The sequence below is a fragment of the Pituophis catenifer genome, unplaced genomic scaffold (genome assembly GCF_029215685.1).
Source record: "Pituophis catenifer annectens isolate HBS135680 unplaced genomic scaffold, rPitCat1.0.hap2 SCAF_3, whole genome shotgun sequence".
In the NCBI taxonomy this organism is placed as follows: Eukaryota; Metazoa; Chordata; class Lepidosauria; order Squamata; family Colubridae; genus Pituophis; species Pituophis catenifer.
In genome coordinates this window covers 160,334,354-160,572,844 of record NW_027256883.1, presented here as the reverse complement: position 1 = coordinate 160,572,844, position 238,491 = coordinate 160,334,354, and the positions used below count along the sequence as shown (strand labels likewise).

The 238,491-nt window shown below is 37.1% G+C and overlaps 2 protein-coding genes across 3 annotated transcripts in view; both read left to right on the top strand.

Annotated features, from left to right (window-relative positions):
• The window catches only part of KDM4A (lysine demethylase 4A), a 21,977-nt gene extending 266 nt beyond the window's left edge, over window positions 1-21,711 (top strand). The window contains exons 2-22 of one of the 2 annotated variants that reach the window (XM_070941422.1): window positions 1,589-1,770; window positions 3,102-3,277; window positions 3,966-4,080; window positions 4,391-4,584; window positions 4,818-4,867; window positions 5,747-5,850; window positions 6,359-6,496; window positions 7,486-7,733; window positions 8,646-8,836; window positions 9,670-10,058; window positions 10,733-10,853; window positions 11,793-11,971; window positions 12,942-13,140; window positions 14,201-14,277; window positions 15,790-15,845; window positions 16,430-16,538; window positions 16,999-17,187; window positions 17,672-17,842; window positions 18,405-18,524; window positions 18,938-19,030; window positions 19,485-21,711. In XM_070941422.1, the coding sequence (XP_070797523.1) occupies window positions 1,633-1,770; window positions 3,102-3,277; window positions 3,966-4,080; window positions 4,391-4,584; window positions 4,818-4,867; window positions 5,747-5,850; window positions 6,359-6,496; window positions 7,486-7,733; window positions 8,646-8,836; window positions 9,670-10,058; window positions 10,733-10,853; window positions 11,793-11,971; window positions 12,942-13,140; window positions 14,201-14,277; window positions 15,790-15,845; window positions 16,430-16,538; window positions 16,999-17,187; window positions 17,672-17,842; window positions 18,405-18,524; window positions 18,938-19,030; window positions 19,485-19,625 (3,198 nt within the window). In that variant the 5' untranslated portion in view covers window positions 1,589-1,632 and the 3' untranslated portion in view covers window positions 19,626-21,711. Of the gene's footprint in view, window positions 1-1,583; window positions 1,771-3,101; window positions 3,278-3,965; window positions 4,081-4,390; window positions 4,585-4,817; window positions 4,868-5,746; window positions 5,851-6,358; window positions 6,497-7,485; window positions 7,734-8,645; window positions 8,837-9,669; window positions 10,059-10,732; window positions 10,854-11,792; window positions 11,972-12,941; window positions 13,141-14,200; window positions 14,278-15,789; window positions 15,846-16,429; window positions 16,539-16,998; window positions 17,188-17,671; window positions 17,843-18,404; window positions 18,525-18,937; window positions 19,031-19,484 lie in introns of both variants that reach the window. The other variant, XM_070941421.1, reaches the window with a different exon arrangement.
• A 23,697-nt stretch (window positions 21,712-45,408) lies between these two features.
• On the top strand, window positions 45,409-236,500 carry ST3GAL3 (ST3 beta-galactoside alpha-2,3-sialyltransferase 3). The gene is made up of 12 exons (XM_070939627.1): window positions 45,409-45,479; window positions 53,109-53,252; window positions 91,112-91,159; window positions 114,010-114,052; window positions 128,169-128,261; window positions 169,954-170,048; window positions 182,834-182,897; window positions 186,934-187,029; window positions 189,069-189,255; window positions 206,206-206,352; window positions 220,699-220,845; window positions 236,256-236,500. Exons 2-12 carry the CDS (start codon window positions 53,132-53,134, stop codon window positions 236,343-236,345), a joined length of 1,131 nt encoding a protein of 376 aa, XP_070795728.1. The 5' UTR covers window positions 45,409-45,479; window positions 53,109-53,131; the 3' UTR covers window positions 236,346-236,500.
• Window positions 236,501-238,491: the final 1,991 nt, after the last annotated feature.

Genomic DNA, 238,491 nt, shown 5'->3' with positions numbered 1-238,491 from the left:
TGAAAATGCGGTAAAGGGAGACCGCGGGGTAGAGTTAAGTCCTGGAGTGTTATGGACAGGGAGGAAGGAAAGCCTCATCCGGGCGGGGCTTCTCAGTCGACCTAGATCGCGCTGTGGAGAACCGAAAACCGAGGGGTTGGGTGGACTTCCTTGAAACCGGGGAAGGGATGGAGGTGAGGGCTGGATGCTCTCCGTATTTCAGCGCCCTTCCATCCAGCGAAACATTTGAGGGCTCGAAAGTTGCTATGTCAACGCCGGGCCTTCTGGGCTTTTTTCCGAGAGGAGGTGCCTCTTCCCAGCCACAAGAGAGCGAAGGATGCCAGGATCAGCTGTTGCCCGCCGGAGCTCGCTCGGGGCGATCCGTGTATAAAAGAGGGCTTAGGATCACAATAGGCGGAAGAACTTCGAGGAACAGTTTCGAAATTTTGAGATGAAAGAGGCTCTCCTCTCCTCTCCATTTAGCACAAAGACCGTGCTTAGATAACACATTTTTTCTGGTTCAGCACCAGCGCGTGGCAAAGAAAAACGACAAACGGAAGAAAGGAATTGAATGAGGGCCGGTACAGAAGAGTAGAGGGCAGGGAAATAAAATGAAGAATTTGTGGGGGTGGGGGAACACCTCTAAATGCTGGGGCTCTTAGAGCACCAGGTAAACCAGTACAACTGCTTTTAACATCATGCAGATGACTTGAGGTATTTAGAACCAGATAAATTGAAAGTAAACAAAAAAAAAAGGGAAGAAAAAGATTACAAAGAATTTTGGGGAAACCCTGATAATCTTTTTCCCCCCTTAGTTCCAGTTTTTTTTTAAAAAAAAAAAGCTTTGAAAAGAGTTTCAATTTTTAAAAAGTAACTATAAATTTCATTCTCCTCTTAGCTCCTCTATTTCAGTAAACAAACCCACATAAATTAGTTTTATCTCACCTTTCTTTTCTCCATTTCTCTTGAGGGCCTAGTAAGCAAAAGGCAAGGATATAGACATTTTGGAGAAACATTCTTTTCAGAAACAAATACCTGTGGCCTCAGTTGGCTGTGGGAGAAGAAGATTCAGGACCTGGATAGGTCTAATAAGTGAGTCATTTAACAGGATAGTTATCTGGGATACTTGCTGTCTTAAACAGATTTCAGAGTAGGAACTTGCTTTTCTGTATGGAAAACAAACCTGTTCTCTTTAATATGAAGCTAGCCTCCAAGAAGAGGAAAAGTTATATTACTAAGACAGAACTTTTTATCAAGAGAAGTTCACATTGGTCAGTTTTGATTTATCCATGGCTATTGAGACTTATTCTGTAACTAGTGTCAAATTATTTCTGTTATTTAAGGTTGAGGCTTTTTTTTTATTATCAAACAATAGAATTGGTACATGTACTTTACCGGGTTTCTTCTGTAAATCTGAGTATGAAATTGATTTTTAGGAGTATAAAGGTGTAAAATAGTCACAATAAAAATTGAGAAGGCTTGGGTCTGATACAGTTTTAATTAAGAAAGTAGACATATTTTGATGCTATTCGTCATTCTTTATTGTGTGCTCAATAACTGTATAATACTTATTAATTTCTAATCCTTATAATTATTTGTATTAGTGAAGTAGTTCTCCTGGTTCACATATGAGAAGATTGTGGGGAAAAAAACATGGGGTCCGAATTGGAGAACCTAAATCCAAGTGCCAGAATAATGACATTCCATCCAACTGTGGAAGAATTTAAAAATTTCAGCCGTTATATTGCCTATATAGAGTCTCAAGGAGCCCATAGAGCTGGATTGGCAAAGGTAAGAAGTGGTGGGAACAGTGATGATAATGTTGCAATTTATTCATTCATATTTCCCATGTTTCCCCGAAAATAAGACCCTGTCTTATATTTTTTTGAACCCCAAAATAAGTGCTTGGCCTTATTTTCGAGGAGGTCTTATTATTTTGGGGCAAGTGGAGCAAGATGGGGCTTCTCTTGCCATCTTACCTGATTTCCAGCTCTGTCTCCCTAACCCTAATCAGAGGAAATGGGGACCGGCTGCGCATGCAGTTAAATATTTTCAGGGAGGTCTTATTCTAATGCATGCGTTAAAAAGCCTGATTGGGCTTATTATCCGGGGATGTCTTATTTTCAGGGAAACAAGGTAGTATAATTAAATTTGATTCAGAAAATGTAACATATTTGGTTGGTAATCAGCATACAAATGAGCAAGTTGTATTGTGAGATTTTATTAGATCCCATTGATGAGGAAATAGTACCTATTTTTGCTGGGGGGAATCAAACATTTAATGAAAATTCTGAAGTTCTAGATTTTTCTTTTGTTGCACATTAGTTTAACTAATTGTTTGACATAGGATTTGAAATGAAGCCTAAATGTTTCTGGGAGACCTGTGTAACTTTATTAAAAGTTTTGTTTTTATGGTATGCACTATCATGAGGATTAATTTCTAAACAAACCGATCTATTACTTTGGATATGCAGAATTCTAAAAAGAAAACTGCAGTAATATTAATTGTTCATTAGGTTTGTGCCAATCTGTTGAAAGTTGTGCTTCACAACACAAGGTAGTGTATGCAAGGTATCTCTGTTAAATCAATAAAGCAGCTGCATCTTTTTCAGTAAGCATGTATATGCTTACTCTATATACAGTAAGCAAGCCTGCCTTAGGTGCTTTATTATTTCAAAGATATGACATTAACACATTGTGGGACATTGCTTTCAAAGGATTTGCGCATACTTATTGTTTGCAGTAAAAAGATCATGTACCATTTAAGTAGGCATTTTCCTTTATATTTAATTAATTTTGGATATTCAGTAAATCAGGAGCCATTTTGGCATATATACTTCTAAACTAAACACTGAGCCAAATACATGATAACAATTTGAAACAGATTTCTTAATTATGAATATTAATTTATTGTGTGCTTAATTTTATAAAATGCCAACTTCTAGTCGAGTATTAACAGTGTTGTTTGTGGATTATTACTATATGATGCTGAGGCATAATTTTGCTACTGTGTGTAGCTGAAGAGTCAGTCTATTTGAAGTATTAAAATTTTATGTAGCCTTTGAATGTTTTATTCTTGTGCTGAGTTTTCCAATTACTCATATAAAAATTATAATTTCTAGATTGTTCCTCCTAAGGAATGGAAGCCACGTAAATGGTATGATGATATTGATGATCTGGTCATCCCTGCTCCCATTCAGCAAGTGGTTACTGGCCAGTCAGGCCTCTTCACTCAGTATAACATCCAGAAGAAAGCTATGTCAGTCCGAGAATTCAGGAGGATAGCAAATAGCGACAAGTAAGAAAAGATTATCTAAACATGAAAGATTCTAAATATCTGTATTTATATAAATGTATTTGTATAGGGAATATAAGTTTGTAATGGTTCGAATCTAAAAGCATCTTAATTTAACGAAGTCCATGTCAGTTGGCATAAGTGTATTCCAAATTGGAATATACTTTCTTGAGAATACTTGCTTCTGTATCTTACTCTTAGAGCTCCAAAGAAATTTCTTATGAATGGACTGCACTATTTCAATAGCAAATATTTGAATGGGTCATCTCTGAGAAGCTCCATATGTATGTGATAGTTTCTAGATCAAAACCTAGGTTTTTTTAATGGATTTCTGTAGGATACTGCTGGACTGACACCTGTTTTTGCTGTCCACCATTACTAAAACCAAGAGAATGAAATTACATTAAAATAATGGTAAAAGTTACAGCATCTTTATATGTGAACAGTTTCAGCCTTTGAGCATGATTTAGTTGAAATCTTAGTTAATTCTATTACAAATTTTAAATGATGGAGAAGTTGGCTCTTTCATCTAGGATGTTAGTACGTGACTATCTTCTTAAAGTCTGATTTCCAGGATGCTTGTCTACAGTAATGTGTTATTTAAAATTGGTGCTAATTCATGACATTTGTCAGTGAATAAAAAAAGTGAATGGACAATTTATATTAAGACAGTGAACCTGTGTTCCCTTAGGTACTGTACTCCTCGGTATACAGATTTTGAAGATCTTGAACGCAAGTACTGGAAGAATCTCACTTTCAATGCTCCCATCTATGGGGCAGATGTTAATGGCACACTCTATGACAAGGTAAAAGAGGAATAATGAGATATAATTAACAGCTTCCCTATCTGTTAGTGTTAACTTTTTTTTTTTTGCATTGATTCAAGATTCATCTAAATTTTCAGCATCAGTGTTATTGAATTTCCTAGGTTGATCTCTGAAAATTGAAATATGTTTAATGTGTATATAGATGGAATATATGAGGCAAAATTAATCTACAATATTCATAAAATAAAATTATTTGAGTACCCTCAGTGATTTTTTTATACAGATATTGGAATATATGTTACTAGCTTATTGCTTTTTAAAAAAATATATATGTTTAATCTATTTTTAGCATATAGATGAGTGGAATATTGGTCATCTGAATACAATTCTGGATATAGTAGAAAATGAAAGTGGTATTACCATTGAGGGAGTGAATACACCTTATCTCTACTTTGGGATGTGGAAAACTTCCTTTGCCTGGCACACGGAGGACATGGACCTGTACAGTATAAATTATCTGCATTTTGGGGAACCCAAGTCCTGGTGAGATATCCTCTGTGTGTGTGTGTGTGTGTATGTGTGTATCTGTATCAAGATGTGCATCCATTTTTAATTGAGGATCATATTTAATAAGCTGATTTTCTCAGTATAGGAATGATGTGAAGATGGGAAATGATTAAACTTGCTTATTATATATCAGCATTGTTATATAACAAGCCTAAAGCAGCTTATTTTTTTTGTGATTATATTTGTAATTTGTTTATGTGCAATCACAGGTACTCTATTCCTCCAGAGCATGGGAAGCGATTGGAACGTCTTGCTAAAGGTAAACATCCCTCTCTCTCTAAATCAGTCTGTATAGTTTCTAAAAAACAGTGACAGCTTTTTTTTTAACTTAATTGTAACCCTAATCTGACTTTACTACAGGTAGTTCTGGATTTATAACCATTCATTTAGTGACTGAAGTTACAACAGTACTGAAAAAAAGAGACTTAAGACCAGTTCTTGCTCTTAACGATTGTTACAGCATACCTGTGGTCGTATAATCAAAAATTGGACAGTTGGCACCAGAATATATTTACAAAGTTGCAGCATCCCAGGATCACATGATTGCCCTTTGCAATTTTTCCAGGGATCTTCGGACAAGCAAAGTCAATGGGAAAAGCCAGATTCTCTTAATAATTGTGTGATTCACTTAACAACTGTGCCAAAAAAAGTGATAAAATTGGGCATGACTCACTTAACAGCTGCCTTGCATAGCAACTGAAATTCTGGTCCCAATTGTGGTTGTAAGTCAAGGACTATGTGTAAAATAACAGCAATAATTTTGAAAAATTATGAAAATCTTGTTCCATTATTTCATTTTATTTATAAAAGTCCAACAAATATAATATTTACTGAATTTCAGGACGTAAGAACTTTCTTAAAGCTCTCTATATGTGAAAAAAAATAAGACTTTCTTTTTTAATTATGTCTCTGATGCTTCATTATGTGTTAAAAGGGAATAAGAAAAGTGTACTTCTCTTTTCTCCATTTGGAACTTTTGTCTGAAAGTTACCGCTAAGCTTTTTGGTTACTTTATCTATCTTTCATGCATTGTCAACCTTGGAAAAAGCCATATCAAAGTGTTCAATTCTGCATCCAATGAATGTTGTACAAGCAGTCCTTTTCAACAATACTTGCTGAATATCTGTTTCTTAAATAGGATTCTTTCCTGGAAGTGCTCAGAGTTGTGAAGCTTTTCTCCGTCACAAAATGACCTTGATCTCACCATCAATATTAAAGAAATATGGCATCCCATTTGACAAAGTAAGGAAAAATTGATGGCATTTTACACAAATCTAGGAAGGCAGATATTCTTATAAGATTATAGGAACTGAAAATAGAAAGGCCAGATTGGAAAACATCCTATATTTTGTTTTCACCTCTCTAACTTTTCAATAGTTACACATAGTAGGGAGGTATCAGTTTAGAACACTCCCTCCTATTTTTACAGATATTCAAAACATCTTTAGAGAAAGAATCTTGAGTGTGGGGAGCACTCTGATACAGCTCATGAGAACTGAGAATGTGGGAAGAGAGAAATAGAATTTTAAAAAACAGGAATCGTGTCATTTCTTCTTCACACTGAGAATATTCCCTGTGTATACATTTTTCACGTAATTCTGGGATATATTTTCATTAAGTAATTCTTAGGAAAAGCTAGAAATATGGGCTCTTTCCAGCTTGGTAGTACTGAAAATTATAAAATAATTATCAAAGGAATTTTAGAGTTTATATAAACTATAGAAATCCATACTGATTGCTTCTCTTTCAGGTGACTCAGGAAGCAGGTGAATTCATGATAACTTTTCCTTATGGATATCATGCTGGTTTTAATCATGGCTTCAACTGCGCTGAATCTACTAATTTTGCCACACTTCGTTGGATTGAGTATGGAAAGCAGTCTATTTTAGTAAGAATTGTTGCTTATTCCTAAACGTTTATCAAACAGAATTATAAATTAACATTTATCAATTCAATATTTTATGGTTGATAGAATGCATCCTATATCGTACAACTTTTTGCTGCTAAAAATGTGCAATGAAGTAGATCTCACCATTTTAACTTTGGACATCCATAAAAATGTATTAATTCATACAAATAAAGCCTCTAAGACAGTTTAAGGAAAAATGGAAAAATGTAGAACTCTGATTAGTTATGTAGGACTACTGTTTTTGATATAGATGTCACGGTGGACATCCATATATATTTAGTTAAGGATAAGGTATGCCTGTTCGTACAATTCTCAAGATCTTTTTTTTTTCCATTAGATATTTAAACAATAAGGCTTGTGAAATGGAAATAGGATAATACTTGTTTATTTCCCAATGTTTTTTCTGTTAATTCATCAGGTTCATGTCTACTTCTGACATATAGCTGTAGCCCTGGGGTGGATTCCACTTACCTTCACTACATGTGAAGCATGTAGTGCATCGGGAGCACGGGCAGCGCTTCTGCACATGTGCAGAGCGTCCATGATGATGTCCGGGCGGGTGGGCGGAGCCTCCCGCCACCGTTACTACTGGTTTGCAAGATCCATACCAAACCGGTAGCAAGCCACGCACTGCTGTAGCCTCAGTTTTCTAGAGCCCACTCTGTGCACTGTTGTTTTATTTATTTATTAATAATATTTCAGAGTACTCAGTTCAACAACAAATGCTTTGTCAGAAAGAAAGCTCACAACAGATATGTATCTGGTGATATCAAACATTAAATAGCTGTTGTTTTGTTCTCTGCCTTTTTCCAAGTAATTACTTTTAGCCTCCAATGTTTGAGGTCATCATTCATTCTTACTAGGAAACGGTATAGTGCTCTCATAAGGAGGCATAGTTGCAGAGTGAAGTTATTACTGAATTGAAATGAAAACATAAGTGGCCTTAGCTGTTTTGTTATTCCATGCAGTGCTCCTGCCGAAAGGACATGGTCAAAATCTCCATGGATGTCTTTGTGAGGAAATATCAGCCTGATCGTTACAAGCTATGGAAAGTTGGGAAAGATGTAACAGTAATTGATCATACTCTTCCTACACCAGAAGCATCTGAGTTCTTTAAGGGTGAACTCTTTCAAAAAGTTAAGAATGAGAAGCAGTGGTCCGAAGAAACTGAAACAGATGAAGAATGCAAAGCAGATGAAGATATGGAGAAAAAAAGGTATGTTTTCTTTTTTTATATAAATCATGACTTAGCCAGTGTCACTCACTTATTAATAACTCACTTATTAATCAGTTGCATCTGTGGAGCTTCTTCTATTGTCCATGTTAAGTGGCTGCCAATTATATTGGGACTTGTTTCTTCTTCCTTTCTCCTTGTTTTGTTTCATAATCAAATTCAGTAAGTTTTAGAAAATGGATATGTGATTTTTAGTTGTCAGTAGGCTATGGAACAGAAATTAAATTAATGGTTGGAACCAGTCTGTTCACCAAAGAATTGGATAAAGTATTTCAAAGAATTTTTCTGACTTGACTTAAGTTAAATAACTGTCTTCTACCCTGCTGTAAATTTATATTAATGATAGATACTTTGTGTTCGAAATATTTATTATCTAATAGCAAGTATGTTTCATTTGAATCCTTGGGTTAAATGGGATTTCTTACAATGAGAAGAAACCATTTTCACATATTAATATGAATAGAAAGCTTGTGCATTCTGTCATTTTTTGACAAACTGATAAGAAATATTTTTTCCAATAATTTTTTTTATTTTTTTCTCCTAGTGGTAAATATATCTCTTTTTAGAGCTGTGCTTTCTCAGGTACTTCAGAAAAGTCATAAAACCAGTTGATTTTTTCAGAGAGAGGAATCTGATATTAAAGTTGTGTTGGGTTCTGTTTAAAACATGAGTGTCCAACCTTTTGGTGTCTGGGCTGCATTGAATTATGAGGAATTATCTTCAGCCGCATATAAAATATATAATAGGGTTAATGTCCTGTATATAAATCACATAATAATGTTAGAAGTTTACAATCTTGTTGCATTACTAGCTATCTAGGGTTGCATGCTGCCCATAGACTGTGGATTGGATATTCCTGATTTAAAAAGATGACATGGTTATTTCTTTTTGCAGTGTCCCAAAGCATCGCATTGGAAGCAAGCGGCACCGAGTCTGCTTAGAAGTTCCTCATGAAGTGAGTCAAAGTGAGTCCTTTCCCAAGGAGGAGGTGGTCCCAATGCAGTTTGAGATGGAGGAAGCAGCCCCTCCAGTTGGACCTGCTAGAGAGCCTGTACCACAAGGAGATGAAGGCCTTGCACCTCCAGGTAACTTCTTGGATGCTAGTGTTCATGGTGGCCTATCTTACTGGAACTTTATTTTGGCCTAGCCATAATGAAATTTGTTTAGTTTTGGTCTAGTTTGTTGTCTGAATGTTCCCAATCTATGTGAGGTTTAGTGTGATGCATGAACCCAACTTCTGCTTTCAACAGACATAAAAACATTGGGAGCAAAACATCAGGTTGAAAACTGATATAATGCCTCATTAGGAATATGAAAGTTATGCTGAAGAAATTGGGGCATCTGCAAACGTCTCAGATGAATTTCTTAAAGTAATGTTCTTTTGACTTTAGCAATATAAAATAAGAAACTAACAGAATTGTGTCAGTAAAACAGAAGAAATTCATAAATTGAGAAGTAACTTCCAGGTTTGGAGACATTTATCCAAAAATTGCTCAAGGACTGTTATGGAAGCCACAAGATTTTCAGTTATGAAATAAAATATGAAATCATTAGAATATTTTAATTTGTATTTTTTTTAGCTTGAAAAGATTTGGAGATGTGTCTCAGAAAGTGAATACAACACCAAAGGGCAGGATTGGAGCAAATAAGTTAACAAAAATTCTAGAAATTGAATAAATGCCTGATTAGTGAGAAATTAAAGATATAACATTGTGTTATGTGTTAATGAAGTTCTAGAGGAAATTCCAATTATAGGAGTATTTTTTAAAAATACATTAAACTTCTAGCTAGACTGGGCCATTTAATATTTCACAATTTGAAGTCCTAGTTTCAAATTAATTTTTAGGCTTTAATAAAATTGAGCATTTTATTTGGCAGCAGTTACTAAAGAGTATTTCAATTATTGTTTTTGATGCAGAGTATGCAGATTCCTCTGAAGTAAAATTTGAAGAACTGAAAAATGTTAAACTAGATGAGGAAGAGGAGGAGGAGGAGGAAGAAGAAGAAGAGGAAGAGGAACCAGAAGCAGCTGTTCTAGATCTTTCCATTTCACATTCTATGTCTTCAGTTTTGACCCAATCTACCATGAAACCAAGCCCAGTCTCCAGCCTTCAGTCTAGCTCATCTTTTTGTTCTGGCTCTTCAGATTCTGAACCCCCTGATCTTTCCAGGCAGTTGGTTGAGCAAACTGAGGTGCTCACAGTTCATAGTTATGCTAAGGAAGAAGTGAATGTCATGGAGATTGAACAGCCTTCCAGGAAGAAAACCAGTTCCACAGCTCGTGTGGATGAACAGGAGCTTGCAAAAGTAAGATTACATCAAATGGTATACTTACAATCTATCTTGTATAGCATGTGTGGGATACATTTGAATGATAAAGCAATATATAGGATGGGTTCTCAATAGACACTTATCATGGAATATTGTAATATCTAATCTTCTATCTGATTTTCACTTTCTGACAACCTTATCAGCTGATGTGCAATTTGCAAAGAATATTTCTAGAACTGTATTTGCTGCATTAGATGCCAAGTAAATCTATTGTCAATGTAGTTCTGCATACTGAAATACACTATTTTATCCATAATACACATCTTGCATACCCTGGAGCTTAAGCAGTGTAGAAAGTACAAGTAATTTTTCAGTTTTTGAATTCATCCAGTAGTACTATACAGTGCTACTATAAAGTTGTGGTTACTGTTTTTATTTATATATTTATTTGTATCCCGTTTTTATTATTTTTACAAATAAAAAAATCATTCAAGGCAGCAAACATACCTAGCATACCATCCTCCTCCTATTTATCACACAACAACAACCCTGTGAGGTGAATTGGGCTGAGAAAGATTGACTAGCCCAACGTCATCTAGCTGGTTTTCATGGCTAAGGTGAGACTTGAACTCATAGTCTCCTGCTTTTCTAGCATGTTGCCTTAACCACTAGACCAAGCTGTCTCGCTGACCCTGTCTTGATTTCTGCAGATGGCAAAGGATTACATCAGATCTGTAAAGGATCATAAGCAATCAAAAGGCCGTCGCCAGCCCTTGACCAAACTCCCACGTCATCACCCACTCTTGGTTAAAGACGGCCTTAGTGATGATGGTAAGTTCTAAATTTCTTCCTTTTTTTTTTTTTGTAATAGAGGTATTTGTCCAATAGCGATACTGAATGACAGCTAGTCCTTGACTTACCACTGAAAATTTCTATTGCTAAGCAACACAATTGTAAGTTTTGCCCCATTTTATGACCTCTCTTGCCATAGCTATTAAGTAAATCAGTGCAGTTGTTAAGTTAGTAACACAGTTGTTAAGTGAATCTGACTTTAGTTGACAGAAGGTTGCAAAGGATGATCACATGACCCTGTGACACTACAACCATCATAAATACATGCTAAGCAATTGAATTTTGATTATGTGACTATGGGGAATGTTACAATGGTTGTAAGTGTAAAAACTAGTCACAAGTCCCTTTTTTCAGTGCTGTTGTAGCTTTGAATGATCACTAAATGAATGATTGTAAGTCAAGGATTGCCTGTAGCAATAAGCATCTTTGTATGTCTAAACTCATCCTTTACATCTTTAAAGCAATCTCTTGTACAACATATACCTGAATACATTAATCAGAGTCTGATTCACAATTTTTGAAGGTTGTATACTTGGCAGTGTGAACTTGATACACTTTGATGCTGAATTTTCAGTTACCAAGTTAGGATCCAATGCAGCACTTTGATCTCTAAGGCAAAAGAAAGAGTGTACATATTTCAAACATAATTTTATAATTGTGAGGTGCTGTATTTCCAAATTAATGGTCTCACAAATTGTATGGGCTTAGCAGCCATGTGGAGCTGAATGTTTGTACAGTGTAAAAGGCAGCATTTGTAAAGGTTGCTAATAGAGGCATAGAGAGCATTGGCAGGCATGGCTGAAAAGTGAGGAACATAATTACCTTTCCAGTAGTTTAAATCTGTTATTCTTTTGACAGCCTGCAAAAAAGGGAAATGGTTTATCTAAATTTTGATTGATGGTGTGATTCTTACTGCAGAAATGTCAGAGCAGTTGACACCTGAAGAAGAAACTGAAGAGATGGAAGCATGGGCCAAACCTCTTAGCCAACTGTGGCAGAATCGTCCTCCAAACTTTGAAGCGGAAAAGGAGTATAATATTGCCATGGCTCAGCAGGCTCCCTATTGTGCAGTGTGCATGCTCTTCCAAACCTACCAGGTGAGCAGATTATTCTTTCTCCTGGCCTGTATAGTACAGAAGCACTGATAAAATGTGGTTTGTGAAAGTGTTGGAAGCACCGTGTTAATAATGTGATTTCAGTTTTAAGACTGATTATTGTTAGAATAATCCTGCTTCCAATGTTTCCATAGTAAGTAGAACTGATTTCCTACAGCATCTTTCATATTACCCTGACAAATGCATGCTTTCTTAAAAAATAAACCATACATATTCTAGTGCCTGATTACGGAAGCTAAGCAAGATTAAGCATGGTTTATACATAGATGGGAAACTGCCTGGTAATAATGGATGCTGTATGCCATAGTAGTTGCCACATTCATCTCAGGTGGGAAAGGTCTCTTGAGAGTCTGTATGGCATGGTGGTTAAGGTGTGAATATTTTTTCAAAAAGGTTTACTGTTCATTTTTCCCTCACTAAATAATGCAACACAGAAACTGTTTAGTGTGATATTTTAACCCTTTTTTAAAAACATTTAAGGAAATTAGAATTTATTTTTTGGTTCTTTAGTAGAACAAGGAAGTCTTAAAACAAACCCAAAATATTTTTGATGAATTGTTATATTAGGAGTAACATATTTAAAAAATAAAAAATAAAATCTTAGAGCTGGAGTCATATTTGCAGAAAGGTGCCTGAGATGAAGATAGTATGTAACTTATCTTCAAAGATTTAGAGTATTTTATATCAATTTTGTCAAACATATTTTTTCTTTTATTCTGACATGAAAAAAGGATGTATTGATTTGTTTGTTTGGCGGAAATATTTATCTCTTTGGAAAGAAAAATATAAAATTTAATTCAGAATCATTGTACCTAAAGCATAACATAGTGAAATGATATTTATTTCAATTCTTTCAGTATGCAAACAAAAATGGAATGCTTTTCTGATCATATATTTATTTTTATTTTATCAGTGTTGTTCTTTTCTAAAATGTGTAATTTCTCACTGGCAGGCAGATTGCGGAAGTCAGAGCTTACAAGCAGTTCCAAATGCTGCTAATGGAAAGATGAGAACTAAGCCCCTTATCCCTGAGATGTGTTTTACTACCACTGGTTGTAGCACAGATGTCAGCCTCTCTACCCCATATCTGGAGGAAGATGGCACCAGTATTTTGATCACATGCAAGCACTGTCAGGTCCAGGTCCATGCCAGTGAGTATTGTATAACTTAGGTCTGATTGTTCATTGATACCCAAAATAAAATATTACTATTTACCCCTCCATCTTCCCAAGTTTATAAAGAAGCAATGTAAGTATGAGCATCTTATTCCTGCTTATGTCTACCTGTAAGGAAGAGCACAGAAAAAAGTCAAGGAATTGCACTTTAATGCCCATCAGATTCATATGAACAAAATTATCTGAAAATACCATGGGTAAAGACTACAATTAAAGTGCAATAAACAAAATATATCCTTTCAGATACAGTGGTGCCTTGGTACTCAACGTTAATTGATTCCGGGAGGCATAATGAGTACCAAAAATGATGAGTACCAAATTTGTCCCATAAGGAATAATGCAGTGAGTTACAAGGCAACACTGACAAGTTGTAGTTTATGCGCTGAGTACCAAACAAATGATGAGTATTGGGACAAAATTTTTGTTGAGTACCAAATTCGATGAATTTCAAAGCATTGAGTATCAAGGTAGCACTGTACTTTTCATGCTATGTGAAGATTAAGATACTGTCTCAGAAAAACTATCCCACAATATAAGAATTCAGAGGGGAAAATCTTAGTGGAATGCCATTTACTAAGCAGGTTGGATGAATTCCTATCCTAATGCTTTGGATATCACTAATACTTTAAAACAATCAAAAAAACCTTAAAGACATAAGGCACTGTGATAGTTAACGACTGGAGTTCATTTTTTCTGTTCTAAAATTCATTGAATTGACAGGGCCCAGAGATAGATTTGACCCATCATGACCATTTTTATGGCTTGAGTAAATAATAAAGAAACACAGGTTTGAAATTTATATTTTTAAATGAGAGATCAGATTATGGATAGATTAGTATTGTTTTTTTGTTAATGTGTTTCAAGTGGGTCTTCCAAGATTGGTCAAACTTATTTTGACTTATTGGTCAAACTTATTTTGACTTATTGGTCAAACTTATTTTAATATTTGTTAAAATAAGAAGGGATATGAAAATTGAAACATTGCTGATTTTTATTGCTTAGCCTACAAATCTTCTATTTTTTTTTTTTAATGTAGGTTGTTATGGAGTAGCCCCTGAGAAGGCAACTGAAGACTGGAAGTGCTCTCGATGCAAAGCCAATGCTTTAGAAGAGGTCTGCCAAAATTCTTTTGTGTTCATGCATGAGCCTTAGTTCGGTGGCACTGGAAAGTTTGCAGTTGTGAGATAGTTATTGAAATAGATTTATTTGTATAAAAAAGATTTATTAAAATGTAAAGAAGATCTAGTTTCTGATAGGACTTTACTTCATGGAATATTTTAAATGAATAGTTTGGTTGATTCAGTATCGTCCATTATTAAATGTATTCATCAGTATTCCAGAATCTAGTCCTGGGGTACTAAACCTCCTCTTCAAGTTGGCTTAATTAGCAATCCCTAATGGAGGTAGCTTCCCTGAATCTCTTCTAAATCAAACATTTACGCAGATATTGAGATTACTTTTTAAATTTTTAAAATGTTTATCATTGTTTTAGAAACTTAGTTTAGGAAATTGAATACTGCTAGGAGATGTTTTCCAGGTTTATTTGGCTCATATGTTGCAGACATATTTATGTGCAACTCTACTGTCATGCATGTCTAGTGAAGTATCACCTTGCCAGATAGGATAGAATAGGCTTTTCAACAATCATCTAAGCTTCACTTCCGCATAGGTGTGGATAGTTTTCTGCTATGTGTGTCCCTAACAGGACTTAATAAAATGCATTCTACCTAGCACTAGCCTTTCGTTTCCTATAGAGCAGTGTTGGCAAACGTTTTCGGCACTGAGTGCCAAAACAGGGGCCCCTGCACACGCATGCATGCCAGAAACTGGAAGAGCAGCCGCCCGGCGTGCATGTGCACACTGGAAAGATTATCTTCTGGTTTCTGGCTCACGCATGCGCACCGGCCACCTGGTCTTCCGGTTTCTGGCATGCAGCAACTGGTCTTCTAGTTTCTGGCCAGTGCGCATGTGCATGCCGGAAACCAGAAGATCATCTTCCCACTGGATGGCTGCTCTTCCAGTTTCCAGCGCTCCTGCATGCATGAAAAGCAGCTGGCTGGCACACCAGAAACCAGAAGAGCAACGGGTGACAGCTCGCATGTCTGGAGAGATGGCTCTGCGTGCTACTTCCAGGCTGCATGCCGTAGGTTCTCCCATCACGGCTATAGAGCCAGCTTAGTTTCTTCTATGACATTTTCTATAAGACAAAAACAATTAATGCACAAAATAATTATTTAACTTGTATGGTTCTCATTGCAGAATATTTATGTATTTCAGAAAAATTGTATAAAATGTAGTGCTATAATAGTACAGTGTTAATTGGTGTGATTTCAACAACATGAAAGCCAGTTTGGTCTAGTGATTAAGGCACCAAGCTAGAAAGCAGGAGACCATGAGTTCTAGTCCCACCTTAGTCATGAAAGCCATCTGGATCACATTGGGCCAATCACTTTCTCTCAGCCCAACTCACCTCACAGGGTACTTCTTGTGGGGAAAATAAGAGAAGGAAGGTGTGTTGAATATGTCCGCTGCCTTGAGTAAAAATACTGCCTTGAGTAAAAATAATAAAAGCAGGATATAAAATAAATACAAATAAATAAAATGTGATTTTCTTTTGGCCTTCAGGATTGCTGCTTATGCTCACTTCGTGGAGGTGCACTTCAAAAAGCCAATGATAACAAGTGAGTTTTTGTGATAATTAAGTATGGAAGACCCCTGGACTCATCAACTCTATGAAGCAACAAATTAGTGAAGTTTCCCTGGTCTGATACAATGCTAGTTGAAGCTATGGTTGTGCAAAGTACTGTATTAATCATTCATTCATGTTTTGCAAAGTTTATTGTTGCAAGCAAAAATCCCCTCCTCAGATACTTAAAGCAACCACATTCTATGAAGTTTTCATAAACTGCTGCAAAGACTGTTGATGCACACATATGTATCATGCAGAGACAGCCAAATTGCCAATAGTCTATTATCTCTTCATGCATACAATAGAGAGAATCTTTGAAGCAGATGTGAACCTTCCAGAGTATGTGGCTGTTTTTGTACTGAATGTTTTGGCAAAGCACTTTTTTCAAATACATTATGCAGCTGTATTGAGAGTGGAGGAGATCATATTATTCATAAGGTTACTATTCTTTACACTATGGCCTATATGTTTGTTTTTGAGCTGTTTTACCATTATCAGTTTTGATTATCCATAACCTGCAGCCAATTTTTAACAAACATCTACTAAATACTTAAGTAAACTTCTGATTTTTCTCAGATGGGTTCATGTTATGTGTGCTGTGGCAGTTCTGGAGGCCAAATTTATAAACATTGCTCAGCGTAGTCCAGTTGATGTCAGCAAAATTCCACTGCAACGCTTCCGACTGGTAAGAAAATAAACGGTAGTTTGAATTGATTAATACATGCTTATTTTATACTTTTATGAAATTCTTAAATCAGAACCCTGATTACGTAGGAAACAATCTTCTCAAATTACATAATTTGTGATAGTGCAAGTGGTGGAAATTTGGATGATTGTACCTAGCGTTTACCAACTCATTCCCGTTCAAAAGTATTGGACAAAACTACTTTTATTTTAAGACTGGGTGGGCAAAGGTCACAGTGACCAAAAATTATGGAAGTTGGACCCCAGCATATCTGGAAGGTGACAGATTCCGAAAAGCCATTGTATGCAGTATAATAATCAGTGTAACTTAGCAATTACTTGTAGAATTGAGTAATTATATATTAGTGATAATAGGGAAAATGCCTGTCCATTGAAGCAGATTGTAAGTGCCATTGAAATACACATGGAATGCAGGTTTGTCTGAAAATTTCTCTTTACAGAAATGTGTCTTCTGCAAGAAAAGGCGGAAGAGAATAGCTGGTTGTTGCGTGCAATGTTCTCATGGCCGCTGTCCTACATCTTTCCACGTCAGCTGCGCTCAAGCAGCTGGAGTCATGATGCAGCCAGACGACTGGCCGTTTGTGGTCTTCATTACCTGCTTTCGACATAAAATTCCATCTCAAGCAGAGGTAAGCAATAGAGGCTTAATATTTGGTTCAGCCTAACTTAACATTTGTACTTGACACATTACTTTTGAACTTCTTAATCAGTTTGGAAAGGCAGTAATAAAAGTGTTCAGGAGGCCCACGCATATACACCATATTATGGAAATGCTTGCTTTGTCCTTTATTTTAAAATGTTTATCTGCTCAAAGCAACTGCTAGTTTTGTTGCTATTGTTAATATTACTGAACCTTCTATTTATACCTTCATTAAAAGTTGATGGTAAAGAGTTTGCCTCAGCAATAAAAATATAAAGACATAATAAAAATCTTAAATTAAAAAGCTTTTCAAAAGAGATGTAAAAATAATCTTTCTGTGCTTTCCAGATAATGCATAGGAAGCACTTGTATTTTGTGCAACTTTCCACAACATTCAAAGTATTTCATGTAGTTAAACCATCGAGTTTTATCTTTTGAATATAACATTGATTATAGCTCCTTTATTCCTTCAGCGAGCTAAGGCCGGTCTACAAGATCTTGCTGTGGGACAGCCAGTGATAAGCAAGCACAAGAATGGACGTTTCTATCAATGTGAAGTGATCAATCTGACGAAGGAAACATTTTATGAAGTCAACTTTGATGATGGCTCCTTCAGTGATAATCTATATCCAGAAGATATTGTGGTATGCTTTGCAGTAAAAAAATTATTGCACTAGAAAATGTACAGTCCTAAGAAACATAAAGTCTCAGATTGCTGAAGTGGGTCAAATCTCTAAATAAAAATATTTTTGAGCTGCATAATGCAAAGCTAAATATAGCATAGATTATTTGACTCCTAAATTAGAAATCTCTTCCCTTTCTCCTTCCCTCTCTTCAGTACCTTTTAGAAGCTTTCGTTAGAGAAAAAAATAATTCCAGATGAAGATTCTATTCTATTAATCAGATTTTTACTTGTTTTATGTTCATACAGATATCTGTATAACAAACGAGTAGTTGTAGAACAAGGTTAGTTTTGTACATCTTGTAATCTGTTCATGACAGGAATATTCTGATTATAAGATTAAGCTCATTGCAACTACCTCCTGATGTTAACAGAATTGTACTTAGACACTTTCCTGCTCTCCTCATTGCCATCTACCAGCTCAATTGTTAAGCTTCTCCAGGGTTCGTTATTTTAGGCAATGTTTCTTCTGTTTGCTATTCAGTAGATGATTATATTTCTCAAACTTTCTCCAATGTGGACAGAGTCGAGATTGCCTCCAGCTTGGTCCTCCACCTCCAGGAGAAGTTGTTCAAGTCAGATGGACAGATGGACAGGTCTATGGAGCTACGTTTGTGGCTTCTCATATCATCCAGATGTACCAGGTGAGTGAGAGAAATGGGATCGATCTTCTCATTTTCTCTCTTTTTAACTCTCTGTGTATTGTTAATTTGGGAGTTCTGAAATCTCTGAAGGTTGTATTCTGGCCTGCCATGAGCAAGATAACATGTAATTGACTGTTCCAAAAGATATATTGATTAATATATTAACATTTGTGTAAAGAGGTGTTAATTCTCATGCATTGTAATTGTGGCTATATACTGTAAACTAATTTCTAGATTATCTCTTCTGTTATTAGCAGCTGGTCTGCCAACTCCTTCATGATGAGTACATGAAATTGTATGCCAGTTGGCTGGGATCCTGCTCCATAAAAACATTCTGTACTGAATTGCATGATACAGAAATAGCAATTGATGCTTATGTTCATCTGACAGCCACCTGATTGTTCTGATTCTAGGTGGAGTTTGAAGATGGATCCCAACTGATGGCAAAAAGGGATGATGTGTACACACTAGATGAAGAACTTCCTAAAAGAGTCAAGTCAAGACTGGTAAGTTAAACAGCAATAGATTTTGATACGTGAAATTCTTCTCACACAAGAGAGCATCAGTTCCCACATAGGGAACATTTCTTCTGTCACTAGGACACTTCCAGATGCTTCAAGGATATAATAAAATTATTAAACTAAAGGTTCCAAAAGCCATTTCAAAGAAAAGAAAAAATAGATTTTCAAAATACTGTTTGTTGAGCCCATTATTGAACTCTGCAAATTTGTAGATTAATGGTAAACAACCACTTGGAGTCTCAAGAGCTGAGGTGGATCTACAGTAAGTAGTTTACTCTAAACTGGATAGTTAGATTCCCAAAATCTACACTCTGTTGTTTTCCAGTAAAATAATATGATTTTTATTATGCAAGAGGAAAATTGTGAAGAATCATTACCACTTATAGTCCAGTTTTCTTCATTGTCCTTTTAACATTTCTTGCCTTTACTTGATTTGCAGTCTGTTGCCTCTGACATGCGCTTCACAGAGATCTTCACAGAGAAAGAAGTCAAGCAAGAGAGAAAAAGACAGAGGGTGATCAACTCACGTTATCGTGAGGATTACATCGAGCCTGCACTATACCGGGCCATTATGGAGTAATAGCTTACAGCAGGATTGCAATGACCACCCCAAAATGGATCCTAGCAGTCCAGCACAGCAGAAGCCAAACAGACAGTCTTCATATTCCACTTTTTTTTAAAAAAAGAAATGAGATAAGCTTATCTGACTCTGTAGCACCTTGAAGGTATGGATTTGGCTTTACTGGCAAACTCCAAGGCTATCATTCAGGAGCACATCTTTGAGTTTGTGAAGCATTTGCTTCATACCAGCTTTGATGTCTTCACTGTTAGCTGTGAGTTTCTTCATTCAATAAACTGTTCTTTGCCAGAAGGATAACTTTCCATTACCATCCAAGGAGTAGCCCAGACAGTCACAGTGCTAAAAATGACTTTCTCCCTTTTTCCTGGATTAAATGTCTATTTCTGGGGAAAATTCTGAGCTCATCCTGCCTGCACAAAACTGGTGATGTTACTGGTGCTTGACAATGAATTCCTTTTTATATTTATAACCCTGATTTTTTGTCATGAGCACACATCTTTTTTTTTTTAAGCATCACCTCTCTGAGAACAGAACTAAGTGAGCTGAAGAATGGAGAATGAAATTGATTAACTCTCTTTATTCCCAAGTTCTTGAACCTTTGAAGCTTTTGTCCCTATTTTATATTCAGAGACTTATTTACTCATGTTTAATTGTTATAGTTTGTGCCTATGTAATAGGAAAAGGTTTTGAGCCATTCAACGCTGTGCATTCCTCAGGCAAGAGAATCCTGGGAAATATCCTCAATTAAGGCAATAAGGACTACAAGGATTCCCATTCCTGTTTGGCTTGGAATGGCCACAAATTGGGCCCAGGTTTGCAACAAGATTGCTTGGGAAAATTAGCATTCTTTCATCTCGCTGGCAGTGACCACAAATTGTAGGGTATTTGAATCCAGTTTGAATATTCATTAAATTATGTCAGAGGTCAGCATTATTGGTATTTCCGTTTGGAAGCTTTGCACTGTTTTTGCCCAAACCTACACAGGTAAGACTAATGGAAGGGCTCACGTATATTTAGATTTATCTTTTGTGGGACAGAGAAAAGGAAGCTGAAGGTACATTTTCAAGAGGTGTCTCATTATTTTGCCATGCAGTCATTGGGGCAATTTTCATCCAGATATATTGCAAGAAAAGAAAAGCTACTTGTCTAGTTATAAACATGCCCTTGTAGTCTGTGTCTATAGTACCTGGAACATGCCCATATCATCTAATCTTGAAAGATAAATGTGCTCATGTTTACTACGGTAGAGGCTCCAGGGAAGATTATAGTAATACTCTAATACTGTACTGTAGTAATACAGTGTAGTATTCCTTCCCTTTATTTATCTGTTTATCTTGCTGCATAAAGTTCACACAACATATAGGTAGTCCTATATTTACATCTGTTCATTTAAAAGTGATTCAGAGTTATGACAGCCTCAGAAAAAGTGACTTGCAAACTCTCCTCAAAGTTACAACTTGTTGCATACCCCACTCAGTCAGGTGATCAGAATTCAGGTGCTTGACAGTCGACTCACATGTGGGATGTAGTTGCAGCATCTTGCAGTCACATGACGGTTGTGATTTGTGATTTTCCAACAAGCAAAGTCAACTGGAAACCAGGTTCACTTAACTGTGATTCATTTAATGACCACGTTTCACTTAATGACCACGTTAACATGGTTGTAAAATAGGTCCAGTCACATGATTCATTTTATGACTGCTCCAACTTACAACAGAAATTCCAATCCTAATTGTGATTGTAAATTGAGGACTACCTATAGTAGCAAAATTCTTCAAAGTTCAGGTGAACAAAATCTCAAAGCCTTTTCTGACTCTCTCCTTCCTTTATTAATTAGGATCCTGAATGCATTTTGGAGGAAACCTAAAATAAGTGGAGAGATGTACATTTCAGTATACAGTATTGATCTCCTTTCTGTATTACTTTAGAATTTAAATCTGTATTACAGAGATTGGCTCCCTTCATAAGCACAATATATATATATATAAATATGTACAAAGGAGCAACTTTTGAAATATTTGCAATTGGACACTGCCCCTCAATTTGGAAGTAAGATTGGTAATTATATAGTACATGAGAATATCTTACTGCTGCCTTTTAAAAAGTGTCATGTGTCAAAAGGGTCTTGAATAGATGTTGCGCTAGTATTTATTTAAATGGTTTGTACTATCTAGCAAGATTGGCAGCCTTTTCTTTTTGACCCTTGTTACTAAGCAAAAGTCATTCTGGGCAATACATTCTCTATGTCAGTATTCTTTTGATTCCCCAGGAATGTTTTTAGTACGAAACAGAGATTCCTCCTCTCTTTTCTTACCTCTTAACCTGGAGATTACTGTTGTCCCAGATATAATTAGGCTTTTCTGTATCAATATTAAAACTGAATCATGATGCCAAAGGTTCATTCAACAGGCATAGGTACTTTTCCTTAAGTCTTTTTCTGCTTTTAGATTGAAAATAAACTCTTGATGGTATGTATCAATGGATTTTAAAAATATTTTTGAACTGTAGCTTGAACTGTTCAAAATCTTTCTGAATTCTTAAAAATGAATTCACATCATAATCAAATATGTCTTGAGTATATCTGCAAATTGGTTTAATTCATTTCAAAATCCAGAAGATGGTTTTATAGGATTTGTAAACGATTTTAATATGTCTGCTTATCATTGAGCAGGCAGTAAGAATTCTAAGAGCCCTTTTAATCATTATATTCTATTTTATTCTTACAAATTTGTCTGTTGCTCTCATCCAGTCAAACTGCAATTGTTTTATCTTAAATCATTGTAATAAAATTGTTGATTAATTTTATAAATTTGACACGTAATTGGGATAAACTTCTTCCTATTGATGGTTTAGCAAGCTTTTGAAAATATAAGCACCATTTTTTTAGTTTGCCCCTGTCATTTAATATATGCACACACCTCTGTATAAGGTTGCAGCAGGCTTTATATGTACAGAAAAGAACGAGATGAAATATGTGATCTAAATATGATCTATTATGATTCCTTCAAGAAGGACTCAATAATTTCTGACCTATTGGAAGTTGTGCTGGTTTTAGGATGCCAGTGTGAGATGTATACAAGACAGGCAGCTTTATGTATTGTTTTTCTGATCTAGTAATATAATTTTGGACTAGACTCAACTGATTAAATCTGAAACACTTTAACATGAAAGCCTGTGCGTCTTTAGTTATACTGCTGGGTTTCATTCAACATCTCTCCTAGGTTCTTTCTTCTTTTAACAAGTTACATCTATTCAGTCTCAGTAACCGGTACATGATCAGCTACCTACCCCGAGTCAGGAATTATTCTAGATTTTCTTCAGTTATTAATATTTCTAGCTTTTATTTAGTTAGAATAAGTGTTCATATTTGGGTGTGTATTTGGAAGTTCATTATATTTAGGTTCACAGCTCCTGATCAGGGGAATAAAAATGGAAAGTGGAACTCCTAAGAAGAGAGTATATGGAATGAAGATAAGCAAAATAAGAGAAACAAACCTTTCCTTTTCTTCTTGTGGAATGTAATGTGGCAACATAAATTAGTAGAAAAATACAAAATGCAAGAATTTATATTTTTATATATCTATAATTGGTCTATATTTTTTTAAATATCTAATTTGTATATTATTATTACTATTTTATTATTACACTTTTATATTCCCCTTATTTAAAATTATATCTAAGTTTATATGTAAAAAGAGATATAATTCTTGTTTTATAATTCAAACATACATAATTCTTCTGCCTCCTATTTTCCCCCAACAAAACCCCTGTGATGCGAACTGGACTGAGAGTGAGTAGCCGAAAGACATCCAGCCAGGTTTAGAACTCATAGTCTTCTGGTCTCTAGGCCAGCACCTTAACCATTACAACAAACTGACTTTGAGATGTAGCATGATGTATCTATACTGAGAAGTTATCACAGATTACTTTTGTTTAAACAAATGCAAAATACATAGCAATTGTTCATGAACAAAATTATAGTCATTTGGATCCTAGTCTTCATTGTAATATATTTATGATTTTATGTATTTAAATCCAAAAAAATTCTGACAACACAACATACAACATACCTAGTAAGGTGAGCTGCTTTTTACTGTATCTCAGATTTCCTTGGCATAGCATCCAAAAACAAATGGTTGTTGTGATCACTTCATCTCATAATGTGAACAATTTCAGCTTCGATTAAGGTTGAAACCTTAAGAATTAATTGCATCAAAATTAATGAAATTTCCTTCAGAGTTTCCATGTGTAAAATAGTATAGAAAGCTTTTACAATTCCTTGGCTTTAATGAACTCATCAAGTTATTTCTTGAAAATGCTGAAACACCATTCTTGGATTTTTTTATTTTTTTTCTGAGAGCACTTAAAAACGAAAATAAGGATTTTTGGTTTCTTATTTGCCAAACTAGATGCCTGAGCATCCCCATATACTACAAATCAACTTTCCCTCTTCAAGATTATTGATCAGTCCTACAAAACGGTGTATGTATTTTGTTTTTTAAAATCAGGAAATGAAACGTTTACGGAAAAGGAAGATGAGACTTTTCATCTAATAACTACAACAATATCCTTTGCTGAGGTCCAGACTCGTATTAAAACTGCATATTAGTCATCAGAATAACATTTCTTCTCAATACTGTTATTTATGCAGTGGCATGTTTCTGCATGTTTGTCAACTTTTATTTAAAAGAAATCAAACAGACTGAATCATTTATTTTGCTACAAGGATTGTGTGGACAGTGACTAGACTAGACCTTACTAAAAATACTAAAAAGTTTCTAAAAGGCTAGAAACTTTTAATATCTTGCCTAGGAACTAGCTAAGATCAGCCATCCTGTGAGATTAGCACAGTAATGCTCTTGTACTTGGCTTGTACTAGAGAAAAGGGAGGAAAGCCAGCAGGAACTGCTATAAAGATGAAGTGGATTTTTGGGCTGGACAGGAAATCATGTTCACTGCAGCTGAGCTGATCTTCTATTTGTTTGTTTTGTTAACTTTTACTAACTGGGTCTTGTTTCCAGACACTTGGACACACAGCAGGAAGTTGAAAGTGACTTAAGTTTCTTAAAGCCCCAATTGAACTATTTTACCAGACATCATCAAGAGTCAGGAGCATGCAAAACAATACAGTGCATACCATTCATCCATACAAGCCCTATTAGATTTGCAGAGTACTGTATGTTATTTATTTATAAAGCGAGCCAAACTATATTTTTCAGTTTTGATATGGTACATGGTTTAACCTGTTTTAATCAAGACTGACAGCGGAGAAAGAAAATTTGCAGGAAGTAAGAGTGCACTGTAGGAGAACTGAGCTTGGAATGTTAGCTATTTATCATTTTCATAATAGAAAGCCAGCAAATTGGGTGGCCTCCAACTACATTGGAACTGCAATTCCCAACATTTCTGGAATGTAGCAGACTGAAGATAATTTCTCCTATGTTAGAAATTTTAACTGCTGCTGAGTTTCGGCAATATTTTGTATGGGTTTTTTTTTTCATTTTCATCAGGGAGAAAACTCTTGTTATATGAAGCTCATGCATCTTTTTTTTTTTCAGTTAAGTCCTATATGTTTCTGTTCTCATTTATATAACTTAACATGATTTTCTCCTTGCTTGGATATAAGCATAAAGAATGTTTCCACTTATATTTAGATTCTTCCTTTTCAAAATGTTCACACCTCTCTCCTTTATTTCAGAGGTAATATTGTGAATACAGGACTAACAGATTACCTAAGGAGCTTCAAGGATAGGGATTTAGACACAAGTCTTCCTAAAAAGCATTTTTTATTGCTTTTTCAGTACTGACAAAAAAGAAACAGAGAAAGAAACAATATATAACATTGTCAAAGAAAAGAAAAAAAAACACATAGAAAGTGTTCTTCAAAAAACATATGGAAAAACTTTCAGAAAATAAATTGTTTAGAAAAATTTTATGGGCTTCTTAAATTCTGAAGATACTTGCGTAGAAAATGCAGCTACTAAATAATGAGGGAGGATTTGGTTTTCTGAACTGAGCTATATTTTGTCAAATACTGACAAAATTGTCAGTATTGTCAAATACTGGAAAGCAACGGTTGATATTACTTTTTTATTTGGTTGAATGGATAGTATTAGGATCTAAATGTACTAAAACCCTAGTACCTCTGGAAACATTTACATCAATTAGAAAACTATGGAATGGAATGTCAACATTTTTTCCCATGCTAAATTGACTATGAGGAAAGCCACCTTTAAATATAGGGGAAGCGGGGAAAGATGATGAAGTGGAAATAATTGGATGGAAGTGAGGATATTGACTTTGGACCAGCTGATAAATCATGAAGATTAATTTTTAACATATTTCGTGTTGAGACAAATATCTTCTACCAGATATAACTCAATGGCAATATTTATAGTTACAACATTTAACAACTTTCTCCAGTTTTGGAGAAAGTACTGGATTATATGAACAGAACACAATATTTTGGAAGGGATTTTGGAGGTTTTCTAGTCCAACCCCTGCTCAAGCAGATGACTTTATACCATTTGAGACAACCTCTTCATAAAAACCTCCAGTTTGTGGGGAGCATCCACAATTTTTGGAGGCAAGCAATTCCACTGGTTTATTGTTCTCAGTGTCGGGAAATTTCTCTTTATTTCTGGGTTGGATCTCTCCTTTATAGGTTTCTATCTTTTGCTTCTTGTCCTGCCCTCAGGTGCTTTGGAGAACAAGGTAACCCTTCTTTTCTTTATAGCAACCCCTTAGATATTGGCTCTACTGTATCATGTCATTCCTGGTCCTTCTCTTCATTAGATTAGACATGTCCAGTCACTGGAACCATTCTTCATGTTTTACCCTCCTGTCCCCTAATAATTTTTGTTGCTCTTTCCTGTAATCTTTCTAGAGTCTCAATGTATTTTTTGTATTGTAGCGACCAAAACTGGGTGCAATATTCCAAGTGTGAACTTACCAAGGCATTATAAAGCGGCACTAACACTTCATGTGATCTCTGCTAAGGCAGCCAAGGATTGTGTTGGCTTTTTTGGCAGCTGCAGCATGCTGCTAGCTCATACTTAAGTAGTTATCCACTAAAATTCCTAGATCCCTCTCACAGTTACGGCTATTGAGTCAGGTGTCACCTCTTCTATACCTATGCATTTGTTTTTTCTTGCCTGAGTGTGGCATGTAGTTTCTTTTTAATTTGTCAGTCTCGAAGGCATTGGCAGGGTATGTGGAGAGATGAAGGACAGCATTCGGTAGCTCAACCACTGACTTAGTTGGCTGATTAGACTGATAGCTAATATTGCCATGATCAAGGGAGGGGATAACCAACTATTGGGAAACAATAGTTTCTCCTGCTTATTTAAAGGAGACATTTTTATGATTTCTATTTAAAAAGCCTTCTTTTATTTATTTTATTTTTTATTTATTTTTATTTGTCAAGAATGTATTAGGTAATATATATATAGATATATATGTATCTATTTTATGTATCCAATCCATGTATTTATATATAAGCATGGATTGGATACATAACATAGATACAAATAGAGGAAACATTAGGATAGGGACGGTAGGCACGCTGGTGTGCTTATGCACACCCCTTACAATACTTTTAACCAAGTATTTCTTCTAAATATAGGCTAGTCTCAAATATTCCATTATTGGGTATGATGACAGAGACAGTGACGGATGAAACTTCTGGATCTATTTCAATAAGGGTTTTATTTTAATTATCCATCTATGATTTTAATTGCATTAAACCATGTTTTGTGTTACCTGAGAGACAGCAACAGTGTTGGCAGCATACAGAAGCAAGTCATATTTACACTCACAGCATATCTTCTTAAGAGTAGAGACACTAAAATAGATAAGATAGATAATTCTGGATTGCCCAGAGCCTGCAATACCAAGGGCAGGACATTGTTGATCATTACAGTGTAGTCAGCCAGCCATCTGAGAGAGCCCCTAGTATGATCTGGCTCTGTTAAAATGCCTGCTTATAGTGGAGCAGAAGCAGGCAAAATAGAGGGTACGGTAATTATTCTCTAAGTGTGTTCTCTTACAACACACTTTCTCAACCTAATTGGCCATACAGATTTGAGACAATGAAAGTTGTAGTCCAGTTGTTCAGGAGTATACCTTGTTGGTAAATCTGGTTTAAGCCTGTTTAGTTATTCTTGGAGAAACACTTGGCAGCTTGAATATTTTCCTTTACCATTGTGGTGTTTGATTGATTAATCTTCTTGCCTTCATCTATTAAATTGAATGGACTTTCATTATCCCTTTTATTGTCATTTGGGGATTTGCTGAGCAGAATGTGGAGTCTTCTCTAGAAAGTACTCCTGAGTCATGTTTGTAATAAAATATCATAATCAGCATTCACTGAATAAAAACAAAACAAAAATCCCTCTCCCAAATTTATAAAAGCATATAGAATATGAAAGAACATTACCTAAGCCACTGTTAAGCTTCAAAAGCAACCTGGATAAAGGCCAGGTACATTTTTGAGGTGTGGAAGGCAAGGTGTTCCAAAGCATTAGAGATAGCATAAGACCTGCCTTATTATTAATATCTCCCTTATTTCTTGAGGACCAGGATCTTGAGCAGATCCTCTTCACATCACCTGCTAGGATGGCAAAATTATTTTGGAGGACACATATCCTGATAAAGATCAGAGCTGCACCATAAATGGCTTTGCAGCTAATAAACAGCAACTAAAATGGGCAAATATTTTTCCTCCTTACCACTGTGAACTTGCTAAGATTAGTTGAAATGCTTACTTCCTGGGTGTCTCTGCCACAGATTCTGTCAGTTTGTTAACTGATCAGGCAAAGCCTTGGCTTATTACTTGCGGAAGAGCCTGTACTCATTTTCTTTTAAGGCCTTAGCTTTGGATGTTTTTCTTAGAAATACACTTGATGTATTTCTATAGATGAATTCCATTAGCAGCAAGATAGGTAAGAAAATGTAACTAATCTCTTTGCTCATTGATTCATCTTTCCTTCATCTGTTCAGTTAAATTTACTTTAATTATCCCCTTTATTGTCATTTAGAGATTTGCTGGGCAGAATGTGTAGTCTTCTTTAGAAAGTACTCCTAAAAATACCAATGTAAAGATACAAAGAACCACCAGATGAAACAAAGTCATATGTAAGTGTCAATACTAGCTATAAGAGTGCAATTAAATTTTAAAGTAATGTCCTGGCAGATGTTGGGATGATACTTAGTAAGAATGTAACCTACTCTCTGAATCATAATGTGTGCATTATAGTACTAGAAAGTAGTAAAGTAAGTCCATAATATTCTGTTGCCCGAATAAAAAGCAAAAATGCCCCACCCACCATTCAATATATCATAGCACTGCCTGGAGCTTAATGTGAAACTGGGAAACTACATTTCTATTGATTGCACAACTTATGATCTACCAAACTGAATGCATCAGTCCACTTGCTATGTATACAATCTGTCAAATATCTGACAGTTCTTATTTATGGATATATGTAATATATAAAGTGGTTTACTGAACCTTACTAGTTGCTATACATTGTGATCCCTTGTATTTGGTCAAAGGGGTTACCAACAGTACAAGTATAACCTATAGACTAAAACTAGAAAAATATACCAGATTAACTACAGAATTGTTTGAATGATATAAAGATAAGCAAATAGCTCAAGAAAGACTTTGAAGCACGATGCGAACCAGTAGTAAAGGTAAGTAGAACTCATCCCTGGTGCACTTCCAGGATCCTGATACAATGAATTATTTAATCAAAGGAACCTGAAATGCAGTAACCCTACTGGATTGAATTGTCCAGGCAGATCATATTAGAGACTGGTAAAGAGGCCCCATGCCATTTGGACTTCATAGCTAATGACTAGCACCTTGGATTGCCCCCAAAAGCATACTGAGAACCAGTGCAGCTAGCAGAGCAGAGGTGTTCCATGGGCAATTATTGGGCATACCCAGTTATGCCATCACTGCCTATGTTACTCAGGGGTGGGTTCTAAATTTTTTTACTACCAGTTCTGTGGGCGTGGCTTATTTTGTGGGCATGGCTTGATGGTCATGTGACAATTATTTAGGATTTAGCAGAGGTACTGGTCTACCAGGCTTTTAACTGCTTGCAGAGCTGTACTGGTCTACCCATTTGTTTTTGCGGGCACTGGTCTACACCACCCTGAGTCTTTCCGGAGAAGGGCGGTATAGAAATTGTCGCAATATTTTCAGGATCAGACTCAATAAAGATAATAGAAGTTAGAGATTTAAATATATTTCTCTTTAATCATAATAGGCATTCTATATTCGCTGAATATTCAAGATAGAAGCAAGGAAAATGGGGAGGATGGCTCCTTATATATACAAGGGGTGGAGCCAGGAATGGGAGTGGTAAATTATGAATACATTAAAGTCCAAAGAATAAGTTAACCCCTGATGTTCCATATATATATTATTTACACATTAGAGAATAAGGCATTTACATCTGACAAATCCCCCTCTAAATGCCGGTTCGTTATACAACACCAGTTACATTCAGATTCAGGACAATATAATACATATAATTTAGAAGTTAAATATTTGTGTTGTTTAGAAGGTAAGGGTTTTGTTAATATGTCAGCTAATTGTTCAGAAGTATCACAATGTATTGCTTTGATGAATCCGTCTTGAGATAGTTGTCTCACGTGCTTAAATTTTATATCAATATGCCTGGACCTTTGTCCAATTGCATCGGATCTAGATATTTCAATGGCCGCTTTATTGTCTTCATGCATAATAAATGGTAAAGTAGGTTTCTTCCAAATATCTGTGATCAAATCATTGAACCATACAAGGTTATTTGCAGCTTTAGACAAGCAAACATATTCCGCTTCTGTGGTAGAAGTGGCTACCAGTTCTTGTTTACCAGTATACCAGTAAACTGGACAATCGTTCAATAGAAAAACATAACCAGAGGTACTCTTTCTGCATGATGTATCACCAGCCCAATCTGCATCAGCATAACAAGTAATTTTTGGTTCTTTGTCATTATTGGGTTCCAATATTAAACAAAAATCTAATGTACTTTTCAGATATCTTAAAATTCTTTTGACAGCTTCCCAATGATACAAGGTTGGTCTGCTAACATATCTTGACAATAAATTGAGAGGTAATGCAATATCTGGCCTAGTCCAATTAGATATATAAAGGAGTGAACCTATAACTGATCTGTAAAATGTGTTGTCTTTAAACTCAGGGGAAGATTCATCAATGTTTCTGAGAAAATCAGTTTGCATAGGTGTGTCACATGTTTTGGCATTATTTAAGTTACATTTGTTTAGGAGTTCAATGATTTTATCTTTCTGAGTAAGTTTGAATCCCCTTTTTGTTTTGTTAATTTGTACACCAAGGTATTTGTTCACTCTACCTAGTGATTTCAATGAGAAGTGTTCGTTTAACTTATTTACAAAGATTTCCCTGCTCTCTTTATGCTTTCCAATATATAAAATATCATCCACATAAATTAATACAAATTCAATATGATCATTACTCTTTTTTACAAAGAAACAGTTATCAGCAGTGGTGGCGTTGAAATCCATGGTTTTAAGTACTTTTACCAAACAATCGTACCATCTTTTGCCAGATTGCTTCAATCCGTACAGACTCTTATTTAATAACCAAATTTCGTTCTTATTAGTGTATTGACTGTGTGGTGCTCTTACATATATTTCCTTATCTAATTTTGCATGTAAGTATGCAGTCTGTATGTCATATTGAAACACGTCCAGATTGAGTGCAGATGCTACTACAAGAGCTGTTTTGACACTCTCTGTTCTCACTGTTGGTGAATATGTGTCAGTATAGTCTTCTGGATATTTTTGTGCATAACCTTGTGCAACTAGTCTGGCCTTGTATAAGGTATTACCTCCTTCTAAATTCTTAATTTTATAAATCCACCTGGTACCTATAATTGTTTTATCCTTAGGTGCGATCGCAGGTGTGAATACATTTAATCCTTGTAAACTTTCCATCTCTTTTTCCATAGCTAGTTCCCATTTTTCTCTTTCTTCACGGGGAAGTTTCAATACTTCCTCATATGTATTAGGTGTTATTTGTTCTCTATCCATATGCATTATGTAATCTTTGTATTTATTTGGTATTTGGTTTCTATTGTTTCTAATATTTCTTTCAGGTTTGCTATGGTTGTCATGCAAATATCTAGCTTCCTTTTTTGTTAATGTGTCTGTCTTTATTTTATGCTGACTATTTGTCCAAGTTTTGGTTTTGTTCTTACTTTTGTTAATACTTTGATTTTCTGTTGTTCCTTCCTCGCAAGATATATTATCTTTGCTTTTATTAGGAAATATTTCATTAAGGTGCAATTTAGACCAATTGGCCTGCTCATGGAACACAGCTGTTCTGGATACTATAAATTTGTTATTATTATCAATGAATCTGTACCCTTTGGTTCCAGTTTCGTATCCCATGAATCTTAATCTCCTGGATACGTTTTCTCCCTTTCTCCTCAATTGTTTAGGTATGTGTACGTCTGCAGTAACTCCAAATATGTGCATGTGTGCTAATTTGGGTTTTCTATTGTACATCACCTCATATGGTGTCTTATTCACAATACTGGACCATGTCCTATTTTGAGTGTAATTTGAATAATGTAAGGCTTCTGACCAAAATTGTTTGCCTAAACCAGCATCCTCTAATGTGCATCTAATCATGGTTTGTAGTGTGGAATTCTTTCTCTCTGCAATCCCATTTTGAAATGCAGAAAATGGATTGGACGTGAAATGTAGCATCCCTCTATCCTTTAACCATTGGGAGAAATCTTTAGACATGAATTCACATCCCCTATCTGTCATAATTTGTTTTATTCTGATATTATGTTGTGTTTCTATGCGTTTGTAGAATTCCTTAAATTTCTGAAAGGTTTCATCCTTGTGCTTTAATGTGTAAACAAAACCATAGCGACTGTAATCATCCACTATTGTTAGGAAGTAACGTTTTCTATAGGTAATTGATGGAGTTAATGGACCAACTAAGTCCATATGTACCAAATCAAAAATATTGTTGGTTGATCTGTTAGATTTTTTTGGTCTGGGACTGGTTTTTAGTTTGGTGGATTTACATACTGAGCATTCCAAATAATTTTCACAATTTTTTATTTTGACACCTTCTGCGTGTTCAGTCATTTTTTGTACTACAGGAAAGCTTGCATGTCCTAACTTCCTATGTAAGATGTGAGCACACTCATCATGAATTGGTTTACCTATTTTTGGTTTCTTTTCATTGTGTGTATTTTTGTTATCATGAGTTATTTTACATTCATCATTGTCACTGTTACTGACATTTTCATCATCTGCTTCAATACAATCTTCCATATTTGAATCAATGTTATGTAACCATCTTTCTTTGGTTATCAGATAGGGTAGACCCCCTTTTATCATCACAGTGCCTACATTTGTTTTGTTCTTTTCTATAGTTGCTTTCCCCTTTGAGAAAACTATATTGATGTCAGATTCTCTGCTTAGTTTTATAGCACTCAGTATGTTGTGAGGTATTTCTGGGATTAATAATACCCCCTCTATTTTCCCTAAACCAGGCAAGGTCACATTTCCTCTGCCTAATACTTGAACCTTTTCTTGATTAGCTACCTTTATCACAAACTTATCTTCTGTAAATGAAGATAATATACTTTTGTTGTTAGTGGTGTGATTTGTTGCACCAGAATCAATAAGCCAATTATTGTTCTCATCTTGTTGTGTTCTGGTGCTGTCTTGTTTATTTAGCCCATTTAGTGACCCAGATTTTCTCTCTTTTGAATTTTCTCTACCCCCTCTACTTTCTCTGTAATTTGGTGGACTTCTATATTTGTGTCTATCTGTGGAAGATTGTCTGTAATTGTATTTGCTCCTATATTCTGGCCTATGTCTCTCCCTTGGGACTTTGGGACAGTCTCTTCTACTGTGTTCCCTGGATCCACAATTGTGGCATCTAAAGGCCTCATTATATTTATCTTGAAAGACTACTTTCCTAAAAGATTTGTGTTCTGTTTGGTTACTGGAACGATTTTTTCTTGAATTGTCTTCTGCTATCAATTTGTTAGATAGACTTTCTATTGATAAATATCCCAAATTAATGGTATCTAAGTGTGACATAAAGCTATCCCATGATGGATCAAGTGAATTGATAATAACACTTTTCATTGTTTGATCTGAAATCACTTCCCCCCTCAATTGCAGCTCAGCTCTTATTTTGTTTAGATTTATCAAATGCTCACTTATAGAAACCCCTGGTTTCACTCTAGAAGAAAAGAAATCCTTAGACATTCTTGTGGTTGTGGCTACGCTATCGCTGTGAAATAGATTAAACATGCATTGAATTATTTCTGATACAGTTAGGTTTGGTTTGATGCTATGATACATTGCAGGAGACACGCTAGAAATTATTATGAAAAATGCTCTATGATGTAAACAATCTATTTTTAAAGTCCAAGGTCTTCTTGGAGGATTAGTTATAAAGAATAGTAAATTTTCTTTCATAAAAATAACCTGAAGCTGTTGGTACCACTCTTGTAAATTAATGCCATCAACTCTAAGTTTTGGGAAGTCACTGGGTAAATTCCCCACATTATTTTGTCCATTACTTACAACCTGAGGCAGTCCGTGGTCTCTCAAGTGCAGGAAATTACAGAACGGCATTGGGATGTTTGTAACGAGTCTGCGCGGTTCTCTGGCCAGTTCAAGTCTTTCGGGGCCGTCTACGTAGTTTTGCACATGCGCGTTGCTCATTTCTTCTTTGGCGCCGTTGTGGAAGGTTCTCTCCATTTCAGCTCTCTCGATCCGCTCCTCTTCAGATGAGTCGGTCTCTGGCTCGGTTTTTGGGGCTTTGGTGATGGCGACGGTTCTTCTCTTTCTCTTGTGTGCGCTGGCACTCGATTCTGTCTGCGGTGTAGGACGGAATCGGCATGGCTCTCTGGGCTCGGGTGTCGTCGTTTTCGAAGTCAGGATGGGAGCGTGCAGGTCTTGAGTTGTCGGTTTGATTTCTTGCTTCTTTGTTGATGTCTTGGAAATTTTCAATCTTGGCCCAAAAGCAGCAAAAAGCGTTTTCATTGCTGACTTTACTTGAGACTTTGTTAAATCGTCTTCACTTTCTGATTTTGGTTCATCTGAAGAGTTTGAGACTTCTTTTTCACTTTCTTCGTCTGATAGCGTTTTTCGCGCCAGAAATTTTGAACTGAGCGTTTTGATTGGCTCTGCTTCACTCTCTTTTGAAGTTCGTTGAAACCAAGATGGCTGCCATTCAAAATTTCGCGCGATGTCACATCTTTTCTTTTTTACAACTATTTTCTCAGTAGTCATTTCACTTACAGTTTTTTGATCTTTGGGTTTTTCTTTAATGACGTTTTTCTCTCTCGCTGCTCCGCTGTTTCTCAGCATCTCCTGGAGGTCCGCGATGAGGCTTTCATCATTCTTTTGGCTTTTTAGTATCTTTAATATCTCTGACCTGAGTTCGTTATTTTCTATCTCGATTTCTTCCTGGTCGTTATTTTCACTCATCAGTTCTTCTTCTTCAGTGGTGTATTCTTCGGATTCTCTCGAAATCGCATTAGTGGATTCGTTGATCGTCTCTTGATCAGTTTCTATTTCTTTGCTGTAGGCCCTGGTGTTGGGCCTATCTTTCTTGGACATTTTTAATTACTTATTGAGTCAATTAACCATCCTCTGCTACCAGCTTGTCGCAATATTTTCAGGATCAGACTCAATAAAGATAATAGAAGTTAGAGATTTAAATATATTTCTCTTTAATCATAATAGGCATTCTATATTCGCTGAATATTCAAGATAGAAGCAAGGAAAATGGGGAGGATGGCTCCTTATATATACAAGGGGTGGAGCCAGGAATGGGAGTGGTAAATTATGAATACATTAAAGTCCAAAGAATAAGTTAACCCCTGATGTTCCATATATATATTATTTACACATTAGAGAATAAGGCATTTACATCTGACAGAAATAAAATTATTCTTATTCTTATTCTTTTGCAGGCACCGGTGTACTCATTTGTTTTTGGAGGCACCAGTCTACCACCACACTGCCTTTTAACCAGGGGTAGGTTCTAAATTTTTTTACTATCGGTTCTGTGGGCGTGGCTTGATGGTCATGTGACAATTCTTTAGGATTTAGCAGAGATACTGGTCTACCAGGCTTTTAACTGCTTGCAGAGCTGTACCAATCTACCCATTTATTTTTGCAGGCACTGGTCTACCCATTTATTTTTGCAGGCACCAGTCTACTCATGTATTTTTGCAGGCACTGGTCTACCCATTTATTTTTGCAGGCACCGGTCTACTCATGTATTTTTGCAGGCACTGATCTACTCATTTGTTTTCTTTCAACACTGATCAGCTGTAGGGTAGCCCTTTGAAGCCCCGCGGCAAGAGTTTAAACAGTTTTTTCCCTCTAGCCATCAGCTGGGACTCAGGAGGCAGCAATAGATTGGGGGTGGGGCCAAATAAAAAGGCAAGAATAACGCAAGGGGGGACGGGGGGCGGGAAGGCAGAACCAGTTCGATGCGATGACATCATATCGTCACCGCTACCGGCTCGGCGGAACCGGGCGGAACCAGGAGGAATCCACCGCTGCTTTTAACACTGATCAGCTGTAGGGCGGCCCTTTGAAGCCCCGCGGCAAGAGTTTAAACAGTTTTTTTTCCTTCTAGCCGATCAGCTGGGACCCAGAAGGCAGCAATAGATTGGGGGTCGGGCCAAATAAAAGGTAAGAATAATGTGGGGGGTGGGGGCAGGGAGGTGGGGGCAGAACCAGTTCGATGACATCATATCGTCACCGTTACCGGCTCAGCGGAACCGGGAGGAACCCACCACTGATGTTGCTGCATTCTGGGTTTATGTTACTGCATTCTGGATCAGTTTAAGCTTCCAAGGCAGCTCTATGTAGAGGCATTGCAGTAGTCAAGCCATGCAACTAACCAGATCATTACTGACTGATGGAAGAGCCTCTCAATTTAGGAGAGGATACAACCAGCATAGTAAATGAAACTGTGCAAAGGCCTCCCTAGCTGCTACCTTTTCACTGAGAAGGAACTCTGTGTCGAGGAAGCATCCCCCCTCCCCCCCAGTGGATTAGGTTTGCAGGGATCCTATTTCAGGATTTACTGCATTACACAAGCTGGTTTTATATGAAGTCTTTCCAGCACAAAGACACCTGAGAACATGTTACAGTGTTTCTAGAGGCACCAAACACAAGCTAACAAATTACAATCTTGCTGCTCTCTGACTTAACTATCCAGATAATTGTTTCCCTCACCTTTTGATGGAAGCAGGTCATGCCTTTATCAATGGCCTTTTTAGTTCCAATATCTGTGAACATCCACTTATCTAACAGGAAAAGGTACGAGTAGCAGGATTACTTGAGCAATTGACCAGCTCAATGGATTTTTAGATCTATAGGGCAGAGAGGAAGTCACATCAGGGGCAGAGATGGGTTTCAGCAGGTTTTGACCAGTTCTGGAGAACCAGTAGTGGAAATTTTCAGTAGTTCGGAGAACCGGTAGTAAAAATTCTGGCTGGCCCCGTCCCCATCTATTCTCTGCCTCCCAAGTCCGAGCTGATTGGGAGGAAATGGGGATTTTGCAGTAACCTTCCCTTGCCACACCCACCAAGACACGCCCACCAAGCCATGCCACGCCCACCAAGCCACACCCACAGAACTGGTAGTAAAAAAAATTGAAACCCACCACTGATCAGAGGATATCTGAGGACAGAACTATGTGCTATATGGCCTACTTGGTGCCTCCTAAACTAACATGTTATTTTCACATAGGATAGTTCATTCTTTCTCATCACCAGGATTAGTTTTGCATTCCATGGCTATTTTTTTATTTCATTTCTTCTTTTGGAAATGGGACGAGAGACTTAGTGCCATCTTTTTCTTTGGTTCATATAAATGTTTTAGCTTAGGCTTGACAGAGGTTGTTGAAAAAGGCTATTACCTATACAAGATTATATTATTCAGCTAACCAATAAAGGAGAATATTTGGAGCTCAGGCTTGAAATGATGAGTCCTTGGTGCTCTCTGAGCTTGGCTCTTTTAGATCATGGGTGTCAAACTCAAGGCCTGGTGGCCAGATCTGACCCACTGGGTGCTTAGATCTGGCCCCCGGAGCTGCCCTGGAAACAGTGAAGGACCAGCCCACAGTGCCTCTGCCAGTGAAAACGGAGCTCAGGAGGGCTGTGTACGGCACTCCTAAGCTCTGTTTTCACTGGCAGAGGTTGCAGGAGGGTATTGCAACTGAAAACGGAGCTCGTGAGCTCGTTTTTGCTGGCAGAGCGCTCAGGCCACCACAAGTGCCCCCGACATGAATGATGTTGAGCTGGTCATGCCCACCCTGGCCACGCCCACCCCCAGCCCCCCAAGGTTAAATACAATCCTGATGTGGCCCTCAATGAAATTGAGTTTGACACCCCTGTTTTAGTCATTTCATTACCCAAACTAGGTAACATCATCAGTACACTGACCTTCTGCCCCAGCTCTGGATTTCCGAGGATATTGACACACGCCAACGGTCCTTATCAAATTTATTAAGTAGCAAGAATAAACAAGACCGGCAAAGGTTGGCAACCAGCCCAGAAAACAAGATACGATAAACCAAAATACTCTGATAATAAATACGAGTTGTTTCCAGCAAGAAAGCACTAGCTGTGTGCGACTTAAATAGGCTAAGGGAGTGGGCAATTATCCTCAAGCCCTACTCTTGAGTAGACCTCCTCCTCCTGAGTAGCCATTCCTGCCTTTTGGCAGCCCTGCGTGCTCGAGCATTGAGGAGAGGCTCTTCCACTTCACTCTCTCCACTTGAAGGAACCTCTGGAGGTTCTGAAGGCTCTGGCTGAGTCTCTGCCTCTGGCACCACATCCTCTTCAGCCTCCTCACTGTCCGACGCGAGTGCTGGCTGCGCAGGCTGCTGGCGTGACACCACACCAGCCTCCTCTTCATTGGGATCAGCAATCCACGCAGGCCGCTGGCGGGCCACAACAACTGAAGATGTTATCTAGTTTGAGTAATGAAATGTCTGCAAGAAAACAACCAAGCTCAGAGAGCACCAAGGACCCCTCATTCAATCCTCTCATGATCTTTATACACCTTCAACAAAGTCCAAAAAAATTCTATGCAAATCAACAGCTTTCCCCAACCTCTTAAGTCAGGGTATTTCTGGCAGAAATATTCGTTTTGGTTGGATTGTGCTTTGTTAAATTATGTATAAATTATAGCTACTCAAAATGACAGCAGTTATTAAAATGACAGATAATAAGAAAATAAAAACAATGTTAAGGCAGAGCTTTTTTTGCAAATAAAAATATTGTTATATTGCTGATTTGATACTTATTTAGTGAGGCACTTTCAAGGGGGCTGCAGATCTAAAGTTCAATTACTACCAAGACATCCTAGTTAAAATCATTTGATTAAGCACAAGTAATTTGTTGAACTCAACAATCGAGGCAAAAAGTCTTAGCTTATCACCAGATCTGATCAACTCCATGTTTAGGTTGGCAGCTTGCTGCAAGGCAGTACTTAATGATGGGTTGACTTTCTTTCTGAACTTAAAATCGAAAAAGATGGTGTTGATACTGAAGGGAGACAAAAACTCCTTCACAGTGTAAAACTAAAAAGAGCAGCTGTATAAATCAGATGTATTGAAGTTCTACCAATAGTATCTGAATATAATTGTCTTCTCTCCCAGTTGGAATTCAGTTTGCATGTATCTTTTTATTTTCTAAATGCCCAAATTAAGCAAAAATGCCTTTTATTCTCTTAGCTATACCCTAACTTGTGGCTTTTTTTAAACATCTGATTCAATTATCTATGTCTTTGCTGTGGCTTATTGCTTTTAAATCTATTTTTAAAACAGCTATTATCACTATGATTTAATATTGCCATTAAATATTTTATTTTAATTCTCTTGTTAATATTTAACAAGAGTTAATATTAACTCTTGTTAATATGTGAATATTCTCTTCTATATTTCTTTTTTATCATTTCCTTTAACATAAAAAAGATTCTGTTGACATTTATTCTGTGATCTTATCCATTTCTATTATGAAACAAGTCCTGTTAAATGTCTATGGATGGATTCTCAATCATTCAAGACCATGTCATGGTTGCCCCCAAGGTACTTTTTCAAGAGGCAACGGGACTTTCTTGGACGAGAAGCAAAAGAACAAGAAACTCCCGTTGCTTCCTGAAAAAGCACCTTTGGGACAGGTCCTGTTAAGATTTTTTTCTGCTGCAGCCTTGCTGGATTTATCCAATCCCAGGAAGTTTTCAGAGAATATGTAAGGATGAGGGTGGAGGGTCGCCACTATTACAAATATATAAGGATACCAGGCAAAATCAGAACAAAAGAGAAGTTGTGGCTGATAGCTATTTTTAGATGTCAGCCTTGCAGAATTGTACACTTCTTGTAAATTGAGGAAGACGTCAGCATATTCTGTGGTATTTGCAGAAGATGAAAGGGGATGTGTACTTTTTCAACTTTTTAGCTGATATAATGCGTTTTCTTTGCAATTATACTATTCCTCTTCTTTATCTTTTATTTATTGGTTCGATTTATATGCCGCCCTTCTCCGGAGACTCAGGGCAGCTTACAATGCGTTAAGCAATAGCCTTCATACTTTTGTATATACCTGCTTAGTAGGGCTTTCGGCCCCCCCCAAACCGTGTTCTTTTTTATACAAAGTCATCTTATTGCCCTCATAATCTGGGTCCTCATTTTACCTACCTCGAAAGGATGGAAGGCTGAGTCAACCTTGAGCTTGGTGAGATTTGAACTCGCAGCTGGCAGCTAAGTGCTATTATTTTCTTCATGTACTCACTTTAAACTTTGTTCATCGGTCTCCATTCTATTGCTTCCACTGAATCGTTTTCTCTATTGTCTTTGTGCTTTTATCTTCTTGGGGAGTACACAATCTTCCGCACATTAACTATTTTGCTCAAATTGTGACTACCTTTTTGGTACTTATCGTCTGATGCCTGTTTATACACAGCTGGTAATTTTGATAGGTATTCTAAAAATATTACTTTGTTTTGCAATAAATAGCATTTGACAGGTCACAAGGTGATACTACAAAACATGGTACCTTTCTTGCCTCTACTTCTATTTGGTGTTATTAAAAGTAGAGATTCAAAACAACCACTGCACAATTAGTAGTAGGACATTTCACACAGCAACGTTGTAATGTGGTTGGGCCAAGCAGTACACTTTTGCAGGCAACTGAAGAGGGCAAAAGAGGATATGCAGAAAATTCTTCTAGAAACATAATCAGTGTTGTAGTCAGAAGGCTGAACTAACCACATCTAGCTTTTTTATCCCCCCAGTGTCTTCCAAATACAGGCAATCCTTCACTTAGGAACCACAATTGAGCCCAAAATTTATCTTAAGTGAGACATTTGTTAAGTGAGTTTTGAACAATTTCACGACCTTTCCTGCCACAGTTGTTAAGTGAATCACCGCAGTTGATAAATTAGTAATCTGGCTTCCCTGTTGACTTTGCTTGTCAAAAAGTTGCAAAAGGTGATCACATGATCTTGGGACACAGCAACAGTCATAAGTATGAACCAGCTGGCAAGCATCCAAATTTTGATCACATGATACATGGGAACGCTACAAAGATTGTAACTGTGAAAAACTGTTCATAAGTTACTTTTTTCAGTGCTGTTGTTACTTTGAATTATCACTAAATGAATGTTGTAAGTCGAGGACTATCTGTATGCGGCAGCTACAGCTCTCAGGATTCCCACTGAATGTGGTCAAATATATTAGCAGAAAACCTCAGGAAGCTGTTTTAGAACCTGAATGGAACCACCTTACATCATAGGTCTTCCTCCTCAGTGGTAATATATATTCCACTGATTACTTCCAAATGGGTGAATCACACTGTTGCTTTTGGAGTGTCCTCATTCTTCTGACACAGCTTCATGGACAAAAAGAGACCTTTTGAATTGTGGGGCAAAAGTGATGTGAATCCATCAAGGTGCCTTTACACATGCACTCTAGTGAGGTTTACTCAGCGGTGAAATCTAATTTTTTTTACTACCAGTTCTGTGGGCGTGGCTTGGTGGGCATGGTGTGGCTTAGTGGGCGTGGCTTGGTGGGAATGGCAGGAGAAGGATACTGCAAAATCTCCATTCCCACCCCACTCCTGGGGGAAGGATACTGAAAAATCCCCATTTCCCACCCCATTTCTGGGGGAAGGATATTGCAAAATCTCCATTCCCACCCCACTCTGGAGCCAGCCAGAGGTGGTATTTGCCAGTTCTCCGAACTACTCAAAATTTCCACTACCACTTCTCCAGAACCTGTCAGAAGCTGCTGGATTTCACCCCTGGGTTCACTCCAACCTCATAAATGATTTGGTTTACACATGCATTGCATTTTGTCAGGGTTAATCTTAGTTTGCTGAATCAACACAATGGTTGGCCTCAGAAACCATAATCAGATGGGTCCTTTCTAAGATGCAGCTTTTCCCCCCCCAAGAAGCTGCCACCAGGAGATACCCACACCCATAGCTGCTTTCAATCCAGATCAGGGGTGAAATCCAGCAGGTTTTGACAGGTTCTGGAGAACCAATAGTGGAACCAATAGTGGAAATTTTGAGTAGTTCAAAGAACTAGCAAATATCACCTCTGGCTGGCTCCAGAGTGGGGTGGGAATGGAGATTTTGCAGGATCCTTCGCACAAACCACGCCCACCAAACCACGCCACGCCCACAGAACCGGTAGTAAAAAAAAAAATGGATTTCACCACTGATCCAGATAAGATTCATATCCCTAATCAAAATTTTTGAGGCGGTCCCAATTGTCGAAGGCAGTTTTTTTTTTCCTCCTTCCTACAGAACTGCGTTGCTGACACCTGCAGCTGGCAATCTTTTGCTTTGAAAAGGAAAAACGCTGCTACACGCCCAAAGGGAATTGAAAAAGATTGACTCTGCAAATTTCCCTTCGCATTTTCTCTTTACTTCTTCTTCTTCTTCTTCTTCTTCTTCTTCTTCTTCTTCTTCTTCTTCTTCTTCTTCTTCTTCTTCTTCTTCTTCTTCTTCTTCTTCTTCTTCTTCTTCTTCTTCTTCTTCTTCTTCTTCTTCTTCTTCTTCTTCTTCTTCTTCTTCTTCTTCTTCTTCTTCTTCTTCTTCTTCTTCTTCTTCTTCTTCTTCTTCGTCTTCGTCTTCGTCTTCGTCTTCTTCTTCTTCGTACGTTCTGACTACGATAGGGGAGCCGGTTTGCGAGCTCTCCTCGAGCGAAGTTCCGCTATCGGCGCCGCCTTATCTCATCCGTATCGCTTTCTTCGGGGAGCTAGTTTTGCTTTTCCAGATCCGGTGAAGCAATCACGACTTCGCGTCGCAAGGTTAGCGAGCCAGGGAAGCGCTGCGAGAGACGCCAGCAGGTTTGGGAAGAGTCAGAGAGAATGCAGCCATTTATACGAGAAGGGAAACGACGCGCCTGATTCCCCGGCGTCTCTACGGCTCGTTCAAAGCGGGACCTGCAAAATTTAAGGAGGATGGAAAAAAATGAGAAGGTGTCAAAAAAAAAAAAATATCACGGCACATGGAACGCTGGGTGATAGGATCCGGGGTCCGGGAAATTACAGCTAAAGTGGATGGAATGGATGCTAAAAGAAAGGGACGCGAATCAGGCTATTTTTCTCCTACATTATTTTAAACCATTGCTAGATCTAACGCAGTGTTTCTCAACCTTGGTAGCTTGAAGATGGGTGGACTTCAATTCCCAGAATCCCCCAGCCAGCAGCGCTGGCTGGGGGATTCTGGGAGTTGAAGTCCACCCATCTTCAAGCTTCCAAGGTTGAGAAACACTGCTCGAACGTTACTTTGTGTATTCCGCCTGCTCTGTTTTTGAAGTCTCTTAAAGTATGAACTATGTCAGAGGAGGAAAAAAAAAAAAGATTCAGGATATCTAACGTGGGAGGCATATTAAAGAACGGAAGACTATTTATGCTTACTATTAAGTCGTAGATCTGTCAGACCCTGACAATGTCTTTTCAAAGATGTGACAATCGTACCGATTAATCTGGTGAGCCAAGAAGGTGGAGGACGTTAAAAGCTACAGTGCTGATGCTTCTTTAAATTGATTTATGAGTGTGGTATATGACATCAGGGATCCAGAGTTAGTCACCTCTGGTAGCCCTTTCAGTTCCTAATCCTGGAATACTTTCAGTTCCTAATTCTGGAATGTCTGCAAGCAGCCATTGCACTCCTGGTTCTCTTTATCAGAGACACCATTCTCTCATCCATCCAGTCATTCCACTGGGAGGGCTGTTATTATAGAGCCTTAATGGCTCAGCAGACTGATAACATTGTGATTAACACCAGCTGTCTGCAATTACTGCAAGTTCGAATCTCACCAGGCTCAAGGTTGACTCAGCCTTCCATCCTTGCGAGGTAGGTAAAGTGAGGACCCGGATTGTGGGGGCAATAAGCTGACTTTGTATAAAAAAAGAACACCGCTTGGGGGCCCCCCGAAAGCCCTACTTTCGTTATATACAAAAGTATGAAGGCTATTGTTTAATGCATTGTAAGCCGCCCTGAGTCTCCAGAGAAGGGCGGCATATAAATTGAACTAATAAATAAATAAATAAATTATCCCTGGGCCCATCCATCTATTGTAGGAGTGTGTTAGCCAAGTCTCACTGGGTTTACAGTCAGTCCTTGGTTTGGTTTTCTACACTGGAAGGTTATTCTAGCTCTTCCTGCTAGAATGGCTTGCTTAAAAGTGCTTCTGGACTGTTTTGCAGGTCTGCAATGATGTTTTCTACAGAGGCTCTTATCCCTGAGGGAAACCCTGTTGGATGACAGTATTGGCAGTATTTGCACAATGAGTAACTAAGCCTTCTGGATCCTCATAATGTACCGGCTGATGTAAAGTATTTCCTGAGTTTGCAGGAAACACTTAAGTTATAAACTAAAAACTATGATTTCAGTAGCAAAATCCAGATGGAGTGTTTAACTGATTAAACCATGGTGGTTAAACATGGATAAGCTCATTGTTCTAATAAAGTTACCCATTGATATTACTTGAAGATGTAACACCATACACGGAGGAGGTTACCTAATTGGGTAATGAAACATCTGGAAGAAAACAAGCTCAAAGAGGACCATGGCCACCCAAGTTATTCTAGCTGGCACTAGAGAACTCTTTGCAAAAGCATAATTTGACCTTGAAGATGGAGGCATGCCAATGGCGCCTCGCTATATGCCACCCATCTACATTAGATACCGCATTTAAATGATACGTTTTGTCTTTTAGAGGGTAGCAGCGGTAGCAATTTCCATTAGAGCAGATGGGTTGAGATCTGAGATTCCAATCCTTACTTATACCCTCCCGGCCGTTCCAAACTCTGCCGGGAATAGCCGCCCTCCTGCACTATGTCGCAATTGGCTTAAAAAGCCGTTTAATGCCCAGTCCAGGACTGAAATGAGCGGCGGGGGAGAGAAAATGTGGCCCAACTGATTGGACGTCCTGTTAGCTCCCTCCGCTCCTTGTCTCCATTGATTGGACAGCCGTGCGCCTTCTTGGTAAGCTTGAGTTGAGGGGGGGGGGAAAGGAGCCCTTCTTGTGCCTGATTGGGCAGCGTGAATCCCACCGCTCTCCCCGCAATCGTGGGGCTTGCAGCGAAGAGCGCCCCTCGCCTTCCCCCATTGGCCGTCAGAAGATCCGCCTTGGTGTGTGATTGGCGATCGACCCCTGCCCTAGAGGCCGGTGAGGGCCACTGTCGCCGTTGCTCGGCCCGGCATGGCGGGTTGCAAGGCGTACAGAACTCGAGCCCGCAGGAAAGGTGGCCGGAATCGGCCCGCTACTCTGGTAAGCAAGAGAACGCGGAGGAGGGATGCGATCTCAAAATCGGTAAAGAAGGAAGAAGTGAGAGAGTGCTCCGCTTCTGCGTCCTTCTGCCTTTCGCTCCATTTAGGTCCTGGTCAGATGCCCGTCTCGCTGAGATTTTTCGCCTTGCGCTGCCATGGCCTATTTCTCCTTCCTAAAACTTGCTTTCCTGCCAGGGCCCTGAAGATCCATGCCTTCCTTCAGAATATAACCCTTTCCGCCTCCCCCGCCCCGGCTATTCAGATGGTCTTGTAGTTCAACTCGTTCCCGTTTGGCGAGATGGGTGCCCTTGTCATCCTAGTTGCGTGGCGCTTCGTTTCGTTATTCCATCTAGGATGTGGTCTCGATTTCACCAGGCTGATAGTTCCTGTTCACCCCATCAGCCATTCTTATTTATTTGTGGTAGGATTTGTGTGTATGTATGTGTGTGGTTTGTTTGTTTGGTTTTTTAACCCGCAGAGGTCCTGGAATTAATTGCTGGGTAGAATTGGTTGAAATTGACAGCTTGGAAGGAATAAAACGGGAGTGAAAGAAATGGGTAAGGTAGTCCTTATTAAGTAGGAGAGATGGTGGTTTGACTGAGACTAGTTTTTATGTTTTAAAAAAAGGGTCCTTTCTTCTGAAATAGCCAGAGGTGGTCAGAACACTGATTTAATTTGTTGATGCCTAAGGTTTTGTCCATTTGTGTTTCCACTGCTTGGGTGAACTATTTGCCTCTATAACTGAGTAGCCAAAGAAATTCTCCAGCTGTATTATTGAATGATCCCAAAGTGAAAGAATGCCAATTTGAATTGTAAAGCAAGCTGTTTTGTTTAAAGAGCCAGGAGTAGGACCCAAAAAGTAAAAGTAACTTGAGAATATGCACCACCCACACCTTATGTGATATTAAGAAGTAGAAACAATTCAAACATTTTTAGTCATTATTTCTACTCAGAGTGACATTTGTCCAGATGAAGATAAGCTGACAGGAAACCCATTGCTAACAGAGTTTAGAATAGTTTTGGTCAGAGTGTATCTAGAAGGATCTGATCATTTTCTTCTTCTAACAGAGATTTTCCTTATGGGTTTCATCAACTTGTTCTAATTTTATGAAGGTCTGTGTAATCTCACTTGCATCTTTGTTAAACATAAAATAGAATGTACATGGACACATACACTAGAGTATGATGTCAGAAAAAGCTTTGGTGTAATGTTTTCACATCGTTTTTACAACTGAGGTGAATATTTTTTACAAGGCAATTCAGACATTTAACCTCCAGCTATGTTTTGACGTCTTGCAGTTCAGCCATAAGCAATTGTATTTCTTGGGGCCTATTTGCAATCATTTGCACTTCCTCATGATGAATTCCCATAAATGATCTAGACTAGGAGTTGAATTTACAATGTGACTGTAGCCATTTTGTACACAAAAAGAATACGAAGAGGCTTTGATAATAATTACTTTTGAAAACTGATTTTGTTATTGCTTTTGGAAGTTTGAGTTTGCTTTGGATGCTGTCATGTGTATGGACTCCATATCTAAGCTATGAGAAGTTTCAGAGATGTCATGACACACACAGAACTTGTTTATTTAGTTATTTATTATGAGTAGTCCTCTATTTACAACCACAATTGAGCCCAAAATTTATGTTGCTAGGTGAGACATTAAATGAGACATTTCCCTCGTTTTACAACCTTGTCACAGCTGTTAAGTGAATCACTGCAGCTGTTAACTTAGTAACACAGTTCTTAAGTGAATCTGGCTTCCACATTGACTTTGCTTGTCAGAAGGTTGCAAAAGGTGATCCATGATCCCAGGACACTGTAACCATCATAAATATGAGTCAGTTGCCAAGCATCTGAATTTTGATCACACGACTATGGGGATACTGTGATGGTCATAGGTGTGAAAACCAGTCATGTCACTTTCTTGACTGCCAGTGTAACTTTTAATGGTCACTAAACAAACTGTTGTAAATTGAGGATTACCTGTACTTCGATTTACAGAATAGTCTATTTTGCAATTGTGACTCTGAGTGGTGAATTTAGAATTAAAATCAATGAAATAAAAACAATATAACAGTACCCAAGAATAACACAAGAATAGTACAATTGCACTCAAGGACAATCAAACTCAGACAGAATCACAATCATGTCAAGGAAAACCTCAGTGATGACCTCATCCAACCTATGTGGTTGGGGGAACTTACTGGTTTTCAAACAGTTGTGAAATGCCAATAGGATTGGGGGCCAAACAAATCTCAACATGGTGACGATTGTGTAAGGTTTTAAAAGGGAAGATGCTTTGCCAAAGAATGTTTGCTTGACTAAACTGGAAGACCACTGGAGTCTGTGTTTCTGTGGTACTATTTATTTACCAATAAATGTATGGCTGAGCACATGATGTACGTGTTCATATCACTACAAATAGATCTATATGCTCTATCCTTGGTAAATTCTAAGGGACCTTATACTTTTTATGGGTCTCTTGAAGAGCAAAATCGAACATTTTGAGTACAGGATGTAAAGTTAGTGTGTCCTCTTTGACCTTTGAGTGAAGTGACAAATACTCTCCAATCATAATTGGCTGTTATTTTCTCTTATTGTAATGATCAAGGATTACTGGCCACTGACTTTTTGGGCCAAAAAAATCCAGTTAGAACTTTGTCAGGCTCAAGCCACATACAAACAGCATAATGGCTCAAGCAAGACAAGGTTGAAGAGAAGTTAAGATGCGGCTCTTTCATTAAGCAATGGACAAGATGAAGTTTCTAATACAAGTAATCCGTGATTTAAAACCATTCTTTTATGACTGTCCATAGTTACAATGGCACTGAAAAAAGTGACTTACAACTAATCCTCACAGTTACGACTGTCACAATGATGTGATCAAAATCTGGCATTTGGCAACCAGCATGTATTTATGATAGTTGCAGCATCCATGCCATGATTGTCATTTGCAGCCTTCTACACAAAAAAAAAAAAAAAAAAAAAAATCAATGGGAGAAACCAAATTCACTTAACAACCATAGCAAAAAGGTGGTAAAATTGGGCATGACTCACTTAACCAGCTTGCTTAGCATCAGAAATTCTGGTCCTAATTGTGACTGTATGTCAAGGACTATACTCTGTACCCAGAAAGAGAGGGGGAAAAATTCCGTAAGATTTGGCTGGAAAAGTGGGCGAAAACAAAAGAATAAAATTTAACGGAGAAATGTAAAGTCATACATCTAGCTAAGGAAAACAAAAGAAATGTGTAAGATCTGATTCAAGAGCAGTACACATGAGAAGAACTTGGGTGTGGTAGTTTCAACATGTCAGCCTTTGTAAATTTGCAATAATAAATAAGAATGTTTAGTTCTGCCAGTCCTGCTTTTTAAAAACTGAATAGAGTGCCTATTCATTTAAACTAGCATTTCTTCAACTTTGTGTAATTGTGAATGTGAACAACTAATGTAGATTCTTGAAAGTGCCAAAATCACACAATTAAATAAACAATAATCCCTTCTTGTTTTTGACTTCAAGAGCTTGGGAATTCACCTTCGTATTTTTCAGTAAATCAGTGTTTTCAGAACTACAGGTAATCCATTATTAATTGGTGGGAAATATTGAGTGATGGGTACTGAAGTGATGAGTAGCTGATTGATGGTAAATGCAGGGATGTGGGGCTGAGTTAGTGAATTGGCTCTTGTTTGGCCAACTGACTGGCAGTGAATGCAGGGAGATGGCAGGTAGAGGAAGTAAATGGCCCTGGTCTGGCCAGTTGATTTTTGGTGAATATGGGGAGGCAAGAGGCTCAGGTAGCTTACCAGTTTTGATTGGTGAAAATGGAAAGGCTATGGGGGAATTACCTCGTGATTGTCAGATCAGAGTTTGAGAATCATTGAGATAAGTGGCTGAGGAGAGTATATATGCTTCCTAGACTTTTATGAAAGGGTTACAACACTAATAGTGAGACTTGGAGGTACCCTTTTTTAATAACTCTGCCTCTTATCAAACTTATGATTAGAAGGTTTCTGTTTTATTTCAGCAATGGTACACTATTGCAGTAATGGCATTGCCTACATAGGTAGTCCTTGACTTATGACCACAATTGAGCTGAAAATTTCCATTGTTAAGGCAGTTGTTTTGCCCCACATTACACCCTTTTTGCCACAATTGTTAAGCAAATCATTGAAGTAGTTGAGTGAATCATGCAGTTGTTAAGTGAACCTGGCTTTCCACATTGACTTTGCTTGTCAGAAGCCAACTGGGAAGGTTACAAATGGTGACCATATGACTCTGGGACAGTGAAGCTGTCATAAATACATGAAGTTGTCAAGCACCTGAATTTTGATCACATGGCCATGGAGAAGCTGCAGTGGTCATAGGTATAAAAACCAGTCATAAGTCACTTTTTCAGTGCCGTTGTAACTTTGGTCACTAAAAGAAGGGTTGTAAATTGAGGACTACCTGTATCCTTCTGAAGCTGATCCATGGAAAATTTAGATTTCTAATTTGTCCAGTTGCAACTTTGGAGCTTCATCTGACTGTCAGGTGAAATATCTTCACAGCAAATTGGTGAGAAGGAAGCAACAAACAGTGCAACAGCACGATGCATAGAGACATTCAAGGTATGGCTTTTCCTAGTTATTTGGTCAAATGGAATATTGAAGTTCAGGGGAAATACTTAGCAGGGAGCAGAGCTCAGGGGGGGAATTATAATTGCTCATTCATAGCATCTTGGTGAGGGGTACCATCAGTCCTGTTCTTTGATGTTGGAGGAAACTTTCAGCATTGCTTATTTATTTATGGAACATGTTCTTTTTTTCCTACCAGAGTGCTCTCAGAAAAGCCAGCCCATGACATTTTCACTTGCCACATGTTTGGAGAAGGTATTTGAAAACAGACTATGGAAAGTTGAAGCCATGATTTGGCAACCTGCTGGAATTCAGCTGACATGAAGTTGCCTTTTTCAGGGTTCTTGTGTGTAGTCATGGCTGAAGTGGTAGTGGTGCTTTTATTTCTTTGCTGAAAGATCAAAAGACACCTATCTTTTAATTCCTAAAGTGCTCTCATTCCTACTTGTATTCTCCTACATCACGTAGTCTGTAAACAAAGACTAAGTGAAGTGGGGCAAAGAACAATTGCCTCAGTCTAGTGACTTTAGCCATATATTTTGTTCTCATGGTTTGCTCGAGCATTGTGTTTGGGCTTGAGAACATACTAAGTCATAAATCAAAATTTATGAAAGGACATGTTAAACTGAATCCAAACAACCTCATTTTGGTTTAGCATTACTGTGTGTATACATCTAGCCAAATTACCCTGAAATCAATTCATATTGTCTATCTAAATTTCACATCCGGTTCAAAAAATTATGACTATCACCATAATTGCTTCAGCTTCCCTGGGATTATTGTGGAATTCAGAACAGTTTGGCCAGTATTCTGTTAAAATGTTTTAATAAAATTGCAAAGCTAAATTGGACACAATGAAGAATAGATTATACTGTACCCATCCAGGCGGTTTTAATCTGTAATTTAACAAGATATAATCTCTGATGGAGTTTTGCTGCAGGGGATAGTGAACTGAAAACAGGATTGAGCGCTTCCTCTTCTCACTGTCCTTTCATTGATGAGTGTGCATTTAACCATGAGTTATTTTAGGATTTTTGTAGTTTCCTGACTAAGCTAGTTTTCTAGAATGGTGTTGGATCAAAACAGGAAATAGTTAGCTAAGTACCGCTTGATAAATCCTTAGTCGGACCACATCTGGAATACTGCATCCAGTTTTGGTCACCACATTGCAAAAAAGATGTTGAGACTTTGGAAAAAGTGCAAAGAAGAGCAACTAAGATGATTAAGGGCATGGACACAAAAACGTTTGAAGAACGGTTGCAGGAATTGAATATAGCCAGTCTAGAGAAAAGAAGAATTAGGGGGTGACATGGTAGCAGTATTGCAGTATTTGAGGGGCTGCCGCAAAAAGATTCACAAAGTGGTTCAATGTTGACAGAGGGGGGTCAACTTATTTTCCAAAGCACCAGAAGGCAAGACAAGAAACAATGGATGGAAACTAATCAAGGAGAAAAACAATCTGGAATTAAGGAGAAACTTCCTAACAGTGAGGACAATTAATCAGTGGAATAGCTTGCCTTCAGAAGTTGTGGGTGCTCCATCACTGGAGATTTTTAAGAAAAGACTGAACAGCCACCTATCTGAAATGGTACCAGGTATAGGGTCTCATGCTTGAACAGGGGGTTGGACTAGAAGATCTCCCCAAGGTCCCTCCCAGCTCTATTCTGATTGATTACTCAAACTGCTCTTGTTAAAGGGAAGACAGAGGAAGGACAGGCATGTGATTAAACTTGTGGTTCAGTTCTGTCTCTTGATTTACGTCTGTATGTTGCTGGTCCCAAATAATGCAAATGAACAATTCCTCCAAAATATTCGTTCTTGTGATTCTTACACAACTTACCAATTTAACCACAGTGACTCATGCATAAAGTTAGTAGTCCATTCTAGAATAGCAGATTTGCATCTTCCATATCTCAGCAAGCAATTATTCTTGTTACATCATGACATGAGCAACATGATGCTAATTTTCCAGGGTCTAATGAGAAATACTTTGCAACCACCATACAAGTCAGTGTAGCTTAATATTAGTTTATAGTACCTATCCTATTGTTACTATTACAAAAAATGTGGATCACCTTAATACATACTGTGATATATTTACAGTAGAGGAAAAATGGGTTGTTACAACTTTATATTAAAATAATTATGTTTAAGTAGTTATATAATTAAGAGGTATTGGTTATACTGTCTTTTCCAGTGTCATTTCTTAGTTCTGTGAAATATTTTTTTTTGCATGACAATTTACTTTGGGTATTGTTTTAAGTAACCAAAACAGTATGTTCCTGAGAAAGAATTCAATAGCGAACAGGTTCTTCAGATTAAGCTTTCTAATAACACCTAGCAGCAGCATTTCTGAATCACGCTTGGAAAAGCAGCAAATTACTGAGAAATGCATCCTGTTTATTTCACAAAACTTACTTCCACTCGGGTGTCATGAATAAGTATGTCTGGATATTATATGTGTTGGGAATGGCACATGCTTAGATAACTTAAACATAGTTGGTTTTTTAATTTATTTCTTTGTTAGAATTACTGTATATCCCAACTTTTGTCTAGGAACTCAATAACAACAGCACTTAGACTTATATACCGCTTCATAGTGCTTTTATAGCTTTCTCTAAGTGGTTTACAGAGTCAGCATATTGCCCCCAACAATCTGGGTCCTCATTTTACCCACCTTGGAAGGATGGAAGGCTGAGTCAACCTTGAGCCAGTGAGATTTGAATTGCCGAACTGCAGCTAGCAGTCAGCTGAAGTAGCTTGCAGTATTGCACTCTAACCACTGCATCACCTTGGCTCACGTTGATCTACTCAAGTTGATCTACATAAGGTTCTTTCCTTCAATTGGTCCCCATAACAACATCCATGCAAAGTTGGCTGGATTGAATGAAACTAATTTGCTCAAAGTCACCAGGTGAGACCAGAACCTTGGTCTCTCCAGTCCTAGTCAAACATCTTAATCTTATGATATATAACCTATTTGAGAATACCCTCCTTTTTTTTTCCCACCCAGATTTTATAGAAAAGCTATTCCGTATGAAGATGGGACTTCTGGTGTTTATGCGTAACGTGCTACTTGCTCTCTGCCTCTTCCTGGTCTTGGGATTTCTGTATTACTCAGCTTGGAAACTGCATCTGCTCCGATGGGAGGATTCAAGTAAGTATAGTCATTGCGTAAGCCAGCCAAGAATCTGTTGATTTATAGCTAAATAATTTTCATATTTTTAAAAGTTTTATCTCTTTAGAATAACCTAAGGAAAACTCAAACAACTGTTGTGGTGTTTCATGAGCTATAATATTAAATTACAGCTCTTTTTTCAATATTTTTGTTATAAGACTAATTATTTGAACATTTAAACAATTTGTACATTTTCTACTTTTGATACATAAAGGCATTTTCATGGTTATGGCTATAATTCATGCTATTAAAAATTGTGCATAGGTATTTGGGAGTTCTATATGTCCTCTGCCTTTGTTTCAAGTGGACTTTTATTCTATATGTAGAGAGGTATGTTGTTGTCATTTCCTCTTTTCTTTAGCTTATGTATTAAAGCTGTGCAGCACTTTGTATTCAAAGGCTATGCAGGCACACACATGAAACATTTGTCTGCGAATTCTTAAATGTATCTTTTTCCTAGGATGGCGTTGCTGATTACCTTGTAATCAGAAATATGGTGCCTGCTTTAAAGAGGAGTTGCTACATACATGGTCCAAAGTAGCTTTTTTGCTTTAAAAACTGAACCATTACACAAACTTATTACATATCTATGTAACTTGTCAGATTGTTTTGAATTGGTTGTATAGATGAATTATTTGATATTTATGAGTATATTACATACATTATAATGTATAATTCATAACTACTTAGATACAATGAGTGCATCAATGTTGCATGAATTTAGAAACAATTCAGAGAAGAGTATCCCAGCACATGGAGAGGTTACCACATCCAGGAAGATTTGACTAGTCTTGTCACAAATTCGTTTTTGCTTTTCCAGTATTTCATTAAGTTTGGAGATAGTATTTGATTATTAAATAATTCATTAAATCCTGAATACGACTATAGACAGGGAATACAGTTAATTCAGAATTAATCTGAGAACAATCTCTTTCAGCATTAGCTTTACTTCTTTTTTGCTTTATTTGAGTGTATCACCTTTCTATATTTCCTGGGTTTAATACAATTTTATTGCATGATGATGAGCTAATAAATTCCATGTCTGTATTAGTCACATAAACATTCCCGATATATGAATATTATATAAATAGTTTTCATATGTTGGATATTGTTGAAGTGATGTTAGTGGGTTTTGTTTTGTTTTTTGTAGCTGAACTTAAAGGTAATGATTTGATCAGGATAAATTAAGATGGTTTACTGGCTTTCGTCTACTATCACTTTTGTGGCAGCATTTTCTCAGGGGTTAATGTTAAAATAGTCTATTTTTTAAGGGTGCAGATTCTGAGCATCCTGCTCAGTTATAAAACTGTCTATAACATCTCAATTTAATTATTACTATAATCTCATTATTGTGATATGAGGTATCTAAATAATAGTATGCCAAATTATTTCAAGGGAGTTAAAAATAACAAGGGTGAATGTATGAAAATAGAATTATAGTGGACTATAACAACCATGATATAATGTGTACTTTTTAAGAAGTTAGTCTCATGTGACCTGGTGAGATGTATTCCCAGGTACTTGGGCACACCCTAAGCTGACATCTTTCAATGTAGCCTGATAGGAAATAAAAAGATGTACTACAATCGGTATAACTAATAGTATTTGAATAGTATATTTTGTATGTGATCTTAATGATTGGAAGGTCATATGATGTTCTGTTTGGTTTGTTAACATCTCAATTTATGACATATATAAATTAAATAGCATCCTTTTAAAATTTTTCTACTTCTGCTAATGTTATGGAAAGAGACTAGACTGTATGCTTAACTTTTCTGTCATTTTGATAAACATATACTATGTATTTCTTTGTGTTTGATCACTCTCTTGTTATCCACATCTTGTTGCCACATCTCTTGATATCTTAAGGACTCATGGGTTTTCCATTAACTGGAAGAAGAGTCATTTGACTCCTTCTACCCGTCTTCAGCACCTAGGATCTGTAATTGATACAGTGTCAGCTAAAGTTTTCCTAACCACGAATGCCGTCGAGTCTCTCAAATGGTGGACACCAGAGAATGTCTCCAAGGGCTGCTCATTCCTGGAACCTCAACTGTTAGTCATCACGACGGATGCCAGCCTTGTAGGTTGGGGAGCTCATCTGGAGATGCACATGATTAAGGGCAGGTGGACCCCTCCGGAATGTGACCTCAACATAAATCTCCTAGAACTCAGGACGATCTTCCTCGCCCTTCAGGGATTCCTGGCCCAGGTCGAGGGCAGGGATGTCCTAGTCCTCACGGACAACATCGCTGCCAAAGCACACATAAACAGACAGGGGGGGACCCGTTCCCGAGCTCTCCTACAGGAGTCTCTTCGGCTGGGGTTCTGGGCCGAGTCCCACCTAATATCCCTCTGAGCAGAACACATTTCGGGGGTGTCCAATGTTCTAGCAGACTCCCTCAGCCACAATCCAATTGACCTGGCAGAGTGGAGCCTACACCCTCGGCTATTCCAGGAGCTTTCCAGACGGTTCGGCCATCCTCAAGTGGATCTGTTCGCCTCAGCAGTCAACCATCAACTACCCCGTTTCTTTTCCCATTTCCCTGCTCAGGAAGCGGAAACAGTCGACACCTTACGCAACCCGTGGCCAAAGGGAATCCTTCTCTACGCCTTTCCTCCCTTCCCTCTTGTAGCCAAGGTGGTCCAGAAACTCATCAGAGAGAGGGCAGAACTGGTGCTGGTGGCCCCCCATTGGCCTCGTCATCCTTGGTTCGCGGACCTAGTATCCCTGTCGGTGGCCCCTCCCTGGAGGATTCCCGACAGTCAGGTGTCGCTGCTACAAGGACGGCTAGTTTATCCAGATCCTCAGTCCTTCCAGCTAGCTGTCTGGAGATTGAGCGGTTCCTCTTGACGGAAGCTCAGGTTCCGCCGGATGTCATTGCAACCATTCAAGCCTCTCGACGTGGATCTACTACTGCTTTCTCCAAATGGTGTAGATGACGCAGTATCGTTCCCACGTCAGCATCGGTAGTTCAGATCCTTGGTTTCCTACAAGACGGTTTCTCTTCAGGTCTCTCTCCGAATACTCTATGGCGCCAGGTATCAGCAATTTCATCTATTCTGTCTTACTCGTCAGCTGTCACACTGTCTAAAGAGCCTTTGATTCAGTTTTTTACGTGGAGCTACAAACCTCAGGCCTCCAGTTATACACAGGTTCCCTACATGGGACCTTACCAAGATATTGTCAGCACTCACTAGACACCCTTTTGAACCTCTTCGGGAGGTGGACCTCAAATTTCTATCATTCAAGGTCTCTTTCCTGGTAGCCCTCAGCCCGCCGGATTTCGGAGTTGGCCCTGTTGGGCCGCCAAGATCTGTATATTTTTCATGCGGACAAGGTGGTCCTGCGTCTGGATCCGGCGTTTATTCCCAAGATCAACTCAGTCTTTCACAGATCGCAGGAACTTGTTCTTCCCAATTTCTGCCCTTCTCCTCAGCACCGACTAGAAAGGGCATGGCACACTCTAACGTTCGCAGAGCCCTCAAGATCTACATTGCCTGCACATCTTCTTTCCGTCGCACGGAAGCCCTATTTGTTGCCTTCCAGCCCTCGTCCATGGGCGCCAAGCTGTCTTCTTCGGCCATTGGCCGGTGGATCAGAGCTACCATAGCTACGGCGTATTCAGTCCAGGCCTTGCCGGTTCCCCAGAATATTACGGCCCACTCCACAAGGAGCGTGGCCACATCAGCAGCCTGGTCCACTAGGGCCCCCCTGGAGGAAGTTTGCAGGGTGGCAACTGGTCCTCTTCTACTCTGTTTATCCGGCATTACCGGTTGGATACTTACGCCTCGGCTGATGCGGCATTTGGAAGGAGGGTGTTGCAAGGAGTGCATCTGGAAACTGCTTCCCGGATCCGGCCTGATCCCACCCTATAGGACATTGGCTTTGGTATATCCTAGGCATGACTGCCGTGCCCACTGTCATGAGAATGGGCGTTGGTCTTACCTGATATGCCCTTTCTGTGATAGGTGGGCACGGCAGGCAGCCCCTCCCTGTTGAGCCGTTCCCCGGGCATGGGGATGGTTGGCAGTCTCATGTATATTTTAATTTTCCAGACACGACAGTCTGCTGATCTACTTCGTCTCAAAACTGAACTACACAGGAAGGGGCGGGACTTAAGAACTTTACAGCAGACTCGGTCTCATTGGAGCAAGGCAGTGTCACTCCCAGGCAAACTGCCGTGCCCACCTATCACAGAAAGGGCGTATTTATTTATTTATTTATTTATTTATTTATTTATTTATTTATTTATTTATTTATTTAATTAATTAAATTTCTATACCACCCTTCTCCAAAAAGGACTCAGGGCGGTACACAGCCAAAGTAAAACCAGAGCATACAAAATTTAAAAACAGTATTAAAATAATTAAATATTTTGGCCGTAAATTAAAACAACCCAATTTAAAATCAATTTAAAATTAAACTCAAGCCAGCCCAGCTAGTAAGACCAACGCCCATTTCAGGAAAGTTAGCAGAAATTAAAATGTTTTATGTTTTTTTCTTTCCACCTACCATTTCTTTTTCCAAGCAACAAATGTATCTGAACCTGTATAATACAGATGCTTCTTATCATTGGGGAACAGGTCAAAACAAAGAAAAGAAGTGTGTCCCCTTTTTTTAGATTATTGTTTGGTTAACTTCCTCTCGGCAACTTTTTCAATAAGCAGCTAATGAAGAATAAACAGCAGGGGCAGCTTAGATATTAAATGGAAAAGACTTAATTGGTTATGATGAAAATCTAACACATCAAACAATAGGTATACTTGTGTATCTAAATTTTAAATATGTCTCCTAAAGATTGAATGTAAGCATAATTGAAAAGAGAACATTTTGTTCTAAAGAAATTAGAAAAAATATTTGAATACTTATTATTATTATACTATAAGAATGGCATATTTGGAACCACATCATTAGTATATTTATGAATTGATTTGATAACAGGTCTCCATGGCCTAAGGCAGTAGACTTTCTCAATCCCTCATCTGAGAGCCTATAAATAAAAAACTGGGGACTGGATTTGGGACTCTTCATACCTGATTTGTAGCAATAGATTATTTGTGTAATCAAATTGTAATATCTGCTCTCTGTTAGCATCTGTTGTAGAAGTTCTTGCAAAGTTCTTCACACCTTCTGCTTGTTGGCAAATATAGATCAGGCTTCCTAAACACTACAGCTCTGAAATCTACAAATTACTAAGTCAAAGATCCTCAAACCTTGTGGTGCCTCAATTTCCTAAAATAAGAAATAAATTTGTGTGACCTTCCTCTCCCATAACAAAAACACTTGGAACGTGCTCTCTGACAAAACTTCTGTTTTGCCTGGACAAGACAGCTGTTGGTTGGTCCTGGTGAATTGTGGCAGTGATTTAGTGTGTCTGGGCAAGTCAAGCTTTCCAACTACAACTGGATTTCTGTCAGAATTTGATCCCAGGGCTGGGCCTCTCTTCAGTGTCCTTTATACTCATGGTAATAGTCTTTTCTTTCACAAAAGCTGTCAGATAAGAAACTCAATATGTGAATAATTCATTTGGCCCAGCCCTGTACCAGCGGATTAGGAGTGAGTGTAACCTGCCGCACATTTGTTGAAGGATTGCAATCCACGGATTGAGAATCCCTTCAATTTCTCTTCTTGCAAATTGTTCAATAACTGTTTTTTCTAGCCCAGGTCAGTTTTCTGCTGAAATATGACCCCATATTCATTCCTTGTTGTTCCTTTCAGTGGCTGCTTCCCACTGCCCCCCCACCCCCAGTGATTGTATAGCATGGCAGTTTGAGATAGGAAAAAAACTGGATATCGTTCTTATCATTTTTCCCTGTGTCTTTCCATTTCCATGGAAACAGAAAGTAGACGTATAAGAAAATGGTCTGACTTGCTTTGCTGCTGCTGGTTGTTCCTGATTTTGTTTCCATATCTGTGGCAGCAAGTCTCATGGAGAAACAACCTGAATATAAATTCGTGAAAAATGATGGAACACTTTAGTCATGATAAGATAAACTTTTTAATTTGTCTGGTTTTATTCTGACTTGTTAATTGAGAAATAAACCAGGGATGCTGGTTTGGAAAAAATGCTAAACAAACAAAGGATGAAAGGTTCATGATTTGTTTAGTTTTTCTGCCAAGTGGAAGTGATTTACCAATATGCTATAGCCATGTTTGCTTATTCCGGACAATTCAGCATTTTAAAACATTCAGGCATATTGTAAAACTGATAATGTTCTTTCCCTTTAAAGTCTTTGGGGATTTTTTTAAAAAAAATCTGGGTATATTCTCTTTCATGCTTTAGCTGCTGACAAGAAAATACTTTATTACTGGAATTTGGCTATTTAACCACAAATAAGCAATTTTTGCAACCTGTATCATAAATGTTGGAAAACTTAAAAAGAAATGAAAGTAAACTTAAAAGAAGTTTAAAATATTCATCTATACTTCTGTAAATATCAGAAATACACAGTCGGTTGGAATTATTGTAAAAAGTATAGTTCTTTGATTATTTGTTGGTTGTTTTCTGTCAAAATATACGATGGGCTCTGGGAAACTAACAGTTTGGAACAAACCCAAGACCTTGTTAGAATACTTTATATACTCCAGTTCAGTATATAACACACTAGTGTTGCAGATAGGATGACTATTAAAGCATCAGAAATATGTTAAAAAATCTAACGATTTAAGATTTGGAGCTCCAGATATTTCTTTTAATAAATTTAAAATGCCCAGCATTCAGAAGATCTTCATATTCTCATATTATTTATGATAGTATTGTTTTGAACTTCAGTTTATATCATCAATATCATATGAAATCGTACAGTGGTGACTGCCAACTGAGAATGGTGATTGCTAAAGGTAAATATTATTTCTGTAAATCAATTACTTAGGGTAATCTTTCCAGACCTGAATAATTTTGATAAGTGGCAATTAACGGTGCAAATTCCAAAAAAGTTCAGGAGTTCAAAAAGAAGAGAAAACATACCAAGGCTTGAATAGCGTTAGAGAGCTAATGTCAAGCTTCAAAGCTTGACAGCTAAAATATAAAAGTAATGTAACATAAGTTGTGCAAGATACCTGCTCTAAGGTACAAATATAAGAGAGATAAATAAACGGAAAATATATTTACCAGGTTAATTTAACCTGAGCAATAAATATCCCTGCTCTTCCATTCTAGACTTATGACAAAAGGATAATAAGTGTGAAATTAAGAATATCAACATATAAAACTTTTATTAAAAGTCACGATAGTAATGAAACATTTTCTGAAAGATTTTTCTTATCAGGAAATCCCAGTTCACAATGTAAGGACATAAAGTGCTCAGCCTTTCAAGACAAAACATTAGGAATATTTATTTATTTCAATGTATTATTCAGCTTAATTTAGCTGAAGAAATTGAAAAACAAATCGTAAAACACAAAGGATTGATTAGTGATATGAAACTTAAAAATAAGCAAATGTTGTATGATCAGTTTTATGTTGACAGCACATAACATAATTACCCTGTTTCCCTGAAAATAAGGCATCCCCTGATAATAAGCCCAATCGGGCTTTTGAGCGCAACCCTAAAATAAGCATCTCCCCAAAAATAAGCCTTCCCCAAAAATATTTAAACGCAGAGCTGGAAATCAGGTAAGATGGCAAGAGGAGCCCCATCTTGCTCCACGTGTCCCAAAATAATAAGACCTCTCCGAAAATAAGGCCAAGTGCTTATTTCAGGGTTCAAAAAATATAAGACAGGGTCTTATTTTTGGGGAAACACAGTAGTTGATTCAATTGGGCAAACATTGAAAATCAAATATCTAGTGCCTTGGGTGACCTCTGGTTGGCACCACGGCGAGTGGAAGGGAAATAGCGGGGCTCTTTGGAACCCCGTGAAAACCCCATCTTTTAAGCCACCGCTGGCAGGTCTGCAGAACTACCCTGTCCTGGAGGGACAGGGGATTAGAGAGGGACCCCTTGGACGGCCGAGAGGAACGGGCAGGTTCCTCGGGGCAGGAGGATTGCCCTCTATGCTGGCGGTGGTGGGAGAGGCAGCCATGGTGGCTGCCCCAAAGCTTCGGCAGCCAGGACAAGCAAAGTGCAGGAGGACACACAGGAGCAAGATGTTTGAATGCCGGGTGAGTAGGATTAGCCCAGGCGAGAGCAGTCTTCAAAGATTTAAATACTAATAATGCCCTGGCTCTAACAGCGGCTAAGAACTATTTGGGCAAAGAATTTAAACAATTAACAAGGAGAAGACCCATTAAAGAACAATAGCACCAATTGACTGCTTTTGGAATTTAACGTCCCTTTGGATGGATTTAAAATTTGATATTTTTTTGGTCTTTAATGAGAATGGACTAGCTTGGAAGGGGAAGAAGGAGAAGAGGAAACAAGCAGAATGTTTTTTTAAAGCTATGAGAATAACAAGCGGAGGAAGTTAAAATGGCTGAGAGAATGAAAGTGCAAATTGCAACTGTGGAAAGTTTGCTGTTTAAAGAAGAAACTTTGTCTCTTGCTTCCAGAATTGAATTATTTTGAGGAAAAATTAAGGAGGCTTGATTTTAGATGTACTTAAACTGTCTTTGGACTACTTATGGACAGTTGGAAAGAAGAAATTAATTGGAACAATTAAAATAGCTGATTAATGGTGTTCTAACATAAGGGAAGGGCGGAGCCCCACAAGAAGACATGATGATACCATATATGGAATACAAAAGAACCAAATCCTTTAGTTTTTATAATTTTATTGATATTGGAACTGAAAAGAAAAAAAAAAGAAAGTTTGGACAGATTGGAGAAAGAAAACCGGAATATACTGGGTAGCAAGATGAGAAAAGTACCACAGTTTGATTAAAATTGATGTAAATACTTTCTATGTAATTGATGTCTAAATAATGTAAGGAGGAGCATTCCTCCTGCTTCTTTCTCTTTTCTACTTTTTCTTTCCTTTTTTTAATATCCTCCTATTATATTCCTCTCTTTTTGTTTTCCTTTTTTTTCTCTTTCTCTTTTTGAATCTTTCTTTTTGATTTTTTCTGCTATACTTTTATTCCTTTTTTCTTCTCCCTTTTTCTTTCCTATTTTTACCTTTCATTACTATTATTAAGAGAAGTGATTTTCAAGGTGGGGAAAATGTGATTATAGAAAAACTACAAAAAATGTGGATATTTTGAAAGAATTTCTCAAAAAAAATATTAATAAGCGTTTCAATGGTTGCAGAAAATGGATTTGAAAGTGGTTTAAAATGATGTTTTTCTACAGTAAATAAGAGAATGGGAATGAATTGTTGAATATTAATAAGATTTGTTTATGGATTTTATAACTATGGTAAATGGGTTTTTAAAATGGTTTAAAATGTTGTTTTATATAGAAAAACAAGAAACAAATAAGAAATGGGAGAAATTTAAAGAAAATTAATAGTCTAGGAGAGAGTAGGAAAGAAGATATATACTAAACACATTATTAGTTTAAATTGGCAAAGAAGTATGATTTTGGGGATCAGATGATTAAAGCTAAATTGTGAATTAGTCAAATATAAGGTTAGGAGCGGAGGAAAACATTTCTGGAGAACAGCTGATTAGGTTGTGAACCAGCCAAAAATAAACCTAGGAGGAGCGGAGGAGGCAATGTTGGAGAGCAGTGAGAGCCAAACTGCGAACCAGTCAAATATAGGGTAAGGAGTGGAAGACAGCTAATTAAGTTGTGAACCAGCCAAAAGTAAACTTAGGAGGAGTAGAGGAGACAATGCTGGGGACCAGTTAAAGCTAAACTGTGAACCAGTTAAATATAAGGTAAGGAGTAGAGGAAAGCATCCCTGGAAAACAGCAAATTATGCTGTGAACCAGCTAAAAATAAACTTAGGAGGAGAGGAGGAGACAATACTGGGGAGCAGTTAAAGCTAAACTGTGAACCAGCGAAATATAGGTTAGGAGTGGAGGGAAGCATCCCTGGAAAACAGCTGAAAAGCTGTTATCCAGCCAAAAATAAACCTAGGAGGAGTGAAGGAGAAAATGTTGGAAAGCAGTTACAACTAAACTGTGATCCAGCCAACAAATAAGGTTAGGAGCGGAGGAAAGCATCCCTGGAAACCAGCTAATTAAGCTGCAATCCAGCTAAAAATAAACCTAGGAGGAGTGAAGGAGATATTTTTGAAGAACAGTTACTGATTTTTTTTTTTTAATTTGATTTATATGCCGCCCTTCTCCGGAGACTCAGGGCGGCTTACAATGCTTTAAGCAATAGCCTTCATTCTTTTGTATATTTTATACAAAGTCAGCTTATTGCCCCCACAAACTGGGTCCTCATTTCACCTACCTTAGAAAGGATGGAAGGCTGAGTCAACCTTGAGCCTTGGAGAGATTCGAACCAGCAGAAATTGCAGGCAGCTGTGTTAATAAGAGGGTGCACTAAACCCTTGTACTATCAAGGCTCTTACTTTGAAATATTCTTATTTCTTATTTTGAAATATTCTTAAGAGAGGAATAAAATACTTTATGTTGATTATTAGATGTGAGTTAAAAGAAACATTGACTTGATTTGGGTCTTTGAAGTAAGGAAAATATATGAAATACTGATTGTTAAAATGATAAATGAATGTTATAAAGAGCTGTTTAGATTTGAAGTTTAAGATTTAGGGTGATTACATAATAAAATATTAAATGTTAGAATAAGATGTTAGATTGAATGATAAAAATTGGGTTTAGATGTTTTCTTTTTTTTTTCTTTTTTTTTCCCTTTAAAATGTTAACTGATGAAATTTGGAATTTATACTTATTTTATACCAGATCAAACCCTTGCTCTAAAAAGATGCTGTTTTATGTTTAAAAATAAATAATTTTTTTTTCAAAAAAACCCAAAAACCTAGTGCCTTTAATAGTACAGCATAAGATATATGTTGTATATCATACTTTTCTCTATTTAATTCATACAAGCAACTATTTTTTAAAAATATATTATGGGGAACATTTCCAAAATGAACTATTTCCAAGGAGGCTATCACTCTGATGTGATGATGCATGGGATTTAAAGAAGCCATAAACCATTTCATGCCACATCTATTGTAATGGATAATTTGCTTTTTAAAAAGTATTTACATGGAAATGGGTTTGAAAGCTATGCTCTAGTAGTAGAACTGATTACCTCACTAAAATTAAAAATATGCAAGTCGTTGATTTTTCACTCCAGAAGCAACCAAAAATTTGTAGCATAAACCAATTGGAACAAGAGATGTATACATGGATTTTATTTCATGATTCTCCTTACATAATATTTACTAGAGTCTCTCTCATCCTTCCAAAGTCACTATTCACATTTAAGACATCTGGGATGTTATGGTAGGAATGGATATATAAAGGACTAAATCCTAAGGAAAGTGAATTGGAAGAAATTCAGGTGCCCTCTGACTTTTTTATACCATCATAATTCCCTTTTGCCTACTCAGGAAATTATTTGGATCCTAGCCATCATTACATTCCTAAAATACTGCATGGACAAAATGCAGTATTTTTAAGCAAACTTGTAAATACTGAATTCCCAGAGCAGCATGTTCAGATAATTTCTTATGTGTCTTGGTAGAACAACTGGCCCTTTTCATGTTCATTTATTTTTAAAAAATATATTAACTTCATATTAATAACACACCATTTTGGAAATTACAGTAGTTTCAATATTCTCACAAACATTGTTTATACTAGCTTTGTTTGAATTGCATTTCAACTCCTGTGAAAATGAATATTGCTGAACTAATTTTTCCTAGACTAATTAATTATTCCAAAGGATCCCTAATTGCAACTCCATATGCTTTCAAAAACAGCACTATCATATCCAAACTTCTATAGGAGTTAGCAAGCCTGAAACTGTTACCAAAGGTCGATAGAAACTATCTCACCCTTTCAAAAGAGAGTAGCCACTTACACTGTACAGACAGGATTGAAACCTTGATTCCATTGTAAATAGAGCTTGCGTTTGAGCATGCGTTTGAGATAGTATTCTTTTGTAATAACTTTTCTCAATAAATCTACTTACTAAATTGGGTTTGATGAGAAGGATACTCTGAACCCATCTGCCACAGCTTGGGGAGAGTATTTGATTGGAGGATTGTGGTGCTGGATCCTCCCCTCTTCTCTCCAGAGAAAATGCAGATTTCTCTCATGTCTAATTCCCATTGTAACTTCCAAAGCTTCCAAAGTCCCAGAATAGAAGTACCGTATTTTCCCGAAAATAAGATCCTGCCTTATATTTTTTTGAAGCCCGAAATAAGGCCTTATTTTTGGGGAGGTCTTATTATTTTGGGGCATGTGGAGCAAGATGGGGCTCCTCTTGCCGTCTTACCTGATTTCCAGCTCTGTGTTTAAATATTTTCGGGGTGGGCTTATTTTCAGGGGAAGGCTTATTTTAGTGAATTCAGGGGATGTCTTATTTTCGGGGAAACAGGGTACTGTGATTAAAAAAACAGTATATCCTGTCCTGAGCTCCCTCAATTCATAAAATTGGGCTATCATAAACAGTGTATTGTAAGAGCACCACTTTGGAGGGGTCAAAATTGTTTGGGAAAGATAGCCCTGAAGGTTCGTTTGTAATAGTGAAAGCATTATTTAGCTATATTTGGGACATCTGAAATTGAACAATATTGAATATACTTTAAAACATGTTAAGTTAGCCAGAAAGGTTAGTAGCTTTATGTGGGGGTATTTCTTTCTTACTTGATATGTGAGATTTTTATGTAATTTTTGTAATTATATACAGATTATGAGCTTTTTCTGTGTGCTTGCAGAATATTGTGGCAATATTGTGGCATAATCATGCAGAGGCAGGTCTTTGTAGATTACCAAGTAACAAGCGATCTTTGAAATCAATGTTGTAATGCAAAGTACATAATTTGTTAACCACTTGAGGGCAGTAGTCTTTTTTCTTTGGGAACCTAGAGAAAATATTTTTTTCCTCTCTAAATAATTTGAGAGGGTGAGGAGGAAAGTGTCAGCCTTTCTATTTTTGGAAATGTTATTTCAAAGAATAGTAATTAAAATGTTTTTATTATGGAAAAATTTCAGAGAAGAATGTAGAAAACAGCACATTAAATGGTCAATTCAATATTGGAAATTAAGCAGTTTTCTTATTTGTTGGAAACGTGTTTGAGAATGTCATGTTTAACAATTTCAACTTTTATCTGTCTATTTGAATTTACAAAACCAAAGGTCTTTCATTTTGCTTAATTTAGGATGATTCTTGCCCAGTTGTTAGCTGGTACAGTATACTCAGTTTTGGTTTGAAACTGCCTTAGGCCTTTCATAAAATTTTTGGATGATATATTTACATGTATTGTTCTTAATATTGTTGATAGCAAAATACAGTAGAACCTCTGGTCACGACCATAATTCATTTCATAACTTTGGTCTCAAACTGATTTGGTCATGACCTGAAGTTAATTTTGGAAATTTGGTGCTTACAAAAAAAAAATGGCGCGGAAGGGGAAATCGGCTGAGGAAAAAAAAAGTGATTTTTTTTGTCAGAACCTGATTTGGTTGTGGTCAGAAGCATTCATGACCAGAGGTTCTACTGTACTGGGACCCCATACTGTTCTGTGCATATGGAGGAAATATTCGAGCAAATTGTATTTTGTAATCATTTGCAATATGTTTCTGGAACTGTAGAAGGAAATAGGAGCTGAAATTCAAATACTATATCTTATGCAGAATTTTCCAAGCTGGGCCTCACTCCTGCAATCTGGAGAATATTTATCTAAAAAAAAAAAAAAATTAAAACAGGAGTATAAATTCAGTAGGCTTTTTTCCCCATCAGGGCTGTTTTATTTTCTTTCAATCAGTGTCATCTAACTACTTTACAGACTAAGCATTTGGTTCCAGTTTTCTCCTCATGAGTCATCCTTAAATACAGTTAAGATTTTGCCTCCTACAGGCTTAATTAAATAAATATTTATCATATGGACCCAGTCAATATTAAATAATTATTGGCATGATTTTGAAGTGTTCCTCAAGTGAATAATCAATTCCTATGCTCAGTAAAGAGTTTATTTAATATTCCTTAGGCAAAAATATCTGGTCAGTAATGAGATTGAAAGACTAGTATATTCCAGAAACTTATTTATTTTAAGCCTAAACCTTGATTTCAGGGCCTATCAACAAAGCCAAAAAGGTAACCACCCACATACTAGCTGCCTAAATAAATAATTCTGCAGACTAAATTATATATGTAGTGTCTGTATCTATAACTGTATTAGTTATAGATATCAGAAGTTGTCTTTTACAACATTGGTTAGAGAACCAATGTTGTAAAAGACAACTTCTGGTATCTATAACTAATACAGTATTTTGAGGATTGGTTGGCCCTTTTTCCTGTATCAAAATTTTGAGCACCTTTTTATTCTAAAAATGAACCTAAATATTATTTATTGAATATGCAACAAAATTAACATATTGATTAGTAGAGTAATTGAGTATTGCCAGTTTTTTTGATGAAGCCACATTACTATTGGTGTTTGAAGAATTAATCTGCTGCCTATTTGGCACAATATTTCTGAATAGTCCCTTTTAAGATTTTTTTAAAAACTTTAACAGTAAAGACTTTTAACTGAATGATAACTGTGATATAATAACCTGGAAGAATTCATATTTATTTTTGAATAAATATGGTAATTTAGAAACATTTCACCTCTGACATTCAATCAATCCTTTTTGGATTGATCAATATATGTAGCACCTAGATTTTTGTTTCCAAAATTTAACTATATATCAAATGTCTCAGAAAAAATAAAATGGGCGTATAAAAACTTTTATTGAAGGATGCATGGAGCATGATGGGAATCAGTATTTTTGAATGGATAATTCCAGACAAAGTGCGGACCTCTTCTTATTTATATACTTTATTCCATTTATACTTATATGGAAATCATGTGAATATCTAAAATGTTGTGTTAGCTTCCAAGGAAATCCCACAGGAAGTGTCTTGTGCATGCAGATACATACTCAAGTGCTCATGTCAAACTTTGGAGAAAGTTCAGAAGTTTCGTCATATTCTAAAGAATCCTTTTGATGCCTTCCTTTCAGAATCAGTTTGGGGTTTTGTTAAACTTATTAATGGAGCGAGTAATTCTAAAACCTTTAATAGCAATACTGGGGTCTCTGGAGTCAAGATTAATTTGCCCGCTTACAATTTTAATGAAAAAGTCATTACATGTATATATAAAAATGTAATTTAGGAATAAATTTTCTGTTTGGCACATGCTCAGTTTAGTTAGTTTTATCAGTTTTTTTCTCTCTGATTGATTTCTTTGGTTGATTTATGATTCAGTAAATATATCAGTAGCACTTAGATTTATATACTGCTCCATAGTGCTATATAGCACTCTCTGAGTGGTTTACAAAGTCAGCATATTGCCCCCAACAATCTGGGTCCTCATTTTACTGACCTTGGAAGAATGAAAGGCTGAGTCAATCCTGAGCATGTCAGTATCGAACTCCAGACCGTGGCAGACTTAGCTTGCAATACTGCACTTTAACCATTGCGCCACCAGGCTCCTATTATACAACCCTCTATGATAAAATGAATTAATTCAGTAACCAGACTAAGACTGTTGTTTGAGCAACACAGCCATTCTGCACAATGTCATAATATACAGGTAATCCTCAATTTACAACCATTCAATTAGTGGCTATTCAAAGTTACAATGGCACTGAAAAAATGACTTAACCATTTTTCACACATGTAACTCTTGCAGTATCCTCATGCTCATGTGATCAAAATTGGGATGCTTGGCAACTGGCACATATTTAAGACAACAGCAGTGTCCCAGGGTCATGTGATCACCTTTTGCAACCTTCTGACAAACAAAGTCAGTGGGGAAGCCAGATTTTACTTAACAACCATGTTACTGATTTAATTGTGGTGATGTACTTAATAACTGTGGCAAGAAAGGTTGTAAAATGGGGCAAAATTCATTTAACCACTGTCTTGCTTAGCAATATAAATTTTGGACTCAGTTGTGGTTGTAAATTGAAGTCTACCCATAATATGTATTTACTGATTATACAGTGAATCCAGATATTATAATAATGTGATCATACCGTTTCATTTGGGTAGAAATGGCTTTGGATAGGAAAACAGATTACTTGGCATTTTAATTAAATGGTGTTGCTTTTTAAAAATTAAGTCAACATTTATTTTGCATTAAAACAAAATTTTAAGCCAGATGTGGGTTTTTATTTTTGTTCTTTATGGTGATGGTCTACCAGAGAAAAATGTGTTTATTTTGCTGATATTATGAACCTGGACAAAGGTCTAAATGAAAGACTGGGTTCAAAGTTATATCAAATGTAACATAAAACCAAGTGGTCAAGATCTTTGTAGGAACTCTTGTCTACTTAAAAACAGTTCTCCCAACAAGATTCTCTTCAAAAGTTTTAGTCTATGTCTTCTATCATTTTTGCAATTGGTTAAAGATGATAAAGGTTAGAGACAAATTAGAAGTTTCCTATGATGTTTCATTAAGTCAGCAAAAATTTATCTGTTTATTCTATTTGCCAGTAGGTGTCACTGTTACTATGTTATTATGAATATGAAATCTGTAAAGAAAAGTTTAAAGAATTACTATAGTTGCTAGAACCTCCCCTTCTTCTAACTAAGAAGAAGTGGATCTCTACAGATCCATAAAGCAACCTTACAAGGCCATACAAGACCATAAGTAAGACCAAAATATGTGTTTCATTTGCTTTTTGCTGGTTAGAACAGTATCTTACCTATGTCCAGTTTTACACTTTCTAACTGTATTGAGGCCTTTTTTTTGTACTGTTTTCATATTACTGGATTCTGTTATGGGGTTGGCTTCCATCACTTCAGATATTTCCCAGAGTCTGGTTTTTTTTATTTTGGGGGATAGTCAAGGTTTCCTTCAAGAAAGTGTATTTATGTCACTGATGCTGACTACAAAGCAGTGAAACCAGTGAACCATTTTTAATTAGTTTTATTATGAATATTCTGTCCCACTCTGAAATTTGGAGGAGTTGGACTCAATTTAGTTGTAAACGTAAGATAAACTTTATGATGTGTCATTCTTGCATCTACACTGAGCCCAACAATACTAATGTTTTATCATATCTCCAATGGTACATGCAGAGTTTTCGTCAGGATTTGTGTTTTTGGATCTGTTCAGCCAAATACTAGTTTAAAAGCATTTTTGCAGTCTATGCTGAGTTCAAGGGATATGATAAATATGGAGTTCTTTTCATTCCTGTCAACTGGTCAGTTATCAGAGCCAAAAAAGTTGAGGTTTGTTGTATTTCTGTTTTAGATTGCAGTTACTGAGACAAAAAAAGTTTTTGCTTGTATTGTTGTTGTACAGGATAAACTTTAGGTTTCCTTTAGGCAAGAGAATTAAGCTTAAGAGTAGTGAACTTCACATGTACCAAAGCTGCATAGCCAAGATATGCAATTAGATATCTGCCAGAAAATTTAACATCTGGATAAATCATTATTTACCGTGTTTCCCCGAAAATAAGACCCTGTCTTATATTTTTTTGAACCCTGAAATAAGTGCTTGGCCTTATTGCCATGCGCTCAAAAGCCCGATTGGGCTTATTATCAGGGGATGTCTTATTTTGGGGGAAACAGGGTACATACTTTTTTCTCCTCTGTATTGACATATGTTTACTGTTTACATTGGTTGCTTTGAGCCACTGTGTGAGATTGGTAGCATATATTCTTAAAAATAAAATAAATATAATAATTTATTGTGTAATGTCAAATGATGCAACCAGGTGTGCTGTCTAAATTAGGGAACAATTGGTTCCTGAGCAGATAAAGGGCATGGTAAGCCAAACATTGGGAAACAGGACTAGCTGAACCAACATACTCAAAAAGAGCTTCGGGGGTGGGGATAGGGGTAATTCTCACTTCCCTCTCAGTTCTCTGGGTTTAGTTTCTGTGTTTATGGGTGAACATTACCAGGATCTTTAACATAATTCTTCCATTGTCCCTTTGTCCTTTAAAATAGACTGCCTGCCACATCCACTGTGTGGATATCTGGTTTCTACTTGTAGGCCACAAGACTGCAGATCATTGTTCTCCAATTTGTGGAGGGAAAAAAAACGAACAACCAGTTCACAGGAACTGGACCAAACTTGCTAGATAATACTCTTAGAAACTCCAAACTTGATTCAGCCTAGTTTCTATTTTCAAATGTCTGCTATTTGACCATAAATGAATTATAAACTAAGCTACCATTTCCATAAGGCTGCTGATTTACATTAAAACTGAGTAGAGATTTGCTTCTTGATGACAGGTTGAAAGATGACCATTCCAGTAATATTTCATCTGAATTAAACAAATAATTTTGGCCAGTCCCTAGACCATACAACTGCTGAAAAAAAACCTTCTTAAAATGTATTCTGAGGTCAGAATAATCAATCCAGTGTGGCAAAAGCCTTCTAGATCTGTTCCTCCATCTCTTATTTTATTCTTTTTTCTGTCCTTAATGTTTATGAAAATATTGTTTATTCACATTTTTGCAAAATGGTCAGAAATTATATATTTGAAAATATTTAGTCAATATTGTATTTCATCTTCATGACAAATCATGTCTCTCAAAAAATTGGCTTTCTCATGTGAGAAAGCAATGAGAGTTCCAAAATTCCACAGATGATTATCTGATTAAATTCCAATATTTTGTAATTTATGTATTTGCTTTGTCACTTCAAAAATTTGTTAATCACTATTTAAATTTTGCCCATCCTACAAACGCCCAATGTCTGATCTGTTTAACTAACATAATAGATGATTTGGAGTGGGAGGGGATTTTTTCTTTTTTTTAAAAAATGAGAATATTTCCAGAAATGGAGAGAGATTTACACAAGTCCATATTTTTCTCTATTGAGCAAAACTTGAATACACTGCATATGTTAAGTGGCAGATATGTCTAGAGCATGTCTAAAAATTGATGTTAAATAACAATAGATGCTCTCTATAGGAATTGTCAAAGAATAAAATTATACGTTGTATTAAATTTATAGTTGGGCTACTGTAATTTGCTTTATGAGGGCTGACCTTAGATGATTCAGAAGCATTGATTACTAGAGGACAAATGTGGTGACTTGTGCACTTAATATTCAGTTTTGCAACTCTCATATCACATACCTGCATTAGGTACTACTGTGTTTCAAGTGCAATATAGGGTACTATCACCTGTCAAACCCCTATGGCTTGGGGCCTGGGTATATAAGAGACAGCCTTTCTCAGTTGAATTCTGCCTGCCCAGTTGAAGTGGCCAAGAACTGCAGAAGGTGCTCGAAGAGAGATGGGAGGAGGTTTGTCAACATGTGCTTTATCTATGGAATAACTAACTCTCATGCCATGTAGAGGCTTATAAAACTATAGCTGTGTTTTTCATTCTTGGCAACCTGGCTGAGTTGAACTCCGCACATCTTAAAGTTGCCAAGGTTGAAAAATACTGCTCTAGTTTTTCCAGAAGGTGTTTGGACATTGATATATTCAGTGTTGGAAATGATTTTGTTAATAACAAGTTACTATACCTTATAGTACAAGACATTATGGATTTGTATTTTTAATCTCATCTACAGTCCCTTTTCCACTGAGATGTAAATAAACATAAATAGTAAATTATATGCTAGGTTTTTGATACTTATGCTAGCTTTTCAACTATTATTCTAATTTTTCAATAATTATCAATACATTTGTGATATCCCCAAACGAGTGGCTTGCTATTGCAAAGGTTTCCCAACAGTTAAGAATAAGTGGTGGAAACAACAACTTTAAAAAATGTTGTTTTTTTTGTTGGAATTTGCTATTCATCTTCTTTAGAATGTTATATTATAACTCTTCATTGTAGTATAATACCTTATTAGTAGTAGTTCTCAGGAAACAACAAGTGAATGAAAAACTGCTGGTGACCTTCTACCTCTGCACCATAGAGATGATTTTAATTTACTGCATCTGTGCATGGTTTGCCAGTTGCACAGTGGCAGATAGGACAGCACTCCAGAGGGTTAACATCGTTGCCCAGAGGATTATTGGTTGCCCTCTCCCCTCTTTGGAAGAGCTTTATAGCTTCCACTGCCTTAAGAAAGTTCAAAACATTTTTAAAGATCCATCTCATCCCGGGCACCCTTTTTTTGAACTATTACCATCTGGCAGGTGGTATAGGATAATAAAAACAAGGACAAATAGGCTGAAAAACAGCTTCTATCCCAGGGCAGTAACTATATTGAATTTTACTGTATAGTGCAATATTAATGCAATATCAGGTTTTCAGTTCAATTGTATAGAATGTGAAGGATGTGTGTTTGTGTTTTATTTTTATAGTTATAATGTACACTGAATATGGCATTTAATTTCATTGTACGAGGTGCAATGACAATAAAGTAAACTAAACTAAACTAGTATCGTTCCATATGGGACTAATCCTTCTCTTCTCTAACTGTGTAAAATATTTCTATGCACTTATACTGCTAGGGGTCATGCCATCTTTCTGTCATTAGGTTTTCTCTTTCCCAAAGTGCTAATTAGAAAGGCCTCATTGTGGTTTGGTTTTAATTTGACACATGGTGCATGGAATGCTTTTCTTTTTGAAAATGTGCCAGCTCTATTTGTCCAGGGCTGGAGAAGTCTGTTTCCTTGTCAACTGCTCTCTTTTTAATAGTTTTCACAGTTAGACAGCTTTCTTCTTATTTCTGATGGGTACCGTATTTTCCGGCGTATAAGACGACTGAGCGTATAAGACGACCCCTGACTTTTCCTGTTAAAATATAGGGTTTGGGCTATACTCGCCGTATAAGACTACCCCTCTTCCAACGCACACCAAAGAAAAATTAAAAAAACATCAACTGGCTCACCCACAATGTAAAAGCAGCGGTGCTAGACCCAAAATGGCCCCTGCAACAAGCAGGAACCTCACACAGCCACAAAAAGCCCCAAAAAACAACTTTCACACTTTACACACACAAAATTCCACATACAGCTTTGTGAGATTTTGTGTGTTTGTGTAGTTAGAGTGAAACACTACAGAAACACACTAAATCTCAGAAAGCTGCACAAATATTATTTTATTTTATTTTTATTTTTATATGAAAACTAAATTTAAAACTTCCTAAACTTTAAATGGCTAGGTCTAAAAAAGAACAACTAAAAAAAACCCAATTAACTATTTTTTTTAAAGCTCCCAAAGGGGAAAAAAACTTACCCAATAGAACAGGGGTCTCCAACCTTGGCAACTTTAAGACTTGTAGACTTCAACTCCCAGAATTCCTCAGCCAGCTTTGTTTTGCTGGTGAGGAATTCTGGGAGTTGAAGTCCACAACTCCCTGCCTGCTTGATTGCAGGCAGGGAGTGGCTTGCTGATGGAATGGATTCAGGCAAGCGAAGCAAGGCAAGCGTTGCGACTAGCAGCTAAGGTAAGCAAGTTGGAGGGGGAAAACTTTTTTCCTTTTACATGGCTCTGGCGATCCCAGCTGCGTTGCCTGATTAGCAGGCAACGCAGCTGGGATTGTCAGAGCTTGGATCGCCAGAGCCATTTAAGGCTCATCAGAGCCTTTCGGGCTGGTCTGCCTGGTTACAGGAGAACGACACCCGGCGTATAAGACGACCCCTGACTTTTGAGAAGATTTTCATGTGTTAAAAAGTCATCTTATATGCCGGAAAATACGGTAACTTACAGAAAAACTTTTCCACAAAACGTATTTCTTAGTGCTTGAGATCATACTCACATCTGTGGAATCTTTCTTTCACATTTCTTGGTTTCTTCATTTTTTAGGAACCCCCCCCCCCCAAAAAAAAAAAAAAAAGAATTTTGTGGAACTCCTGAACAGAAAAGACTGGTTGCATTGACCTGGCTTTTTCTTCCTCTATATTTATCTCTAAAAGGCAAGTGATACTGCTTAACCTAGTGAAATTATAGAGATTGCTGGAGTTATCTGAAGGAGAAACCTAATCTGACTTCTTAAAAATGTTGTTTTTCTTTTAAAGAATTTTATATTATATTCTCTCCCAGCTGGGCTCAATGATCATGTAAGGCAGCTGAAGGCCAAAACCATTTCTGGACTTACTGTCTAAAATTACAGTTTTTGAGAGTCTGCCAGCCAAGACCTGCAGCCATGAAGACAGGAGTGGAAAACCAGAAGCATTGGCTGTATCTGTTCAGTGTCAGTTTCCATTGAATAACTGTCTCCTTCAGAACTTTGCAATGAAGAGAGAAGTGGGGCAGTGCCACTTCATCCAGAAGGGGTGTCTGGAAGAGCTCTTAATCACAAGATAGTTTAGCTTATCTCTCCAGCCTCTCTGTCATTCCTCCTGCTTTACCCTTGATGGTTTATGCTGCAAAAACTGAGACAACCAAGCCTTAATCTGTGTGAAGCTTATAACACTGAAATGGCAATTTTGATTATATATGCAAGGGTTTTGATTATACAACTTCTTTCTTAGTAACCAAGAGTCACTCTCCTTGTGACAAACATTTTATTTTAGAAATAATGAACATTGCTTGGTTTAAAGGAAATCCAGTTAGATTCATAACAAAAAAGTTATAGTTGAGATAAATGTTATGGTTTGAAGGAGGTTTGGATGGAGGATTTTAATGATTCCCCCATCTTTATTTTTATATGCATTTGTAACACATTTGTGTAGAATGCTAATTGGTATATTAATTTGCCTCAATTATTTATGTTTAGTTTGACAAAAACTCTTTTGAAAATATTTTTAGGAGTATTTTATCTGTTTTTTAATTGCAATATTTTAATTTATTAATTCAGAAATTGTCTGTTTTTAAAGTGACACTCCCTTAACTTGATTTGGAGTGACAGCCAGGGATATCCAGAGAGATAGAAAATATTGTTTTAACTTTAAAATCTGGCCTTTTGCTTCTGTCTAGCATTGGCCAAAATAAACACTGTGCCCATTAATTTATTAAGATGTACAAATGCACCAATTAAGGGTAACAAAATAAACTTGGGATTTTTTTGGCAGACAGTTGGGGATGTAATTTTCCAGTGAATTCACTCTATTCATATGGGTATCTTTTCAAGTGATTATGCAGGAAATGACTTGGCTATGAAATCTGAGAAAGTGTAAATTCACAAATCAAGTTAAATCATTATATTGTTGTTGTTTTGATTTAATGTGTTGTCTGGAAAGCTATATTATAAAACATGGTTTACAGCTCACTATATTATGTGACCCATGCTATTGTGGTTTGCTCAGCAAATCTTTGATTAATAATTACTTACTGTAAACCCCGATCAATGGATATAATTCCTCTTTCTCTTCAAGAGCCAGCTCTGGTACCAAAAAAATCAAGAGAAGTTGATAACATCTTTTCCATTTAACCAATTGCATATAGTCCTTACATAATGACCATAATTGGGACCAGCAACTCCATTGCTCAGCAAGATATCACATGACCACAATAGACTTATGACCTCACTTCCATCATGGTCATTAAGCAAATCACACATGGTCATTAACACAGGCATTATGTGACTGCAACTTGTGGTTCTTCTGGTTTCTCCATTGACTCTGTAAGTATGGGTTTGCCACCTAGTGCCTGTGAAATAGTATTATTGTCTAGAATAGACTGTAACTTATATAGTGTATTTGAATGGTTTGAGCTGTGAACTGTGGGTGGCAGCCCCATTCTCAAAACTAAGAAATAAACCCACAACTATTCATCCCTGTTTTCACTTCTTCAATTTGTATTTTCATTCATTCAACAGAAGTTGTTAGGAAATGGGTATTGCCTAATTGGTTGGCCAGGAAATATATAAGCCAACATTATATGTTTGTATTATGTGAATGTATTATGTAGCTTTAAGAACTGTGCTGACTCATTCTGCATCCTGATTGGCTAAGCTCTGCAGCCAATGTATTGGCCAATGTATTTAAGGAGAGCTAAGCTAAATTATGGTTAGTTGGGAACACTACACCATTTTTACCTGTTGCTATGCTGTAACTCTTTGATCTCTCTATGGTCAACTGTTTGATCATGATTACTGCTTTCTGATATTTATTGAACTGTTTTTATATTGTTCCTGATTGTTCCTTGTATTTTTCTACCGGTAAGAAGATTTTATATCCCTGGATTGATCTTATATTGCACTTTATATGGCTAAGACTTGGATTATGTTAAAGGTCTATGATTTTGCTTTTCCCTAAAAGTAAAATAATATAAAACACAGTTTGTCTGTATGTTATTCACAATTACTCTCAAAATGTTTCCGTGCGTAAAACTCTAACGGTACTCTGCTTTATAAACCACAATTAACTCAACAATATCCTTAGCAGAAGTCTGCAGCATTTTTTTTCTCAATAGGAAGAAATGTATCACAGAAAATTTCAGTATCTGTACCAGTAAAAAAGATTGTAGGTTTATGTGGTGATGATTTTTCTATTTAAAATAAAATAATATTTTTTTTAAAAAAATAATAACATGAATACTAGAAAAAAAGTGCCACCAAGTAGTTTTGGAATTTGGCCATTAGCCTCTTGTAGAAATGTTGAAACAGGCCTTGGATCAGCTGTATTTGCATACCCTTGGCTTAAAATCTGTTTAATAGGTGAACAAATCTTAAATTTAGTTTTGTATATCAGTTTTTTTGATCACTTCACTTAAGGTATGTTTTCTTGTGTTCTCCTGCCCAGTATCCTCCCAAAATTGTAATATTTTGGGACCTAAATATGCTTTTGGGGGGTTTAATTGTTTACGTCAGGCATGTCCAACTTGTGGCCTGAAGGTTGCATGTGGCCCTAAATAACTAGATTGTAGTTATAACTAGATTACAAGATTGTAAACTTTTAACATTATTATGTGATTTTATGTTATAAAACTATATTATATATTTTATATGTGGCCAAAGACAATACCTCTTCATACAATGCGGTTCAGGCAAGCCAAAAGTTTGGACACACATGACTTAGGTGCTATTCCTTGACTTTGCAACTAAATAGGATAGAAAGAGAATAGATAGAAAGCTATCATCTTTCTATTTTATCTTGAAAATAGAATAATTCTTCAACAGAGAAAAAAATGCATATGTTTCTTGATCAGGCCACACAAGTGAACACTTCGTTTATTTTTCTATCAGGGTTAGTATTTAACAAAGAAAGAACACACAGAGGAAAACTTCATAAAGCAATCTCATTTAATGAGGAAATTTATTAAAGTAGAAAATCCAGAACAAGACCTTCTTCACAACACTTTAATAAAAATGTTAAAGACTTTTTAAAGTTGCATTTTTGTCAGTCTCAGTTACTGCAAATGACATGAGGTCCATAAAGCTCTCTTACTCATATGTTTTAGAATATCTTTGAATATACCTTTGTTTGCTGAATCTTCATCCCTAGCTAGGTTTTATTGGGATCCATCTTGAGGGAGGGTATATTTGCTATTTTGATTTATTATTAATAATTATTCTACTATGAGAAGTGGTGCTGGCTACCAGATTTGCTGGCTTCCAAACAGGGTTAGACTAATTCATGGAAGTGATGGGGTGACTGCCTCTGAAGGCCATCTTCTGAGAGACTAGTGATCTTCCTTGAGCAGTTAGTTGGCCACTGTGAGAACAGACTGCTAGGAGTCTAATTTAGCAAGCTACTGCTTATGTTCTTATATATAGTGTTGTTTTTATCATGTGGATCTATTTATTGCATTTATAATTTAAACTTATTATAACCTGGCAGATTCGTTTGGATTGGTCAGACATAACACTAGTAATATAACCAAAACAATTGAATTAGTTTTAGGTTTCTCTTCCCAAAATGGTGCCCTCCAAATGTGGTGGATTAAAATCACCAACTCCTGAGGTAATTGGAATTGTAGAAAAGTCTTGGCTGTGGCATCCTGACAAATTCTGGAACGTTTAGGTTGCATTTTAAAATTTATTTTTAAATTGGAGCATTATGCACAATAATATCAATAAAGAGTAACTCACTTGATAGAGGCCATTAGGTTTTTTTTGGTATTATGTGCTTTTAAGCTTATTTTTCACACTACCATGAGTCCTTTTGCAATTGAATCACCTTAGGAATGAATGACTGAACTAATAATAAAAATACACTTAATTGTAATTGGCAATGTTCATTTCTTAATGAAGAACATTTAATCAAAGTTCAGAAATGTGCTAATAACTCTAGATCTGATCTAAGGAATCAGACTATATTTGTACATATGATTGAACCTAAATTTCTAGGGGAGCGAGGTGAACCTTGTGCAGCCAACACAGCATGCCAATGATGGGGAGAGGTGGGAGATTTCATTCAGTAACATCTGGAGAACAACAGGTATCCAACTTGTGAGGTATGATGAGATGGGCAAAAGTGTTTTTATAAGGTTGAAGTGATTAGTAGAATGCTGTTTCTTGATATATTTCTTCATTATATGCTAATATGCAGAGTGGCCTGCAACTTTTATTAAAGGGCTGTTAGTGAATGAATAAAAATCACATTTGGACCAATAAAGAATTGTATTTCAGACTGGGAAAGCAACTTATTAATGACTGTGGCAGCAATTTCAGTATCTCTGCTTTTTAAGATGTTCGGTAACTGTTACTTGGAAGTCTGCTTTTCATTATTTCCGTATCATCTGCTAGCAAAAGAAATCATTTGGAAAGAAGCATCATCAAGCAGACTTTTATTTAAAGCAGACCTTGAATCCATGACACATGCAGAGCTAGTTTGGTGTGAATCAATTTCTCTTATCCACACTATTGTACAAAGATGTGTGATTTCTAGAATAGTAATCTAATGGAAGCCTTATTTTTAAATTATTTAAAGGATTTTTTATCCTGCTGTTCAGAGAAGCATATTACAAAGATCAGAGAATAGTCTGTTCTTGCCCACAGCATTACAGTCTAAAATGATAAGGCATAAAAGAAAGAGGGTATTGGTGGGAGGGAAAATAAACATATGTTCTAGATTACTGTTTCAAGAATTCAGCAGCAGTCTGTGATTTAATAGATGATATAGCTAGATCCAAACTAGGACTATTAGGTCTTGACTGACAAACTCCAGATGACTGCTTAGGGAAATGAAGGGGTTTGCTCTTTGCTGCTGTCTCATGGTCATCTGAAGTTTTGCAACCTAGATCTGATAGCCCAAATCTAAGCACAATAGACTGCTATTTGTTTCCTCTGTTAGGCTCAATAATGCAGTCTCTGGAGATAAGGATTTTTCAGCCAAAGCTGATTGTAAGATGTTTGGTATTTTCTGATTGTAACTTGTTCTCCTGTTGATGCTTTTGTATGTCATAGCAATTCATTCATGGAGGGAATGGTGTTAGCTTAAACTATAATCGTATTCAAGTAGTTATTGACTTACGATTCGTTTAGTTGACCATTCGAAGTTACAACAGTTCAGTACTGAAAAATTGACTTATGACCATTTTTCACACTTATGACCATTACAACATCCCTATGGTCATGTGATCAAAATTCAGACACTTGGCAACTGGTTCATATTTATGATGGTGCAGTGTCCAGGGATCACGTGATCACCTTTTGTGACCTTCTGACAAGCAAAGTCAATGGGGAAGCCAGATTCGCTTAACAACCATGTTCCTAGCTCAGTGATGGCTAACCTTTTTGCCGTCGCGTGCCAAAAGCGTGGGGAGTGGGGGGATTGCGCACGCGTGTGCCCACACCCATAATTCAATGTGCCTCATCCCCCCATGCATGCGTGCATGACCCCCCCCCGCTATTGACACACGATGCCATGGTGGGCCCAGTAGGCCCATTTTTTGCCCTCCCCAGGCTCCAGAGGCTTTCTAGGAGCCTGGGGCGAGCGAAAATGGCCTTCCCCACACCCCTGGAGCCACTCGGGAGGTCCAGAAACAGCCCATTTCCCGACTTCCAGTGGGCCCGGAAGGCCCGAAAATCAGCTGGCCAGCACGCACTTGTGTGCTGGACTGAGGTAGGGCAATGCTCACGTGCCCACAGATATGGCTCCGTGTGCCACCTGTGGCATCCGTGCCATAGGTTCACCATCACGGTCCTAGCTTAACAACTGCAGTGATTCACTTAACAACTGTGGCAAGGAAGGTCGTAAAATGGGGGAAAACTCATTTAACAACTGTTTTACTTAGCCATAGAAATTTTGGACTCAATTGTGGTCATAAGTTAAGGCTTACCTGTATCATGGAAAGTAAGGGTTAAAGTCTTATTTTATACATCTGCTAATGATGTTTGGTTTGGTATAGTACCATTTCAAAGATATGTGAATGCACGTATGTTTCCTGCATATTTTAGCCTTGGTGTTTCTCTGAACAGACTCCAACTTGGAGCTGAGAACACGATCTGTCAGTTGATTCAGCCTTGACTGCATTAAATAGTAAGGCACAGTTCCAAAAAAATACTGCATCATGTGTTAACCATGTCTTTTAAAGAATTTATATACATTGTAGTGTATTGGTGTAGGAACGATCACAGACAACATCTCTTGCTGAACCAAGTAGGTTCTATGTCTACAAAAATATTGATGATGCAAAAATGTTAATTATATTTCTTTATGCCTTGTTAGATGCTCCTGAGGTACATGTAAACTGATGGAAACTACCTTTTCATGATAGACTGCTAGCATGATTTTTTTTTTTTTAGTTATTCCTGGAAATTACAATTTACACAATTTGTTATATACTCCATAACATTTCAAAATGTTTAAGTTCTGATCTTTTCTTTTTATGCAAAAGTTACTTCATTTGAGTTTTGGAGCAAGCCTGCACAGGTGAGTCTTATATCCCTGATTGGCATTTCAGTTGTAAATCTGATATGCATTTGTTTCTGTGTGCTATCACTGCTCCTACCATTATCTAGGCTACATACATTTTACAAATAAATACCATATACACAACCTTCAGGTCTGGTGATACTGGAAGGAGAAAGGACGTTGAAAAAGCGATTATCATGTTATCAGTGGGAAAAAGAAATGGAAATGGCAGTTAAGTGCTTAATTTTGTAAGGAATTGAGGGTAGTGATATAGGATGAATAGTACAAAAGCAGGGCTGTTTCTGGTGGTAGATCTCTGTGTGGCTAAAAGTAGATTGCCAACGTTTGATCTCCAACTGTTCAAAGGTAGCAACAACAAATAATTCCCTTCTTCTCTCCACAATTAAATCTGTTGAGTTGATCATTTTATTTTACATGATTTTCTTGCTTCAAGCTCATAAACAGTAAGCTATCTGACTCTGTGGGAGTGAGTAATATAGCAGGGATTGTGTGTGTATGTATATTTTATTTATACTGTCTATAAAATACCAGTATACCAGCAGACCCTAGCCTTTTGGACACTAGGGACACGTTCCACGGAGAGAAGTTTTTCTGTGGACCGGATGGGGTGTGATTTTGTATGCTGCCTGCATCCTGCAGATGGGGTTTCACTTGTTTGCACGGCCCCATTTCTGGCATGCCATGGACTGGGGACCCCTGCAATATACCAATGCTACTCATGCTTCTTATACTTCTGAATATTGAGACTCTTGTGAGAAATGTAGATCCCTTAAGCTTCATGTCTGGTCATGCTTTTTTAATAAATTTTTATTAAAAGAGGAAATAAAAACTTACAAGAACAAATACAAAATAAAGAAAATGTAAAATAAAGAGAAGAAAAAAAAAGAAAAAGACAAAGGTATAGAAAGAAATATAAATATGGTTAAAAAGTATATCTTACTCTTGCTTACAAAATAAAAGCTCATTTTTTTGTTAAGAAAAGAAAAGCTAACTGTAGAAGTGACTCCCACATTACAAGTAGATCTCTGCCTTCATTATATTTTCTTTCCAACATAGTTTTTGCAAAACTGGTGCCATAACATGCAGCCTTCTTGATTGTATGCAAAGGAAAGCAAAATACAAGTTATTCTCAAATTAAAGAAATCAGATGAGTTAGACTGTCTGTGTTTGCATGTTCAATAAACAAAAAATTACTGAAGCCAGGGTTCTCAAACTTGGTGGTGCTATGACTCTTAATTGATTTGTGTGATCTCTTCATGTATAAAATTGTAAAGCTGTGCTCAGAGAGGGCTTCCACTGTCAGGCAGAGCTCCTGCTTTATTAGCTTGTGGCGGCAGAGTGGGAACATAGGAGCAATGCTTGTGCAAATTAGACTTGCATATCTAAAATTGGATTATTATTAGAACATGTTCCTGCGGCTGGGGGCTCTCTGTTGATGGCCTTTGTGCTTTCAGCAATGAGTGCTTCATCAATTCCAATTTCCTCCTGAGCGCTATCCAGGATCAAGGCATTCTGGCCTAGACTCATCATCCCATTCTTACAAGAGTGGCTTTTCCTGAACTTTTCTGGGAGACATCATGCTGCATATTGTCACTGAGCCTGCACACTTATTCTGGGAAGTTTGAGATTCTAGTTTATGCTCAGTATAGTGCGTCCAGCCAAATATTTCAGGTTGGGGTTTATGAAACCCAAGTTCCTGCTAGGAATGTTTGCTGGGGAGGGGAGGGAATTAGCACAATAGGGATTGAACAGGCAGGTCTTGCTTTGTGGTCTTGGTTGCCTCCTTTTCTGTTTCCTGTTGGCTCAACGGTATTACAAAGCAACTCAACCCTGTGAGGATTCTCCCGGATGCTTCCCCAGATACCTCTCTAGATGTCAGCTCAGGAAGATGAACCAGTTCCTGGCGCATCAGAAGCTGAATGAGGGCTCCTTGGTGCTCTCTGAGCTTGCTTGTTTTCTTGCAGACATTTCATTACCCTAACTAGGTAACATCATCAGTGCTAGTAAAGAGTGCTGTTTGCTGTCAGTTTATATTCTGGCGTCTTTCCTGTCTGTGTGGGTGGGGCCGGTCTTAAAGATTCTTTGCTTGGGCTGTTTACTTATGGATCTTTCGCAGTTCCTTGATTGGGGTATGGCTTACTTATTGTTTATTTATTTATTGGTTCAATTTATATGCCGCCCTTCTCTGGAGACTCAGGGCGGCTTACAATGCGTTAAGCAATAGCCTTCATATTTTTGTATATACCTGTTTAGTAGGGCTTTTGGCCCCCCTAAGTGGTGTTCTTTTTTATACAAAGTCAAAGGCTTACTTGATTGTTGGTCTGTGTTGTGGTCTGCCAGCAGCCTACGGAGCTGGCAGCAGAGTCGGACAGTGAGGAGTTTGGGGAGGACCATGGACCATCTCTGCGTCAGAGGCAGAGATGGGTCGAGGGCCATCTGGGAGTTATGCGTGGACTCCAGAGCCTCCAGAGTCGGATATCAGAGAGGCAGAGGAACAGGAGAAGCCTGTTCCTAGTGCATGCATGCGCAGAGCTGCCAGAAGGCAAGAACAGTTAAAACAAAACGGACGACTCGGGAGTAAGGCCTGGAGATGATTGGCCCCTCCCATAAGGCTTAAAAGAGGAGCAAAGGCACATGGGCCCTTTGCAGGAAAGCAATGTTGTTAATTCTGTTCCCAGTTGGCATCTCTGTTTAATTCTGGACTCTGTATGACTTTGCCAAGTAGGTCTTTGGCAGTGTGTCAAGGGAGATAAAGGTTGGTGATTATCCCGAAGGACTTCTCCCGAAGGACTTTTTGCAACTAATTGGGACTCGGCTGTGAATGAATGTAATTCACAGCTGTTGCAATAAAAGAGGTTTTTGGGTCTACTCGTGTGTTTTAATGACTCAGGAAGCCTAGATCACAACAGTCTGCAAGAAAACAAGCAAACTCAGAGAGCCCCAAGGACCCCTCATTTCAACCCTGAAGCTACAAATATTCTACTTTATCAGAAGCTGAGTTGATTGGTGGATCTGACCAGCTGTCTGTGAGGGATTTGGCTGAAGCACAGCTGCAGCAGAAAAGTCCTGACAGCACCAGGTGGGGAAAGCATGCAGCTGCAGCCCATCAGTGATGAGGAAGAGGAACTGCCTTCTGCATCTGATCCAAGAACACATAGTGCAGAGAAAAGGCAGGAGCAGAGAAGCTCAGCCAGATTATTCTTGAGGAGAAACCTTGCCCTTCTTTATGGGATGCAGCAGCAGCTGGCTATTTAGCACAGCAGACAGATGGAGGCGCTGCTGGGAACAATGTGTTTGTTTCTTAGCTGTGTTTTCTGGTCATTGTGATTCCTGCCTTGCTTTGGATTGACACTGTGCCTTGATTTGGATCATGCCTTGGAAACTCTCTTGTGTTGTGGATTTAAGTTTGCCTGGTGGCTTTATTTTGATTGAGAAACTTTCAAGTGCCTTGTGGGTTTTTTGGCCATTGCGCTCTCTCTCTCTCTCTCTCTCTCTCTCTCTCTCTCTCTCTCTCTCTCTCTCTCTCTCTCTCTCTCCCTCCCTCCCTCCCTCCCAACCTCCCTCCGTGTGTGTGTGTGTGTGTGTGTGTGTGTGTGAGAGAGAGAGAGAGAGAGAGAGAACCCCAAGGGATGTGTTGCACAGCAAGAATGAGCCACTTGTGCCACTCGAGGGAAGTCACTGTAGGAAAACTAGCTACTGGAGGAGAGGCCTCATCCATGTGGCAGCTTCGTTTAGCGTTTGCTCAGTAGGCAAAGGCTGAACTCACTAGGAAGCTGTTTAGCCCTGCTTTGACCTGTGAATATATGGAGGTATTTAAAGTCGGCAGTGAAGGAAGTATCTCAGTTCCAATCTCTCCTACATGCTTGGAGATTAGAAGAGGTAATATATTTGAATGCAAATATTCCCCTCCATGCAATAAAGCTGGTTCCAAGATTGTGCAGAGACTTAAGTTCATACAAATGTGAGCATAGTGCAGCTGTTCTTCAGAACTCTGGCAGAAAGTTTAGAGAGGGGGAGGAGTCAGGAGTAGCATATGTTTCCCTTTTTTCTGCCCAGTTTGAGTTTAGCTGAATATCCGAAGAAAGGTAGCGTGAAAACTACTAAACTGAATACTTGTTGAGGCCCCAAATATCTTTCTTACGCTCCTCTTTCTAGTGTAAACCTCAGCATTGGATGCCACTGGATTCATGACACCTTTCAAAATAAAACATGTTTTTTTTTAACCATCCAGTTTGAATCCAGAGGTCTTTGCCCCCAACACTAACTCTCTCTCACAGATACATCATCTTCATCATCATCATCGTCGTTGTTGTTGTTGTTGTTGTTGTTATTATTATTATTATTATTATTATTATTATTATTATTATTTTGTGTCAATTTTTGGAAACTGCTTGGGCAGGTGTCTGCTGTTTTCTTCACAGGGTTTTTCAGATGTAATTTACTTTCTTCCTAAGACTGAGAGAAAGTGACTGGCCTAAAGTCACCTAGCTGGCTTTGTGCCTAAGGCAGGATTCAAACTCATGGATTTCTCGTTCCTAGCCTGATGCCTTAACCACTATACCAGACTGGCTCTCCACTAGTACTTACATCAGAATAAATGGCTGTGGGGCTGTGATCACAGACAACTGAAAGAACAATAAAAAATAAGATAGCAATTTATAGGTGTTAAACCTTTAAATGCCTCTGAGAATTGGAATGTCCTCAAACAGCACACTTTATTTATTTATACATGACCTGAAGGAGCACTAAAAATATCTGCTGTTGAACTTTTCCCCCTGGTAATCAGAAGCTGGCAATAATTTTTACTTACTGTTATTATTTATTCATTATTAATTAGTTCAATTTATATGATATTTTGATCGCAAGCCAACATCCAATTGGGAATATTTTAGGTATACACTAAAAATTGGAGCTGTTTTGATGGTTTTTTTTTCCAGTTTTGAAAGAATAGTTCTTTGAAATGACGTTCAAGGTCTGCACTATTTTAAAGGAGAGAAGCTGCCAGATAAATGTCAGGGCCTCTCTATGTTTGGTTTGGATTCTGGAGAATACTATTCCTGTGGTATGTAAAGCAAGAACTGTATCTAACTCTTATTAAATGTATATTATTCCTGTGGGACCTGTGGTCTCTTTTGTGATTTCTCAGAACTTTGTTCAAAATATAGCATACAGTCTATACATTCAATTCTAAACACTATAATTTTTCTGGTCACAAACAATTATTTTTCTGCTTTTGAATTTAATGATGAAAAAGAAAGTGGGAAATGACTTCTTACAAGGTAATAATTTAGAGTCCAAGATAAGTTAACTGAAGGAAGGTAATAGAAAGAAAATTATCCCCCTCTCTCTTCTCCCAGCCTCCTGAAAAGACTCTGGATTATCTCAGGACCGACTTTATCTATCTGTCTTTCTGTCATATTTGTAGGCTGGCCAATGGAGACAATTCTGAGTGGTATACCGATTAAAACAAAAACAACAATCAAACACCATAAAAAAAAGAGAATAGATGTATGAACAGGGAGACAACAAACACAATAAGAGCAAAACAACCCACAGTGAGTCCAACACCTGGGGAAGTTGAGGCTGCTTATGTATCTGAGGGTGTGCTGTTACAAAGGATAAGTGTCATGATGGAAAAGGTACACCTCCCAGACCTCATTAGATAGCATTATTCGATAGATAGATCCCAAAGCATGCTAACTCTGTCAGATAATTCTGGATCTACAGATATCACAGGAGAAAAATGAACCTTCAAATAATCAGTGTCTGGAATGGCATTTTTGGTTGACAACCAACAGCTTGAATTACACCTGGAAACTTAAAACAAAAATATTATATGGGCATATTGAGACATTGCCCATTAATTGTTTGTGCTGCTGCAGCATTCTAGATAGCTGAAGTTTTCAAGTACTCTTCCAAGACAGCTCCTGCAGAGTGCATAGCAAAAATCCCAATGAACCTCTCAAGGTTGAACCTAAACACTTACATCCTGATCCAGACTCTTCCCAGTCTTCAGACAATGGTATGAGACCTTGACAGCATTACTTGGTCAATCTGAAAATATACAAATGAATATCATCAGTAGCTGATACCTTACATAGAAATTAAACAGAAGGGATAAGAGCATCAAGCTCTATGGTACCTGGATTTTGGGTGCAGGGATTTTGGGTGCAACACTTCCTCCGCCTCTAGTCAATGACTAAAATCAAACACAGAAGAGTGTGTTGCAACACATAACCTTCCACTCTCAGTCCTTGCAAGTCAGTCTGGAAGGATAGCATGATCAATGATATTGAAACCTCATTGAGAGATTAAAAACACCTATGACAGATGCACTATCCCCGGGTAGATTAAAGCCAACTAATGCCCCATACACTTCCCAGCAGTTATGCCCTTCGATGGAAGCAAAATGTATGTGATGAGACAGAAACAAATGTGATATCTGATGGTACCTTCAAAACGAACTTTTAAACGTTAGTCAAACACCATGCCAAAGAACATATGTTTTTAACAATGAAGATTAAATTTGAATATGGCAGATAAGGACAATTTTAAAAATTCACTTAAAGTTGAATGTGGCACTCCCCTTTCCTCGGCACCCTAAGGATATGCTTATTTTGCTGAATGATTAATTCACCAGTGTCCCAGCTCTGGCAAAGATCAAAGGTCAGTGACAAGTGCATAGTTTCTTTATACTGTGACAAACCTGAAGCCTATGCAGATGATGACGTGATATGAAAGGCTGGACTGAAAAATTGCCATGAATTGGGCAGTTGCTTGCATCTATCCTCCTGTAAATCTTAACATCCCTTTTCCTATGGTTAAGGAGAGCCTCCATGACATAATTTTTAATTATTTTTAAAAGCCTGAGTGACTGGAAAGTGAATGGAAAAGAGAACTTTATTTTCATAAACCTCTGTAGGGAACGTAACTTGAAATTCTGTCCTGTGTATTTAAAATTAGTGAATAAGAATAGGATGAGTTTCAGATCGTTAGTTAATACAGATTAAACAACTTTTATTATACCCGTTTCTTATGACTATTTATGGGATGTCCTTCCTTATCAATAGATCACAGTCTAATTAATATAATCATTGAGTAAAATATGTAGAATACAATGCGGACTAGGAGGAAAGGAAGACAGCCAATCTGATATGCTGGTTAAAGCATCAAGCTAGAAACTGGGTGTTTAGTCCTGCTAGGCCCAAAGCCAGCTGGGTGACTCTAGGTAGGTCACTCAGCCCTAGGGAGGAGGCAGTGGCAAACTTCTTCCAAAATGAGGGGTCCTTAGTACTGTCTTAGTCTGTTTGTTTTCTTGCAGATGTTTTATTACATTCATCGCTAGCACTGATGATGTTACCTAATTTGGGTAATGAAACATCTGCAAGGAAACAACCAAGCTCAGAAAGCACTGGAACCTCTCATTTCAACCCTGAGCTACAAATATTCTCCTTTATTGACATTTTCAAAATCTTGCCAAGAAAAGTTCAGGGACTAATCCAGGCAGTCACCGTGAGAGGACATTGACTTGAAGGCACAACAACAAAAACAATAACACAAGGAAAGTCATTTCTAATTAGGTTGCACAAATGGAGCCTCTAGTAGTCTTCTGATAAAGCTGATGTAGTAGCTGCATTTAAAAAGAGGCAACAGGTCAGAATATAGCAAAAGGATTGTTGTTAGTATTTATTTATAACAAGCAAGGTGCAGAGAGGAAGGAAAAATTGATGGAGATAAGCTGATTTCATTGCAAGGCAACAAAGGCTAAAGATTTTTAAAGCCCAGAATATCCAGATAACATTTGGAAGTGACTCAAGACTAATTTGTGGAACTATAAGAAGGAGACACAACAAAATCAAAACAAGTGAAATTTTCCTTTAATAGCCGGTCTCAACAAAAGTAATTGTGAAAATCTTGTGGAGTTGATTTCATAATCTGGTCTACCCATGTGGCTAATACAAGGCCTTTAGATTGTGTCATCGCTTGTAGATTTTTAAATATCTACTTCTTTAAGATTAAATAAACAAGTTTAAATGGGGGAATTGGGAGCCTCAAGGTATAAAGGAAAAGCACAATATAAATATAACCTTTTAAAAGGAAATCACGAAAAATTAAATTTTCATTTTGTTATTATGTAATTTGAGAAATTAGAATTATGATTGCACTAAGAAGATTTTAAAATAACAGCAACAATAATAATTTCATTTACATATATTTAAGTTTGTTTATTGATGGATATTGGAACTTGGAGTCTGTACTAAAAGGTGATTTTTAAAAGAGATTTACCAATGTAGAAATATGACCTTATATGTGCATTTTGAAGTCCAGTTTCTGGCATTAGAACATCAAGGGAAAAAATGGAAAAGTCCCGGTTATGTCTTGGACAGCTGTTGGTAGAACTGGACAAGCAAACCACTTACGTACTAGAAAATGAGAATGGAGAGATGTGTAATGAAAAGGCATCATACCTTTTATATTTTCATTATTATTATTATTGTTTATATTTATATAATTTATATATTTATTTATATTTTCATGTTTAGGTATTATACATATTTATACATTCTATAACACAGTAATTTAATACAATCAATGTTCTCTGTTACAAGATAAACATATATACAACTAAAATAACTGCAGTTATCTCCATCTTCTATGGAGATTCTCAATCATCCACGTCATGGTTGTCCCAAAGGTGCTTTTTTCAAGAAGCAACTGGATTTTCTGGGGTTTTTTTGAAGATGTTTGGAGAGTTGAAGAAGCAGCTTGGGTGAGAAGCGAAACGTTTTCAAAGAAAAACCAGAAAGTCCAGTTGCCTCTTGAAAAAAATACCTTTGGGACTTCTGGAATTCACTTAAATGGCAAACACTGACTTTCTGTTGTGAGCCAACAAGTTTTTGTAGGGGTTTATCTCTTATTGTAGTTTTCACTTTTCAGGAAAGGATATAAGTCTAGGCCATTCCACTTTGACTGACTAGACTAGTCAGTCAAAGCTAGATTAATATTGGGATAAAATTTCTCTGCTTCATGTTTAACCAATAGATTGATTTTTTGAGGAATAGGAAATAGGAGTTTCTTATTAATAAGTAAGTTTATATGACAAGGGAAAAATGAACTTGTACTCTTGTGTTACAGATTCAGTGGTTCTTTCCTCTGACTCCGTTGGACGTTCAATAGGCTCAGGTACAACTTCCCGTCCCCTCTTCTCTCTCATAAATAAGATTGCCAATTTATGTGTGACAGCCATGTTGGGAGGCAGATAAGCAGCTGTTAATCCCAATTCAAGATAACCCTTCATGATAGTCTTTGAAGGAAATTCGATGAGTCCTTTGCAAATAAGTAATTAAAGAGAATATAGTCTTTATACTCTTTTCCTGTTGCTACATTTTTATTACTTAAATTGTGCTTTTGATTCTATTGGTTGGGAATCTGGAAGTTATAGTCTCAACTCATCTGGAAGGTCTATATTGGAGAAGGCTATTCTAAATAGAAGGTCACATTGCAAATAAAAAAAACCTTATACATAAAATTTAAACTGTAATATCAGCAAGCTGCATTAGATAAACAAAACAAGTAGAGAAGTTTAATATGATAATTGACAATGGTTTATAGCAACAAAGCAGAACAGGATTTGTAATTTAAGTTAGTAAATCCCTGGCCACTTTCCTTGTCTGTTTTGTGAGTTTGCTAATAATTAGCAGCAAAAAGATTCAGGTAGGCTTGAGTGCTTTGGTTCATGTTATACCTCTTTATTAAAGTAGCCATAGAAATGCCTGTAATTAGAGAAAAATGATATTCCAAAAGAGGTTATATCAACCAATTTATCTTTCCAAATGCAGAAGAAAATGCAGATGATGCTTCTTGAGAGAAGATGGAACTATGTTCTTCCTTACATATAACTCCAATGTTTTTTCTGCAGCTGGAAATAATGAGTTCAGGGAGACACTTTTTTCTTCTTCTTAATTTTTGGAATGTTATTGACTTGAATTTAAAAGCAGTGTGCTCATTTTGTGTTAGAATACCTATGAACCAGTGTGACACATAAGGTGTAGCTGTAAATTGTGATCGATGAATGATTTAGCTAAAAATCACAAGATAGAGTTCTTAAAAGGTTGTACTAAGACCCCAATTAAAGAATTTTCAGCAAGGGAGTATAGCTTGGAAAAATAGGAGTAGATTTATCCTTGGTTAGCTTTAATCTATGTAAATATGTGGCCTAAAAGAAGTTCTGAACCACCTTCTCTTTAAAGTCAGTTAGCTCTTTTCTTATGAAAAATCTCTTTTCAGTATACCGATTAACCAATTATATTGTGATAAGAATATTTACTGCCTTCCAACATGGCCCCTGGCTTTTTGCCTGCTGTGCACTCACTGAAAATTATTTGAAAAAAGAGCTTTGGACTTCACATGAGTTCACCTCCTCTTTTTGCTGTTCAGTAAAGTAGATCAACTATTAAGGTGGCATTGTTAGCCTGAAAGAAATTATGCCGCAGCTGAAAGCACAGAAGCCTGAAAGAAGTCCAAATATTCAATGAATATTATAGAGGTATTTCATTCATATGAGGTCCAAAGCACTTTCTCCAAATAACTTTTGAAATATACACAGCCCTGCTAGAAAGTAATCAAATATAGCTTGCTGCCTAACCCCAACAGGGACGCCTAATTGAAAGGGTGTTGCTCGGTTACTAACCTTGGACTTTAGTCTTTTATAAGTAGAGGCTGCTTCTGCTCTTCTGTCTGCAAATCTAAAGGTAATTGAACTGGATGCATGATCTTCTCCCTGATTGCCTAGCCTTGCCTGGTGAAGGGAAATATGCTGGAATTTTAAAGAGAAAGCACGTGGGTTCATCTCTCCATTCTATAAAACCTCTCCAGTAGATTCTTATGTAGCACCAAAGCCTCAGAAGTGCTAAAATACAATTAAAAGAAAATAATTTATTTCCTTTGTTTTAACAGATTTAACAGATTTAACTATTCTCTTTTGTATCAGTGGCCAAGTAGCCAGAAGAAGCTTGAAAATGGCTGCAGTTTATGATATTTTTGCGTGCTGAAAGTAATTTAGGTTTAAGACTGCTGTTGGCTTTAATGTGCTTCAAGCTCTGCTAGTGAAAAAAAGTCTCTAACAAGGTTTGACTATTGCTAAATTGAGGGATAGCTTTCCTTGTTGAAAGAGGGGGCTGAGAAGAAATCCAGATCTCTTGTGCTTCTTGCAATACTCCCTTCACAACTTGCTGCAAATCTGGAAACAGATCAGTGGTGAAATGTAAAATTTGTTACTACTGGTTCTGTGGGCGTGGTTTGGTGGTGGTGTGGTAATGTGACTGGGTGGGTGTGGCCAACTTTTTCTTTCTTTTAAAAGCCTCTGACGATCCCAGCTGAGTTGCCTGATCATCAGAGGCTTTTTTTTTCTTTTAAAAACATATTTTCTACAACCTCTTCGGCCGAAGGGATTGTAGAAAAAATGCTTTTAAAAGCCTCTGATAATCAGGCAACTCAACTGGGATTGTCAGAGGCTTTTAAAAGCATTTTTTCTACAACCTCTTTTTAAAAAACTTTTAAAAGCATTTTTTTGGCCGAAGAGGTTGTAGAAAAAATGCTTTTAAAAATAAAAAAAAAAGCCTCTGATGATTGTGCGGCTCAGCTGGGCATGGGGGGGGGCAGGGATTTTTGCTACCGTTCTCCGAACCACCCGCCACCATCGCTACCGGATCAGGCGATCCGGTCCGAACCGGGAGCATTTCACCCCTGGAACAGATAAAACTAAAAAGGAACCTTTCACCTTCCACACTCAGCCATTGTTAGTACAGGTAGCCTTGAGTCATGATGATAATAGGTACCGGAATCTCCTTTGCTAAGCAATACAATCATAAAGCATGATGTTACTTGTATGTTAGTCATGACAATCTTGACAATCCCCTTTGCCTTTGTTAGGCAATCCTATCGGTTGTTAAGCAGGGATCCATCCCAATCTAAGCCATTCCTCCCTGCTCTGGACCACAGAAATGCAAGAGACTACCTCCTCTGCCTCCAGCTCCTTCCACCCACCCCTTTCTCATCCCACCCATCTCTTCCCTTTTGGCCATGCTGCATAATGGTACTCGTTGATGGCATTGGGGCTGAAGTAGAGACCTGTGGCATCCAGCAGTCTCAGCTAGCTGCCCACCCCCATCCCTGAGCCTTTATTTGAGACCCAGTGGTGCTGCTGCTGCTGAGTGCTACCTCAAACCTCTGAGGCTTCTGACTGCCAATCTCCACACACACACAGTTCTCACAATGCTTCAGAAAGCCTTTGGAAAGCTTCTGAGGCTTCCTAAGAGTCGCAAGAATGGCACATACTATGTGACAATTAATGGCATGTTAATTAATTAGTGGCAATTAAGAAATCTTTTTCCACAGTGATGCCTATTTTTATTTGAAATTACAAGAAATGAGAATAAAATAATAGACTAGAGGAAGAGATAATTTCATTTAATGATTGAAGAAATCAGGATAGACCTGCTGTAGTTATAAAGCCGGCTGGGTGACTTTCTTTTATCCATAGGAAGAAGGCCATGTCCATGTAGTTGTCAGCAGTCAAGACTTACTTAAATGCACCAAAATTTTCAAAAAGGTACAAGCAGTAGAGAGAGAGTATGCAAATAATTTGAAAACATGGGATGTTTAAGAACACTAGCTAAATAATATTATCTCTCTCTTTATATGGACAAATAGCAATAGAAAATTGCAATATCCATCTAGATAGAATTAGATCTAATGTCATTTGTACCAAATAGTTACTTTTATAACATTTCTGAAATAAGTGGTAACATAGTTGCTACTTTATAAGGGACATTTGTGTGTCTTGTGTATGTGTGTCGCATAATAAGAAAACACAGCCATATAAGATGTTTAGAAAAAGATGACTTAATAGAGCAGATTCATGAAAGGATTGTGTAAGTGATAACACCTAAGATATCAAAGATATCAAAGTTATCTACTTTGCATTCATAATTGCCACGGTTCCAGTAATAACTATGATGATCTCATCTTTTGGAGTAAGCACAAGAGAAAATATAACCAAATCTGAATATACTTTATTAACAAATTTCTGAAGCATATGCAATTAAGGAACATTGGCACCAATTTTATTTGTTAAATTGATCTAGAGAGGACAAGTGTGAATATCAAGAACGGAACAATCTTTAAAGAAGAAGAATCTTCCATGAAGGACAGTTTTAAATAGATTTCTTTTGGACTGATACTCTCCACAAAATTACCATAGACTTTTACAAGCATTGTGTTCTTGCAGTTGAAGATAAAATAAAGCTAAGAGCACTTAGTGTCAAGAAGAATTGTATCCCAATCTGCAACACCCTTCATAGTATGTGCCTTGGTGTAAAATTACATTTATGATCTGCATGCTAACGTCTTTCAACAGCAGTATTGAGAATTTTACAATCAGCTGATTTAACATTCTCTGCCTTCACCATTAAAGTTTCCATTGTTTGATTATGCGTCAGTCAAATACATCAATCTGCAATTTCCTTATAGATAGCATAGTCAGTAAAAATAATTCTGCCACAGACTGGCTTTCTGAGTATTGTAATTGGTCTTCAAAATATTAATATCACTTCAGAGATATAATTTGACAATGAAGGTAACTGAAGTAGTGGATAGCTTCTGCCTTTCAGGATCAAGTATGAATTTATTAAAGGAACCAGTTCTCAGATTCTGCAGACTAGCATTTATAGTAGGAGAACAGTGAAGCCTTAGAAAATATATTCAGATATCAAGACGTGTTTATACTCACAAAGATAAGAATCATGCAATAACTGATTTTCCCTGTGAAATGCTATGGAGACAAAATTTGGACCTTGAAGAAGCCTGAAAGAAAGTGTGGGGATGCTTTTGAATGTTGGTGTTAAGAAAGACTTCGGGGAACACTGTGGGTAGCCCCGAAAACAAAGGATAATGGAACGAAGCATTCAAGAGTTTTCACATGGAGATTATTATTTGCAATCTTTTGCAAAGATTTAGTTTAGGAAAATTATAATATGAGAAAGGATGGGAGAAAAGAGGATAACCACCAACAAAGTGGAATACAAAGCTGTTGGGTGCAATGTTGGAAGACTTGAATGCCTGGTCGTTAACCAAAGATCCGGAGGTCTCTGTCTGTGTAGTTTCTAAGTGTCTACACCAACTTGATGGAACATAATCTGTCACAATCAATCAGTTAATCAACCAGCCAGCCAACTGAAGAAATGTATTGGGGACATTACCTATAAATGAATCACCTAACATTGATTTCATGTCTAGCAAGAAACAATTCTAAATGAACAACATAAAGTATTTTGCAGAATCTTAAGAGTCAGAAGAAATATTAAAAAATAATCTAATCCAAACCCTGCTTCATGCGGAATATGCTAACCCATTTTAGATCGATGGGTAGTTTTGACTCTAAATATCAAGAAATGCTATCTTGAAATAGCATTTGCCTTTTTAGTGGTTACATTGCATTGTTGATTTATTTGTATTAATTGAGAACATTGATATCTTTTTCATATGTATTTTTTATATGTATTAATGCCAAGTTAAATCCCCCTCATCCCATAATTATGCCTTCCTTTTTTTCTCTCTATACACATAACTGAATTTTTCTTTCTTTTACATTTCAACCTTTGATTTCAGTCCTGTTCATTATTACATGCTGTCTGAATTTTTTTCTCTTGGTAAAAAGAATACTAAAGTTAGTTTTCTGTAATTTACATATTTAATAATTTAATAATCATATTTAATGATTATCCCCTTAGTGCCTTCAAAAAGTCATTAATAAAAATGATTCTCCAAGCCAATACAGAGTACTCTCTGTGTACCATGTCTTAACTAGTTATAAGTCCATCTAACAGCTGTATCATCTAATGTGTTATTAATAAGTATATTGATTTGTTGAGACAAAATACACTATGTCCATGGAATTCTGACTATCAGAAAATATTAGGTTAGTCTAATATGATTGCTAATTGAGAAACCCTTGCTGATTTTTAATTGTTCCATTTCTATCTACGGTAAGTACTCAGTAACATGGTGTTTACTAAGAGGCTTGTATAGTAGTATATATAGTATAGATGTCAAGCTGAGAAATCTGCAGTTTCTGAAATCCTTCTCTTTTTGAAGCAGAGACATCTTTGACTCTCTTTAAGATCTCCTCCCAGTCTTCCGGGACCTCACCAGTTCTCCATAAATTTATCACGAGTATCGCGACTTTTCCCCCCTTCATGAAAACGGGTGGGCGTGGCCAGCGCATGATGTATTCAGCCCGCAGGCCATGAGTTTGACACCCTTGCCTTAAAGTATTACAAAAAATGTCTCAGTCATCCAGATCATGGTTGTCCCAAAGGTGCTTTTTCAAAAGTCTAGTTGGACTTTTGAGATAACAATAAGTGGTTCTCAAAACAAAGGAAGGTTCTTGCGTGAACTGGGCAAAGCAATAACACTAAAGGGGGAAAGGATGTGTAAGAAGAGTACCAAGTGTGGATTGTAAATCCTTATTGAAATTGGATGAGCTCTCTAATACTTTGAAGCCACCACATTGAAAAAGGTACACAGTGGATTTTCCTCCTCAATTCTTTTTGCTCTCAAAAGTAGATATCCACTGGATTTTGAATGTTGTGGTTTGTATGGGTGCATGAAGGAGGGAGGGAAGGATATTGAAGCTTTTAGTTTAAAAAAATTCTAAACCTGTATTTGGGCCTACATATGGCTAAATGGCACTGGAGATACTATAAAGGTCTTCTATGTGACTCTCCATGTGACAAACAACAGTTTGATCTTTTTTTATCTTTGAGATAGCTAACACAAAACTGTTCATTTGAGTCTTGACACAATGAATAATTAGTTTAAAATGAAAAAGAAGGCCTTTGAATTCTCTGTAGCTATTCTGGAAAGGGGAGTGGGGAGTCAGTTCTAACGCTTGACAAAAATAAGCTGATGTTGACAGAGAATGCTACAAATATTTTTTTTAATGTTTTTCCCCCCATATAAATTATCTTTGGAATCAGAAATAAATGCCTAGCAGTAGGATGAGGGTTACTATATTAGCAGTGGTGATGATGTGCCATCAAGTTGGTGTTAATATCTAGTATGGCTTATCCTCAACCTGACATTTGAGTTTTCTCAAATGTACATTCATTGCTGTTATAATTAAGTCAGTCTTGCTTGCTGCTGGTCACCTTGTTCTCTTTTCATTTTTCCTGGCATTATGGACTTTTCAGGGGAGGTTTAGCAACACTACTTGTGAAAAAGATAGTTGGGATAGTCGATGAATGCAAACTGAATTGACAAAGCCTTGATTGTCAAATACTGCAGCAATTTTTATTATTAGCCCTTTTTTCTATTGCCCATCTGTAGCTATGGGATGGGAACCTCTCTGAGTGAGAATCTTTCTAGAAGAAGCCTTTAATCTGTTTGTATTTGCAGTAGAATAATCCCTAGCCTTTATCTTAATTATTTGACATCTTTTGCAGATCAAGATGACTTACACTAGAGGTCACCAAGAACTTGTGTATATTACTTTATTATCTTTGACTTTTATTAGGAAATATAATACAACTTCTGAAATGGAGTGAAAGTACCTTTTGTGCTTTCACTTAGGAATGTTTAATTGTGTGCATATATGATATATGTTTCCCTAAATGGAATAGCAGTGACATCTAAATCAGACCCAGAAAAAGGGAGCAAATAGTTGGGGCCATAAAGCTTCCCGAGGTCCATGATCCTGGCTTGCTTATTTATTTATTTTGGATTTTTTTTAAGGCCACCCAACTCTATGAAGACTCTGGGTGGTGTACAGTACAGGTGGTCTTCAGATTTTGACCAGCCATTCAGGCCTTGTTTAAACTTATAACAGTACTGAACAAGTGTAGTTGTGACTGGTTCTCAGAATTCTGGCTATCACAGCATCCCTAAGGCTACATGATTATGACTTGGACAGTCAGTACCTATCTTGTGATTACAACATCACAGTGCTCATGATTTCCAATATTCCCTGCCAGGAAGTTAGAAGTCACAATCACATGAGGCCCTCACTTAATGAACTGTGTGTTCCTCATTTATCAGTGGCAACCTGAACTTCTGGAATTGCCATTGTTAAGCAATGTGGTCATGTGACATTGCACTTTATGACCGATTGTAAAGGCAATTCCGAATTGCCAATGTAAACTAAGAATTACTTGTAAATCCGATACATGTGTTAAAAACACAACTAGAAAAAAAATGATGGCATCTAATCAATATAACCTGGACAGCATCCACCCTGCCTGAATGCATTGGATGGGCAGAAAAAAACAGTAGACATGCAGTCATCGATTTCCGAGCCCTATGCCATGAAGAGCTTTGTCGTTAATGATCACACCTTAAATTATACCCAGAAGCCAATTGGTAACCAGTGCAATTTGCAGAGGGGCCATGACACATGGGCATAATTACAAGCATTTGTTATTGCTTGCACTGCTGCATTTTGAAGCAGCCACAGGTGGTCCTCAATTTATGACCATTTGTTCAGCGACTGTTTGAAATTACAGCAGTGCTGAACGAAGGGATATACAGCTGTAGCACCCCTGTGGTTACATGATGGAAATAGGGTGCTTGGCAACTGCCTTCTCTTAACATTGACTTCAGGAATACTACAACTGCCCCCCACAACTTTCCCTCATCCTACCCCCTGGATCTCTTGAGTCTCCTTCCCATCTGGCTGTGTCCCACAGGATCTGTATCTGTTTCCCACCCATTTATGTTTCCTTCCTGCACTGCTGGGTCTGGATGGGAAGGGAACCCACTGAGGACTTGTGGAGACCGAGCTGGGGGAGAAGCAGGCCAAGGCCTGTGGAAATCTAATTGGGCAGAAGATGTGCAAGGAGTGCCTCAAGAAATGAAGGAGATCCTGGGAGGCCAGCACAGGCCATGTGTGAACTGAGAAAGTACTGCAGGCCTAGGCATGAAAAACGTGCAAGCCTGGGCTTAACACCAAGTCTCCCAAGTCCTCTCCAACCACTTGAGGCACTGGAGGTGATTAGGACTTGAGTAATTCTTGAATAGAGCTTCCTGATCTATGAATGGGTGCAATTGGCACCCAACACAAAGCTGTGCGAAGATCCTGCCACCTGCTCTTCCAGCAGGAGTTGTGTGTGGTAGGAAGTCCTCCATATTGCAGACATGATCTATATGGAGCAGTGCCACTCATCCAGCATCAAAGATGGTATGAGCCTAGAACCAGTGGGCCCAAACCTAAAGCCACCTAGCCTTGCCAAGGTTCAGCTATAACTTGTTATTCTGCACACAGCTCCAAGCACTGGGACAAGCTCCAAGCACTGGGACAAGTCTTCTACAGCAGGGTTCCTCAAACTTTTTAAACAGGAGGCCAATTCACGGTCCCTCAGACTGTTGGGGCTCCGGACCAGCTGGGTGCACCCTAGGTGGTCATGTGACCGGATGGGCATGGCCAATTTAGCAGTCCATTAAGCAATACACAAAAATTAAACTTTAATTTGTTTTGCTCCTGGGGGTGTTTTATTTGCTTTTGTTTGCATGTTGCTCTTTTGATTGACTTTTCTTTTTACTAGATCATTTTTTAAGTTGTTTAGGAGTCTAGGGGTCCATTTCAGGAAACTCCGTTTTGCAGCAATTCTTCTCAGCCCCAAGGAGCTTACAATCAACAAGTTTCTCCCTCCCTCCCTCCCTTTCTCTCTCTCTCTTCTGGAGGTGGGGGAAACGGGGGAGGTCAAAAACGGGGCATGCAGACTCCCCGGGAGGCCTCTGTGTGCCCCATTTTTGCCCTGCAGTGTGTTTCTGGAGGCAGGGGGAAGCCAAAAACAAGCCTGTTTTTTGCCTCCCAGGATGTCCGCTCACCCTGTTTTTGGCTGCCCCCACCTCCAGTAGCACTCTGGAGGCCAAAAATGTTAGCCTTACCTTCCAGTTCCAGCCTTCGGGGCTCACAAAGGTAAGTCCTGCGCTTGGCCAAAGGGTGGGGGCCAGCAGGTGGATGGAATGATGTGGGTGGGGCAGCCTTGTGGTCCTGTGCGGGCTGGATTAATGGCTTTGGCAGGCCGTATCCGGCCCTCAGTCTGTAGTTTAAGGACCCCTGTTCTAGAGTATTGCTTAATTTGCCAGGAATATAGCTGAGTACACTGGTGATATCTTACTCCATAGTGACAGATGAGCTCATCCAGTGGCTTCATGTAGTTGTTGCATAGAAGTGGAAACACCAACCCCTACAGCACCAGTAGGGGCAAAGGATGAATCCTCTTTTTCCCTATCATTACCAACTAGAATTGATCCTGGAGAAAAGAGGCAAACCAGCAAAACACTGTGCTGCACATGCCCAATTCTCTGAGTCAATCCAGAAGAATACCATGATCAATGGTATTGAAAGCTGCTAAGATGTCAAATAGGGCATGGGTGGATGGATAACCTTCATCCCATCAGGCAGGAGATCATCCAGGGGTTCCAAAAGGACATAGATTGGAGGGGGGATAGGCAGGTGGGGTAAATTTATTTATTTATTTATTGGTTCGATTTATATGCCGCCCTTCTCTGGAGACTCAGGGCGGCCTACAATGTGTTAAGCAATAGCCTTCATACTTTTGTATATACCTGCTTAGTAGGGCTTTTGGCCTCCCTGTTCTTTTTTATACAAAGTCAGCTTATTGCCCCCACAATCCGGGTCCTCATTTTACCTACCTCGGAAGGATGGAAGGATGAGTCAACCTTAAGCCTGGTGACTCAGGCTCAAGGCTTAAAGCATTCCTATGGTCATAAGTGAGGATGGACTTGAATTCTGATTATTTGACCATGGGACACTGCAATGGCCACTTCAGGCTTGGATCATAAGTCCCTTTGTTCAGTGCTTTCAACTTTGAACGATTGCTGAATGAATAGTTGTAAGTTGAGGACTATTTGTTTTTAACCAAAGGCAGGGATAGAAAACAAGGAAATGGGATTGGTAGTATGGTACAATATAAACAAAGATGAGTGTAGACAGCAAGTTTTTTTGTACCTAGAATATTTCATTTCTAAAATTCTTAATGCCTCCAAATATTTATGATATATGTGATCCTGTGAAATAAGCAATAGACATTTCAGAAAATAATAACTGACACCTTGAAACTATAATAATATTATGTTTAAAATGTAGCATGGAATTGACTATACTTATTTTACTCTAAGAAAGCACAAGAGATTGGATTGATCTGGATTGGAACAAGTGTCAAGGAAGAAAGTGGGGGTGCGGACCTGGCAGGTATTACGGAGACCTGGTTGGGCCAGGAGGGGGGGGTTCCCCTCGTTGAAATGTGCCCGCCAGGTTTCCAAGCATTCCATCAGCCGAGGTCACAGGAGAGGGGCGGGGGGGTAGCGGTTATCATTAAAGAAGGTCTGAGACCGAGGGAGGCCACTGTTCCTCAGACGGCCGGCTGTGAATCCCTTTTTGTGAAATGGGGTCATGGGGTTCAGATGGGTTTGCTGATCTCATACCTGGCTCTCTGCCACGTGGCAACAGCCCTGCCCGAGCTACTCAATGTCATCGCCGCGGTGGCGGTTGATACCCCTAGGCTTATGGTCATGGGGGATTTCAACCTGCCGTCCGTGGGTGAGACGTCAGAGATGGCTCGGGAGTTCATGGCTTCCATGACAGCTATGGACCTGACCCAGTTAATTCATGGCCCTACCCACACAGGGGGAAACAAGCTGGATCTGGTTTTTGTCTCTGGACAGTGGTCGAGGGATCTTGAGATAGGGTATATAGTTACTGAACCCTTGTCATGGTCAGATCACTCTCTCCTTTGTCTCGACTTTCGAACTGCTGCACCCCGCCGTAGGGAGGCGGAGCCGGTAAGATGGTTCCGCCCCAGGTGCCTGATGGAACCTGACAGATTCCAGACTGAGCTTGGGCCATTTCCTGAGGTTCTGGCACACGCCTCGACTGGAGATCTGGTGGCCGCCTGGGATAGGGCGGCTTCTGGAGCTCTGGATCGGGTCGTGCCTTTGCGGCCTCTGACCCGGCGCCGATCTCAATTGGCTCCTTGGTTTACCGAGGAGCTGAGAGAGTTGAAGCGCCGGAAAAGACGCCTAGAGAATAGTTGGAGGGCCAGTCTTTCTGAATCTGACCGGACACTAGTAAGATCCCACATTAGGAATTACCTAGTGGCTATAAAAGCAGTGAAATGTAGCTATTTTGCTGCTCTTATTGCGTCATCAGATAACCGCCCGGCCGCCCTCTTTAGGGTGACCCGCTCCCTGCTCCATCAGGAAGCGCGGGAGGACCCCTTGGAGGGTAGAGCCGAGGATTTTGTTCAGTATCTGTATGACAAAATCACTCAGATTCGGGAAGATTTGGACTCCGACTGGGTAGTCTCAGGGGGAGAGACAGGGGCAGGTCTTGAGAATGTTATCTGGGATGAGTTTGATCCTGTGACCCCTGAGGACGTGGACAGGATTCTGGGAAGACTGAACGCGACCACTTGTTTATTGGACCCGTGTCCTTCCTGGTTAGTACTGGCTTCCCGGGAAGTGACACGGGGCTGGCTCCAGGGGATTATAAACGCTTCGCTGGGTGAGGGTGACTTTCCTGCCGCCTTGAAAGAGGCGGTGGTGAGGCCTCTCCTCAAGAAGCTTTCCCTGGACCCGGCAATGTTGGTAAATTATCGTCCGGTCTCCAACCTTCGCTTCGTGGCGAAGGTTGTTGAGAGTGTGGTCGCGCAACAGCTCCCCCAGCACCTGGATGAAACGACGTATCTAGATCCGTTCCAGTCGGGCTTCAGGCCCGGGTACAGCACGGAAACGGCATTGGTCGCGTTGGTCCTGTTAGATCTCTCAGCGGCTTTTGATACCATCGACCATAGTATCATGCTGCACTGGCTGGAAGAGTTAGGGGTGGGAGGCACTGTGTTGCGGTGGTTCTCCTCCTTTCTCTCTGACCGGTCGCAGAATGTGTTGACGGGGGCAGAGGTCAACCCCGAGGCCCCTCATATGCGGGGTGCCGCAAGGGTCGGTCCTCTTGCCCCTCCTGTTCAACATTTATGTGAAGCCGCTGGGCGAGATCATCCGGGGTTTTGGGGTGAAGTACCACCAGTACGCTGACGACACCCAACTGTACATCTCCACCCCAGACCACCCCAACGATGCCCTTGAAGTGATGTCCCGGTGCCTGGAGGCCGTGCGGATCTGGATGGGGAGGAATAGGCTCAGGCTCAACCTATCCAAGACCGAGTGGCTGTGGTTTCCGATGTCCCGATATAGTCAGTTGGTGCCATCACTGACTATTGGGGGTGAATCATTGGCCCCCACGGAGAGGGCGTGCAACTTGGGCGTCCTCCTGGATTCACGGCTGTCTTTAGAAGAGCACTTGACGGTCGTGACCGGGAGGATTTTTCATCAGGTTCGCCTGATTCGCCAGTTGCGTCCCTTTCTGGATCGGGACTCGTTACGCACAGTCACTCATGCCCTTGTCACCTCCCGCCTGGACTATTGCAACGCTCTCTACATGGGGCTCCCCTTGAGGAGCACCCGGAGGCTCCAACTGGCGCAGAGTGCGGGCCGCGCGGGTGGTAATGGGAGCGACATGGCATTCCCATGTAACACCTCTCCTGCGTGAGCTGCACTGTCTCCCGGTGGTCTTCCGGGTGCGCTTCAAGGTTTTGGTTACCACCTTTAAAGCGCTCCATGGCTTAGGACCTGGGTACTTGCGGGACCGCCTACTACCACCAATAGCCTCCCACCGGCCGGTACGCTCCCATAGAGAGGGGCTCCTCTGGGTGCTGTCGGCCAAACAATGCCGACTGGTGGCCCCCAGGGGGAGAGCCTTCTCTGTGGGGGCACCTACTATCTGGAACGAGCTCCCCCCAGAGATACGGAGGATCCCGGATCTGCGCACCTTCCGCCGCGCTTTAAAGACCTTATTATTTCACCAGGCAGGCCTGGCCTAATTTTCTCCCTCTTTTATAAAAGATTTTTAATTTTTAAATATCTTTTAGTATTTTATACATTCAATTTTAAAATTTGTTTTAAAAAGTTTGGGGTTTTAAATTTGTCAGGGCCAAAATTATTTAATTTGATTTTATTCTACTTTTAAATTTTGTATGTATGTGTTTTATTGTTTGGCTGTGCCCTGAGTCCTTCGGGAGTAGGGCGGTATAGAAATCAAATAAAAGATAAAGATAAAAAGAAATATAAAGAAAGTGCAGTGACAAAGTATTAAATACCAGGTTGACTTCTATTAGAGAGGCAGATTTACATGGGTGTTAATATGAAACATCAGCTCCCTTGCTGGTGCTGAGAAAACATGAAGTGTTTAGGAAGCCCCAAACTGTCTTTGTATTAGGGGTCTGTAGGTGAAGTTTCAGCATAGTCATGAAGAGTGCTCCCTTGGTCCAGAGACTTGGCCAAGGTCAAAGTAGTCAGCATCTCCTACTTTATGTTGGACAGATCACTGCATATCTCAGGACTTTCAGGAGGCTAATTCATAATCACTGAAATGTGCACCATGTTAGAAATAAAGACGATTTGTTAATGCAAATGAAAGAATGGAAGAAAATTTCTACCTTTGATTATTTGTATTTCCAAATTTTTCTTCTTTGCTTTTGGAGGGAGATACGGGATGGGGGAAATCCTTAGGTAAAGTCAAGTCTTTTTTCTTTTTTCTAACCCTGTTCAAGAAAGAGGAGTAGGATGGGGTGGGGAGGTAAAGTTGTAAATTCCAGGAAGTGATTTAAACTTTCTCTAGTTTTTTTACAGTGGACCTGTTACAGACTAACACCCCATGCTTATTTTAGAATTTAAAAAAAAATGAGGGTCAGTTGTGGGCTATGTATCTAATATGAAGTGCAATTTGACCCTGAATTGCTGAATGTAAAAGGTTTTCTTGGGGTAAACACAGTCTGGTTGATCCTGAATTTCTAGCTTTGAGTGCTAAAATAGGTGCTGTTGCACACTGACTCTTCCTCATCCTCCCAATTTACCTTTGGGATAAATTGCTATTTTACTGGCTTTCTTAAATTCTTTCTAGAAAACATGTGGTCTTTATTGTTCCTTCTTGGGAAGTCACCCTGTGCTTTTGTATGCTTCAGTGAATGTACATTTTGGATCAGTTCTACTGAACAGGGATCATCAGCCTTTAGTGAAGTAGAGCCAGGGATGTAATGGGGAGTAGTTCCATAAAATATTTCAACAAGTTAGGCACTCATGCTCTGCAAGATCTTATTGCCTCAATATGAAGATTTTATTTATACAGTTGACAAGCATGGAGACATGTTTTGGGGAAGCACAGTAAGAGCCCATTTTAGTAGGAGACTTAATCTGATTACAGGTAGTCCTCAATTTATGAATGTAATTGAGCCTGGTAATTATGGTCATAGATTATGACCATCGTAAAGTAGATCTTCAAGTGACTGACCCAATTTTATGACTTTTTTTGCTGCTGTCATTAAACATAAATGAACACTGTGATCATAAAATGAACCCATTGTTTCCCATGGGACATTTTTGCCAAAACCTGGAGGTTAATGATGGTTTTTGGCAAAATCATAGATCGTGGTCCTGTGACTATGGGGTCCGGTTGGCCAAGCGCCCAAAATACAATTATGTGGCCTGTGGGAAGAATGGCCATTAGAACTTTGGAACTGCATTGCAAATACTTTTTGAGGGGCTCCATCATAACTTCAAACGATCATTAAGCAATCAGTTGTTAAGTTGAGGACTACCTGTAACAACATGGATTTTCTAAGCATTCTTCTATGAACAAGCTTTTTATTTAATTGCTTGGGTTGTCTCTTCTTCAGTAAGACTTGTTCTTCTATTAGAAGAATGATTAAAGTAACTGAATTATATTTTTCTGTATCCTCCCCAACCCTTTTTATAAATTAGAGTTATACTGAATATGCTTCAATCCTTGGGGACTGTTCTTTTTTTAGAAGTAAAATCTCACATTAGAATTCTTTAAATTCTGCTAAATGGGTGACATCTAGACCCGATCACTTTTTTATTTTCAACTTGTCAGAAAATTTATATCGTCATCTCTTGCCATAGGAGCCAGGCTAATAAAATTTTGCCAAAATATTTTGTTAAGTCAAATAGCATAAATACAGGCTCTTTATGTTGACCCCACATACAGTCACCATGGAATGCAGGATTCGGATGAATTCCAGGTGTAGAGTATGGATCATTCTGTGAATATTGGTAGCCAAATTTATGGATTAGCATAGAAAATTAAAAAGAATGGGACTGTCAACAAGATCTGACTTAGAGGATGTACAGTCAGATTATAACATAAATGTAGAAAACAGATTAAATATACTTAACATGCATGAAAAAGATTCTGGTGCTGGGGAAAGAGACAGAAGACATTGTGAAAATTGTAACATAAATAAATGCAGTATAAAACTAGAAGGGGGGGAAATTCAAGTGGCCTTTAGAACAAGGTATCATGGTAGCAAAAAAAAAAAAAAGATGGAAGTTGAAACACTTGGGTAGCAGAAAGAGTGTGTGATAACTGAATGTAGACCACTAGTGTGAAATACGAAAAGAATGAGGAAAAAGTTTTCAGTCAAAAATGTCAACAAATACTTTTCAAGATCACTGAAATCACACAAACATTTACATCTAAGGTGGTACTCCGAATGGAAGAGATTTAATATAAGCAAGTGAGGTTAAAGGAAGATAGAAAAACTATAGTGAAACTCTTTACAAATGGGATAATAGTATGACAGAAACATTAGCAGAAAAAATATATTTAGGAACTGATTCCATTAGGGATTGAAGTGTTGTAGCTATGGTAGACCAGCTGTCAAATAAGAAAGTACTAGGCATAGATGAAGTAGTGATTGAACTGTTTAAAACTTGGGGAAAAGGTAGTTAAACAGTTCTGTGTCAACAAACATGGAACAAGATTGTGTAGCCTAGAGATTAGAAAGATAGGTGTATGTATCTGTACCAAATAAAGGAGATGTGCGAGTAAAACTAAGTCATTGAGCTAATTCTTTAGAGAAAGTTTTAAATAGAGAACTTAGAGAAAAATGAAATGGAACAAAGGCACAAGATTGGATAACTAAGATGGATAATGGTAAGGGCAAGAAATATACTGATTGCAACAATAGTTTCTACATCAAGCCAATTAGTGAAAATATATCAAGGCAATGTATGAACCAGAAACCTGAGGATCATTTGAAGTGGACAAGAAGCTACTCTAAAAACTGGTTTTGGAGAAACAGTTTGGTTCAGAATAGAAAGGTAGAGGGAAAAGGTTATGGAGACCCAGTTTAATGTAGTTAAGGTGCTGACCCAGATATCAGGAGACTGAATTCTAATCCTGCCTTAGACATGAAAGCAGGCTGAGTGACTTGGGCCAGTTGTTCTCTCTCTGCCCAACCCACCTCACAGGCTGGTGGTTGTGGGGAATATAGGAGGAAGAAGTATTATGTATGTTCACCACCTTGCGTTACTTATAAAGTAATAAAAGGGGGAGAAAGCTTAAATAAATATGCATTTTTCCTGTAGTTTTTTAATCTCCAAAATAAATAATATTCTAAGAATGACAGCCTTGGAAGATGTGTAAACAAAGTAAGAGGTTAAAGCATTAAAAATCTGGGATATGTTCACAGCATCACTTTTTTAGCTAAAATTAATGAAAATGTATGAAAGCGGAAATGGAGTTAATTAGGAAGACAATGCTTGTGATTTGAGCAAAGAAGCAAAAGTGGGCTCAAGAATGATAAAAATAGGTGATGTGTATAGAAATAAAGAAGAAATGAATCCATCCTAGACAGGAAGGCAAATAAGATAATGAAGGATATAAGTATTTGTGGGACAACATTGATTAATGGAATGATCTTTCCAGGGTGATGTGTGCACAGTTACAAAAAGTTGACATTAAGAAGAAGCAAGAGAAAGATGATTCATTTGAATTATGTATTTGGAGATGGTTCTCCAGCATGAATCATAAAAAGAACCAATAAGCTTGAATCAAATAAAGACTAACTTCTCCCCTGAAGCAATGATGAACGTGTACCAACTCTGCATTTTTGATGCAAGCAGTCAATGAAGTGGGGAAAAAAGTTTGACCCAATTAAAGGAAGAAGGAAAAGAACAAATAAGATGGATGGACAGCATCAAAGAAATTATAGGGCTGCCTATGGGAGTGCTATAAATTATTACTAGAGGCACACTGAGATGGTGAGCATTTGTCCACTCATTAGGATTTAAGGTGTACTCAAGTGTATTTAACTAATCTGTCATCCAATGACCCAAAATTTATTTCCTTCCAGAAAAAGCTCATAGTGTCCTTTTGCATTCTTTATTGCCTGTTTACTCCCAGGCCCAGAAATTATTTATAAGTGTTCCAAGGCTGCCAGTTTGTTTAGGGGTCAAATACAAAGTTATGGTTGTTACTTTTAAAGTACAATTTGGGTTGGTATATAGTTCTTAACTGAGAAAGGAGCTTTTATGTGGTTTTCCTACAATGAACCATTCACTGAACTTTTTGAGGAAGAGTGGACTCTATTGCCATTGGGTCATTAATGACTTGAAGATAAACCTTTTCTGTTGCCATCCCAGGTCTTTGGAATGCAGACCCTGCTTAGTTGTACAGATTTGTTTTCTTTGTTGGCTTAAAAACCATATTGAAATATATCTTTGTCAATTGGCTTTTAAATTTTGGTTATTTTTTAGTTTGATCTGCATAATGTTTGATACCATGCTCATATTTTATTATAAACCACTAGGCGACTTCAGTAATTAGTGATATAACAAACAGGGATGTGCAATGCTTCAGATTCAATTGCAAAGGGCTGTTTCAAATAGATAGAAAACAGCATCTCTCTGTGATTCATTAAAGCAGCCAAATCTGTTCCCAGAGCCTGCTGCTACATGGTTCTGAAAAAAAAAAAAATGGATTAAGGCTTGAACAACTTGCATAGAGGATTTGTGCTTGCATTTCCATATGTTCCAAAGCCCCTCTTCGAAATCCAATTCGAAGCACTGCATAGCTTAATTAAAAGTTTATTTCAGTAATAAATAATATCTATCTGAACATCAATGTGATTTAGAGTATCTAAAAGGGGTGGAAGTGAAGCAATTTTGAACCCTTGACTTTACTGCCAGATTCACACTGTTGCTTAATTTGCAGTTCTACTCATCTTCCATTTACCTTGATGCTTTTCAGTTATGGCTATCTTGTGCTTGAATAACTCCTGTAATCTTTATCTAAAATCCATAATTTTTGTAGTTTCCCTGCCAAAATGCCTATCGATAAACCAAATAGTCAAAATGTACACAATTGCTTTTGCAAACTTGAAAATATCAAACAAATAGATCAATGTTATACAACAGGTCAAATATGTTCCATATTACAGGTAGTCCCCAATTTGGGGACCATATTTGGGTCTGGAATGTCCATTGCTAAGCAAGGTGGTTGTTAAATGAGTTGCACTCAATTTCATGACCTTTTTGCCATGGTTGTTAAGTAAATCACTGCAGTTGTTAAGTGAATCAGGTGAATCCAGCTTCTTCTTATTGTTTTTGCTTGTTAGACACTGGCTGAGAAGGTTGCAAATGGTGATAACATGACCTTGGGATGCTGCAACTATTATCAATACATGCTGGTTGCCAAGCATGCAAATTTTGATCATGTGACCGTGGGAATGCTACAGTACTTGTAAATGAGAAGACATTTTGGCAAGTTGTTTTTTTAAAAAAAGTTCTTATAACTTTGAACAGTTGCTAAACAAATGGTTGTATGTCCAGGACTACCTGTAACTATTTCTAGACTTATCTATATTTTATATTTATATGCTTCAGATAGTCCTTGACTTATGACCACAATTGCTCAAAATTTCTGTTGCTAAGCGAAACAGTTGTTAAGCGAGTTTTGACCCATTTTTACAACTTTTCTTGCCATCTCGGAAATCACTGCACTCGTTAAATTAGTAACATGGTTATTAAGCGAATCTGGTTCCCCTATTTATTTATTTATTTTTATTTATTTTATTTTATTTCTGTACCGCCCTTCTCCTGCAGGACTCAGGGCGGTGTACAGCCGAGATAAAACATTGCATATAAAATTTAAAAACAGTTTAAAAAACAATTAAATAATTTCGGCCTTTGCCTTTGCTTGTCAGAAGTTCACAAAAGGTTATCACATGATCCCCAGACATTGCAACCGTCATAAATATCCATCAGTTGCCAAGCATTTAAATTTTTATCACATCACCGTGGAGATGCTGCTATGGTTGTACGTGTGAAAAATGGTAATAAGTCATTCTTTTCAGTGCTGTTGTAACTTCAAACGATCGCTAAATGAAACTGTTGTAAGCTGAGGACTGACTACCTGTATACAGATAGTTTCTGAGTATCAAAAAGCAAACATCTTTTCTTCCTTTACTGTGGGTAGAAGTGAGTGGCTTCTCAAGAAAGAATGTTGTCAGGCTAGCACTGAAGCTGTTATATTGATGCGTTGGCTTAACTTATGTACATAGTGCTTCATAATTATTCTTGAAAAGTGTCATTGTTTTTGTGGGTTATCCTTTGAGGAATGCACTGAGAGAAGATTTAGTTTTCTTCTCTCTGTATAAATATATGGATGCAGCTGGAATATGTGAAGGTGGACAGATTACCCATATATCTACTCTTTCTGCTCTGTTGACTCTTTGGGTGGTCTGTTGGGAACACAGCAATAAGTCTAAGCATTTTTCACTTAGTTGTCCAGCAGCTAGGTTGATTCTAGATACTCAGAGGAAAACATAATTATGCCAGTGTTTACTTTGGCACAAAGAATGTATAGTTTATTTAGCTCATGATGGCTTAGCTATTAGTCTCTCTGTTTCTATTGTACATTTATTATTAAATTGTTATCAGTGATCGTGAGCTTTTTTGAGTTACTTTTCTACAAAGCTGAATAATGTTGCATATATTACCTCTTTTGACCTAAGGGCTGATGTAATTTCTGAAATGGAAGGGTTTTTTTCTTGCAAAAGATGAAGTTTTGCTTCATTCACTACCAAATCAGTGAAACATGTTTCTTGCCACACAGTTTCCCCTTAATTCAGTTATCTATAAAGGTTTATGCTAGCTGCGATAATGAAATTGTAGTCTACAACTACAAGTAGTAATTTGGAAAAGCCTGTGCTGTTTAAATGATCAGCTCTACTAGTTTACTTCCATTTGGGTTAGTTCTGTCTCGTGTCTCTTTCACACATTATTTGGCTAAAATTCTTCCTTGGTCAGTTACTGTTCTGGAATAACAAATTTAGACTATTTAACCTTTGGGTTCCCATAAGTTTAGCATCAGATATAGCAACAATTCTTCAACTGATAACAATCACAACATATCTTAAGTTTTTAAGAAGAGATTGGGCAACCATTTGTCTGAAATGGTATAGAGGTGAACCTATGGCACGCGTGCCAGAGATGGTACGCAGCACCCTCTCTGACGGCATGTGAGCTGTCACCCCAGTTCAGCTCTGCTGCGCATGGCTAGCTGGTCTTCGGGTCTCTGCCACACATGTGGGGGGGGATGCATGCGGGGGGACGCGTGCCCATGCAGGGGTGTGTGTACGTGCATGGGGGCCGTAGCGTGTTCAGAGGGGGTGGGGCACATGCGCATGCACGGGGGGGTGGGATTCATGCAGAAGGGGAGGGCGTGTGCAGGGCTCCTGTGCGGGGCCCGGGGCGCATGTGCGGCCCCCCACGCACATTGCATTTTGGGGGTTTGGGTGTGTGCGTGCACTCGGTCTGGAAAAGGTTAGCCATCACTGGTATAGTTTCCTGCTTGAGCAGTGGATTGGACTAGAAGACCTTCAAGGTCCCTTCCAATTCCCCTCCTCATCCATCCATCCATCCATCCATCCATCCATCCATCCATCCATCCATCCATCTATCTATCTATCATCTAGTGTGAGTGTCTGGAACAAAGAAAAAGAAATAAATAAAAGAAAGCTAAAAGCATGAGAAATAAATAAAAAGAAAAATGGAAAAGAAAGAAAAAAGATATAAAGAAGTAGCTTCTGATGTTTACAACATTTATAAGTACAACTCTTTTCTTTCTATGATCAATGCTGTCCAATCATCAAAACCATAAATCATAAGTTCATTTGTTTTGGATGGGTGCTGGAATTCATTTGAAAGCTGAGTTTGGAGAGTTGATGAGGAAATATAAATATAGTCTGTCAAATATGCATCAACACTTAAAGAAACTGGAAAAAAACAGCTGGACTTCTTCCATTTATATGTGTCCAGAATTCAATTTAAAATATTTGTTAAATTAAACTCTGCCATTTGGAACAAGGTGAAAAACTGTCAGTAAACTTGTATCTTTTCTGAGTTGAAAAACAATGGCTTCATACTTCTGCTTTATTATTGAATAATATCCATTCTCTCAAAACCCTTTTAGGAAGTCTTGCAGTATATTCTTGAGGAAACATATTTTGTACTTTTTATTATTTTAAAATTATCTCTTGGCTTATAATTATAGTAGGAATTGCAAAATATGTTACCACACAATGAAGAGAATTATTAAGATATACATCATGTGTGTCAAACTCGCAGAGTCACATTGCCTTCACATGACATATCACAATGTTTTTTTTTCCCTTCGCGGAGCTGGGGTGGGCATGGCATATGTGTGATGCATTCGGCCTGTGGGCTACCAGTTTGACACCCCTGATATACAATATAGAATATTATCCTCAGGAGCTTTAAGATGTGTGGACTTCAAGAATTCTGGAATTTCCAGTCCACATATCTCAAAAGTTGCTGGGGTTGAGAAGCACTGTTCTAGATTAAATTGAGGATGGTATATTTCAAAAACAGGATGTTTTTATTTTAGGAATTCAATAATGGAATTTACAGAACTCTATTTAACAAGATCGTGTATTAATTAATTTTTTTTTTCACTTTATTAGCAATGCTGTCATTTCCAGTTTAAAAATGTATATATTGTTTATGAAAGGCTCTCTTTCTCTGCTGGGAAACTGATGGGTCTACTAAATTCCATGAAATCTGCTTTTGTCTTTCAGAATATGACAAACTGGGATTTCTTCTGAAGTTGGATTCCAAACTGTGAGTAGAATGATGAAAGGACTTTATTTTGATCTGGCATTATCAGCTTCTTTTAGAGACAAAATAAATTTTGGTCCTAGCTTTCAAAACATATTACTATAATATTATGCCAATAAGCAGTGTTATTCAATAGCCAGGACTAAAATTTATTATAAAAATAGTGGCTTCTTAATATGATTTGAATGTTTATCAACAAAAAAGATTCAAAATAAACCATCAAGAACATCATGTGAGAATTTTCATCATAGACCATTTCAGACTACTGAAATTAAGAAATAAAGTCAATTTAATTAAATAGAGCATTACTGGGTGAGCTTATATGAATTTCAAACCTGTGCATACTTAGGGGTTTTCTTAACATCAGTGTACAGCAGTAGTGGGTTTCAAATTTTTTTACTACCGGTTCTGTGGGTGTGGTGTGGCTTGCTGGGTGTGGCGTGGCTTGGTGGGTGTGGTGAGGCTTGGTGGGCATGGCTTGGTGGGCATGGAAGGATACTGTAAAATCTCCATTCCCTCCCCACTCCAGGGGAAGGTTATTGCAAAATCCCCATTTCCTCCTGATCAGCTGGGACTTGGGAGGCAGAATAGATGGGGGCAGGGCCAGTCAGAATTTTTACTACCGGTTCTCTGAACTACTCAAAATTTCCACTACCGGTTCTCCAGAACTGGTCAGAACCTGCTGAAACCTACCTCTGGTGTACAGGGAAAATAAAATAATCTGTCCACATATTGCATTAGCCTGATTTGTGAACTACAGTATCTATGTTCATGCATCACCCTAAGACAGAACTACATTGTAACTTACTGGTGATGAATTAATATAGTCTATTGTGCATACATTATAACATTTATACATTTATAAATAAATTATTTTGCTGACAAAATATTCCTGCTGTCATATTGCTAAATCCTTTACTACGTGTTATTTGCCTGACCCTCACATTTACAGGTTTTCACTGTTAGATAAAATCAGGGTTTTTTCTGTGCATTGATTTACAGGTAGCCCTGTATTCAGGGGTGGGTTCTACTTACCTTTACTACTGGTTCGCAACAGGATCGCGCACGTGTGTTTGCTTTGCTCGCACGCCTTGCTTCTGCGCATGTGCAGATTGTTTCTGATGACATCAGGGTCAGTGGGTGGAGCCTGCCTCCGGTTTTACTACTGGTTCTATAAAATCGGTCCAAACCGGGGGCAACCTACCACTGCCTGTAGTGACCATTTGAAATTACCGCGGTGCTGAACAAAGGGCCTTATAACCCATGCACGAAGTTACAGCTGTCGCAGTAGCTTTGGAAGTTTTGTAAGTGTGGGCTGACTGCCAATGAATTTTGATAACGTGACAGCAGGGATGCTGCAACGGTTGTAACTTTTAATAGCCATTTTGAGTGATCTTAATAAAATAGAAAATGCAGGATAGAATTATTTGAAGTAATTTGTAAAAAATTTCAGAGATGATGAAACAAAGGTGATTGTACTTGCGTGATTGAAGCCTCGCTCCTTTTTTTTTTAAATGTGCATCTCATATGAACAAAGCAGTAAGACTTTTATCAAATGGTTGTGGCTTCCATCTTGAATTTTTTAAACTCTCTAAATTTTAAAGTTTAAATTTTTTAGTTTAAAGTTTTTTAACTTTAATTTAAACTATTTTTTAGTTTAAATTTAAAGTTTAAATTTTTTAAACACCCTAAATCACATGTGTACGCCGTGGAAAAAAGCAAAAGTAATAAGGACATACCAAGTAGCTGAAAAAAATGAAAAAATAGATACAAGAGAAATGGCAGAAGCAATTTCTGAATGTTATTAGATTTCCCAAGTTGTAAGTATATGTCCTATGTTCAAGGCAGTGTGCAATAGTGGCTACATTGCAACTACTGGCATAATATTGGGCATAATATTATGCTTATTACCACATTTCAGGCACTATTAATAGATAGTATACAGATAAAGTAATTATGAAATGAAGACTAGATTGGAATAAGTAATGGAGAGTGATAAGCTTCAGAAAAATTAACTGTATTACTTCACAGCAGCAAACTGTATTACTTCACAGCAGCAAAACAGAAACTGTGGTATTGTGAGCTTTGCTAGTTAGTTAGACACATTTGTCTGAGGCTGCCTTTCTCATCTGAGGTTCTGCAGAACCTCTGGGGTTCCATAAGTGACTAGAAAAAATACTTTAAACTTCACATGCCATATAATCCTAGTAGACAAAATGTTGGGAATTTTTATGCGCTGTCACTCAGTGCCGATCTGCTGCTTTGCTGTTGTAAATGTAGAAATGAATTGTATTGTGAAGTATATATATATCAATATTAATGCAGGGATTGTCAGTGCCCTCAAAATTCAAGGCTTCCTTGAAGAAAAAATCCTCTAGGGCAGGTGTGTCAAACTTGTGGCCCGCAGGCTGGATGTGTCACGTGCTGGCCACCCCCACCTCCGGTTTAGTGAAGGGGGAAAAGTCGTGATAAGTCACTTGACGACAACGTGACACCATGAGTTTGACACCCCTGCTCTATGATAAAAAGGTTAAGAAAGTCTGTATTCTTGTGATTTGTGATTGTACATTTCAATTCTTGATTTAGTCATTCTATTATATTAATGTCCTTCAATAATCACTATTACATTAGTGTCCTTCAGTGGTTTTCATATCATTTTTAATGCACATATCCTCTTTTTAGGTCTCATTACTTAGATCTAGTAAAATATCAAAGCTAGGACCCAGACTTTGGGTATAGATTATTCAACTTGAGCTTGGCTCTAGATGACTCTTGTTTGTTGACAACAAGTTGGAAGTGGAATTTGGGGGGATTTCTTCTCAGTTTCCACTTCAACTGCAGCCTTGAGATTTTTCATCCAAATGCTCACTGTTTAGATTTTTCAAGATGACTCAGAGTCAGTTATGTGTTGCCACCTTCTGTAGTCATACACAGTATTGTGTCACAATCTTTTTGCTTGAAGACTTTATTTGGGCTTGTGAAATGTTTTGAGAAGGCATATGCAGAAAGGAATGGGACACAGAAGGCAAAATGCATAGGCTGTGTGCAACCAGACTCCCAGTTTCTCCCTCCCTACTGGCTTATTGTGCTTTAATCTGGAAAATGCATCTCAAGGCTCTGAAGGGGGAAAAAAAGTAAACCCCACAAGTCAAACATTTTCGTCTTCTGATATAGAAGTGGAGAGACTTGAGTAACACACCCCAATTTCTAGTTTGGTGCCTTAATCACTACCCTAAACTTGCTCTCAATAACAGAGAAGAGGGTGTTAAATAATTATTTCCTGCAGGCCCCAAATATGTTAGGTATGCAACTGCTTGTAAGAAAGCTGCTGGCATGTTTGGTGCTCCTGTAATTTGCAGTGCAAATTTTAAAAAGCCGCCTCCAGCAGAGAAACTTTGCTGGAGATCATAGAAATATCTTTGCTTCTAAAGTCATTAATCCTTCTAACTACAGTTCAAAGTGTTATCTCCAGATATGTTTTATACTGAAATAAAACTAGTTGCCACCAGTAACTTGCCTGACCGTGTAAAAACTGAACATCTATTGTTATGAAAGATTTAACTCAAATTATAGTACAGATGTCAGGAACTGGAATTTATATTTTTGACTTCAGGAGATAATGTTGATTGTAGATCATTTATTTAGTTATTAGATAAATGAATATCCTATCAAATGGATTGGGTAGTTTACAGAAATAGTAAAATTAGCATTTTATGTTGATCTATTTATAGTACTCATGTTTATTCTGCAAAGTTGGCAAACAAACACATTGTAACAAGTGTAGATAAACCATTTCCTAAACATTAGTAAGGAGGCGGTAAACCCAACCCTAGTTAATTTTGTGTAGATGGTCTGCTGATAGTATAAAGCCGTGATGGCGAACCTATGGCACGGGTGCCACAGGTGGCACGTGGAGCCATATCGGTGGGCACACAAGCTCAGCTCCGACACGCATGCATGCGCCAGCCAGCTGGTTTTCGGGCCTTCTGGGCCCACCAGAAGTCAGGAAACACACTGTTTCTGGCCTCCAGAGGTCCTCAGGGGTGGGTGGGTGGGGAAGGTTGTTTTTGCCCTCCCCAGGCTCCTAGAAAGGCTCTGGAACCTAGGGAGAGCAAAAAATGGGCCTACCGAGCCCACCGTGCCATCACATGCCAAATGTGGGGGGAGCACGGTGGGGGGGCAGGGCACATAGAATTATGGATGTGGGCACACGTGCGTGTGACCCCACCACACTCCCCTCGCTTTTGGCATGCGATGGCAAAAAGGTTAGCCATCACTGGTATAAAGTTTCATCATCTCATTTTTAAAATGAGCCTTGGTAGTACAGGGGTTTAAGGCATCCGGTTATTAAGCTTATTAAGACCAGCTGCCTGCAATTACTGCAGGGTTCGAATCTCGCCAAGGCTCAAGGTTGACTCAGCCTTCCATCCTTTCTAAGGTAGGTGAAATGAGGACCCAGTTTGTGGGGGCAATAAGCTGACTTTGTATAAATATACAAAAGGATGAAGGCTATTGCTGAGCACATTGTAAGCCGCCCTGAGTCTTCGGAGAAGGGCGGCATATAAATCAAATTAAAAAAAAATAATAATTATGGTATATTGTTTTAAACATTGTTAACAATAAAAAAGAGAATATTTATAAAAATAGATATTTTGGAAAGTTTCATACAAGTGTCTTAATAAAACAAGCTGCAATATTAATTTTATTGATTAATTTTATTATTTATTTTGATCTAAGCTTGTCTTGAGGACTGGTTCCATATTAACTTATAGTATTTTCTTAATTTGAAGCTTGTTATTGATAATATTCCAGCTTGATATTCACATTTCTAAATGCTTTAGCCATCCAAAAACTGTTACTTCTACAGATGAACTCTAATTAAATTATTAATCATAGAATTTTATATTTTATAGATCATAGGATTTTATATTTGCTTGAAATGAGGTACAGATTTCATTTCGTTTCGTTTTGCATTTATTGGTGATAGAATAACATGCATCCTTAGTGAATTTATATATAATGGTGTTTTGGGCCTATGACCATATATTTTAATAAACTGATAGGAAATTATTATTTTATCAATAAAAGAGAAAATATCAATAAAAGAGAAAATAAAGTCATAAACTATATTGTTTAAACCAGACTTTGACTACCTCATATTCCTTGGCTAATGGCTAAGAGACGAATATGTTTGAAAAATTACTCTACTGGTATTAAGAATTTGACACGATCTTCTTGTGATTTCTGGCTACATTGTTGATGCCCATGTTTTGTGGAAATAATAGTCACACACTGGCTGTGTAGTCAAACTAGTAATGAATGCTTGGTATTATTTTCAAGGATTCATGAAAATTGAAAGGAGATGAGAAAAGAGAAGTGGAGGTCAAGACTGTATGAAAGAAAAAAATAAATAAAAGGGAACACTCTGAAATTGCTGAAGTGCTGTCAAATAAGTTGCATTCCTACATGAAATAAAGAGTTGGAATGCAAAAAACAGTCAGTTGGAGGGTTTCAAAATGTAGGTGGCATCTTGAATATAAAGCTTTAATGAACTCAGGACTGCTTTGCATGTCGACAGGCAGATTGTAAACTCAACTTCCCTGAACGTCTCTGGATGTTTTAGGTACTGTGTGTAAATTATGGCAAGCTATAGACTGTAGATCTATGTCTTGACCCGTATAAAAATACTTGGCAATAATTCCTTTACTTCAAGCTGTTGCTGGAAGAGAAGTGTCATATCAACAGTCTGGGATTAATCAAACCCATAAATAATTGCAGATGGCAGAATTACTGTAGCATGCACTCTAAAGGACAGAAATCTTTAAGAAGGATCTAGTAAAACACTCCTTTTGTGGGGAGGGGAAAGAAAATAAACTATTGCATTATTAACCTGCAGTCTGCATTCAGGTGCTACTTGTACATATAGTCTCTTATAAAGAAATATCTATCAGTGTTAGGATATGTTATCAAGCATTTGGCTTCTGTGTGTGTGTGTGTGTGTGTGTGTGTGTGTGTGTGTGTGTGTGTGTAGATACACACACACACACACACACACACACACACACACACAGAGTCCTTCTATAACGGTTCATTTAGTGACCGTTCAAAGTTATAACAGCAATGAAAAAATTGACTGATAACTGTTGCTGTGTCTCCACAGTCACATGATCAAAATTTGGATGCTTGGCAACTGGCTCATATTTATGAATGTTGCAGTGTCCTAGAGTCATGTGATCATCTTTTGCGACCTTCTTACGAGCAAAATCAATGTGGAAGCCAGATTCACTTAACAATACTTTTATTCATTTAACAATTGCAGTGATTCACTTAATAACTGTGGCACAAAAGTTCGTAAAATGGGGTAAAATTCACTTAACAAATGTTTCACTTAGCAACAAAAATGTTGGGCTCAGTTGTGGTCGTAAGTCATATGTATATATATATAAGTAGAGATATGTATATGTACATGTATATGTATATATGTACACATACACAGTGTGTACTTAAAGAGGGTACAGTTCACTTCAGCTTAATGTATTGCTAGTTTGGGTTCCAAAATAAGGTGCCCCAGGTTAAAATACTGAAGAATTTCAGAATAAGGTGGAAAGCTTTCTTGGGAGGAGTAGAATTATCTGGAGTAGTAGATATATTTACATCTGAATTCTTTTGTGACATAAACAGGAAATTAGGTGAAACCTTATGAACAAATTGACATATAGCCAATGTCAACTTTGAATATGACTGCTTTTAATGTTGCTGACAGATTATTATGTTCTCTTTATTTGTTTATTGATTATTTGATTGACATATCTTTCCATCTAAAATATCAAAGCAATTGATAGCTCAAAAATGATGCTTCACTTCCCCATTTTGTCAACATAGGTTTGTATCTTCACTGGAAATAAGCCCTTCTTCTTTCTGATAAATGCATGCATCTAAATCACTACAGTGGGCATATACAGAATATCTCTATGTGTGCATCTATACCTTCCAGAAGGAAATTCCAAAATGGGGGAGCAGGAATTATCATCATCCAATTAATAATTACTCATCAAAATAGAGAATTTTAAATTTGGATTTGTCAAACATTCTCATAGATGATAGATGATAGATAGATAGATAGATAGATAGATAGATAGATAGATAGATAGAATAAGATAGATAAGGCCGAAATAGATCTATCTTAGTCTCCCAGTGGGCAGCAAAGGGTCTGCTGGCTGCCAGAAGAAAAAAAGAAAAAAGAAAAAAAAAGCCCAGAAACTAGTGAATTGTGATTTCACTGAACTAGGGCTGCATAATATCTTGGTTTACGTAGGTAGAACCTGGCTAAAGAGAAATACACATAAATCCTACGAAGAAGTAAGAAAATAGATATTGTACCTTTACAGGGAGGATACATGAGATGTGGGTGTGGCTTACTGATGATGGCTAACGAGCCAGAAATAGATCTATATAAGTCTCTCACCTGGCAGCAAGAACTTGCTGGCTGCCAGAAAGAAAAAAGCCCAGAATTGAGTGGATGTGATTCCACTGAGCTAGGGCTGCAGAAAAACCTTGGTTACGTAGGAAAAACCTGGCTAGAGGAAAAACACACAAAAATCCTACGAAGAAGTAAGAAAATAGATATTGTACCTTTACAGGGAGGATACATGAGATGTGGGTGTGGCTTACTGATTATGGCTAACAAGCCAGAAATAGATCTATATAAGTCTCTCACCTGGCAGCAAGAACTTGCTGGCTGCCAGAAAGAAAAAAGCCCAGAATCGAGGGCTAGGGCTGCAGAAAAACCTTGGTTACGTAGGAAAAACCTGGCTAGAGGAAAAACACACACACACACACACACACACACACACACACACACACACACATATTAAAGCAATAAAACCAAAATTCTTTGCCTTATCCAGCCTTCTTGATGCATCCAACAAGCCATATCCCTGTCTGTTTTGCTGTCTCTGTCCCAATGCCAATGCCTTTCTTTGCCATGCTGTGGGCAATTTGGCTTCATTCTTGCCTGCAGTAAAATTTTGAATCTAGTTGAGTTGTGGCTTGGAATCAGCTTCCAAATCTGGCTGGGAATGGAAATCAGAGTTACACATGGAGAGAGCTGTGATTTACTGACATCTTCCCACAACACTTTGCCATTAAAGAACATTTGAACTGGAAATACCAGGTTGCATAAGTGCATTTCAGATAGACCACTCATAGGGCTGGTATTTTGCAATTCCTGATGTTATGGTGGTAAGAAAAAAGAAGTGGTAGAAAAATATGGAAGGATTACCAGTGAAGGATGATACCTTGACATCCTCATGAAACTCTAGAGCACCCAGAGCCAGTACTAAAACTCACCAAATAAAACTATGTGATGTGTTTAACATCTTTATTTTTTCCTTTATATCAAACTAGAGAAATGCTGACAAGGGGATGGGTCAACATCCTAAACAGCAAAAGAGCAGATAGAATGGAGGCTTGCACTTGTAAAAGGAGGAAAGGAGGAATGAGATCGAGGTGAGGGAAAATAAAATATAGACGAGGAAATGCCTGTTAGGTTATAGTATATGCAGAATAATTCACTTGAGATATCTTTATGTTTGCAGATCTAACAAATTTGCACAGAATGTTCTTTATGGGACAGTCTCAAATTAAAAATGAAGAATCCATGTTGGAAGAATTAAATCTTTTGATTTTTTTAAAATAGTTTTTTTAATAGTTAGATTATGCAAATATTCAATTGTTTAACTGTTTACCAATGCGCAGTTAAACAATTTTGTCACATCCATGACTTTATTCCTCTTTATTTGAAAAGAGATTTTGGATTTGACTTGTGAAAAACAGGTCAAGCTGCTATTAAAATATGCTTCATTATTCTATTCTAGATGCATTTACTTATTAATTAATGCTGAAAATTTTAATTTCTGTTTTGTCTGCCATATGTCTTTGGGTTTCATGTGTATCTAAATTTACTCATGGTATGCATAAACAACCAAAATATTTCTTTTCATCCTTTTATTTACGCCAAAGTAACTTAAATCAGTGTCTGACTTCTCTCTAGATTATGGGTTTGTATATAAATATGGCTATATTATTTTCATAGTAGCTTAAATTGGAGGCATGGCATGACAGAAATAGAGGATAAAGATGTAATAAAAATGTAAGTTGTGATAACAATGGAAATCTTAACTACTTTAAATAGGTTGAATATACATCATTTTAATCGTGAGATGAAGTTTATGGATTGTAGACTTACGTTTGACAGAAAATGGAAAAGATTAATAAAACATACTGTTGGCTGACTTTTGTACCAGCATGGCAATATTAAAAGTCCATTGAATTGAGATCAGCAATTAATGAGAATTAGTATCAGTGATGGCTCATGTCTTTGTTAAGCCTTGTTTCATTGTTGAAGAACAGTTGTGATAGGGCAGATTTCTTTCAATATGGTATCACCTAAATGAGCTAGAATGCGAAAATGTGCTGGAATAATGAAATGTCTTTGAAGCTACTGCCCAAAATTCTATTTCCCAAAATGTTTGGATGTAATTATCCTAATCTAGGTTTAGAACAGGTTTGTTTTCTGGAAGCCAGTGAAGAATGGAGATAAGACATATAAAACCTTGAGTAATTGGAGATGGCCTATTAGGCAACTTTCTTTGGAATTCCTAAATTACACAAAGGTAACATCATCCCAGTGGAGAAATACCTTGTCTGAGATGTAGTAATATTCAAAATGGCATGTGACATATCATGTGCTTTATCTATTTTAGGGAGCTAGGCGATAACTAGTGTTTAATTTTTAAAAAGGAAGAAAATATATAGAGACCATAAATTGACAGTAGAACCAAGTTATATAAATGAAAAGTTAATGAACAATAGAAATATTTGGATACATTTATACATAACTGCACATTCTTCTACTATGATATTCCCACTGATGCAAATAAATATTGGCTGAGTTCATATAACATGCTAAATCATAAATCTGAATTAATAGAATGCAATTGCTATGTTCAGTTAACATGTTTAAATCCAGTCAGCCAAATTATTTGGGTTTAAAAGATGACTTGTTCACACAACATTTTAATACAACTGCTACGGTAGATTCCCACAATAGCAGATTAACTTTCAGAGGGCAGGGCAGAAAGTCAGGAACAAGATACTGCTCTTAATTTTGTTGGGTGGTAAAAATATCCTACTGTAACAATTGTAAATAATAAGGAAACATGATCTTTCCTACAATGATATAACAAGGTACAGTTAGAATTTATTCAAAGTTTTATGAATAAATAACTAGATCAATGAGAATTAATTACAGGTTAGTATAGCTCTTAAAGCAGTTATGTCTTTTTTCAGGCAAAAACCTGAAAAAAGGTATATTTATTTCAATAAGTAGTAGGATGGAGCTGCACTCATGAGAGTTCTGAAGCACATCAAAGCAGTGGTGAAATCTAAAATTTGTTACTACCGGTTCTGTGGGCGTGGCTTGGTGGTGGGGTAATGTGACTGGGTGGGCGTGGCCAATTTTTTTTTAACTTTTAAAACCATTTTTTCTACAACCTCTTCGGTGAAGAGGTTGTAAAAAAATGCTTTCAAAGGCTGACGATCCCAGCTGAGTTGCCTGATCGGCAGAGGCTTTTTTAAAAAGCCTCTGCCAATTAGGCAATTTAGCTGGGATCGTCAGAGGCATTTAAAAGAAAAAAAGGTTTTTTTTCTTTTAAAAGCCTTTGACGATCCCAGCTGAGCTGCGCGATCATCAGAGGCTTTTTTTTTTTTTTTTTACTTTTAAAAGCATTTTTTCGGCCGAAGAAGTTGTAGAAAAACTGCTTTTAAAAGTAAAAAAAAGCCTCTGATGATTGTGCAGTTCAGCTGGACATGGTGGGGGGGCAGGGATTTTTGCTACTGGTTCTCCGAACCACCCGCCTCCATTGCTACCGGATCGGGCGATCCGGTCCGAACCGGGAGCATATCACCCCCGCATCAAAGTATTCACAGCTCGTGATGGAGTCCCCTGAATGAGTTCACATGTTATTGTGGGCATTTTTCCTGTCAAAACTCTTTAATAAATAATTAAATTAAAATCCCATGATATAAGAAAATAGAAATCTATCTCACGAGTTTTAAGGGATTTTGTTTATTTTTTAATTTTTAATTTAGAAACAGAGTTTTTCTTTATATTGAAGTATATGCAGTGTATGCATATATCAAGTATATGCAAAACAAGTTTTTTTGTTCTAAACTTCTTTTTAAAAAATGAATGACAATATGAATTTACAGTAATCGTAAAACCTGATTTTAAATGATGAACTTTAGCTTTCACATTAAGTTTTTAAAGAAGAGGCTGGATGTACTAGCAGCAGATTTCCTGTACTGGTAAAAAAAATGTTATATCACTGTACTTTAATATAGCATTTTTTAAATCTTATTTTATGAAGCAAAAATTTAAAAATTGTTGTGGTTCAAAAGTTAAGCTCTCTAATCATTCTGTAGAAAATTCAACTCCTTTAGCAATTTTTTCTGTTGTCAAAAGCTTCAATTTTTAGGCAAAATGAAAATCAAATAACACAAAAAGCAGAGGTATTCTGAAAAATTATATGACACCCCTAAATTATGATATAAGCAGTTCTGCCAATGTTTTTGGGTTAGAGTTTATGGTCAGATCTTAGAAGTGATAGGATTTGTATAATAATTTTATTAGTTCCATACAGATAATCCTCAAGGTACGACAGGCCGTTTAACAAATATTTGAAATTATGATAGACCCATCCCCCCCCAAAAGCTACATATTACTTCAAAGTTATGATGGCTGCAGCATCCCTGCAATCATTCACCCTTATGACCCACCACAGGGTTGTTGCAGTGCCCTCCCATTTCTCTCCCCACATCCCACTCTGCCAGGGCCCTGCAGCATTTGGGCTTGCTCCTCACATGTCCATCATGCCCCACACTTTCTTCTGAAGCTCTCTGGACCTCATGTTGGGAAAGCAGGATAGGCCATGTGTCTCTGAGCGACGTGGTGGCAATCTAAATGTGGTTCCCATTTTGTCCACCCGCTTATGGGAGGGGACATAATGGCGGCTGCCAGAGAAACTGCTTCATTTTACTGCCTTAGAGAGATGTGCACAGTGCCACAGAAACCAGATTTTTTGTTACATTTCCAACATTTACTAGACTTATTTTTGAAGATTTTGGCTAACCTAGCAGGTGGTAGGTACCATCTATAAAACATTTTATGTAAGTTTTCTTGATACGAAGTTGCCATTGTTACTTTATAATTTCTTTCCCATTTATTTTGCCACTTCTCTAGTTCTATGTTATGTCCAAAGTTTTTTGACCACTGTATCATTGTTTCTTTTACTTGTTCATCTTCCATTTTCAAAGTTAGTAGAAAGTTATACAGTTTCTTAATCAGTTTTTCATTGGAATTCAACAATAGCTGATCTTCTGAAAGGTTCTGCAGCAAAACAAACCACTGCTGGGCCTTGCAGCAGTGACCCAAATGCAGCCACCATTTTGTCCCTGCCCACAAATGGGGGGGGAGGGGAAACAAAAGAGTGGCCACCAGACAAACTGCTTCATTTTATTCCTTAGAAAGGTCTCCACTACAAGTTTGTTGGCTGCAAACCTATTTTTGCTTGTGACACCTCAAAATATGAACTATTTATTATACTTAGAAAAGTTAAATAAGTCTACCTCTACCTATCTTGAGACTTTGGATATAATTGTGTCTTTATTTGCCAGAAAATATGAATGAAAGGAAACAAAAGAAATATATATATTTTTAGCCAATATCTTAAATTCATTTGCTTAAGTCTAAATGGTATCCTCAGGATACCGTATAGTAGCTAAAAGAAGTATCCAAAGCCAAATCTTAAAGAAGAATACTATCTTAAGAATGAATTAAATTTTAACTTCAGACTTTCTCATTACTTGCATTTCCATTGTCCAAATGTGGTTTAGATGTGCTGGAATATCTGGAGAGCATCAGTTTGGGAAATGCAGGCTTTGGGTTCCTTTGTCATGCATGAATACTGTAAAGAAGCAGATTTTCTCTAAACTGTATCCTCTATGAATAATACTGTTACCCCTGTTAATACTCAAATTTTGCGCTGAAATTTGGGGAAAATTATACATTCTTTGTTCGTAGATCTTTGACTATATGAAGACTACAGGTAGAAAAAGAAGCTGACAGAAATAGCTGTGTTTTCACCATAGTAACTGTACTCATTTGGAATATAAATTCAGTCTTTTACACAGGTAGCATCGACTTACAACAGTTCATTTAGTGACCATTCAAAGTTGCAACACTGAAAAAAGTGACTTATCACCATTTTTCATACTTATGACTGTTGCAGCATCCCCATAGTCACGTGATCAAAATTTGGACAGTTAGCAATTGACTCATATTTATAATGGTTGCAGTGTCCTGGGGTCATGTGATCACCTTTTGCAACCTTCTGACAAGTAAAGTCAATGGGGAAGCCAGATTCATTTAACAATTATGTTACTAACTTAACAATTGCAGTGGTTCACTTAACAACTGTGGCAAGAAAGGTCAAAAAATGGGGCAAAATTCACTTAACAAATATCTCACTTAGGAACAAAAAATTTTGGACTCCATTGTACTTGTTAGTCGAGGACTATCTGTATATCCATTGATTGCGCAAGACTGAGCTCTTAGAAAATGATAAAAGGAAATCACGTTGGAGTTATGGTATACCACCTCTCCATTTTCATAGTAGGTGGAAGAAATTTATAGTAATTTGGTTAGATTTACTTTACGGTACTACTATTACATTATAACATTTACATAGTAGTAAATGTAGCACAGTATTAGTTTACTGGTTTACATGGTAATAAAATTACATAGTAATATAGTATTATATATTAATACCAGAACAAAAAGTTAGGTAATATATTTTTGGAGTCCAAACTCATGTAATTACAAGGAAATATGCTACATACCTGAAGCCACATGGTATAATTTGATGACATCCTATTTTAATTTCATAAGACTTTTCTGTTCCTGTTCCTGCTGTTCAGAAAAACTAATGATAAAAGGATTTAATTGATCCACTTTTCATTTTTTTCTTAGGATGATCATAACACTTACTATTTTTCACAGGCCTCCAGAGTTAGTATCAAAATACGGTAATATCTCAGAAGGCGTTTGCAAGCCTGGGTATGCTTCTGCTTTGATGACTGCCATCTTTCCAAAGTAAGTGACTGATCCTTTGTAATACCTAATTCTGTTATCTTACTATAATGTTCTAAATATGTGATGAAATATTTAGCTTAATTAAAATGAATTTCAGAACTATGCAATGCTGTTTTAATGATGCAAAAATAAACAAGGAACAGTATATGTATATAATGACTACAACTAAATGAGATATTTTTTCATTTTATCCTTACATTCCCGTATTTTCTAATCATATGGGAATTTTAGATTTTATCGTATAACTTTAAACTGTATTGTATACCATGATTAATCACAGCAGGTTATAGCATCCTCTGCTGATCTTGAAAAAGTTAGCTAGAGTTAGATCAAGTTTGGGAATATTTCAAACAAAAAATTATGATAGAAGACAATGGCAAAACATTTCATATTTTTGAAGGAAAATTGTATGGCTGAATCTGTGGGGTTGCTAGAAGTAAAAATTGACATTTTCACAGACCATTTTAAATGCTTCTAAAGTCTCCATTTAATTCAACAATGCTATATGATCATATGCAATGTTTTTTTTCAATGATTTTTTTGTATGATACCAGTTATTATGTGAAAAAATTGGAACGGATAAGGCAGAAAAAGGTTTTTCATTCATTGAATGGGTTGTGTCAGAAATTAGTGAAATTTTAATGGAGTTACTATGCTTCCATTTGTTGAATTGAATTTTTTTTTTTAATTGGTAGTTTTGGGTGATTAAGAACAGCTGTGACAGAACAGCTTTTAACCTTTGTCTGAAAATAAGTCTGGCTTTCTGTGCTTTATGAGAACCTCCAGGCCTATGTGGTTATTCTGCAGTGTAAGGGACCAAGCATGATAAGGATCTTTTGCCCTTCTTCAAACTTGAAAGAAAGAGCCTGAAACCATTACATACCAGTATACAATTCTCAGCTGGTGATGTTTTCCAACATATAGTTTCCTTAGAGTAACATTTGCAGTATAACCACTTTTTGATGTGGCATTTCTGGGCTATGATGGGAGCACATTATATTTTGTAGTTTTATTTCTTTTGGATTTTTTGTCAGTTTCCTAGTTTTCCTAGTGAACATAGAAACATTTGGATCCGCTGACAACAAAAACCCTTTTGGTTCTCTAGAATCTAAATAAATCTATTTAGCGATATCTAGAGATTTTTACTGTGCCTTCCTTGTTGCTTTGCTTTGTTTGCACATTCATATAACACAATTGAGAGCCAGTGTGGTGTAGTGATTAAGGTGCTGGTTAGGATAAGGGAGATCCAGGTTGTAGTTCTCCTTGTACAGTACACAAAAGCAGTCAGGGTGATTTAGGATTAGTCACTGTCTTTTGTCCCTAAACGGAGAAGTTGAAAACATCTAGCTATCAGCCCAAAGTCGAACAGTGTGGGAGACTATCGTCCATATACTTTAATAAAGAGGGCTTTACTAAAATATGATATTTATTATTATAAGGGGCACGGTGGCTCAGTGGCTAAGACACTGAGCTTTGTCAATCGAAAGGTCAGCAGTTCAGCTGTTCGAATCCCTAGTGCCACATAATTCATAAGTCACCTTATATGCAATTGTATGAGAGAACCCACCTTCCTGTCCTATTTATTTGACTGGGCAATCATAAAAGAAATTGGATAATCTTAGGCTGTTCTCCACCTCAGTTGAATGTTCCATATATGTCATTCTTAAATGAATGGGGAAAGAAAGTAATTCTTCACACTAATACTTGTGGCTATAATAGCTATTAGTTAATATAACTTGGGTATGTGGTGGTTCAGGGGCTAAGACGCTGAGCTTATCAATCGAAAGGTTGGCAGTTCAGCGGTTCAAATCCCTAGTGCCACATAACAGGGTGAACTCCCGTTACTTGTCCCAGCTTCTGCCAACCTAGCAGTTCGAAAGCACTTAAAAAATGCAAGTAGAAAAATAGGGACCACCTTTGGTGGGAAGGTAACAGCATTCTGTGCACCTTTGGCGTTTAGTCATGCTGGCCACATGACCACGGAGACGTCTTCGGACAGCGCTGGCACTTTGGCTTAGAAACGGAGATGAGCACCACCCCCTAGAGCTGGAAACGACTAGCACATATGTGCGAGGGGAACCTTTACCTTTAAAGTGGAGAGATTAAGGTTGATAACAACAATATTTCTGAGGACCGCAACAACAGTTATTACGGAGAACCATGAGTACCACTTTGTAGACTACAATTTCTGAATCATAAAAGATTCTATTATATGCCCTGCAATCCTTCTCTGAACTGACTGTAATAGCTGTTCCTTTTATAGATGGATATATAGTGGACAAGACAAATGACGTACAAGATCATAATAGAACATTTTACTATTAGAATTGAAATTTGATGTACCATATTAAGATATGCAGAATCTATTCTAAATTATATTTATTTATTCTTATATTCCTTGTCATGAGCTTTGTGCAACTTCATGAATCTGATTTTTTTTTTAGTTCAACTTCAGCAAATATTCTTCATAAGCATGAGATGACAGCTGTGTTGCTATAAACGCTCTTTAAATTCAAAGACTCCTGTTGTCCACACAGATTAACTCAACACCTCCTCACTGAACTAGCAGAATTTGTTACAGCTATTCCTTATTTTGGTTAAGATGAAAGTGCCAGCTTGTTATATTGTTACCCTTGTCAAAGTCTCAAATATCTTTAAAAAGAAGTGCAGCCATTCATAAGCTTTTCTTGCTTTCTGTTTTCTCATTTCCTCCATAGTAATTTGGGGGAAGATTGAATTAATAGTGGTGACCCCTTAACCGTAAGTGCATTATGTTCTTATTTGATGACTATGGCAGAAGGAAAAGTAGGCAGTGTAAAATATTATCTTTTACTGGCTGATAAATTATTAGAAAGTTGAAGATTTACCAGATTCACAAAATGAATAAATAGAGTTGACTTGCAGAACCTTAACTATTTTTTTAATGATAGTAAAAGATCCCTTGGGATAGTCAATTAATACTTTGATAGTGATGTTTTACAACTCTGTTTATCTAAATTTGCCACAGTGGTCTTATCCAGCAAGTATATAAGCTTTTCAAGGGCAGAGAATAGAAATAAGCTTTCTATCTCCCACATTAATTGGTTTTCTCAAGATCCTCAAAAGCAAAGATTGCAAGATCTAGAAAATGGTATATCATTGGAAAGTTACATATTAATGTTAAAAGAACATTACTTAATTAACTGAATCTGGATATGGTATATCCATTTTATAGTGTATGTGGGAACTCTTCCTCATTCCCAGTTTAATTGGAATATAGTGTAGATTTCTATGCTATAAGAATCTACACTGATAGCAATTGGAATCATGGTTTATGAAAAAATGAAAATGAAGTTTAGTGTTCAACTGCTATAACATATGCAAATTCCTGCTTACAGCCATTAGAAAGGGAATTGAAAATAAATCTGTCAAAACATAGGCTTATAATTATATGGAAAGACTTTTTATAAATTTATGATCACTTCATTTTTGAAAAGAATATTATAGATTTGGAAGAAAAGAGCAACCAAATTCTTGGTTATAATTTATCCTCATAATATTCGGAGGATTTAGAACCTGTTAAGTGATTTTAAGTACATAGAGATAAATGCTAGTTATAAATTGATTGGTGTGTCTATGCCATATTTCAAGATTGGAATATATATATATATTACATAGTATTCAAACAAATGCAGGCATCTGAGACCTACATTTATGTGTTTATGTGTCATGTATTAGTTGCAATGTAGAGGTTTCCTACTGGTCTTTTGCAAGAGGTTTGCAAAAGCCTCTTGCAAAATATTTCTCTACAGCAAATATTAGACTATGTGGATGTTCTATGAAATGCCTGTCAGGGTTTGTTTAGTCTAGAAGGCATATCATGAATCAGAAACTAAAAGAAACTGTGTGATATTATTGTGCTTTTCATTGATGGTTGTGATTGTAACTGAGAAATGCATGCATAACAAGTAGAAAAACATGCCTCATTTGAACTAAAATTTTAACTTGGAAAGGAATTTTCTCAGATTCTGAATCATTATGTCCTAAAAGTGAAATTTAATACAGACATGTTTTCTTCATTTTATGGCTTTTATGGCCAGAAACTTCCTGTATTGTTCTATATATTCAGTCAAGCTTATTAAATGACATTCTTAGACAAAAGATACCAATCATGGTTTGATGTATTTAAAATACACTCTGCTTTGTTATGACAAATGGAAGTTCATATTCTCAAAACTCCATGTTGTTGCTGTGAGATGTTATAAACTGTATATAAGCATTTCATCTCTCCTACCACCTACTCCTAAATTCTAACTTTATCTTGATTTGTGTGACATTGAGTTGTTGCATGGAAAAATAAGCCTCTCATCAATTTTGACAGTTTGATAATAATTTACAATTTGGTCTATAGCACCCTGTCCTCAGAACACATATGTTTCTTTCTTGTATACTCTGAATGATCTAGATATTTCTCTTAGATTTCAGTTTTCCCTTCTCCATATAAAAGTAGAAAAGTTTAGATAGCCTGACTTTGAATATACAAGATTTTGAAATATACTTGAAATTTCTAAATGAAACATTGAAGTGGCCCCTAGAATAATATCTAAAGTAACTAAATAATACTTTGCCTGCTTCACAAGAGAAACTCTCATTGCGTTGTAATCATAATAATAAAATGTTCATGGTACTTAACAACATAAACACGTAAATAGTACCTTGCTGGATCAGATCCCTGGCCCATCTAGAGAAAAGCAGTCTTTTCTCACAGTGGTAGCCAACTGCACAAGCTAGTCAACCAGTCTCCCAATCAATGGCTTTCAGAAGCAGTCACAATACAATTAAATACATGATTTTTATGAGTTGATACAAGACTTGTTTTGAAGCCAGCAAAGCTGGTGGCCAGCACCACATTTAAAATTAAAAAAACAAATGAATTCAAAATAAAGCATTTTGAATTGCAGGTGGAAATAAATAGAAGCCAATGGAATACCAAAATAATGTGCAATGTGCTTGTGTTCAGATGCATTCCTCCCCTTTTAAGAAACTATCAACACTGAGTATGCAGTTCAGTACATCAGGAATTGTTTTCTAAAATACTATAAAGTCAAAGTACAATACATTCATCAATTATGTTCATCCGACATTCACTGTGCATATACTGTAAAAGATGAAATACTGTGAAATTGCTGAGGTGATAAATACATGGCTTTTAGTGTTGACTAGACAACCCTGATCCATTGGGTCATTGATTCAGAGATTTTTCTTTACCTAAACTGTTAAATGAGACTGTTTGGTGTAGTGGTTAAGGCATCAGGCTAGAAATCAGGAAATTGTGAATTTTAGTACCTCCTTGGCAGTGGTGAAATCCCCCCCGGTTCTATCCGGCTCACTGAACCGGTAGCGCTAGTGGCGGGAGGCTCTGCCCAGCCACCGGGATGTCATTACATCTCATTTTTTAATCATCTGCGCATATGCGCAGAAGAGGCACATGTGCACAGAAGAAGCGTGTGTGTGTGTAGCGCGCTTGCGCTCGAACCGGTAGCAAACGTAAGTGGATTTCACCGCTGCTCCTTGGGCATAAAGCCAGCTGGGTGAACTTGGGCCAATCACTTTCTCCTAGCCCTAAGAAGGAGACAGTGGCAAACCACTTCTGAAAAAACTTGCCAAGAAAATTGCAGGGATGTTAACATGTGGCTATAGCTGAAAATATGGCCAATTGCATCTTCTGTTTTTTCATATTTGAATATTTCTTACTATGATTTTTATGCAGTTATCATTTTGACTTGTTTATTCATGGAAAAACTTACAAGGAATTGATTTGTCTCAAGTTTTTCTTTATAAGGTGTTTATTGGGGAAAGAGTCCAATAGATTAAAATGAACTAAAAAGAGATAACCAAGATGAATGTGCTTTTTTAAGGAACAGTAATATAAAATTTCATTAACACGGTACAAGCTCACGTCATCCTGTATGTCCTGTATATTCTGGATGGAAGCTGTGGATACATAATCAGAAATACGAACGGTGGGCAGTGGAGGAGATTTTGATCTCCATTTAGATGTATTTCTGAGTGTTAGAACAAAAATCGTATATTTTTCTTTTGGGTGAACTGCACTTAACCAGGATCTGTTTCAAAGCTTCTAGGCATTGTGAAATTCATATTCAAAATAAGTATGAACAGAAGCCCCAAAATCTCATCCAGTATGGAGTACTCTAATAGAACAGTACTCAAACTAAATATTCCATTAGCTACAGCCTAGCAGGGTGGGAATAAAGTTTAAAGGATATTTGTGCCCATACTTTCTAGATGATTTTCAAGTTTAATTTTCTCTGATGTTTCAACAGGAGAAAAGGTTAGATCAGTGAAATGCCTGGTGTAAGTCCCTAGTTGGGCACTTGAAAGATTCTCTAGAGGGGAGATAATCTCCTTTAGGCCCTGAGTTTGTTTGTTTCATCCAGTTCCAGCTATACACAATACTAAAAATTGGGATTTCCAGACCTTGGAAAATGCTAGATGTGGCAGAGGAAATCCATGTTTATTTTCCTCTCCCTCTTTCACAGCCATGCCTGCATGTATATGGTTGTAGAAGGGGAAGGGGAAATTCATAACACTTCAGAGCTTCAGGATTTGTACACTTATTTCACTAGCTAACATTTTCCACCTAATTTCTAGCTGTTAAGTTCTAGTTCTAAGAGTACAATCTGTTACTGTGATATATACTCTTATGTCAGAGATATAGGGAAGATAATCATTTGGGGATGAATATAACATAGATATGGCAAACTATTACTGCTAATCAATAATGATTGTATTCTCCCTCAAATTATTTAGAGTCTGGAGGATTCATAAAGTGAGTGAAAGGGATCTTGTATGAATGAAAAAATGGAAGCAGGAATATTTCATGCTTAAAAGAACTTTATTTCTACTATGCTGAATTGGTCCAAAAACCCTATTATTATTATTATTTTGTCCTGGAGAATTAGGGAAAGCTGTTGCTCTGTGATGACTTTAAGTTATACATGAATGTATGTGTGTAGGCTTGGTTCTTAAGAGAGCCAGTGTAGTGATTTAAGATGTGGCTTAGAAGCCAGCAAACTATTAGTTCCAGTCCCACCTTAGCCTGAAAGCCAGTTGGAACTTTGGACCAGTTACTTTCTGTCTCAGCCCAACAAATCTCACTGACTTGTTATGAGGAAAATAGGAGGAGGAAGGAATATTATGCATGTTTGTTACCTTGGGTTACTTATAAAGTTATAAAAGTGGGATAGAAATCTAATAAACAAACAAATGTGGGCACCTGGTTTGTCAATAGAAATACAGTCAGTTAATAACGTATCATATATGCATTTGCTTTAATCAAATATTTATTAAATCGTGAAATATATATTTTTGGGTGGGAAGAAAATGTTTCTCATTGTATAAATATTGCAGATCTTTCCCAGAGAGAGTTGCAATGAGTTGATCTGGTAGAAGTCCACAAGAAAATTGAGTTGTCCTCTTCATGTATGCGTTGAAGGCTTTGTCGGTTGAATGCTCCAGATTCCATTCAGATCTCGTCTGTCCTTTCATTGCAGCTCAAGTACTTTGGACAGCAACTTAAAAGTCTCACAAAACTGTCGGGTGGGGAAAATAAGATAGAAAATTCCTTTTGGATTGTGATTTTGTAATTGGGGGTCATTTCTCACACAGTGAAAACAGGACTGAAAGCATTTGTGGATGTTTCCTTTTCAAGCAGAACCTGGTTTTCATGGATGTTTTGTTTTCTCTGTTTCTTTTCAGAAGTAGAATAGTTTCTTAAATGTATCCTTCCTGGCTCCTAAAAGTGACCTGATACATCATGTTTTCAGATTAGACACTGGGAGAAAATTTTATCTTCATTTGTATACAGTGTTCTATATGGTTTAGGCCACAGTTCTGTACTGTTTTGTTTTTAAATATATATTTGAAGCATTCATATTCTAGCTGTCAGGCAAGTTATCAGAAACTCCTAGAAAATGCACACATTTGCAAATACTGGACTAAGGGAGAAAAGGTAAACACCTCTCTTCCTTTCTTTGCCTTTTTTGGAAATATCTTGCATCTTTCTTAACAAAAATAAATATTACTTGGAAAAATGTTGCTTGTTTTCTTTATGCCATTGTAAGAAACTACAAGAAAATTGAAGCTATAAATAAGACTTAAGCAGTACACTTACGATAGTTGCCATAAATAGTCAGATGATTCAAGTGGGTACATTGCTATATTTCTGGGAAATAAAATTGTGTTTGTATGAAAGCATGGTTTAAGGAAAGATTCTGTTAAAGATTTCTATTAAACTACCTACTTGTGTTTCTGCAATTCATAATGATCTCTTTGGAATAATAGGATAGATTCTATCTTCCTTGAAACCTGTAAACATATGAGTATAGATATGTACTATTTATGCTTCAGTTCTGCCATAATTGTAACACAGTTTTGGATTGTGGATTTATCTATCTTTATGAAAAATGCTAGCATGCCGGTTATCAGCAAAAGTATGAACATATAGTCTCTGCTCTGGTAACTTATTTCATTCCTAGGTCAGACATGCTCTTAAGTCATTGCCACCATGTACCAAATTATCCCTTTTCTTGTTAGCCTTCTTGACCCTTTGAATTGAATTAGCCAGTTTTTACCAGCAAAAATAATTATTTTCTTGAGTTTTTTCCCCCTTTTCTGAGTACAGTTTGTTCCCGACATTGTGTTTTAGGATATGTTAATATGTGTTGGCAGTTTTTTCAAATTTTATTCTTCAAGGTCACCATGGTTTAGAAATATTTAAAGAGCCTCACCATTAAAAATAGATCCAAATGATCCCCCAAAAGTCCATTAGGTGGTTGGGCTGAATATTTTGCCTCTTTTCAGAGTTCACTGACTGAACTTTTATCTTGACAGGTCAAAAATGACTTTGAAGTCATTTTTGACATCTTTACTCAAGTTATTGTTTCTCTGTTAGATTCTCATGTTTATCACTGTAGACATCTTAATTGCTAAATCTTCATGATAAGTCTAAGCATGATTTCCACCCTGTACATTTTGTTAAACATTTTATTGTTTTGATGTTTAGACAGTCTGTATGACTTCCCTTGTTGTTCAGCTGTTCAGTCACTTTCAATCTTTATGACCCATAAACATTATTTTGCAGAATTGTCTGTCAATAACTGTGTCTTTTAGTTCTTAATAAACGCATAGTAATGTCATTAGTTCCATGTTGTCTTTATTGGCCTTTTTTGATTGCCTTTAGTCATTTAATCAAGTGACTTCTACAATGTTCCTTGCCTTTACAATATTTATGCTTAAGCTTTTTAATGAAATAATTTTCATTATTAGTACTTGCAATCAACAATCTGGGTTTATATGAATTAGTATTGAATAATTTATTCTTATTGCAGTCCAGGTTATTCTCTTCCTGCAGCACCACAATTCAAAGACTTTTTTTGTCCATGGTCCATGTTTTAGAGCTATATGTTACAGTTCAATGACAGAAATCTTTGCTGTCAATACGATGCCATTGCAGTGTAATATTTTATCTAGATCAGTCACAGTCTTTCACCTAAGTGTCATGTCTCTTTATTTCATGGCTACAATCACCTTCCCTCTCAATTTATGAGCCTAGGAGAATAAAATCTATTACTATTTCAATTTCTCTGCCTGTTTGTATAGTTTAGATAATGTCTACATGTTTGCTTGATCAAGTGACACATAAATAAATAAATATCATAGGTTTTGATATACTTCACAATTTTAGACAATCGTTTTTATATACTTAGTGTATCCCATCAGTGATAAAAAGGAATGTCTGTGATCCATAATTACAGAATTCGTGCCTTTCTTTCTTAAAGAAAACATTATTCCCCATTTTTTTCTTTTTAGCCTTCCACTCTGATATTCCATTTTTTGTCCTCTGTAGTGGGCCATCCTGTATGTAAGCCACGTACAAGGTTTGTGTCTTTGTAAATCATTTCTCCCACCCCCCGCCCATTCCAAGGTACCAGAACATAAAAGAGATTGAAAACTGAGTAAATGTGGAAGAAAGAAAAGATCAAGAGGGAGAGAAGGTAATCTGCTATTTTTTAAAAATATAAGACATATTATCGCAATTCCTATAGTTCTGTATTTTTCATTCCACAGTGACTCAGACTTTTAGTATGTTCCTAGGTAATTTCTGGCACATTTCCCTAACTGTGAGTATGTTCCTTAATTGGTGGGAATGTTGTTTTATTAATCCAGATTGGGATACATGTATTTATGGGTTTTTTTTCCAAAATCATGCTAAAACTGTATAATAAATCCATATTGTAGATGAAGTCTTTACAGCAAAGCAAATTACATAAATTGTAAGATTTTTTAAACTTATAAGCAAGAGGTGGATAGCACTTCTAAAAATTAAGTTTGATGCAAGTATATCAGCTTGCATCATGTGAGCTCTAGGGGATAAACAGTTGCGAAAATCGTGTTGCCCTCATCCTCGCCTTAGAAAGTTCTATAAATATTTACCTGGCTCTGTTTGGAAACAGACTGAACTGGATTGCTTCAATCATCCTCATGTTTCTTTGTTCATAGCATTAAAAATGTCATTCAGAAAGTAATGTTCTACATATAGCTTTATGCAGTGCTTTCTTATCACTGAATTCACTCCTGCCAAGTGTGGTTTTGGCAACTAAAGTACATAAGTTTTAAAAAGGATTAGCCAAAACCACTTACAGCAATTCTATCATCAGTTATTACTTAAGATAATTTATGTGCACCTGTACATGAATATGGGTATTCATGTATATAATTATGCATTTATTTTCAAATTGGCAGCTATACACATGATATACATATTTCATAAACAATTGTCACTACCTATAAATAAGGCAAAATAATAAAATTATTTGAAATGAGTCATATCTAATGAATTAGATATTTTGTGGTTTAATTACAGAAATGTTATTCTTTACTGTTAACTGAATAAAGAAGGAAACAGAAACAGAGATTATTTTTGACTGCTAGAGTACTCATTCCCCCAGAAAGTTAGGAGAATTTCACTTCTTGTCTTTGGTGATGTTCCTTTGTGCTTTTCAGGGCTTTTTACTTTTGTTGTGTAGCATCTAAAATGGCTGTTTGTAAGTGAAAGACCACCTCAAATAGGCACTTTTATGTTTGAATTATGTCAGGGAAATACACAATGTTTACGCCAAATGTAGGGCAGGGGCCCAGTCCCCATAGGTGAAGTGAAGGGAAACCATCACCTGCCCCTGGTTCCACATATAGTCCTAAATCTTGATTAAGATCAGGAGCCTTGGTAGTACAGTGGTCTAAAGCACCCTGTTATTAAGACCAGCTACCTGCAATTACTGCAGGTTCGAATCTCGCCAGGCTCAAGGTTGACTCAGCCTTCCATCCTTTCTAAGGTAGGTAAATTGAGGATCCAATTGTGGGGGCAATAAGCTGACTTTGTATAAATATACAAAAGGATTAAGGCTATTGCTTAGCACATTGTAAACCTCCCTGAGTCTCCGGAGAAGGACGGCATATAAATCAAATTAAAAAAAAAAAAAGATTTCAGAAAATATATCCCAAGTTTGTGAGGAGACCACATTAAAGATACAATTTATCAGCTACAACTAAATGTGCTAGGAAGGCATGGTGGCTCTAGATTTGCATTTTCTCACCATAGAGATACCCTTTCTTAGCACATTTTTTCAAGAAGACAACACCCTCTCGTGCCTCTGCAACCATTTTAGAAAGATACCTAGCCAGAAGATGTTTGTTCCTCTTTTATCTCTGCATGCAGAAGTAACAAATGACAGGTGTCCAAAAGCTATAGGGACACAAAAGGAGAAAGCCACACATAGAAAGTGACTTTCATTGCAGCTGTGCTAATTTGGGTAATTAGCATATTGATGTAGGATTAAATTGAAATTTAAAAATAGAATTTACTTGTTGGTATGCAGATTCAAAGCCTGCTGATAGCTATTCTGTATATTATTTCAATATTCGATTGTATTTCCTTTTTGTTTAGTTCTCACTAAAGGAAAAATAGATGTTCTTTCTGCTCTCAAATAAACTTGATCTCATGACTTTACTTCAATATGGACATTCTGGTAGATGGGTGCCTATATAAATTTTCTAAATAAATTCATAAACAAACAAATGAATCCATATACTGAAAAGAATAACCACAAAATTCATCACACACCATAATAAACTTCTTATTAAATAAATTCTTTGCTGTGTGGCTAATCATGGAGTGCTTTGCTTCCAAAAGAACATTTTAAACTGGGCTTTGAGGAAGGAGTACATTATTGATCTACCCGAATCTAACAGATCTACAAAAGCATAGAAGTGAGAATACACAATAAATGTGAAACTTCAGATAAAGGATCCTTGCAAATAAAGATACATTTGGGAGCTATTTTGGTTTCTATAGGCTGAACTCAGCTAGTTAGGGTGGGTGCTTGAAGCCTGACATATAAAACTGATTATTTGGAAAGAGTGCTGGAAACAGTGGTTTTGCCAGGTACTGTATGCTCCTATGATCTGCAGTCACAACTCTTGTCTTGTTCTCTAGCAGTCACTATCTGAACCTAGGTCTGGTTTCTAACCTTGCTTTTTGAACGCTTTCATGTGTGAAACCCTTTTGCTATGTCAGTTGATTCTTGGGCTTTTGGTAAGACCCTTTTGCCTTATTCCCTGGCTGGTTCTCATTTGGTTATAAGGAAATATTGGTGAGTCTTATTTGTCTTACTTCATGGTTGGGGATAGTAGGTGGAATTTATTTGTTTATCATCTTTCAAATCCTCCAGTAGTGGGAACATCATCACCCAGGTCCATCATATAGTACCAATTGATAAAGAAGGGAGGTAGCATGGATAGAAACCTTTACCCTTTAGGACCTTGCCGAATATCAGCAATTCATAAGGGGAAATATTAGCCCCTATTGTCATTGTTCTTGCTGAGCATAAAAAGAAAGTTGTACTTATGTTGTTTGGCAAAGCCACCAGATGGCCAAGCAACAGATCAGCACTGCTAGACACAATGATGAATGTGGAGAAAAACTAAAGTGGTTGCTATGCCCCTTCTGAAACTTGAGTCCACTCTTCCAGCTTAAACCAAGAAGCAAAAGAGGATTAAAGACCTAGCTTTTCAGGGCAAAGTCCTCTTTAATATATATAAAAACAGATAATCTAGTGGGCAGAGTTCAAAACTTTAAAATTATAGCTGAAGAAATTGGACTATACCCCTATTAGCAACCTTACTGCTTCTACTTGGAAGATATTACGATTGAATTCTGATTATCACTCTACTTAATTATTGGAACTATAAGAACTAGCAAGCTTCATCTCAGAGACAATGCTTCCCAGCTATTCATCACCCAGTGTTTAGCAATAGAACTGTTCACCTAATGATCAGCATTTTATTATCTATGTAAACAAAGAATATGGGAATTCATTTTATTTCTTTTATTAGTTTAATAAAGCCACCCAATTTTGTAATGACATCTAACTTATTCTTCAACCTTGATTTGGGACTGGTACTTCCTGCACAGCATACTCTTCATAGTCATTTACCTCCTGACAATGACCCTACACTGGTAGATGCCCTCACTTACTTGCTCTTGGTCATCCATAAATGATAATTCAACCATCTCTAGACATTGACAATCAGTACAAACGTCCTACAGTGCCTTGTACTCCAGTCACCAGTGCAAAAGCTGCTATGTCATTGGAAAGAGGTAGCCTATAGCAGAAATTCTCTGACAGATGTCTTTCTTTTTATCTGATGGGACAAATTATTCTTCCTCTTTTCTCCCATACTCCTCCTGCTTTGGATGGTAACCAAGATCATGTGGAATGATACTGGTTGCATGTTCACTCTGTAACAGGGTCCCTGCTAATGATGATTTGGTCCTTTCTACTGCTGTCTTTAGTTTAACCAGAAAGCCCTTTGAATCATGAATACTATCTCCCATTATGGTTGAAATCCATTTTCATAGTGAAAATAACTTCAACTTGAAAAGCATGCAAACTTGCTACTTTTCACTTTGGACCTCCTATTTTAGTTAACAAACATTTCCTCTCTCTTTACCCTTCCTTCCATTGCTTAGGCATGTCCCTTGGAAATGCCAGAAATAGCCCTTAGCTTCACTACACCTATATCATGTAATCAAACAGTCAATAAATAACAAGTGTTCTCTAGAAAATTGAACCCATGTTCAAAATTTTCAAAATAATTTAGTAAAGAAAAGAATCCAATTCTTCAGATTTGCTTTGCAGGGGATATGTTGGCACAGCTTTAAAATGAGACAGGTATTTTAGATCTGATGCTGATATTTTCTCATTCATGGAAAAATACATATGAAGTGAATTATGCTGGAATGCAAAGGATTCATGCGTTTGGCATTCTGGCTTAATGTTTTTCATATGTGTTCTTCTATGGAAGAAAATCTTGTATATTCTGTAATTTACCTGGTAGGTCTGAAGTTGAAATTATGGATAATATTAAGCCAATTCTCACTGAATTTAGAAAAAAGTAACTAATATGTATAAATAAAAATAGGCCTATACAGCTCTTTGGATTGAAAATGAAAAAGGTGCTTCTGGACATGTATAGAACAGCTTTTGGCAACTCCTGAAACCAAGTTCATCTTTCCTCGGAATTGCTCTGCAGTTGTAGAGGGCACCTATACAACTGAAGGAAAAGTTGCAGTTACTTTACTGAGAATTCCTGTGGAAAAGCCCATACTCTACCATACAAAGTACTTTTTTTCTTTATGAATGCAATGGGTTGCACAGGCCCAATTAAGAAGAGGAAAATTGTCCACTTCCATTAGCTAAAACCTTTGGAATGGTTAAGGCAATTTATGAATAGTTCTTTGTTAATTCCAATTAATTCAATTTTTTTTATGAGGAGAGTTTCTACACACACCATTAATCTTGCTGGAAACAAGAGCATCGCAATATATTATCCATGGCATGGAATGTGGGCCAACATCAAACTAATAATGAGGAAGATAGGCCACAGTGCAGGGAACTAGCCAAAGGAGTTAAAACAGATGACATTAAAGGCTAAAGGCTAAAGATAAAAGCATGCAGTGACTCTTAATGAAAGTAGGCTCTTCCTTAGCAGAATCTTGATATAAAATAGAGTGAAAGCTGACCATCAGCTCAGATCGTTGTTTCAGAAAAGTCCTCGACTTAACAACAGTTCATTTAGCGACCATTCGAAGTCACTGAAGAAAGACCATTCGAAGCACTGAAGAAAGTGACTTATGATCATTTTTCACACTTAGGACTGTTGCAGCATCCCCCTGGTTATGTGATCAAAATTCAGATGATTGGCAACTGACTCATATTTATGACAGTTGCAGTATCCTGGGGTTCCTGTGATCCACTTTTGTGACCTTCTGACAAGCAAAATCAATGGGGAAGCCAGATTCACTTAACCACTGTGTCATTAACTGAACAACTGCAGTGATTCACTTAATAATTGTGGCAAGAAGGTCGTAAAGTGGGGCAAAATTCACTTAACAACTGTCTCACTTAGCAACATAAATTTGTGTTCATAAGTCAAGGACTACTTGGAAGGTAAGCAGGAAGAAAAAATAATGAGAGGTAATGACTTATCTAATATTGGAATGGCTTAGCTTTAAAGCTATATGATGTACCTTCCCATTTTATATCATATTATAAGCAACTGTGTTCTCTTCGCTGATGATGGAAAACTATTCAACACCACCGACAATGCTGCTATCCTACAAAGAGACCTTGACTATGTGTCAGAATGGTAAAACAATTGCCAACTCCAAATCTCAACCAACAAATGCTCTGTCTTACACATTGGCAAAAAAAATCAGAACACAAAATTCAAGTTGGGCAGATACAACCTTGTAGACGACTGTCACTCTGTCAAGGACCTTGGAGTACTCATATAAGTGCCAGAGCTCACTGTAACAACATTGCCAAAAAGGCATTAAAAGTTGTTAACCTAAATCTTGTGTAGCTTCTTCTCTGGTAATATTGTACTGCAAACTAGGGCATGCAAAACATTTGCTAGACCAATTCTTGAATACAGCTCATCTGTCTGGAACCTGCACTGCATATCGGACATTAATACAATTGAACGAGTCCAGAGATATTTCACGAGAAGAGTCCTCCACTCATCTGCTCGCAACAGAATACCTTATGCCACCAAACTCGAAATTTTGGGTTTAGACAACTTTGAACTTCGCTGCCTTTGGTCTGACATAAGCGTAGTACATAAAATTTTCTGCTACGATGTCCTACCTGTCAATGACTACTTCAGCTTCAACTACAACAATACACAAGCACACAATAGATGCAAACTTAAGGTAAACCACTCCAAACTTGATTGCAGAAAATATGACTTCAGCAACAGAGTGGTCAATGCCTGGAGTGCAGTACCTGACTCTGTGGTTTCTTCCCCAAACTTCCAAAACTTTAACCTTAGACTGTCTACTGTTGACTCACCCCATTCCTAAGAGGTTTTTAAGGGGTGTACCCTGTCCTAATATTCCCTTTTATTGGTATCCATTTCATGTATTCATAATCATGTTTATACTTATTTCTGTTATCTAATACATGCTTGACGAAAATAAATAAATAAAATAAATAAAATAAAATAAAATTTCTGAAATCCATTGTTCAGCCATACCATTATTTAAGCTTACTTCCCACTGCTGTCCAAAGAACTTGTGAAATACCAAACTACAGTAACATTATAAAAATGGTACAGTACTCATTATCACAAATGTTAATTGGGACACTGATAACTCCAGTTGTGGAATAGGAGATGTAACAGAAGAATTTAGAAGAGGTTTATTTCCAATGTTGACTAAAAGTTTTAATGTTTGTCCATGAGTTTTTGAATACTATAGTGTAATTTTTCTCACTTTTAAAATATGTCAGTACGTATTGTTTTTCTTGACAGTGCAAAGATGGCCATGGAGAAAAGTCCTTTATTTCTGGATTTCACTTATTAATTTTCTTTATTTATATTGCACAATGCTTTGAAGTTTGAATGAAACTCATTAAAGAGATATTTTGGAGGGTGTCTTCAGGAAATAAAAATAATTGTGGAGCACTGAAAATGTTCTTATGTTTGATCATAGCTTAACATCCTATCTTGGTTACCATCTCAATTTGTTGAAGGAAGGTTTATCTTGCCCTGAAGGAACATAGTATTCAGCTCATGCTATGTCTTTGTGTGCAGAAAAAGAATAATAGAGGATAACAGTGATCTTATAAAGATCAGAGCTTTGTTTTCTGAATATTCTTGGGCTTCACATCAAAAGAAAAGAGGTCCTTTTATGTTTCTTTCTAAATGAATACTGCATTAAATTTGTCATGTTAAGGGACAGTTGCTACATCTACTAATATAGCTAGCAGTAATAATATTGAGCTATGTGAATATGCTGTTGCTGAGCATGTATATCTATACTCCCATCAGAAGATGTTAGAAACTGTGTGGTTTTTTGCATTCTGATGAGATCTACTTGCAAGGATCTAATTTTTTAACCATCTTTGTTGCACATAAGTAAGCCTTCTCATATGCAGGAGGTTGGGAGGGAGATATTGGTTTTTCTTCTTCATCAGTAGAAATGAGAATGGGCTAGATGACAGTGGCGTAATGATCATTTATAACATTATAAACAAACTTTACTTCTCAAGAGTTTTTCAGTTACCTACACTTGGATTACCGTAGTAACATAGTGTTATACAAATAGACTATAACGGAATGTTAGGAAACAGCACCATCAATGTTTTTGAAACTGCAGAAGATTTACAGGAGATGAAATTATAGATCCTTTATACACCCTTTATAGAGTTAAGCCTAATAATTTGATTGGGAACTGTCCAGAGTTTGTTATAAGATGGGTGGTCATATAAGTGTTTTAAATAAATACATTTTAAAACTCAGCTATTTTGAGGTTTTGCCTTTTCTTTACTAGAATTTGGATTCTATTCTCGTCCAGTAATTTTACAAGCACTTTAAATTTGCTCCATTCTCCATATTTTTTGCTTTATTCTTACAGATATTTTGACAAGCCTTTGTCTTATATGCTCTCGCCTTTTACTTTGCTTCTTCTAATTTCAGATTCCAAACTCTGCAACTCCTCTAGAAATCTCATATATTTATAGTGAAACAGATTGACATCTACCTTCCAACATATGGACAAACATTATAATAATTGTAGCAGAGAGATATTGAAAGAGATTGGGGAAATGATCATTTTGATTCTGACTCAAAAATGCATAAAAAGCCTCAGGCTGATCAAGGGCATAAGAAGATTACTGTTTGAAACAATTACAAGATGTTATATCCAAAAGAGGTTCCAGCACAGCAGTTTCTAGCAAAAATTAAATTGTGGGTCAATTATTATTAAATTACTGCAGAACCACATGCAGTTAAGTGGATAAAACATGGTAAATGATAATAAAACTGTCACAGCTATTGGTCAGAAAACCCAGCTTTGTAGGCATATTTATGTGTGAAACACCAAAAGTGAGAGAAAGAAACCTATACTGTAACATATATAGGAGCCAGATTTTTATTCAACAAATACTTTGCAAGATGTTATCACTTTTTTTTTTTTAATGAGCAAGATAATCGGATCATTTTACTCATAAGACAATATGATAATTTAAGAAAAGAAAATGGCTAAGTCCTGAGAAAAGAATCAAACTACACTGAAGGAAATGAAGACTAGGGAAGTAATATTAGTTGAATGTCAGAGTATTGTTGTGGACACTTCCTGGGAAACACTGGGGGGGGGGTATAACCAGGGATAGGGCTTCTGTGCTGCCAGCTGCTGCACTGGAACAGCCTATGTCAGGCATCCAAGTGCTGATCTACAATCTTTGCATTTTGTGGGATTGAATTTGCATCTCCTGGTAGTGTATTCGAATCTTCAGTGGTGATATAAGCTGGTTGTCTAGTTGCCTATGTTCCAGGAGTGTTGGAGATGAACTCATATTAATACTGCTTTTGCAGCCTCTGTACAGGACACAGAAACCAAGTCAATTAGTGGGGCAGCCGTCTTGAGCATTGTGGTTAAAGTTTGCATAAAATAATCTAGCTTCTTCAATAAATCTTCTTGCTCACAGCTTGGCGAGGCTCCAAAGTTGTCAGTTAATTCTGCCTCCAGCTGCTCAGCTGCAATCTGTCCTCCTCTCTCTGCCTGAAATTGCTTATCTGAATAAGTTTCTCTCAAGTGCAGGGCTGGTTTGTTATCTTTGCAACTAGCAGAAGCAGCAGCATCCACTCCTTGGTTCCCATTTAAAGTACTGGCAGCATTTTAGCTCAAAAAGCAGGAAGCTCTGTGTCTCACAAAATACATGCCTTGGCAATGTCAGAGAAGTGGCCAGCATAGGCTTCATTTTAAAAAGCATTCTTGGAATTATAGACTGCTTGAATGTCAGTAGGATTTGCTTACTGCCCATCTTACTAGGAAGCCACTCCACTGAATGTAAGTCAATTGCATAGTAATGACATTGAAATAACTGACTTAGGGAATAGCTGTTTTCACTGAACTCCATCGTTGACTCTTGAGTTTATTAAGGATGATTTTAGGTGATTTGTAAATTATTACTTTGCAAAATACTGTTGTTTTGATTTTCAACCCTTCTGTGTCGCAAAAGTCAAAGGGAGGGGTTTTGGTGGGTTTGTTTCATTTTTTTAGTAGATTCAGCTATAGATTCTTTGGGTTACAACAGCTTAGTCATTTTTGGACTCAGGTTTCTGCTTCAGGAATCTGAGTTTAATATGAAAGCATGGAGTGACTATATCAGTGATGGCTAACCTTTTTGCCGTCACGTGCCAAAAGCGGGGGGAGCGGGGGGGTCGCGGGTGTGTGTGCCCACATCCATAATTCAATGCACCCCGCTCTCCCGCTCATGTGCACGTGACCTCCACACACACTTCCCCGCTTTTGGCACGTGATGGCCTGATGGGCCCGGTAGGCCTGTTTTTCCCCCTCCCCAGGCTCCAGAGGCTTTCTAGGAGCCTGGGGAGGGCAAAAACAGCCTTCCCCATCCCCCTGGAGGCCTTCTGGAGGCCAGAAACAGCCAATTTCCCAACTTCTGGTGGGACCGAAAGGCCTGAAAATCAGTTGGCTAGTGCGCGCATGCGTGCTGGAGCTGAGCTAGGGCAACACTTGTGTGCCCACCAATATGGCTCCGTGTGCCACCTGTGGCACCCGTGCCATAGGTTCGCCATCACGGGACTATATCAATGGACTCTTTCAATGAATTCATTTTCACTTTTATTTTTTGTTAAATAATAATTTAAAAAAAAAAACAGTCCCAGTCAATAAATTTTGCCTAGGCACAAAATCAGTAATCTCATTGTTAGAAATTTCTTCCTGACAGCTTTCATAGTAAATGCTATAAGCCAGCATGCTGCATCTGCTTCAAAAAAGGAAACCCTTATACTTAATGTCCTCAGAGAATTTGGCTCTCCGTTGTTGTAGGTGGGGTGGTCTGCTACACTTTCATCTGTTGAGTCCCAATTCAAGCCATCATGTCTATTTGGACTGTACCTGGAGCTTGGTTTGTTAATAATTCTGATGCTGTCATTATTTACATTATCTGTTTCAGCCACCTTCTTTTTAAATTCTATGAGATCATCTATTATTTGTTGCTTAAATTGTTTAAACAATGTCTGCCTGCCAGAATTCATTCTTTATTCCTTTGTTCTCTTTTCCGTTTCTTGTTTGAAAATTAGTTGTATACAAGTGTACCCAGAGACCAGTAATTAATAAAAGATAAATCTGTTAGTATAGAAGTGAAAATAAAAAAAAAATTACCAGAGCACTCTAGTAGATATTTTCATTTCAGCATCTTGAATATGAGCTCCTCTTGCCATCTTTTTTTTTTTTCACATGTTCAATTTCAATAGGATTAATTTAGATTGATTTCTCCTTAGCAGAAACAGTTCCTCACTGTGGAATGAAATTGTGGTATAACTGTTGTTTTTATTCTTCAAAAGTAGCTTTTGTTAAAATTGAAAAGCATTGAGGTATTTAAAGGTAAATCTTAGATGCTGTCTGGGAGTTATAAAACATATAAATGAAATCACAAAAGCACATTTAATATTGTTTCGTCTGATTTGAATGGAAACGCAGACTAAAAGTTTCAGTATCTGTGGCAGTAAGTATCTGGCAGTTAGGTCAGTTAAGCAGAAACAGTTTTAGATTTTCTGTATAAAAAGGCCATTTTTGGACAAATTAAATCAAGAAAGTTTTTATTCAGATGGATCTCAGATTTGCCTGTTGAGCATATGCATGTCTTCATATATTATCTGTGAAAGATAAACAGTATCAAGGCCACAGGCTAAATTTTTACTAAGACTTTCTACTCCCCTACCAACCTGTGTAGACTTGTAATGTTGAATGGTGATTCAAACAAGAGTAGGTCATTTCAGGAGAGGAGAAGATGGTGAAACTCTTTTGGAAGAAAATCCTGGATAAGGGCGGATAGAACTTAGGGTCCTTAACATTGTACATCCAGTTTTAATATATTTATTCACATGTAAATTATTATAATATCAAATTAGCATCAGAGTTTTGGGATATGTTAATATCGTAAGCTTTTATCCTGCTTCCCAGTTAATTTATAGTATTTTCTGTACTAGAATATATCAACAGGACCCAAGTGAAACAATTAAACAAAATTTACATTAAGTCATCTCTTTGTTACTAGATGCAACAAAGTCCCAATTCTGCCATGTTTTATTCTCTTTCCCATGTTGAAGATTTGCATGTGTGCCAGCTTGTTGACAGTTTCTGGACATTATCATCTGCAGTTTCCTTACCAATGTTGGTTCCCACACTGACTGAAGAAAAAGAGGATGCAGCCACATTAATCAACTGTCCTTTTCACATGGAAATGAATTCCATATTTCCATGTGAAATGTTTGATCTTTAAAAATATGACCACTTAATAATGAAATCTAGTTTGCTTTTGAAAAATTCTTGGATCTTTCTTAGAAACTTCTGGAATAGTGGGAGAAATCTTCCCAGAATGATTGAGAGAGACAGCTTAATGTTTGTCAGATTTAACATTCTGGGGACTAAAGTTTTGGTGCATAGTATGGAAGATAATAAAATACTTGGCAGAATTTCTACCTGAGAGAACATAAATAGATTTCTTAGGGTGTTTGTAGACATTCTGATTTTGTTGGATAAAAAAACCTGATGTATCTGGAGGGAAAGGAGCTTGAGATTATTTTTCATATTATTCTTAAAATTAAAATACTTGTTAAGAGTAAAAATAAAATTATGTATGCCACCCAGAGTCACTTATTCAGATGGATGGTTATAGAAATCAAATCAAATCAAATCAAATCAAATCAAAGCCATTCAAAAATGGAATCACATTAGTAACTGTGATATGATCCATAGAAACCTGTTTATTTAGTCAATCCGGGCAATCAGACCTGAAGATCAGTAGTTGTTTTCTTAAATGAGAAAGGTTTTTTTAGTAGTTTCAGAGAGATGGCAAAATATATTCAGCATGATGAAAGCATAATTGATTACCTTAGACAGAATTCTGCACAAAAGTAAACATATTTTAAAGAAACAATGACTCTTTCTCCATTCAGTTTGATGTGGCTATGAATCCCAGAATTATGATAAAAAGTGATCCTTTTCTTAATGGGTACACTTAGAATATTTCTCCTTTCAAGCCTTTCATCAAAACTAATATTTCCCAGATATAATTATCTTCCTGTATAGAGTTCCAGCACCAGCATTTAATTATTTTAGTTCTTCTTTTGTATACTCTGTCTTTAATATCACTTTTCAGGCCATCAAACCAGAATTCTAGACAATATTTCAAATATAATGATATGATACATTTTATTGTATTTGTACTTTATTTTCAAACTCTTTCATAATAATCATTATTATAAATCTGTTATCTCCAGGGTTACCACATCAGTATTTTTACCGAACTATCCATGTGAGACTAAGATTTTTTTCCTAATCAATCAGTATTATCTTGGATTGATTCATATATGTGAAGTTACAATGTTTTGCTCCAGTATGTTTCATTTTATAATTACATTTACCTCTGTTGCACAGACTTCTCATTTGGAGAAGTTTTTTTTAAATTAACCCAGTGAAATATTGTTTTTATCACTCTATTAATTTGCTAAGATCTGCAAACATGATATCTTTCTTTTTTTTAATTTGATTTATATGCCGCCCTTCTCCGGAGACTCAGGGTGGCTTACAATGCGTTAAGCAATAGCCTTCATACTTTTGTATATTTATACAAAGTCAGCTTATTGCCTCCACAAACTGGGTCCTCATTTTACCTACCTTAGAAAGGATGGAAGGCTGAGTCAACCTTGAGCCTGGTGAGATTTGAACTTACAGTAATTGCAGACAGCTAGTGTTAATCACAATGCTTTTAGTCTGCTGAGCCACCAGGCCCTTTGCTTTTCATCTAAAAATCTAGAACCATGTTTCTCAGTCTCAGCAACTAAGAAGCATTATATATTGTTATTTATTTTATTTATTTAGCGTATGGCTGGTCACACACAGTATTAAAACACTTCATTTTTACAGGTTAAAAACAATTAAACAATAAAAAAGCAGTAAGAAAACCTAAAAGGAAAACAGAAATAACATTTCAAAGTTTAAGGTCGAGTTTGGAGATCCAGTCAGTAGCTGCCGTTGCTATGCAGAGGAAGTCCCTAGAATCTCCTGGATACCTTCTGTTAGGGCATTCCCTCACTATATGCTGGATAGTCTGTCGAGGGGCCCCGCAATCACATTGTGCTGAAGGTGTCTTTCCCCATTTATACAGGGAGTCAGCACACACCCCATGAGTTGTTCTAATTCTATTATATGTCACCCATATGTGTCGGGGTAGGCTAAATCCTGGAGGTATACTACTAGGATTGATATGCTCGGAGACATCTTGGGGGGAACAGCTATTCCACGCCTCCATCCACTTTTGTGTGGTGTTCTGATGATCGGCCATCAACTTACGTGCTGTCAAGATTGGTGGATTTCTTGACTTTAATCGGCATCTTAAGAGATCAGGAAGGTATCCATGTATGGGTAGAGAGGAATTTAACAGGATCTTATATACTCCCGAATGAGAGCTTCTTGTCGTCGTAAGTGCGGGGGGAGTATGTGACTAAGAACTATATTGTTATGGCAGTTGTAGTATAGTTGTCATCTATTCCGGCAAACTTCAGAGAGTATTAAAGCACCAATTTCTTCTTCCCAACAACAAAAACAAAGGCTGCTTTTTTCTGGTTTTTCCATGTTTTCTCGGAAATCTTTTGCCCTTTGGAGCTGTGAGAGGCTGTGTTCTTCTATCGGATCAAGAAGTAAGATTTTTTCCCCTTTCATATTATCTATCTTTTCTGCAGCCCTTGGTCTTTTCTATTTGGAACTGTATCAACAGATTTATTTAAAGCCATATACCAACAAGCAGTAGTTCAATTGCCTTGTTTCATAAAAAGCTATAGTACAAGATTAAATCAAATTATGCATTATTCTATTATTTGCATGCCTTGAATATCAGTTGTAGCATCTCATTTCAACCCAATTAAAATAGTGCCTATGTTGCTCTGTGTTTCAGATATATTTTTGTTACTTATCCAAGGAAACATTGTCCAGGATTACGAGGACCTGGAAAATTGTTGTTTCTATTCAGTGCATTGGAACATGCACTTTACTGCAAGAAGGCAATAGATGTGTTCAGCCCAGATTTACTTATATCATAGTACCGAGAAACTAGTAATTCTGTTATAAGAAAGAAAAGCTTAGATCTGTAGGTATATCATTTAATATTTATATTGGTGGCAGCCATGAGGTAATAGTGATAGCCAGGTTTGGAAAGTAAAAAGATCTTATGATGGCATAACCGTTTTAGTATTCCTTCAGGTTGACAAACTGCCTTAAACTGGCTCCGAAAGCTTGAAATAGAATGTTAAAGTTATCACAGTGGGAAATGTGATTTAAGCAATTCCCACTATTAGGCTTATTTTTAACTCCTGGAATGCAACACGGTTAGCAGATGGAACTGCTGGCATGCCAATCCTGTCTGTTACAATTTTGGGGGAATGTTGGTATTAATGACAATATTGAAAGCTGTTGTGGTGCTGAAGTATTGAGAGAAGTCTGGAACGTGGCTGAAATTGAAGAGTTTAGACTTAGAGGAAATAAATTGCGAGGAGGAATTATGTTCCTATGCATGTCTTAAGGAAAAGGCTTGGTAGACCAGGTATATGTATAAACAAGTTCAATTTTAATGAGATGTAGAAAATGAATTGTTCTGAAAGTCACTTGGAAAGAGGTAAGATATAGAAATAGTGGGAACTGAAAACAAATACTTAGAGGTGATAATAAATGATGCCATTAGATAGATATGAAATTTTAGGAAGAAAGATAGGAGTCATAATGCATCATATTTTAAAATATGTGTGCCAGTTAATTTAATTGGAAATGGTCTTAGATCATGGGTGTCAAACTTGCGGTGTCATGTTGCCGACATGTAACTTTTGTGACTTTTTCCCCTTTGCGAAGCTGGGGTGGGCGTGACCTATGCGTGACTCATCCAGCCCACAGGCCGCCAGTTTGACACCCCTGTCTTAGATGGATCATTTGTCAACAAAGTTTTGTTTAATTAAGACTCTTGTCCAGATTCTGAAAGTCAAGATAACATTTCTTAAAATGAATGAAAATTTGAGAATATGCATGACAGATAACGTGTGTTTTGATCTGAATCCTAGAATATTTTGGTTGTTCTTGCTGAAACAAAATCCAGAAGAGGTTAAAAGACTTCTAAAAGAGGTTAAAAGGTTAAAAGAAGTAATCTGCTTTGGCCCTCTCTTTCCTTCTTTCCACAGGTTGTAGGCCAACACGCTCACCTATTATTCCAGCACTTTTTTTCTCCCTACTTCCTAGCTGTTGCTGGGGTCTGAGGCTTCAAGTGTGGTTCTATCTAATTAGATACCTTGAAAAGTATCTGCTCAAATAGGGTCTTTCCTCAAGAAAGTAATATAATTTTCTCAAATTAACAACAAAATGAAAATATTCCTTCTCTTTATTGTTATATTATTATTTTTCTTTACCGATTCCTTGATTTTTGTGTTTTTATTTTATGTATTCTTAAAAGTTAGGTTAGTTAATCCTTTTGCACATCAAGATGAGAAATTATGAAAAAGAATACCATAGTAAATGGAATTTCTAGTGACAAGTAGACCGTTAGATATTTTATTATTTCTTTGTTAAGTGTGTATTCACAGGGGAGCAAATCTTAATGCTTTATTTTTATGTGCGCACTCCTGTTATTGATTCTTTCTCAAGTCAAATGTTGACCTCAACTCTATGCTTTGGTGTATATAATACGAGACTGTCATCAGTAGTGCAATTATTTTACCAACAGTTTTAGGACTTAAAAGAGTTTTTATACCAAATCCTATCATACCAAGCTAGTTTAGTCTTTAGGTTTTATACTGCAGTCTCTTACCAGTTTCTGATAGGTAGTCTTTTCTTACCAATCACTCATTTAGCGACTCATTTAGCCACTGTTTGAAGTTACGACAATACTGAAAAAATAACTTTGCAACTTTATGGCCTTTTCAAAGTCACATGATTGCCATTACAGTCAGTACACATTTTCCTATATGTAACTGGTTTTTCTTCTATGGATGGGAGTGGATTGGTGAGAAGAGAAGGAGGGCTTCCACTTGTGCATTTTACAACTGCATCACTTAGCCATGGAAATTCTGACCCTATTTACAATCATTAAATGAGGACTACCTGTATTCCAAAGAATTCTTGACCACAAGAACATTTTATGATGTTCAGAAGCTTTAAGAATAAGTGGCATTAAATTCAGATGGCCAGTTAAGATTTGTATGCATGTTAGATTCTAAAATAATTTTGATTTTATCTGGTTTTTAATTTTTACAAATTTTAACATATAAAATCTAGAATATTGTTAATTTTACTTATTTTTTCATATTACTTAATTCATTTCATAGCAGATATTAATGAAATATATATTATCAGTGGAAATAAGCAAATATCTTAAACTATATGTGAGAGATGCCACTTGGAATGGTATAAGAAGGTTTAATAGTACTTTGCTATGATGATAGTCAAAACTATAAACATACCAAGGCATTGCTTGATTTATTGGACAAGTATTTGTTTACTAATAATCACTAATAAAGCCTTAGAATGTACTTTAAATTTCTGATAATTCTTTGGAATAGAATTAATATCCTTTATTTATTTATTAGAGAAATAATATCTTTTATTTGCAATAAGAGAAATGGTCGATGCTATTAGATATTCAAGGTTTGTGAATTTTTTGTTTTGAAAATATAAGAATATTTGCTTATTGAAGAGGATTTACAATTATTCCTTTAAAGTACCACTATTTGCCATTTCTGTTTCTTTTTTTTCCTTTTTAATCAAATAAGAATTCTGGAATGTTTCAAAAAGTTATGACTGCAAATGAATTATTACAACTTTTGATGCAGGTCTTTTAAATATTTGCTTTAGGTGCAGTCAAATCTATGAACCTCTTTTTCCTTCATTCCAATGCAAAATAAAGGATCTTTTAAAAACATTATGGCACTGCTATCAACAACTAAAACGATCAGTCATGTTCTTTATTATGGTCACAGACCAATCCAGATAATAGCAAAGCAAACAAAAGATCAGTGTGAAAAACATGTTAGCAAGATCTAGATAAGCTCACAACCTAAGTAATTAATCCCTCACCTGATCATTTTTTGGTGCAATAAGCCTCACTGCAGAATTTGCCCATATTAAGAATCTTTCAAAAGAATAGAAATATAAAATATAGCAGGCTTACTTGGTTTACTACTCAAAAGCACAAATGCATCATTAAAATAGGACATGACTCAGTTTTTCAACCTCCCCCCGAGTCGGAAAGACACATCTAGTCTCTTATAGATAATCCTCAAATTACAACCATTTTTTTAGCGATCATTCAAAGCAACAACACCACTGAAACAGTGACTTATGATCGGTCTTTGCATGTACAGCTATTGCAGCATCTCGGCCATCACATGATCAAAATTTGGGTCTTGGCAACTGGCTTGGATTTATGATTATTGCATCATCCCATATTGCATCATATGATCACCATTTGCGACCTGCTCCGCCAGCTCACAACAAGTAGAGTCAATGGAGGAAGCCAGATTCACTTAGCGACTATGTGTATTACTTAACTGTAGTGATTCACTTAATGACCATGTTAAACATAATAAAATCAGGCACGGTTTTAATTTTACCTCTTAAAATGGTAACAGTCTTATGTGGACCCCACCAGAGTCTTAACCCGGCGATGCCAGATGGGGCCGGATGGGGCCGGGAGTTAAGCGCTTAATAAGCTTAGAGTCATTACAAACAGTCCAAATCAGGGGTGAAATACTACCGGTTTGGGCCGGTTCACCCAAACCAATAGTAAAAAATGCTACCAGTTCGTTGAACCAGTAGTAAAAAAAATGTAAAAAAAAAGGTTCCCATTCAAAATATCTTTATAGGTGACAGCTCCCCCTCATTTTTTTTTTTTTTTTTTTACTTTTTTACTTTTTAAGCATTTTTTTACTACCGGTTCAGGCGAATAGGTAGTAAATTAAGGAAAGGTTCCCAAGATCACAGCTGTGCCGCGCGCGATCGTTGGAACCTTCTTTTTTTACTTTTTTGAAGCATTTTTTCACTACCGGTTCGGGCAAATAGGTAGTAAAAAAAATGCTTTAAAAAAGTTAAAAAAAAAGAGGTTCCGACGATCGCACAGCACAGCTATGATCGTCAGAACCTTTTTTTTTACTTTTTTAAAACATTTTTTTTTACTACCTATTCGCCCGAACTGGTAGTAAAAAATGCTTTAAAGAAGTTTTTTTTAAAGTTCTCAAGATCGCGCACCACAGCTGATTCCCCCCCCCTGCATTTTTTACTGACCTCCCCAAGCCTCCTTTTGGCACGTAGTGCGCATGAGCATGCAGCACATGTTTGGTGCGAACTGCGCATGCTCAGTGCACATGTGTAGCCAGCAAACCAGTAGCAAAACGGTTCAGATTTCACCACTGGTCCAAATCCAACCCCTCCTGAATTCCATTGGCCATTATGTAGCATCAATTTCATATTGAACTTCAGTTAAGTAGATTCTTGTATATAGGCTTGAATAAATCTATGCTGCAATCTAATGGATGGTCCTGGTTCTTTGTGCCTAACATCTGCCACCAATACACAGATGATAATCAGATGTATTACTTTTGTTATCTTTTATCAAGTAAGTAGCAATGTTCTGAAAGCTGCCTTAATTAAAGAACAAACCAGATAAAAATCAACAAGTTGCAATACGTTGTAGGTTATATATCTTTTTTCGCACTTGATCCCTGCTCACCAACAGAAAATGCAGTAATTCACATTGTTATGATATGATCACAATCCATAAGATAGCATGTATTCTAGCAACTTCTACAATATTGCAAGGAATGGGAGATTATTTTCTCAGTTAGCAATGCATACACAATCACTTTCTTGGCTGTCCCTAAAATGGAGTCAGTTCAGAAAAAAAACATATAAAAGATATAGAATATATACCCTGGCGTGGTTCCTTGTTTGTAAGTTATCACCAAATTGCAGAAAACAGTTGGTATGAATTCAGAAGTATATTCAGAAAAGAATCAGTATTTCTTTTTTGCTTGATGTCCATGTTTATAGGCTGAGTTGAAAGTGGAAAAGGCATGTCATGAAATAACATCAGTAGACTTTGGTTCACGCAATGCAAATGGAATCCCTGTTACGTGTAACAGAAGAGTGTTATCTGCAATAGTTTCCAGTTCTAATGGCTACAGGGGTCATTAGTATAGAGTTTGCTATTCTCCAATAATGACTTTGTTTCTGTTGTTTTGGGGAAGAATTCAAGTACACAGTGTACAAGCTATAAACAAGAGCTACATGGCTGTTTTTGAAATAATAAAGCTGAGCAGAACGATCCCCTTCTTTAATTATACTTTATCTAGTTCACAAAGGAACAAACATAGCCCATTGACCAGGAGTAGAATTCTGTTATGACTCTCAATATTGTTTCATGCCATCTGGAATTAGAGTGATATGAAAAAGAAAGGTTTCTTCTTAAGGTTTTTTTTTTTTAACCCCTTGAGACTTTTTCAAATTCCAACTACACATAAAATGAGAAGAGGATCTGTTCCCTGAGATGGCTGTGTAATTCTTGGAGTTAAGGCTACCTTGTCTAGGAATGTTTTTTCCCCCAGCTCCAGTTGGTTTACCAGATTAAATTGTTTGTTTGTTTATATTAAATTTTTATGGCACCCATCTTACTGATAGAGTGACTTCTGAAATGGTTCTAGTACCAGAATGGACTGCCTATAATAATCCATACTCTAATAATTTGATCTTATATTGTTGTAGCATGTTCTATATAAGGTTCCCCTTGAAGATACTTTGAATTTTCTAAGAGTGTAAGAGTAAGAGCCAAGCACAACTCCAAGAGAGTGTAAACAGTACCAATGAAGGGATTCTCCTACCTGCCAGAAGGATAAGCTTTTGATACCAGGATATTTTCAGAAAAATATTTCCTCTGATAGTTAACAGCTGGAGTGATTGCCTGAATTTCTATGCATTCTTTTGCTCCAGGCGGCTTATGGTACAACCTCTTATAGCAGTTTCCAGCTCAGCCCCTTGTAGAAAAATATATTACGCATCAAAGATAACATTGAAAGAAATGATGATGTAAAGATTTGATTTGAAATGAACATAGTTCCAATTATAAAATAATATATGTACAGATCAGATTTTTACTTTTCAGTAGGTTGTTAAGAAAAAAAACCAATGTGAGAAAGAAGCAGCATACAAGTCTTGATGTTAAAAAGTTGCATGATAAATTGAATAGCTTCAAGTATGGAATGTTGGGTGCAAATATGGAATTATTTGTTGAATGCTGTAAGAATGGTATATGACAGAATGATTCAAATGTAGCAGGGAAGGAGACAAGGATATGTAATATTCCCTTGATTGTTTGAAGTGTTTATTGATAAATGTATAAGAAATGTTTAAAGGTGTGTTTTTGGGGATGTGAATATATGTATGATTGGTATACATATATGATAGTATGATGGAAAGAAGTAGTGTGTAGCATTTGGTCTACTGTGAAAAATGAATATTTGTTGTAAGAAACAAAAATGGTTGTGTATAAGAGCATGCTTCTGCTTGCTTTATGATAGTGAGGGTTGGATATCCAGGAGAAACAAATTAAATTGGATGCAGTGGAAATGGGGTGCTTAATTGTGTGTGGTAAAACAAGGAGAAATGTATGGGTGTTGAAATCAATGTAGATTGACTACAATAGCGGATGATGAGTGAAAATGAAGTATTCATGATTCATTCATATAAAGAGAATTACAAAACAAATCTAGGAAGGAAATGTGAATTGGTTGAAGTGAAGGGGAAGATCAAGAAAATCATGGCTGGGTGAAGATAATGATATCCTCAAAAGAGAGTGAGAAGCTTAAAGAGCAAATCACAATGAATGGATATGGTAGAAATAAGAGATATAGTGAATGAATTTGAAGTATTGCAGATTTAGCTTTATTTTATTTTTTTTCAGGCCCTAATTTCTTTGGTTTACTATTTCTTATCCCTTTTTGTGTTTTGCCTAATTTTGCTTACCTCTGAAGGAAGTAGCATGCTGAATATGCATGCTTGTATGTAACGATATTTAGTTACTTTGCGGCTGCAAATTAAACAGTCAAGTGGTGTGCTTTTCCCTTGTCGTGGATAAATCCAGGGCAAGGATGTGGTTAAACACTCAATTACTCTGGCACTTGGTAGAGAGAACTGACTCCCACATTAAAGTCTAAACAGAAATAGCTTTTGGGTCAAACTGAGGTCCAAAGGATATTTCTCCTTTGTAACCATAAATCTCTGAAAAACAAGCTTTGTAATTAACCCAGCTGACATTATCCAGTGCTACTCACACTCACACTATAAAATGTACAATATGTTATTTGGATCTGATCAGACCAAACAACTGCTTTTTCTTCTCATAAATAATTTTAAAGTGTTGCTTCTTAGCAGTTTTCCGGAGCCATTTACAAAGAAAAAGCCTCTGCAAATAGAGGCTCATTTCTGTAATAGAAAGAAAAAGCATTTCACATTATTATTATTATTATTATTATTATTATTATTATTATTATTATTATTATTATTAATTTTTTGGGCTTGTATGCCGCCCTCTCTCCAAAGGACTCAGGGCGGCTCACAACAATAAATACACAAATTCAATTATAAAATATAACAAATATAAGAACCCGTTAAAATCACATTTAAAACCCCTTCAGTCCAATCCAGCCAGGCCAAATAACAATGTTTTAAGATCACGGCGGAAGGAGCGAAGGTCAGGAACCACCCAGAGCTCCAGGGGGAGCTGATTCCACAGAGTAGGCGCGCCCACAAAGAAGGTCCGCTCCCTGGGAGTCACCAGTTGACACTCTCTGGCCGACGAGACCCCAAGGAGGCCCTCCCTGTGAGAATGCACCAGGCGACGGGAAGCTGTCGCTGGCCGCAGATGGTCTGCCAGGTATCCTGGGCCTAAGCCATGTAGGGCTTTATAGGTAATTACCAGCACCTTGAATCTCACCCGGAGGGCAACCAGTAGCTAACGCAGGTCCCGCAGGAGGGGTGTAACATGAGAGTGTCGGGACACTCCCATCACTACCCGCGCGGCCGCATTCTGCACCAGCTGAAGCCTCCAAATGGTTTTCAAGGGCAGCCTCATGTAGAGAGCATTGCAGTAGTTGATCCGGGAGGTGACGAGTGCATGACTGTGTAAGTCATCGCGGTCCAGATAGGGGCGCAACTGGCGCACCAGACAAATCTGCGCAAATGCCCCCCTGGTCACAGTCATTACATGATTGTCCAGAGTCAACCGTGAATCCAGGAGGACATCTAAATTGCACGCCCTTTCTACAGGGGGCAACACCTCACCCCCTATAGCCAATGATGGAATATTCTCCCGGAACCGAGATGCCAGTACCCACAGCCAATCCGTCTTGGCAGGGTTGAGCTGAAGCCTGTTCCTCCCCATCCAAAGCCTCACCGCTTCCAGGCACCAGGATATCACATCGAGGGCATCACTGGGTTGATTCGGGGTGGATATAAAAAGTTGGGTATCATCAGTATACTGATGATACCTCACCCCGAAACCACGGATGATCTCCCCCAGCGGCTTCATATAGATGTTGAACAAAAGGGGAGAGAGGACCGACCCTTGAGGGACCCCACACGTAGGGGGCCTCGGGGCAGACCTCTGCCCCCCCAACACTACTTGCGAAAGCCCAGAGAGGTAGGAGGAGAACCACCATAAAACAGTGCCTCCCACTCCCAACCCCTCAAGGCGCCGCAGCAGGATACCATAGTCAATGATATCAAAAGCCGCCAAGAGATCTAATAGGACCAGGACAGAGGAATAACTCTTGTGCCGAGCCCTCCAGAGATCATCACCAGTGCGACCAATGCTGTCCCCTTCCTGTACCCGGGCCTGAAACCCAACTGGTATGGGTCCAGACATAATGTTTCATCCAGGGCCAATGGGAGCTGATGTGCCACCACGCTCTCAACAACCTTCGAAGGCTGGATCCAGGTTTGGCTTCTTGAGACGGGGTCTCAACACCACCTTCTTCAAGACGGCCGGGAAACTCCCCTCACTCAAAGAAGCAGATATCACTGCCTGGATCCAGCCATGTGTAACCTCCCGGGCCGAATAAACGAGCCAGGAGGGACATGGGTCCAACACACACATGGTAGTACTCAGCTTCGCCATGATCCTGTCCACTTCCTCGGGAGTAACAGGATCAAACTCATCCCAAATCACCAGACCCATCGCCACCTTCCCCACCGACCCTGCCCAGTCGGAGTCCAGTCCATCCCAAATCCGAGCGATCTTATCCTGTAGATGTTCACTAAATTTCTTTTTTTTTTTTATTGGAAAAGTTTTCAAATACAAATTTTTCCCCCTTTTTTTCCCCTCTCCCTCCCCCTCCCTAACCCCCCCTCCCCACCCATCCCCCCCTGTGACTTCTTCGTAACAAAAAAAAAAAGCCTAATTCATAACAGATTACTTACTCCCTCCTCTAAATATTGACCTTTACTTACTAAAAATATTATTAATATTATAACATCCCCCTTTATCCGTACATTTCAGAAAAGAGAAAAGAAAGAAAAAAAAGACATTATACTATAACATTATAGAATAACTTCTAATTTAGCATAATAGTATTATAACTCCCAATTTGACAATTAGCTGCCCTTTTTCTCCTCTCCCAAGCTTGTATCTATGTATTATTACAACAATTCAAGACCACCTTCCATTTTAAAACTATACGATAAGTCCTACTTTAACATTTAATCTTCTATATATATTTCTATAACATTTCAAAGCGGCCTTCCCCATAAAATCTAGTTTAACATTTATTCCACTCTATCCATTTCCACCACTCCCCTAAATATATCACTTAAAAATCCCTTTTCTTAGACTAATCAATCTACTAACTAGCTTATTCACCCACTATCATGCAAAATTACCATACACAACAATTCTTAATATCTTTGCTTCACTGCCCACACTACTTAAAAATATATGTCTATATATTCCATTATATCTAAATAAAAAAAAGAAAAGACAATGACTTTAAATTTATAGTCCATATAATATCTTCTTTGAGGTCTTTCCACTAGATTGGTAGAACCAACATCCATAATAGGGTAACATAGCTTGCTGGTGCAACAGTTTATTCAGGATCTTCAATCATATCTGCCCCCATCAGTAGTAAATATCTTCTTATATGTATAAAAGTAAAAACAACCACCCGAGTGACATTATAATTATATTCCATATAGTAATAATTGTGGGTTTCATCAGGATTATTGATTCCCATCATCGTAGTGGGTAACAACCCGATCTTCTGCATGCCCCAGCATAATTCTCTTGCCTTGTGATTCAAGATAGTTATAATATGTTTATCAACACAAAAAGAAATTCCAAAGTGGATAATTCAAATCCATCAGTTTAAGGTTCTTTTCACGTCCCCAGATTACGGCCATGCAGAGATCTGCCACAATCCTCAGGATGATATTAACCAATACGTCGCCTCTTCTATGTTTACACATAATCATTCATATTTTAAAGTCACTGGCTTCACTGTTGCTTGATTTAGAAATTTCTATTTTTATGCAACCTATTTCTTTTTTTCTTTTCTTTTTGTGGGTTTGGTTTCCATCCTAGTTTCCTTTCTACAAATTGTGTATCATCTGGTCGGTTTTCATTCTGCTTTGTAGATTGGTCTTGTTGGTTTTGTTTTTGTGCCTCATGTTTCTTTTTTATCCCTTGTATATCCCCTAATTGGTTTCCATGCTTGTCCTTGCCTTGATAAGTCATCACATTAAGGTTAGATGCCACTTCTCTCAAATTTGTAGATAGTCCAGCTGGGGTGTCCGATAAATCCAAAGGCAATTTATCTGGTACAGTCTCTATACTTAGATATTTTACCTTTATTTCCAGCTCCTTCTGCTTATCCTGTATTATACCTGAGGATGTTAAGTTCATTTTCAACCTATTTTGATAAAATTCTTCCGCTCTTTCAACAGTATTTAGCTGGTACCTTTCTCCTTGATATCTGAATATAATACCAACTGGGGCGTCCCACCTAAATGGGATATTTCTCTTTTTTAACTCATTCACCAGAAAACCAAATTTCTTCCTTTCCATTAATATCTTAGGTGGGAGTTCCTTGTAAATCCAAATCTTTCTTCCATACAATTGCAAATTAGAATTGAAGGAATTTTGCACGATATTATTCCTAATTTCTTTATCTGTAAAATAAATCACCACATCTCTAGGCAATTGCCTTTGCTTGGCAATCCAGGAGTTTATTCGATAAACTCTATCAGTCCTACAAAACACTTCCTCAGGTTGAACCTTTAGAATCCCAGCTAGAATTTCAGAAGATATTTTCCTTAAATCATCTCTGTTATTTTCCTGCAAACCCCTCAATCTTATCGCATATTCTGTGAAATTATATTGTACCATTAGAATCTCTTTTTCAATCCTCTGTTGCAAATTTTCTACATTACCAGACTTTTGATCAGCATCCATTTTAAGTTTTTCTTCTGAGCTATTATCCTGAGTGTTTATCAGATCATTTTCAATTTTTTGAGTTCTATTGTCCAATTTATCTTGAATTTCTTCCATTTTAGACTCTAATAAATTAGTATTTGTGTCCAACTGTATCATAAATTCTGAAAAACCATTAGCCACTTTTGAGAATTTTTTCTCCAAAAAATCAAACTTAGATTTCACCAATTCTTTAATTTCCTGCTTAAATTTTTCAAGTTGCTGATTCACAATCTCCTCCCTTCTTTCAATCTCCTCTAAGAGAAATTCTATTATATTAAAATCAGGTTTCTGAGACTGAAGAGTTAAAACTTGTTCCTTTAAATTGTTGGTGGGGGAATCCCCCCCCTACTTGTTTATCTGACTTTGTAAGTCTCAGTGCCATGTTTCCGCCCAGGCAGGCTTTGTTAAAAAAAAAAAAAACAAGAAAAAAGACTTCTTTCCAATCAACAACAATATCAAGTCTCCAGGGGAAAAAGAGAGAAAAAGACACAGGAGCGATGTTTTGTCTACAAATGTAGCCAGTGGTATTTATTCCGCTACATTGTAATAATAGAAAACGAAAGGACTTTCCCTTTCAGCCTCTCCTCCAGCCGCGGCAGACGCCATTTTAAAAGGCTTTTTTTCCTCTTTCTTTTCCTCCCTTCTCTTAAGTAATTTTTAAAAAGATAAGTAAAATACTTGCAGTTCAGTATTACAGGTCCATCTCACATTTTCTTTGAGTAATCTGTTAAATTTGCAGGCTTGCTTTTGACGCCTGGCTCTGTATTAGCAGAGGTCTCCCAAAGCCCAGAGCAGCGGCTGGGGATATGGGGCATCTCATCCGCTCCATCCCAAAAGTAAAAGAAAAACTTTTGGGACTCCGCAGAGAGTTCTACCCACCCCTGCCGGCTCTATCTCCGTTTCCTCATGGAAACGGAGTTTTTTCGAGCCGCCATTCCGTTGTGAAGGCGGCTCTGACAGGCAGTGGAAGCTGACGATCCCAAAGGAACGTCTGGCAGCGACGAACAGCAAGCCGGAAGTCGATGTTCACTAAATTTCTTGACCCGCCCCCGCATAGGGTTATTCCCTGCTCTCTGGTTCAAAAGGGAGCGGGATACCCTGAATAGGGCAGCCGGGCGATTATCTACGGAGGTGATGAGGGCGGAAAAGTAAGCACACTTTGCCACCCTCATCGCCACCAGATAAGACTGGGTAAAAGATCTCAACTATGATCGGTCCGATTCGGAATGACTGGACCTCCAACAGCTCTCCAGACCTCTCCTGCGACGCTTCATCTCCCAGAGCTCCTCAGTGAACCAAGGGGCCAACTGGGATCTGCATCGGGTCAGAGGTTGCAAAGGCACGACCCAGTCGAGAGCCCCGGCAGCTGCCTCTTCCCAGGCACCCACCAGAGTCTCGACTGGGGCATGGGAAAGAGAGAGAGGTATAGTCCCAAGCTCCATCTGGAACCGCTCAGGGTCCATCTGGCGCCTGGAGCGGAACCATATAGTCGGTTCCGCCTCCCAGTGGTGGGGGGTGGCATAATGGAAGCCCAGCCTAAGGAGATAGTGATCGGTCCATGACAGGGGTTGGGTAACTAGCATGCCCCCACCGAACTCACTACGCCACTGCTCTGAGATAAATTTATTTATTTATATTATTGTTGTTGTTGTTGTTGTTGTTGTTGTTGTTGTTGTTAAATTTCAATATGCTTTCAGGTCTTTCAAGCCAGACATTTGTGGAACATTTTCTCCTTCTTAATCGTCAGAAAAATAAAGAACATGAATGATTCTCATTATTTGGCTAAACACTGGTGGTTTGCTCAGATATTATCACTGATGTCATGCCACAAACCGATATTGCAAAAGAAAAAAATCCAGTGTTCTGTTCAAGACAATAAATAGCTTTTTACTTTGAGAGGACTAGTAGGCAATTAGGGCTATTAAAGATCTGTTTACAATAATCCATCTTCTGATGGTTGTGGGGCTAATATTATAGTTGCTATACAAGTTGTTTTCAGATATTGGCAGTTTTAGAATTAAGGCAGCCTACATCATTATTCTTGAGGAATAGGCCAGCAGAGAAAAAGAAATGGATTAGAGGGGAACATAGAAAGAAAGAAAAACAACTCACCTGACTCTCAAAGAAAATGCATTAGTAATAATAACAAGATTTGTTTAATAAAAATTGATTAAAAGCTTTTTAGTGAAATGAAAGATATTTCTATTGAATAAATGTATTTAACAAAACATTAAGGATCTATTTTTCTCCTTGAAAAGTATAACGTAATATTAACCCCTTTCAAAATTAATCTTTTTCTTTCTCATTCCACATAATATCTCCTGAGGTACAAATGAGTGTGCTGTCAATAACTGCTCACTATGTTCATCTATTTCTCACCAGCCATTTTACTGATAAATCTCTTGCTCTTGTGATTGTTTTGGTAAAAATCAGTCTAATCCTGAATATGGTTTGAGATGGATTCCTTTTGTTGCTTGATTTTGGAGATTATATTAAAGATTCAGATTTGTTCTGTATATATGTTTGCCAGTCTCACGCATCATATTTTTATCTTCTCCCTTCTGTGTTTCCTTTTTTATAACTCAGTTTTAAGATTTTAGATAAAACTGCTTAGGCAACCGTTCAGATAACAATAAATGTTATTGATTTTTTTTAAAAAAAGCTCTTTTTTATGTGCATATTTCCCTAATTTCCCACTGTTTTATCTGTTGCTGATTAACTTAAACAGAACAAGTTTCCTGTCTCCATATATTATTTTAGAAATACAAAAAGAATTTTTCCCCTCTGATCATTCTGTCTTTTAGATCAATGCTTCTCAAGGTGTGGTCTGAAGTCCCCTAGGTGGTGATTGAAAACCCTCACATGGATCTGCAAAATCTAAATTTGTCAGCCTATGATGAAAAATAATATAATATTAAAATCCTATCTAACTATTGTGAGAAGCAGTAGTTGCAAACATTGTATCAGTCTTAAATTTTAATATGACAAATATTGATAAATGTAACTCCTATAAACAAAAGCTTTTTTGAGGTCCTCCATCATTTTTTAAAAGTGGGAAGGGGTCCTGTGAGAAAAAAGTTTTAGAAACATTGCTTCAAGATTGTGTCTTCAACAGTAGATACACATACTATTCGTGGTCTATTTCTTGATTTGAACCTAGGGGAAATTTGTTCCCATAATAATAAACATTGCTTTGGTTCCAGTGAAATCTTACTTATTACTTTAGATATACTATATTTTGTCAATAGAGTATTATAAATTTCTAAGGGTTATTGTGTGTTTTATAGTTATTGATGTTTTATAATTTATGTTCACTCTTGTTGGATAAGTGGGCAGACATATAGATTTGATTAACATAAATAAATAATGTAATAGAAAAATGTGACTCTTGGAGAGGATGCTGTAAATATATCTCTGTTGTAAAAAAGGAGTGGGGAAAGGTGCATTCTGGCAGAATATAACTTTCTATTCAGGTTCTTTTATATTATTGATATAAGATTTAAGATGGGAAAGGGTGAGACAGCTGTTCGGAAGGAAAATAGTGAGGGGAATCCTTTTTCTCATGCAGGCATACTGATCATTAATTATTTTTTTCTGTCAACCTGAAAATGCTATTTTAAATATTAACATATATGAGCAAGAATAGATATATCATCCTCACTAGTGCTGTTGTCATCTGCTTCACTCAAATTTGAACTAACTTTTCCAGAAGGATCCCTGGAATTTCTAACAATTTGAACTTAGCATATAGTTAGTTATCCTGCTGTTCTATTAATGACTCAGCATTACATATTACTTTGAAATGGATTATTTAACATTGTGGAAAATGAGGCACTTCTGACCAGATCTCTTTCTTAGGACATCACTAAATCTGGAACTTCCTAGCAATCATTCAGTGCCATTGATGTATCATTGCCATTGGACTTTGCCACATCCTCTTAGTTCTGTTGTTTCAAAGGGTTTTTTTTCCTGAACTACCTTCAACAGTAAGCAGTATAATTGCATTGGCTATACTTTCCTCTAGAAGTTTGCACGTTGCAGTCCTGATCTAATCACAGGGCAACAGGTCTAGAAAAAGGAGCCAAAATACAGGTTTGCTCTACCAAGAGGAATACCAACCTAGTGCCAAGTAAAATATTGTTAAGTTACTTCATTTAGTTTTCATGGGTTGGAAGGGAAACTGGAGTAAGTGAGTGGGCAGAATAATATACTGGTTCGATGACCAATCATTGAGCAGTAATTGACCGGTTACATATTAACTGTTGGGTTTCAGCACAGAAATCCTTGTAGTATCTAAAATGATGAGAACATCTCAATTCTGAAATTAAAAGATAAAATCTGGGCAATGGAATTGTTGTCATGTATTGCATAGTATGATTGGAACACATGCCCTGAAGTTTGTTTCTAAAAAGCTTCAATTAGTCTGACACATTTTTATTTATATAAAAAGAAGAAATGAAAGGATGTGAGCAGCAAAAACAGGATACTGTAGAGAGCATGTGTGTGTGGGAATGAGAGAGAATGAAGAAGAGCACACCACTGCTGGAGATAACAAAGTTTAACCTGTACAATTATATCCTGAGGAAAATATTTCCCAAGTACATTATATAAAGTATAGTTTTCTTTTAGTCATTTTATAGTGATGTGCTGCTCTAGTAGAAACTGTTGATTTTTTTCCTTCTAAATTCAGTAAACACAAAAAATGGCTACTGTTGTCAGAAATTTTAAAATACTAATATTTTCCATGTGTATAGTATTTCGCTATGTTGAAAGTATGTGATTCATTATCTTGTTATAAACCTAACCAGAATCTTGAAATAGCATTCCTACAGATGGGAGATTGAGTGGTAGTTGTTTGTTTATGACTACACAGTGGATTTCATAGTAGAGGTAAAAGTTGGAAGCAGGCACTTCTCATACACATAGATTTGGAAACATGATGGGGGATGGGTGTTGACCTTTTAATGTGTCCTGATACAGCTGGGTAGCCTGTTATGTGCTCCACTCTTTTATTTGTATTCAAACTGGTAAGTACACTTAATACATAAGAATGCTTTGTATTCTAAGCAGTACACTTTCTTACACACTTTTAATTTCTGGCTAACTTCAAATATGATAAGTGATAATAGAATTTTATCTTAGCTTAGAACAATTGTGAGCATTATCTGTGAAACAGATCACTATAGCTTGCTCAACAAATTGTAGTTAAAATAACATGGTGTAATAGAATGATGTGATTACATACTCTGTATTGCTCCTGATTAGATGAGTACCACCATTATAGACTTTGAATTGCCTATTTGCTCTAAATAATATTAAAATGCTTACTCACACTCATTTCCAGGATAATGTTGAATAGAGCTATAAATTCCTTTTGTTCTGAATTTTTTATTTTATACAACACTAAGATTGTAAAACTTCTTTTCCTTGAAGCTTTGGTTTTCATTTTCTTTTCTTTTATAAAAGCATTCTGTTCATTATATTTATAGATTCTCCAAGCCAGCACCGATGTTTTTGGATGATTCCTTCAGGAAATGGACAAGGATTCGGGATTTTCTTCCACCTTTTGGGATTAAAGGACAAGGTAGGATAACATGTTAATCCACTATGTTTGTGTTCTGCATATTACCTTTAGAATTTATGGACTTGTATATTAAAGAAATTTGAATTCTCCTTTTTGGGCATATTTTAAATTTCTTTCTTTTACAGAATTTGTGTAAAGTAATACAAAATTGTCCTAAACAGAGCACTATTTTATATTTTCAACCTTCTGTAGCCACTTAAGAAAGGTGAGTAAAAAGGATGTTGACAATGACATAATTGGAAACAAATTTGCCTCTCATAAAAGTTGTAATTTATGGAAGGAACTTGAAGACAGGAAATTATTCAACACAAAGTATACCAATTCAGGTGATAGTATCCTTTGTTTTAGTATTCCATAAAAAATGCTGGAATGGTTCTCCATGAAGTCTGTCTTGTTAAACATGATATTTAAGACAGTGTTTAGTAGATAAATGCAGTCTATCTGTCTTCATACCACAAAAAGGAACAGAGTAGAATGTAATTAAATATAAAAGTTCCATAAAAGGTGAAATATTTTATTATTTATATAGTACAATATTTAGTTGTATTGAAAGGAGACTCACTGAAGTATGAGCATGCTATTCCCAAATCCCATAACGTATCTTTTCTTTTATGTACACTGAGTGCATATGCATCAAGACAAATTTCTTGTGTGTCCAATCATACTTGGCCAATAAAAAACTCTATTCTATTCTATTCTTGCACATAATTAGTCCACATTCTTTAACCATGGCCAAGATATGTAGGTACCTCACAGAGGTGGGTTTCAGCAGGTTCTGACCAGTTCTGGAGAACCCGTAGCGGAAATTTTAAGTAGTTTGGAGAATCGGTAGTAAAAATTCTGACTGGCCCCACCCCCACCTATTCTCTGCCTCCTGAGTCCCAGCTGATCGAGATGAAATGGGAACTTTGCAGTATCCTTCCCCTGGAGTGGGGTGGGAAGGGAGATTTTACAGTATCCTTCCCCTGCCACACCCACCAAGCCACACCCACAGAACCGGTAGTAAAAATTTTGAAACCCACCACTGGTACCTCACCTTTTATACATATTTGCCTTCCTATTGGAGAGGCATCCTTCCTAGAAAGGTGACAAATAATCGCTGTGCTTCTTCTTCTTTTTTTTTTTTAAGAAATATTGACTGTGGAAGTGATTGGAAGTACAGATGGAAACAGGATTACTCACTAATAGTAGATTTACAGGATCACTTTTCTGCAGAGGGTAGATTATGGATCTCTATGTGGGTTATTTTATTTTCATAGGCTGAGTATTTTAGCCAAGAAATATCAGCATGGAGAATTGTAGTACAGGATGACTGAATGTCTTTGGGCAGTCTTTGTTTTGTATTTCCAAGTTGTTGTCAGTTTGTATCATCACTATAGAGCTATGTTAATCTAGGATTTATGTTGGATTTTCTTCAGTTAAAACCAGAAACTACTATTCTTGAAATGGCTGGGAGCTGAAGCAGTGGGAGCAAATTAAATGAATACCTTGTATAGTGTCCTCTTGGGACCAAACTTTGTGCCAGGATTCAGTCGAAAGCAGTTTGTACTTGTGGGAGGAAAGAATTATTGTTCTCAGGAAACTAGTAGGTCTAATGACAGTGCTGACAGACCAGAGCGTGAGTGAAGCAAATGGCACCCTTCTCGCATCACACTCTCAAGCACACATCACTTGAAATTCTTGCGTCAGCCTTTTTCCTTATCCCAGGGTAGGCACTGGGGATGAATTATTGTGACTTGTTGATGGGATCAAAACCTCATTAAGGTTTTCAGTCAAGACTAGTCTGATACTGGTTGAAACAGGATAGCAGGAGAAAGCTGCTGATGATGACTGCCAGAATCAGAGCACCTGCGAGATTGAGCAACTTTCTAGAGAATAATATTCAGTTGAGCATCAGAAATCTGAGGTCTGAGTGTAAAATCTGGATGTTGTCAAGGGAGATTCACAACATAGTATATATCTTGGGAAATGCTTTGTGCAGATGTTTAGGACTTTGGGCATTTGTGTCATCAAGTGTTTGCCTCAAATTCAGATGAAAATTGCCTGGCATAATTTTGTCAACTTGAAGGTCAGCTAGCTTTACATTTCAGAATTTCAAACTAGTAGGTCAGAATAATTTTAGAGATTTTTTTTTTCTGTAAATAGATTTTAGAAGTCTTTATAGAAAATGACATGCCTTATCAGACTTTTAATGGAGAGGTTGGTGCCAGGAAAAAAGAGGCCACATAATTTCATCATCCATTTTGGGACATCAAAAGCAAATAAATAAACCCTAGTACATTTCTAAAGTTTAATATTACATACAATTCAGCCTAAGTCTTAAATACATATACATATATAGTTATTTTTCATGTGTAAGCTTCTTTTTTCCCTCTGATCTTGTGCTCCAGAATGGCATGGGAAGAGCATTCAACTGGAGTATTTATGATCTGGATGCAAACCGGAGATTTCCCATGATTTGTTGTTTCCCAACCTCTGACTATTTAGTGATAATTGTGCTTTTATTGTTTTTTTCTAAATTATTTTCCTGGTTTTGTTTTCCCATGCATCTTATTTTCTAAAATGGGAGATGATGCCCTCTGTGATATATCATTTGGAGCAATGAAATGTACTTTGCTATGTACTACATTGAAGTGTACTTCATTGCTTTCCATTCTCCAGATTGCTCCAGGTAATGGGGATGTTTGCTAACTAGACATTGCCATTGTGTTTATTAAACTTACATATGAAAAATATCATACTGGAATTCTTTATTGTATAAATTTTCTGGAATTAAGATGGTTTGGTCAAAGATATGGAGAGCAGCTATAGTTCAGCAACCAATCAGAAATTACTGAACTTGATATTAATAATATCAAACCTGAATCCTAATTAGTACCTAGGAACAGTCTTCAAATGTTAGCCATGAGGCTTCCTTTTGATAATTTTGACATTGTAGGAATTTTCTCCTCAAGATAAGTACAGGTAGTCATCTACTTATAACGACAATTGGGAGCAGATTTTCTAAGCAAGGCAGTTATTAAGTGAGTCAAACCCAATGTAATGATCTTTCTTGCCATGGTTAAGAGAATCATTGCAGTTGCTAAGTGAATCATGCAGTCATTAAGTGAATTCAGCTTCTCCCATTGACTTTGCTTGTCGAAAGCCAGTTGGGAAGGGAAAGGCAATTACACAACCCTGGACACAACATCAGAAATATGCCAGTTGCCAAACACTCATGTGATCAAGGGGATGCTGTGTAAGTTGTAAATATAAGGACCAGTTGTAAATCACTTTTTTCAGTGCCGGTGTAGCTTCAAATGGATGATTGTGAGTTGAGGACTACATGTGTAAAGAAAAGGGATCACTAAGGAAATGGTGTGATTTTGCTATGATAGTAATATTAATAAGCAGACTCATCCAATTGAGTATCCTCCAGAAATGTTAAAATAGCAATTATAGGAGTCTCAAGTCTCCAGATATAGGAAGATTGGCCTATATGCCAACAAAAAGTGTGGTCTGCGCGTGTGTTATATTACATTCTAAGTATCTTGTTATGGGGATATATTTAGCTTTGCATGTTCCAGAACTGGGAAAATCAAGAGGCATTTTTCACTGCTTCTTTTCTATGAATTTTTATATTTAGATCTTGACTTTAGGCTGACCTTGAAATTTGTGATGTTCTGGGAAAGGGATAAACATTAGAGAAAAAGCAAGCAATGACCACACAGAAAGCAAAGTCTTTCTCTGTTTCTGAAGTGTAAGTGTAGAGAGTTTCTCTGTGATATGTAAACATTTGTTTCTGTTCATTATGTTCCAACTTTCTATTCTATGTTTGAGGGAAATATCCTTATTTATCATTCTTCCCTCACAAGTCATGTTTCTGACAAATTTGTATCCCTCTTGGCTTTTAACATTATTTCTTCCCATCCTTTTCTGGCTCTGTTTTCAGAATGCCAAAGAGCATCTGACTGTTTACACAGACATGGGGATTTGAGTCCCCATGGGCCCACACTATTGGTGAATTGTATGCTTGGGAACCCCTTTGTATTAAGGTGTCAGAAGGGTGTTTTTTATTTATTTTTAATATACATGCATTTTAATTATTTTTTGCTATCCAGAATCACATTGGTAATATAAATTGATATATGCAAAAATAAATACAACTGCTATGGGGATGGAAATGATACTGGCATTATCATTTGTTTTCAGTGTTCACGTACCAATTAGTTTCGCTGCATTCACAGCCTGAACACAGAGCTAACCAATATGATTTTTGTTCGTTTCTCATTTCCTTTATTATATGATATCCTCCCCTTCCTGTTTTTCAAGGAGGAATTGTGCAACTGAGATCATTCAAAGTATTTTCATCCACATCATATAATAAGAATAAGCTCACATACAGTTAATATACAAGGTTAAGGAGCTCTTGGACTAAGTCAAGTGGCCCAATAACCTAGGATATATTAAAGGTTAATTTTATTGTGACTTGAATTCTCATGAATACTGATTGAAACTTCCCTAGAGAAAAGAGAGTGTTCTAAAAATGTCAGTCAAGGAGTTGAAGGAAAATAAATACATCTCATTTATGCAAGAATTTCTCTTCTTTTAATTATAATAAAACTTTTAGATGAAGCCATCATTGCCCATAGATATTCACGGATGGGTTTCATGCCGGTCTGTCTTGATTTTAGGGTTAGTTTTAAAATTTTAATATTGATTTTAAATTGACAAGTTTTAAATTACGGGCCAAATTTATAAATTATTTTAACTCTATTTTTAACTGTAATGTTATGTATAGATGTTTTTATTTTGGCTGTTCACTGCCCTGAGTCCGAAAGGAGAAGGGCGGTATAGAAATTTGAAAAATAAATAAATAAATAAATAAATAAATAAATAAATAAATAAATAAATAAATAAATAAATAAATAAATAAATAAATAAATATTTCTTTGGAAATTCTTTTGATAGTTTCTTAATGCCCACGTTTTCATAAACAGCTTGCATGCTTCAAAATCGTAAAAGGATGTACATTAATTGCATTTAGAACTTGAACCTGGGCAAGATAATGGACTGAACCAAGGCAAAAGAATAAGGCTCTCTTAAAGAGAGATAGGGATAACGCATAATTACCTGTTTGGAAAAATGATTTTGTTCTGTTGTAGATAGTACCCTGAAAATAAGACCTCCCCCAAAAATATTTAACCGCATGTGCAGCCAGTCCCCACCATTTCCTCTGGTTAGGGTTGGGGAGACAGAGTTGGAAATCAGGTAAGATGGCAAGAGGATCCCCGTCTCGCTCCATGCCCCCCCCCCAAAATAAGACCTCCCCGAAAATAAGGCCAAGTGCTTATTTTGGGGTTCAAAAAAATACAAGACAGGGTCTTATTTTCGGGAAAACACGGTACTGAAATGCTTCTAAAGATTTACCGTAGTTTACAAACTTATTTAATGATTGAAAGGGTATTTTAGATCCATTGTTATCATTAGAGCACAGTAGTTCATCTCAGCTATCTCTTCAGTTTCTTAATTCTCAAGTCCAGAAATATATGTAATCTTGCCAGAAATTATCCACAAGTATGACCAATGCTGTTTCTGTCCCATAACTGAGCTAAAACCTGACTGGAAGGGGGTCTATATAATATGTTTCATCCAGGACCCTCTGAAGCTGCCAAGCAACCACTTTCTCTACCCTCCTCCTTAAAAAGGGAATGTGGGAGACTGGATGGAAATTCTCCAGACAGTTGGGATCAAGAGATAGTTATTTTAAGGAGGGGGCACACTAGGGCCTCCTTAAAAGGTCCCAGAAATGTCCCCTCCTGCAGTGAGGTATTTACCACTGCCCAAACCCACCTGGCTGTCACCATCCTGGAAGCTTTTATCAACCAGGAGGGACAGGGATCTAATTAACTAACTTACAGCATTTAGGACCCTGTCCATTTCATCAAGTCTAACAGGATCGAACTGTTCCCAGATAAGCGGGTAAGACCTTTCCCCCGGCATCTCACATGTACTACACTCTGTGAGGACTCCAATTGGGAATGAATCTGTGCAACTTTGTCAGGTGTATAAAAAGCACTGCTTTTTGGTACCTGATCTCATAGAATGGCCTCCCAAAAGTCAGACTCACATATTCTTTAACTGCATTGTAGAAAGTAGTGAAAACAGAAGTCTTCCATAAGGTATTTAGTAGTTCATTTGCCATAAGTTCATTGTTTATTACTCTTTATTTATTTATTACTGTTTATTTATTTATTACTGTTGTTTATTATTACTTTGGTTGAATGATAATTCTGTTCAGCTCTGTGGAATCATTTATTATGTTTTGATATTTTAGCTTTATTTATTAGTGTGGATAAGGATGTTTTATTGTTTGTTGTGGTCTTGTAAACTAAGGGGGGGGGGACCCTGAAAGATACAGCAGTATACAAATGTCATAAATAAACATTTCAAATCTAAAATAGAAGCACATAAAAATTCTAAAAATAATATTGGGGTCAATATTATAGGACAAATAGTTTTCCTTGATTTTTCCTGCTTCAAATGTGATTAATTTTCCTAGTATCTCGTAAGGCTTGTTCCTGAAGCCCTCCATGGAAGGAATATATTTGCTCTCTTTGAATTAATCCATAGCAGATAAAAAGTGTGTTTATTTACCATACTAAGCTAAGCTAATTCTTCAAATGGAGCCTGTTGGAAGTTACAAGGCTAAAATTTTCTATTTTTATTGTATATTGTTGTGGAATGTTTTATATAAAAGACACTCTGTGTAAACTTAGGGGGAGTTGACTCATTCTGCTTGCAGACCAGACTTGGAACACCATATTGTTGTTCCCTAGAAGTGAGCGCTGAATCATTAAGCCTAGTAGGTGTTTATCCAATCTTTATATAAAACAGAGCAACAGCAGTATATTACAGAAAGTAAGTTGGGTCTCTGAAAGAATCTTTGTACTGTCTCAGGAATGATTGGCTTAATTTAGTGCAGGAGGATGATCAAACAGCTTTGCCAGGATCTTCCTAGTGTCTGTAGCTGCATATGCTACAGAATTTCATGTGGAATTTTATAGGTTGAACGCTGAACTAAGATCCCATGAGTCAACATTCATCACATACGTAGGAATGATTCAAACTAAGTAGCATCTGTGTGAGTTGGGTCATCTGAGACATAAATATGCTCCATTATTGTCTTTGCATTATTTACTTACTTCCTGAATACCACTGTGAGTATTCTTAAATACCACAACTATTTATAACATTTTTGTTGCCAAGATCCCCATCAACCCTAATTCATACATTATAAAAGCTGGAGTTACTAAATTTGAGAAAGTTTAAGTAGATGATATAGCTATTGAAAATCTCTGGGTCACAAATAAGGAGCAATGTTTATAATGATGACTTTATTTGCTTTGAGGAAATCATTTGGGATGCGAGGATTGGATATATTTGTCATCGTTGTTAAAGTGAGGCAAAACTAAATATGGAGAAGAGTAGAATTTGTACTTCTTTCTTGTCTTTTCTCTGTTTCTCTTTTTCTTCTTGACTGTCTGTTTCACACATATGCACACATTTGCACACACAGTAGCTAGGTCCCATTGTATTTGTATAGAGCTTTCTAAATATATTCCCACTCTTGAATTTTTGAAGTTTTAGTATTTAAGAGAAAATGATATTTCCCTTTACCTATCATCCTCCTGCTAGGCAACTACTTAGAAAAAAAAATGCATTCTTTAACTTGCTAAGAAACTTGACGCTTTCAATCTTCTTTCTTAATTATAGCTATTAATAAGTGAAAATGAGCATGGTATTTGTAATGAGAGCAAAGGAAGTAGATATGAATATGTAATATTAATTCTCACTAAGGGAGATGAAATGATAGAAGGTATTGAAGCTACAGGAACCTTGGGGGCAAGTGATCATGCAATATTGGAATTCAATATTATGCAAGCACAAGTAGTAGATCAAAGTCAAACTAGAGTCTTGGACTTTAAGAGAGCTAATTTCAATAAACTTAGAGAGAGCTTGGGAAGGATTCCATGGATGAGAATCCTCAAGAGGAAAACAATTCAAGAAGCTTGGGAAATTTTGAAAAGTGAAATTGAAAGCCCAGTCTAGCACAATACCAATGAAGAAGAAAAATAACAGTTCTCAAAAGAAACCAGCATGGCTGCATAACGAACTCTCTGACAAATTGAAAAACAAAAAGGACAAGTATAAAAAGTGGAAATAGGGGCAAATAACTAAGGCAGAATATCAGCAAATAGCCCGAGCCTGTAAAGATGAAGTGAGGAAAGCTAAGGCTCACAATGAACCAAGGCTTGTGACCAATGTAAAAAAATAACAAAAAAATCTTCCAACATGTTAAAAACAAGAAAAAAGTCAAGGAAACAATTGGTCCATTGCTGGGAGAAAGTGGCAAGAAGGTGACAAGCAAAAGGGAGAAAGCAGAACTACTTAACTCGATCTATCTTTATACAAAGGGAAAAAGCAGTCTAACCTACCAAAAACAGCACCACAAAAAACAGATTAGGAACACAAGTTAAAATAGGAAAGAAAATGGTAAGTGAACACCTGTCTATGCTAGACGAGTTCAAATCACCAGGACTGGATGGATTACCCCAAGGTTCTGAAGGAACTGGCAGACGAGATATCAGAACCACTGAACTATATCTTTCAAAGATCCTGGAGCACTAGGGAACTGCCAGAGGACTAGAAAAGAGCTGATATAGTTCCCATCTTCAAAAAAGGAAAAAAAATAGATCCAGGAAACTACAGACCTATCATCCTGACCTCATTACCAGGAAAGATTCTGGAAAAGATAATCAAGCAACGAATAAGTGAACACCTAGAAGCAAACAAAGTAATAACCAAAAGCCAACATGGGTTTGTCAAAAACAGATCATGCCAGACTAAACTTATTGCATTCTTTGGCAAAGTGACAAAATTAGTGGACCAGAGGAATACTGTAGATATAATTTACTTGGACTTCAATAAGGCATTTGATAAAGTAGACTACTTACTACTAGATAAAGTAGAAAAATGTAGATTAGACAGCATCACCACTGGATGGATTCATAACTGGCTGACCAACCACACTCAACATGTAGTCGTCAATGGAACTGCATCTACGTGGAGGGAAGTATGCAGTGGAGTACCCCAAGGCTCTGTTTTAGGCCCAGTACTCTTCCACATCTTCATCAATGACTTGGACGAGGGGATAGATAGGGAACTCATCAAATTTGCAGATGACACCAAGCTGGCAGGAATAGCCAACACTCCAGAAGATAGGCTTAAGATACAGAAGTATCTTGACAGACTTGAACATTGGGTGCTATCTAACAAAATGAAATTCAATGGTGAAAAAAGTAAGGTTCTACATTTAGGCAAGAAAAAAAAATGCACAGGTACAATATATGTGGTACCTTGCTCAATAGTAGTAACTGTGAGAGGGATCTTGGAGTCCTAGTTGACAACCATTTAAATATCAGCCAGCAGTATGCAGCAGCTGCCAAAAAAGCCAACACAGTTCTGGGCTGCATAAACAGAGGGATAGAATTAAGATCATGTGAAGTGTTAATACCATTTTATAATGCCTTGGTAAGGCCACACTTGGAATACTGCATTCAGTTTTGGTCGCCATGATGTAAAAAAGATGTTGAGACTCTAGAAAGAGTGCAGAGAAGAGCAAAAAAGATGATTAGGGGACTGGAGGCTAAAACATATGAAGAACGGTTGCAAGAACTGGATATGTCTAGTTTAATGAAAAGAAGGACTAGGGAAGACATGATAGCAGTGTTCCACTATCTCAGGGGCTGCCACAAAGAAGAGGGAGTCAAAGCACCTGAGGGTAGGACAAGAAGCAATTGGTGGAAACTAATCAAGGAGAGAAGCAATTTGGAACTAAGGAGAAATTTCCTGACAGTTAGAACAATTATTCAGTGGGACAACTTGCCTCCAGAAGTTGTGAATGCTCCAACACTGGAAGTTTTAAAGAAGATGTTGGATAACCATTTGTCTGAAGTAGTGTAGGGTTTCCTGCCTAAGCAGGGGGTTGGACTAGAAGACCTCCAAGGTCCCTTCCAACTCTGTTATTCTATTCTATTCTAATACTGTCTTATTTGGCACAAAATATTATTTCAATTTATGTTAGACCAGCAATATTTCCCCAGTCTCAGGCAGAGGTACTTTTCAAGTTCTGGTTCTTAAGGGCCTAAGGATTGGGACATTAGATATACAAAATATGTTCTTTGCAAATGAGCATCATGCCCAACCTCATATAGGCATTTAAATAGGTCTCTATACTTGAATTTTACATTGAATATTCAATGTCCCTCTACAGTAAATACGGAATATTTAAGATGATATTGTATGAACAATGGGTCTAACTTTCTGTTGTAAACCAATATGTTCTCCAAATATGACTTTAAAATATTATTCTGTTAAGGAGACTTAATTTTATAATAAAATTATTTTGAGACATAAAATAAAAAATAATGTCACAACAAGCTAATATACTGTATGATTGTTCTTAACTAAACTGGCTTTACTACTGAATTTGGGTTCAAAAAAAGGACAAGTTACTGGCTACTTAATGCATTATTTCTGTATTTTTTACTGACAAGACAGTGAGGGAATATTTCTGGGATTTTCTGCTCAGATACCAGTAATAACTTGGCTTACCTTGTGTGTTGGTATCGTGGTTGAGGAGGAGGCATAGCATCTGTTCTTCCTTGTCATGCAGCTTGGGTGAATCCTGCTTATCATTTATAGAGATGATATGCATCATCTAAAATTGTGTAGTTCTTATAAAAACACTTTTTTGAAAAACGGTTTTCTCCAGAAATATCTACCTGTGGCATAGAGGTGGGTATCAACACATCTCCAGGTATATGTTGTTGCTTGCTCTTTTGCTTGGTAGAGATAAACCATACCAATATACTAGAGGCTAAATATACCTGTGGGATTATTAGAAATGTATACTATGGTGACATTGAATACAGTGTGTTTGCAGTTTTTTTCCCTTATTATAATAATGGCTGCCCATGATTACAAAATAAATAATTTCATTTGTATTGCTCTCCTAGCTAAACAGATTTACAGATTAAATTCTCCTTTTGTATTGTGTTTCAACTCACAGTACACAGAAAAAGATAGTTTATTATTCAATTAATTCCAGCTGGAGTATGTCTGAGAAAAATGTGAGGAAATACTTCACAAAATACAGATAGTCCTTACAAGAGTTCATTTAGTGACCATGCAAAGTTACAACAACACTGAAAAAAATGACTTATGACTATTTTTCACACTTACAACCATTGCAGCACCCCCATAGTCATGTGATCAAAATTCAGATGCTTGGCAACTAACTCATTTTATGACAATTGCAGTGTCCCAGGGTCATTTGATCACCTTTTGTTTCCTTCTAACAAACAAAGTTAAGTGAGTTAAGTAATGCCATCTCCTCCCTCTCACAGTGCCTAGAGGCTGTTAGGGACTGGGTGGGGAGCAACGGGTTGAAACTAAATCCTTGCAAGATCGAGTGGCTCTGGGTTTGGGGTTCATTGGCTCAGGGAGAATTGCCACCTTTGATCTTGGATGGGGTGGCACTACCCCAAACAGACCCCATGCGTAATCTGGGATTTTCCTGGACTCACGACTCCTGCTTGAAGAGCAGGTGGCAGTTGTGGCCAGGAGGGCCTTTGCGCAACTGCGGGTTATGTACCAGTTACGTCCTTTCCTGGAGCAATAGTCCTACTCACAGTCACTCATGCCCTAGTCACTTCCCGTCTTGACTATTGCAATGTGCTCTATATGGGGCTGCCCTTGAAGAGCATCTGGAAGCTCCAGTTGGTTCAAAATGCAGTGGCCCACATGGTTTTGTGCAGACCCGGGTGTGCACATGTATCACCTCTCCTGCAGGAGCTGCATTGGTTGCCGATTTGCTTCCAGGTGCAATTCAAGGTGCTGGTTGTCACCTTTAAAGCCCTTCATGGCTTGGGACCGGGTTATCTGAGGTCTCTTGCCAGTCACATCTACTCAACCCATCAGAGCGGGGAGGTAGGGAATGTTGCGGGTCCCATCCCCGAGGGAGGTACACCTGGTGAAACCCAGAAGAAGGGTCCCTCTCTCTGGAACATCATTCCCCCAGAGATTAGAATGGCCCCCACTCTAATACTCTTCCAGAAGACACTGAAGATCTGGTTCTTCCAGCGGGCCTGGGGAACCCAGAGCAGGATGGACCCCATTAAATGGCTCATGTGATCTGCTGTCACTGGGGCGGATGGTAGGAGGTGGGGGATGATATTGTTATATTGTATTATATTAATTTATTTGATTCTTTTTGTTAGTTTTTATTCTTTTAAATGTGGTTTTATATTCTGTAAGCCTCCTTGAGTCGCCATGGGTGACGGCAATATAAATTCAATAATAAATAAATAAATAAATAAATAAATAAATAAAGAAAGAAAGAAAGAAAGAAAGAAAGAAAGAAAGAAAGAAAGAAAGAAAGAAAGAAAGAAAAGACAGTCAATAGGGCAGCCAAATTCATTTAACAACTGTATTACTAATTTAACAATTACAGTGATTCACTTAACAGAACTTTTGGGCTCAATTGTGGTTGTAAGTTAAGGACTATCTGTATTTTATATTGGCTATTCCTTTTCTGATTTCTTGTAGGGTTATAAATTAAACCTAAGGTGCAGATTTATTCAGCATTCACTTTGATCTTGAAGTTTTTATCCACCCCACTTATGAATTTTGCAAAATCCTTGAAATGGTTTCACTTTAAAGTATTCTTTCTTTCTCTACAGATAATCTAATCAAAGCTATCTTGTCAGTAACGAAGAATTACCACATTACTCCAACCCTTGACAGGTGAGTAGATTTGCTAGTTCTGGCCTGTGAGATATACAGTATGTATTAATTCTGAATAAATAAGGATTAAAGAAGAGTTCCTATTACAGCTCTTGGGGTTAATAAAATAGATACTTTTCTACAGCTGATATAATGGCATTTGGGAATGACATTGGGAGAATGGGCCCAGAGAGGCTGTCTAGGGAATGGTCAGATAAGAGACAACATAGTCCACAGTTGGATAGTAGGTGGGCAAGAAGCTCAGAAGAGGCCCATCATAATTTCTTGGGATGTAAAGGAGATGGACTGGGCATTGTACTTTCAGACTTATAAGGTTTTGTAAATGTTGCCTTACAATAAAGTAAAATTAACTGTTCTGGATGGATTTCCTGACTGGTTTACCTGCTAAAGCTCACAGCTTTTTGTAATGGCAATTTAATCTGCTTGATTGCATTCCTTTCAAAATATAAGCCCATGTTCTTTCAAGAACTTTTTTTCCGATGTATTCTTTTAAATGGATTAACTTGCCACAATTCCCCAACTATGAATTTGTAACATTTTACAATATATTATTTGATAGTTTATCACGTTCTCATTAACCAACCCTCTAACAAACTAACAATCTGGTTTTTATAATTTGTGGGCAGCAACAAGGGCTAATTATTGGATTTCTTACTACAGACCCCCAGGGTTGAGTTGGTGATGTTTATTTAGATGATGTGCATTAAATATTTTTCCGAATGCTATATGCCCATATTTCTTTGCAGCCTTCAGTTACATTGGTACCTCAACTCCATTATAGTCCTGCTGTTAGATATTATGGAAGTTACAATGGGATACATCTGACAGGTTGAAGAATGCTGTTTTACATTTAATATCAAACATGTTTCAATTTCATAGTTGTAATAAGTCCTACTTCCACATGGTTAAATAGAACACTACCTTCTAGTGTTCTCTGAATTTAACTTTGTACCAAGTTTTTACACTTTTCTGTATTTTCCATTAATCATTGTTCTGTCAGATTTTCTCTTCATCATCAGATGTTCCTCATTTTCTAAAGAAAATGTTCATGACTTATCTTGCATTGCCAAAGACACTGAAAAATCAACATTCTGATTAGTGAACAATCCACTGCATAAAGCACTGGGATTGATTTACTGCAGCTGGGGTATATTTGCAATGAAATTGAAAGAGAAAGAAATAGAAGAGATCAGGAAGTATATATACAGGTGAGAAATGAAGGTTGTACAAATAGCAATACTGTAAGTGACTTATCAACAACAATAGTGAAATTTATGAAACTAGCTTTCTCACAAGCTAGTAAACAATCATTTTATTGATTGGACAAAACCCCTTCCACCATTTTATGGATATGCTAAATCCCATCACCATTTATGCATTAGGTTATTTCACACATGCAAAAAAATCTGATTCACATGTAATAGATATATGAATATTCTTCCCATTAATTCATTACATTGAGAGGTTATTATTATAGGACAGGAATTGGCAACATTCCCTTGGTTAGGATCAGAGGCCATGCCACCATCACGATTTCCTTTTCCTTCTCCACTTCACAATTCACTCTCACTGGTACCAGGCAGAGGACTTGTGGCTCCATCTGCACTAAGGGTGGCTAGTGAAATCATCACCAAATCAACTTCATAGTCAAGGAGGTAGAGAGTGCGCACATCAGCAGATGAACAGGTAGTTGCTGTCTCCTCCTTCGGGGTTCATATTTTTTATTGAGATTGTGGGCTGGATGACTTTGGGTAATGGGTAATACAGCCCATGAACTCTAGGTTGCTAACCCCTGTTCTATAATCAGATAATCAAATGCTGTTTTCAACTTTTTCCAGTTGTAGGATTGAAGTAAAACCATTTTCTCATCCTAAAATTGAAGAAAAATTTTGACTGAGAATAGGGATGAAATAAATCACATTAAGGGAATAGGAGACAAGAAACAGATTGTGGCCTCATGGTCACATTGCCTTCCTCTCCGTTGCATTCAAAAAATCCATTAAGGCACTGCTTTTCAGAAGAGGGTTTCATTTCATTGGTGGCAATGTAAGATAGGGTAGTGATTATGGTTTTTTAAAGGTGATTTTAATTCTATGCCTTATTATTTTCATGAGTTTAAGTTGACTGGGATCATTAATGAGGCAGCATATACTTAAATGAATTAATGATTCAATCAATAAAAAGAAATTACAATACATATTGAGATTTAGTAAAGTACAAGAGGCAAATTCAGGCACTATATTAGGTGCTCCCAAATATTTCTAATGTTTTTATGTAACTATAGCTTCATAATTGGCAGTCTACTGTTATTTTGTACTTTTTGCTTTATGGTCATGCTCTTTTAAGACTAATTACAATGTTTTTCCACACATCTTTATATTTATGGCAGGTATAGTCAATATTTGAGAGATCAGGGACTGCAGTCCAGCCATCTGATCTTCAGTAAAGTTACCGAAGGCAAATTATTTTGTAGGCAGGGTAGCAGATTTTAAGAATGAGAATGGGAGTAGACCTTCAAGAAAGAAAGCCACTTAATTTCCAGTTCTTTTCAAACCCAAAAAAACAGTCTGAAATTGCAATGTTGGGAAATGTATGGCCTTTTGTCAGGGATTGTGGCAGAATTGGTATTACAGATCAAAAAATCATCACCATATTTCAAACATTTTGCTGCCAAATTTTGGTGTGGAATAATCTACTTGTGCTGAAGGTATATATGGCATATGAACTGTCTAATTTAGATCATCCTACAGTATTTTATTTTCTCCTTTCTTACTTTATTTATGTTTTGATAAAATAGGTGTCTCTGTGTTGAGAGAGTCTGTTATTGATATATAAATTGAGGGAGGGAAAATCAGAACATTTGTCCAGAATTTGTAAAAACAGACAAATTCAAATGTACAGCAATCCATTGCTAAAAATCAAATGTATATTATTATTTACAGTACTTTACAATGTCTTTTACATTTGATCTGTAGCAATATGTTGCCAAGAAAAACATGTGTATCTTTGAAATGAGGGGTCCTTGGTGCCCTCTGAACTTGGTTGTTTTCTTGCAAACGTTTCATTATCCAAACTAGTAATATCATCATTAGCACTGATGGTGTTACCTACCAGTAGTTTGAGTGATAAAATGTCTGCAAGAAATCAACCAAGCTCAGAAAGCACCAAGGACCCCTCATTTCAACCCAGACCTACAAATATTCTCCTTTATTGGTATCCTTGACAAGCTACAATCATTTGAAAGTTACTTCGACAGTCCTGTAAATTTTGTAAAATGTTGCAAAAAGACATCCATGGAGTACACAGAAACCAAATTGATCCTATTACAGGTAGTCCTCAACTTACAGGTAGTCACAATTGATGGTGCTAAGAGAGACATTTGTTAAGTGGATTTGCCCCATTTTACGACCCTGCTTGCCAGAGTTGTTAAGTGAATCACTGCAGTTGTTAAGTTAGTAGCATTGACTTTGCTTGTCACCAAGGTGGCAAAAAGTGATTATATGACTCTGGGATACGGCAACTGTCATAAATACAAATCAGTTGTCAAGCGTCCAAATTTTGATCATATGACCATAGAATGCTGAAACAGTTGTAGTGTGAGAAATGGTGGTGTCACTTTTTTCAGCCCCATTGTAACATTAAATGGTCACTAGACAAACAGTTGTAAGTCAAGGACTACTTGTATTGCCACAAGGAGATGGAAGGGCTCAGTTATAAATCAAGACCTGGCCATTGGCCAAGGTCTAACTGTAAGAAGAGATCATAAACTGTTCATGTGCAAGTTCAGAGTTAGACTAAAACAGATAAACAGGGCCAACCAATTTCTAGAATTCTAGAATGTCTATTTACATAACCTTATGTCTATCATCTTCCAAAACCAATTCCTTCAGTGTATTACTATCAAGGGTCATTCTCTTAATTGTGAATTAATTACTTTTTGATTCTTTTAGGAGAGACTGGCTCAGATCTGGACCAGAAATATCTATGTGCTTATGCATTTTGATGTTTAACAGCTGTTCTTTTGTTTCCTTTCCAGTCTTAGCTGCCGACGATGTATTATTGTGGGAAATGGTGGCATTCTAGCAAACAAATCTCTGGGCTTGAAAATTGATGACTATGACATTGTTATCAGGTGAGTTGTTTCAGCAAAAGAGAAGAGAAAATATTGTACGGGCTATTTTCCAATTTATAGTAATATGAATGACAGCTGCACATTGGTCATCTAGGTGTTTATATATATACAATCTAGATAAAATCAATCATTGGTCATCTAGGTGTTGATATAAAATCAACACCTAGATGACCATTCATATTGCTATAAATAGCAGAAAAAGTGAAATTAACAAAAATAACAGCCATCCATTATTCAACGTTTGAATACTTGATTCTTTTTTCAGCATTTGAAACGATCTGTTGATTAGAATCCATTATTCTATCTTCATTGAAACAATCCTAATGATATGATTCTCATATTAGTTCCATCTTCCTAGTCTGGTGCCTCCCAGATGTGATCAATTTCAAGCTTCCCTAATTCCCAACCCAAAATAGGATGTATTAACCTATTTTGCTTAATATTAGGCATAATTGATAGCCAACATGCTGTTGAAGATATTGCATTATACATGCAGTTGTTAATTCTAAGGAGCAGTTGCTACACTGCAGAAAGAATGATTAAAGAGTTAAAAGGCCCAGCCCTCCTACACCAAATTTGTTTACTGCACCACAACTGCTGAGGATTAGGAACAGCTTAGAAGGTAATAAAAGGAAAGGCTTCAAGGTTTTTCCAATGCACTCAAATGAAAGAAACTCTTTTCCAAAATTATTTCAAAATGGGATTCTTGGCAAGGAAGATAGAAATAGCTTTCTTCTGGAGTTTATGTCACAACACTTTGCATTTGATGTGATCTTGCATTTAATGTTTTTGTACCTGACCTGCAATTTGTTTGTTTCAATATAGGCAGTAATGATACAAGTGAACCTTATTATTTGCAGAGGTTATATTCCAGAGTTCCATTTATAGAAAATACTCAATGTAACTTTTAAATAAATTAAATCTTGGCCACTCAAAGTTGTATTGTTTTTTCACTTATGACAATAGAGCACCAGTACATAAACAAAAAGTGAACATGTATCAGTCATCCAAAATTGTAAGTTCTGGAGTGCCTTGCCAGGATTCAGTAATTATGGCCTTTTACTACCTCCTATGCATGATAACTCTGTAATTCATATGGTGATAGATTCCAGTTTTTTAAATATATTCTTCAAAAGCACATTCACACCAGTGGTAAAATCCAATTTTTTTTACTACCAGTTCTGTGGGCGTGGCTTGGTGGGCATGATGTAGCTTGGTGGGCGTGGCAGGGGAAGGATACTGCAAAATCTCCATTCCCACCCCAGTCCAAGGGAAGGATACTGCAAAATCCCCATTCCCTCCCCACTCCTGGAGGAAGAATATTGCAAAATCTCCATTCCCACCCCATTCTGGGGCCAGCCAGAGGTGGTATTTGCCGATTCTCCAAACTACTCAAAATTTTCGCTACCAGTTCTCCAAACTACTCAAACTTTCCACTACCGGTTTTCCAGAACCTATCAGAACCTGCTGGTTTTGTTAGTAGTAATAGCTGGGAAGTATCAAGTTGCTAAAGGAATTTGTTGCTTCTTCCCTGGTTTAATTGAAAACTCCCGAAATAACATGACTTTAACAGGGTTTAATTATTCTTGCCTCCTTAAAATTTTTATACCGCTTTAAATTTTTAATTCTAACATTTTAATTTTTATATGCTGTTTCATATTTTGAGGTTTTATTATACACTGCCCAGAGTCCTTCTTTGAGGGAAATGGCAGTTCAGGAATGTGAAATATAAATAAATAAAAAATAAACCTATTCTGCCAATATTATCGGTAATCCTTTCTCCATACAACACATAATCACATATCTTGTCTCCAAAGAATAGACCATTTATAGTGTAAACTAATGGCAGTATCAGGAAGTTCTGTTTTTTGCTTTATTTACCGCTTACTGCTTTATTGGCAGTAACAATCCTCAATAACTTGAGTGTGATGCCTTTGCAATTTTTACTGTAGTGGAGTTCCTGACATTGATTTTTGCTACACAAAAATTTGAACTCTAGTATAAATACAGTTCATAATTTTTCTCTTATCTCCCGGAAGGCTGAATTCTGCTCCAGTGAAAGGCTTTGAAAAAGATGTTGGTGGCAAGACAACAATGCGGATAACATATCCAGAAGGGGCTATCCAGAAACCGGAGCAGTATGAGAAGGATTCCCTATTTGTGCTGGCAGGATTCAAGTGGCAGGATTTCAAGTGGCTAAAGTACATTGTTTATAAGGAAAAAGTGGTAAGATAAGGTGTTTTTTTCCCTCAGATTTTTCAGGGTTATTCACTTATAATTACAACATTGAGGTCCAAAGAAATGAAATGATAAAATATATGTGATTACAGTGACAACAAAAGCTGCAGCTTGCATTAGAAGTTGTTTACATGTAAGGACAGAATTTGTATTATGACATCACCTCACATGTGCTGTTACTTTGATATAATCTCAGTTTTCTGCAGAAGCCTCTGAAATAGAACTTAGTTATCGGCTCAGTATTTATGCTTCTTGTACACTTATTTCTATGGAATTGCATCTGTTTTAACATTAGGTCTTGAGTTCTTCCCCAAATAACCTGGCTGTTAGAGTTTATTAAATTCAATTGAAGTTATTAATGAAGAAATAAGAAAGCTGGGGCGGTAACACATAACAAATAATTGATAATGATAGACCGAAAAGACCATATTTCTGCAAATTACCTGCTGATAAAAGTCAATAATCAGATTGATAAATGAATACAAATAGCCACGAGTAATAAATTCAGACTAAAGACTGGATGATATATTTGGTGATTGACTACATCATGCATCCTAAGCAATACAGTTTTTAGAAACCATATGTAAATAGATTTTTATAGAGGTTTTCATTTGTACTTGAATATAAAATGATGAAACTATTTTTATTTGTGTTCTCAATCTTTGTAGGTTATTTTTATTCTTGCAAGTTACATTCTGTTCTTTGTCAATTATTTGAAACGTATACTATGCTGTGTTAGTAGAGCATGTTGTGTTAGCTTAATAGCAAATGCAGGGAACAACTGTGCTTTTAGTTGGGAATTATTGTCCTTTTTACATCTGTTTTATTAGGATATATCCAGCAGAAATATATTTCAGAAATACAGATCCTGCCAAGATTAGCTCGGTTTATGTAAACAAACTATTTAGTTGGTTGATTCAAATATAATTCCTTGCTTCAGAAAAAAGATTTCATCTGCAGATTCTCCTTCAACATCTGCTTTGTGTTGGCCAAGAAGTCAAGCAAGGGCAAATGTTTATTTGCATATTGGTAATTTCCTCTTACTTGAATATACCCAATTTCACCAATAAGCTGCCCAAACATGAATTTATAGAGGAAGCGCCGGTGGCATCAAGGTATAGTCTTAATTTGTGGAAGTCTGATAGTGAGTGAACACTTGCCTGCAAGTGCAGCCACGTTAAAAATCTGTTGTTGCACAGGCATCTGTGAGTCACATGGTGCAGGGAAGGCATTGAGGATCAAGTAGGGTTCAGTTGTATTTCATCAAGGGAATGAGAATAGGTGTGCTTCCTTGCCCTCTCAATCTTTATGTGCATCAGTTTAGTGACCAATGTATTTTGGGGATATGAATAATTATTGTTCAAAGTTGCATAGCTTAGGAAAGAAAACAAGGCGTAGTGTTAGTCAAAATACTCCTTCTAGACATCCTTTAGTGGAAGAAGATATGAGAGAAATTCCCCATTTTATATAATATAGGAGACTAATCATGATTTGTATTTGAAATGTGAGATACAAAGTGATCGTGTGAACACAAATTCCATATTTATTGGAGGAAAATATTGCTGCCCCCATATTTCTTATTTCCGCTTATATAATTTTCAGAGAGATTATTGGCTGAGTTCCCTTTAGAGTCATATAGACCTTTCAGTATTTGTAAAGAGGTGGACTAGGGTATAATGCAGTGTGAAGTAGTAACGAACCTTTCCTTGTGAATAGCTTATTATGACCACTGGTACTTCCTCATTCACTATTGTTTGTCATCACACATCTGAATTCCTTACTACCATTAGACAAAAGCTACACAAAAACATGCACTTTCACCCTGAAAGCTGATGCACAATCCAAATAGGTTAAAACTAATCCATCTTGCACCAAAGAGGAAATGGGCTCTCTAGATGCTTAAGAATGAGTCACAGTCATGAGGGAAAAGCAGAGGGAGAGGCAGAAAGCAGATCTGTCAAGCCGACTATTTCCAGAAGGTATTAATACACACGGAGACTAGAACATAAATTTCCCTTTACTTCACCTCCTTTTTCTTGTTTTTGTGAGCTAATTTTGCCAGATACATCTAGAAGCATTACAATATATGTCAAGAAACATTCTTGGAAGATCAAAAAAAAAAAAAAAGGCTTATTTCATCCTGCTGCAATCTGCCTCTTTATATACTACTAAAACTGTATATCTTTGATATTTTGAAACCTTCAAGTGCAATCTACCATTAGGTATAATGGTGTATTATAGGGTAACAGTTTTTGAATCAGCATACTTCAGATGGCTAACTTAAAGAATCCATCCAAAATCTGGCAACTATGACTCCTACAGGAGAGAAATTTGGCCCCTTCAGCTCCACTGCTCCATTCAACTACATTTCCCCAAAACCCATAGGTCCCGTGATGCAAGGGAAAAGGAGAGGGGTGTATCCCTACCCTCTTACCCACCTCCCTCTGGCCCCTGCACCTCCTCAGCCGGTGGCAAGATCTAACAGGTAAGCAGGGATTGTCTGCTTCAGAATCGAGGCTGAAATTTGAAATACAGGTAGTGCTCGACTTAAAACCACAATTGAGCCCAAAATTTATGTTGTTAAGTGAGACATTTGTTAGCGAGTTTTCCCCCATTTTATGACCTTTCTTGACACAGTTGTTAAGTGAATCTTTGCAGTTAAATTAGTAATACCATTGTTAAGTGAATCTGGCCTGCCCATTGACTTTGCTTGTCAGAAGGTCACAAAAGTTGATCACATGACCTCAGGACATGGAAACTGTCATAAATATGAAGTAGTTGCCAAGCATCCATATTTTGATCACATGACCATGGGGATGCTGCAACAGTTGTTAAGTGTGAAAACGGGTCATAAGTTACTTTTTTCAGTGCCAATTTTTTAAATTGTCACTAAACGAATATTTGTAAGTCAAGGACTACCTGTATCTCAATGGTAGTGGGCAATAAGGGATGAAAGGGAGAGAAGAGAACAATTTGGATGCCTGCTGGTGAAATAAGGCTGAGTGGGGGGTGCCAGCAGTCGACAGGTAAGTCTTTTTTTTCCCTGAAGGAAGGGGCCCTTGGACACACACTGGGATGGTGAGTAAGTGTGCAGTTTTCTTCACAATCACCCTCTCCCCATCAAAGCAACAAATAGTTCCCCAGGATTTCTGATGCCCCCTGCCAGCTTCCCACAAGCAACGTCAAAGAGAAGCTATCAGGAAGTCAGAAGTTGTTCCCATCTCACTGCTTTTATTTTGCTTACCCATGATCATTGTCTTACTCTTATTTACTCTTATTCTTTACTCTTTCTGAAAGGAGGACCCAACAACTCATGGGTTGTTAAGTATACTACTAAAATGTTCATGTCTCTTTGATATTTTGTGATTGTCAATTGGGTGAGGTAGAGCAACAAATTTGAAGTTAATTTACCTCAAATGGGCTAACTTACTGAATGCATCCAAAATTCAGGACCCATGGCTTACATGGGATCGAAGTTTGGCAAATTTGTTGTTCTTTCAGCATCCAACCACACTTGGATGCAGTTGTAGGTTGCATGAAGTAAGAGTAGGCAGATAGGGTATATCCCTGTTCTCTTTCCCACCTCCTCTGGCTCCTGCATCTAGTCAGCTGGCAGCAAAGCCTGACTAAGTGAGTAGCCATTGGCTGCTCTGGAACCAAGGCTGAAATTTGTAATCTCTTAATGATAGTGACTGATAAGGGACGAATGAAGGAATAACTTCAATGCCTGCTAACAAAGTGGGGCTGGCTGGGGGCACAGGCAGTCAGATGAGCCATCTTCCTCCCTGGAGGGAGGAGTCCCTTAGGGACATGGCAGAGTGGTGGAGGATGCAATTTTCCTTATGGTCTGTATCTCCCTTGATTCCCCTTCCCTACAGCAAAGTGGCAGGCAGTACCACAGGTCAGCTGAGGGAAAAGAGGAGGCTTTATCAGGGCTCTCTTAAAAGGAGGTGAAACAGCATACGTCTTTATTGCATGTGGAAAGAAGAAGGATGAGGGATTAACTGGGATGCTGGTGAGGCAGGGCTGACTGGTTCTGCTGGCGACAGATGAACCATCTTCTTCCCTGGAGGGAGAAAGCTCTTGGAGAACACTGGAATGGCAAATGGGGATGTTGTGAAAAATTCAAATTACACCTAGCACTTTTCAATATATATATAATTGAAAATTATATCTTTATAATGAAACTGCAGACAATCTGCATATGTTTCTGGGAAATTCCCCATATAGGTAAATGCTTGAATCAGATTACAGGTGACTACAATTGGGATCAGTATCTTAATCTTTGAAAGCAACACGGTCGTTAGGAATACATCATAAAACTCCTTCATCCAACAACCACAATCCTGGCACTCCCAGTTCTGGTCATTAAGCAATCTTCTGAGTCATTAAGAGGGTAGAGCAAAAGAGCTGATATCCTTTGGCAAGTAGCTCTTTCAGGGCAAATGGGCTGCCTGTCAGAAAGTTTCAGCCCTCGCTCTTTCAGCCAGCCCCCAGAGACAAAAGGAAGTCATCTCAGCAAGCAGTAATAGCATACAACCTTCCCAACCGGCTTCCCCACTGAACTTCTAAGGAAGTCCCCTCACATTCTGGACATAAACTGTTTCAACTCCTACCCTTAAAACGACGCTATAGAGCATTGCACACCAGAACAACTAGACACAAGAACATTTTTTCCCAAATGCCATCACGCTGCTGAACAAATAATTCCCTCAGCACTGTCAAACTTTTTACTAAGTCCCACTGATGGCTGTATGACTATAACCTTATTGCTGGTATCCTTAAGATTTATATTGACTGTTTCCTAATATTGATTGATTGGTTGGTTGGTTGGTTGGTTGGTTGGTTCGATTTATATGCCGCCTTCTCCGGAGACTCAGGGCGGCTTACAATGCGTTAAGCAATAGCCTTCATACTTTTGTATATACCTGTTTAGTAGGGCTTTCGCCCCCCCCCCCGCGATGTTCTTTTTTATACAAAATCAGCTTATTGCCCCCACAATCCAAGTCCTCATTTTACCTACCTCAAAAGGGTGGAAGGCTGAGTCAACCTTGAGCCTGGTGAGATTTGAACTTGCAGTAATTTCAGGCAGCTGGTGCTACTTAATAGCACTTTAGTCTGCTGCGCCACCAAGGCTCTTGATTTGATTGCTTATTTATTCCGTATCATTAAGTTATGTTCCGTATCATTATGATTCTTGACGAATGCATCTTTTCTTTTATGTACATCGAGAGCGTATGCACCAAGACAAATTCCTTGTGTGTCCAATCACACTTGGCCAATAAAGAATTCTATTCTATTCTATTCTTTAAAAAGTCAACAAAGAAGATTGCAAATGGTGATTATATAATTGTGGGTTATTTGGATCAGGACCATGTGACTGTGGGGGTCACGTTTTTGACAGCTGGAAGTACTTTACAGATTGAAAAGCACTCTTTCTGAGATCGTCTTAATTTTGGACCTTGTTAAACAAATGCCCGTACGTTTAGGAGTACCTGTACAATAGTTGCATTTCAAAAAAGTTCATATCTCCTGACTACCATAGGTTTTCTTATCTTAAGCTACGTATGCAGGTTTAGTTTCTAGTCTGTGTTGCACTTAATCTCCAAACAAGGATGTCTACAGTAAGTGCTCAAAAAAAGTCGAGACTGCAGCCATGACAGTGCAGAAGTGATCCAAAGCTTTTTATGTTAATATACTGGAACTATGGAGACTTCTCTGAAACTCAAAGAATTAGTTATTTCACATTAAAAAATACCATGCTTAACAGCCAAATTCATGGTTTGTTTTGATTGATACCCAAATATTATCTAAAAATGTATGTAAATATTATCTAAAAATGTAAACTGTGCAATAACTTCATGCATAAATGGCACTTTATTTATTATTTACCACAATAAAAATACGCTGCATATCCATGCTGATCATTAACAATTTTAAACATGTTTTATTTCATATATCATATTTGTGCAAATATAAAATATTTCATATATCAGTCATAGAAATTATCAGTAGTTGTGGATGATATATGTTGACACCGTACCCTACAAATCAGGGATGAAATGCTCCCGGATTGGACCGGATTTCCCGGTCTGGTAGTGATCTTGCTGTTGGTTCGGCGATCTGGTAGCGATGGTGGATCAAAACTCTGCCCACCCCTACACTTCTTGCTTGGGACTCCTGTTGCTTCCTGCTTAATGATGCACATGCTTCTGGGGTTAGGACAGCTACCAAAATTGATCTTGCTAAGTGATGTGACATCACACTTTATGGTAGCATCACTTAGAAAAGGTAATCCTAGTCACAACTGACATTGTAACCTCAAGATTACCTGTAAATTTCGCCTTTAAAACTTTCCTATTTTCTTTCTGGCCCCAAAATAAATTCTACACTCTAATTCTCAGATCTTACATTTGTTTGAGGGACTTTAAGATAGGTGAAATTGAAAGTTCGGGAACCACTTATTGCATGCACTTGAAAATTATGCAGAACACATACTCATAACATTTTGCCAGTACACTGAGAATCTCATTATTTTATTTTTATTTTATTTTTTGCTATTCTTCCTTGTCTGTACTCCTTGGGAACAAATGTAACCTGATGGGTCACAAGTTGTTCAGTGGAAGTGCTTATCTCAGATTTAACCAAGCTGTGTTTGGGCAGAAAACTTCCCAGTTGTCATTATGTTAATTCTACCTATCCTTGTGCAGTGGTGAGACGGATTGAATAACTGCATTCCTCATTGGGTGGGGCAAAACACATGTACTTCTGGAGGGTTGGGGGGTCTGTGGCCCTTGCTTTCTTCTTACAAAGAAGAAAAACCCAAATTACTTGCCCCAATACATTCCAAGCTTCTGGGCAGGTCTCAATTCAAATTCTTGTTGTTCTTTGTAATTTTCACATACTTGTTCCTGGAGCATAGAGTGCAGAAATCTCCTCTTACAGCAGCTTTTATATTCAAAGTTTGTTCTTTTCTTGTTGATCTAACCATTCTGGTTTTTAAGTGTGCATTCAGGGTATATAATACTGTATGTGAGTATTGATCTCTGGTATAAAAAGTAATAAAACATAACAAATTTGTTTGTAAGCACAGTTTATCATAATGCACAACACAGCTCTGAGTGAAAACTTCTAAAACTTAGTTAAAGAAATGTCTATGCTTTACCACCCAGAAGATTAACTTCATCTTACACATAAGTAGTTGTAATAGAAACCCTACATTGTTATTTCTAGAACTTGACAACTGCTTAATTTTTCCATTTGAGTAAGGTGGTAGCAAGGATGCTTAACACTTTATCTGTCTTCCACTTCTTTGCTTAGGATCTCCACAGCCTGGGGGAAAGCTCTGTGTGCATGTTTGTCCTTGCAGAGGCATAACTGGAACATATGGGGGCAGGGGTTGAGAGAAGTGATTTAGAGCACAGAAGTGGTAACCTGAGAATGCTCTCTTCATATAAGATTAGTGTTGTAGATAAGAGATTGAGCTGCAAATAAGCCCCTGGTCTGGATGAAGCTTCTGTCGAGGGTCTCACTGGAAGGCCTTAACCAAGCTACTGTCTCATCCATAATCCTCCCTCCTGCAAAGTGACTTATTTTACAGTGCTGATTATGAAGCGCTTCGAAACTTGAAAATTTGAGTTGGTTTTAGAAGCAATAACTATCTGAAAAGTTGTTTTAAAATACAATAAAATGCAACATTTAAAAAAACGCAATAGGATTTTAATATATATATTTGTGTGTAATGTACTATTATCCTTTAATATACAGAGGAACAAAATATTCATAGACATCTCTTTAATTTCTGTAATTATGGATAAGCCTAGAAGACCTTTCTCTTGTTGGTTAATGGCATTTTTGCATAGCTTCAGGAATCCATTTTTCTAAGATTTTCCCACTAAATATATTTTCATCCAGGGAGGTAGCTGATAACTTCATCAATGCATCACAAAGGGGAAAATGCAATTCAAATAAGTAAAGCTTGCCTGAGGGAGCATCATAAGCATGCCTTCTTTAAATTTAGTGTCTTTCTGATATGTTGACCTTTAATTCCCAGATCTATTCCCACATCCTACACATCTGGTGAACACTAAATTGGGGACAATATAACTTTTGAAGGAACAATATAGCCAAGATGTTATAGATGAGTTTGGCTTACACAGACACAACTCCCCCCCCCAAAAAATATTCTTGTATAAATGTATTGAGGACTTCTTTCCCCTATTTTTGTACTTGTCTTCTTGTGGGTGGGATATGTATGGATAATCAGCCAGTTTATCCAGTGCCATTATCATAATGGTTAAGGGAGCAGATCTGCTCCCTGGAAGCTAGGTACTCATTGAAACAATTGTACATTCATACCTTCTGCTTAGCTGATCAATTTGCAACCCTAGTTCTCTGCTGTTTCCTACTTTCATACTGTCAATCACCTGCTTCTTGTTTTTAACATGACAATGACGCCTACAAACTCTAATCCTATAAAGATTGTTTACTCTGTTAATATCACCTAGAAGTTTTGTATTTCATCCTTAGCAGAATTCTTTTGCTCCTAATCACTTTGTGACTGCTATAGATAAAACAGGTGACAATTTTCATTTGGCACTTATCTGTGACAGAAAGTAACACATTGTTGATCTTCTGCCCATTTTTCTATTTTGTTACATAATGTTTTTTTCTCCTTGGCACTAGGTTTAGAACTTTTTTCTCTGTTTCCACATACAGTATTTTCTGCTTAAAACTTATTAATAAAGTAAAATCATAGTGAATTTGTATTCACTTTAGCAAATTGATTAGTGCTAGATATTATTGCACACTAGACTAAAAATGTACAATATCCAAGAGCAATGCTATGTTCTTTCACTCTTTTGCCCAACTTTCATTTATTTATTAACAAAAATATTTCTAAAATATCTTTACTCTCCTCCTCAGCTAAAAAAGCACCTCAGTTGTCATAATCATTGCCAATATTCTTATAGTAAAATGACATGACATGAAAGGAAATAGTGACGAAGAGGGAAGAATAACAATTTAGATACTAGTGCCCAATATTACAAAGTTATTCCTTTTTTTCTTTTTTCTTTTTGGTTTTAAAAACAAAACTTTATTAAACATATAAAAGTAAAATACTATACTATGTATATACAAAATACATACATAATAATACAAACTACAATACATAAAAAGAAAAAGTGACTTTGGTCACACATCCATTATCTTATTAACGGTGCATATTTGTTAATTATTATTATCATACAAAATTTTTCATTTACTCTCATTTCTATGAGTTATCCAATCATACCACCTATTCCACGCTATATAACATTTTGAGTCTTCCTTGTCCTTCATTTCAAATGTTAGGTTGTCCATTTCCGCGCAATTATAGATTTCTTGGAAAGAAAAAACTATAGGAAAGAAATAAAGTATTTAATATTACACATAGTCACTGCAGCCAGATTGGCGCTCGCCCAATATTGGAAAACTGACCAACTGCCAACAGACCAATTGATAATCCAAAACAAAAAAAACAAAACAAAAAAAAACCAAAGTTATTTCTAATGATCATTTGACTTTTTATGTATTTGGGGATAATTTTATTTCTCTCTCGCTCTCCTTTGTTTTGGATATTTTTCTCTCAAGATGAAGTGAGCTGCTGCTGATACCTTTTAATACAATCAATTAGTTGGAATGGTGCTATCCAAAGTGTTCTGATCATTTTGCAATCAAGGGTGGGAATGTCCAAGGAAATTTCTATCGTGTTTGTTTTGCTCAGGTTCTATTTTCATAATATAACTCTCTTTGATTACAAATATTTTTTGTTGTGAGAGTTCACTGTTCACTGAAGGAAATAGTTCCTTCCTGCAAATAATTATATAAAAATTAGTTTTCTGGGAAGTGACTTAATGGGATATTGGTAAACAAAGTGCTTGGAAAGAGTTTAGCAACAGTACTTTTTTAGGCTTTTTTCTTTGGCTTTCTGTGATGAAAAATAGATAAGCATTTTCTTTCTGAGTATATCCAACACATTAATGCAAAGGATTAGAAAAACTAGCAGTGCTAATATCATCCTCCACAAATTCTTGAAATACCTTTCTTTCTTTAAACACTCTCAGTAGAGCTTTTCCTTAGTTCTGTCAGTTCAGGCATTTGGCTAACATCAAGAAGGGTTCCCTAAAATTTCCCAACTTAATCCTATCCTGTTCAACTACTGTTGGCACATGCATTTGCCAGAAAATCAAATAGCTCTAAGAGTGCAACTCCCCATCCGATAATGAAAGCAATTTTAGTATCCTGTAGAAAAAGAAGGCTAAATGTTGACAAGTTCAAAGGAGAGGGAAATACATTCATTCACTTGCAAGCTAAGATACTAACCAGGTATTCCATCTTCTAATTGCTCTTCTGTTTATATTGTACATACTCTTCCATGCATCATGTCTTTGCTGAAGTGACAGAATACATTCCACTCTGGGTTGGACATAGGGAGAATCTGGAGAAGGCATAAGTAAACTCAGTTTGTATGTGTCCTGCTTTGATGCCTACTTCCTTAGATAAAATGATTCCATTTTCCCAAATCTATTTTATAAGCTTTAGCTCATAACTAAAACATCTCTGGCTCTTTCTTGATTCAAGTACTTTTTAGAAGCTTGACTCATTTTTTTCTGTAAACAAAACTCTGATACACATGTGACTTCTTGTGGGAGAGCGCTATGGTGTTCCAGATTCCAGTCTTTTGCCCACTTTAGCCAAATTCTAGGCAGAGCTGAAACTTTCCTCTTCAGTTCATTGAAACAGTGATGCTTTCCAAACATTGTTTATTTGACAGATTTACTACCTTTATTATTTTTACAAATAACTCAAGGCAGAGAACATAGCCAACACAACTTTCTCCTCCTATTTTCCCCACCACAACTCTGTGAGATGAGTTAAGATGAGAAAGAATGACTGGCCCAAGGTCATGTTAGCCTTTCTTGGAAAAAAAGCAATGAAGCTAAGTTGAAGGATAAAGAGCATTTTGGAAAGCTCGAGAGAGGTTTCCTTATCAGTTTACTTTTAAGGAAATGGATATTTTGAGACTGGTCACATTTTCCACACCACTGAAAAGATGAGCCTCTGTCCTGATAGCTATTTTACATGAGTAAATATAATTTTATAGATTTTATAAATTTTATAATTTATTATTAGAATTCAAAATGTGCCTCCTGGCTAAAAAATATTTATTGTATCTTCAAAATGCACTGAGAATAAAAACTGTTATCATTTTGATTCAGGATAAAATGGAAGATAAATCTATGAGTCTTGCAGATCTACTCTTTAATCTTCTTCCGGCCTGGGCTTCCGGCCTGGGCACAGCACGGAAACGGCATTGGTCGCATTGGTGGATGATCTCTGGAGGGCCCGGGATAGGGGTTGCTCCTCTATCCTGGTCCTGTTAGACCTCTCAGCGGCTTTTGATACCATCGACCATGGTATCATGTTGCACCGGTTGGCGGGGTTGGGGGTGGGAGGCACCGTTTTGCGGTGGTTCTCCTCCTACCTCTCTGACCGGTCGCAATCTGTGTTGACAGGGGGGCAGCGGTCGACCCCGAGGCACCTTGCTTGTGGGGTGCCACAAGGGTCGGTCCTCTCGCCCCTTCTGTTCAACATTTATGTAAAGCCGCTGGGTGAGATCATCCGTGGCTTCGGGGTGGAGTTCCATCAGTACGCTGATGACACCCAGCTGTACATCTCCACCCCAGGCCACCCCAATGATGCCCTTAAAGTGATGTCCCAGTGCCTGGAGGCCGTGCGGGCCTGGATGGGGAGAAACAGGCTCCAACTCAACCCCTCCAAGACCGAGTGGCTGTGGCTTCCGGCGTCCCGATATAGCCAGCTGACGCCATCGCTGGCTATTGGGGGCGAATCACTCGCCCCCACGGAGAGGGCTCGTAACTTGGGCGTCCTCCTGGACGCACGGCTGTCGTTAGAAGATCATTTGGCGGCCGTGGCCAGGGGGGCTTTTTATCAGGTCCGCCTGATTCGCCAGTTGCGCCCCTTCCTAGATCGGGACTCCCTACGCACAGTCACTCAGGCACTCGTCACTTCCCGCCTGGACTACTGCAACGCTCTCTACATGGGGCTCCCCCTGGGGTGCACCCGGAGGCTCCAGCTGGTCCAGAACGCGGCCGCGCGGGGGATTTTGGGGGCGACGAGGCGCTCCCACGTGACACCTCTCCTGCGCGAGCTGCACTGGCTCCCGGTGGTCTTCCGGGTGCACTTCAAGGTGTTGGTGACCACCTTTAAAGCGCTCCATGGCTTAGGGCCGGGGTACCTACGAGACTGCCTTCTGCCACCAATAGCCTCCCACCGGCCAGTACGCTCCCACAGAGTGGGCCTCCTCAGGGTGCCGTCCGCCAGACAATGTCGGCTGGCGACCCCCAGGGGGAGAGCCTTCTCTGTGGCGGCGCCCGCCCTCTGGAACAACCTCCCCCCAGAGCTACGTACAATAACAGACCTCCGGATTTTTCGTCGGGCCCTGAAAACCCATTTATTTCAACTAGCTGGGCTGGCTTGAGTCAAATTTTAAACGGATTTTAAATTGGAATGTTTTAATTACGGCCAAAATTATTTAATTATTTTAAACAGTTCTTTTTTAGATTTTGTATGTTTTGTATGTATGTCTTGTTTTTACTTTGGCTGTTCACCGCCCTGAGTCCTACATTGGAGAAGGGCGGTATAGAAATTTAAACAAATAAATAAATAAATCTTATCTTCTGCTTCTTGGGAGTCAGATTAACTGCACAGCAGTTGGGATGTTTCCCGCTCCCTATCCTGAAGAGTGTCCTCATCCCAATAAGAAAGAAATTTATAATTTCATGCATAGAAAAATATTTGCTTTATTTTGGATTGTTTGAATTTTTGCAGATCTGAATGTTATCAGAATTTCATGTGTGTTGGTGTGTGTGTATATATGAGAGAGAGGGGGGGGGAATATTTTTTAAAAAACAATTATTTATATCTAGTTGCAGTAATTGCAACCAAATGCAATTTGGTTCCTACAATAGAAAGCATCCTCACTTATTGCATTTATTTATTATTTATATGCCGCCCTTCTCCAGAGACTCAGGGCGGCTTACAATGCTTTTAAACAATAGCCTTCATACTTTTGTATATACCTGCTTAGTAGGGCTTTTTGGCCCGCCCTAAGCGGTGTTCTATTTTATACAAAGTCAGCTTATTGCCCCCACAAACCGGGTCCTCATTTTACCTATGTCGGAAGAATGGAAGGCTGAGTCAACCTTGAGACTGGTGAGAACTGAACTCGCAGTAATTGCAAGCAGCTGGCAGCTAAATACTACTTTAACAGTAGTTTAAGCATTACAGTATAGCATGCCAGCTTGACAGCCGCAGATAAAAAAACATTACAGAGTGTGGTGAGCACAGCACAAAACATCATGGGCTGTCCCCTGATACCAATAGGCGAGATTGCTAGGGTTCGCTGCCTTAGAAGAGTAAGGAAAATCCTCAGGGATGACTTACACCCTGGTCAGTACTTCTTTACCTTCCTAACATCGGGAAGGAGATATAGAAGCATAGCCAGCCACACAAACAGGCTGAAGAACAGTTTTATCTGTGGGCTGTCAGACTCCTGTATGCAAAATAACATCATAACTATGTAGTACGATGGGCTTGCAGGGCCGACACAACATGTAACATGTTCACACTGGTTCAATAGGACTGGGTGTTTGTTAATATGAGTTATTGGATTCGGGATTTTCTGTCTTCACTGTGAGTTGTATTGTGTTGGGGGGGTGCACAGAGGGAGCTCCACCAATCTCATTGTACATATGTTGTGCAGTGACAATAAAGGTTATTACTATTATAACTAGTAATCAGTCTTTTATGTCACTGTATAGGACTTTTGTTCCATTCCTCCATGGTGAACTGCTTCAGCTCAGTAATATTTGAGGATTGTGGCATTTAGATATGGACTTTGACTTTGGCATTCCAAAACATTGTGTTTGCTCTTCTTAATTCATTCTCTTTTAAACTTGCTTGTGTATTTTCGATTATTGTCTTACTGTTCAGCTGATGGGCACATAACCTGATATTCTGATACAGAATTCTCTGTTGCAAAGCAGAATTCATGCTTCCTTCCATGATGGCAAGTTGTCCGGCTCTGAAAGAACAAAGAATCACCAAATCTTGATATTATCACCTCCAGTTTTGATCATTGAGACCACAAAGGAATCATGCTCAAGGCTTTGAGGGACTTCATGTGGCTCAGGGCCATAAATTTTGCAAATTCATTATTAAGAAGTCTTTAATAGTTTTAAATCAAAGTTACTATTTTTTTTTTGACCTGATAAAGCCTGAATTAAGACAAAACACATCCAACATATTCTTCAACTGGAATCTACACTTCCAAGAACACAGCCTACTTCTTCCTGCTTTCTCAAATAGCCACATAAATTATGTTACCCTATCAGAGAATGCATATTAGTTACGGGAATAGACCTAATGTGATTACATTTATTAAATAAAATGCATTAATTAAATTTTAAGGGTAAAAACAAATGAGGGTTTGCACCCCCCCCCCCAGGAGACTGCAACATTTCTTCCATCCAGTTTTCATTTACATTTATTTCCATATCGGTATACTCAAATTTATTTATTTATTTACTTCAAATTTATATACCGCCCTTCTCCCTAGGGACTCAGGGCGGTGTACAGCCAAGTAAAAACACATAAATACATAATACATAGATTAAGAACAGATTAAAAGGAAATATCTCAATTTGGCCCAAAATTTAAAAAGACAAACAAATTTAAAATCATTTAAAATCATTTAAAAGGATTTGTTAGGCCAGCCCGGCTTGTTGAAAAAGGAAAGTTTTAAGGGAACGGCGGAATACTTGCTGATCTGTACAATATATCTCTTTGAACTCTGATTCCCCAAAATGTGCATATTTTTAATATTTCTTTTGTGCTGGAGAGGCAAGTGTTTCATCTTTAAAGTAATAAGTCATGTACATCAGTAAGAACATTTTTTCATAAACACACACACACATTTGCCATATGAATATTGCTGACCTAGGTCATATACAATTTATTCAAGTGTTATTACAATGTAGCTTATGCAAATATTACTATATAAATGAATCATTTGCTTTATATACCATGATCTTCTCCCATGTCACCAGATAGAGATTGGCCTCAGCCTTATGCAGAAGTTTTTAATGTAAGTATTTGAATGTATATGGGAAGTTATAGCAGGCTTTTCCAACAGCGCAAACAACTCTTGTTTAGCAACAGAAATTCAATTGTGGTTGTAAATCAAGGACTACATATTATATTCTCCTGGTTCAATGCATCTATCAGGAAGATTTTTCCCATGTACTGTACATTTTAACCATTGCTAGATAATCATAAAGGTTTAAAGTGGAAAACAGTCTCAGTGGATAGTGGGGGGAAAGAAGACAAAAGGAAAGGAAGAATAGGAATCAGTACAGTGCCCACTGGATCATTTTGTTAGCTGATCATTAAATTCCAATATATTTTGTAACTCTTTTTGGCAGCAGGTAAATAATAAATGACTCATGGGAATTATTAAAAACAGTTTGTTAATTGTACGTTTGCATGTTTTAATTTGAAACAGATACAGCCGTGAGCAATTTCTCATTTTACTGTGTTGTGAAATTGGTATGTTTCTAGATCCACTGAGGATTGTGTTGGTGGAGTTCATTGGAAATATGATCCCAATCTTACATGGCTCATTAAGTTCCAGGACTAGTGTATTTTTAACAAGTTTTTTTTTTTTAATGGATTGTTTTGGAAGAGATCAATGCTACAGCAGACACTCTGTAACTACTTGATGTGTCTCAACTAATCTTTCCTCAGTTGTAGATTTTCAAATAATTCTTTTTCCCATAGGCACCAAAAGAAGCAGAGACGAAACTATAGTAAATAAAGATATGTAATCCATTTTAGACATGAGCTGAGAGCCTAGTTTCCTAATATGTCAGAGTTCTCCCTGTCCTGGATTTATGAGGTGTTTTTTTTCTCTAGACATTCTGTTTTCCCTACAGCCCACAAGTGCAAAGAGCACACTGTCTATATAGCCCACTGTGAAAACAAAAGAATATACTACCAATCTTATTGGTCGGCCTAGGGAACAGCCCAGTGGGATCATATTTTTTTCTTCTAAGCACGTCTTGCCTTAAGTTTCATCTTTCTCATTTTTCCAGAAAAGCAAAAAGTTTGCATGGATATGGATATATGTTCATATCCATGCAATTCTTGAATGCATCTTTTCTTTCCACTGTTCTTCTCCATAAAGAGTTGTGTTCCATTAAAGGAGTATGTCTTGTGTAAAATTTTTGAAATATGAATTTGAAATAAAAGTATGAAAGCTCTCTGTGTAAATTATTTATTGTAGCTGTTGTGTACAATATTTCAATCAAAATTAAAATGCCCTTAATCTGAATTCAATTTCTCGTGATTGCAGTTTATTTGTTAGTATTCTGAAAGTGAGTCTTTCCGGGGTTAATTTTCTTAATTCATGTCTAGCCCTTGAATTCCCAGAGAATCCTCTAACCAAATGTGCTTAATATGTGAGATCAGCCAAGGTACACCATTAGTGATTTTTTTCCCTCTTAATATGCATTGCCCCCTCTGTTTTCTAAACAGTTGTGTTCATTAAGAAGGCCTGGATTATAAATCAGATGTAATTTCCAAAGATATTTGAATCTATGGATAGAACCTATCTTAAAGTTCCAAATAAGAATAGTTTTAAAAAACCCATTATTTTAATTTCTTACATTGTTTCCCAATTTTTCTCACAATTAACTGTTAGATTCTGGATGCAGTTCCTAATTTGTATTTCCTTTCAGCAGTGCTGGTGAGTTCAAAAAGAAATCAGGACTTGGGTTCTCTAACTATCTGCAATGGTCCTTTGCATTTTTACAGAGTGCTTCTGATGGCTTCTGGAAGTCTGTAGCAACCCATGTTCCAAGAGAGCCCAATGAGATCCGAATCCTGAATCCATATTTTATACAGGAGGCAGCCTTCAGCTTTATTGGCCTTCCTTTCAACAATGGCCTGATGGGCAGAGGGGTAAGTTTACATTGGAGCCTATTCCCAATATGACCCTTGCACTCTTTTGTATTGCAAATGGGAAATCAAGCCTAATAATCTAATAATACATTCTTCCCTGCTCTAAATCCTCATCCATATACTAAGTTAATTAATTAAGAGCCTTGGTAGTACAGTGGTCTAAGGCACCCTGTTATTAAGCTGGTTATTAAGACCAGCTGCCTGCAATTACTGCAGGTTTGAATCTCGCCAAGGCTCAAGGTTGACTCAGCCTTCCATCCTTTCTAAGGTAGGTAAATTGAGGACCCAGTTGTGGGGGCAATAAGCTGACTTTGTATAAATATACAAAAGGATGAAGGCTATTGCTTAACACATTGTAAGCCGCCCTGAGTCTCCGGAGAAGGGCGGCATATAAATCAAATTTAAAAAAAAAAAAGTGAGTGGATGAGAACTGTATCACTTTTGGATTTTGTGCCATGTCCAATATGCTGATAGTAAATGTTAGATTGATAATGGTAAAAAAAAAAAAAAAGCTAGAAACCATTCAGAAATAATAAAAAATTAATCACGAAATATGTATGCAAATTTTAATGTTAAACAGAGTATGAAAATTCATAGAACAATCCAGATCACATATATGGCATGCACTATATGGTGTTCCATTATAGAATAGAATAGAATAGAATAGAATAGAATAGAATAGAATAGAATAGAATAGAATAGAATAGAATAGAATAGAATAGAATAGAATAGAATAGAATAGAATAGAATAGAATAGAATAGAATTCTTTACTGGCCAGTTGTGATTGGACACACAAGGAATTTGTCTTTGGTGCATATGCTCTCAGTGTACATAAAAAGTTTTGCGTATAATCAATTATGACTGTACTTGCAGCTTTCCTAGCAGGTGGGAATAGTCAAGTTTGTTCTCAGGCTAGGAATATTACATTATATTTAATATTACATTAATTTGTTTAATCACTTCAACATTAGTTTTCAAGTATCTCAGGGGACAACAATATACAATCTAGTGATATCAGACCTTTTGGAGCTTTTGGATGATGCTGACAATATCTGCTGTTTATTTTGACCATGAATCCCCCCCCCCAAAAAAAACCTTCAATGAAATTATAAGTGCTCCTGTTTGTCTTTCTGAGTCACTTCCCATCTAGAAAGAAGTTAAACAAGATTGTGCATTGGCTAAATTCTTTTTTAATTTTTATATTGTGGAAAATAATAAATTCCATCTTGCTAAATTTGACTAACAAATCCATTTTAGTTTTCCTCGATGCTAAAGAGATTACTTTTTTGTTTCGTGATTCCCAGAATTGCTCCTATAAAGACTCAAGACCAAGACCAATATAGTCCAATCAACATTTTCAATTTCTGTACTCTGAGTCTCTTATAATATATACAATTTCTAGTTACACCAGGAATCAGCAGTTGCTTCTGTAAAGGTTCCATTGAGGTAGAAAATAGTTGATCAATTGCTATTGCGAAGTGTAAAGGGAACAATTTAGGCCTTGCAATTTTTAAATATTAATAATCTACACAGTCCAATTACTTTCACACTATGTGATTAATAAGCTTTCTTGATCCTTTATAAATTTTACATGTTAACATTATGTAGCATTTTTTTAAAAAAAAAAAAACTTCAATTTTTTGTCTCTATTCTCTGTATTGTCTTTTCCGTTGGAATTCTCTGGCAGCTGATCCATGACTCTAAATAAAACTAAACTAGCATCATAGTAAGGAAGAAGTAATAAGGATACATTCATTTCCAGTGTGCTCTTTTTTTTTTCATTCTTTGCCCATCATACTTACAAATACATTTAAATGCCCTAGACTTGAGGGAATGTAATATGCACCTATATTGAATTTCTCTAGCACGTTAAATAGACTCTGTGAAAGTTTACATTCCAAGAATCAACAAATTGAAGTAGGATATAACTGTAATAAAAATAGAATAAAGTTGCTGAGTGAGGGACCCAGTATAGATTGTCTTGTAAATATCTCATGTACTGCTTTTTACCCTTTATAGTGAAACTGACAAAATAGGAGCATGACTTCATGCATCTCTGTCACCTATATATTTGTCTTTTTCTTTTTCCATTCCATTTTAAAAAAACAGTAATTCTCAAAGACAGTTCTCATGTGCCTATTCAGTTCCTGAATTTAGCATTTTACAGGGAAGAGTTGTCATATCAGATTGATTCCATGGACTTGTTCCCAGCATTAGCATTTTTTTTATTCAAAGGAATGGCAAGGATAAATTGTATAGATGTATTTCATTATTGATGTTTTTTAACTACTTATTCAACATATATTGCTTGTTTGTTTCAGGAAGATGAATTTGTTAATACATAACCAATTGTTTCATTCTGACATTCTTAATAGATAAAATGAGGGGGGTCACACTTCCCACTAAAAATGGAAAGAAAGGTGGGGGGGGAAACCTACACTGTTTTTGTTTCTTGGCTGTCTCAACAGGGTTGTCTCAACAGGCCTTGTCTCATACAGCAGTAAGTCAACTTTCAATACTTGCTAAGGAGGAGTAATCTCAGAACACATAGCTAGGTTCTTTAAGTATTTATTTTCATTTTATTTTTTATTTTACTTTTTTGCTTATTTAGTGGCTTCATAAGCCTAAGCATGTACTAGAAAAAGGATACAGAAAAGGAGTTAAAGTTATATGTTCTGCCCCTGTTAGCATATTTATAAGAATGTAATCTTCTGTATCAGGAATAAATAAAAGTTGTGCTATTCCTCACTTCCATCCTTCCCTCTCATGGCAAGAGGTCTCTTACTATGAAAATATGCTTATTTTGGCAAATAATTTCCAAACTGGATTATACACATATATTCAAAGCATATTGAAGTTCTGCCTTTTTTCATCTTGGTATTTGTTACACAGCATCACTTTTAAGGGGAATGTTTTTAATCTTTTGGAGAAGAAACACATATAAATCTTTGCCATCCACTTTTTCTTAATTTATTTCTTATTTGTATTTTGAAATGTATTATCTTAAACATTCAAGCAATTACATTTTGTTTGGAGTGGAAATGAGATACTGTGGAAGAGTATGTTGTGAATCTAATTTTGTGAGGATTGGCTAAATTGTGTTTTTATATATATATATATATATATATATATATATATATATATATATATATATATATATATATATGTATATACACGTACACATATACACATATATGTATATGTATATGTATATATGATTTTAATTTTTTGCATATATATATATATATATATATATATCTCAGATTGGCAAAATCAACCAGGGAGGTTTTTAATTAAAACCTGATGTTTCATTTCACAAAAGCCTGCTTGGACATTTTTAAAATATTTAGTTTATGGGACTTTAAGAAAACAGATTTTGCCAATGGTCTCTGTCACACAAAAGAAACAATAAACTAAATGTTCTAGGAATTTGTATAAAAACAATATGAAATAAAGATGCAGGTGTAGAGGTTTGGAAAATCAGGACAATGTTCCTTGTGTACTGACAATAATGATCCATTATTGGATCCAATGAAGCCAAGTCTTTATGTTTCCATTCAAGAGGAACTTCATGCATTCATGGGCTGCGCTTTCATATATAACAACAATATGCAATGTAACCATAAGGAAAAACATGAAGGGACCTGGCAGAGGTTTTATAATGGATCTGGCAGAGGTACTGCATCCTCCTTTCTGTGTAGACCACTGTTTCTCAATTTGGCAACTCCCAAAATCCTCTAGCTTGTCACGTTATTTTCTTCAGGATATGAAGCTATGTGAGTTTTCAAAATTTTATGCAGAGGGCTGAAGAGAAGTTCTGCTAGGGCAATGCATCCTCTGTTCTTTCTATCTCGGAGTTACATTCAGAAGGTTCATGAACAAAGGCCTAGCTCGATACGTATTGTGATCCTATTCATAACAGCGCCAACACAGCTCTGGCTAGCTAATAATTCCTTTAGGATAATCCATTCCATTTCCCCCCATTTGTTTGTTTTCCTTTTCAGATTGGTAGCCCCATTTGAAGGCTATTGAGCCTACTCAGTCTTCATTGAATGCTTCTGTTTGTCTGTTATTTTTTATACTTATGCAAATCTTGTAATCCCAAATAGCTCACTGATACTTCCTCTCTTGATATTTAGAAGGCTCATACAATAATAGTTTCAATCTTGCTGGCAGCTGTTAATTAAGTTCACTACCAGAGAGAGTGTGACACACAGCACAGTCCTACTAAATTAGTCCTAGGAGTGAAATTAAGGCTTGTTGTGTGAGTCAAAAAACCCAGCAGTGTCTTTACTGTGAAGATTCACTCCTAGCACCAATTTAGTAGGATTTTGTTAACTTGTATTTATGAAATTTTCCCTTGCATACAGAACTAGATCAAAAAGTCTTAAAGAATTATTAAAAACCTGTGTAATCAGAGTCCTCTCACAGAGTGCCTGTCATCAATACATTCAGAGGTATACCAAGAGGTGTCATAGGAACACACAGCTTGAAGTAGATGATGTCCTTAATAACGGGGGCCAAATTGAATTCCTTATAAGGATTGAAATATTCCATTCCTCTTTCCAAGCTTAAATAAACTTCAGGGTGCTATAACCATGCCACATATGGTAACAATGTGCTGCCAATTAGCATTGTAATTTTAGGGTTTTTCAACAGGGCTGAGAAGGCCAAGTGTAATGGTTCAAGACTGATCCTATAGCATTTCATTCAGGATTTAATAAACGAGTATGTGTAGGAACATTTATATCTACTTTGTACCTATAATTTTTTCCAGATGAAATTGAATAATACTGCAAAGTACAATAGTGCTTATGCAATAATAATGGATGAAAGATCCATTCCAGATTGGGACACTTGATTTTGAAGCAGAACTGTCTTTGGATTTGGAAATGAGGACATTAATTGAAGATTTGGCGCTACTGAAGATTTGGCGGAGTTCTCTTCTTGACTGGAAATCTTATTCCCCTTTCCTAATGCTATCAGTATTGGGACATAAATAAGATTGGGCTACATGATTTCGGTAATATCCATGAGAAGTTTGGGAGCATGCTTCTGCTCCATTCAAATAACACTTCCAGTTTCCTATCTGTTTAGGACCATGATGGCGAACCTATGGCACATGTGCCACAGGTGGCACGCGGAGCCATATCGGTGGGCACGCGAGCTCAGCTCCGGCGCACATGTGCACACCAGCCAGCTGATTTTCAGCCTTCTGGGTCCACTGAAAGTCAGCAAACAGACTGTTTCCAAGCTCTGGAGGGACTCCGGAGGGTGGGGTGGGGAAGGCCATTTTCACCCTCCCCAGGCTCCTAGAAAGGCTCTGGGGAGGGCGAAAAATGGGCCTACCAGGCCCACCGTGCCATCACGTGCAAAAAGTGGGGGAAACGCGGGGGGGTCACGCACACATGCGCAGGGGTGGGGTGCATAGAATTATGGGTGTGGGCATGCACACTCACGACCCCCATTCGCTCCCCCACTTTTGGCACACAATGGCAAAAAGGTTAGCCATCACTGGTTTAGGGGAATAAAAGGAACATGCTAGCTATAAACTTCAAAGCTATATATTGTTTAAAACTAACATATCCTTATGGTTACCATAAGACTATCTTTTGTGACTGTACGATCTCACTTGTGCTGATTAACTTCCACAATCTATTCTTATTAATCCTTCTTATTTCTGTCTTATATGTGCAGAGTTTATCTTTTTTTTTTGTTCTTTGCACTACAGTGTCAGATGTACAGTCTGGAATCTATTTTTTAGGAGTGATAATAGACTCACTGTGTGGTCCTGGTAATTCATGAGCTAAGCTTGTGCTATTATTTTTAGTCAGTTTGTTGTCCTGGTGAGAAATGCTATCCATAAAATTAGGCTGAAATCAATCACTTCCAGCATGAGAAACTGGAGCTGTCCACAACTGTTAATAATCTATTTGGAAATAGTTTTGAAAATTTTGTTGACAATCAGCAGTTAAATGTTCTGAATATGTTTACCCAAACCAATAAAAATGTAATCAATTACAACAATGATATATTTTTTTTTCAATTCTGATTGATGTAATAGATAGAAACAGGTAGCTTTGGTTGAAATGTAACTAGTTGACTCTGCTACCAACTATATTTGGTAGAACTGACTTTGATACTGGTGATTGATTGATTGATTTGTTAAATTTATAGGCCGCTCATCTCACGGTGCAAGGCAACACATACAATATTTTTTTGAAACAGTTCAGGAGCAGATGTCAATTTAAGGGCTTTTTGAGGGAAGAATGGCATTCTGTGAAATGGAACACACATTCTCAGCTATGCTCAAAACCATCTTGTATGCTCTCTCTGTTGGAAATCTTACTGGATTTTGAACAAGATTTTTCTTTTCTTGGCTTAAAAATTTTGACCAACTGCTTTGCCTTTGCTGGTGGCAAGAGAAAGGTGAGGACAGCTGAGAACCTTTTTACTGCCTTGACCTGAAAATGTGCTGTGGTTTCCTACCGATAATATTCTGGCTAATTAAGCAAGAACAGTTTGATACTGGGACTAGTTATACAGAAAATACATCACCCTTTATGACCACATGGCTCATTGGTCCTAATTGTCGTTGTAACCCTAGGACTGCCTGTACAAACCTTGTAATTATTGTATGCAACATTTACACAAATATTACATATTTAGGAAGCAGAACAAAGTAGCTTTTAAAATGGCAGATTTGTATCAAAAGATACTTGTGTGGAACTTTTCACACATGATGGAATACTTTCTCTACTGTAGAGGGAAACAACGTGATTTTTCCTGACATAATTTGGTTTAAGATCCAGTTTTGGTGAGTTATAAGCATTATATGGCATTTTTGTTTGCATGAGATAACAGTATCCTGTTGCTTAAGTTATTTGTTTAAACCAATTATTCATGGATATTATTCTCCTTTTTTCTTATTTCTAGTGCTCAATCATCCCACCATCAAATATTAATATAAACAAACATTTAATTTCACATGGACATGAACAGCTTTCATAGGCTGCTTAAATCAAATTTAAAATGGGTGATTATTAAGGTATCCAATAATTTATCTCACTAGACTGATCAAAAATTCATGAGACTCTATTGAAATTATCTGGATTCTCATTGTTTTAGTTATTTTTATTTACATCTCCTGATGTATTTCTTACTGAAACTTACTGAGACTCTGGGCAGCATAAAAAATTTACACAATAAAAACAATAAATAGAATAAAAAATAAGTCTCATAGAATAAAATTGACTAAAACAGTAACCTAAAAGTGAAAAATTAAACCTAAACATTTATTTTAATAAAATTAGAAAACTTGATGTGAGTGATCCTTTCAGCTTTTAAAACTACTTTGCAATTGTTTGGTTCATTATATTTTTTTGTCCATAATTGGGAATTGTAGGTTGGGCTTTTAAAAGCATTAATGACTTTCTGTCCCTCAAGCTACTTCAAGCTTGTTAATAAATTTATTGCATTAGCATTACATTTCAAGTGATGGATTTATACTTCTGTCATGTTCTGGCAGCTTCCATTCCCTTGGGGATTAACCTGAGATCAGGAAGTCTCAGTGATTCATAGGATTGTCACCTTCCTGGTTGTTTTGTAGTTTAGTCCTAAGGGTGTTTTGCCCATATGTGTATCTAAGGACTTGACATTCAGTTTGTCAGAGTGCTTTTGGTGGGCAGTGGCTGGTCTGTTTTCTGAGAACTGTAGATCTTTTAACTTCTGGTCTAAATAAATAAACATGCTTCTGCTGTGAGTTAGTAAAACGTGTTTCTTACAGACTATTCTGTATCAGATTCTTTCCAGAACATTGTTCTCAGTTATGAAGGATCGATTGAGTTGTTTGTTTGTTTGTTTGCCAGAGTGGATTTGCAGACTATAAATAGTGGGAAAAAAGTTAGGAAAAGTTTTCTCTGCCAAAGGTTTCTTCTTCTTTCTGCTTGCATTTTGATTGGAAAACCAGTCTTCCCTAACTTCTCCATCTAGGATTTTTCTTATAATCTTATGTTCTTATCCTGAGCATCTCAACTTAATTTTATCCTGAATTATTAATTCTGTGTACGGTGCAACTCATAATGCAGAGTCTATTCTGTTATAGCACCCTTCAAAGGCTATTACAGAACCAACCCCTAGCCAATAAAATTCTCCATTGTTTAATTATGCAGAATGATTAACAGGCATTGAATTCCAACTGCAGGAATCTTTGCAATCACATAGGCAAAAATAGGAAAATACTGTGTTTCATCATATATATATATATATATATATATATATATATATATATATATATATATAATATGGAGGTTCTCCATTCACATTTATGCCCATATAAGATCATAAATAACATTGCTAATGAAACATTTGTCATTTAGATATTGCCTCTTTATCTTAATGCATTTATACTACATTATGAGAATGTATTATTTTAAGTAAGCGTCTGCTTTTGAAATTCTTTGGGGGAGTAAAAGATAAAATAATATTTTTCTAAAATAAAAATATGATGTTCCTTCATACACAGTGGCAAATGCAGTAATTTAGATCAGAATGAAACTATCTTTTTTCATTTAGATAGACAGGGATTGCCATCTAAATTTCAAATCAAACTTTCTGGGATTATCCACTTTTTGGAGGGATATATTATTTTTTCTTTGGGTTTGCTTTAATTACTGAAATAAGATTTATACCCTTTTGTTTTTAGTATTGTATGGAAAAATAGCAAGAATTACAATGCTGCATTTTGGCATTTGCTGTCAGACATTGTTAAAACAACATCTGGAGCACTTGAGGTCCAAAAAAAAGGGGGGGGAGATTACAAGCTTCAGGTGGCCCTGGGACATATACAACTCTGATTTAAAAAGTGTTTAGCAAGCAATGTCCGCACCCAGTTGTACTCAAGGTGGGATTTTCAAGCCATATGTTTGTTAATAAATATTATTACAGTTTTTACACAATGTGCCAGCTATTTGAAAAGATTATTATAAAGCTATAGCCTTCAAAATAACCAAAGAAGGACCCAAGGAACTAAAACTTTGGAACATCAGCAGGAATTGTGCTTGCCACAGAATTAATGGACTATTTTGCTTCAATCATGATCTCTCCATGGCACAGTAGTTATAACTTTACACCCAGAACTGCTGTTTGATGATCTGGTTTCAATATTTAATCTAATCCAATTTTATCTATAAACCAATTAACCGTTGAATCCAACCAGCATTAAGTACAATAGCAAAAAGTACAATTTGCTTGTGTTTGTACAAAGTTGTGGTCTGGTTTTCATGAGCATTTGAGTTTATAACCCTTCTTTGTGGACAGACTATGTGATGTATTATTAAACAGGAAGATTTTTCTGAGAGACATTGGTCTTCTCTTCTCTTTTCAGTTAAAATACTCTTCTTTTAATAATGAGCACTGTTCTAATATAAACTTGAACTATTTTGCCTGGCATTATGAGCTTAACTCCTGTTCAGCAGTTGTCCAGGACCACCTACAACCTATTTATTCCAACTACTATAGTTTCCATTCCCTATGCATTGGATAGCATGTTTGAAACTTAACAACATGAACCCAGAGAAATACCTTCCTTAGGAACCTTTGGACTTCATTAGACTTTGATCCAACAGATTACCTTAGATGATGTAATAGTAATTTCTAATAAGTTGTCAGAAATCTTTACAATTTTTCTCATATGGCAACCAGAATGATATTTACTGTTTTTTTCTTCTGCATCACATGAAGTTAACATTTTGCAAATAATGTACCCATCATATCAGCCTGAAATGTTAAAATACTTAAAATACTCTTTGACGCTTGAGATCACTGATGAGAATCCATTCTGCATTTGGAGTGCTATATATTGTTATTGCAGTAAATATTGTTGGAAAATTATTATGGATAATTCTATTTTAATTTGCATCCAATATACTCCCAGTCATTTCCTATATCCAGATCAGAGCAAGCATAGACATAGACCCAGATAGCAAAAATAAATTTAAAAAATAATTTAAGATTTATTTATTAAAATAATAATAATAATAATAATAATAATAATAATAATAATAATAATAATAATAATAATAATTTTATTTATATACCACCCTTCTCCCGAAGGACTCGGGGCGGTGTACAGCCAGAATTAAAACATAAATATACAATATCATAGTTAAAATTAATTAAAATCATTAAATAGTTTTGGCCGAATTTTAAAACCCAAAATTAAAACCTAATTTAAAATTTTTAAATTTTTAGTATTATGAAATACTAAAAACAGTTAACTCGTAAAATGGGGCAAAAGCAGGGAGAATGAAAGGTATGAACAAGAGGCAACAATTCACTCTATCTCATTAGTTATATGTCCAAAGAGACCGAATTTCCTCAGTCATGGAAACAATACTATGAATAATTAGCAAGGCCAGCCTGAACAGGAATGGACTTCGGCTATTTCAGTTTTAACTCTCTTATGTACATAATAAGGTAAAATGGAAAGTAGGGTACCAGGCAATCCTTCCTCTATTATGTACCATTAAAGAAACAATTTGGTTGAAAGGGATAATGTATATAACATATATTGTGATACTCAACCTACTGTAGCTACTCAGACTAAAAACCAAATACACAAATAATTGCTCCTTAACCTAGTATGATAGTTGAAAAACTCCGTTACCCTACTAGAATTACTGATTGCTAAATGTATGAGGAATAAGAGGAAACATATTTGGTTTTCTTTCAAATATATTAAAAGAACTGTGCTAGTGGTATATTGGTGGGCTAAGACTAATTTTAATAAACTAATCCAGTGATGGGTAACCTCTTTGCCGTCGCATGCCAAAAACGGGGGGAGAGTGGCGGGTTGCACACGCACGTGCCCAGAGCCTTTCTTGGAGCCTGGGGAGGGTGAAAATGACCTTCCCTCACCCCCCGGAGGTCCTCTGGAGCCTGGATATGGCCCATTTCCCAACTTCTGATCCCACTGGAAGTCAGCAAATGGTCTGTTTCCGGCCTCTGGAGGCCTCCAGAGGGGTGGGGAAGGCCATTTTCGCCTCCCCAGGCTCCTAGAAAGGCTCTGGAGCCTGGGGAGAGCGAAAAACGAGCTTTCCTGTCCCATTGGAAGTTGGCAAACGGGCCATTTCCTGCCTCCGGAGTGCCTCCGAAAATCAGCTGGCCGGTGCACGCATGCGCGCCGGAGCTGAGCTAGGGCAACGCTCACGTGCCCACCAATATGGCTCCGCATGCCACGTGTGGCACACATGCCATAGGTTCGCCATCACAGAACTAGTCCTTGCAGGAAAGATCTACCCGGCAGGAACATTCAAATATAGTATTGCTTGTCCACAGTAGTGCCAAAAATAGTATAAATGTGGTATGATACCTTAATTTATTTTAATGGCACATTAATAATATGTCAATTTTCACCAACAGAAAGTCGGCATTGGAAATATTTGGAAATAATTGTTATACTGTCTTTAATGTAATTTAGTGACAAATTTTACAGACCAGATCCTGAATTAATATCTGTAAAGTTATTTGAAAAAATAACATGATTACTGGATAGTGTGTTATAAATTCACTATTTATTTTTAAATGGATGATTACTGAAAAAGGTATCTCTGGAAGGAGATTGAACATCATAAGTGACAAGGACTGCTTATAAAACCTGTTTTATTATGTAAGTAGTGTATCTACCGGTATATGTCTATGGGGGTGGTGAGGCTGATAGTTTACATTCTGTTCCATGATTATATTTATAGAAACCATAAAATGTTTGAGATATGAGATAGGGACTGAAATTAATTTTCAGGAAAGAGTGTTTATGATAACCTTTTGCTGTTAGCCAGATTTAGTTGGTTAATTTTGACAAGGCAAATTGCAATGAGTTTGTTTGAAAGCTCAAAAAGAAGTACTCCATTGAAGAAATTGCTTGTCATTAATATTCTCTTGAACAACTAGCATTATTCTATCTCCCATGTGAAATAAAAACAACTAAAATTTATAGAGAAAGTAGATATGAGAAATTTCTCTTCAGAAATGTATTTTAATTATACTGATATCTCCTGCCAGTCAGAGATAATGACATAAAAATGACCTCAGTAGTTTATAAAACTGGCAAGGCAATGAAGGAGCAGCAATCCTGTTGTTAGAAGTATTCTTTCGAAGACACAAGAAGATAAATTTGTTTAACTGAGATCTAGGATTGTCTACCCAGTGTTAGGATGCAGTGCCTGGAATTTTCACTATTCTGAAACAACTGATCTTTTCCTTAATGAACCCTATCTGCTTCATCTTAGACAAGATTAACTCCTAATAGGTAACATGAGGAACGGGGGTTAAAAGTAAGTATGGGTGCATGCATGCATAAAATCTTGGAGTTAAGCTTGACTCCATGTGACTTCATGGAATGAAAACATCTATGTATTTTTCTGAACAGCAAAATAGTTGTACGTCATATGCTTCTGCTATGTTGTTTGTACTTCCCAGATTAACCTACAGCCCTAAAGTTTCCTTTAGTCCCTCATCCTAGTAGTAACCAGGTTATGTACTCCTTCGGTTTTGTGATTAGCCAAAGTCAACTAGATGCTGCCATGTAGCTTGGCTAGCTTATGTATACTCTCTGCTAAAGGTTTTTTTTACTGTGATTGGTGGGCATCAGCATTATAAGGTGATCCTGCATGGAATTACTCCCTAAAGCAGCTGGTAGCATTACAGTCTCAGGCAGTTAGGCAGTAGGAAAGGAGTCAAGCAAAAGATAGAGCTTTTCTACTTCTGCTGGGAAGAAAAATTATCCTAAACCTTATAATGCCCTTAAGTGCCTTTCACACATACAAATTCCAGTCCCAGAACTTTCCAGCCACGATGGCCATTGTCAAGAAATTTTAGAATTGACCTCCATTGATTTGGCAGGTTCCCAGGTTGGTTAAGATTGTGTTAGTAGTTAAGTCAGAAAGAGGTACAGGTAATCCTCAACTTATAACAGTTAGTTTAGTGACCGTTCAAAGTTACAACGGCACTGATAAAAATGACTTATGACCGTTTTTCACGCTTACAACCATTGCAGCATCCCCATGGTCATGTGATCAAAATTCAGCTGCTTGGCAACTGGTTCATATTTATGACGGTTGCAGTGTCCTGGGGTCACATAAATAGCTTTTGCAACCTTCTGACAATCAAAGTTAATGGGAAAGTCAGATTCACTTAAAAACTGTATTACTATCTTAACAGTTGCAATGATTCACTTAACAACTGTGTCTGAAAAGGCTGTAAAATGGACAAAACTCACTTAACAACATAAATTTTGGGCTCAATTGTGGTCGTAAGTCAAGGACTACCTATACCAGTAAATTATCATTTCACATTATGGTACCACAGTTAGTTAAGCGTTGAATTATATATGTTCGCATCCTTCAATATGTATAATTCATTCTGCTTGAAAATACATAAAACGATCATTTACTACAGAATGCCTAATTTAGAAATCCTGCTTTTCTAGTCTGACTGTTCTCAGTTGCTCCAAAATTGTTGTAAGCCAGTCAGCATCATCATAAACGTGATTTTTGAAGTTTGACTTGAATAATTATGGAACTATTCACTGATACTTCACCTTTTTTTCTTCATTTTCAAATTTTGTTTTATTCAAAATATTAAAAAACAAACTCCAAAAGAAGGAAAAAGAAAAAAAAGTGAATCAAAAGTAAAAAGAGCCTTGGTAGTACAGTGGTCTAAGGCACCCTGTTATTAAGCTGGTTATTAAGACCAGCTGCCTGCAATTACTGCAGGTTTGAATCTCGCCAAGGCTCAAGGTTGACTCAGCCTTCCATCCTTTCTAAGGTAGGTAAATTGAGGACCCAGTTGTGGGGGCAATAAGCTGACTTTGTATAAATATACAAAAGGATGTAGGCTATTGCTGAGCACATTGTAAGCCGCATTGTGAGTCTCCGGAGAAGGGCGGCATATAAATCAAATTAAAAAACAAAACAAAACTAGAGAAGACGACACAAAAATGTGCATAAAAAGAAAAAACAAAACAAACATATACATAAATTATATATTATCACTTTTTTTCTATAGCCATTACAGTTGATGTCTTTCCTTTTCCTCTTTCTTCCTCTGCATTCTGCATTGCATTCCTATCCTATTGTCGATCACCATGAAATCTTTACTTCATATTCTGGTACGTAATTCACTTTAGCACTGTGTTGGAATAGACCTTTAGACTGGATCCTCAAAATATTATCTCTAGATGTAGTAGTCCCACTGCATTTCCCACTAGGGATCTGTTCACAGATTGCCACTTAAGAAGATGAAATCTTAATTGTTTGCGTTTTGCTTCATTCCCCTTTCCTCCACAGAATATTCCTACTCTGGGAAGTGTAGCAATTACCATGGTGCTCCACAATTGTGATGAAGTAGCTGTGGCTGGATTTGGTTATGACATGAACTCTCCCAATGCACCACTACATTACTATGAGAACATCAAGATGTCTGCCATCAAAGAGGTAAGGAATTTGGGTTAGGGTTAGCATAATCTATATTCAGAAGTTTAAAAAACCCTTTGAATTCTAGGAGACAAAGGATATCTTATCTTCATATTCTTCATTTGGGCCTACCAGGCATGAACTGTCTACTTTTGGAAATAGGTTGGTGGATTGCCCTTGGCTTGATCCTGCAGGCTTTTTATTATGAATGCTATTATAAAATTATTAGTTTTTCTTTACAAAGTACACAAGCAGGTTCAGCAGTTCCTGATTCATTGTACTTCATTGTACTTCTAAGGATTCATGCAAATAACAGTTTATTTCACATAACTGCCTGCAGGTTACATTTCCTGAATAGCTGTGACAAAAAAAGTAAAAAAAAAACAGGACTTAAAGAATTAAACAAGACATTTAACAAAGTTGGCTATGCTGCGTTCCCTTCACCTGACTATTACTAATTCAGTTATATGTTGAATAGACTCAAATTGCTTTCAAATAATTTTTAACAGGCTTTCCAAGAGCGAAACTGAAGACTATAGTTTTGCAGGGATGTGAAGAATTTTTATTGGAAAGCCTAAACAAAGCTACATTTTCTCAAGACCTTTGGGAAAAAGATATGACTACACAGATGTATTAATCAATATGCATATACCATACATGCTTTAAGAATCTGAAAAATCAATGTTTTGCATAAAATAATAACCATACAAAGTCTTGCATCTGATAAAAAAAAACTTCATCTGGACATGGGGACAACCTCAAGCTTGGATCTACACTTTCATGATAACAGCAGCAAAATAGAATTACTTTTTTAGTCTTACTGCATCTGAAAAGTGTCTTCCAGCTATCCTTTTTACAATGACGTTTATTCTTTTAGGGAAAGATCAGTCAGAAGAATTGTGTGAGCTGTTGGCAGGGCACTTTATAGATAACATTAGTTAAGGGTGAGGGTAAAGCCATGAGGTGATATTGGGAATAGTTTAGCCCGGATCCTGAAGAAGTGGACAGAGTTCTTGGAGAAATAAAACTCTTAAGGATAAAGACATCAAGAGGCTTCAACTCTAACATTTACTGAACCTGCAGTGTCTATTAATGGAGGAGCTGTTCACCATTGTTTGAAAAGCATTATGAAAATATGTATCTTTTATCTTCTTCCCCTGAGGTTATTTTTTATTAAGCTAGCATTTTAGCATGAAGCGTGAAGCATGAATTCCTCACCACCCATTCCACATAGATTGCCTTTTCACGTTACCTGCTCTATGGGGACAAGATTGATCTTCACTTCTGAGACACGAGTTCTCTTAAGTTTCACTTCTAATGTTAGGAGAACCATCTGCTGGCAAATGTCCATAATTTATTCTTCAACCTTTTCCATGTTGAACTAACTAAATGAGGGAATTGCATTTCTGTTGCTTCTTTTTAATATTAATGATTCTTAATAATTGGTAGTCATCTGAGATTTAAGTTGAAAGGTAAAAAGGATAGTAACCTGCCTTTATCATTTTCTGCTTCTCCCAGGAAAGTAAAATGAGATGCTCCAAAATCAATAGCTTGCACAAATGATAAGAAAAGAGGTAAAACAAATTAATCAATCATAACAAAGGGGCACACATTTTTCCAATTGCCCTGCACTTTGGAAAGCTATTTGAATCCTTTGATATGAACAAGCTGATAACCATAATTCTACTTTTCTTTACATGAAGAAAATATATAAGTGTCATGTTACACGGTATCTACTGACATGATGTCACATTTGTCTATTTGTTACAACCAACTATTTTTGTTTGTGCTAAATTTTTTGGATAGTAATATTTGACCAGATATATGCAAAATTTAGAAGTATGATGGCATCAAGAAAGAAAGCAGAAAATTAACCATTGTAGCTTTGGGACATCTAAATATGAAGGAATTCTCAGGAGGGTGTATTGGTTTCTTCTATTATTTCTATTTAGGATTAATAGTTAAATGTGGATTAAAACCTTAAACAATTTAATTGGAGTTAAAAATTCTACCTTTTAGCAATTCAGTCTTTGGGATTCACCAGGAAGACAGTGTGAAACCTAAAAGAACCATTGGATGAACTGATTTTTTTGAATTGCTTTGTCAGAAGGTTGGAGTCTAGCAAAGCCCAGCACACATAAAGCTACCTGGGTGTCCAATCTTCAGTGAATTCCTTGATGACAGCCAAGCATTAAGGGGGTTAAAAATCTTTTTGTTGTCATTTTGTGTTGCCATCTGGAGTTTTGCAGCCCAGACCTGATTGCACCGTAAGCAAAAAAAGTATATTCATGTTTTCCTAGGTAAGTAGAAGAAAATAACTGTTAGATGATCTGCATAATCCTTTAGCTTTAGCTGTGAAACTAGCCAACTTTAAACTAGTGGTAAAGACATTGGTTCAGAGTGTGTATTAAATTGGGTTTCCTGATAACACTAAATATAAATTGTTTTAAAAATACAACTAAACTTTGCTCTAAACAGGACTGAACCTGTTTATGTAGGAAAGGCAGCTGAGATATGTTTTGCACCTAGTGCTATAAGAAAACATATTACCGGTACTTTGATTTTTTTTTTTTTTTTTGTACAAAAAGTAGCAGAAAATAGGTCTAGGTACCTTTGTAATTTAAAAAATCAATGGAATAACCAAATCAAAGAAAGGGGATAGTTTGCCTACATAGAACAGGTAGAACAGTGTCTTCCTACCCCGTTAAGCCCAAGTCCTTGTTTCAAGAAGGTGAAACAGCCCCTCCCCGAATTCTCTTTGTTTTACACAGAAAAAATAAATAGAAACTCTCTTCCTGATGTTGTTCCAAGTGTATGTGTATTTATTCATAGGAGACTCTTTGGGAATGTCCATCAACCAGCCATTCTATTGTGCTATGTCTTAGAGAGAACAGACCTGCAGGCTACAGCGTGTGTTCCCTAACACAAGGTGTGTCATTGATTTACACGCAATGTCTGCTTGACATATCCCTGGACACCCTTTAAAAACCCAATGACTCATTTCTGGGGAATTTCTTCTGAATACACATAAAGCTAATTAATTGCATTTGTTTGCAGCTGGGTGGAGATTGCCCCTCCTGTACGAAGATGTGGTTGATACTGTATAATCTTAGTACAGAATAGAAATAAATGCCTTTTCCTGCTACTGGGTTCTATTATTTGAAGTTTGTATTATGTGAAGGCCAAAAAATGCTTGCAAAACAGTATCTTACAGACTGCAGATGGAGAAGGAAAATTTATGGAGATTACTCATGAATAAATTTACATAATGTCCTTCAAGTTTTTAGATTCTATAATCTTCCAGCATTTGAAATGGACACCCAACATTAGAACCATCATTAAAGACACACCAAAGAATGTGTTTTCTACATCAACACAGGAAATTCAAACTACCCTAGGAGCTGTTGATTCAGTTTTACAGAGGAATGATTGAGACTTGTCATTTTACTTCTATAACTGTCTGGTTTGGTACAGCAACCAAACAGAACAGGTACAGACTCCAACAGATAGGACTGCAGAAAGAACAATTGCAACCATCCAGCCTTCCATAAAAATCCTGTACATTGCATGGGTCAGAAGAAGAGCTAAGAAAATATCTAAAGACCCCTCACATCCTGGATATAAACTGTTTCAATTCCTCCCCTCGGGATACTGCTATAGGGCATTGCATGCCAAAACAACTAGACACAGGGACAGTTTTTTCCCCTTGTCGCATCACTCTGTTAAACATCTAACTCTCACAGTACTGTCTAACGTATGTGTATATTTGCCCATGTTGTAGGGCTATAATATTCTTATTTTCTTTACTACCCTCTCTTATTGCTTTTATAATTATTATTACTCTGTTGCTTTACATGTACATTGAGAGCGTCTGCATCAGAGACAAATTCCTTGTGTGTCTAATCACACTTGGCCAAATAAAATATCCTATCCTATCTTTACCTATTCTATCCTATCCTATCCTATCCACCAACATCCTAGTCCTTTTTCATGAATGTAATATTGTGGCATTGTGAATATTCTCTTCAGATGTAATCACCATTTGTTTTTATTTATACATAGATATATACTTAGCAATCATACTATTTCCTTTCATAGTAAGCAACACTTAATAAAGCCAGAAAAAAGAGTAAGAACAGTAAAGGCAAAATGTAAACACTGAGTCTAGTTTACACCATGCACTATACACCTTCATAATTTTCTGTCTTGCCAACTATATTTCTACTATATCCATATACTGATTCATTCACTGCCTTTTATTCTAGATAAATTTTTGTACACTATCATTTAATCCAAATCTAGCCTTATAAAAATGTAGTGAGAAACAAAAATGTGTTTTTAGATTGATTCAGTTAGTGTAGCTTTTCCTCACTTAGTTTAGTCCAACATACATTCTTGCTTTTATTCTTGACCTTTAGATAAAATTGTCAAAATGTATAGTTAGCCAGATGTTCAGACTGGATTTGGCATTTTTATCCATCTATCAAGTCCTTTCCAAGGACGTGGAATAGGCAAATGTTGATGCTTGAAGGTGTTAGAGGTATTGTCGCAGGTTGTAAGCTGTTCTGAGTGAACTGCCTTTTGCAATTGGCTGATGGTAAATTTATCAATGCCAATGGTGTTCAAGTGGTGCTCCAGTTGTTTTGGGATTGCACCCAAAGCACCTAATTACTATTGATACTTTGTTATTATTATTGTTGTTATTATGTTAATATTGCTGAAGGACAGAATGGAATCTTTTACTTCTCTATTAAGCAGTGAATTCTGTTACCTGTAGAAATGTAATAAGTTAGTAAGAGACAAAAGTCTATATTATACTTCATTATTTGCTATTGTAGATTGTTTACATAAAAGAAGACTAGCTGCCATTTCTGACATCATTTATTCAAATATTTCTTGTTTATTACATATAGTAGTATACTATACATAGTACAGAAGTATACTGTAGTCTTGTAATATCTTCTAAAGACCTAAAATGAATGTACATTATATCAGTTCTTATGAATATCTAGAAGGGTCACTGAATAATTTTCTTCTGTGAAAAAAGAGGAAAAAATATTTGTTTGTAAGTCCTTTCATTTTCAAGCATAATGATCAAAGACAGATGTACAGACACATAAATATATTTATATAAGCTATCATTATATAAAATGCAAAAAAAAGGTTGAAATGATAATGACAGTAGTTCAGTATCAGACTCTTCAACAAGATGCCCAATAAATGAAACTCCTTCTTGTATTACTCACTGAAAGCATCATGAAAGAACTAGATATTATAGTACAAAGCAAGACAATTCTGCAACTACCCAGAACAAACGCTAAGAAAAGGAGCAATGATGTCAATAGTAATAAATATATACTATACTGTGTAGAATATCCAAAAGGACTTTGGATATTAGTCCTATTCCTCCTAACTAAAGGAACACAGGAATCGTCTGCTAAATAATAATGGCATGGGAATAGTATCTCCAGTGCATCATTTGATAGCAATTCACAGTATTTCATTATCGTAGAATCAACTACGAGAGTTAATAATTTCAGCTTTCTGAGTTTGAAGGGGAAGAGGGAGAGAAGGGGACCATCCAGATGTTGAATTTCAGCTCATCAGTTCCAGCCAACAAGATTAAAAGGAGTGATAGCAATTCTAGTCCAAGAACATCTGGAGAGCAACTGATTTCCTTTCCTAGCTTCCAGAAAGTTAGCAGCGCACATAATTTATGAACAATGAGCATTAAACATGTTATACTGTTTGCTAAAATATCCTTTTCAAGTTTTCATTTTCAATAGCTTAAATGGAGAGACTTAACCTCTTCCCAATGAAATTTATGTCCGTATTTGCTTGTTCTGCCACTATTAAGTCAAAAGGGAGTTGAGCATCTAGTGGGGTGACTAAGAAGTGTAGAATTCTTCTCAGCTCAGTGATTTCCTGCTTTGAAAACTCTCTCTTAGGGCCTTCTCTCAACTGAGCTCTGAAAACAGACATAACTGGATCACATAAATTTTTCTGGAGAAAGAGATTTTAAGATATATGTGATGAAAATGGTTATTTTATATTCACTGATACAATTTTTTTTTATTTTTTAATTTATAAATTGTAACATAAATTTTAAAAGTTTCCTGCATGCACAAGTTCCTTTTGCTTTTAAAAGTGTATCCCCATGTGTCTTTCTATGGAATTGACACTTGATTTATTAAGTTGTCACTGTCATGTTTAGATTGGCCCTTCAAGAAAGTCACAAATGACGATCATGTGACCTTGGATGGCTAACTCTCATTAATGCAAGATGATTGCTAAGTGTCTAGATCTTGGTGTGTTATGCTCTAGGACTGCAAGAAACACGAGCTGCAGTGCAAAGCCAAGCCACCTTAGCCCAGCATCATGGCACAAACTCAGGGCACCCCAGAAAAGTGCAGCCACTGTACCAGAGCACAGGCAGTAGGGCCTTGGAGCGCCAGGTGGCAAAAATGCAGAACTGGGGGCAGAAAGCTGGATAGGGGGAATTGAAGTTCCCTGCAGTTGTAGATGCAGATGGGATGCCAACCATCCAAATTTTGAACAGATACAGCTATATTTTTGGATTAGGTGAAAGTACCATTCATTCAGCACCGCAGTAATTCTGAACAGTCACTGAACAAATTGTCAGAATTTCAGAAATATGTCATAAATAAACACTTAGTAGAGTAGTGATGAAGGACTTCAAAAAAAATGTTTTAGATTTGTTTAGAATTGTTTTCCTGTTATATTCAAGTTTGAGTTTGAAGAAGGATAGAAAAAGGATTGCTGCTTTTGACTTCTGGGTGAAGATTCCTGAGAAGGCCATGGATAGACAAGAAAACAAATAAATGGATCATAGAAAAAAAATCAAATCTTGTCATCATCAACATCCCATTGTAGCATAGCTCAAATCTTTGAACTATTTTTTGAAGAAAAAATAACTTGCTTTTGTTTCTTTCAGAGAAAACAGTAGACTAAAAAGCATGAGCAAGATCTGATAATCTTTTTAAAAAACCAGGACCTTCTCAATAGGCATTCTAATAATTAAAGTCAAATCTTTTCAGTACTAGTTCTACCTACTATCTTCATGATGTCTTTCTGATTCCTAATATTGCTTCTCAGTATCTGATGAGAATTCTGTTGTCTCTGAAAAAAGATAAATAATGCCTTGCACAGTATTAGAGAATTCAAATAAATTACATCTCAACTATGTAAATATTAACTGTAAGCACTAAACAGTTTTTATTTCCTTCTCCAGAGTCTCAATACTAAGATATTGCTTTCTAATATATTTCCTTATGCATTAATAGTTCAGCCTCATTTTCTATGCACTTTAATAATACAAAGTTTATGGCCATAGTCAGCACTCCCTAAAACAGCAACTGAAATTGATAAGAGTTTTCAAAATTAATGTTGACAATATTTTCCTACAGAGGTTTGGGTTTCTGAAGGGATACTGATTTTACTGGCTGTAAGAATTAGGATAAATTTAATTGTATTTACTTTTGTGGCCAGAATGTAACTGAAATAGCAGAAGTGAACAGCAAAGGATTCGTTATAACTGGAGTGGAAGATGCAAAGAATTGTGATCCATTTATACTGCAGCATTTAGACTAAATAATGAAAGAATTTGAGCAATTAGATAAACATTCCCTGGAAGGAAGAGGCAGAACAGCAGCTAAGAGATTAAAAGATTTCTAAGCTTCTTATGCATTAGATGAAGTGGACCCTACTCAATGAAAGCTTATTCCATAATAACTTGTTGTCTTATTTGTAAGATACCACAAGACCTTTGGTTATTTGAATTGCTTGAATTTCCATGCCAAAATGAAAAGAAAAAGAAACGAAGAACAATGTCAAGCAGAATTTTAGCCTCCTGCCTGCTTCCTCCTCTTTAATCAATGCCCAACAGAAGGAAGATACAAGGAACAAAAGTGGTGGAGGATTGAGATGGCAGATGTTGCAGCTAAAGATTTGTTCAAAGCCTCAGACCATCCTAACATTATTATTTCTGTTGAGTGACGTGCCATCTTAGTAACAACAGGGCATGGCTGCTAGAATATTTGTCCTTTCAGTCCTCGGCAGCATGAAAGAGCACGATGATAATTAAGCAATGTGAGCAAACCTGCCATCCTTGTTTATGCATATTAAAACAGCAAAGTATACCTTTCAGATCATCATATGATGAATGAATAGGCTAAAGCTGCCACATCTATGTTTCACTTAAGGAGTGGAAAAAATGCTTTGTGAAAACAACAACAACTTTCATTCCCTGCCAATCAAGTCACTCATGCATTGAATTCAGGAATTTTACCTGGAGTGAATTTGAGCGTATAAAACAATAGTTGTATGCAGTGTAATAGAATGCAACAACCACAGAAAACTTAAATGTTTTTATTTGACCAACTGAATCATAAAAAAATAATCACTTGTAAGCTTTTCCCCCCAAAAAACCTCTTTTTCACACATGTTAGTTAACATTCAAAAAAGGAAAGAAAAATATGACTATTATTCAAACAATGCATCATTTTCTTAGACAAAGTTAGGAAAAAAAACCTTCCATGCACAAAACCTGGGTTTTGACGAGTACAGAACTGATGTTGAATTGGACTGGGGATCCCCCAAAACTTTACTGGGAGAAAGAACAAGAAAATGATTATTTTGGAAATGAAAACTATTTACTTAATTTGTGAAAGCACAGATCGCTGTCTAGGTAGGAAAATGACAATTTTGGTTTTGACTATTGCTTTTAGCATTATGTTATCTATTTGTTTTATTGCTGAAAACTACCTTTAGTACTTCTACAATAGAAAGTCAAAGCATGAATCTATTAACATGTTTTAAATATATCTATATATTATCAAGGGTAATAATTTAAACTGTTGTGCTGCACAAAGATTCTGAGCAGTTAACTGACCTCAGAAGCTCAACAAGGTTAGATCTGGCTAATCCTTGGATACAGAACCAATGGGGAATTCCAGGGTTGGGATTAAATTGAAATGTCAAAATAACCTGCTGGAAAAATACAATAGCAGCAAATCAATTATTTAATATTCCCAAGAAACTTTGCATGAATAAAGACTAAGAGCCTTGGTAGTACAGTGGTCTAAAGCACCCTGTTATTAAGACCAGCTGCCTGCAATTACTGCAGGTTCGAATCTCGCCAGGCTCAAGGTTGACTCAGCCTTCCATCCTTTCTAAGGTAGGTAAATTGAGGACCCAGTTGTGGGGGCAATAAGATGACTTTGTATAAATATACAAAAGTATGAAGGCTATTGCTTAACGCATTGTAAGCCGCATTGTGAGTCTCCGGAGAAGGGCGGCATATAAATCAAATTAAAAAAAAAAAGACACTAGGAGTCAAACTCAATTCAACTCTACTGTATAACAAAAGTCATTCAAGGTCAAATTAGGTAGGATTACCTGGTTGTGGGAGAGAATTGTCTTTCAAATAATATAAAGCCAATGAACTTTGTGCAGGATCATGCTTCTTCTGAATAGGATCTTGTTACTTAATAAGTTTCAGTGTCTTCCAAACATTCCTTTTAAAAATAACAGTATTGTCTTTTTCATGAAAGAAAAATTCCTTAGAGGCAATACTTTTATTAGGCTAACCAGAAGTTTTAGAAATAGTTTAAACATTTCAAGTATTCATCATGCAGGATGATGAATCCAAAAAATGTGGGTGAGGGAATGTGACTGATGTGAGAAATAAGCAGGTACAACAGCCAGTGGGAATAGGCAATCTGAAAAAACATTGGCAACTGGAATAACTTTTCTATAAAGAGAGATTATTGGGGATTTTATCTTTTAAAAGAGCAAATAATGGGAAAGAAAGAACTGCATGAAGCGAGATATAATGTGGAAAAATTATTTAGAAAATGTTTTTCTCTTTTCTCCAACAACATTAAAATAGCTGAAATTGTTATCACGAGGCATTCCCATACCCTTTCATTTCTATTGCTTGAAATGGGATTTTCAAGCAATAGAAGATTTTATGATGAATAAAGCTATCAGAAGTATTTATTGATTTAACAGACCATTGTTTAAGAGATGATTAATTTTTCTGTAATGTTGTTTTTGCTAATTGAGAAATCTGCATATTGTGTCTAAGGGTGAAAGGATGTTAAAATCATGTCTGAATTTTACATTGTCAAAATTTAGGTATCAATCATGGTTTAATTTTTCTTCTTCTCAGCAGTTCTAGGGATGTCCTGGATGAAACTATTTTAGTACCAATATAGCATCATTTGAATTTCTGAGTCTTTCACCATATCTAATTTACATGACTTCAAGATCAATTTAGGTTGTTTTATTTCCCTCTGCCTCATCTCTTAAACGGTTTAGAGATATAAAATCTTGCACATTTTTGTGACATCTGAGTTGACTAGATAAAGATAAGTCAAGGGTCTCCTTGTATTTCTTTTCTGTTGGCTAGTGGGGATATCTTTGTACATTGTATGTGGTTTCTTTTTCATCAAGGAATATATCAAGGTTATCAAAAATATATAGATTATATAAGGGTTATCAAGAAAATCTTATTCGTTTCCATATTTTCCTAGGTTGAATACACAAATAAAAATACTAAAACAAAGTGATTAACATCACATATATGCTACTTTTGTCTTTCCTCTAGATTCACCTAGTATTCTGCAGAATACGCTTCACTTTGGATTTGTGGAGTTTCTTTCTACCTTTTCTGATGCTCCTGTTACTCCTGATGGGGCATAATATCAGATTGCTCAATCAATACTGTAATTCTGCGGAAATTATGTCTTGATCCCCAGAGACAAAAAAGAAAACTTTTGCACCAAATGGAAAATTTTTGCTGGAAGAAACACAAATGTCTTCTTTCTACCCTCTCTTCAGATTTCACAGAAAGTTTGTTGCGCAATTGAAAGCTGTTCAGAGTCCCTCAGAAAATGAGAGACTGGAAGAGAGGGAAAAACAAAGGAGAGAGAGGCTACAAGTGTGTTGCTTCCAGGTCCAAGGACAATAATAATAATCAGGGGTTTTATGAGGATATTATCTTTGCAACAGGATAGCTCTGGTTGTTCCACAGAAGTTTTGAATTTGTGTTCTTTGGATAAAGAAAAAGGTAGTCAGGACATTGTCATCACAATAACTTTTGCCCTGTCTAGAGTCCATCCGGTGTAGTAAGAGCATAATGGAGAACAGTGATATTGAATGTGATATTGAGTTAAGGGAACACAGGACAATTATTTATTTATTTATTTATTTAGTCAGTCAGTCAGTCAGTCAGTCATATTTCTATACCACCCACTCTCTGAGGACTCTGGGCGGCTTACACCAAAGACAGTATACTAAATAGCATATTGCCCCCTACAATCTGGGTCCTCATTTTACCTACCTTGGAATGATGGAAGGCTGAGTCAACCATGAGCCGGTGAGATTTGATCCGCTGATCTGCTGAACTAGCAGTCAGCTGAAGTAGCTGCAGTACTGCACTCTAACCACTGCGCCACCTCGGCTCTTATTCTTATTCATGGGTATGAGCCAGTTGGTGTAATGGTAAAGGTGATGGCCTAGAAACAAAGAGACTGAGTTCAGGTCTTCCCTTAGGCATGAAAGTTGCCTGGGTGCCTGGGCCAATCACTCTCTCTTAACTCACCTCAAAGAATGGTGGTTGTGGGAAAAATAGGAGAGGATGGACTTATTATGTAAATTCAGTGTCTTGAGTTCAATAACAGATTACCAAATGCACATATAATAACAAAAAACAAACAATGTTTGAAAAGCTTTTGATTGCTGGTTTCCTTTGTAAAAAACTTCTTTTGTACATTTTCCCTACATCATGTTTGGTTTCCCCAAAGGGCAATTTCATTTGGTTCATTAGCCATGTTTATCGTTTTCAATAAACTATTGTTTTTACTAGAAATGGAAATCTTCAGTTTGTGTTGCTCTTTTCCATCTGGATTGTTATGGCTTTACAAAAGCTGGGAATGTTTTCAGGAACTAAAGAATCAGTTGCATTTATTTGTAATGGTGAGAATTTAATCCAAAGTCATGCTCATTAATGAAGGACATGTACTTGGTTTGGTTTGCTCTTAATAGCTCGGCAAACTACATAGCTAGCCCTTCAAGGGAATACAGGTGTGACAGCCATCTAGTCTTCTGTCTTTAACATGGACCTAAAAACTAGTTAGGCACTGATGCATAATGCAGAGAAGAGATGGCTGCTTATAGTTTACAATGTCAGAAAGGAAACATTTCTGCAGCCATCACAAATGGATGTGATGTGGAAGCTGAAGTACCCATTGATAACAATAATAGTTGTGTGCAACTTTTCTAAACTTGGTCCCAGTGTCTATTAGAAATAGCTCGGCATTCACTTTCCAGCTGTCAGTCTCTTATCAATTGAACAAGATGCCTGACTACTTTAGTTGCCCTTTGGGAATTTCTTCACCCCTTGCGATAGTACCATTTAATTATACATATAGCAGCAGGCATTTGGCCTCAAAATTAATAGCTTTGCTACAATTGCACAGTGACATAGTAGGATTTTAACTGTATATTCATAAAAATATGATATCAAGCTGCTGGAGCACAGGAGATTTAATGAGATGCTAGCAACCTCTTTGCATACATAATCCTGCATGTTGCATTTGAAAGAACAGCATTTTTTTAAAAAAGCAAATCTAAGGCAAAATATCTGTTTCTACAACATTTGACTGAAAAAATTGAAGCCTAAAAAACTTATCTCAGAAACTCACCGAGATTTTAACACTTTCCAAGTGTTACAATTAGTATAAGTATCTCAGGCAGGTTTATTCCCCCAAAAATGAATTTAGGTGAATTTTTTAATCTTCCAGAGAATTCAGCATTTAACCTGGTGATCAAGCTCTGCCTCTATCGCTACTCTCTGCCAGCCCTGGCACGAGATAGTGATTAACTGGTCTTCATGGCTGCATATTAACCATGTCTGAAATATTCTGCGTGATTAAACCTATTAGATGCAATGCTTCTACCATTCTCATGGTCAGTTTCTGTTTGCTTTCTAGTACCCCAAAAGAAGTTAATGAGATTACTTACAGAGATAGAGCTAATGCAAGATTTAGGAGTGCAAATGCAGAAATTAGAAGTGGGCACAGGGACTTAAATGGTAAAAATTCAAGCCGCTTGGGGAAAAGGAAAATATTTGCTTAGTTTGGGGATAGTTTCCTTTCAGTCTTTCTTGTAAGGGGGAATATTCATAATTATGTATTAGTTGTTTCTATAAATGAAAGTTTACAGTAGTTGGAAACATATGTGGAATAAAGAAGACTATTAAGGGCATGAGAAGAAGCTCAAGATCAGGAAAGAAGGTCTAGGGATCAGGAACTATTAGCCACATTTACATACTTTGTATACTTTATAAATAAAATGGATGAAGATTTCTGTTTCATCTATTTAAAGACATAGTTATGGAGTAGTCCAAAATGTTGCACTAATCAATCCAAACATCTTTGGATCAAGCTTCTAGGAAATGACAAGCGTCTAGGCTACCCTGCATAAATAAACAACTAAAGCAAGTTTAAAGCATTAAATTCTAGGAAAGATCTTTATATTTCTTCCAACAGGTACTCCCTGAAATTGTTGGAATGAGTTCTTTTGAATCCCATTTTTATATTAGTAGCTTTTGGAGGTCAAGCTCCTAATTCATAGAGAAAGTTAGATTTGTCGAGAAATCTAACAAAATAATGAAAAATTAGAACTACTGCATCAGATGGCAACTGCTGTTTAGTAGTCATCTGAATTTTTGCAGTCCAAATCTAGTAGCCCTAGGAAAACTTCACTACAATAGCTTAAAAAATTTTAGAGGCTGCAAATGTAAGTTTAAAATTTCTCTCCCCAACTCTGAATGTACAGTACTCACCATCTCTTTGATTTCTTTTTTAATGTGCACCCACGCTTTCTTTCTCTTTTCTCTTTCCCCTGCTATTTATTCCCTCTCCTCCTCCTATCCGGAGCAGTTTCTGTGCTCTGCATCTTCCTTAGCTTGTCCATCAGTGACAAAACCTGACATATCAGTGGGCAGGCACTGTATCCTGTCTTGCCTAAGCAGTTGTTTGGGAAGTTCCATAGCTATAAACTTTGCTGTGATTTCTTTTCCTACAACATGAATCTGTACCAGAAATGCATTAAGAAAGGAGTGCAGCACTCCATGTAGTAAATGCGATGGAAAACAGGGTGTACAATGGAAAATTCTTTATGAAATGCCTCAATGTTTTTATACAGGAAAAATCAAGAAAATGTGGGTACTTTATTTCTTTCTTATAAAAGCCAAGTTCTGGAATTAATTTGTATAAACAAAAGTACCTGTTGGTAGCTTTGAAAATATTCTCACATTAAATATCTACACTTAAATTATTTCAGTTCTTTCAGGTTAGGTCATTCCTTTCTGCATAATATAAAGTACAGAACAAAATACTGCACTCCTTCCCACTCACTTATTGAAGGGGAAATTGCATTGTTTTTCATTTTAAAGCTATTCTGTAGAAACAAGGTAACTAGTACTTCATATATTATATAATGTATTCTATATGACCTCATTAGCTAAAATATTTTATCAAGATGTTCCTAGACCAGCCTTCCCCGATCTTTTACTTTTCAGATATAGTAGACTAACTTCTCATCTATATGTACCATGTATGTATGTCAGGGGTGAAATGCTCCTGGTTCGGTCTGGTTTGCCCGAACCAGTAGTAAAAAAGGCTACTGGTTTGCTGAACCAGTAGTAAAAAATGTAAAAAAAAAAGTTCCAACCATCAGCTGAGTGACATGCGATCGTCGGAACTTTTTAAAAAACCTTTTTAGCATTTTTTTATTACCGGTTCTCCGGAACTGATAGTTAAAAATGCTTTAAAAAGTAAAAAAAAAAAAAAAAAAAGTTCAGAAGATCGGGCATCACTCAGCTGATCGTCGGAACTTTTTTTTTTTTTTTACTTTTTAGGCATTTTTTTACTACCGGTTCTCCAGAACTGGTAGTAAAAATGCTTTTAAAAAGTAAAAAAAAGGCTCCGATGATCACAGCTGTGCCGTACGATCGTCAGAATCTTTTATTTTCCTTTTTAAAGCATTTTTTTACAACCTATTCGCTCGAATAGGTTGTAAAAAATGCTTTTAAAAAGTAAAAAAAAAAAATTGGCCACGCCCACCCAGTCACATTACTCCCCCCACCAAGCCACGCCCACAGAACCGGTAGTAACAAATTTTACATTTCACCACTGATGTATGTATGTATGTATGTAAAGAGGGAGAAATTTGTATTGTGATCAGAAATGTAATCATGTTTTTGTCTATTTGATGGAAGACTTGTGTAGGCCAACCTCTTGACTTGGACTGTATACTCACAGTGTTATGTATACTACTTGAAGAGTGAGTCTTTTTTCTCTCTTCCTCTTCCTTTACCCCTCTCCCTTCTCCACTTTATGTAGTCCTGGACACACAACATCCAGCGAGAGAAGGAATTCCTACGAAAACTGGTAAAAGCTCGAGTAATCACGGACCTCACCAGTGGAATCTGAAGAAAAAGCTCAGCAACTGTGCCGGAGAACACAGCCAGGTGTATCCAGCTAAGGACAAGGGCAGCAAGAGGTGCTTAGCAAGAATCCCAGCTTCCAAAAGATGCCCTTGGATCCTCTTCCTGGCTTGCTTTGTCTGCCTATGCCAGGTCCAGCAGGGGAGCAGCAGCTCTTGGTTTAAGAGGGCCGGGCCCTCATTTGGAACTGCCAGAAGATGTTTTGCTGGAGATAAAACATCAGCGGAGAGAAGAAAAATAGGCTTGTGAAACAAAATAAATTTGTGCCAAGTGGGAACAGGAGCCAGGCCAGAGGCCACAGTGTTTGAATGTATAAGGCATTATTTTTTTAATAGCAAGAAATAAAAACTACAGTAAATATATCAATGGGCACAGTGGAGCCTAGCCTTTGAACAAGCCTGGTGGGATGCTTTCATTAGTACTGCATTTAGCCTGTCCTTGGGCCAGCTATGGCCCCTCTGCAGGGTCTCAGTTCATCCAAGGTTTGTCTATTGTTGGTGCTGCTTTAATGTCAAAGTATTGTGATCTCTCTTTGCTCTAGATGGAGCAAATTAAAGTTCTGTTAGATCTTCAGACTCCCCGTTCCTCGGGGGGCCTCCACTGCTGCCACTGTTCATCTGGCTGCATTTTTAGACTCTTCGTGAAGTTCACCTCATTATGTTGGACGAACTTAACCTGCTTTGCAGGTTCATCACAGATTCTGCTGGCAGATAACCCAGTATTTGTTTTCACTAGCATCCATATCATGCTTCTGAACAGCATAACACTTTTTCTGTTCTTGTTTCTTTGGAGAAGGAATAATTTATTTTTGGATAAGGACCAAACCGTCCTAAAATATGAAGATTTATCAGCGTTTATGGTACCAGAGATTTTTCATTCATTCTACTATACTTAGTTTATGAGAATAATACCTTGCGTGTATGTAGATTTTTCTGTATGCTCTGAGATAATATCTCCCTTGTTTTTCAGCTTCCATATATATGGTTTTGTTTTGTTTTGTTTTTTCCCCAGATGGTTTCTACTTCCCTCTGTATTTTTTTTAAATTATAGCAGGGACTCTTTATTACATCTCTGCTCTATCTTTCAGATGCAGTATTTGCACAAGTATGTATTATCTGTATTGGTAAGATTCGGAATATGTGTATGAGATTCAGCGGTGAATTTAAATCAATTAACATACCTTTCCTTATATGGAGAGGATGTAATAATCTGGCAACTCTTCTCATGAAGATCAAGCTAAAGAATTCTCATCCTGTGTAGGGCACAGGGCACAGCTTGCATTCAGTAGTGTGAATATGCATTTTGCTTGCTCAGTGCCCTAAAATAGGAGGTTCTTAACAGGACACTGGGTATTTTGCCAAATAAGCAAAGCTGAGGCAGTAGCTCAACTATTCCCATAATTATTTTTAGAGATGGTCAGAAACTGAAAAAGTGCAACTCTATAATAATGCAAATAATGATGTAAAAGATCCTGCACAATCACTTTATATTGTAGTTTAATAACTACAATATTGGCCTGTCTGAGTAACTTGGCAAATGTTACACCAAAATGTGTAGTTTTCATTGTGTACATACTGAACTATGCCCACTTGAATGGTGGAGGATGACTGCTTTATTTGTTGGCCTTCATAGTCTTGGCAGACCCTTCCTAACCAAGAGTATTTTAGTTGTCTAGGTATCGACTTGGAATCAGCCTTTCTAAACAACGTATGCAATTTGCTGCCCCAAGGAGTTATGATGGTAACTAATGTAGATGGCTTTAAAATTAAATAAAATAAATTCAGGAAGGATAACGCCAGTTATTTTGGTTATATGCAACTTCCTGATTCAGAGGAGAGATACTTAAAAATATCAGAAGCTGAAAAGCAATGGCATTATTTGTTACTATTGTTATGCCATGCATGTAGGTCTCTTAGAACAACTGGCTGATTATTGAGAGACACGCATGGTGCTGGTCTAGTTGTGCTTTTGATCTAATTTGATAAGAGCTTTTCTTATCTCCTCAATCTTATGAATGCAGGTGAATATCTTTGAATTTCTCTGTTCTCTATTTATGTGCTGTGCACATGTTCTTCTGAAGGAGGATAAGCATAGAAATATGAACTGTTTGACCACACCAACAAAAGTTGGAA

What these genes read in the sequence shown, in the direction of transcription:
- ST3GAL3 (XM_070939627.1), top strand. Translation starts at nt 53,132, where the DNA reads ATGAAGATGGGACTTCTGGTGTTTATGCGTAACGTGCTACTTGCTCTC. An exon ending in TGGACGTTCAATAGGCTCAG is followed by an intron (nt 91,160 to 114,009) that starts GTACAACTTCCC and finishes TTTGTCTTTCAG; the next exon opens with AATATGACAAACTGGGATTT. An exon ending in ATTACTCCAACCCTTGACAG is followed by an intron (nt 182,898 to 186,933) that starts GTGAGTAGATTT and finishes TTTCCTTTCCAG; the next exon opens with TCTTAGCTGCCGACGATGTA.